The sequence below is a fragment of the Nyctibius grandis genome, chromosome 1 (genome assembly GCF_013368605.1).
Source record: "Nyctibius grandis isolate bNycGra1 chromosome 1, bNycGra1.pri, whole genome shotgun sequence".
Classification (NCBI taxonomy): Eukaryota; Metazoa; Chordata; class Aves; order Nyctibiiformes; family Nyctibiidae; genus Nyctibius; species Nyctibius grandis.
The window spans coordinates 32,784,094-33,072,451 of NC_090658.1; the positions used below are offsets into that span (position 1 = coordinate 32,784,094).

General features: G+C 40.8%; 1 protein-coding gene across 1 annotated transcript; it reads left to right on the forward strand.

The window, feature by feature from the left end:
- Nucleotides 1–43,346: 43,346 nt before the first annotated feature.
- Nucleotides 43,347–216,281, forward strand: LRFN2 (leucine rich repeat and fibronectin type III domain containing 2). The gene is made up of 3 exons (XM_068411181.1): nucleotides 43,347–43,432; nucleotides 166,402–167,794; nucleotides 214,440–216,281. Exons 2-3 carry the CDS (start codon nucleotides 166,422–166,424, stop codon nucleotides 215,356–215,358), a joined length of 2,292 nt encoding a protein of 763 aa, XP_068267282.1. The 5' UTR covers nucleotides 43,347–43,432; nucleotides 166,402–166,421; the 3' UTR covers nucleotides 215,359–216,281.
- Nucleotides 216,282–288,358: the final 72,077 nt, after the last annotated feature.

The following is a 288,358-nucleotide window of genomic DNA, read 5'->3' on the forward strand; positions in this document are numbered from 1 at the left end:
GTGCATCTGCTGCTTCACTTCTCTCTTACTTAGCTTGATGTGTAAGTTGCAGCTAAACACACACAGATGTAGAACTTGCCAAACAGATCAGCGATAACTATAACTGTTATCACCTCTTGAGAGTCAATAGCAGCTAAACAGTAATGCTTGATGCAGAAGGAGTAAGATTACTTTAAAAAGTAATTAAATGACATCCAAGCCGTTCTCCTCCTTGCGTAAACCCCGTCTGCAATGTGAGCAAATTTCTAGCATTACAATGTGTGGGAATTTTGATCAGTGTTGATGGGGTCAAATGTCACTCCAATGAAGACTGAAATGGTTTAGGGAACACCATTGAAGGGATTCTGAATAGCCTTTAAAACTTCAGAAGAGTAAGCAAAGGAGACGTTAACACAACTGGATGAACAGAATCATAACAGAGGAAAATGTTTTGGTTTGCTGCTTTGTTCCTTTCTTTATTCCCTGGGAACAGTTGAGTTATTTCAAATCTTGGAACACAGGTTATCACACCAAAGAATCACTCTGATTTTTATCGTACGGCCTATACTTGTATTGATGGTAGGCTATTGACTGATACAGTCAATTGCACCTATAAGATGTACTTTAAAAGTTAATTATTCACCTCATAAATCATGGAAGGAAATGCCCTTGTCAAGCAGGTTATTAAAACCTCCTAATTGTAAATATTGTAAAGATATTGAAGTTCTCAGCATCTAGTCTGTACTATATGTTACTAGAAAATCCTGATGGCTAAAATAATTTTGTGAGACGGTAAATGGTGAACTTTTTTGTTATTGCTTCTGTGTAGTTTCTGGTATAAATTGTTTGACTCTGGAAACGCAAACCTATAGGGGGTGAGAAAAATGTAACACTGAAAAAGGGAATGGACATAAAATGGCAATGAAAATGAGCTATTTTTTTAGTGTGTAAAGATACTACTAATCATTAAGATGTGTTAGTGAAGTCATAAAAGTAATTCTTCTCATATAAGAGACCACAAAACAGTAGAGCTTTTCTTGTTAGGGCTGAGTCTGGGTGGGTTTTTTTTTAGCCATGTGGCTCCATGGCTGCTGAGAAGCTATAGAGAGAACAATGTTTTGTTTTATTTTTTAAAGAACAAGTTTCTGTATAGGCTAATGCTACAGTAAAGAACTAATCATTATTGCAGGCTCTGTTATGTGCTTTGCAAACTAGAGCTTGGAAATGGTGCTTGTTTTGTTCTGCAGGCTGTTTATGTGGTTCAGTATAAAACTACAAATACTCCCTTGTGTCAAAAGGGATTTTACAACTTCTAAGAAATTATCTCTGTCAAAGCAATGCTTGGGAGTCTTGAGCTTGTAGGTTGAGAACATGAGGATTAGATCACTGACACAACTAAAATGGTCAATGAATACAGAGACATAGAGATGGGGAAGCTGGTCAGCACATGGAAAATGTACTTGGAAGCAAACCTTATGAGGGTTTTTTGACTGCATATAGAGACCTCCTATTTCCTGACTCTAATGCAACAAAACTATCCTTTCTACTGAATTAATGACACAGACAATTCAAGGAAAGGTACTTTCTTACTGTTATTAAGTAAGCTGGAAAGAACTGTGGCTGAATCATATAATGCAAACAAGTATACAATGCAACAAATAATAGAATATATGCTGGAAAAGCATTGATTTTCATAAAGCTGACAAGATTTCTGAGTTTTGATGTGAGTCTTTAGCACAAAGACATTTTCTTTCATTGAATTTCAGTCCTATGAAAGAAGTAAATCAAAGTCTTAGTTGATTTATTTCTTTTCATGAGCAGAAATTCAATGTGATATTTTAAAAGTGCACAGGGAAATAGAGTACTGAACCTCATTCACCTTCTATGGGAAACAGTTGCCTAATTATCATTTATACCTTTAAAGTAATCTTTGAGTGTGGAAAACATTTGGTGGTGCTCAGTGCCTGTGATGTAACTTCTCTGAAGCAAAGAATATGCTGTGAGAAATTGTGGATGCAGGGATAAGAGATCTTCATAAGTTCTTCTTGTAATTATTTGGTACTGTAAATTTACTTCTGTGGTATTGCTCTCTACCCAGGAAGAGTTTCAGTGATAAACAGTACAATCAAATTATTTTCTTTCCATATGTAAATGTACTGGACCTTGCATGAGCTTCAGTTAAAGACACTCTTCTTCAGCAGCTCTGGTTGCTAACAAGCACAGCCAATTCACATTACTGAATAAATTACTGTCTCCCACCTCATCAGGTGGTAATAGACACTAGTGTCCTCACTCACGCTGCTGTACACCATCCTTCACAAAACAGACATGGATAGGAATGGGGAATCATGGTGGCTGTCTTGTGATCTTCCTTTTGCTCATGCACCTCCTGGTGCTTCATGCAATCAGACCCCTGTTCTTTCCCTTGCTGTAACAGAACCCAAATTCATGCTCAATGTTGTTCTCACTCTCCAGCTGCTGCAGTTGGGTGGCTTTATTTTCCACAGAAAGAGACTTGTGAGACACAGAAGGTTAACTAGGGAAATGCTAAGCCTGTCTCATATAACAAAGATGTAACTTACTACCCTAATCAGTCTGCCACAGCTGATTAGAGCTGCAATAAGGTTGAGGTCTGATAAAAACAAGCTGACAGCTCCAACCCCCTGTTAAATTTCCAGTTTTCATTTTGGGTCTTTTCAGATTCTTTGAATCTCTCTTCTTGCCAGTATGAGCAAGTAAGTACTGTTGACTTTGAGCATCAGACAGAAACCTCCACTTTGTTATCTTTTTTAAAAAAGAAAGTCTAGGTAATAAATAGGATCAAAGACAGAGCTCAGAAAATCACAGGAAAGCACTTGGAGTTTATTAGAGTCAAGACCATAAATATGCCTGGTATTGGATAGACATGAACCTTATTAAAGACAAGGTTGTGATTCTCTTATTCAGGATAAAGAGTGCTTTATTCCATGAGTAATTTAATGGGAGTAAATGGTAGGTATGGTCAATGTAAGAATATAATGAAAAATAAGAAAATAAAAAAGCTATAGATCTATATGTTTAAGATTCTTTTCTGTTCTCGGCTTGCTTTTTCGAAATGCCCTATTCAAGAATGTGAACTATTAGTGGCCACATATAGTTTATCATTTAAATTTGTTCTATTATCTGAGGACAGGACATGTAACAAAATCATTTTTTAAGACATGCTGTGGAACTTATCTAAATTGATGGTTATTTGCCTTATGTACAAGTCATAACTGCTATTCTAGCAGCACATGTATGAATGAACACGACATTGGGAAAGAATTGCCACATATTTTGTATATGGAGGTCATGTCTCATAGTCATATATTTGAGTTCTCAGAAGGAGTCAAAGATGTGGGTGATCTGGTTAGGTATGACTTATGTGGGCTGAATAATGGTGAGAGAAGGTTTTACAGGTGAGAGAAGTTTCCAAAGCCTTCCACTAGGATCTGTGCTAGGACCAGTGCTGCTCAACAAATTCATAATCTGTCTCTACAAAGAAGTGAACAGTGATATGATAACATTTACTGATGATACAGAGTTTTTCAGAATTTTTTTTTATAAAAAAATTAAAGATGGATTAGAAGAGCTACAGAAGAACAGACTGATATTGAATACGTGGGTGAGAAATCATCAGGCTAAGTTCAGTGCTAATATTTGCAAATGAAAATGTGAATGAGGAGACTGAGGATGGAGGTAACTCCATCTATACAGCTATACAAGATTAGGAAAGAAATATAGGAGCTTTTGCAAAAGCTTGATACTAAATATCTTAATACTTTACACCAGTTGAAAAGGCAACTAGAAAGATGGGAATGATTGGGAAGGGAATAGAGAGCAAAACAGAATACATAATTATTCTATTATATATTATTCTATAGCTCTCTTCCCACGTTTTGAATACTGCATAGCATTATTCAGGTTGGAAAAGGATGCTTTAGGTCGCAAAAGAAATGACTGGGATATAGGTCTACAGAATCATAAATGACAGGGAAAATATAAGAAATAATGAGTAAAAGTTCCATACTCACAGTTGAAGAAGCAGGGAAAACCTGACGAAATGACCAGGAGAAGATTTAAAGCAAGAGTTTGCCGTGCTCTTCTGTGAGAACCAACCTGGACTGTCATTAAATTTTAAGAAACGGAAACATATATCACTCAGTAGAGCAGTTGCACTTAAGACTGTTATGCATTTCTTTTGTAGAGTTTGGGCACTAATTAAGGCAGACTCTTCCTTTGGACTAGGTACTTTATAATAACGCATTTTCATTTGAGCCTTTTGGAGGATACCATAGGACAAAGAAATTGTGGGAGATTACTACACGACTGACAGTGATATGCACTGGGAATTGATATGCAGACACTTGGCATGTCCCAGAACTAAGTCTCATGGCATTTATTTCACTGTCCACCCTTTAGGTTTTTTTCTTTTTAGTTATAACACACTTACAGAACAATACCTTGAGGAAAGTATCTCATAGCAATCCCCTGTGTGTTCTTCTTTGCCACTTCTGCTATTTTTCTTTCCAGTGTGGTAAATACTTCTATACTGTCAGGGAGCTGACCTCATCTGGAGATTCTTCAGTTTCTAAACAAAGAGACCAGTCTCTTTATCTGAGGTGCAATAGACACATTCCCCATCAGGCCTGAATTCATCCAAATCTTGTGCCTAATAGAGGCAGAGAAAAGCTGCAGCTCATTTCCGTATTTATGTATTTTCCTGTTTCAACACCTCTTTAAGAGCTGTTAGATGGAAAGGCAATTTGGTCTCTTTCTTCCTTGTCTCTGTGTCTGAGGCCAAAGGGAAATTCTATTCAGGCAGAACAGCCATCAGCAGAACAATGGCTGAGTTTTTAAGAGCACATTCCAAACCCTGAAAAGTTCAACATAATTTTGTATTTCATTAGTACGTTTCATCAAAATGAGCTTAAAACTTTCTTTCGTTTGAAAGGAGCAGTACAGATTTACACCTACTGAGATTCTGCTCCTGTGTGTCTTATCTCTACCCAAATATTTCCCCCTTTGTATGCTTAACTTGTCAGCAGGTGAGAATAGGCAGAATGGAAGAGATGCACACTGCACGTATTCATATGGTGGCTCTTACAGATAATTAAAAGTTCCTAATTCCTTAATTTGGTACCTTTCAGCTACACTGGATTTACCTGAAAAAAGGTTTCAACCAGCAGGACAAAACAGATGAATATGTGGTAGCTCACGTACAATCTTTTTTAACACCTGTGTCATAAGCACATTTGTAGACCCCACAACTAGTGAAGATCTGTGGTGTTATTTTTCCTTTGTTCCCTGTCCTATTTCTTGCTGCTTTGCTGCAAGGGCACAGAAAGCCCAAAGCAAAAAAAAAGCACCCTGACCAGTCTGAGCACAAAATACACTGTAAGGCCACAATATAAGCTTGTAGAAATAGAAGAATCTTTTGGATCATAAAGCATTACTAGAATATCACAGGTCAAAAGATGAGTCAGCTTCACTCTTCTGCCATGTGGACCTCAATGCTAATAAACTTTCACCTTTTATGTGGCTATTATTGTACCTCTGTAACATCCAGTCTGCAGCAATACTGGAGTGAATAGTGTCCACACTTTCCCAGGTGAGCATGAACAGGTTTTCTTTGAGGGTCCTTGTACTGTGAAGGCAATTGAATTCTCATTGTCAATGATGTCATGCAGCCTGGTAGCTGGATTTTGCCAGGAAGCTGTGAGAAGTGGGACCAGTGATGGACTTCAGTGCCTGAAAGCTGATCTCTGCAATGAGTAATGATATGTGTCCTGTAGGAGACCCAGGTGCTGTGGACGGAGAGGGGTTGAGTGAGATCTGGAAAGGCCGTTGCATGGAAGAAGGTCCTGGGTGGGGGCTAGTCAGATCTGCTGAGTAGAGAGGTCCTCTTGCTCTCCCTCGCTGCTCTGGAGGTGGTAAGGCACTTCTGTCCATTTGAATGTCCCCAGTGTGAAAAGCCTGGAAAAGTTATTTCAGAGCATTAAACTGTCCCTGTTCTTCTTAAAAACACAAACACCAGACGAGGGGCCAGTGTCTACCTTTCTTAGGTATTATCACTCACTGGTGAGACTTTTTACCTAGGAAGCAGGAGAGTCTGGCTCAAATTTTTGTTTGGCTTCAGATAGTTCTAACACCACTTCCTACCTCCTCTGTGTCTGCTAACAACTAACCTTATTTTTCAGAGACTCACTCCACTTTCATTGACTTTGACAGTACATGAAGTCTAATAACTATAGACCAGTGGGCAGTAGGGGAAGTTTGAGTTCTGGTCCAGTCCATGCTTCCAGAACTACTTAGTTATTTTATGCTGACTTTTTGTGAGATAAAATCTAGAGACCATTCTGCACACAGGGCTCAGAACAGAGACAGTAATTGCAGCTGAATGATTTTCATGGATACTACTTTAAGAAAAGGAAAATTATCTTCTACCAAAGTTGCCATCATTAACCTTTTCTGCTTTTGGGGATCAAGAGGGGAAGAAAGAACAGCTAAATCACAGTGAAGATCAGTTTCTAAAGTTGTACTTCCATAGCCAAGTAAAATTACTTTTAGATATTGTTATGGGTTGGATTAAACCCCTCTGAAACTTATTATGTGTTCCAGTAAATCAGTAGATCCCTTCATAAAACTGAAAATTAGAAGCAGTAGTGCTGTACATAGCAAACAAAGGCAGATTTACCTTGCGCTATATAATGTTAGGCAGCTATATTCAAAATACTGAACAACCACATTACCGAGTTTCACATTTGCAAGTGGTGACCTGATGGAAACAAGCAATCAGTTCCTACTTATCATCTGCTGTGTGTGATTTGTCTGGAAACTGAGTGCTCCTGCCCCATGGTAAATGAAGTTTCATTTGGAGGTGTTCGTTGACCTGTGTAAGTGTACTAGTGATCACATCAAGGGATTTTTCAGTTACATTTGCAGGAAGACTGCTAATCATTGATTGAGGTGAGGGGGTTATCTGCTCAAAGGTTGCTAAATTATGTTAATCTTTTCAGAACCTGATTTTCTCTCCACAAACAAATTCCTTCAGAAGTCTTATCCAAAGACTGAGCAGAAGAGGGATTTTGTTACATACCTGAAATTTTAAATATCCAAAAATAGACACATCAGAATAAAAATGAGTTCACACTTGTCGGGGCGGGGTGGGGGGGAAAGTAGTATCTAACCTGCATTTCTTCTGAGCATTGATTAAAATCTGTTACAAAACCATGGGCTTGCATGACTTTATGGCTATATGCCTACATGATGCTTATCTGTTTTTCTATCTGGTACATGGACTATAATTTTGTTCTGCTCAACCCTTGCAGGTAAGAGTTCAAAAGCAACAGTTTTACTCGTGATTTATATTGCAGGCCTTCAGTATTACTGCAATGTCTCTCTACCTTAATTCTTAATTTTTTGTTTGTATGTCCTAGTTTTTTTTCTTGGTGTAGCTGTTTAGATTGCACCCTCTTGAAACAGTGGTGCTGCCATTATATGATTTTCATTGCGTGGAATAGTGTGGTCAGATCCTTTCATCGAATGAAATCCATGAATATTTAATTCAAGGAATTAAATATTGTTGTACTCAGTTATATATAAAATATATTTTAAATATTGCTATTTATTTTGTTACTTAAAAATTAAAAGATATGTAGGACAGGAGCCATATTTTGCAAGTTCTGGTTCCAACCAAAATACAGCTAAGGGCTTAGCGATTGGATTCCCCTTCTGAACACATGCATTTATCCTCAGAAGTCAAGTAGCCTGAGTAAAGCTGAACATGCATTTGACCTTAACTGGAAGAGGTAAGCCTTCTCCATGTTGATATGTGTAAGAAACTGAACCTGTCATTACTTTGAAACAAAAATTTTCTATTTTTTGAACTGTTCTTTTACCAAAAACTCCAACCCATTGTTCCTCATTAATATGTATTGCACATGAAAAAGTCAAGTCATAGCCCTGCTGACAGTATTTGCTTTCTAAGCCATCTGACATGCCTTGCCAAATGTTATTTTTGGTAGAAATTTTTAACTACTTTGCTATCAATGGTCTGAATTAGAGATGTTTTCATCCAGAACTGTATATTGCTGTGCTTAACATGTCATTATATAAAAAGAAGTCAACAAACCACTTGGGTTTTACATTAAATAGATCAATGTCTCAGCTTTTTAGTTTTGTTTAACATGGTATTGACCTGTATAGCAATTTACTAGCTTAAGAAAGCATCTGCAGTGTTCCTTAAGTGCAGTGCTGTCAGCTGGGAACTAAACGCAAGAAGAGCTCTTCTGTCATCACTTCTGCTGTGCGCACTCTCCATCAGCCCTGCGGTCAGTACCTGGCAATTTAGGGGCTCAGCATGAGCAAAGCAGCAGCGCTTGGATGAGAGCCACTCTGGGCGAGTTCAGGTTTTGCTCTGGGCTCCATCCTTGAGCTCATCCTCTGGAGAAGGAACAAGTCCTACTCTTCCAGACTTCTCTTGACACTGGACTTGAAGGAGCTTTCTAAAGCACAGAGAAGCCCCTGTGGCAACCTGTATACCAGATCCTTTTGCTGCAGTCCCTGTTTTCCATGTCACATTATATTTTAATTCTGTGCCTGAAACTACTTGATATTTTGTTACGGCAGACTACAGTTTTTGTGGATTACTGGTTTTACAGGGAAGATTTTTTCATACACATGATCATTACAAAAATGAGCTATATGTTCAGTACTCTAAATCTTGTGTTTATTTTCATGCTGGATTGAAACGGTGCCTACAGTTTCTATATTTAGTTCTCACTATAAATATCAGTTATATCTTATAAACTGTAGTTAAGTGAATAAAATGCAGATTTTTGATATCTAGGGTTGAATGCAGAGGATGGGACACCAGGATGGAGCTTGGCATTTTGAGATTATAGGGTAAAATTATCTCTCTTGATGTTTGAGTGTTTCTGCAGATCAGGAGCAGTGGGGACAGTTAAATGTTTTCTATGCAACAAATAGCTCCTAAGGGACTGAGTTATTCTGAGTCACGTATTTGGCCAGCTTGATGGTACCAGGCTAACTGCAGTTAGTTCACCGTTTTAAAATTCTTGTCCTTAAACATATAAAAAAAAATGCTATTTCAATAGTAAATGTTTTTAAATAAAATCTTAAATTATCAAAGCATGATAACCAGGGAAAATATTATACTCAGTGAATACAGTGCTTCCAGGATGCATGCTCACATTTCCAAGTCTGTGGGGGTTTTTTCCACTTAAAGCCAGCGTAGCCATTATTACATAATCATTAGATATCATCATTTCCACTTACCAAAGAGATTTTAAATAACAGATTTAATTATTTAAGGCAGACAATTTGGCTTATCTTTTCAGAATGTTCATGAACTGCAGGTATCTTGGTAAAATCCAAACAAGGCTTTCAAAGAAAGAATTTACTGTATGAACATAAGTATGCAATTGATAAAGGAAATTGTGCTTACCCTATGGCTAAACATTACAAATTACATCATTGTACTAATGTGAGTAGTCTGAGATCTATGGTTATAGAAAAAGTTGTTACTGGAGAGACAGAGAAGGTAATAAACATAATAATATAACATTATTGCAGGGAAAGTCATCTTGTTTTTTTAAATGAAACATTTTGGAGCCTAAGGACCTAAATGTCTGTGGTTCCTTCATTTTTCTGTAATAACATAGACGTTTTAATCTCTGTTTTTTAATTGATGAGTGCTCTGAACACCAGGGTGTTTCTATGTCTCTTGTATAGCCATAATGGGCACATGCAAAGATCTACTGCAGAGGAGACTTGTAGTGGCAAGTAAGTGGTGCATTTCAGTTTAATTAGCATTTGGCTGTGCCTTTGAAACTGCAAATTTCTCTAGGCAAAGGCTTGTCAGTGGTCCATAATGTACTACATAAACATATGATAAAATGTTACTTGCAGTCTGTATTTGAAGTAAGGACCTCAGTCCAACGATTGTTGTGTGCTGGAGTACCTTGGTGAAGGTGCCCGTGCCTCTGCTCCTGTCCACGGGGAAGCAGAGCCACAGCAAAACTCCCATTGTGTCTCATTTTTAGGAAAAGCTGTTTCTGGGGAAATATTAAATGCACCTCTGCAGCACTTGTTATGCTGGCAATCAGTGAAGCATTTCTGTAAATAAATATTCAAATATGAGCATTTGCATAGGGAAGAATTTTTTAAAGGGCTTGACCTGGGTACAGTTCCCCTCCCATTGAAATCTGTTATAAAATTATACTTTCAATGAAAGCAAACTCAAATCATTACTAAGCATTTTTGAAAATGCCACCTCACATTCTTCCTGTAATTTCCATGTCCATTATTGTCTGTTGCCTGTCTCAGAAGGTGAAATCATGCAACAGAGATCTCATCCTAAGGAGCAAACAAGCTGATCCCTGCGTGCGCATGCAGGACATACCAAAGCTCCTTTCTCAGGCAAAGCTGTCACTGTGACCGTAGTAAGAATTTTCGCCTCGGGACTATGGATTTGTCTTTTTGACCATATGGTTGTGAGCTTTATTTCCATTTTCTGTCCAGTTTGCCACAAACTTTCTCAGTTTGAGAAGTAAGATGAGGAAATTAAAGCTGTCATTTGGGTTTTTAGGAAAAGAAACTGTAAATTCGGCTAATATATGTTTCTGAAATGACATGGCTTAAGGACAGGTCTTACTGTGAATTATAAAACAGTGAAGTAGATGACAGCATCATGGGTTGAATGTTTACTTCACTTTCTAATCTCCTTCACCCTGCTGAGTGCCGCTACTGTAATTTTGCTGACTTCAGGAAATCTTCCATGTTTATATCAATGTCATGATATGAGGAGAGAGAGATTCCTATGATATTGGATGTTACCCATGAACAATTTTGCTTGGCTGGAGTTTACCTGACTGCAGTCTTTCAGGTTGGTACTGTGGAGTCTTGACAGATGGATCCAGGCCTCAGATCTGCAGCAGATGTTCAAATAGGTGGACCGCTGTGCAGATCAGATGTCCTGACAAATGCCGAAATGCTGGAGATGTGGAATTGATTTTGGGGACCTGAACCATCTTGCTTTACATCTGGAGCAAAAATGAAAAGAAGGAAATAATATAAGAGCTGTCATGATGGCAACAGGTTTGATCCTGACCCCACGGGTACCAAGGGGACTGCTATTGCTGGCTTTCTTTTTGAAGAAGCAGGTGGGTACTGAGGATCTTAACCATCCTAATTGAGGATGTCTGTCCTCCACTGGGATGTTGCGGTACATTATTTTTTACCAGCAAATCGTGCAGCAGCAGGTCCTAGGAAAGTCTTGCTTCATCTTTTCTTTTTTTTTCTTTTTTTTTTTTTGATGTGAACATTGCCATGGATCCCAGCTTTGGTCTTGCAGTCTCTGTGTGTTGCATTAATATTAGATTCCTGTAGCAAACTTGAAAAGAAGAGATGTCCTTCAGATGTGTTGCAAAGACTATATTTGCCTAGGCATTTGAAAGGCTAAGGAACAGGGAGGAGGGTGAAAGGTCACAATAATAAATGTACTTGTATATTTTTCAGAATAATATTTTTTTCAAAGCAATTTTCATTACTTCAGAACACCCATCCTACTGTGCTCCACAACTTAAGTGCCTAAATACCTCTGAAAACAGCACTGACTCTAAATTCTAAATCTAAATTCTAAATCAGCATCTAAAATCAGCAGTGTGACCCAGAAAACTGCTGTTTAATGTCTAGCTGTCTGTAGGACTAAGAATTCTAAGATGCCAAGTGCTCTGTTCTTTCACATGCTCAGATCTGCATTCATTGTGACAGAGCTGAATGTCTCAGCATGTGTCTCCTGCTGAAGCCATTTGAGATCTTGAAACAAGATGTTCCTCTGACTGTGTCCCTGAAGAGCCTGGTCTGCCATACCTAAAGCACCTTCATCACACTGAACATTGTACAAATCACAGTAGTCACAATGGCTTTCACTCATTGAGCAAGAATATGAAGGTCTAAGCTCATGAAGAATATAGGATTTGTGGCAACAATGGGAACATGGACAGGGACTGTGGAGATAAAAGAAGATCTCCTGGGGGAGGAGAGTCTTGAACTGTGGTCCACATCCCCATATTGTACTGAACAATAGCTAAAAATGCAAAAATAATTCAGGGAACAAGGCTGTTACCCAGAGAGCTGTCTCCCAAATGAATACCGTCCTCACCGGGCGCAATGTTCATGCTCTCTGTGGCTTTCTTCTAATTGTATTCTTTGGTAAGCAATAGCACAGCTACAACAGGAGGGATGGAGAAAGTGTTGTCATAGGGTTCATTAGCAAGCAAACGCATTTCGTGAGCAGATTCTGACTCAAGCTGCTTGATCAATGATGGGCTGTATATTTATGATTTTTTTTGCTCAGGAACCTCTGTGCTGCTCTCTGGTCTGTTGCCTGTGACTGCTGTCCCACCTCAAAGGTTTATGAATGTTCAGACAGAGCAGAATTGTCTTTACCTCCAGCACCTTCAGAGTTTAGATCTCTACACAATAGGCACCTTCACAAAGTAATCACTGTGAATTCCCTGCTGGGGGAGCCATATTCTGCATGCTTGGTCTGCAGCATGTATGAATGTGGCATCTTAGGAAGACAGGTAGATCTCTGCCCTGCGCAGGTCCCAGTTTGCAGAATGAGGGTCTGAATATGCAAAAATGTAAGAGATGGAAAGACTGAAGGGACAGGGAAGGAGGCCTGTTAGACACAGGGCAATGGAAATGGGAGACTACGGTAGATAAGTATTTATGTTAAACTGATCTGGACGCTTCATTGCTTCTGGATGGCATTAAGGATTTTCTGGGGGGAGAATGATGAGCTCACAGGAGCTTTGATATCTAAATAATTAATGAGAATAAGTAAAAATAAATTCTGAGTGAAGATTTGGCAGAAGGCAAGGAAATGGAGTTTGCCTCATTTTCAGTTCATCGGTTCAGTCTTAGTCTGGATAGTGATGGCTTTGTAGTCACTTCCGTAAGTGAAATGGGCAGGTCTTTCTCACAGTTGGTTCCTAACTCTTCCTCCTCCCCGAGTCCGTCTGCATCTCTGCCCTCCCTCCCTGTGCAAGCTGCTGAATTCTAATTTCCTGGTTAAAACAAGTGCTCAAGGAGTGCTGGGACCTCGCCTCTTCCCAAACAGTGCTGTTGCCTGGACACCTTTCATAATCAATTGAATCGGAAAACTTCAAGAGGGCAGACACGAGATGAAAGTTAAATTAATTTTTGCTTTAGGCCCAAAGGGCCAAATCTGAAAGTCTTTTGGACATACCTCCTTGTTCTCTACACATGAGATAAGGTTAATTCCCTGCAGATAGAGTCAAACCTTAGGTACTCCCTCTTCAGACGAAGAGTAAAAGGTTCACTGTCACTTTAAAGGGGGTTGAATACATCCTCTCTTTGACAGCAGAAATAATGTAGCAAACTCATTTTCATCTGTCATTCAGAAAGCAGATGAGATGTGAATCAACTTGTTTGACAGATGAACACCCTAGAGATAATTTCAGTTTGTCATGGTATGTGTGGCTTTACAATTACCGCTGAGCTACGAGTGTGCAAAAGATTGGCCCATAAATGCCAGACATTCTGCTTTCTTTAATTCCCAGAATATAAAACGCTGTTTCCTGATTTTAAACATGGAAAACATAATTCACTGGGAAAACAGACCCTCTTTCTAATGTTGCTTTACAGTCAGACAGGAAAAACAGGAAAAAGAAATCACAAAATGGAAGGGAGATGGGGACTGTGGTTTTTGTTTGTTTCCTCTTCATCTTCTTTCCTCAGACTCTGAATGAGATGAGCTTGGAGGAGAGATTCCATGTGCCTGCTCTCTCCCTGTTTCAAAAAGGGATGGTTCAGTGCACTGAGCAACTCTGCACCAATGCGCTCCTTAAACAGGCAGGGGGATGACTTAGGGTGTCAGGGGCACCAGATGCATGAAACAGTGAAATGCAGGAGACATGGCTCCTCATGTGGCACGTGTGCCCCTGTCTTCCTGCTGCAGCTCTTGAAGTGCCTGACACCTCCCTTAGCTTAATACTGGATGCAGGTTTGGCAGTAAAAATGATGAGGGGAACCACTTGATTTCCTGGGCAATCAAAAAAATTTTACTGCAGCCATCACATTTCAACTCTTTCAGAAACCTACTGGGCTCCACCTTAAAGTGGGATAGATTCTTACTCTTATTTTTACTGGAATATTGTCCTAGATCATCACATCTCCATTGGTTACAAAACTTCTAAATTTCTTTTCAAATAAACCTATGGCTGGCTTATATTCATTTGTTCTTGAAGCAGCACGGTCTTTCAATTTCTAGTGTCCTTCCATGTGTTTTCCATCAGCCTTTTTTCTTCCTTCTCAGAGCTCTAATAGGCTTACAAAACTAAACTGCTTATTTTCTCTCATTTAGTCCTTAAAACTTCTTGCTACAACTTTACCTTCATTATAAAATACAAGAGGCAAAATAAATACTGGGCAGTTTTTACATGGAAATCAAGATAGGGAAAATGACGGGTCATGTCTTTACCCATCCACATCCTGAACATTTTATCATCCCTTTTCTTCTTTCCATACAATTTAAGATCCTCTTCACACATTCAGTAATTTTCATACCCAATATTACCCTTCAAACAAAGTAGAGCTGGACCAAATTTCTTTTGCCTTCAACTTCCTCCTCTTCTCCTGTCACTGAGGAACCCGATGAGTTTTACCTAGAAATCTGGCTTTTTCCAATCCCTCAGTCTCTCCCAGCGTGGTTTTGTTTTTCTGCTGTATGTCCACCACAGACCCGGCACCAGTCCCTTCAGTGCTGCTCTGTGTACTCTTTGTTGAAACTGATGTTGTTGCTTTATAAAAGCAGTGCCCTTATTTTTTTGCTTTCTGAGGGTGTCCCCACTGACCACTTTCCATGTTTTACATTGATCATTCTGGAGAAGCATACATGTGGGAGCTGTTGGTTGGTGCTGATGTCTGTATATAAACATCTCCCATTTTTTTGTCCTGCTCCTGTAGGAGTTAGTACCAGTCTTTCCCTGGCAAGGTAATTCTGGTTGCTGCAAGGCTGGGGAGCGAGCAGGGTGCCAAAGGGGAGCAAACCATGGCCTCAGCTCTTGATGTTGTTTAGCCCTGATATACCTGAAGCAACTACTAGACTACTCCAAATGGTGCCTTTGAGACAAAATCTTCAGTGAACTGCCCACCAGCGGAGAACTGTGATCTGCCCTGCCTCTTCCACCTTGCAAACATCTGCTGGACCCTCTGTTCACCTTATTCTGGCAGATAAAGTAGTGGTGGTTCACACCACTGTATTCACAGCTACAAGAGCACAGTTCCTACTTCATGTATAGTATTCCTGAGAATTCAGCCTTAAGTGCCAATGATTTTAAGTCAGATGTTTGCCTAAATATAATTTCATAGGTATCTAGTATTTGTAAAAGGATGCATATTTGCCATATTCCCCTAATGATCTTGTGTCAGCTTAGGTCTCTTTATCTTTGCCTGCCCTGAATAACTTGATAGATGTCACACACAGAAAAACCTGCTGTGGCTTTTCTTCTCCAACTGACCCTGTGTATGTTCAGTTCGCCAAGCTGGCTCCTGCACACCTGTAGGACCAGACATTACTTGAAGGAGAGTTGCCTTTCTTTCTGTACATAATGGTGTGAGATAGGAAAGATTATTTCAATACTGCCTCCAACTCTGATGTCTTCTTTTTTTTTCAAGACGTTTATTAGATAACAAACACATACAGTCTCTACCACAGAGACAGGATCCCAGGATGCCCCTGTGAACTGGGTTAACTCCTAGTTCCATTCTGCCACTCTTTATTTCAGTGCACCGAATTTTCTAATGCAAAATAGAATCATTTAATAGGAAGGGCTTAATGTCCCTACCAGATTAGCCCATAGCTGAGTGGCTAGGACATTGTCGTCTCCCTGTTGCTCTGGAGAAATTTCTAGTACACACAACATAGTCTAACAAGGGTATTCAATAGAGAGGAGTACTGCTCCCTTCTATTGAGAAGATGCTTTAAAATCATGTAGTGCTTTAAAAAAGTGTTGGGACCCATGCCGTGTTTCTGAAAGAGATGACTTGGGAACCTAGCTTACTAAGTAAGGCTTCAAAGTTGCAGTTTCTCATTGGATTTAGAAACCTTCCCATGCCTACCTATTAGGCAACCAACTCCCATGTTTTTCCAGGGCCTTTCTCACAACAAGGTTTCCATTGGTGTACTGACTCTTGTAAATCCCTTTGTGTGAAGCCTAATTTAGGATTTCAGGCTATAATTTGTCAGGTGAATGGAAAGAACAAAAGATGTGTAGGAATTAGTCATTGTAAGGACAATTAATTGTCCCTGTGGATGTATCCTCTGCTGTATATTTGGAAGAAGTTCAGACACAGTGAACACACAGTTATAGCTGTATCAGCCAGTCCTACTTTTAGAGGCTTAGTAGTCTTAAAGAAATAGATTCTTCTCCTCATATGTATAAGTTGTTCCTGCTTTATCACTTTCTTTTGCAATACACACAGTAAATTTGGGCTGTTACTGTGGACGTCGAGTGAAACCCAAAATGGTAGCAGGGCCAAGGTAACAGAGAGGGGGGGAAGAGAGAAAAAAAGACTGAGAAATATTTATACTTCCTCCTGCTAATTATTGTGTGCATGAAGTCTCACCAGCTGACCTTGTGACTCCTCTAAAGTTGCATTGCTTATTAATCTCTTTACCTTTCATCCTTTGTGAATCTTTCATTGTCATTTACCAGAATTCTGATGATTTACTTTGTGCTGCTCATTCCATCAGGAAGGAGGTGAGTGCTGTACTGGAGAGAAGCAGCCCCTGTTCTTGCCCTGTGTGGTCTCCCCAGTGACTCTACCAGCTATCCTTCCCGCTTTCCTGAACATCACTAACAAGCAGTCCTGGCACAGTGCAGCTAAAGACGTCTTCTGTTGCAGAAGATGTTACCATGGCCATATTTGATGGGAACAAATAGCACATAGAGAGGTCTGTGGAGCAGAACTGTTGGGAGGACTGCACTTCTCATCCCTGGAGAAATTCTAGCATCATCATTTGTTTTCCCCTTGACTGGGGGCAAAAAGTCAAATTTTCAAGTAATTTTTTTTTTAAATCTGTGAAGAACGATATGGAAAAGTGTAAACAGCCTTATTGAGTTCATCTATAAATATAATTGAGAGATTCAGTTTTCATTCTGTTCCTACATGGCACACGTAATCCAGTGGCTAAAAACGTATCTTGTCTGTAAGCTGCCAAAGACTTACGGTCTGAGGCAAAGTTATTCGTACCTTTCTCCATCCAGCCCGAAGGACCAGATCATGTTTCTCTGCTGTGTCAGAGATCATCAGCACAAGTCTGGAGACTGTCTAAACCTACTGTAGCAAGACCTGTAGCAAGATGGTATAACCACTCTATATCTCCAGTTCTCTGCAAATATTACTTATTCCTTAAATGGAATTGTTGGTGAAAAAATGGTTCAAAACTCCATCTCATTAGGAAATTATTTCAATATTTTTCAGTACTTTAGTGAAATGTTGATGGTTTAGAAAACACTGCAAATTTCATGAAATGCCATTGGACAGCTGATGTCGCACTGTCCAACCATCAAATGTCTTCCCAGTGAGCAGAGAGAAGCTTTTTTGCTCCCCTCCCTCAGATTTCTAAATGTCCTACAGTATTTGAGCATCTTCTCCTTCTCCCATCTGTTCCCTGTACTTCTCAGCACATCTATCCCCTTACTGGCTGGCTTTCCAGATCTCCATGGCATCTCATAGCACTCTTTGGAGAACTCTTTTCTTCCTTCTGCAACCATCCTTCCCCTCTGTTGAGAGACTTCCTGGATCCCTGGACACGTTCATTGTTCTCCATTGTGGGCCTCCAGCATGATCCTGGATGCAATAGGAAAGGATGTCAGATACTCTTGAACAAAACCAGGAAAGGAAGAAGAGAGTGGAGAATAGAAATTTCAGCAGAATATTAAACATGCTGGCATTCAAACATAACCCCATTCTCAGTTTATCTTGCAGCTTGTCCATCCCTATTCAGCCATTGTAGTCACTTTCAAATAAAGATATGGTTACACTATGAAGAAATAAATAAATAAATTTCAAACAGTCTCAGTGTTGGAGAGGTTTGCATTAAAACCTGTACTGATGTAATTTCTGACTTTTTAGTGCTCGTTTCTCAGTGTAGTCTCATATCACAACAACCCCATGCAGCTCTACAGGCTGGGGGAAGAGTGGTTAGAAAGCAGCCCAGTGGAAAGAGACCTGGGGGTGCTGATCGACAGCCGGCTAAACATGAGCCAGCAGTGTGCCCAGGTGGCCAAGAAGGCCAATGGCATCCTGGCCTCTATTAGGAATAGTGTAGCCACCCAGTCCAGGGAAGTGATCGTCCCTCTGTACTCGGCACTGGTGAGGCTGCACCTTGAATACTGTGTCCAGTTCTGGGCCCCACACTTCAAGAAAGATGTTGAGGTGTTGGAGTGAGTCCAGAGGAGGGCGACCAAGCTGGTGAAGGGTCTGGAGGGTCTGACCTCTGAGGAACGGCTGAGGGAGCTGGGGTTGTTTAGCCTGGAGAAGAGGAGGCTCAGAGGTGACCTTATTGCAGTCTACAACTACCTGAAGGGAGGTTGTAGTGAAGTGGGAGTCGGCCTCTTCTCCCGGGTAACTAGTAATAGGACAAGAGGACACAGCCTTAAGCTTCGCCAGGGGAGGTTCAGGTTGGACATTAGGAAGAATTTCTTTTCAGAAGGGGTTATTAGACATTGGAATGGGCTGCCCAGGGAGGTGGTGGAGTCACCATCTCTGGATGTGTTTAAGAAAAGACTGGACATGGCACTTAGTGCCATGGTCTAGTTGACATGGTGGTGTAAGGGCAATAGTTGGACTCGATGATCCCAGAGGTCTCTTCCAACCTGGTTGATTCTGTGATTCTGTGATCAGACAGACCAGAGAAATACAAATTTTACTGGTGCTCCAGATATTATTTTTAGAAAGCTTCTTTATAAAAAAAGACTGGTTAAACGGGTTAGATGCAGGTGTAGCAAAGAACCAGAAGAAGTAAACATTATTTTTTCAGTTACCTTATTTCTAGCTTGAGATGATAGAGGATGCTTAGTGCTTTCTCAACTAAATCCATGTGTATTCTTGTTGTACATTTTGTTTATTGAAGCATACCCGTGCAATGCTGAACACTTTTGCTCCTCAATGCAGAGGTGGCTGTCTGATAGTAGTGGGGAAATGTAAAAATTATTCTAGTGAAAGAGGAGAAACTTTATAAAGATCATTCCAGATGACAGTACCAGTTTTTATTTCTTTAGCCTTCTAAGTAATTCTGTTGTGAATTATATTCTAGAAAGAACTTTCAGAGAACTGAAACTCTCCAATATCAAAGGAATTGAAAACAATTATTCATTTTACTTTTACTTAGAAATGTTTTGGCTAGAAACCAAAAAAAGTTATTGAGGAAACTTTATAGCTATTCTTTGTTCAATTAATGTTTAAAAGCTATTGTCAAATGTGATTGTTAGAAGTGAGAACACGGACAAAGCTAGCCTATTACTTGTGACAATTCCATATTTATTTAATGGGTGCCTTGGCCAAGTAATGAATTATGCCACAGAATGTAAGTCAAGGCTGTACAGCTCTGTAACGAAGATTAATATGCAAAAATTACAGGCTGAAAGTATTTGAGTTTTGAACAGTAGCTGCATATTTAATGGTATGCCCTGAACGCAAAGACCTTATTTTCCTTTATAAATTCCACCATAGTCAATTCATTTTGAAATCCAAACTGTTCTGCCAGTGGATTGTTTTTATTTCCAGTTTCACCTCTTAACATATTGTTTTCCTTCTGAGTGGACTTTTATGTCCTATTTTCCCATTCCCAGCTTCCTGAGTCCCTTTTCATATAGTTCTTAGGTGTTGAAGTTTTTGCCACCTGACATAATTTTCAGCATTCTTTTTTCTCTGGGTTCACCTTACTTCATTTGAGCTTCCCCCAAAATAGCCCTGTAGTACATATCTATCTCACACACTCTGGTTAATTACACCAAAACTTTTCCGTACTCAGCAGCATTTCCTCAGTGAGGAAGATTGTTTCAAAGCTTTTAAAAAGTTCACCTTTCTCACTACAGGCCACCCTAAAGGTTTTGAATATCCATTACCAGATTTTGTGTTTGGAGAAGTTATTTAGAACAGCTGGAACTGAATGACAACAGATTTTTTTATTATTATTTTTAAATCAAATTGCATATTAATTATCTTGACCATTCTCTGTAAACAAATCCTTTCAAAGATTTCTCACTATTTAGTGAACCTATTGGACTGGCCATTGATCTGAAGAGTGGGGAAACCTTTCTTCCAGTGCTTTGTGGTTTCTGTATCATCAGTGAGAGAAAAACACCTGCCCTCCCCCTAAACAAATGGCTCAGAAAAACTGAAATAGCTACACATCTCCTTGAATGGATAATGCTCCCACGTGAAGATCCACATAGGAAAGGACTTCTAAAGATGGTAGAAATGCATTGAAATAAGGTCTTTGATCAGATGTTAATGACCTAACTTTCCATTATTATAAGACAACGAAACTCCAGTGAATTCAGGGGAAGTGTATTTATTCATGTTACCATCTGTTCTACTACCTTCCAGCTGGGCAGCTGCGAGACCCTTGCAGAGACCTCCTCATTTTCAGGCACCTCATTTTTTCTCTTCTTTAGAGTTTATGAAACAATTCTGTCTCACTTTTATTTTCATGTTTATGTTTTAAAGTCTTATTATTTTATGTTTTAATATTTTGCTTGATTTAATGTTCCTCTAAATTGACTGCTGCACAGGTGGCATAAAAGCCAACTTTGTTAAGAATAGAATAAGGGAAAGTCAGACACTAACATAAAGGGGGTAGAATGACATCAGATATTGACTGTAACTGCAAGAAATTAATGACTGCATGTCGACAGAAAGACATAAACTGCAACAAAAGCATTGCATAAAAGCTGAAGAGAAAACAATTTTTACACAGAAATCTTCTCTCAGTTGCAGGCTAAACAATCAAATTTGTTTAACAGAGTGCAGGATACTTGCCAAAAATATGACATTCATATATCAAGCTCTGCAGCACAAAATGAAGTGTACAAGGTAAAGTTCCTTTGCACATGGCAGCAAGAAGGGGCTGGAAATAGGGCCCTTACCACTCTCTGCAAATGGCTCGTCTACCCACAGATAGATCTCTGATACACGTATGTGTGAAGACAAGTGATCAAAATAAGGTGTTGCTCTTTTCCTGTCTGCATCAATCATTTTTCTTAATTATCTTGTTGCTCAAGTCTCATGACTTGTGTAATTTACTGCTTATGACAGTTTGCTGCTGAACTGAGCTAATGCTGTGCTGCTGAAGTGCCCCGTGGAAGTGGTAGTACCACACCCTCCACGGTCTTGCTCTGTGTCTGTGGTACTTGATTCCCATTAGACTGTCATTCCATGAAGCATCATCAGATGTCCTTGGCGCTGAAGAGCTTTGGTAAACCCTGGGCTTGTGGGGAGAAGAGCATTGCCACATCCAAGAACAGCAAATAGCCTACAATATTGTCCCAATTCACAAAGAAGATTTATGTCAACATATGTTAATTCATGTTTTGGGCTGTAACTATCATTTTCTTTGATGAAGGAAATAGCTTTATTTATTTGTCCTTGACAAACTTTGACGTGTAGAGTCCATTGCTAATGGGTTGTTTTCTTCTGCAGTACGTAGGCTGCAGACTGCTTTAAAGGGCTATTACTCATCTAAGTGCCCTGTGGAAGATGGGGACGGGGGACAGCAGAGCTCAGCATCCATGATGAACTTTTGAATATTAAAGTCCATTAATGTTGTGTTCAACTTCTAAGGCTATGATTCTTCTTAAAGACTTGCACATGAAGCCTATTCTTGATGCTGAAATCTAAACAGGCCAACAGTGCTTCATAAAGAACGGGAAAGTAAAAAGAGGGACACCCTGGGATTCAGTATCACACTGGTGTCTGTGGTATCTTCTGTGAAGTGGTACCAGTTCTGCTCCTCCAAGGAAAATCCCACTCCTCCTGCAGATGGGGTACAGACACCTTGCTGCTTCTGTCTCTCTCAGAGCACTGAAATATTTTTGAGGTGAAAGTGGCTGCTCAGATGACAGAAGAGAAGGAGAGTATCTAGGCAAACATTGTGACTTTTGAGAAGAAACAGAGAAATACTTATTTTCATAATATCAGTCCTCATGGCGTACATTGTTTTTCTCAGAACTCTCACCTAATACTCATTCTAGTTAAATGTTTAAAGAAAACATAGGTCTGTTGGTTAAAAATGCATTACAAAATAATGATTGTTTAATTTCTGTAGCACTTCTTTCCTAGGGTTATCAAATCATATTTTATACACTATTTACTTCAATCTCTCAGCAGTCCCATGGCTCATGTACAAGAAGTTTCAGCACACCTGATTTCCCATCACACAAACTGAAGCAGAGTTTTGGTGATTCAGGTCAAATATCTAATTCTGGCTATGGTCCTGCATCTTGAACAGATGGTTTTCATCTGCTTATCCATTCATCTTTGCAATACCCAGATTTATTTTTACTGCCGAGAAGCTTTTCATAATACACAGGCATATTCCAGAAAGCAGAAAAAAATATCTTGCTCCCTGAGTAGTGTGCACACCAGATCCTTGTGTACAGCAGTGCTATGTGTGGGGATCACTTAACTTGAGTGTCTGGAGAGGAGCAACTTCCCATTAATGTCCTTCCTGTGATGGGGCATTTATAAAGTTTGCACTTAGTGAGGTAGCACTGCAGAACCTGCTCTCATCAAGGACAAAAATAATAGCTTTTCCTCCCAGCTGCTGTTTGTTGTGGCATTTGTAGTTTCTTTGTACTTCTAAGGCCTCCATCTGCCTGCTGGATTTAATTGACCAATCAGCTGAGTTATCTGGGGGACAATAGGGAGAAGGAAAAGGTAGGGTGGAGAGATGAAAGAGTATTATCTGTAAAGCTCCCTTTCCCTAAGATATTTCTCTCCCCTTATCCCTAAGAAATTTTTCCTTATCCTTAAGATTTTTTTTTTCTTTTTGTAATTCAGATTGCATGTTTCTTTCCTCTTTTGCTTTTTTGCTCTACCAATATAGGACTTTTATAATTTGAGGAAAAAGCAGAGGCACATGAGGTCACTGTGTTGTATTGCCAGTTTTCTCTGTAAGGGATTGGGTTGTTTTTTATGTTCCTCTGCTTTTTGAAACATCAAGCTGCATACTGCAAAGCCCAGCCTTTTCAAGCTAGAAGGAATATAACACAGAGCAGAGCACCTCTGGTACTACTTGTCCCTTTATAGTGGAAAGTCAGTTTCTGGAGGCAGGGGTTTGGCTGCTCTTGGAAGAAAACTTGAACTTGATCTTAATTCAGCTCAGGAATTTTTCTGTGGTGGTCACAGTCCTAAACAGCTATTTAAAGCTACCGAGATGCCTTGAGCCACTCACACAATCTAATTTTACAAAGCTTTTGATCTCTCATCCTGGGCAGCCTTGTCACTGTTAAAATAAATTAAAACTGAAATTGTCAGGCACTTAGCCTGATACTTTAGGTGGACTATTGTGCGCTACGTTACTTCCAAGGTACCAGTGGATTTTGGACGATGCTGTCTCCCCTCTTCCCCTCTGATGGAAAGACAAGTCCTGAATCATTTCTCCCACAGAGTGGGGTTTAATCCACCAAGATTCTTCCCAGTTCCAGGTTAAGCGAGACTTTGGGGAAGGAAGGGGAAGGTGTGGATGTCATGTTTGTGTTCATCGCTGATCTTTCCTTGAGAGCAGCTTAGACAGGTCCACTCACGGAAGGATACTCTCAGGGGTGTGCTGGTGCCTCGTACCACGAGCATGGACACCCCTTGGCAGAGGGCTTCCAGCTCTGTCCTGGCTGGTGCTATGAGGTCCTGCGCTGCTAATGCCAGTACGCACAGTGTGACAAGGGTTGCTGAGCTCTGCTGACACCCCTCCCTTTGGGAACTCTGGAGAGACTTTTGGATATATCCTTTCCAATTACATTTGCAGTTGTAGAAGAAAGGGTTATTAGCAACTTTTCCATGTGGAGTGGGCAGTCCTGATCTCTCTGCAGCCCAGCCTGGGCTCTGTGACCCAGTGGTGTTTCTGGATGTGTGGCACCATGCAGTGCTGAACTGGCTGCAAGAGAGACCCCACTTTTCCATCCATGAAGGCAAAGCAAACAAAATGAGAAAAGCCTCAGCCAACACCCCAGAACACACCCTGGCATAAGTTATAAAGTGTGCCTGTGCCCTTTCTGTGGGATTCAGGCAACATTAAGTTAATTAAGGCTTCAGCTGTGGTTTATTATAGCACATCTGTTCTTCAAGGGAGGGAAAAGGTGGGCTAAAATCTTGCTGTGAATATTTTTTTTCTTGCTCTGACTGAAGTTAGACCGGTGGTAACAGCAACCTTTCTGTTTAGCACTTTTAGTTACTTCTACATATAGAACAGGCGCTTCATCTACTGCACAATGCTTGGCAATAGAGAAGGAGAGGACATATTTTTCTATCAATGTAATAGAGCTATATTGGGAATGACAACAAAAATTGAATATAAGGTCTAAAAAAATGTATTCCCTGGATCCTACTAAACTTTTCAGGCTCAGAAAATGTCATGAAAACAGACTTTAACTATGGCATTCTTTGCTGCTTAAACAATATGAGAAGAGGGGAAGGGAAATGTTTGGGGATTTTTTTCCTGAGGCAAAATACTTTTCAAATAAATTCTAGACCCTCCACATATAGAACATGTAAAAATAATTGTAATTCACTTTATAAAACTGACCAGAGCTGTTTAAGAGACAATTGTGTGTTGGTAAATTCCCTGTGAGATGTACCTTTCAAGCGTGATATGCATCCCTTTGCAAAGAGCTAGCAATGGGGTCACTGATTTTCTAAGCCATCAAGAATAGACGTAAGTAAGACAGAGTCAGTGTGCCGATTCTCTTCACAGAGGTGCAGCTCTCACAGGTATAGGTGGGCAAACCTGCGAACAAAATCCATATTTATTAGCCTCCTGATAAACATCTCCACAGGCAGAGGATATACATTTGACTTGGCTTCCCCTATCCCTCCCCACCCAAGTATGTGTGTAGTTTATTCCACAAAATGAACAGCAGCAAGGAGAAGTCACTCACCACACAGTGAACACCTGCAAAGTTATTTCACAGAACCTTCACTACCACGGTGGCTTTACTGGGGTCTGTATATCACTTCTTGATAAAGGCAAGAAACCATATGGTGGAGACCTTGAAACCTTTACTACCACTTTTTGCATCTTTTTTAGGGCTGTTTGAGACATTTATGTAGGTATTCTCAGATTGGTTCGTGCTCCCTAGACTAGTCTCTGCACAGGGCTTGAATAGAAGATTTGTATGAGTTCTGTTGTGTCTGGTGCTTTACCATAGTTTAAGGGTCCAAACTTTAGATGTTTTTAAGTTACTCTTTCTTACTTGACTATACCTAGAAGCTGGAGGTGGAGAAAGCCTGCCCACTCATCATATTAAATGCACAGTTTCTCTATGGGGTATTTATCAGGGCATCATCCAGGGGAGCTCCAAATGACTGCAGTGATAGAGCTGAAATTGTTTCTCTTGAGGACACTGCACAGAGGGCACGACACATAGGCTGCATGCATACTCTGCGTGTACTTACCCTGTCAGGTTTTACACATCTACTGCATCGAAGAGCAGCAGCTAGACAACTGATAAGCAACAGCAGCTTTCAAAGGAGGAACGTGAGCTGAACTATGTCACCTTTCCTGCATTTGATAAAGACCTTGTGTCAAGTTCTTGAGGAAATTTTGACTTGCAGCAGCCTCCTGAATCTGACAACTTGAATCTGCAATCTGGACATCCAACCTTCAGCTGACTATACCTTCCCTTTGAGACCATCTTCTCTGCTATAAACAGTAAATTCAGACTCAATCTTATATGCCTTCAAATTCCCTGCTTTTCTTTAAAACACCTTTGACAACAGTTTTATGAAATAGTGCCATTAGCGCAGAAGTTGTGTGACATGCATAGAGCTGGTCAAGAATAACGTGGGAAAGGACTCACTAAAGGTTTTTAAAGGTTGCATATGTATTATACCTTTTTTTTCTATAAAAATGAAACCTTCTCAAATCTACTTCTGTCACAGATCTTCACTGAAACCTCAATCAGCCTCTAGAGAGCATTAAGAAGGTGGCAAGATTTACATGCATTCATAGCCTTGCATTAGTGATGTTCCTCCTGATCAGGAACTCAGGCTGTAGCTGGAGTTAATAGCAGAAGGAATGAGCTTGAATCTTAATCATTATATGGTATTGGCCTTTTGAAGTTTTTTCACCACATTTGCTTGACAATGGCTAACAAAATGCTGTTTCTACAGGTCGTCTTTGACCTCAATTTCAGTTTAATTACTTCCCAAAATTTCAGTTTAAAAACTTCCCTCATTCAGGCTCTGAACCTGGTTAATAGACAACACACACTTCTGTTTTTCTTAAATAATTTGCATGATTAGGTTTCTTTGCTGCCATCAGGGATGGTAGTTTGTGTGTCTGCAAAGGGAAGTACTCAACAGGAAGTGTGGCACAGACGTCATGTATTTGAGATGAACTTCAATACTCTTGGGATCTTGACTTTGTTTTCAGTGCTACTTTGAGGCTTGATTTAGCCTTTTAGATATAGCACTGAACTAGAATTGGCAATTGCACAGTTCAATGAAATTTAATTTGGTCAATTTACTTTTCACAGTTTTGCTTTTACATACCTTGTGGCTTAATCCATCTTGAGAAAACAGTAGCATGGTTAGAAACATATACCATACTGATAACTTTCATATGAAAATCAGTAGAGTTAATATTTTTAAAGGAGGTCTATTTTTAATGCAACTCTCTCTAGGAGAAAAATAAAGTTATTTTGAATTTTCAGTGAAATTTCAGGTTCAGACAACTTAAGTATGCTTGAGAAGAGCCCAAGCCTCTGAAGTATTTTTACCCCTGATCAGTTTATCCTCTCTGGGTGGACACAAGGAAAGCTGTTCTCTCAGGGACTCTGCATGATATGTTCATTCCTACTTGCCTCAGTGCTTGGTCTTACTTGTGTAGTTTTAAAAACCTAAACTAATGAAACCACTGATTTCACATCAGGGTTAAAAAGAGGTGAATGAGTTAAGGTTTAGGCTTGAATTTTAGGTTAGGACTGTCCCTCTTTTGGGTTGAAAATCAAAAGGAAAAAGATACCAACTCGTTTTAAATAAATAATTGAGGAGAGGTAGAGAGCACAGTTTCTTTTTCTGGAAAGCTTCTTGTGTCTCTAGATGGGTTAGCTTTGTAGTTAACTGTCTCGGCCCTTGTAGCGCACCTGAGGAAAGCTATACTCTGCATGAGGGTAGATAAATGAGATTCACAGCAAATGGGTTGATTCCCAGCACTAAGACTGCTGTCCTGCTGCATAAAAGGAACGTACTTAGTAGTGCATGTGTCTATTTGGCTAAATTATTAAAATACACGTCTCAGAGGGAAGGAAATTTTTCAAGGAACAAAGTACATGGCCATCTTTATGTTTTCAGTAAGGTCTGATCCAAAATCCACTGAGGAAGGTGCAGTACATTCCTCTGTGATTTGAAGGGCTTTGGCCCATGAAATGTCAATGGCTTGACAACTCAGACAACTCAATTTTCCATGGACATCTGCATGCCTGATGATGCAGATGAGTGCTTAGTGGGCTCTGTTGCCTGGCCTTAGCAGGTTTGGCATCTAGCAGTTACTGGCAGCAGTGGCAGTTAGATACCTAATTCATCATCTTTGCATGGGTGTCCCCTTTATCCAGGAAGAAGAGTGTTCAGTTTTCTGTCAAATAATTTCACTCTTGGTCTGTCTCCGCAAGACTCCAAATGCGATGTGGATGCATAAGGGTAAACGCCTGCACCAACAACTGAGTTTCCAATTATGAGTAACTGGATAGTCCAAGAATTGAGTGGAAGTCTTAATCATGTAAAACTGAGAGTGAGTTTCATGTTCTGCGACCATATTTTGTGCCAAGTCACGGTGTCCCTCTGTTCTCTGGCCGATGGCTTTTTGGATGCCATCTGTGACTGAGCCACGGTCCTTGTGTAAATGAGTAGACTTTGTTCCTAGCCAGTGAGGTTACTTGAAAGTGACAGAGCTGCCTTTCGGTGTCTGCCTGTGCATCATAACTGTTGTGCAGCCATTGATGGGACCTGGTGGTGGAGCCACCACTGAGCCTCCACACAAATGCTGGAGTGGTGATGGGAGGGCTGCGCCAACACTGATCCCAACACTGAGTGCTGCCTCTCCGCTCTTTAAAGTCTGCCTCTATTTTTGCTTTTCTGTTCTCTCTCTAAGCAACGGTGTATTTGATGAAAAGGAATGCGCTACCAAAATTGAAACATATGTGTTTATATATATAAATGACCCTCTCTTCTGCCTGCATACATAAGAGAAAAGCACTTACACATACCACGTAAAAAGAGAAATAATTTGGTGTTTGATTGCACATCAGGCTTCCCAAAATGCATTCTCATCAGACATTCAGGAAACATTATGGTTTTATTACCAAAGGCAAGCTTTCACTTTTATTATTTTTGTAGGGGAAATTGTTCTGGATTCTATAAAATATGATCTTCTAACTAAAGAGACGTTTGTTTTGAAACCTTTGGCATGAAAGAAATTAAAATTTCAGTTTCACAGCTTTTACAGTTGCAGAGATTATCTCTAGTTAGCTGCTGTGAAGCAGGGAGCTCTTGTTACATTTATTTGTTTAGAAGTACCCACCTCAGATTCAAGGCACTCATGTTAATACACTAGCACAAGATGGTGGGAAAGCATTAAAAAATATTTGCACACTTCACTGATGTCCCACAAAATGGTTTGTCTTGCCTGGTGATGCTAAAGCCATCAACCCATATTTAAGTTACTGCCCAGAACAGAAAGGGGGAAGACAACAGTAAATGCCTTCTGCCCCTTTTGGCTCCCTCATCAATTCCCTTTTTGAGTTCCCACATCTTCTTTTCTTACCTTTATTTTCTTGTCTGTTCTAGACTCCTCTTTTTTCACTCAAATTCTCTGTTCTTATATGCATGTAAGTCTCAAAACCCTTCGTAATGTCCCTGTTCATGCTCCACTTTCCTGTTTCACCCATATACCTCTGGTCCCTGTTCTCTTTCCACATGTGGTTAGTTTGGCTCTACCACTCCCCTTTTTATTTTTTTTAATGTTCATTCTACCATGACAGTTTCCCCACCTTTTTCCAGGAACCCTAGGAGACCTCATGGTACCTCTATTTCCACCTTTGCTTCTACTGTAAACCAGGAATTAAACTCTTATTGTGGGTTGTAGAGCAGTTCTATAGCATGGAAGGAGTAAACACATTGGGGCATTTGTACCCTCGCCTTCCTGCAACATCATCTCCTCCTACACTGCTGTAGCATGGGAGCAGATGTGATCTAGAGACAGGGTTGTTTTGGGGTGCAAGTGCTTCTGTAGCCAGATCCTAGACAGGAAAAGCAACTTCCATTTAAGTTAAAGCAGTACAAAGTGTAGTGATAGAGATGTAGTCTAAAGATACGCTCTGTGTGAAGTGCTCTTAACTAGAGGCCTGATCCATCATCTGTTTTAATTTAATGGGTAGTCCAGGGATAGCTGGAGTAGGCCCCCCGTAAGGTCTTGGGTCATCAGCCAACCCACAGCTCTGCAGGTTCTGTGCTCCCAGGGAGACCCCTTGGGCCAAAACGATGATCAAAGGGCCCAATTCTCTTCATCAGCACACACTAATTCATCTGTCTGACATCCCATCTAGTTTATAAGCCCTGTAGATGTGGAAGGCTCTGTTTTGAATGTAGTCAGTCACCTGTGTACTATTGTAGCCTTTTAAGGACCCCAAAGTCTCCGAGGCAGCTCTCCAGGTATCACAAACATTGTGTGCATCTCTGTGTTTGCATATGCGTTTTGTATAATTTCACCTTTTCTTACACTTATCAAGGCTTTTTCACTTGACTAAATTTCATCCTATAATGCCCAGCTATACCTGCTCTCCCAGTATATTCTACCTTTAATATACCTGTGATACCTTTAATATTTTCAGCTGCATAATTCTCGTGAAAACAATTATTCTCTCCGCAGTTTTTCATCCAGTTGTACAGTAATTGTCAATATGTTCTAAATATCCCATTTTATGCCCAATTACAGAGACAACGATTTCCAGGTACAAGAGAAACGTGGAAATATTTCAGGCTTCTGCTCTGGTGGCCTCATGTTCAATCCTATGTACAGAAAAAGGGTCAGTTGTCAAAAAGAAAGCAAGAGTTGCTCATTCTAGTTTGTATGTTTATGTGCCTGTTTTTTTAGAGATTTCTGTAGCTCTTTCAGAAAAATTTCCTTTTACCTTCTTGAGGGTATTTATTTGCTCCATAGTGGACCAACTTCCAAGCCTTACTGTATGTCTTTCTTATGCCTGTAACCACAAAGGCATTTTCCATCTCTCCTATAATACAACTGTGGTAAAGACACAGCAGTTGATCAGTAATCAAGTCCTTCTGAAAACTGTATTTTTCCTTTATTCTGATCTGAAACTGAGCTTGCTTCGATAAAGGTGAAATCTCTGGAGGTAGATCACATAGTAGCAGGACAGCTATCATCTGAGGAGGACCCAATGAGCTGAAAAGAACAGCAGCACAAGAAACTAATTTAATTTGATATGGCTATGAACATTTAACGTTTTATAAGGAAATACAGAAATGCAATTAGTCTTACTCACTCTGATGCTCTAGGAAGTACAGACTGTCTTCCGTGTGTTGTCTCTGTGAACATGAGAGATTGAGGAGACTGGGGAAGAAAAGCAGCAGCTCATGCAAAGATTGTCCAACCTCTATAGAGCAAACTTACCGTAAAAATTGAATTCCCAAAGTTTTTATGTTGAGTGCTGCAATATTGAGCTGGATCACACATGCCTTGCAATAGATGCTCAAGTATGTAATACATGAGAAAAGTTTTCCTCCATGTATGCTTATTGCTTACATGCTTTGTCTTCTCCAGTGTCTTTGAGCAGAACAGCAGCAGAGCTAAGACATGCTGAGATGCCCTGGACACCCCAGGCCCCACTGAAGAACCACAGGTGCCACTTCCCTTTTGAAGTTGAGCGCACAGATGACGGCAAAAACCATCTCAAAATATTTTGTATTGGGGTTGTTCTTAAAACACTAACCTATCTTCATACCATGCTTAAGATGATAACCCAAAACTTCAGAAATTACTCTGTGTCCCCTGTTGCTCCTCACAGCCAAGTAGTTCTTGCTGTGCCTCTTTCTGATCACAGCTTAAATTTGGGTACTTTGACTTAGGTCTTGCATTCACTGATGTTTTTAAGACAGCTGCCATTTTCTCTTTGATTTCTTTTAATATTAAGAAGTAAGTAAGAACATATGGAGTAAGTAAGAAAGAAGTAAGAAGATATGGACTAATTTTCTCCTTCCTTTTCCTCTGATGGAATCAAATAGCAACAAAGGCTGAGAGAGGAATCCATGTAACTTGTTATCCTGACACTGCTATTCTGTGCAGCACCTAAAAATTTCCTCTTCCTCCTTTCTTTGGGTTTGCCCACCTGGGTTATGAATGGGAGCAGGAACGTCACTCTTGTACACCCTGCAGAGGCTTCCAAAGTCTCAGGTGAGAGCCAGGAAGGAACTGTTGAACCCTCCTTCCTGCATGCACCCACTTTATTGGCATGAGGCTCAGAAAGAGGGAGCAGGAAGGAGCCCGTCTTCACCCTGAGCTGGGGCCCAGCATAGCAGGCAGAGGTCATACACTGCCTTCTAGGGGGTGGCATTGTCTCTGAGGCTTTCATACCCCTTTCTGTTTCCCATTATTTTCTGTGTCAAACCTTTCCCTAACCCTCAGGTTCCAAGTCAGATCCCAAGTTCATGCTGCCTAGTTTGTGGGTTTTCTTCATGGATTATTGCTGCTTTTCTTCTTTTCCACCCAAAATAGTTTGTTGAAATCACGTAAAATTTGTTTTAATAAGGCAAAAACCACTTTTTGCATCATGCTTAAGCCTCACTAAGAAAAATATCGCCTTGTATTTTTTCTTTAGTGTTTCTTCATGCTGCAAACCCTGTGATACGATCTTAACTCCTTTCAGAGGTCTGGGATTCTTCCTATTAAGTGCCCACCCCCATCCTTGGCAAGCCTAATAGCTTGCAGATAATTGTGACCACAGAAGCTTTCTAAGTGCTTTGTGACTGGGAAGAATGGTCCTTCCTTCCCACAATTTACAATGCAGATTATTGAGATTATTGATGGATTCATTTGTTTGCCACCTTCACACTATAATGTGGCAACTGTTAGCAAATACTGACTTTATTTATAGTGATGGTTGTAGTTTTGATACAAAACCAAGGATCTGGCCAAAAGATTCCCATCCCCCCCGTGTCCCATCCCCCCCCCTCCTCCCGTCATGTTCTGTCCCCCCCCACCATGTACTTTTATTCATTGAGATACAAAATTTTAACCATTCCTTTCCACGGCTGAGACATACAAACTTGAAAGCATCAGGAACACTTGTAAATAGCTTAAGCAGCCGACTTGTCCATTGTATGCTAGAATACCTGTCTTCTCACATGATTAGACTGGTTTCACAACATTATCCCCAGCTGACAAATCCTGTCTAAGGGTTACCTGTCCCCAATCTCTCATGATTCCTCACTTTTTAGAGGTTACAAAACCTCAAACAACCTTCTCTTCCTCCAGTTTTTAAAGTGACAACTAGGAAAAAAACAAGATCTGTATCATGTAACAGTGCATCCAGACAAATGTTTCAGCTGGTGCAAATGTGGGATTGGTAGGGAAGAACCTGCAGCAATCCCCAGTCAGGGCAGTGGAGAGACTGACCTCCCTTACATTTCTCCACTTATCTGTGGAATTGCAGCAGAGAATCGCAGCCTAACAGCATCCTCTCCGAACAGGGACCAACTGCTGCACGGCAAGCCCACATATCCTCTTTCAATAATGAAAAATGTTAGTATCCCTTATTCTATGTGGCAAGGGTCAAAATACAAAATGAAGACTCTTATCTATACTCCTCTTGTGCCGTGTCTTTATAGCACTGACCACATGCGAAGCATCTGCTGCTGTTACCGGAAAATAGTAACTAAGAAAACTCTCTAACCCAAATGATAGTTTAGAAAGCCGACATTGGTTTATTGCAGCGCTGGGTGCATGGGGGATCTCTCCTCCTAACATGCACACCGAGGGACAAAAGCACACTCATTATATACATTATAGAAAAATGAATATTCATACAACTCCAAGTAAAGCCCAACTATTCCAAGAAACCTTTTGCATATGCTAATATATTATGTAATCATCTTTGCGCATGCTTACTAAATTGGGGAAGGGGTCTTGGGTGGTCTCTGGGGGTCTCTAGTGGTCGTAACCCCCCCATAGATATGCTATCCGCTGTATAACCCCGTTTCTGCGCAAGCGTGGTCGAGGCCTTTTTGTGACATATGCAGGTGGCTCCAAGGAGAAGATCCTGTTCTGGTTCCTACAGGATTTATCTCTACTCCTGGTGCCAGAGCTATGAATCAAGTCATTTAAGACACTACAAAGATGTTGTTCACAGTCTTGTTTATCTCTGGCCCTTCTTTGTAATTAGTGAGGAATTTAACAGAGACCTTGGATTCTCTAAGACTAAGGGCAAGCAAGAATCAGTGATGCCTATAACTCTAAGTGTTATCAGTCCCAGAAGCAGACCCTGTCTTCAAAACATGCCGTTAGCTTCAGAACATACCATTATTTTAGCTGAAAGGAAAATTGCTGAAAGAAAAGTTGATTCTGTCTGAAGGTTACACAGAGTAGGCCTTTTAGGGCCTACTTTGAGGCTTGCTTTTACTAAACCATCTGGTATCACTGCCCCCCTGGATTGTGGTAGTGGCTTGAAGTGTTCTGCACACAGAAAAAATCAAAGCCAGAGGTTACAAACCCATCAGGATGAGGTCCTGTTCCCTGATGGGCAGGCAGCAGAGTACTGCTGCGTCTGGGTGTACTGTGGAAGCTAATGCTGTATTTTCCAACAAATTACAAGAATTGGGAAAGCATTGCCAGGGCAGTCTCTTTATTCTGATGAATGTTGTACTGAAACAGATGGCCATTAAACAAGAAGTTTGTTTGTTTCTGTGTTTGTTTGTTGAGTAAATAGATTGCGTTGGTCTCACATAGCACTTTTTAGCCCCCAGTGGAACAAATCCACTTGTCTGTGAGAAACTTCTGCTATTCACAGAATCACAGAATCACAGAATCACAGAATGTTAGGGATTGGAAGGGACCTCGAAAGATCATCTAGTCCAATCCCCCTGCCGGAGCAGGATTGCCTGGACCATATCACACAGGAACGCGTCCAGGCGGGTTTTGAATGTCTTCAGAGAAGGAGACTCCACAACCTCTCTGGGAAGCCTGTTCTAGTGTTCGGTCACCCTCACCGTAAAGAAGCTTTTCCTCATATTTATATGGAACCTCCTGTGTTCCAGCTTGTACCCATTGCCCCTTGTCCTGTCAAGGGATGTTACTGAGAAGAGCCTGGCTCCATCCTCATGACACTTGCCCTTTACATATTTATAAACATTAATGAGGTCACCCCTCAGTCTCCTCTTCTCCAAGCTAAAGAGACCCAGCTCCCTCAGCCTCTCCTCATAAGGGAGATGTTCCACTCCCTTAATCATCTTCGTGGCTCTGCGCTGGACTCTCTCCAGCAGTTCTCTGTCCTTCTTGAACTGAGGGGCCCAGAACGGGACACAATATTCCAGATGCGGCCTCACCAGGGCAGAGTAGAGGGGGAGGAGAATCTCTCTTGACCTGCTGACCACACCCCTTCTAATACACCCCAGGATGTCATTGGCCTTCTTGGCCACAAGGGCACACTGCTGGCTCATGGTCATCCTGTTGTCCACTAGGACCCCCAGGTCCCTTTCCCCTGCGCTGGTCTCCAACAGCTCTGTCCCCAACTTGTACTGGTACATGGGGTTGTTCTTGCCCAGATGCAGGACTCTACACTTGCCCTTGTTATATTTCATTAAATTTCTCCACGCCCAACTCTCCAGCCTGTCCAGGTCTCTCTGAATGGCTGCGCAGCCTTCCATTGTGTCAGCCACTCCTCCCAGTTTTGTGTCATCAGCGAACTTGCTGACAGTGCACTCGATTCCCTCATCCAAGTCATTAATGAATATATTGAATAGTACTGGTCCCAGTACCGACCCTTGAGGGACTCCGCTAGACACAGGCCTCCAACTGGACTCTGTCCCATTGACCACCACTCTCTGGCTTCTTTCCTTCAGCCAGTTCACAATCCACCTCACTACCCGATCATCCAGACCACACTTCCTCAGTTTAGCTGCGAGGATGCTGTGGGAGACCGTGTCAAATGCTTTACTGAAATCGAGATAGACCACATCCACAGCTTTACCATCATCTATCCACCAGGTTATGTCCTCATAAAAGGCTATCAAGTTGGTTGAGCATGACTTCCCCTTGGTGAAGCCATGCTGAGTGCCCCTAATGATCCCCCTATCCTTGATGTGCCTAGAGACAGCACCAAGAACAAGTTGTTCCATCACCTTTCCAGGGATGGAGGTGAGGCTGACTGGTCTATAGTTACCCGGGTCCTCCTTCTTGCCCTTTTTGAAGACTGGAGTGACATTCGCTTTCCTCCAGTCCTCAGGCACCTCTCCCGTTGCCCACGACTTAGCAAAGATGATGGAGAGTGGCCTAGCAATGACTTCCGCCAGCTCCCTCAGCACCCGCGGGTGCATCCCATCAGGGCCCATGGATTTATAGACGTCCAGATTGCTTAATTGGTCCCTGATCCAGCCCTCATCTACCAAGACAGATTCCTCCTCTATCCTGACTTCTTCTGAGGCCTCAGGGGTCCGAGGCTCCTCAGGACAGCCTCCAGCAGTATAGACAGAGGCAAAGAAGGCATTCAGTAACTCCGCCTTCTTTTTATCCTCTGTCTCCAGGGCCCCCACCTCATTCATCAGTGGGCCTACATTGCCTCTAGTGTTGGCTTTACCTGCAATGTATTTGAAGAAGCCCTTTCTGTTGTCCTTGACCTCTCTTGCAAGGTTTAATTCCAAGGAGACCTTAGCTTTCCTAGTTGCCTCCCTACATCCTCTGACAACAGACTTATATTCCTCCCAAGTGGCCAGCCCCTCCTTCCATGATCTGTACACCCTCTTCTTCCACTTGAGTTTGCCCAGCAGTTCCCTGTTTAACCATGCAGGTCTCCTGGTACCCTTCCTTGACTTCCTACCTGCTGGGATGCTCTGATCTTGAGCTCGGAAGAAGCAGTCCTTGAATGCTAACCAACTATCTTGGGCCCCCTTACCTTCTAGTACCCTGTCCCATGGGATTTCCCCTAGCAATTGCTTGAAAAGGCCAAAGTTGGCCCTCCTGAAGTCCACGGTTGTGATTCTGCTAGCTATTCTGTTCCTGCCACATGAGATCCTGAACTCTACCATCTCATGGTCACTACAACCAAGGCTGCCCTCAACCTTCACCTCTTCAACCAGACCCTCCTTGTTAGTGAGGATCAGATCCAGCAGCGCTCCTCTCCTAGTTGGCTCATCCACCATTTGCATCAGAAAGTTATCATCAATGCACTGGAGGAACCTCCTGGACTGAGGATGGCTGGCTGAGTAGGCCTCCCAGCAAATATCAGGGTAGTTGAAATCCCCCACAACAACCAGGCCCTGTAATTGCGAGACTGCTCTCAGCTGCCTGTAGAAGGCCTCATCACCCTCCTCATCCTGATCCGGTGGCCTGTAATAGACACCCACAACAGTATCACCCCTGCCAGCCTGCCCCTTAATTCGCACCCACAAACTCTCAACTCGCTCCTGATCCGCCCCTGGACAGATCTCAATACATTCTAGCTGCTCACTCACATAAAGAGCAACTCCACCCCCTCTCCTTAGCGGCCTGTCTTTCCTGAACAAGACATAGCCATCCATGACCACATTCCAGTCATGCGAGGCGTCCCACCAAGTCTCTGTAATTGCCACTAAATCATAGCCCCCCGACCGAACACGGATTTCTAACTCCTCTTGTTTATTCCCCATGCTGCGTGCATTGGTGTACAGTCATTTCAGGGAGCGAGCTGAGCACACCGATTTCACCCCAGGGGGATGGGAGGCCTCCTGGTCTGCCTCAACACTAGAGCGTTGCCCCAGTGGGGCATTCCTCATTTTGAGTTTCCTGCTCAGGAGTCACACAGCTATAATTCATAATTATCACTTTGGGCTTTTGATTGATAACATATCAGAATCTTCTGACTAACAAAATGAGGTGTGGCCTTTTTTTCACAATGACAGCAATTAAATATTGGACAGACTTATAAAGAGAGTGGGGAATGAACGCTCCATCACTTGAAATCTTTAAATCAAGAGATTGTCTTCATAAAAGATTATTTCTGTATCAGCCAATAGTATAAAGATAGATGCAGGAACCACAGAGAAGAATTCTATAAGTGAGGTTGTGCAGAAGGTCAAATGAGATGGCCATAATGATCCCTTTTGGTCTTAACCTATTGTCCTGGTTTGGCCTAAACCAGGCCAATTTTCCTTTCAGTGATTTTTACTTTCAGCTAAGTCTCTTCTAAGTAACTGCACTTTCTGAAACTAACTGCATGTTTTGCAGACAGTGTCTGCTTCCAGGACTGATAACGCTCGAAGTTTGTAGTTATCACTGAGGCACCGGTAGGGATGTTATGCAGAAAGGCTCTTGTTGTACTTGTTCTTAGAGAAACCAAGGTCGCTGCTGAATTCTTCACTGCTTGCGAGTGAAGAGCTGAAGAGGGGGTCGCACCTGCAGGGAGGAGCAGACAGGGCAGGTGACCCAAAATTGACCACCGAAGGTATTCCATCCCATACACATCATTCTCAGTATAAAGCGGGGGGATCACGAGGGTCTTGCTCTCTTTCTGCTATGGCCGGTGTCCAAGGAGGACTCCGTCTGTTTTCCTGCTGCCCCCGATCCCGATCCATGCATTCCTGAATCCAGTTCTCGACCGTCGCTGGGCCCAGGCTGGGCCTTCCCGGAGCCTGCCCTGCAGTGCCGGTGGTGACGTAGCTGACATTGGGGGAGATCGATCTTGGTTTTGTATATATTTGTATATATTTGATCATTCCAATATTATTATTATACTCTTTTTTTTCATTATTATAGTTTATTAAAACTGTTTTAACTTTCCAACCCATAAGTCTCTCTCCCTTTTCCCTTTCCCTTCGGGTGGGGGGGAGGGTTAACAGAGAGCGTCTGCCACAGGTTTAATAGCCGGCCCAGCTTTAAACCGTGACACCTATCAATCAAAGGGCATTAAATTTCGCTCACTGAGCTGGACATGTGATTATGCAAAACAGAAGTACAAGGATTTCCCTGCTTGTAAAGGGAGAACCTGGAAAGAATAATAACCCTGGGACAAAAATATTATGCTGACCTTCTGTCAGAACATCTACAAAGTTATAGTGGATCCTCTTAAGGTTAGCATAAGTATCCTGGTTATTCCAGCTGAGATGAATGCTTAGAATGGAGTAGATTATGAATGTGTAATTGATTCTATGACCTGAAACAACTGTTTCCTGGTGTTTGGAAACCCTTCTTCATTCAGCTACAAGATGGACAATGAAAGATGGTTGTGGTGTTGTTGAAGTATTCTAAAGTTCAGCTTCATGTTTCTTATATGATATTGGTCTATGCTTTTTATAACAGTGCATTGCAAAACGGAGCTTCTGTGCTGTCTTTGCCTCACCAATAGCCTCAAGAATCCTTTTTCTTCCATCGCACTGTGAAACAATGCCTACTATCTGTTGAATCGCTGGGTCTAGAAATTTGAGAATAGGATTCCCCTATGATAAGATGCAGGAAACAGAAAGAAAGCATATTCAGTTTGTCTGTTGGCTGGAGCTGCTTTTAAAAGCAGAGGGGTGTGTGGGTGGAGGATGTGAGAAGGATATTTTGTACTGGCATATACATGTGTAAACAGCCATTCAATGATTTGTAAAGAGCTGAGCTGAACAACACCCAAGAAATATACAATTTTCCCCCAAATCTCTCATGTTTGAAAGCTGGTGGGTTCAGCTCCTGATAACTGTTTTCATCAGTAGGACCACAGACAAGATGTTTTTTAAACTGTTCTTCAATCAGTGTAATTGATTGGCAGCCATTGATTAAACAGTCACGTGGAGCAGTGCTGACTAGTTCAGTTTGGAAGGGGGTGGGCAGGAAATGGGAATTGACGGTGTCTACATGTACATGCTGAATTGTATCATCAATCAGATGGCCAAAGGCTTCAGTATGTTGTCTGCTAGACTTGGAATGGAGAATGATGTTTGTGGCAGGTAAAGTTGTCCTGGAGGTTGCAAAAGCATCTCAATTTCATTTTATCTTGCTCTGCTATCCTACTTCAAACTTTTCTTGGGTTTGGGTATTGTACTTGGCACTGTACGTCAAAGGAGCACATCCCCATTACAAAATTTCCTGTCAAACCAAGTCTTTTGAGTGGTTGCCACTGTATAAGGGAATGTTTATGAATGTGACTGTAAGACTATATGAGATCTCTTCATATAGAAATTATGCACTCTGTTGGGGCACTGGAATTGCTGCTTCATGGAAAGATTCAGCTGCTCAGCAATGCAGCAGTTTTAAAGGTTCAGTGAGCGTGGAGTTAGTCATCTGTAGTCAAGGTCTCTCATGTATTTTCCAGATCTAAGTCAGGAACAGGACATTGAACCTTGATAGTTCTTTCCAGAGGAAAGTGTTGTGTGCCCGTGAGATGATCACTACCTAGGCAGTGCAAGATTTTTCCTGTGGCTCTTTGGGTGGTGATGGGATTTCCCTGGAGGTGGAAATGAGAGCAGATGTAGCTAAAGCAAACATGTTGGCTGACTGTGAACTAAGGCAGGATTGGAGAGAGGGGAGGCCTGAGCAAAATTGAGGAATGGAAGTGGTAGCTCTCTTCCTGCTAGAATGACCAAGAAACAAAGAGGTTGATTCACTGAGAAGCTCCTTACTTGGGAGAAAAGCAATATATATTAGGGATGGTTAGTAGAGAGAAGAAGCTATGGGGTAAACCCCAGAGAACTCTGATTTAAGTCTAAAGGGCATCAAGGAAAGCTAGAAAGCACACTGGCCTAACACAGTGGGAACCCACCATAACACAGCCTCATGAAAATCCTTTTTGGGTGACTTTTTGCCAGGGTTGTATCATCTTTGATTTTTCCTTGGGAACTGGCTCTGTCACAACTGTAGCTTGTGAAAGCATTGATGGAGTTCATTGATTTCTGCCACTGCAAGCAATACTTTGCTTTCAAATCAGACTCTGAAACACAAGTCCCAGAGTCTATTATTAATTCCTGATGTCATTAAGAGATGTCTTCTCTGTCTGTGATGCACTGACATTCATGTTATAAGGCACTGACATGATTAGAGCTTTGATTTGATTTCCTAGCCAACACGCTTGGCCCAAGATTCCCAGGACCTGTGTTTCAAGTTAGCTTCCTAAATTCATGTTTTAGTCATCCAGTAAATGAAGTCATTTTTTAAGATTCTTAATGCCTCGTTCGGCATTTACCAGCTTCTCAACTCTTTATTTGACAAGGTCATCTATTTCAGTGCGCAGTAAGGTTTCCAACTGTTGTAACTCTTGGCTTTCCTCCCAAGAAGAGCCCTTCAGCACTGTGCAACACAAAGCTGAGAAAAGCTGGATATGCTGCAAAATAGGCAATTGCTCTGTCCACAGTCCTTCCTCCTCTGTTTTACCACAGTGTAACTAACTCCCTTATGTGTGACATCTGTAGTCTTTACCTTGGGGGTACAAAGAGTCACCCAGGAACACAGCAGGCATAGATCAAAGGAGTGAGACTGGTAACAGTAAGGGACCTGAAGTTTGCAGCAGAATCTTTTTCATGAACCCCTCCAAAAAAAGTATGTGTTGCTCTATGCAGTCATTCTCAAAAATATCTTCAAAGTTTTCAGTTCAGTCTGGTTTGACTTTCCAGAGGCCAAATTTAATACCTACATATTAGCTGAGTGACCTAGTTCTCCTATCTGCACTAGGTGGTTTCTTGAAATATAGCTGTTGTTTCCACCAGGAGTAAGGATTAAATGAGGAGTGTAACTAGGCTAGATTAGGATATACAAAAATATACTTCTCACTCTCCAAACAGAAATACTACAGCTCTTTCTGAACTCATGCCCTTTTTTCACACTGGGATGTTTACAAAGCATCAGGTGATTTTACTCATTAGATCTAGGGTGTCTAAAAAGAGGTGTACTTTATGCCAATTAAAAAGGACCTCAGAATCAGACCTTACATGTTTAATCTGGATGTGCAGAGGCAGACTGTTCCCCTGCTCATGCTTCAGTGCATTAACTATTCTTTAAAGAATTGGGATTAAGGAGAAGTTTTGCACATGAACAGGTTAGCCCTGGATGTCTAGCCCTGGCTGCACAAATTCATTCAGATTCCTCAGAGGTGTGTAGTACTGATCACTATCCAAAGGCAGGATACTGGACTAGATGGACCATCGGTGTGAGCCAGGGCCACAATTCCCAGGTAAATTCCCACTGCAAAATTATACTTCTTTCTTTGTTTTTGATTCTTTCTGTGTGTATTATAAATTGTTCTGTCTGTTGGTGTATTGATACTGGTGTGTGGTAATTTGAATGAGTTGCATTTTTGCCTACTCTTATTTAGTCAGTGTTCATCTTTTCCCTGGATATGTCTAGGAGCCTCTTCAACCAAGGGAGGCAGAAGAAAACATGTGTGTCTGTCTGGAGGGCTGGAGAGAGGAATCCACCAGTAAAAAGGAAAGGCTGATCAGTCCTCCTGAGTTCTTTTATCTTAATTCAGGTTTTATTCACACCTTCCAATACTGTTCAGTACAAAGGGAGAGCTACTTCTCACCACCAGCATTAGAAATAATAATATTTAACACAGAAAACCTTTGTACGTGCTCTTCTATTTGTCATTTAAGTTACTAAAATATAGCAAGGGGAAATTCTTCTAGTATTGAATAGCATGAATGGAGCTGACAGTGTTATTGTATTTATCTGTCTCTGCCCTTATAGATACAGATATATACGACTTCCACTATAACATTTCAGGCATCGGCACCACCTGAGAGCTCTTTGCAGCTGCAGCTCGTGCATTTTGCAGTAAAATTTCTCTCCCCTTCCCTTTTCCCTTAGATTCCCCCACCCCCAGAGAACTGACATGCTTTCCACTGACAAATGGTGAGTGTAGCTCCTGAGGATTTAGCATGTCGGGCTGTGTCTACACAGCTTAGGTTTCTATTATTATGCAATGGCTTAGAAGGCAGTGCTTTGCCACGTAATTACAGAGCCAATCTGTATTAGGACCAGGAGTTTGGATGCCTCTTTCTGTACCAACTGTTTGCCTCCCACCCACTCAAACCTCCTCCCTGACACTCTTACTTGTTTAATAGCTTCTTTTTGTACCCTTCTTTCCTCTGGTTTCTGATTGATCTTCTTCCCTTTCCTATGCTACATATTTATTTCAGAAGTGAGGGCTCTGAGTCGTGCCTGCACAGATTCCTATGCAGCACTAAGCACTTGCTCTGTGCTGCATCGTCAGAAACGGTAAGAAATTCCTGAAGCTGCCTGCTAGTTCTCTCGGGTTTTTCACTCTTTTTTTTTTTTTTTTTTTTTTTTTTTTTTTTTTTTTTTTTTTTTTGGTGTGCGCGCATTGCTTGTCTTACAAGCTGTGCAGGCTCTGCCATCTAGAGCACTTTGTGAGATCACTCCAGTTTGCTGGTTTTCCTTTTTCTGTCTCTGCGTGAGTGTGTGTGTGTATCTATCTCCCTGTCTCTCTTCCCTGCCAGGATACAACTCGACCCCCCTCCCCAACACACACGCACATACACAGGAGCTGGTCTTGCTAGCATGAACTTGAAGACTTGCAGCACCAAAATGTATGTGTTACCTTGGGATGCACTAGGATCTGAATGCTTGAAAAGCCTGCAGGTTGCTTAGTCCTCCAAGACTGGGTTTTTTAAAGCCAAACAGGAAAAGAACAAGTTATTCACTTTTTTCTTTTTTTTTTCTTTCCCTTTTTTGTGCTTTGGATATTACTGAAAAAGGAGTCTCAGGGATTCCCACACTTGGACTTTACTGAATCAGGCTGCATCTGACAAACAATCTAGTCTGCATTTTGGTTTGCTAGAGATCAACCAGGATTTTTCTGATTATATCTTCTTTTGGAAAAAAAGATGCATGGCATAGAGAGAAGGTCTAAGTGCCTATCTGAGACTATTTTACCAAACCTGGGATAAATGTTACTTCTCAAAGGTAAGTGCAAGGTTTTTTTCATATGTATATACAAACTATGTAGCTATAATATAAACTATCTATAGATATGAACACAAAACATTTATACACATCTACCTCTGATGGCAAAAAAATCCATTGTGCATTTTGAAAGCATTAGAGAAACGTATAACTTTATCTTCCTTTTCTTGCTAGCCTAGATAAGATTGTTCACGTAGAGAAATGAATCTCAGTTTGGTTTCTGTTTCTCTTGGCATGAAAAGGCAGTTCAAAGAGAATATTTATTTTTTTAAGTGTTAATAGGGATTTTTTTCATGGCAGTTTTGAAACAGTAATGGAAAGAGCTTTGAAAGAAAGGATAATAATTTGGTGTTTAATACAGGAAAATCTGAGCAATATAGTAAAGCTGTGAAAGTGATTTTAGCTTTCTGGAGGAATTAGTAAATCCTACAAAGCTAAGGAAGAACTTTGCAGGACAGATCAACTCTGCTGTATATAAAACCACACTGTAAAAGAGTGGGGACCTTGGCAAATGTCATGTGAAGAAACAGAAGGCATAGGAACAGCTAGAGAAGGGAAAGGAGTGAGGGGTGTGGAGGGGCAGTGAACACCCACTTCAGTGTCCGCTGTCACAGAGGTTGGTGTTCTTGGTAAGGTGATGGACATCTAGGATTGGCAAGGTGGGCATGGGGTGGATGGGGTACACAAGCAGGTATATGCTATGTCATGTCTGTCTGACGTCATCAGACATATATGCTCTCTGCAAGACTAAGTGTACTGAGAGCTTGGGTGGGGGGAAGCATCTAAATGGCAGCACGGGACGAGACGTAGGAAAATGGAAACTGGGTCCCTCCTGTACTTGCACAGACACATGCACTCTTTTGCCTCACAAAACAAATGTGTGACTGAACAAAACAAGAAAGAAACTAAAGGGCACAGCAGAATTCAGTGATTAAGTCAGCAAGTCCCAGTATGATGGATTAGTAAACTGGAAATGTAAGTGGTCGGTTGTGGTAATGTATGTAAGAAAGGGTTTTTAAACTGGGTAACTCCTTCCTACCCAAAGGAAACAAATAGCATTGATTTAAAGCAAGAATCATTTTTTTGCCAGGGTTGATCTAGACTTTTTGGGACAGTGCCATGGAGGTATCAAGAAGAGTGGAGTTTATTTTGCCTACCCCATCTTTGGAATTAATAGGACAGAATAACTCTTCTGACTAGAAGAAACAGGCTTTGAAAAGCAAACAGTAAACATCACTTAAGTTTATGAAGTCACAGTTAATTAAATTGACACCTCTTAACTTTATTACACAATGCTCACTGCGGATAAGTCCAGCAGACACCACACAACTGTCACTGGTATTTTCTGTGTCTCAGGAAAGAGGAAACATGGCCATGCAGGGTATCAATTTTTTATTGGACCTTGCTGCGTACAGAGGCTGTACTAAGGCAAATTTGAGCTTGTGGTAAGAAGGAAGAGAGACAGATAATTACTTTTACTCTTGCCATGTTTCAGGCTGGTTACAGTTTCATTGTTTACAGCTTGCCCTGTGTTGGTGGTTAGTTTGCATTGCCCACAGATCACCACTTGAGCACAACAGAGTGCTTTTTGTGTGTGTATTCTCATAGCTGCCTTGTCTCAGCAGTGCAGAGCAGAGCTTCAGACCTTCCCTGAAACTGCTACTAATTCTCAGGGAGAGAAGGGATGCAATAAAACATAAACAACAATGCTAGGAGACAGGAAGAAAAAAGTCATTATGCTCAACCAAGCCTTTTTAAACTATGAATCCCAGCAAAGATCTGTATCACCTCTCAGATCGGAGACAGCATCTGTCCTGTTCTCCCTGGTGCAGTTCTGTTTTCTTTAGGCGACTCTGGGCCCGCTGTTCCCTGGTAGGTGGCTGTGCTAGGTGCTGGAAGGCAGGCAAGCAGGCAGCCCCCGGTGCACCATGCTGGGTGAGGAATGTGATGCATCCTCAGAGCCTCTGTTTCTGCTGCCCTCTCTGCCCCATGCCACTCCTCCCAGCATTAGTGCTTCTTGTATAAATTTACATTTGGAACATAACTGGTAATTTTTCCCGAGGGGAAGTACAAATGGCACACACAGCCTTGCCCCGCAGCTTCTGCTCTGCCTGCTGCTCAGGTGGACCCGAGCTGACAGCTCCCTGGCAATCCCTGGCAAAGTGTTCCTGCTCCCTCTCTTTGCAGAGGACTCTGGCCACTGACTGAACTTTGCAATGTAATGTTGTTAGACCCAGCTGATCCCCTTTTTTAATTATTTTTTTTGTCCTTGTGGTCAAAAAAACAAAACGGGAAGCTGATTCGAAATTATCACGATTTAACTGGTTGTAGGAGGGAATAGACTTCAGGTTAGAGTAAGTCTAACTCCCTCGTAAGGGGTTGCAGAGTGATAACCCACGATGCTGAATTTGCTGTCCACCCCCACAGAGGGGAGGGAGGGGGTGATGACAGTGCTTGTTCACCCCCAAACCCCTTTTTGCATTGCTAATGCATTTCAGCCTTGACCTACAAAGATCACCTGTGGGAGAAAAAGGGTAGTTTGTTTCAAGTGTGTAACTCAGTCTTCTTTCTGGCCTGAGCTCTCAGCCTTACTTTCTTTGGGTTTGTCATAGTGTGTTGTCATGTGTTTGTTTTTGTGGAGAGATTAACTGTCCTCTAGGTGCTTATATGAAAGGCAGAAGGAAGATATCCGTGGCTTCTTCAAGCCAGTTCTGATGACTGTGGAATTCATTGCCCAACACCATTGCTGTGTCCCTTATGTTTCCTCTTTGCCTTAACCATGTAGGCTTCTGTTATTGTGACTAAGGATCTCACCAAGGTGCTGGGATTTACTCTATCAGTGTCCAGAGGCCACGTGTCCTCGCAGTGTGAACAGCTTCCAGTCATCAACTGAAACTTGTGACAAAAGACAAGCTTTCATCTGAGTATGCTGGAATAATAACAAAACCCGTAAATCACCCAGTGTGATGCAGCACTTCAGTGAAGGGCCAGCTGTCACTCTCTGCCCAGCGCACCTCCACCCAGGATGCACGGGGGGAGGGAAGCTCGTAAACGGTACTTCTTCTAGGAACAAAAATTGCTTTCTGCATGCGTGGCTGCCAAAGATTAGCATGAAATTAACAGATGTAAACTTGTCATTAAAAGGCCCACAGTGATGCCACATGGAAAACTGGGAAAAGGGCATGTAATTTATAAGTATTTCTGTTTCCATAGGAGCAGCAGTTGTCTCCATACTTCAGAATATTTGCATAACAGTGTTTGAATTTTTCTCTCTTCCTATCATTTGCCCTATCTGCCCATGATCCGGGTCTCTGATGACAGAGTCATCTTCATGGGAAAACATTTGTGACAAATCCAAGATGCCAACTTTGGCATATGAAATGAGCAGCAGCAGCAAAAGTCAGAAAACCTCTTGAGTAAAAAAAATGCTGATTTGAAAGCGTGGGAGAAAAGGAAGAGATGTGCTGTCTGGGTTCGGTCCTATGCAGAATCCCTATTGACCTACCTAGAAGACAGAACTGAGTGAGATTTTTTTCAGTGATAAATGTTCTTGTTTTTCTCAAGGAAATATAGATTTATCAGAATGAAACATGATTGGGAAATGATCAGTTTTATGAATTTCCTGCCTGAAAAACTGTGGGGAGAAAATTGCCAGAGCACCCCAACTTACTTTTTTCTGGAAGATAAATTTTATTTTTTCTTTCCAGTTCGTGTGTTTTGTATGAAAACTGAAAATAATTCATATGAAACTTGATCATAAAAGGGGCTGTGCCCAAATCCCATTTTGCTAAATGACAAGTAAATCTGTCAGTGGAACTGGAATCAAACACTTTTAGCTCATTAGAAGGCTTGCATACTTTCTCAGTTTGGGCCAAAGAAATTGTAAGCACTTTCATTTCAGTTCATGGGATCAGAAAACTTTTGTCTGCCAAGCCCTACCTGGAAGTCATTTACTTGGCCAAGTGGGATTATTCCAGGAGCATCTTGCCAACAAGTGCTGTGAGATATCTAGGCCTCTGTGTGTCTGCTCTTGAAATCATTCTTCCAGCTATGTAAAACATGTGCTGAGAGGATATGCCAGCTAAATAAGAGTAGATATGAGAGGATGGCTGCAGCCATAGTACAAGCAGTACAATGGAGCATATAGGAGGCTTCTGCTAATCGCTCCTCAGGAAGGAACTGGTCTCTAATCCTCCGTCAGATCTGCTATCACTGTGCTGTTATGGAAAGAGGTGAGATAAGGAGAGGGCCCTGGAATAGCAGTAAACCCAGGGCTCCAGACCCTGTCTGATCAGAAGGTGAGAGGTAGGGCTGGTGCATCCCAGTGCACACCAACGTATATTCTGAGCAGAACAGAAAGCTGGATTAAGGATAAAATCAACGTAAAGTACATGATGGCTGAAAGCACCTTGTCTATTTTAATAGAGCTAATGTTGCACTGAAAATCCCTGGGAAACATGTGCGTGGCACTGGTGCAGATAATTAGCAGTGTGACTCTTTCCCTGAAGCCAGGGGAGGTAAGTCAGGGCTGAGCATAAGTCTTTATGTACAGGACTGAAACAAATCGCTGCAACTGTCCAGTTAAGACTATAGAGTTTGAATTGACTTAGTTGTAAGAAGGATAGACTTTGGAAGACATCAGTGTGATCAAGCCACATGGATTGTGGGGATCAGACTTGTGATATTGGAGGAAATACACACACTGGTGAGGAAGTAAGGAACTTTTCCTCTCCTGCCTTTAGAGTTGCAATTTGCTTTGGCAGGCTGAGGAGCAAGGGAGCTCAAAATGGCACCAGGTGCAAAGAGTCTTTAGCCATTCTCTTGTCATGTCTAAGCTCCTCAGAAAAGCTTCAGTAGAAATGTCAGTCAGAATGAGTAATCCTTCTTTTGTTACAGCCTAAAGATAAAAATTAAGAATAGGAAAGGAAAAGAGGATGTCTTGAACATACCACATCCTCTGTTGCAGAGGCAGGATGGGTGGGTTGTCATGTCAGTGAAAGGGCAGTACCTGTATGTGTGCTAGAAAGGAAAAACAGACTGTACCAGAATTTATATCAGATCACTCTGTTAGCAGCCTTAAAAAAATGTATCTGCCCTTTCAGTACAGAATGAAAACATAGAGCAGTCAAATGGTAAAAGGAAAAATCGAGAGGGAAAAAATGCCTGTCATGGCTCACTCGGCAGTCCCTGTCTGGTTTGAAAGCAGCCAACAACAAATGTCTGTCTCCTCAGAGATAAAAATCAAAACCTTCCCAATCCTTTCGGTAGTCATTTGATCTCCTTCCCTTTGTGAATATTCCTGTAACTAGGTAAATACATGTGATACTCAGAAAGTTCTGCATGGTTTGTATGTGAAACAAGTGTACTAAACTAAGAAAGAAAAAGGCCAAATTGCATTGATAGAACATAACGTATATGGACTGAGACCATTTTGTTGGTTTCTTAAACTGATGGCTAGTTGGCATTTTGTATGAATTATCTCCAGTGTAAGTGAATGTTATCACTGCTGATGGCAGATATTTACAGTATATTGTTTTTTAAATTAAGGGTACAACATTGATTCCTTGCTCTCCAAATTATTGACTGCACTTTCTCCCTGTAGTCAGGTCAGATAACTTATCTCCTCTAGAAATGTTCAGTAGAAAAATATGTTGGGTCCCAGAAACGCTTATGGAGCAAGGGTTTTTTTGCAGGCTGCCTATAATTAAAATATCTTGTAGTTATTCCTGAAAAATCTCAGTTTGCTTGACAAATACCACTGTGAGTTATGTATTTTCTAATCCCATTTCACATGACCAAGTAGCACACCAAGTCATGAACCCTTCAGTTGACACCCACTTTGCAAGGACAGCGTGACCTTTCCTTGTCATCACAGCTACATCTTCTGTTCACAGCTCACCAGATGCATTTTGACAGTGATATCTTCCTGGGGCAGGGGGTGGGGGCAGGAGGTTATTGAGAGTCTTCACAATTACACGGTGTGGCCAAGAGTCTCACAGAGGGTAAGCTTTCCTGTGTCTATAGTCTCCCAGCACCCTACCCTGACTGGACCTGGTGGTCCTCCAACTGGTAGGAGGAGAAGTTTCAGGTGCCTCAATAAATGACATTGTCTTTCAGATTCAGGGATGGGTGGCAGCCATTTCATATGAACTGGAGAGAACTGGCTTTACTGGCAGAGGGTTGGAGCAGAGGAGTTGTAGAGCAGCCTGATGGATATTCATGAGAGCAAATGCAACTGAAGGCAGAGGGTCATATTTGGAGAAAGACTGGAGAAACTTTAGTAGGATGAGGGGGAAGAGAGAAGAATCAGAAGTGGTACAGCTAAGAAGATGTCTCTGTCTCTTCAGATATGTGTACGACCCTTCTTGTCACTGAGCCAGAGTGCCAGGCTAAGCTAAAGAAGGGCTTATGATACGTGTCTTTTGTCACACTGTACATTGCTGATCCCTCCTTGAGCCACTGTGGGGTGCTTTATTTGTCACATCTAACCTGTTTTAGCCTTTTAGTGAACATGGAAAAAATTATTCAAGCCCTTTGTGCATTTGTTTTGGTTTTCTTCATCTTTCTTTGACCTCCCTGAACTGGTGAGTAAAATGAGGATGGCATTTATTTATTTTTCCTTAGCACTGAACACAAAGAGGTTTTTATCATCAGTAAGCAAATGAGTCACTTGTTAATGAGTATAACAGACTCACAGAATGTTAGGGATTGGAAGGGACCTCAAAAGATCATCTAGTCCAATCCCCCTGCTGGAGCAGGATTACCTAGATCATATCACACAGGAACGCGTCCAGGTGGGTTTTGGATGTCTCCAGAGAAGGAGACTCCACAACCTCTCTGGGCAGCCTGTTCCATTGTTCAGTTACCCTCACTGTAAAAAGTTTTTCCTCATATTTATGTGGAACCTCCTGTGTTCCAGCTTGCACCCATTGCCCCTTGTCCTGTCAATGGATGTTACTGAGAAGAGCCTGGCTCCATGCTCATGACACTTGCCCTTTACATATTTATAAACATTAATGAGGTCACCCCTCAGTCTCTTCTTCTCCAAGCTAAAGAGACCCAGCTCCCTCAGCCTCTTCTCATAAGGGAGATGTTCCACTCCCTTAATCATCTTCGTGGCTCTGCGCTGGACTCTCTCTAGCAGTTCCCTGTCCTTCTTGAACTGAGGGGCCCAGAACTGGACACAATATTCCAGATGCGGCGTCACCAGGGCAGAGTAGAGGGGGAGGAGAACCTCTCTTGACCTACTAACCACACCCCTTCTAATACACCCCAGGATGCCATTGGCTTTCTTGGCCACAAGGGTACATTGCTGGCTCATGGTCATCCTGCTGTCCACTAGGACCCCCAGGTCCCTTTCCCCTACGCTGCTCTCCAACAGCTCTGTCCCCAACTTGTACTCATACATGGGGTTGTTCTTGCCCAGATGCAGGACTCTACACTTGCCCTTGTTATATTTCATTAAATTTCTCCCCGCCCAACTCTCCAGCCTGTCTAGGTCCCTCTGAATGGCTGCGCAGCCTTCCGATATGTCAGCCACTCCTCCCAGTTTTGTGTCATCAGCGAACTTGCTGACAGTGCACTCTATTCCCTCATCCAAGTCATTAACGAATATATTGAATAGTACTGGTCCCAGTACCGACCCTTGAGGGACTCCACTAGACACAGGCCTCCAACTGGACTCTGTCCCATTGACCACCACTCTCTGGCTTCTTTCCTTCAGCCAGTTCACAATCCACAAGAACCCCTCCCCTCAGTTCTTAATAGAACCTAGCAACAGGCTTTCAAAAATTTCATGCCCATCTTAGTGTTTCATTTTCCTCTTTGACAATTTTTTCACCTGCCTAATTCTATGAACAGCATAACAAATGTCAGGGATGACACTATGGGTTTGTGGCTCGGGAAACTTCCCTACATTTGAGATTGTGCCAAGAAATGAAGGAAATCCATCCTCCTGCAAGAAGGCTGAGAGAGGACATGATGAATTTCTGTACATTGATGACTTTTACCTTACATCAGTGTCCTACCACAGAACAGAACAAATCAAAGTTATGCTACATCCTATCTCAAAGATAGGATTTGCATTTAAAAATAAATAATACCCTCAGGCCAAGGAACAGCTGCTGCAGTTCTTTCCAGCATGTCTCATTGATCTTGTCCTCTCATTTGACACATCCTGCTACTCCCATGTTGCTGTAGTTAGCATTAAATCACAGACAGATCATGTAGTGACCTAACTGAAACTGAGACCTAGTTGGAGTAGACTTTACACACACATGCCATCAAATATACGGACCCTCACACCACCATCTCGCCAGACACTGGAGAAAGACCCAAGAATGAGATCTTCGTTAGGTTGTGGTATCTCTTTCTATTACTTCCAGAGTTTTTACATATTTTATGTTAGTCTAATCCTGTTTGTTTTAAGAAACTGCTTTCAACTTTTTTTTTGATAGCATGTGCTGTTTTATCATGGAGCTGGGGTGAGCTTAGTACATATATTAGAAGTGCTGTTCTCCACAAAAGTCCTTTTATTATGGGAATCAAACATCTTTTAGGAAAATCTAAATAAAAAGCCTCCCAAGTTTAGTGTGTAATGTAGTTGCACTCACTCTCAGAATCATTCTCTCTTTTTAATTTATATTGCCACGTACATAAAGAACAAAAATGGACTCTGCAGCCAGCTGTTCTTCCTAAATACGAGTTGTCTTGCTGGCTTAGGTAAAAGGCAAATTGCAGCTTGAGACTTCATTTGTGCAGCAAATCTTAGTCCCCAGTAAATCAGGTCTGTTTTCAGAAGCCTGTTTCTTCAGTCACAGTATTTTAAGACAAGAAGCCGGCCTGCGTTCATGCCCCAAGTTGATTATGTCATGTTTGCAGAGTCTTTAGTCACAGGTGGCAAAAACATTTAAGAACAAAAGAACACAGGTTTCGACCTTTGTTTCCCTTCCTTCCATCCCTGATTGAATTTTCAGAGCCTTTCTGACATTTAAACAAAGCATTATCTGAGAGCTGTTTGGAAAGAGCTAATATGGGATCTCAGATTGTCATTCTCAGAATAATTTCTGCTTTGTTTCAAAACAATCTCTCCTGTAGCTATAAATTTATATTATAACATAACTTAGGGTCCTTTAATTGTTGGGTTCTTTTTTTAGTTATTTTTGTTTATTTCTGTAGTCTTACCCGGAAAAAGAAAATACCATTTACTTTGCCAAGACACAGCTCTTTTTTGGTCATCTTGTAATAGAGTAACAGATATTGCTGGATGCTTATAGGGCATCAGGTAGTAAAATCATATTGATCTCAGATAAGAAAAAGACATATGAGCTTACCAGTAGGCATTGGGAAATTGATTCTCAGGAAGAAGATGGTTCCTTGTAATTCTGTTGATAGATGCTAAGCTTTGAGTGACATTGAGTGATATTGGTCTCTTGGATTCCCATTAATTTTTCTGAGATTTGTGTGATATTCAAATGTCCATGCTTTCAAGTGTTTTAGTCATTCAGAGAAGCAGCAGCACCCATATCATGCATGATTAGTATGACCAACAATCTGAACACAACATGAACAGCAATTAAGCAGATCATGAATATTAGTAGCTGGCAAATCACACACGGCTAGAATATGAGGCATTTGTTTGCAAATATATATGAAACAATTGGGATAAAAAAATAAAGTAGGATTAAATAATAACAAATATTTTTTGAAATCAATACTTCTAACCACCATTAAAAATTAATAGAAATAAAATGTAGACTGTATAGCAGTAAGTGCATTTTAATATTGATATCCAGTAAATCCTGGCATCTCACAAGGGAAAGGAATGGCAGTACCAGCCCCTGTGACATATATATGTATAAATATATTTTCATTTATAGTAGGACAAAACTAGAAAAAAACTCAGGGAGGAAGCATAACCTTGTAGCTAAGGCTTTGGTCTTAAAGTCAAAGTAGGCCTGCAAGAAACAGTATATGCAAGACTGACTTACTAAAATTTGCCAAAAGCACACACTTGATTGCAAAGAAAAAAGGAGGACAACTTTCATGATTACAATTTGCTTAATTTTGGAAATGTTTCCGCCTTTCATATATTGTATGTTAGGTCACTTCTGAAATAGAAATGGTAATTTGAAAGGAAATGCTCTGATAATTCACAATTATGTTTCCACTTCAGAATCGATAAATATTTTTTTGCTGCATATGTGTGTGCGTGTGATAAGAGCCATTCTTGGCCGTAGGCATAAACTTTGCTTTTCGCTTCTGCTTTTGTAATAGGAGATAATACTAACGTATGTCAGAGACTTGTCTTAAGCCTAAGTGTACTGATGTTTATGAAGTGTTTATAGACTAGTGAAGATGAAGGATGCACTCAGGGGAGTAAGTCTGTGTTGGCAAAAGGAGAGACACAACTTAATGAGAGCTGGTGAAGAATTTCCAATCAACTTTTTTCATTAGCGTATAGGTTTTGTCCAAATTAGTTTACTGGGCATGTTGGGGGAGGGGGAGGTTATTCAGCACCATCTTTCTTTGTTGTTTTTTTTTTTAATATTTTCAGCTGGAATGTTTGTGGGGTTTGTTTTAAAACAAAATTGAACTTTTTATCATATGAAATGCTTTAATGTGTCATTTTGTCTTATTTTTACAGAAAATAAGCTTTTACATTTTCTAGAAAACAGACACTCTCCAAATTATAATTAGTCTAATCTAAATAAGTTAAAACTTGTCTCTCAATTTCTGATAAAATCAGTCTTTCTTAACATTTTGAGGATTGCTGATAGACATACAGAGATGGTACCACTTCTCATTTTTTTGTTTTCTTGCCCTAGTAGCTTTGTTCTTTGTGGATGGTTATGCATAAAGGCAACAGATAGTTCCATGACTTCTCCAGACAAAATAGGCTGTCAAAATTCTGAATTTTCTTTAAGGTTCACAGGATGGGTAATATGAAGGTAAAATGGCAATGAACACATGGTATTGGAGTGGGAGGCTTGGGCTGTGGCAAAGCAGGCCGTCACAGTTCCTAATCTCTGGAGAGAATTAACCTCTGAATTTCTGTTGTACAGAAGCAATGGTGGGGTAAGAGGGGACACACACATGACTGATCATCAAGGAAATAAAAAGGACTTCACCACCAATGCTTTTATGAGAGCTGAAAAGTAAAAGAAGCAGCTGAGAAAAGTGAGAAAGTTTCCCGTGGTAGAGCAGCCACATGCAACAGTTCAGTGCTCTTCGTACTGGAAATGCTGTTGGTTGATACATGGTTCTTATTATCTTATGCATCTTTCTAGAATTCAGAGCTTTTGGGGACTGTGTATTAGTATGTTGTCACTGCAGTAACAACTCCATATGGTTTTAGTGCATCTTCCACTCAGGACTCTGAATGGATATGAATAAATTGATCCTTGGCGCTTTCCATGTAAATTGGGTTACTGTTACTATTCTATAAGTGAGAAAAATGAGGCATGGGTTTTGCTTAAACTAGTCTGTGATCACACACTGTGTCTACAGCAGAGCTGTTGATCAGGTCACTCATTAAACTGGGTGTCATTGTGGTGAGGCTTAGGCAATGGTGAGGCAGTGTTAAACTGGTGGAACGGAAATCAGAACAAATCCCAGAGTTGTGCTGCAGCAGCAACAGAGTCTGCTATGCCTACACAAGTAAGCCCACCGGAGAGCTTCGTTTAGGCTTTTCATTTCAGCAAGACTATTATGAAAACAGTAATTAAATAGCAAGCATTAGCTAAAGTAGAAGCCACCAAATCCTTCTGTACAATTGTTTACATGCTTTAACAGAGTTAAAGAAAATAGTCATCATATGCATTATCTTCCTGTTTATTTTTGCTGGGTTTATTTAATAGTCATTTGGGAGGAATATGGATATACTAGCATATGGAATTATCAAAAAAATGCAGAAATAGCTATACTTAGCTTCCTATCTTGCTTGAGATACCAGAAATCTTCCAAGTATATGTCCAGGCAAACCCAATCTTCTTCAGATATTATTATCTACTTATTATGAGTTGTCATACTGAATTACTGACAAAATTCATACTAGGAGAAATTCTACTGATACCATTATTTTACTGCAGTGACAGACTAAAAATTTTTATTCACATAACTTATAAAACATTTGAGTATCATGCTACACTTAATATTTATTTGGCTTCTTAATTTTGGGAATTCCTTCTAATATGTGACTACAGCAGAGATGAAAAGTGACAATAAATCTTCAGACAATCACTGTGATTATCACACGTAGTCCCTAAGAGAAGTAAGAACAGTAGTAGTCATTAAATATTGATGGTTTACTCACTGTGTCGTCAATAAGCTCGTTATTTGTGAATTCCTGAGCTTTTTCAGGTGATGATTCATTCATGATTTTATTTACTTTTCTCTGCAATGAAATAGAAAGAATGGCAGAAGGAAGAGATTTTGGCTGATGCCACAAACATCTCCTTATTTGCCAAGATGTCTTCCTGTACTCCCTCGCTCAGGAAATAAAAGTTTAGGGATCTAGTCCCTGTAAAACTAGTGGACATCCCTGGAAAGTGCTGTGTGGGCTTTTCTGGTTGGTACAAAGTGGTACTGCTTTGTAGGTACAGCAGATGATGATCCAGTGACAGTAAATTGGTCACTGCCTTTAGCGCTAAGCACGCACTAAAGGGGGTCACCCAGCACAATTTCCTGTTTGTCCACAACAGCCCATTTAGGTCCAGCTTGAGCTGCTGAGTGACTTCAGTACTCTTATCAATGATACTACACAGTTCTGGTCCTGGAGGAGGAACTGGAAAAAATGCAGAGAAGTGCAGCCTGGCTGTATGTACGAGGCAGTTTTTACACAAAGAATGATTGAATGGCCTTTTGACTCCTTGGCGTGGAAGGATTTTACTCTGGTTTTATATGATAAAGATATCTAAGACTATGAAAGATACATTTGTTCCTTGTCATTTCTAATACAAGTCTTAGAGGACAACAGATTAAACTGGCAAGTGACAGGTCCAGAACAAACAAAATAAAGCTGTGAAAAACTTTCCTGCAGAATGCAGGGATTGCTAAATGTTTGCATTGATTTATAGACCAGCTGGAGAACTAAACAAAAGGAGAACACAGGTTTTTTTATGTGCAAAGACAGTATTTTCAGCTAACAGTGTTAGCTGCACCACAAGCAGCTAAGAAGCTAAGAGAGAGAGTATTCTGGGTGTCACGGTTTAAAGCTGGGCCGGCTATTAAACCTGTGGCAGATGCTCTCTGTTATCCCCCCGCCTCCCCCCAAAGGGAAAGGGAAAGGGAAAAGGGAGAGAGACTTCTGGGTTGGAAAGTTAAAACAGTTTTAATAAACTATAATAATGAAAAAGAGTATAATAACAATAATAGAAATAATCAAATATATATACAAAACCAAGATTGAGCTCCCCTTAAGTCAGCTACGTCACCACCGGCACTGCAGGGCAGGCTCCGGGAAGGCCCAGGCTGGGCCTAGCGACGGTCGAGAGCTGGATTCAGGAACGCATGGATCGGGATCGGGGGCAGCAGGAAAACAGACGGAGTCCTCCTTGGACACCGGCCATAGCAGAAAGAGAGCAAGACCCTCGTGATCCCCCCGCTTTATACTGAGAATGATGTGTATGGGATGGAATACCTTCGGTGGTCAATTTTGGGTCACCTGCCCTGTCTGCTCCTCCCTGCAGGTGCGACCCCCTCTTCAGCTCTTCACTCGCAAGCAGTGAAGAATTCAGCAGCGACCTTGGTTTCTCTAAGAACAAGTACAGCAAGAGCCTTTCTGCATAACATCCCTACCGGTGCCTCAGTGATAACTACAAACTTCGAGCGTTATCAGTCCTGGAAGCAGACACTGTCTGCAAAACATGCAGTTAGTTTCAGAAAGTGCAGTTACTTAGAAGAGACTTAGCTGAAAGTAAAAATCACTGAAAGGAAAATTGGCCTGGTTTAGGCCAAACCAGGACACTGGGAAATTTCGCTGTAGGCTTGCATTGCTTTTAAGTTTTTTGATTGGTTTCCCTTATTGACTACTAGCAGAGAGAAGATACTGGGCTGGTTATACCACAGGCATGACACAGTTCAGATTTGCTCAGACTGATTTGACTCAGGGTATTCTAATTCCTGCGGTCCTCATGGCAGGCCTGATGCAGTGTTTGGCTGAGTCCACAGCTGTATTTCAGCAGGGTGCAAAGAGGTGCTAATTACTCAGTGCTTACAAGTGTGGGCAGAAAGAGTGATCTTCTACCAGGCTGTTGAGACAGGGCTTCATGCTGAATTTACTAAGTTACCAGCACCCCTGTTTTGGAACTGATGCTGATATGATCACAGTTTCTGGCTCAAGCAACTCAGATAGATAGCTTTTATAGTGTAACCTCTTTGGTTATGAGTTGTAAACAGACTTCTCAAGATTCAGCACTTAAGAACATCATGAGATTGGTGTATGTATATAAAAGAAACATACTAAATGTGGTAGAGAGAATATACTAAAATATGTCTTTATTTTCAGTAATTTAATGGAGTAATTTTCCTCAGTCTGAGTTTTTAGCACCATTTTTCAGGTGTTGTTGAGCTACTCTGAAAACCTGAGGAAATCCTGAGTTATTCCGTGAAATAACTGTGTCCCAGGAGAGGATTCTTTAGCCAAAGTTCTCCAGTCTCTTCTGTATGTTTTGAATATGGGTTAAATAAATGAATTTGAGTTGGTAGACTGTCTGCTTGCATAGACATTGACCACTGTGTTTTGTCCTGGAATATAAGAAAGACTGACTGCATTGCCCTTCTTCCTGGGACCACCACATTAATTCAGTTTTTTTTTTTTTTAAAAAATGACCAGAATCTTTAGATTTGTGGCCAGGTGGCCAAGAAGGCCAATGGCATCCTGGCCTCTATTAAGAACAGTGTAGACAGCCGGTCTAGGGAAGTGATCATCCCTCTGTACTCGGCACTGGTGAGGCCGCACCTTGAATACTGTGTCCAGTTCTGGGCCCCGCATTTCAAGAAAGATGTTGAGGTGTTGGAGTGAGTCCAGAGGAGGACGACCAAGATGGTGAAGGGTCTGGAGGGTCTGGCCTATGAGGAACGGCTGAGGGAGCTGGGGTTGTTTAGCCTGGAGAAGAGGAGGCTCAGAGGTGACCTTATTGCAGTCTACAACTACCTGAAGGGAGGTTGTAGTGAAGTGGGAGTCGGCCTCTTCTCCCGGGCAACTAGCAATAGGACAAGAGGACATAGCCTCAAGCTTCACCAGGGGAGGTTCAGGTTGGACATTAGGAAGAATTTCTTTACAGAAAGGGTTATTAGACATTAGAACATGCTGCCCAGGGAGGTGGTGGAGTCACCATCTCTGGATGTGTTTAAGAAAAGACTGGACATGGCACTTAATGCCATGGTCTAGTTGACATGGTGGTGTCAGGGCAATGGTTGGACTCGATGATCCCAGAGGTCTCTTCCAACCTGAATGATTCTGTGATTCTGTGTAATGTGATAGGGTAAAGCGAAACCTGTCCCCAAGAGAAAATTGCATTGATTCTTTTTCTAATGCAGCCATTTACAGAAGTGCTAATATGTCCTAGGAAAAATGAAGGCTCGGGGTTTTTTTTAGAAGTTGTTCTACAGAGTTATCAGATATGATTTTCTTCCTCTTGTTTTTTGCCTGCTCAGTTTTTCAAGAACTGGCTTTAGGCTGGACACAAAGAAAAGATTTCCTGACAGCAAGATTCATTAAGCTGTGGAATAGCCTCCTAAGGGAGCTGATAGAAACTTTGTCACTTGAGATTTTAAAAGTAGCTTTGGGAAAAAATAAAACAAAAACCCAAACCTTTAAAATGTACAACGGATAAAAAAATGTATTAGTAGAGAGGATGGACTAACTGGCTTGATAAGGCTATCTTTTTATGTCTAGTTTCTATAGATATTTGCACAGAAACACGAGCATTGCTAATTAACTGCTCATCTGCTTCATGTGCTTATGGCTTACCAGCTATAGTCAAATCCCATCTGTCACCTGAGGACAATTAAGTGGGCTGAGAAGCATCATTTTATAACTGCACCTGGCCACGAGGAGGTATTCCAGATGGACAGCATGGGAAACAGAAGACACCTAGAAGAGGAAGGGGGGAGGCTGTCTCTTCAATACGCAATTGCAAGTTGTTGTAAATGCATTCATATAAGAAGCAAAAAAATTGTTCTGGGGTGCTACCGGTAGTGCATATAAAATTCATATGTGTGGTTCCAGTGTCAATATGAGAGCTGTGCAATTTTCTTCAGACTGCTAAGGTTTTTGTCTCCAATTTTGTAAGAGTTTTGTCACTGTCACTGGAGACAGGCAAAGAGGTTTGGAATTGCAAGAGCTGACCAAAAGCAAACAAATGTCATGACGGATATTGGAGACGAAGAAGAGAGAATATGCATCCATATTATCAAATGAGGCCCAAAGCTAGGAATTAGGTAGTGGTGCTGCAGAGTAGGTATAAGATATTGTGTGTGTCTTGCATCTGTTTGAGACACAGTCCTGGGGGTCACCATCTGCATTGTAAAATAATCGGGCTCACTTTTCCATGGTGCTGTCATAGCTCTCACTTTGTGCATTCTCATCCAGGCAGTTCTTGCTGTCTACTGCCTGTGGCTTACAATGCAAAGGCCCTTTCATCTGAGTCAGAAAATATGTGATGAATAATTAAATCTGTCCCTAAACACAATGTTTTCTCAAAACTCTTCAAGTGGTGTCAGTGGCTCTTTAGAGGCCATTTTCAAAGCTTACAGCAGTATCCTCTGGTAATGAGGTAATGATATTGCCTCAATTATGTGCAGCAAGGGAAGATGAAGACTTAAACTGCCATTCAGCTTTAGAATTACTGCTGTAATTTTAAAAGTATCTGCCCTCCCTTTCTCTTTAAGCAAAATCATCCCACCCCATTTGTCAAGATAATGCCGTCTGTGGCCAAGAAGGACATTTCCTTGCAATGATAACTCCCTTCAGAGGGATGACATTAACAGCCTTGTTTTGTAACACCTGAATCCAGATAGTTTAATTTATCTCAGCTGTACTTTTTTTGGCTGTTAATCGCCATATCTGTCCATTATGCATGACCAGGAGACTGAAAGGAGCCATCAACCTTTTTGTTGATACTTCCAAGCAAAGATTTTTATATATATACACACACATATGCATTTGATATATAAATAGGTGTATGCGGAAGAGACACTTGCTTCTTAATAGGCCGAAAAAAAAAGACCACAACTTTTCCTGGAGGCAGAGATTACAAATCCTGTCTTGGTTACCAGTTGCTGTGGGCTCTGGGGTGCCTCCCTGCAGGGCTGCACTGTCTGCAGGCCCTGGCTGGTGCTTGGCGGCAGGGAGGGGGTGTGTGTGTGTGTGGTGGAACTTCAGTACTACTCTGTAGCATGTGTACCCTGCTTCTCTTTTATTTGGGGGAAGACAGACAGACGTTTGGCTTCTCTGCTCCTCCTGGACAGACGTTTGGCTTCTCAGCTCCTCCTGGCACAGTTTCACATGGGGAAAGGTTTCAAATAAATCCACCTCTGTTTTGTTGAGCAGGGGGGGCTGTAAGATGGTTGTGAAAAAACAGTCGGAAATACTAGGTCTTGCTAACCATAAGTATTCAGAAATCATCACTGTGAACATCAAATGAGATAAGCTTATGTAGCATAATATACCCTTCGCAGAGCTGTCTATTTTTAGGCTGCCTTCTGTAGTTTCTGAACTATTGTAGACCATCTTTTCAAAAAATAGAAAGAGTCTTCCCTAACCCCATGGCTCCAGGAGCTGGCAAAGTAAAACCAAAACCCCCTCTTTTCAATCTTGCAGAGAATGCAGAAGGTAGCAGCCCTGAGTCCTTACTGTTCTTGTTCCTGTGCAGCTGTATTAAGGGGCCATTCGACATTATTTTCTATTTGTGCATTTCAAACTATAACAGAATCACAGAATCACAGAATCACAGAATCAACCAGGTTGGAAGAGACCTCAGGGATCATTGAGTCCAACCGTTGCCCTGACACCACCCTGTCAACTAGACCATGGCACTAAGTGCCATGTCCAGTCTTTTCTTAAACACATCCAGAGATGGTGACTCCACCACCTCCCTGGGCAGCCCATTCCAATGTCTAATAACCCTTTCTGTAAAGAAATTCCTCCTAATGTCCAACCTGAACCTCCCCTGGTGAAGCTTGAGGCTGTGCCCTCTTGTCCTATCGCTAGTTGCCCGGGAGAAGAGGCCGACTCCCACTTCACTACAACCTCCCTTCAGGTAGTTGTAGACTGCAATAAGGTCACCTCTGAGCCTCCTCTTCTCCAGGCTAAACAACCCCAGCTCCCTCAGCCGTTCCTTATAGGTCAGACCCTCCAGACCCTTCACCAGCTTGGTCGCCCTCCTCTGGACTCGCTCCAACACCTCAACATCTTTCTTGAAGTGCGGGGCCCAGAACTGAACACAGTACTCAAGGTGCGGCCTCACCAGTGCCGAGTACAGAGGGATGATCACTTCCCTAGACCGGCTGGCTACACTATTCCTAATAGAGGCCAGGATGCCATTGGCCTTCTTGGCCACCTGGGCACACTGCTGGCTCATGTTTAGCCGGCTGTCGATAAGCACCCCCAGGTCTCTTTCCACTGGGCCGCTTTCTAACCACTCTTCCCCCAGCCTGTAGAGCTGCATGGGGTTGTTGTGGCCCAAGTGTAAGACCCGGCACTTGTTCTTGTTGAACCTCATGCCGTTGGTCTCAGCTCATCCATCTAACCTGTCCAGATCCCTCTGTAGGGCCTTCCTACCCTCCAGCAGATCGACACTGCCACCCAGCTTGGTGTCATCTGCAAATTTGCTGAGGGTGCACTCAATCCCTACGTCTAGACCATCTATAAAGATATTGAACAGCACCGGCCCCAGAACTGAGCCCTGGGGAACACCGCTAGTGACCAGCCACCAGTTGGACTTTGCCCCATTCACCACCACTCTCTGGGCTCGGCCATCCAGCCAGTTTTTAACCCATTTAAGAGTCCACCCACCCAAGCCTCGGGCAGCCAGAAAGACAGTTTCTTAAACAATGCTATGCAGGATTTTGTGGGTTCTCTTGTTTGTTTTTTTTAACCTTTTGTTAAAACTAGATTACACAATATAATAGCAGCAGGGGTTGTTTTTTCACTTGTTTGTTTGTTTGTTTGTTTTTTCTCCGTAGTGTTTGAAATATATTTTAGTACTGCTTAAGTATACTGGGGGCCAGAAACTTGAAGGTCAGTATACTTGTTGGTTCAGGAAACCAGGAAATGAGATAGACAAATGAGTTTCTTTCTCCCTACAAGAATCTAACCCTGATGACCAAGACAAGAAAGATGAAATAAAAGCCAGCAACATAACAGGTAGAAAAAGAATTTTAAATACTTTCATTCTTGCCTATGCAAAAACATTAGTGTAAGGAACATAGAAGAAAATTTTAGACACAGGTTTATTTAATTTGGGCTCTTCTCAATTTAAAAGACCTACCTGAACAGATTTTCTTAACAACAAAAGTCAGAGGTAAAACGTAGACATAGAAATTTAGTCATGCTCCGTCTAACCCATACATCGCTTCTCTTTGAGAATTAATATCAATACGAGCTCTTGGATTTTGTAAGACTTCAAAACCTATAAAAGATCCTGAAAGTTGTTATTAAAATGCTTAGGTTTTTTTAACTCTCATCACTTATCTTCTCATAAGTTGCTGATGCCTCATGAAGAATTTGGTTGCTGTAGAGAAGCCAGGTTTCCAAATTAAAACATTGATTTTTTTTCTTCTTCCCTCCTTCCCCCCAAACTTGAATTGAGCTCTAAGGTCTTTCATAGCCCTGAATGAGGGATGATGAGTCATATGTATTTTAACACTATTTTTTTAAAAATTCTGTTCTCCCTCTAATACAGAGATTCTATCAAGACAAAAATCACACTTTGATGCATGTATCTGGCACAAGCATAGCCAACAGCCTGAGATAAAGTAGTGAATAACAGGGAAGGCTATTCAGGCATATTTTGGCAAACTAGATACCCAGTTTCAAATGACTGTGGTTACACTTTTCTTGCCCCTTTCTTTTCTCACTAACATGACAGCAAGCACATTTCCTTCAAAAAACAAATTTCAGCCTGTCAGAGATAAAATAATTTAAGGTCAGATTTTTCAAATGTGCTCAGCATACTGAATGCAGATGGGGTGCTAAGCACTTCAGTTTTTGGTGGGTTGTTTTTTGGTTTTGTTTTTTTTTTGGTTTTTTAAATGATCCTACAATAGGACTTCTGGGTACAGAATAACTTTGAAAATTCTATGCAAATACCTCAGGTCTGTGATAACTGGTTCTTAATATTTTTATATTATAATATTTATTAAAATTAATTATTAAATTAATAATATTTATTATGATGATGTTTTGGAAAAAGCACCTTGGTTGTGGGATTTTCAGGCATTCCCCCAATTGGCCAAATTCTGCTGTCATTGAAATCAGTGAAAATAATTTTAGCTTTAATTGATGTTCTCTCATGTGAATGTTTTGTCCTTCTTGCCATCTTTACTGTTTGTCCATAAGTATATGTTTAGGCATAAACTTAATCCGAGCTCACAGAAGACTAAACCTGTGCCTCAGCACAGGTCCAAGCTCTTTGCTCCTGTGCTGTAGCTGGACTAGTCACATGTGATACCAAGTGACTTACATCTTAGCCTGCCAACAGGTGTACTAATTGTGGCTTTTCCTTAAACCTACAGCAGACATTTAGGGTTTAGGTGCCTGTATAGAGATGTTCTACATGTGATCCTTTAGGGTTGGTGAGGAGAAATACGCTTTCATGGTGCAGCTCTGCTCAGCTAGAGTACATGAAGCACTTACTAAGGTAGATATCTATAGTAAGCCTGATGAATCATGTCCTAGAACAGCCTAGGTCTTTTGATTCATCCACAGATATCTCCAGATGACTATCTAATATGTGAATGTCTATATTATGGCCCTCAAAGCTGAGATCAAATGGTTGGACATGGTTGTCATCATGGTTGGAAAACATAGTGGTCATTCAGTGTGAAAAAGCTCTTCATCTCTGTCTTATTTTTGTATCCTTACCTGATTTTTGCCCTGCTGATTTCACTTGGGAAAAGCAACTCAAAGTTAATTGTTTCTGAAATATTTACCTACAGCTCAGATGCTGTGTAGCTGTATGCTCCATTATTGCCATTTCCCTTTAAAATTGCTTGGTTTTTTCATTGTGACACAATTTGTCCCTGGGACTGTTTTAGTACCACAGACACAGAAATGGAGCAGTGACTAACTGATTCACTCTCCAAGATATCATGTATTTGATATTGTATCCATCTGTGGTATGATGATATCCTTCTTTATTTGATTATGTTCCTTGAACTCTCTAGAAGCTAATTTAGGAAATCCTTTCTTTGGCTTTTTTGTAAGTTTTTGTGTTGTTGGTATCACTATTATTTGTAGAGACAATGAGCAGAAGGAGATATTTTGTCTGTTTTCTTGGTGTGTTTTCTCTATTTATGAAAAGATTTTTACTTGTAACAGATGAACCTAGGATAACAGAGACCAGATCCTAGCACATCAGTGCTTTCTGGTTCTGTCACTATAAGTGGAATACATTTTTCCTTGACTTATCACAAGCCAATATAAATCTGTGGGGTTTTTTTCCCCACCTCTTCTACCTCCTGTTTTCTTAGAGCATATGTGAGGATGCCACCCATAGCAGAAGATCAGTGTAAAGCATCTGTTGCAAATTACCCAGTTGAGATTGACTGATTGATTTTTAATTTTGTGCATTAAACTCTCTTGGTTTGGATTTCAACTTAAACCTCAAATGAATTTCAATAACGATACATGCCAGGACTTACCTGCTATAGAGCTCCTGAAATTCAATAAATCCAGCCTTGGTAATTAATTGATATTTAGTCACTGGATGACCTTACACCTGCCTAATAAACCTCCAAGAAACCAATAAGTTAACACATAAAGAACCCTTCTGAAATATCTCCAGTGGATTAGGCTCCCAAGGTGGCTGGCACTGAGGCTGAAGCTTGCAGCCTTCCTGCACTCAAGATGGCTTGTTCTGGAACTCCTTGTGCTTCTGAGTTTTGCAGCAATCCTTCTAAGGTTGCTTAAATAGGATTTATAGCCAAGCAGTAAACCAAACTAGCAGTAAAAATTCTCAAATTATGGTGCTAGGCAATCTTCTAAACTGTGCTGCAAATGTAATTGCTTTCACTTATGAGTCCTGATTTGTTTCTGAAAGAAGCCCTGTACCCTGGTGGTATTTTAGTAAACTTATTTTGTTGTGGCAATAACGGCGATGTATCTAGTTTTCTTCCTCTATATGTCTCAGTATTTATTGCTATTAGAAGTGAATCTCATTTAGTTCAACAAAGTTAGCAAGATAAAAGAGAATAGGAAATCCTTCTGCAACCATAACGTTTGGAGGAAGGAATAAAGGTTCTTTCTAAGATAACCAAGTGAAATGGACAGAGTTTTCCTCAGCCTAATTAGAACATTGAGTACTTGACCCCCAAGATGTTTCAAGAGTTTAAAATCTGTTTCTATTCCTATTGGAAATGTGAAAAAATAATTTCTCACCACTTCCATGAAATGTTTGTAGATGGACCAGAAAGTGAGATGCTGATGTGGGTAGCAAGAGAAAATAAAAGGTATCAGAACTCTTGGGGTTGTTTTTTGTTTTGTTTCTATGCAGAATGAAAAGTTAGGAATGTGAAACTTTCTTTCTCAGCTTTTTGACTCTGTGTCTGTTTTTACCTTCCTAAAAGGGACAATGTGACACGAGTAGTGTTTTCAATGCTGTGTTATGATACTGCAGAGCCTGATGAATAGGCAACTGCAGTTTGTTTACAGAGTCTTGGCACAGAAAGTCACTAGGACTTGAAACTCAGCTGAGACCCATACATTGAATAACAGATCTGTGTAAGCATCTGTAGCATTATTGCAAACTATAGTCTAAGGGACCAGGAGTCACATTTTTCCTGAGATTATGGGTACTTTTTATATTTCTGGCTTTCTGTTAAACAAGAAAGCTGCAGTTAGAAGCTAGTTCACAGTGAAAAGAAAAGCATATTCCTTGGGACTGTTGAATCTGGGGAAAGTATGCAGATTCAATGTTGCAGGCAAATACACAATCTTGGTTACCTGCTGCAGAGCCAGGGCAGCTGAGGATCTCCCAAAGCACAAAGTCAGCAAAATAAGAGTTCTCACACTGCAGGAGGTCTGTGTCTCCACCACCACAGGAGCAAAGCGAAGCGAGGTAGGCACACAGCCAGGCTTGCTTCCTTACTTTGCTCCTCAACAGGAACATGAACACAGATGGCCACCATCACCACTAGACTCACAGGGAAGAAGAGGCCTGGGGAGATGTGGTCACTAATGCAATGTGGTGCTGCCTTTTGCCTCTGACCTGCCTTGCAATGGGTGCCTTGCTCTTTTTCTGGTCTTCAGATTGTTGGTAGCTGAGCCTTCCTTGCTGCTTTACTTTCCAGCAGGTGCTTTTTAAACACATGTCCTCTTTCACATTGTCTTATGCTGCCCTGCCTATACCAAGGTAAACGAAGAGTAAATCCATTATAGGTGTCTACGTGACAAGAGCAAGACAGACAGAAGAAACATTGCCTGTTCTATTCTTGTGACTGAGATGAGATTTGAGTTCTGTATGATGTACCACAAAAGATTTCATACAATGTTTGGAGTTTCATTATTTGTAGCCAAAAATGACTGTGACAAAGACAGTTAAATTCTGTGTCTGCTTTTGTCACCTGGATTCATGTTTTGTGACGAGAACCGGGAAAACAGTCAGTCTTGTTACAATAGTGCTATATGTCATCCTTTTACAATACTTGCCTATAAACAAAGACCTTCATTTGAACTGGGAAATGGTGGCAAAAAGACAAGGAAGAGATTTGCATTGAAGTGTATTTATGATTTTCTTTTTTTTTTTTTTTGAGAAATGGAGTACAGTGGAGACGTTTTAGGTCTAAAATCTTTAATCAGTAATTTTTTTTCTAAAACTACTTAATGTGAAGAGAGAGTCATAATTCACAGCCATGACCATTTAAAATAATAAACACTCTCTAGAATAGAATGGTCCTCCTTGGTGCATTGCACTTTCCCATTAGTAGAGGTATTGAAAAGATGTTGTTATAAGTACAGCAAGCCTTTGCTTAACGTGCACATAGCACTGTTCCAGGAGGTTTAACACTACAGATCTAGAATATAAATTGTTCCATCAGTTTCTGCTTTGAGGAAGGTAATTCATTCTCTCTTAATATTTTAATGATACATTATTGTTTCAGCTTGGCAAGTCATGCAACAGATTGGGTTTGTTTCACAAATGAACTGGAAAAGGAGTGCAGGCTCAGAGGACAGATAAAACATCCTAACTCCCTTCTTAAACCGCATTCGAGTAAACCTAAACCTTCAATTATGGCTCAACCACAGCTGAATAAGTATTTCCTTTCCTGGAGTCCCAGCAGGTGTCCTACTTGCTGACAGCAATTCCTGAATCTCACTAGAGCAGATAATTTGAGCTACAGCATACACTGTCCCCTCATCTTGCGTTCAGGAGGCGAGAAGGTGATAAGTGTTTTCTGAGGTGTTTCTGATATATGGGTTTCCCTGAGGTTGTGAACATTGATTACAGAAGTGAGTCAGAGTCCAGGGAAAAGGATATTTCTGCTGGATAAACCTCTGCAGTGTGATTTCACTGCAGGTCAAAGATTTCCTTCTGTCAGAATGAAGAAACTGTATTAACTTTCAAGAAGGCCCTTGGAGTTAAGGGACAGGGCAAAAGGCAGCAGTTTTAGTAGAGGGCTAGAAACTGTTTTATCCTGCAGAGCAAGCTTTGTGGTTTCAGACATCTTCCTGTTGCTTCCATGTGGAAAGGCAGGATAACCAGACATGGGTGTTCATTTAGGATGTGACAGCCTACGTTCAAGTCCCTGTTCCTCTCAGTGTAGCCTGGGCACATGGGTTTCTGTTTCCAAACTTCTGGCTAGATGCTGTAATCTCCTGGCTCCTCTGAAGTTTGCTCTTGGTTTCTTCTGCTGCACATGAACCATTTAAAAATGGGCAGATACTCAGGCAAGTGAGTGAGCATGACTGGCAATGGGGGCATCCAAGATGCAAGAGGTGCTTTTCTAGCATTTATGAGTCAGGAAGAATAGAGACCAGATCTCCTGCCTTAGGTAAATGACAATCTGAACCAGTGGGTGACAAAAGAGCTCTGGTTTTCTGCCCTCTCTGTGGTTTTGAGCAGAATAAGCATAGATATCTGCTGCTTTGTTTTATGACTAGCCTCTCCCAAAATAAACAGCCTTTCCAGCTGGTCTTTCATCAGGTCTGGCTATTGAGCAGAAATTTAGCTCATCTGGATGGTATAGGCAGCTAAAAGCTGCCTATGTCTTGTGAGATGTCAGAGAAAGCAGTTTCAGTACCTGCTGTTTGAAACGTCACCTGTCAATTTAAAAAAATGGCATGTTTACAAAGACATTTAAATGAACCCAGAAATTATGAAAAACATTCACATCAGGTTTAATGAAATATTCAGTGTTACCTCCTCCATCTTCTTTTTCTTTTTAGCTTTTTTTTTATTTGTTGGAATCTCTCCACCTCAAAAACTTTCAGCTTGAAAATCTCATTCCAAACCAGAAATACTTTGGGGAAAAAATAACAAGCAGAGCGGAAATTAAAATATCAAAACCAGGAACCTATTATATATTCAGCTGTAGTTATGCAGTCACACTGTAGAAGTTTGATTGTCATTTCCATACCCCTATAGCAAGAGTCAATCTTTTTTTCTTTCCATTACTTAAAATGAAACTAATGCTATCAGAAGTTCCAGATTTGACAAAACTGGAGTCTGAAGTTCTCTTGCAGAAGAGCACTGTAGATAAGATCTGAAATTATATGTCCTTATGTAAGAGAAATGTTTATCCTTGGAGTCATAACCATACCAATTTGGCTTCCTGCTGAGGTGCAGTACTACTTGGAACAAACAAGAATTTTTGTGGCATAAACTTTTGTTCACCATGAACAGTAAGGATTCATTTTGAAACATTCTTCTTGGGTCCTGTTTCTTTAATATCTAAAACATCTTCTGGGCTTCTCTGGGTTTGTTTAGCCCACTAATAAACATTATGGAATCCTTGGCTCACCTCTCCTGCCTGATGAGCAGAGGTTAGAATTTTTTTTTCCAAGTGCTACAAAGCACATGATTTATCCTAATTAGCTGGAAGATATTTAATCGCAGAAATGAAGGTGTCATATTGTGGGTAATTAATTTTGGCTGCCTGCCTAGACCCTCTCTGGGGGGAAAAAAAAGGAAAAGGGGAAAAAAAAAAACACTTAAAAAAAATAAATGTATCTTGCTTTACTCTTGTATTGGAAAAGCATTTTGCTATTAACTAAAGCAAATGCTGCACAAACTTCCAGCAACTAGGGTTTTTATTGTTATTTGACAGATGGATGTGCTTGTTTTTAATGGTCCTGTTTTGCCTTGATTATCTGTGTCATGTCATTTCTGGCTGAGCACAATGAAGCTAGTGAATACATTGGTACATTTCAATGTGGACTACCTGTAGGTAGGAATACGCTTACAAACAATAACGTTACAGCTGGAGTTAGCATATTTTTTTTTTTTAATGGCTCAGCTGAAGCATAGCATTCCTCTCTGGGCCCTGTGAACTTACTAGTTTCTGCAGTCAGCATCCTAGCAAGACAGGAGCTCCTTGCTCTTAGTGTCCTCCTAGAGACAAGCAGTGTGAGGCCTTGCAACGGTTGAGTGCCAGCCTCCTGTCATTAATGGGTCCCTCCTACTTGTCACTGGCACCTGCTTAGCTAGAAGCTAGTTTGTTTTGTTTTTTTCCAAAGATCTGAGAACAGCCCTGGGTTTCTGGACACAGTTCCTTTGCTTAGAAATATGGCACCTGTTTTTGCCCGTGCGCTGTATGCTGTGCTGTGGGTTTTGCTGTGTTAGCCAGCAAAATTCTCAGGGCTGGCTTTTGGCACAGGCAGAGAGGGTGCTTGCCAGCAAAGCAGGCAACTGGAGGGGCGCAAAGCAGATTGTGATTCTCTGCCACTTTGCCTGTATTTAGAAGCCTGGAAAGCTGAGCCTGAGAGAGGGATTATGGAAAATAAAGCAGTAGTTGCTACTGCAGAAGCATAGCCATCGTCCTCCTTGGCAAACAGCAAATTCAACCCTCTAGATCTCTATTTCTGTCCCTTATCTTTATCTTGTTTCTTTCCATAGCTGGAGTTATGTATCCCTGGTACAGGCTTAACTTATCATCCTCAGGGAAGTGAAATTCTCCTTGCATTCCTCAAAAGCCTTGAGGTGGTCTCATCTGTCGCTGTACACCTGGACTCCTCTATCCTACTTACATAGCTATGCAGTTTCTGAGAGTTATGAGTGCACTGTAGCAAATTGCTTTCCCATATTAACTCAAAGAAGACTGAGTGGTTTTGTTTTTTTTTCTTGTGCAGCACTGAGCCCCTGTGAAAGTATCCATATTTCTATTTTTCTGTGGCATCTGGGGACTAACAGTGCCTTTATCCTGCTCTACCTTACCTTTCTTCTCTCTGTGCCCTCTCTGAATGACAGCACAGAAGCTCCACAGCATATGTGGTAGACGCGGGTTTTGTCTATACTTCATGAACACTATCCATTTCGTGCACAGTGGGGCTCTTCCATCCAAAGAGAACAAGGGAGGACTTAACATTGTGTTAAATGTGGGTGCAGAAATAGGCACAGGCGACTCTGTGATACGAACCCCCCTCCGCAGGAGTTCAGTGTGCCTGAGCAGCGTGAAGGGAGTGATGACAGCAGGCAGGACCCAAAGCGCTACACAGATGGATTTTGGGGCAGTGCGGGAGCCCCTCCAGCCTGGAGCAGAGCAGCTGTTTCCCACTGTCCAAGCAGCACTGGACCGTTCAGAGGAAAGACCAGTCTCATGGAAACCTTGGAAAAAGTTTGGCCAGATTTTAGCGTTTAGTTCTGTGGTGCTCAGCAGAGAGCTGTAATTGACACACGTGATCATGTTGTTGGTTCTTTGCCTGCTGCCAAAGAAAGCAGCATGGATCCTCAGGAGCCCCTTTCATCACATTAGCGTGCCGGCAATGTGTGGCTGCAGCTGCTGAGCTAACAAACTCTCGGGCCAGCCTGGCTGTCTGCCACACATGTGCAGGCTGAGCCCTGGCTCCTGGGGCTGGATTTCAGTGGGCAGTTTTCCTTCTTATTTGGGGTATGTTAACGTTGCATCCTGCCATACCTCTGACTGGTAGCTCTGCCATGGTATTTTTGTGGGGAACCTCCTCAAAACATCTCCATGTGGATGTCTCTAGGCAAATAGTCTTTCACATGCTGTTATCATATGTGAAATGAGCTGTACAGTGCATGATCATTACTATTAGTTAAAGGAATGGGCTGTGCCAAGTCCCAAAGGAGCAGGTGTCTACATCATGTGGTCTTTTGTCACACCTGGTAGACTGGCATTTCTCCAGACAGCTCAGCATGACAGCCAGAGATCAAATGGCTCTTCTTAGGCAGTCTCTGAAGCTAACCCTGTGGTGCCCAACATTAACTGGATTTCTTTAGGGTAGTCCTTTCATGGGAATTCCAGTGCCCAACCTTAATTTATTTGTTTTATCATTTTTTTAAAAGTTCCTGTGGCTGGTGTTGGTGGAATATTATTTCTTTTTCCATTGTTGGCAAGAAAAACTGCATAATTACAGATAATCAAGTCCCAAGAACATGATAGCATGCTTTGCTTTCACAGTTACTGCTGTTGTGTGTGTACACACACAGAGCAGCTGCAAGTACCTCTATCTAATGTAGTGGTGACCACAAACATTACTGGAGTTACTTTTCCTGCAGGTATGTAAGTGGACTGGAATAATAAATTTATTAGCTGAGATTTCATTCCTGTGTTCAAGTCAGTAGCCCACAAACAATACTATAGTTTTAGAAATAAGGGTCCTATTTACAATTGTACAGGGTATTTTTGCATTAAACATGAAAACTCATGAATAATCCCACCCTGCTAAGTACTGTACTAGGCATCAGCTGGTAGAACCTATCTGACTTTGAGAATGCATGAAAGTAGAAAGGAACAGAGAACAAGATCCCATACCTCTGTTTAGTATGATCTCAACATCAGTCGTGCTTCTAATTGTTTATTAATTAAACAGCAAGCTGATGGTATCCTTCTGACTTCCTCTACAGGCTCTTTTCAGTGGTGCCCAGGGACAGGACAAGAGGCAATGGGCACAAACTGAAACATCTGAGGCTCCATCTGAACATTAGGAAACACTTTTTCACTGTGAGGGTAACCAAGCACTGGAACAGGTTTCCCACAGAGGTTGTGGTGTCTCCATTCCTGGAGACGTTCAAAAGCTGTCTGGACATGGTCCTGGGCAGCCTGCTGTAGGTGACCCTGCTTGAGCCAGGGGGTTTGGACCAGATGACCTCCAGAAGTCCCTTCCAACCTCAACCATTCTATGATTCTGTGATGTCTGCTCTTATCACTGTTCCCTTTTATGTATTGAACAATTTCTTCCAGGGCAGAGAAAATGATGTGAGGGAAAGAGAATAATGACAAAGAATGGTAAGGGAAGCATTTAAGAACCTAGGCATGGGATGAGGAAACACGAGGGAGCCCCTGAAATATTAGGGGACAAGTAGTTGTCAGAAAAGAAACCTGAAAATGCAGAGCAGAGGAATGCCAAGGACAGGCCACAGATGCAGCAAGTCCAGTCCAGAGAAGACAATAAGCATACAGTGCTCTGTGCGTGAATGTTATTTACTTGCATAGGGACCTGGGACTGGAAGGAACCTCTTGGATGTTGAATCATGTTCCTTTTTATAACATACAGCTGTTGTATGGAGCACTGCTGTAACACTTATCACCAAGTACCTAAGCCACTGGCAATGCTTGCCATTGAAGTGACTTTTTTTTTCGAGGTCCAGGAATAGGTCATTTGGCAGTGCGGTGCTTCGCTGCTCCAGGGAGCCTATGCTGTCACGATCCTGGTGGCTGCAGAGAGAGTATCAGCCTCCTACATTGTCAGTCCAGACATGTAATGAACGCAAACTGGAGAAAAGACATCTATTTCTTTATACCCTATAAAATATCAAAAGGAGCTGTAGGAGAATATTCTAGCTGTAGCTAGAATAGCTAGCAAAATTACAACCCTGGACTTCAGGAGGGCCAACTTTGGCCTTTTCAAGCAATTGCTAGGGGAAATCCCATGGGACAGGGTACTAGAAGGTAAGGGGGCTCAAGATAGTTGGTTAGCATTCAAGGACTGCTTCTTCTGAGCTCAAGATCAGAGCATCCCAACAGGTAGGAAGTCAAGGAAGGGTACCAGGAGACCTGCATGGTTAAACAGGGAACTGCTGGGCAAACTCAAGTGGAAGAAGAGGGTGTACAGATCATGGAAGGAGGGGCTGGCCACTTGGGAGGAATATAAGTCTGTTGTCAGAGGATGTAGGGAGGCAACTAGGAAAGCTAAGGTCTCCTTAGAATTAAACCTTGCAAGAGAGGTCAAGGACAACAGAAAGGGCTTCTTCAAATACATTGCAGGTAAAGCCAACACTAGAGGCAATGTAGGCCCACTGATGAATGAGGTGGGGGCCCTGGAGACAGAGGATAAAAAGAAGGCGGAGTTACTGAATGCCTTCTTTGCCTCTGTCTATACTGCTGGAGGCTGTCCTGAGGAGCCCCGGACCCCTGAGGCCCCAGAAGAAGTCAGGATAGAGGAGGAATCTGTCTTGGTAGATGAGGGCTGGATCAGGGACCAATTAAGCAATCTGGACATCCATAAATCCATGGGCCCTGATGGGATGCACCCGCGGGTGCTGAGGGAGCTGGCGGAGGTCATTGCTAGGCCACTCTCCATCATCTTTGCTAAGTCGTGGGCATCGGGAGAGGTGCCTGAGGACTGGAGGAAAGCGAATGTCACTCCAGTCTTCAAAAAGGGCAAGAAGGAGGAGCCGGGTAACTATAGACCAGTCAGCCTCACCTCCATCCCCGGAAAGGTGATGGAACAACTTGTTCTTGGTGCTGTCTCTAGGCACAGCAAGGATAGGGGGATCATTAGGGGCACTCAGCATGGCTTCACCAAGGGGAAGTCATGCTCAACCAACTTGATAGCCTTTTATGAGGATGTAACCCGGTGGATAGATGATGGTCTATCTCGATTTCAGTAAAGAATTTGACACGGTCTCCCACAGCATCCTCGCAGCTAAACTGAGGAAGTGTGGTCTGGATGATCGGGTAGTGAGGTGGATTGTGAACTGGCTGAAGGAAAGAAGCCAGAGAGTGGTGGTCAATGGGACAGAGTCCAGTTGGAGGCCTGTGTCTAGTGGAGTCCCTCAAGGGTCGGTACTGGGACCAGTACTATTCAATATATTCATTAATGACTTGGATGAGGGAATAGAGTGCACTGTCAGCAAGTTCGCTGATGACACAAAACTGGGAGGAGTGGCTGACATATCGGAAGGCTGCGCAGCCATTCAGAGGGACCTAGACAGGCTGGAGAGTTGGGCGTGGAGAAATTTAATGAAATATAACAAGGGCAAGTGTAGAGTCCTGCATCTGGGCAAGAACAACCCCATGTATGAGTACAAGTTGGGGACAGACTTGTTGGAGACCAGCGTAGGGGAAAGGGACCTGGGGGTCCTAGTGGACAGCAGGATGACCATGAGCCAGCAATGTACCCTTGTGGCCAAGAAAGCCAATGGCATCCTGGGGTGTATTAGAAGGGGTGTGGTTAGTAGGTCAAGAGAGGTTCTCCTCCCCCTCTACTCTGCCCTGGTGACGCCGCATCTGGAATATTGTGTCCAGTTCTGGGCCCCTCAGTTCAAGAAGGACAGGGAACTGCTAGAGAGAGTCCAGCGCAGAGCCACGAAGATGATTAAGGGAGTGGAACATCTCCCTTATGAGAAGAGGCTGAGGGAGCTGGGTCTCTTTAGCTTGGAGAAGAGGAGACTGAGGGGTGACCTCATTAATGTTTATAAATATGTAAAGGGCAAGTGTCATGAGGATGGAGCCAGGCTCTTCTCAGTGACATCCCTTGACAGGACAAGGGGCAATGGGTGCAAGCTGGAACACAGGAGGTTCCACATAAATATGAGAAAAAACTTCTTTACGGTGAGGGTGACCGAACACAGGAACAGGCTGCCCAGAGAGGTTGTGGAGTCTCCTTCTCTGAAGACATTCAAAACTCACCTGGACGTGTTCCTGTGTGATATGGTCTAGGTAATCCTGCTCTGGCAGGGGGATTGGACTAGATGATCTTTCGAGGTCCCTTCCAATCCCTAACATTCTGTGATTCTGTGATTCTGTTATTCCGTGAGAACAGGAAGCACTCTGTGTTCATCACCTTGACATAACCAGGAAGACTTTTTCCTTTGTTCTCCTACCCTCCAACCCCCATGCTAATGTCATTATGTCTTTGCATTTTTGGGACTTGGGGAGAATCACGGATACCCTAGTTATGGGAAAGGTCCCTCCATATCACAGAACAGATTGAGGCTGTACCTTTTCCATATATATTGTTTTGGGTTTTTTTTAAATCGAGGAGTTCTGTTTGTTCGGTCATCCTACCCAGTGATAAGTGACAGGTGCGACTCTGAAGAGAGAGTATATTGAAATGTGAGCACAAGTGTCTTTTTAGTAGGATTTTATATTTACAATAACTAGCTGCACTAAAGCTTAGTTCTCCATTTTTTTTAAATCTCCATTGAATAAAAATATAAAACAGTGATGTTGCTGTGGCCACTTGGAGTTTAATCAGAACACTTGTTGTATTATTTATCTGTCCTTACTAGCAGTAACTTTCTTAGTTTCCAGGTTATTGTTCCAGAGACAATTTTCTTTCAAAGAAGCAAAAGTGTCTGTTATTGTGAGCAGAATTAATTTTCTTTTTAGTGTAAGGATTTATTTTGGTTTAAACTTACTGCTAATTAATGGATTATTGGTGCAAATTAGCTTCATCAGAGCAGCTCTTACCACTCAGGTAAGAGAAGTTCTTTGAGAGCCTGCTGATGTGTGCCTGAGGCAGTTGGTGTTAGGGGCTGGCATAGCTTGGCCATCACTGTGGGAAGGGGCTGTTGAAGAGATGTTCCTGCATGTGTCTGTGGGCTCATCTTCATGACCAACATGTGGTTCTGAGGCACTGAGGCTCTTCGAAGGGTCCTGTGGAGTGGAGGCTGCAGTGCTCCTGTTGGTGGGTGGTGGTGATAGTTTGGGGACCAAAAGCTGAGGAAGCTTCAAGGGTTAAATTGTGTATGGAGGCTTTTGGGGAAACTATCATCAAATGATCTCTGTTGACTTGTCTTGTTATATCAGAGCAACCCCTCTGATAGGCACAGCAGTTTACTCATACCAATAGGAAAAGAGAAAAGCATCTTTCACCAAGCTCCTGGCAGCATTTCAGATCAGCTTCAAAAAGTCTCTCTGGAGCTGCCTACTGGGAGGGTGTGTTTCAGAGGTTCCCACATCATAAACTATGGCTGCTGTCAGTGGGGGAGGTTAACAAGCTTAACGTATAGATTGAGGAGGGTTTTCTTTGGTTTGGTTTCTCCTGTCAAGGATCTTTCCAGCATGTGAATGTCTGGTGGAAAAAGCACTAAGATGCCCAACATGAATGGGTGAGTGGATCGGGTGTGCAAAAATCTCTGACAGTAACCCCTGTCCTCTTTCACTGTCATCTTTCTAATGCCTGTTTTGGTCTGTTTATGATAGTTATGTCTGAATATAGGCCTAATGTACCCTAATTCTGAGCCACAATCCCACTTGCTGTCTTTGCCTCATCCTCCCAGCATTTGTAGTGCATATCTTGCCTCCACTGCAGAAACACTTTGAACTTCCCTGGTTTGGTAGCCACCTTTGTGCTGTACATCAGCTCACAAATCCTTGAAGTTAAATCTTCTTCCCTAACTGATTCTCCATGTATCCTTTTCGCTATGATTCTAATTTAAAACTTTGTCGGTATCCCTTAGTCTAAAGCTGAAGCATCCCATGAGATCTGCCTTCTGTTTCCTGGGAAAGTGTCCTCTGAAGTTTCTAAGGTAAAAGAAGCTTGTCAAGGCTCTGGAATATCCAGAGAAGCTTGATGAGTTTCCCAGAGATGCTCAAATGTTGCACACAATATTTCCCAAATGTTGTATTGCGTTTTCCCTGTAGCATTCACACAATCTTGTTTCAGTACTTGAAAGTTACAGAAATTGGAGTTTTATCATTTAATAACCCTCTTACTTGCTGTTTGCTCAGATGACTATGGCTTGGTTAAAAACATTAAGTAAATATCTTTATAAACAAAAAGTAATCATTCAGTGTAGGTATTACGACCTGGTTGCAACTAGTTCATAAATCCCTTGGAGTAAATTAAGGTGAAACGACACCAAATAAGTGGTATGAAATTAAGAACAATTTATTAATATAGGGAAAGTAACATGGTCATAAGTGTCTTGCGTTTCTAAAGGCATTGAGAAAAGGAAGGAAAAGAAAAGGAAAAAGAGAAAGAAGATAGAGAATATGAGAGAGGAAAAGAGAGATCACCACCCTTGGATGCAGCGATGTAAGTTGTTTTTAGAGTTGGTAAATTGCTTGCAGAGTTGCTCCTCCAGTAAATCACTTGTAGGATCGGTCCTCAGGTGGTGGGCGGAAGCGGGCGCCAACATCCCAAGCGAGAAGTTCTAAATACTTTAGGTCATTTTCATGAGAGATAGGAGAGGGTGGTAATATCCCTCTTGTCTGCCCCCTCCGCTCACTTCTCATGCTAATTAGGACGCCTGCGCATTTGTAGTCTTAGATTGTTCTCGAAATGAGCTGGTGGTCCTCCAGGGGGTGTCTGGTGGTCTTGATCCCCCCCAGTTGTGGTGTCTGCTGTATGACCCTGCTTCTGCGCAAGCAAGGTTGATGCCTTCATGTTACAAAGATGTAGGTTGGCCCCAAGGAAAAGACTCCATCCTGCTTCCACAGGACTTCTCTTCCTCCAGCCAGAGTTGCAAATCACACCAATTAAGGCACAGCAAAGGTATTGTTTGGTTCCCAAGGCCCTTATCTCTTGCCAGACTTGCAGGCCTTTATAGCACCCATCCCTCCTCCAGCCAGACGTTGTCAAACAAGTTGTTTCAGGCATACAAACTCTGTCCATCACAGTAGGGAAGAAGGTCAAAGCAGGAATATACTAAAAATAAGAGAGAAAGATAGTACGCCCAAGACTTGAATTGAGAAAATTCTGATCATTCCCAATTTAATGTGAAAACAGTGCATGTGCTGACTTCTTGACAACTGTGAAATTCTTGCTTTCTTGTAAAGTGTTGACTCAGGGTATTTTGGTGGACATCAAGTGAGAGAGGCTTAGTACCTTACTAATCTCCTATCAGGGCACTTTATTCTTACTCGTCAGGAAGATGGTCTCTTCTGTCTTTTATGTCTGTGATCTAAGATCTAGCCCTGCACTACAGATTATGGTTGTTTTTTTTGAAGTGGGAGCAGAAATGGAATAAAAGCAAATATCGGGCTTCTTCAGGGAGGAGGAGGGCAAAGGCGAGGACACCTGTTTGCATCTCAGTTTTAGCATTCAGCTCTGAGCCACTGTGTATTTCCTGAAGATATGAAGCTGTACATTACCAACAGAAGTCTCTTACATTTAATGTTAGGTTACTTGTTAAAGACCTGGTGGTTTGATCAATCTGTAAGAGAGATCAACTTTTTTTTTTAACTTTACTTTCATGAAGAGGAAACATAAGACATAATTTCACCTGCTTTGAAGTAATTAGAGCTCTTATCAGTGGAAATAGGAGGTGTTGGCTGGAGGAATTTGGTACCTGGAAAGAAAGTCTTGGAGGTTTCAGTCCAACATAACCTCTGAACTTTTTTGATAGAGGAACGTGATAGTAGATCAACTGACCCTGCATAAAGAAGCATATACTCTTGGCCTTTGTTGACAATGAATGACTCTAGTTGTTTAGGAGAGGAGACAAACACACTGCTCTAAAGTGCAATGTAGCAGGTGCACAAAGATCCTAACAAAACAGTCAGGGACGATTGTATTTCTCTCCCCTCCTCAAGTGATTAATTGAATGCCGGTCAGTGAGCCACAAAATCTGTATTTGCACAGGGCTGTTCTCTTGTAGTTGTTTTTCAAAAGATCCATAAATCCATGGACTTTTCCTTCTGACATTCAGATCTCGCTGACTGTCCTGCCTTTATAGATCTGACTAGCTTTACCCAGCTTCTGCTCAGAGAAGTCTCTAAATCAATGTGTAAGGCAGACTTTAAAAAAGGAGAATATGATTTCTGTTCCCAGCCATCTCCTCCCTCCGAGGGCACTTGGTACAAATTTTATTGGAAATCACTCCTGGCAGTATGTGCCACTTATTTTCCCTTAATCCTGTTTTCATCTCACCTCATAACGATTTCAGGAATGTTTTTGGTTTCCAAAGCCAAGGAAGCAGTTTCTTCTAGACGGCAATTGCATTTACTGTTAAATATAAAGAAATGCAATCTTCTGGCTAAGCTCTATAAAGACGATTGTACAATCTGTACTGTACGCTTAGAAACTGCTGCAACAAGACGTGTACCATATGGTGCATGTGGTGTCCCCTTACCACGAGTGTTTCCTTAGTCAGGGTGGTATGGTTGGTAATGAGCTCATTTTTGAAGACGGAGAAATATGGGTGATTTTTTGGGGGGGGGGCGGGTCTGTACATGCAAGAAGAATGGGGCAAAGACTGTTGTTTTTCCTCATCTCAGCTAGTTCTCTCATCAGCTTTAAGTATATAAAATCAGGAACTTCAGTAGGAGAAAGAGAGTCTGTTGAGCATAGGGTTAACATGATACCATGACAGGAAAATAGAATTTAAGAAAGAATGGTTTTGGTTCCTCTTTCCCTCTGGCAAAATCATAGCCCATAAATATATTGGAAATAGGCATAATAGGGAGGTGAAAAGCAATGATCAGCTGGCTTTTACTGCGTGAGAAGAGAATGGGAGACCTAGTATCCTTGAGAAACACTTTTGCATGTTATATTCTTCTCGGAAGCCATCTCAGAGTAAAACCCTAGGAGTGTGATACAGAGAGGTCAAAATTAAAATTTTCTGTACCTGTGTGCTCCTGAAAAACGGAGGCAGACAGGGAAATCCATTTAGACTTACTGCTCTTAGGCAAAGTGGTTTTAGCACGTCACTGTACTTGCGTGATCTGTCCTAAATAGAAATAGCCAGTTCACGGAAATTGCTGACCTGTATGGCCAAGCTGACACAACATGCTGTTCTAGACTCCCTACTACTAGATGTCCTGGTCATGGTGTGTATCCTGATGAAGGATGTGCTCTCTGAAATAAACAAGTAGTAAACCACCTGAGCCTACGAAAGCATGAGATGGCTTTTTTCCTCTGTCTCTCACTGAGAAGTTTTATTCTACATTTATTAAAGACAAAGTACATTAAAAATGACATTCTGCTGCCACTTAAGATTGTGGAAAAAAACAGCATGAATCTTGTGCACCGCATTCATAATAATGAATGATGTTGGCTATCCCTCTAAATTAAAAGGTAAACTGACATAATGCTTTGCTAACAGTTTGATATTGCTCTAGGTTTTCTTCTCATAATGAAAATAACATTATATTCTATGCCTGAAACAATATAGTAGCTCCATATGCAGCTGTATGTCCCTTTGAGCTGTACTATCCTTGCCCATTTTCCTGATGGGCAAGCATTTATTCCAGTCCTTTTGCAATCAGATTCTCAAAGACAAGCAAAAAGAAAACAAGGAACAAAGAGAGTCTTATGCCTAACCTTTGTCACCCTCTTCCCCCTATTTATCATCGCAGTTGTCAGGTATGTAGACTGAGGCATACCGGCCAAGAATAATGTTCTACTGCTCAAAATGACACTTGTTTGCTGTTGTCGAGTCCATTGTAAAAGTTAATCTAAGAAGCCTGAAGCTCCTTGAACTGTCTGTTTTGGCTTTGGTTCTGGAAACAGATAGGGGATTTATGTGCTGGTATCTGTTTTGCTAAAATATGCTGTTGGTAGAGACTCAGTTTGGAGAATCTCCAAAGGGTTGTAGATTTAATTTGGAGAAGCATCTGTTGACTTGGGTTTTCAAGGCTTGTGGTCGACAGCCACCTCAACCAGAGCACAGTCAACGATATTAGGAATGAATGTCCATGATGCATTGCGTCAGGCAGAAGTCTAGAACCTGGGTAGAAGGTTCTTAAACTTACATATTCATAGTAGTTTGTTCTGATGCCTAACATAGGATGAATCATGAGACTAAAAGGAGTATGTTGATCCTAAATAAAGGGAACATCCTTTGTCAAAAGCCAAAATATGATCTTTTCCTACAGACTGTAAGTGCTACAAATCCTTTGTAGAATTTTCCATCAAAGACCAAGACACTGACCTCAGAAGATGGTGGGTGGACTGTAGAAAGCAAAGGCATACCGGGGGCTGAAACTGCACTTGCGTACAGGGTGACCTGCATGAAAAGTAAGGGGAAACAGCAACACCCACTTGTTCATGCAGTAAATAAAACTAGCCTGGAGTCCTATTGTAGTTATACCATGAATTCTTGCTGCAAGGTCATTTAAAGCCCCAGGCTCCTTCCTCAAACGAAGGTGGTCCTATTACTTCCTGAACTTTAGGGGTATCCTTTATGTTAAATCTTGGATTCTCACTTTCATTACTTGGGGACAATGTATGCACAGAAAATGGAAAAAGACTGCATCCTTCTTGTCATCCCCTCCTGTTGTTTTAACAAAAGACGCTTCAATGAGGATTCATGCCAAAATAAATGTGTTCCATTAAAGGGTGAAGAACATAATTGCTAATCTTATGAGTTTAAAGATAGGCATCAAGAATAGAGTATTTGATTGTATTTGATTATTAGACAAACAAAAGTTCAATTTCTAAGCTTAAATTGACTTTTTTTTAATGAAAAATAGATTTATATTGCAATGGCAGTTAAAAAATAGACAGTCTATTATCTGTGAGGTATCACTAATCTTATTAAAATGCAGGCAAACATGAATTCTTTAAATTGTCATTATCTGAAGTCTCCAAAAGTTCATACGGGTTTCTCACTGAGTGGTTTTTGTGGTTGTCTGGGGAAGGAAAACATTCCTGCACCAGCAAAATATCTTTGCATATCATAATCACATTTAAAAAATAGTAATTGCATATACAGAGTCACAGAATCAGCCAGGTTGGAAGAGACCTCTGGGATCATATACGTATATATATGCATGCTCAGGCTAAAAGTCAATAAACACTTGCCCATTTCTCTGCACAGAATCAGGCTTTAAGTGGCCACTATTTTACTTCTCATCATTTATCATCCGCAAAGCAGAATGCAAAAATGCTATCATGTTGATTTGCAACAGCCTTTTTGTATTAATTTGCACTGGTGGTGTTAAGCAAAGGAGAATCAGAACCTGAAACTTCAGAGTGTGTCAGTTCAGAAAACTGTCGGACAGGAATATGTGTCCTTCTGCTCCCATGTGGGAGTGGACTTGAATTACAAATCCTAAAATGTATTTACACTGTGGATTGCTATCTTACTTCCTGGGATGTACAAACTCAGTTCAAGGTCAAGGATCATTTCACTCTCTGAGGTGTGAATGAAAGCAATTTTACCAATAGTAAAAGAGGTAGTCAGAGGCCACCAGAGAGAGATGATTCAAACCCATGTTTCATCAAGAGTACTCAATTGTGCTTTGTGGGACAGACAAAAGACAATAATAAACATTTGGGGGTTGTACTATGGCCTCCTTGTCCACGAATTTCAGAATATATTATTTTCATGGTATATAACATATATTGCAACTCCTGAGGAAAGGGCTTTCACACAGAATATCAAATGACGGAACTATGAGACCAATCCTAAATACTTTTCACAATATACTGGCTTCCAGTAGGAGCCTCAGCATAAATAAGACTCTCATTTGAAAGCCAAATACCCCATGAAACTAGATTGGTGCTTTTCCTTGTAAAATTCAAGCTGCGGACAGTATTCGGTTTCCACAGAGATATTTTCCTTTTGGGTTTGAAGCCACGGTAGCTTTGAGAGGTTTTTGTTATGAAAAATATGCAGCTCTGATGATGGATAAAGGTGTACAAGTTCTTTTTCAGCTTGAGGTGAAGAAAAGTATTTGCTTTTGTACCTTTTTCCAAAATCAATTTGACCACAAGGGTTACCAAGGTATATGCTTACCCGCAGTTCAATGCAGAAAGCCTTAAAGATGCTTTACCACCTTGTAATTGGTCTTACACATGTAAGCCTAAATCTTCCTTGGGATTCTGAGCTGTGGTGAGGGGAAATCTTCCCTGTTACGTAGGCATGGGTTTAGCTAAAAAATCATTGGATTTACTAGGAAATCTGTTTAAGATGCTGTGTTTCTCCAGACAGCCTCTTGACCTGAGCGTACCCACTACTTCTCATGTTGTGTTACGTCAGGAAAGAATGAGCTTGAGAACAGTGTCATAGCTGCTGCTTCCAAAACTGTAATTATCAGCTTATTATTGTCACCTTGTTGCTGTTTCATCCTTTTAACACACCCTGCTTTGTACGTATGTCTTGTATTCCTTATAAATGCTTACTCCAGGTGAAAGCCAGATCTAAAAGCAGGTGGGCTGAACGCCGCCATAATCTGCACCTTTTAATTTTTAGTGTTACATGGTCAACCTGTTTGTGGACATGCTTCCGTCCAAAGACTGAACTCTTTTTGGACTGTATTCCACAGTTACAAATATATATCAAACTATTTACTCATTTCCCAGCCCCAGAAGACAATAGACAATGCTAAAATCTTATTTGTTGTTAAAAAAAATACTTTTTAACATTTATAGTTGTGAGTGGAAGCTTAGGGATTTGATCCCTTTCCCCACAGCTCAAAAGACAGAAAGCAAAGCACAAAACATCTTGGCATGATATCAGTTTTGCATTTTCTGACTTTCTGTTGGCTCAATTTATTTATTTTTTTTTCTTTTGTGGTTTTGAGTTGGTATTCAGACCCCTGAATTATGAAGATCTTATTTTAGGCTTCCTGAAATAAAATTCCATAATAGTTTGCAGATGTTTTTGGTTAAGTAAAAATTCAAGGGTCCTTTCATTAAAATTGTAGCCCTAGTATTGTATCACCACTTTGAGCAGAGATTAACTTAATTTCTCCAAAACTAAATGTGATGACAGTTCTGTATCTGAGTGAGGACATCCAGGATCTGAGTGGAGCAGGGAATGTGGACCCACAGTATAATTCTCTTCTGGCCTCTAGGGATCCACATTAGTTTATCCTGCACCACTCAAATCCTGTTTAGAGCCAGGAAATGTTGATATATTGGTGATGATCAGGAGCAGAACAAGCACAAGGATCCAAGCTGTGATAATCTAAAATCAGATGAAAACTGAACGCTATTTTTGTCTTCTCCAGTGTTCCTGGGAGCTCCTATTTCTCCTTCTTGCTTGATCCCTCTTTCTCCAAAAACCTCCACCACGGGTGGCTTACCCAGTGCCTGGAGGTAGGAATGGAGGAAGCACATTCATTCCTACCATCACTAACCAGGGCCTCATCCCTGGCTGCAAGCCCCAGGTGCCAATTTCATACAAATAATAACAGTCACAAGACACATCTTTCTTGGGCAGAGTGGAGTCTTAACACCATATGGTTGTCAGTGTTTACAAATGAGGTGTTAATAAGTTGTCAGTTACTTACAGCAATGAAGGGGAATGGACTGGATGAGGAGGGAGGAGTGACCTTGAGTTAATGGAGACTATAGTGACACACTATACAATGAATAAACCCATAATTAATAACTAGCTTGTTCTTATCCATATCCATTTTCATGTACACCTTCTTTTATTACATCAATGATCAAGTAGGCAGCGCATATGGCTAGAGGCAAGGAATTAAAAGGTATAAATAACACACACTTTAATTGAAATCCAACTGTGAATGCCCGGCCTCTGTGATTAAACCTTTTATCGCATGGATTGTCCCACCACAGATGCATTCATACTACTGAGAAAACTACTTAGCTTTAAAAAAAAAAAAAGCATGTCTTTCTTTCAAATGTCCAAACTGAGTCATCAGACAATTTATTTGGCAGTAACAGGGCAAGTACTGTGGGTTTAACACTTTCTTGCATGTATGCAAAATCCTCCTCTAGTCTCTTCTACTCAGATGCTGGTGGCAAGCACTTTAAGTATACCAACACTACAAAGAGAGAGAGAGCATGAGAGATGGCATGAGGGGTCGTCTGCGTTAATTTTCCATCCCTATTACAGCTCATTGATGTCGTTCCTAGGATTTCTAAAAAAAAAAATTAAAATTCTATTGGATTGGGCTAGAGCTGACTTAGATCAGCTTGTGTCCTGCCTGCCTAGTGTTGCCTAAGTACACAGGCTTAGTGCTGGATTTCTCCAGGCTCTCTGCTTCCATCAAACTTCAGTGCACAGGCTTGGTGAGCAGGCTGCTGAACTAGCAGTGTGACTCCTAGGGGGATTTAGCTGTGAGAGTAGATCAACATTTGCCTGACAATAGGGGCACTGCTGGTGTTATCCTTTACACAATGTATAGGAGAGTGGGACCTCGGTTACTGTGATAGGAATGATAGTGGTGATATTTATTATAGATCACTTGATGGGTAGACTGCCTACAATGACAATTAATGTTTTCCAGGGAGGCAGGGGAAGACTGGCTGTTGGTAAGCCTCAAATTTCGGAGTTTGGTTTGTTTATAACTCCATCTGGAAAGGGTTTTCCAAGAATTACACAAGATTTACACCTCTGATGCAATAACCAGACTGAAAAAAACACTGTTCTTGACAACAGTACACAAGTATTTTTCCAATTCAGGTGGCTCACATCTGCCATGTGATGGACCTCTCTTAAAAAGTGTGTGCTGATATGAACTAGATGATTGGTATTCCCTAAAGAAAATTATGTGGAGGAAAATCTCTGTGTCCAAGCTACACAAAAAGCTGATTGCTGCAGAGAATGCAGGAAAATAACCCTAAACCAAGCTCACAGTCCTGCATTAGCAGTGAATAACCCTGATAATGTATTTTAAATTACCCTGTGAAAGATATTTGGCTTTTGTCAAGGAGATTTATCAGCTAAGACAAGCCTTTGTGGAATGTTTTTGAACCTAAACTACATAACAGAGGCCAGTAAATACAACCCACCAAAAGGAGAGAAGGGCTCTGGGAGCCATTAGAAACATAAATTATTTGGTTTTACTACAGCATTCAGCTGTAAGGCTCTTTCTTGATTTAAACAGATGTTTTGTTTTCCCCCTTACTGTCCACCGTGTTTGCACTTGTCCTGCCAAATATCCAAAAGCAGTTAAGCCAGGTAAATCAACCAATTGGTTTGTGCTGCTCTTAACCAACCTAGTTGTTTTTCTAGCGCTGCAGTAAATGTGCCAAATGAATATGGCACGGTGTAGAATTCTGGATTGGAAACCTAGCTGAGAAATCTTATTTGAGGGCAACAAATGCTGGTAAAAGGTGAAGCTTGAAACTGGTAGCACTAGTTCTTCGTCTACAGGAGCTAACAAGTACCACAAACGCTGTTTTATCCTTCACGCAGGACCTGAGGTTTTGAACCTAAACAGTTTGAACCTAAACTGTTAGGGCTTTCTTAAGTCTCACATTTTTTTTTACCATATTTAAGTTGCTATAAAGAGTATGTGTTCCATGAAGAATATCCTTGGCATTTGAAAGTAGAGAATTCAATAGGCTAAATTATAGAAATATATAGATTAGGTTTTTATACCACATCCTTCTTGCAGAAAGGATTCCTCAAAGCCTTTTTCAAATCAGCAGGTTCCACCCCAGGGAAGGACAGGATGAGGGCTCACCTCATTGCAGCTTACACCAGGATTTTCTCTAATGTATCTCTATCAGCTTCACTGAGGCTGATTTTGCTTTGAAGCAGGGTAGGAGAAAGCAGAATCAAGCAGGGACTGTGCAGGCAAAAGTAACTGCTCTGATGTACTCTACAGTGGTTCATATGCTGTTGGGGATGTATAAAAGCTGTTTGATTGGCAAGGGGTATGTTGGCCAAGGCACCATGGTTGTACAGTAGTGCCATGGGACCATGAGGTTCCACAAGAGCAGGCACTGTGCATTTTGAATTACTGTTTGCCTCTAACGCATAATGCTGCCAACGGTGCTGTACCTCCATGCAGTGGCTGTCATTCAGCACTTGGACTTTGGCAGCTATTTTGCAGTTTCACTGCAAATCAGTGTTTCTTCTGAATTTCATGACATCAGATCCTAATGTCTGTTCAATGTCATCCTGATACAAATGAGAGAAAAACTTTATCTTATATAAAGCTTGGTAAACATGAGAACATATACACTGTAGGGAATAATCCTGTGTTGCTGAGCCCTGGACTGCTCAGGAGACTACATATGTCTGTTCTGCTTTGGGCTCCTTTCAATAACTCTGAAATAATTCAGTTTGCCTGGAACTTTCTGTCTTTGTGCCCATCAGTACATACAGGGTTAAAGATAAAGCAAGGAAAAGCTATGGTACACTTTACACCAAAAAGGAAATGTTTCCATCTCATTAGACTTGTGGACAGCTTATCAAATTTATTGAAGAGGTAAAAAAACAAAACAAAAAAACAAAAAGAAAAAGAAAAACAAACAAACAAACAAACCCCCCCAAAAAAAAACCAAACCAAACCAAACCAAACCAAACCAAACCAAACAAACCCACACACACACACACACAAAAAAAACCAACAAAAAACAAACAAACAAAAAAAACCCAAAACCACAAACCCCCCAAAACTGACACTGGGTGGTTTTGTCAAACATGATATCCTACAGGCCAGAGGCTGTATAATGTCTTCAGTCCAACTCAGAGTGAAGACTTACTAGAAGGTTTGTGATCTGTTTACACCAGGGTAAGAATAAATCAGGATAATGTATAAAGATAGGTTATGACCCAAAGCAGTAATTGTACACTGCAGTCTTCTTGAGTCTCTCAAACCAACAGGATTTCAGTCTGTTCAGGCTCATCTGTTGTACAAGTCCAAGGTCTCTTGTGACATATCCTCCTGCCCTTGACGGAAGCATAGTATTCATGGGTCCTCAAAACGTTCTGGAAACCCTCATTCTCAAACGCAGTAACAAGCTGTGATGTATTAGATATCATAAAAAAAGATTCAAATGAGTCCCCTGGCACATGGGGAATTGTATCTTGGTAAAGGAGTGTTGTTAACAGAAACAATGTCTCTGCTTTGAAGGTGATCCAACTTGTTGTCTCTCCTTGTGTAGAGGTGACCAGCATCTTGTGGCACTGTACAACTCCATTGTTATGATACTACCTGCAAAATTAATTTTACATGTGTATAAATTGGCTCCATACTATCTCAATTTTAGAGTGACAGTCATGTTAAAAACCAAAAGAACAAATCGAATGGGATTTAGAGTACATTTCAACAGCAGGCGTTAATTATTATCATTTGCTTCCTTTAAAACTGCACCCAAATTCTAGGTGAATTTCGTAATGTTAGATTTAACTTCAGTATTGTCAGCAAAAATTTGGTGCAACCTTACTTGAACTTACTGTCTAGGGTTGAGGCCACTGGGAGAAATGGAGGAGAAAGAGTGAGTGTACTGTCCATATAAATTACCGGGATTTTTTTCAACAAAATAAATTACTACTTCTCCCCCCGCCTCCCCCCAGTTTCTGTTGAAAACATGGCTACCTTACATATGTGGATTAGGTCTTGTCAGCACTAGGAAGTTTTGCTTTTTAACTCTGCTGATATAATTAAACTGGCAAACAATCATAACGTGTATACAATTATTACCGATGTAAAAGTGCTTATGTCAGTATATCTCATTCCAGTTCAGCTGGAGAAATAAGTTACACCCCCCATAAATCAGCTTATGTTATTCAGACTATATCTGCACTAAGGCTTTTACTGCAGTACTTCACGGGCAGTCAGGCTCATGAACTCCCTTTCTACCCTGACAGTGAATCAGGATGTGCCAGTAGGCACAGCATTACACTTGCCTGTGTTTCAGTTTTCCCTGAGCAAGGAAAAAGTAATTATGAGATCTTGTCAAAAAAAAAGTTGAAGTTTTCTCTTCTTGGAATGTATAAAATCCTTTCAACCTCAAAAAATAAACACACAATTTCAGCTAAAAATCTTCGTCTGAAACCCAAACATTTAAATTCAGAATTCTTCCTCTGCATCTCTTCGGAGATGCTTAGGTTGTTCATGTCGCCAACCTCCTCTGTGCTCCTAACACCGTCCGTGAGACTTGACTTCCAGCTACCAGTCCTTCATCTTGCAGACACATTATAGCTCGTCACTGATGTCCTTGTCAAAGGGCAGAGGAACCAGGTGGTGAATGCAGCTTGTAAGGGAGGACTTATACTGCCTGAAAAGCCATGGAGGTACTTACCTATGAAAAATGGGAGAGAAATGATATTTGCCATTCATAACTTTTTTATAAAACCATTAGGTTCTTGTTCTCAATAAAAATATTCACAAGAAAAGGACACTTCAGGGAAAGAAAGAAAAAAAATATCCCCTAAACATACTCTTTCCTTCTTTGAAGACCCTATTTCCATTTCTTCTTCAAAAGAAACAGTTTATAGGAGAAAAAGCACTAATGAAACTGATTTCCTTCTTTTATCAAGAAGGGTGGAATTAAATCCTAAAAGGTGATTTTAATTTTTTAAGTAGTGTCATGAGCAGTGACTGAGACCATTCCCCTCTTACAGCTGAGTATCTATGCACTTTCTTTACAGCGCTTTTCACCGTGATAGCTAAGGTGAACATGTAGAGACCGAGCTTCAAGAAGTCACTACAAGAGGCTGCTGAAGCATTTGTTTTAAAAGCAAAGCATGGTAAACATAACTTGAAATTAACACACAGCTACAAAGTATAAATCCAGATCACTGTTTGACTCATCAGATTTCCACTTCCCTTGATTCTGTGGTTTTACATGGTTCCATGACAAAAACAACTGTGCTGAAAGGTGCTGACATAGAGATAGCAGAGAGAAAGCTGTATTTCTCTGGCTGCAAGTAGAAGTTCAGATTTCATGCCACACAGAGTGTTTTTAGACTTTTTTACAGTTGTTCTTAGTGTTTGGGAATCAGTGTACAGAGCCTCCTATCTTCTGCTTTGAAATATGTTTACAGTAGTATTTTAAATGTTAAAAGACAATGTTCAAAGCATCCAGAACACATAGTGCATTAGATTCATTTCAATTAGAGTTCCTTGAGTCAGATTACTGCCAAGAAATTCCTCTGAAATGCAGAGATGCATATAAGCTATGGATCCAGACTTAAGCACTCACTGACTTCCAGAGAATTTAAATCTGGACTCAGGCATTTTACTGATGTGTTTCTTTGATGTGATTTTTTTTTTTTTTTTAAGTGTCTGTCCCTTTAGTTTTGTGTCTTGATTTTGATGCAGTATTAGGAGAAAACAAAGTATCAGCCTAGGTAGAAGTAGGAAAGATTTAAAAACATTAAGAAGCCTTTTCTGGTTTTGTAGGATTCTTATTTGCATTTTGTATTCCCAAGATTTTGGGACAAAAATCTGAGGTTTGCATGCTTGCGTGAACAGAGCACCCACGCCTTTTGAAGTGGGAACATCCCTAGTCACAATCTCATCAAATTACAGATGGGCTGAATGTTGATTATCCAAACCTTGTTTTTTATTTGCGTGATGGAGTATCACCATGGTGTTACTAGGCTCAATAGTTTGTAAAGTCAGGATTTCATTGCCTTCTTTTTCATACGGCTCTGCCTTGGCAATCAAGTGTTCTGGGAGGCTGTGCCCCCAGTTAGTCCAGTAGCAGGGCTGGCCTCTGAGTCTGAGCAGTGGGGAGGGGAATCCCACACAATGCCTTTTGCTATACAGCCTGTGACATGAATCTTATTTACTACTTTCCAGCCCTCGTTCCCTCTCCTGAGTGCTTCACCCTTGCCTAATATTCATAGCACAGTCATATTTATGCCTGCCCTGTGCCAGTTCATGGTGTTCCCCCTGTCCTGCTCAACTTTACTCCTGGTCCTCACCTCCAAATCCCTGCACAACTTTGTGCTTCTGAGATCATGCACAGGCCTTGCTCCAGCCCTTCAAATTTCTTTCCCTCACTTTTACACAGATTCCTATGCTCCTTGCTTTTTGACTCTGTTTCCATCTTAATCTTCAAACTGTAATTTCCCTGTTTTCTCCTGCTTCCTGACTCAGGCCAAACCCTGACCACTAACCATGCTTTATGCCAAACATGGTGGTTTGCTATGGCTGCTGCCTTCTCTACATTCCTGGTTTGTACTTGGTTCAAATTTAATACATGGATCTGCTCTGCTTTTACCCTGAGTTGTCCTGGCTGAAGTTTATAATTTTCTACGTCCTCATGAAGAAAAAGTCTACTGTACCAAAGTCAAAGTGTTCACCTCCATTATCCTTGATCAGAAAAGCATTTGGGCCACACGGAGATAGCTAGCCATTTTTTCACCACTGATCCCCACGGTCAGACTAAAGGATTTGCTGTTCCCTCTTTGGTTCAGCTACTGGCTATTCTGTTGCCCATCCCTGTACTTCACTTTTATGTCCTTACATGACACATGGAATGATCCTGCAGGCAGGCAATTTATGATAAAGGATCTCGCAGTGCATTTCAAATTGTTACTGTTCCCAAGATACATTTTCCAGACAGCTGGTTCAGCATGCAGAGGCTCATAACTTAGTGTCTTCCATCAATGTCTTATGCACATTAAGATTGTCAAGGGGATTTCGTCAGGACCATTTGCAGAACGAGTGGGCTAATAGAGAAATGTTCAACTCAGTTTGCAAAGAATTTGCCAGGCAATGCCTATTAATAATAATGGTGATTATGATTGTTATTGTTTGTTTCACTGGGATGTATGTCATTCAGATGTAGATTTTGGTCTGTTGTGACAGTTTTATTTGTGATCTGATTTTCCCAGGGGTGTGAATGGATTGCTGTTTATACAATGCAGCTGTGTTTTGGGTAGACTGGTACATAAGCTCTGGACATGATTCTTCTCTGAGAGGCTCTGGGTTTATTTGCCTGTGACAACACTAATACGTGACTCTTACAATTGGTATGAATGGTGGATTTTCTGCAAATTAATCAGAAAATTGAGGAACACAGAATTTTTAAGCAATTATAACTAGTACCAATTATGAAGCTACTGTAATTATAAAGTTACACAAAAAGGAAATAAAAACTCAGTAAAAAATCAGGCACAAATAAAGATTTGTATCCAGATTAGTACTTCAGAATTGGGCCTTATCCTTTAAAACAGATCACTAAGTTAAATAATACAGGACAACTGGCTGCATATATGGCATTAAACTCTACACAGGAAATTCTTTGGAATACTACAATTAGGATAAAAACAGGAAAGAGAAATGAAGAAACTTAATAAGATGAGGTGAGTGTATTTTTAAAACCATGTATTATGTTAGATCAGGTCAAAAAGTACTCCCATCAAAGCTAGTATCATGCCTCTATGAGCAGCTAAGACCTTCAGCTGGAAACAAGAATGAAATCTACCCTGAATGTATTTAGGCAGTGATGGCTCTCCATTATCAGAGAACGGGGACTGAAAGGTAGTGTTCCTCCCTGTGTTCATTGAGGTAGGTTGATGGGATTGGACATAAGAGTTGATACTACCCCTGGAAAAGCAACAGCTCTAAACTTCCACAAATCTCTGCAATGATAGAAGGATACACCTAGGGGATGCTGATACATTTATCAGCTCCTCAAAGAGGAATTAGTTTAAAATCATTGTCTAATGCTAATATATCCCTTAAGGGAGGATGAGAGAGAAACATCTGGATGTGCAAGAAGGCAAACCAGTAAAGGATGTCATCAGAGATAACACCCTCTGAAAAAGCAGACACCAGTTCTTCCTGCTCTTTGCTTTAGAAGGGTCTGGGAATGAGAGACCAGACAGAACTAGCTTCACGGTGTTTACAGGGCATCTGTAGTTGGGGTTTTTTGGGGAAAAAAAAATCCTCAACAAACTCCTTTACTCTCCCATAAAAAAAACCCAAAACATCACACTATACGCCAGTTTCTGGGGCATGCCAAGTGTTGACTAAATTTAGACTGGCCTGTGGACCAAGAATCTTGGACATGATTAGGAGTCCAGATGCCTTTGTTTTAGGAGCTCTCACCTTCTTTTGAGAGACCAGGTTTTAATTTCTCGTCATGTATGTTTAGATACTAGTCACGAATATGCCCTAAGCTACCAGTCACTATTAAAATCCCCTGGCCTTCTGTTATGATACTCACTCCAACCTCTACGTATGCTGGAGTGCATGCATCAGTTTTCCACACGCTTGTGAGCAAATACGGCAACTGCTTCTGTTCTAGCTGTGTGCAACAGATGGGAACCAAAAATGAAAACATTCACGCAATGCCCACGGATAGTTGTTTATTTTGGTTGTTTCTTTGTACATCTGAGGGCATATCTGAGGAGCTGAAGAAAAAGGGGAGGAGGGGGAAGAATCAAAGAAACGGGAAAGTAAGTATGGGAAATAGTTTATGGCTGCAACCCTGATGTTATAGCATTGAGAGAAGAGGAATGCTGTCAGGAAGTAGAACGCTACATAGTTGCAGAACTCTAACTCTTATCAGAATAATGGAGTTTCACCTTAAGGTAGCTATTAGTGTGCCATCAAAACACAGATGTGTTGCCTTTTCATTTCTATTTCATTTTCTCTCTGGTTCTGTTATTTTTTTTAAGAGTCCTTCACATCCCAGTACTATACAGCATTACAGCAGGGCTCTATGTGTACTTTCACGTGCTTGTGTCTTCAGGCACACATACACAGACAGTGTGATATGTGAAGGATCCCTGAGCTGAAATACATAAATTCAGACCTATAGTCATGAAGTCAACGGAGACTCTTCCTCTAAGTAGAGAATATCTTTTTCTTATAGGAACTCAATTTATAAAGCAGATCAGACTAGATTGCCATAATCCTACAAATCTATGTGTTGACCTTGTGGATCAGGGCCTTCTCTAAGCTACAGATAGGATAGCAAGGATTTGCCAGCGTGGGCTTGGAATGATTGCATTACTCACAGGTAAATAAACTGAGCTATGGGAGTCTCTAAGATCAAAAAGAATGTCAAAAGGAACTTAGCAACAGATGTTATTCAGTCTCTAAGCAGCAATTCAGCCTAAAAATCCGTTGCATTCATGTTCAGAGTAGGGAAAGGATTCTGTCAGGCCAGCCAAAGTAGCAATGGCACCTTTCCGTATGTACCACTTATAAAGTTACACCACTTATAAAGTTTGGATGGGATCACCCACTAGATGTTTTTTCCTGAGTTTACAAGTTGTGATTTTTTAAATGCCTTATTGTTGCCGGTGTTATTGCTGTACCTGCACACAAGACATGCTTTCATCCAGCCAGTTCCCTCACCTCGGCAGCATCTGTACTGTCACCTACCCTGGCATTTGGCTGCAGGGGAGGCAGGTTTCTGCAGGAGGCACGGGGTTCTAGGCGCACCCTTTCTGTTACACATCCCTTTCCTTTCCCTGGTTTGAACTGTCCTGCCAGGCCTAATCTACAGTTGCAGACGTAAGAGTTTTATCCTCTGCTGTGCTATGCTCTGCAGTTCATTTTGGACTAATCCAGTGTCAGCATAAAACCAGCTTTCTCACTTTGCAGAGAGGCTTTCAGCAGCTTCTTACTGGATCCAAACAGCAGGTACTGTGTGGTACCAGAAGCAGCGGGGCTGTGCATGGACCGTTGGCTCTTGGGAAAGCAAGCACATCAATGATAAAGTCTTGCATGGCCTCTAGTGTCTTCCATCTGTGCACTGATTCTGGCATGTATATCAGCTCAACCACACCATGTTGTGAGGTAAGGAAGGAAGTCTTTACTGTTTATTGCTGAGGAGGCAAATGAGGCTGTGATCTCATAAAGGTATAAATATATATATATCTCTAAAAAATTGAAAGAATTTCAGTAACTTTATTTTCGGGTAGTCCAGGTGAGATAGAAAGGATATACATTTTTGAGTTACAAGTATCCTGGGCTCTCACTGATTTCAATGAGAGCTGAAAAACTTCAGCATCTTTCAGAACTTAAACACTCCATTATCAGTCAAGGTCAGCATCTAAATCTAGCCAAAAATCTGGGGAAAAAGTGATGCCTGTGATTTGTTGTAGGTCATATGGTCCTCAGTCCAGGGAAGGAAACCAGAAATCCTGACTCCATGACCTAAAAAGCCATTTCAACCAGTATCCACTCTTATATGTGGCAATGGAAAAGAGATACCTGTGGCCAAACCACAGAAGAGGAATTGTTCATATCATAGGAACATTGTGGTGCATCTGCGGGCTCTCTCCTTCTGGGTCAAAGGCTATTTTATGTGGTTAACAGCTTGGTGGAGGAGTAATTGATTAGGATGAGCAGCTTGTAAATCTCAGAGCATTTTGAGTTTTCAATTTAAATAAGTATCAGAAAGGTCAGATGCTTCTAAAGATCTCCTCCAGTCACTTAACTGGAGAAATTAAATTCACAGGTGTGTCACCTAGAGTTCTACAACTAGATTTCTGTGTAAACAAGGGACCTACTCTGCTTATTTGAAGCTGTTACACATTTTTCTGATTTGTTGGGTGCGTGGGTAGAGGTTTGAGGAAAAATACCTAACCCTTACACCTTAACTTACTTGGAAACTTAACATTCCTAGACTTTGCCAGAAATTTTGTAAATTCCTCAGATAGCTACAGAAACTGCAATAACTGTTATTTTCGTAGATACACACAACTGATACCCTAGATCTTCATGATTTGTGTCCAGTACCGCTAATATAATCTGGATGGAAAACCATGAAACTGAATGATTTTACTTTATCCAGTCGCGCTTTGTAATCTAGGGGTATCTTGTGCCAGTCAAGAGGCAGTGCAGCTCTTTATGCTGCATTTCCCAAGTTTTGCTCAGTCTATGCCCGCGTACCTCAAATGACAACTCTTACACCAAGAAGCTGCTTCATTGTCTGGTCCATCACCAGGAGACTTCTGTTCCCCCACATCCTTCTACCCAGCCATGACTGCATTTACATACTCTTTTGTTTTGTCTAATTAAGTAATTATTTTGGATCCTACTGTGTAATTAATAATTCAGAGTAATAACTTTTGAAGGAGGCACTAATTGTACCTTAGCAGCTGTACCATTGCAGCTGAACCTTGTTAAACTTTCCTATAAACCAATCCACTTTTGGGTCATGAAAGTTTCCAAACAATAAATGACTCAGAGGAAAGTCCTACCAGGTCCCAAAACTTTAGCAACAGGAATCTCCCTGACCAGGTAAATGACACTGTTAGGGGTATTGGCTTGTGAAAGGTTTTTATCTGTACCAAAAAGTATGATGCTGTAATGTGATGGTAGCATGTTCTCTGGTTGCCTCACGATCTGAAGTGTTTCTGGCTTGACCTTCCTAAAGGGTCCAAAAAAGCAGACCCTGAAATTAATCTATAACTTGGATGTTTCAGTAAAAGTGGAGATTATTCTTTTGGTTTGGGCTGTATGCAGGACTTTGAGCCAGCGTGTGGGGAAGGTGGATGAAGACCTGTGTTCTCTTTGTACAGATTTCGGTCTGCTGACTCTAACATTCACGTGGTTATCAGCAGCCTGCAAAAAAAAAAAAAAAACCACAAAGTGCAAAAAGGGGAAATGTACTTAAAAAGACTGTGAATCATACCACAGGAGCTGCTAATGATCGCCCTTCAGCTGCTAGCACAATGCCTGTAAATGACTATTTAGAAAAAGAGCAACATGAATTCTAATGCCAGTGATCAGCACTCTTATGGTTAGTAGCTACATGTGTGGTGTCATTTTGTGAGGTTAAATCATATCTCTTCTTTCACAACCAAGTGTTGAGAATGATTTTGCCTTTTTTCGGTGCTCATTAAAGAAATCAGAAGTGGGGAAAAGCCACTGTGGTGGATGTGTTGCCACCCTCTGATACTAGGAAAGATAGCTGATATGTTTTTCCCGGGAGGAATGTTCTCTCTTATACTGAAAACTACAGGACTGGGACCAGAAACACAGGGCAGGGTTTACTCCAGCCTCTGTTCTGCATGGGTACCTGGTCATAGTAATTTCTTATGGCCTTATCCGTCAGTCCAGTAATTGTCTTCTCCAGCTCTGTACATACAGTGAAATGTCAAATGAGTCAAGTCAAAACGGTTGCCATTATCCTTTTCTACCAGATACTGTTCTGCCTTCTCTTATTCATCAATGTTATGGTACTTTTCCTTCTGTTAATTATAGATTTAACTGCTGAATTCACACCAACCCTGTAACATCATGCCTTTTTCCAGAAATTACTCTTTCTGCTGTATTTTAAACTTGTAGGCATATTTTATACTCTCTGTGTTATTTTCCCCTATTTCTTTTGTACGGTGGAATTCTGCAGAGTCCAACCACAAGGTCTAGGCAGTCCATATATCCCACTTAATCTCTGAAACCAAATATAATGAGAATTGTTCTCTGGTTTTGCTCCTGTGACTGGGCGCTGACTAGAGAGGCTCTTCCAGTCTCTAGACAATGAATTTAAATGCAGTTTTTGTGGGGGACTGTCCTCAGAAATCAGTTAGACCTTGTGATGCTTTTTCATACAGCTATATATTTTTAATCAAATCCATTCATGATTTTTACAGATATCAAATAAAAAAAAAAACAAACAAAAAACAAAAAAAAACAAAACAAACAAAACCAGACCCCCCACACAGTCAAGACTTGTTAAATTTAGATTAACTTGTTTCCTATTCATTCAGAATAGGAAATGCCAGTCCTTGTTGTTTTTCGTAGAGTGAATAACATAATTTTTCTCTGGAGCTCAGACCTTTACATGCTGAATTTCAGCCTGGAGCACAGAATTCTCGAACCATGTATTGTATTTTTGAGTTGAGTTGATCTCTTTCACTTTGTCAGCAAGAATTAGACCTTTGGGCTCATGTTCAGTCTCATCATTACTGTTTGAAAGGCTTGGTGTTTCCTCTAACTGTCTGGGGTGGAAGATTTAGAATTGCCTGGGACACTTACATTTTTCTAATGACAAAACACTGAGGGAGAAAACCTCCATCCCTACACACAGACCCAGTAATGAGTCACTAAAAGGTGAAGGGAGATCTGAGTGGGGCAGTTTAGACTTTCTGTTGCATTGTTCTTGAATGCTCCCACAGCAAGGCTAAAGATGCCAGGTTTGAGATGTTTATCAATTCATTGTTTGTAATTTACATTTAAAAAAATAAAACACAAATGAGGAGTTGTTTTGGGGACAGCAGCAGAAAAAGTATTGCTGGAGGAAGATTACAGTCAGAAATAATTCAGGAAGGGTTATGCTTTATTTTACCTGAAACTAAAGCCATATGCAGTCACTGGCTCTTCCCCTTTACTAGCTCTACCCTTCAATGATCGCAATTAAATTTTCCAGACAGTCTGCTCCTAAAACCAGGCATACCCCAGCCTGTTTCCTTCTCCTTCTCTACTAACATTTCTCTGGGACACTCTAGTCTCACAGTGGGCATCCCAGTAAGGTGAATCACAGGTGTGTAGTCAGAGGGAGCACTTCCTAACCAAGTGTGTTGTTCAGAGAAAGCATATCTCCAGCAATACCATTACCTCACCTAGTATATGCAATTGGTAGATGTCAGATCATTATAACAGACTTTTCTGCCTCAGTTTACCCCCAGTCACATTACAACTTCATTCTGCAATAAGCCCATTAACCAGAAAAGGAATTGGAAGGTGGACATACTTGCAGGTCAAAGGCCATGCCCCCTAGTGCCAAAGATCAAAATCAATCCAAACTACTTCCTTCTGAGTTTGACTGGTTTTCATTTCAAATGAGGGGAAGATTTCTGGGTCTGCCAGTTGTCACTGTACTAGGCAGTCAAGCAGCAAGCTCTGCAGTGTGCCACAAAAACACCTGCCTTAGGAAGTGGAATAGCAGGCAGGCAGGCAATGGGGCAATGTTTCCTTGCCAATAATGTTCCTGCGGATTTCAGATACATTAAGCTGGTGTTTTTCAGGATAAAATCATTCTGTGGACACTTCCGTGCAGCTGCTATTCTGACAATGGTGATTGACAGAAACAGGCTGGGAAATGTGTTCAGAACCCAAAAGAAAGGCTGAGGAAAGCAAAGTGAGTGGCAAGATGGGGTGGGGGAGGAACTATGTAGAGCAGGAATCTGTGAGAAGGCCTTTCTGTATTCCTAATACTTTGCATCATGAAGAAAAGCCCCTTTCCAAAGCCCTGTTGACCCTCTTATTCCTCAGTAGAGAACACAACAAACACATATGCAACAACTGCTGGATGGGACTGTATTTACCAAGCTTTTCACTATGCCAAGCATCACCTATTTCTTATTAATGAATTAATTCAATTTTTTCTCCTGTCCTTGCCCACTTGTTCATATTGTGTTCTCTTGATTGAATAAACACTTTCTATTCTGAGCTCTAAAAGGCTTTGATACCTTGCTGTTGAACAGATAGGTATGCATTTTAAAAGTAAATCACGTATCATTTTTGCCTCAGTAGCGATGTTTTCACATGTAAAGACCTATCCCTGAACATGATTGTGGATAGATAAGTATTTACATTGTGTTTATACTTAAGGGGCTTCTTTGTAGTGCTAAGAAGTCAGTAAGGGTATCTTATCTGTGGTACAAGACTAACAGAGGGAAGCCAATGAGGATGTTATTTTTGCTCTGACCACTGCTTTGACATTAAAAGTTTCCTTATCAGAAAATGCAAATATCCCAGCAGTATTTTGGTAAATCAGATATTTTGATTAGTCTTCTCTGAAGCCAATGGAAGTTTTTCCATTGACAAGTAAAAGTTGTGAAGCAGGTTGTCTGTGTTTTATGGATGGAATCCAGGATGGGTTATATACACTTGTTCTCAAGGTTTTTTGTTATTTTCTCTCAAAGTAGAAAGATTTTTGTGTTCTGAAAAATTGCATTCCCCAGCTCTGAGGTGGTGTCTTTCATGTTCTTCAACCTTTGGCTTCACAAAACTTCTGAATGTCTGCTAAGACTTTGGCACTATTGCTATCTGCTCTTTGCAGAACACAGCATTTCACAGTAAGGTCTCCTTGTTTTTAATGCATTATTTCGACAGGCTTATTTGGGAAGTCAGGGTCTAGATTGGTCTCCAGTTGTGAGGGTTTGTGCCATTTGCTCACTGTGTGTCACTTTGCATTACAGTAGGCTGAGATAAGCACAAACTCCTTTTCCTAGGGTTTGCCTGCACCCTGGTCAGGAGCCCAGAGACCAAAGAGGAGCTTTATTGGCTTTTAATACAAATAGCTTATACAGAGCACAGCATCCTACTCTGCTGCATGGAATTGCAACACAGCAGTATAGCTCTGGAATTTTAATGCTAGAACACAGAACCGTGCAGAAGCTAGAGGTGCGAAGCTAGCTTATTAGAGGTCATTCATAATCTGTTATTAAGATTTGGAAGGTTTCCTCCAAATAATATTATCAACCATTTTATTCATATATACATTCTGAGCCATATTTGCTGTAAATTTAGGCTTTTTCCCAATTAATTTAGGTGACATTTAGCCCTATAACGTGGGTGACATAAGGACTGCAGAATTTTGTGTTTTAACATGGCAGAGATGATGCCTTTTGTTGTGTTCTTATTCACAGCCTAAACGTCATCATTGTCATGTTCATGATAAAATCCTGACAGTCTTTGAAGATGCTGGCTCCCCAGAAATGTTCCTTGAGAAAATATCAGGGAACAACTTTCAGCTTCTGTTTTATCTAAAGTCTCTACTGCTATTTGTAATGCTTTATTTGTGCAAATGGTCACCTGACTTCCTCTTTTGATCACTTGAAAGGGGGATAATGAGAGGTAAGCCTTAACAAATAAATAGCTTCTGTTAACATTGAGGAAATTTTCATTAGGGGTGAAAAAACTGTGTGAACAACGAACAAGTTGTTGCAAATAACAGAGCTGACTTGCAGTATTTATGAATTGAGGAACTGGGTTTTGTGTTTATTTATTTCTGGCTTATTCTATTCACAAAGGAAATTATGCTATATGGATGGTTAGACTATTGGCAAGATTATTACATAGCAATACAATGGTTAGACATTTTGGGTCCAGAAAAAAACATTTTCCTTGGCATATTCAACAGCATAAACATTTTGGAGATGCATTCTGTTTATCTGTATACATCTCTAAATGACAGGGAGCCAGAGGAAGATATAATATCAGACAATGTGTTGAATTTTAGAAAAAAAATCCTTGCAATCAGAAGAAAGAAAATCAACCCTCCAAAACATTCAGTGCTGCTTTTGTGGCTTTTGTGGCTTATGTGGCTGAGCCTGCACTGAGGAAACTCTTTCTGCTTTCCCCAGCCCAGCTTCACAGTTATCCGTGATAGGCAATCTTCCCTCATGAAGTGGTGTTCCCTTCCTCCACATTTACTCAGATTTCTTTCCAAAGGATCATGTGCACACCTAGGGACCAGGTGCCTTGTAAATACACTTGACACCTCTTTAGATAAAACTCAAATTTAACAGTAAACTGTTCCAAGACTATTTCTTCCTAGTAACTGTCTGCCATAAAAATTACTAGAGATTGTGTTTAACTGAATGATGGCAGGATGGTTCACTTAGCTCCAACCTTTTGGCTTTGTCGCTGAAGATCCGGGGCTGCATCTGTAGTACAATTTACAGCAGAATATGGGGTTTCATTCATTTATCCCCAGGAGGCTGAGACAGTTTACAAGCTTTATGCATTTGATAAGATCAAAGGGCTTGAGAATGAAAGAAGCTGTTCAGATTTATTAGCATTATTGTTAACTCAAATGACAGTTTATGGTCAGCAGTGTTTTCCTTGATAAATGGCAGGCTGTTTCAACTGCGTTCACAAATGTTTCTACAAATACCTGTGGTACAGGTGATTGACAGCTCTTTGAAGGTTTTAAAAGTAAATGAGAGTCTATTACAGAAGATGACCATGCATCTTGACTGAAGTTTGCTGCCTCTTTTTTTTTTTTTCCAATATCCCACTTATATCCTAAAATACTTTCTTACCTGATGGTCTATCTCATCTTTTTCATCTACAGTCAGAGCAATAATGGAAAGTTGTCTTAATTTTTAACTCAAACAATAACCCATCTTAGAACCTCAGTTAACATGCTGCAAATCTCAAATTGCTCCACTGTCTGCTGGGAGTTTGGTCTCTACTGCTATCTTAATATAAATTATTGCTAACCTGTTTCTGAAATTTGCAGAGAATTAAAGCCTACAAAACCAGCTAGCATTTCACATCAGTATGATTTAATTATGATGAAAATTTCAAGCATATTAACTAGCATTTTAACATCAAAGCTTTGGACTTTAAATTTAGGCAAGTACTGCTATAATTATTGGTATGTACCCTAACATTCCTGAAAAACTAACAAGGCTCTGAAAGTCTGGTATGCATATGGATAACTAAGGAGGCAATATGGTTGAGAAGTCTAAAAACTACTCAGAATTAGGTCATGTGTGTTCAAAATGCAGCAAAATTATCTTCTTTGTATGTATTATATACAATTTGCTTTTTAAAAAAAATCAAAATGTGGCATAACCTACGATAATGTACTCAGCTAAATTTGCAAAGAAAATAGGTACATACCTGTTGTGTTGCTTGAACCCAGTATAATAATCCTTAAGAAGTCAGACAGTTTTCTTAGAAAAAAAAAAGAAAACCAGTGCAGTTACAACAGAGAATTGCTGTGATATTTGTGAATTAGAAAAGCTTTGTGCTTCACATAGTGCAAAGAACTGGAATGAGAAGCATTCAGTCTAGAATGATTTCCTGTTTTCACAGTTTTTGCTTCTGCTATTGTTTCAACACAAACCGTATTTTCTCTATTCTGTTCTTTCTTGGATGTGAAACAATAACATTAGGTCATAAAAAATCCTTTTATTTATTGCTGCTTGACTTACCAAATCTATCCAGACACTTTTGTTAATGGATTTATTATTAACCTTTCTCAGATAAAATGTAACAACAAATAAGCCAAAAATCTTTCATCACTTGAACACAAAATTAAAATAACTTTGACTTATGGTACATTGTTTTCAGTTTTCTGTGTGTTACCTCCCAAAATGAACTTTCCCTGTACAGTCAATATACTAGTGCTCAGCAGCCTTCTACAGAACTGCCATGTGACTTTATGTCAAGATTTGTTGTAGTTGTTCTCATCTTTCTCCAGCCTCAGGGAAGCACTTTTTCCTTTCTATTCCTTCCTTTTCTCAGCAATTTGAGAGTCTCCCATCCATTTTTACCAGGCAGCAAGGGTGAAAGCATCTCTATAAGGAAAATGTGCTGAGGAGAGCAGAACGATTTGCAGTGTCACAACATTATGACACTGGCATCACAACACAACGTGTGAAAGATATGGTCCCAAGCAAGGAGCATGCCACACAGCTGCTCCTGGCAGGGTGTCAGAACTGCTCCCGACTTTTCTCATCCCTTGCTGCAAACGATATAAAAATTTTCAATCTTCATTATTCAGCACTATTAGAATACAGGGTGGCAAAAGGCAGCGGGGAATGGGTGAGATTGTCTTGAGGCTATTGAAGAAAATTAGCCGTGTCACTGAGGTTTTTCTACTTTTAGTTAAGAGCACCGAAGTAGTGCTCTTTTTGGGGCTTAACATTCATGATGCACAGTTTACTTTTTGGATAGTAGCTATTGAGGGTTTGTGATAGGGTCAAATCCACTTTCAGCATCTCACAATCCAATTTTGGCACAGTGAACTGGGCATGATAGCTGTGTAACAGATGGCTGCAGGGAGGACAACCCTATGAGCAGCTAAGCAGCAGGTACCGAGCCCCAGGGTTTATGATGACTTCCGTGTTGTGATTCATGGGTTAACCATGGAGTTTCATTCAGCCATGCATCGCTTGCTCTACTTCTACAAGCTAAAGGAGGTGCTAGCTTCAAAACTCATTAAGTGTTTTCAGGTAAAGAATGGATGTGAGCTCTTTCCTTGTCCCCAAGGCCCGCCTTTGCTTTTCATAACAACCATGGGTGATCATACAGCCTGTCATCTCACTAGGACAGCCTCATTCTCCTGCTAGCATCAGTAGAGTGTGTGAGGAAAGTTTACCAGCGTAGCACTGCAAATCAGGCTCATCTAAGGTCGGAGTGACAGCCATGGGCCACAGAGGAGATATCTGCGAATTATCTGATGATCATCAAAAAATCTTCACCCTAGTCAAAATCAGACACATGCTGAATGACTATGGAGCCAAAAGTGTTTGAAAATGGTCCTTCTTATCCGAAGGACTCGGGGTTTTGCAGTGTACACAAGAAAGGGATCCATCCCTCAAAGGGTTGGCATGGAAAGGCTGAATGCAGGTATGCAAGCTCAGTGGAGATCAGGTCTAAGCCTGACAAATTAGACCTTGCACTGAGGGTTGTGGAGACCAGGTGGAGTATTTTACTGGTGGATGGTTAGCGGTTTGTAGCAGTAGAAGCTATTTGGCATGGGAAAATTCTTTTTGGTATTGATGATTTTGCTTAAGAACTCAAAGCAGGAGTTGCATGCATTAGCTCCTTACCCTGTGGCTGCAGCACTATCCATGCTCTGTCAAAGGGTTGACTACCAGTGGCTGTCCAGCGCAGCCGCTCTCATGCTTCCACCCTCTATGTCCCCACACTTCAAAGTTGCTACCATGGAGGGCAGGCAAGGAGTGAAGACAGAGAAAATGGAGATGGTGAAATATGGCAGTGCTATAAATCAGCCCCATTACACTGAACTCTATGGGGCTGACTGGAGCAAATGATCTGTGTACAGCATGGAGGAGTCCCACAAACAGCAGTGTCAGGGAAGAAATACTTGGGAGTAACGATGTGAGGGGGAAGCCTTGGCATCCACGTTGATTTCTTGTCACTGAAAATTTTCTAGTGCTATATAAAATGTGGCTAGAATGGCACTGGTTATTTAGGTGCCTGTGAAGAAGAAAGAGACAACAAGGGACTTGCTTGTTTTGATCGGTGGAAAAAAAAAACAGAAAAAAATTTCTTCTAGTAGAAATATTTTGAATCTCTGCAGCCATCATGTAATAGACATCTATAGAAACTTGATTCTTGTTAATCTCAGTTTCTTCCTAGTTGTTGATTAGCAAACTAACCTAGTACTACTGAAACTTTTGCTATTAAATGACTCCATAGAAAACAAGGAGCATGCTACCTTGTCCAGCTAACAGAAGGACCAGCTTGAATACCTAGGGTCCATCATCATCTTCTTCTCCAAAGGTGGGTCCATCTACTTCTCCATCATTAGAGAGAGGATGGTGTTAATGGTTGAGCTTAGCTGGCCAGCTGTGAGTGTCAGATACAATGTGTTGTTCAGAGCCAGATCTCGACAGCATTTTCTCTGCAGTGTACATTATGTATACCTACAGACCTCGATAACCCCTTGATCTGTTCAGCTGCTTACCCTCTCCAAAACAGGTAAGGGCTTAAGTGATCAAGCCCTCTGTCAGAAATAGAGACTCCTCAGAAGGAGAAAGGAAAACATTCTTCTAAACTGTTTTCAGTACTGTGTGTTTGTGAAGGAAATGAAAGGGCCCTGTCTGCTGTTTTAAAAACTGAGGGGATAGTTCCTTTCAGAGTCATTAAACCTCAGTAAAGGTACGTTAAAAATAATAAATTATTCTAGTATGAGTGAAATAAAATGTCTTCTTGACTCTGTATTGTAAAAGCGCAATCGAGATTCACCTTCTTTTAGATATTTGGGCTGATTTGACTTTACAGGACATCTTAATGGCTTGCTATGAGAAGAGAAAGAAGTGGTATGTGGCTGAGTAACACAGTGTGCCAGGATGCTGAAGCTCAGCAGAGATAAAATAACCTCACAAATAAACAACAGATGGCCGATGGCCTAATGCTTTGCTTTGGGTGAACATGACAGGGGTTTGTTCTTTCAACCTGGAGAAGGAGCCTCAGAAAGGCTGAAACTGCAGAAATGCATGATGTGGGTGGACACAGTTTGTTATGGGGATTCAGTCTGAGCAGATGGTATTAGAATACAGATCTATTATTAGGCATCTGCTTCCCATCTCAGTTATACAATGCATAAGATTTAAATTAAATTCCTCAAGGAACACCTGGATCACTTACTAATTTGTACGTGCACTTATCTATGTGTCTTTCTTTGAATTCGGACAATGAGCTACATCCTGAGCTAGGTTAGAGATGTACATTTGTAAAGTGACAGCAATGTAACTGGAGGCAGCATCTGATCCATGTTCTCACTGCATAGAGAACTCCCTAGTGGTAAACTGTTGGTTAAGGATTAATACCCAAAACAGACAGAAATCTCTGTGTTGTCTGAATAAATGTACATGGATTCACCCACTGAGAAGGCAACAACGTGTAAATGCTCTGTAAGACCTGCAATTAGGTAGAAACAACATGGATCAAGATTTCTTCCTGCCTTATCTCCATTTTCCCTAGTGTTTAGCCATATCACAGGATCAGTGCTGTGGATGCCTTCATGTCAGCCTCTGCTGGACTTAAGGGAGGAGTAATCCCAGGCCCTCAGCAGGGTAGAAAGGTGATAGCCCTCAGCACCTCCCCAGGCCAGTAACCTGCCTTGTAGCAGAGAGCTGGAGCTGCCAACAGCTGCCTTGCTGAGAACAGCCCAGGTTAGGACAAGCATCTGACTGTGTTTTACCACCATCCCCTCACTCCTTTCCCTCACCTCTGTGCTCCCACAAAACTATGTGTGGGGGTGTGGAGGACTGTGAGGTGTGAATTTCCCTTAACTAACACTCCCACTCTGAAGCCTTGGAGCAGAGAAAGAAGCATCCGTGATGCTGCACATCTCTCCCTGGCAGCCGTGTCCAGGCACTCCTAAAGACAGGACAAAGGCAGTTTCATCTGCTTGATCTTTCTAAAGGACAGGTTGTGCTGAGACTGAGGGAAACTAGCCCACTGAATTAGAGAAAGCACTCCCAACCCAGCATCTCAGTCCCTTCTCTTCTAATATTTAGTAACAGGTATGTTTTAGTGCAGGAAAGATGCTGCCCTAGATGTATCTCAGGGGTAGCTGAGGCTGTTGTGGTGTCTACTGGGTTGCAGTGGAAGGATACTGAACTTCAGCACTAGTAAAGTGACTGATAAATATGTATAGCAAAATTCTGATGAGATCAAAGAAAATAATGTATCCCTTAAGTTGTACTTCTCTGAAGCAATTTCAGGCTAGCATAAGTTACTCTATGTCACGGTTTAAAGCTGGGCCAGCTATTAACCAGGTGGCAGATGCTCTCTGTTAACCCCCCCCCCCCCCCCCCCCCCCAAGGGAAAGGGAAAGGGAAAAGGGAGAGAGACTTATGGGTTGGAAAGTTAAAACAGTTTTAATAAACTATAATAATGAAAAAGAATATAATAACAATAATAATAGAAATAACCAAATATATACAAATATGTACAAAACCAAGATCAAGAGCTTGGAAATCCTCCTCAGGCAGAGTTGCTCCCCCCAGTACAGGCAGAGGGGAAAAGGTAGTACCTCCCCCCAGCACAGACAGAGGGGAAAATGCAGTAGCTCCACCCAGCACGGGCAGAGGGCAAAATGCAATAGCTCCCCCTGCCATCACACCTGCAGGCTTTTAACTGGAAAATTGGCAAAGCTGGTACCAATCAGTGGGAGACAGGAGGACCCCTCCCTCCTGGGCCCCACCTCCAGGAGGCAGTGGGTTAGTGATAAATAGGAAAGTGAGAATGACGTGTGTGGGATGGAATACCTCGTTGGTCAATCTTGGGTCACCTGCCCTGTCTGCTCCCCCCTGCAGCTGCGACCCCCCTTCGGCTCTTCACTCGTAAGCACTGAGGAATTTAGCAGTGACCTTGGTTTCTCTAAGACTAATTGGCCTGGTTTGGGCCAAACCAGAACACTCTATTAATAAATAAATATACAAATTTAATAAGCAGTTCTCTCTCCTTACACAGAGAATCTAAATGAAACATAACCACTGAGGTCATTCTTATGCCTTTGAATTCTCATCGTCTTCTGCAAAGCAAAAAAGGACATTAATTTGCTGTTCTTGTCAAATTCTTTGCCATATCATTTATGGTTCAAGCTGCTGTGTTTAGGAATGGGTGTATGTTACCAAAGCTAGTGGCGCTTAAGTGTGAACAAGATCTCACATCTGATCCCAGCTAGAGTGGGAGAGAAGGTGTCGAAATTCCTAAGTTTACCCAAAAGTTGTGTTCTTACCTCCATGGTGAGCTGAGCCTGCATCCTAGGGCTGCTAATGCAGGCGAGAGGCCCCCACTTTGTGGCTGAAGGCAATGTCCAACTCATTAGTAATTCAGTTCTTCAAAGTGTGTCAGGATGGGACTAGTGTACCATTGAACCATCCAAGTACAGGACTTCTCCTAGAGTTTAGGGGCTGCACATCTTTTATGCTGACTTTGCTGATCAGCCTGAGCATGGAGTCATTGTTGGTCCAGGATTTCCAGGTGTCCGTCAGCTTTGTCAGACCTACAGCTACACAGAAGCCCCTGTCTTTCTTTTTCCACTCAGACAAGTATCCCAGCTACTCCAGACAGTGCTCATGGGGTGGAAAGGAAAATTGGACACCTCTTTCCTGTTCTTTCTGTAACTATAAATCAGTCTGGCTCAATTAAACCCAGTTCATACGATTGCATGAGAACAGCCATATCTCTTCCAGTTGTAGTGTGGTTGGTTACAACCTTATTTAATTGCATTGTACTTCATTTTTGCTGACTACTGAGCCAATCTCTTGAAAGGGTAGAAGACAGATGAGGCATGATAGTAACCTAGTAAGTTCTCAGAGGAAAGTTTTCTCTCTAAGGACAGAGTGGAAAGGCATGGGTGGAGATCTGTGATCCCAGTAAGCATTTGCAGGTGGGAAGGGAAGTTAATAGCTAGGGGACTAGTCAAGTTATTTCAGTCCTGAAAAAATCAGTGTCAAAGGCCATTGTACTGCTCCAAAAAATGCTGTGGATTATTAAGTTCTGCATTTTCATTTTCAGTACTAAAAATCATTCTAAGTGGAGATAAAAAATAAATACAAAAAGGGGAATGGAGAATAAAATCCCTTTCATGAAAAGAGATGTAATGAGCAGAGAAAATTGCCTCTTCTCATTACAACCTTAAGCTTGACCTCATGCTCTGTCTCAAAAGCTGTATTTTTCATTATTATCCTCAGAAATATCTTATATTCCATGTGCTTTTTCTTCCTAGTGAAGAAATTCAGACAATGACGGTGATGAGGAACCCTGTTTTATGGGAGCTAACTTGTGGCTGTTGTTCATCCACTCAAGGCTTCTAAAGAACCTGAAAGTGTTTCTCTCCCAGCATTTGTAGTCAATTAACACTTTTCACCCTTAGCTGATGATATTTCAGATTGAGTAAAGTGTATTTATCATGGCTAAAGTGGAGCGGTCAGATACATGAACCCCAGATTTCTTTCATTTTAAAAAAAGGGGATAAGCTTTATGGATAGATAAAGCAAGCAGGAGTCTACCTTAGCATAGTCTGCAGATGGCATAAAAAGAAATTGTCAATATTTTATTAATCACCAGCAACAATTGTTTCTTGTTAAAGTTAAAACTTGGCAAGAGCATTAAATCTAATTCTCTCAGTATTTTACTGAGGAGGTAGAAGCTGATGGGAGAGTGGCAAAAGTATTTACACCTCCATTAGAAAGTAAAATAGAATCAATCCCAAGTATAGCATTAGGTTTCACTAGAAATGGGCATTTTGAAGAACGAAACTCATTGATGTAGCTAAAAATCTTAAATTAATGACATAATGCCATATCCAGCTAAGGAGATCTAGAATGCGTAAGTGTGCAGAAATATGCAATTAAATGAGCCTGAACAAGAGAAACACATTTGATTTTTTAAAATTTCTTTATTCCATCATTTTCCTTTAAAAACAGGATCAAACTGCACTACCCATTAGTCTTCACCACCATGAACCATTTTGGGAGCTTGAATCTGATTGCTTACCAGTCATAGCCTGGAAGTTTATTTACAGGCCACTGTTTTCCAGGATGTGGGTTTTTTTGTTTGGTTGGTTTTTTTCTCCCCTGTGTATGTCCTGCATTCCTGAGCATAATGCTGTGCATTTGTCTGTGTTATAAGACATTCTAGAAAAAAAAAAAAATATTTTATATGGCATTATTTTACTGGTTCATTTCATCATCAGTTATAGGCTTTCTTGAATCTTTTTTCTTCATTCTTTTCTTCTCGGTCACTCCTCACAAGAGAGAGTTTCCAGGTTCTTGACAACTCAGCCTGGTTTTATGTGAAATTTTACTTAGTCCTAGTTTTTTCTTTTATTTTGGAGGTATGTGTTCACAAGATTCCTTTATTCCAGATTAAAATAAAGTGGGTATAATCATTTAAATAAAAAACAAATTTGTAATTGAGTGGAAATTGTATTAAAAGTATTCACTGTATTTTAAAATGTTTCAATTTTCTTTCTTTTTTTGCCAGAAAAAGCAGATGCAAAATACGATCTTTTTTGGACAATGAAATGGTTGCTTTCCCATCCAATTTTTTGATGAAAAAACATTCATTATTGATAGCCAAAAATAAAGGAAGAAAAAAAAATTTTAGATTTAATTTTTCTTCCCAAAATCTGAATGTTGCAGTCATTTAATGTGTAATCAACGTAACTCCACAGTAACTCTGCTTGTTTGTACCATTTGCTAATCTGAAGCAATGTGTCAGAGGCTAAACATCTTTTTTTTTGTGCTGATCTGGTTCAGATGTGCATTGCTTGATTATGAACTCTCAAATATTTTTTAAGATGGACAGATCCCTTCTCTGAAATGGAATAATTTAAGAATTTATGCTGCTTCTAAGAAACATGGTTTAGAAGAGCTGACATGCTTTCAAACTTGGTTGACACCCTGCATCTTTAACAGAAGTTGACAAGACAAAGCTCCTGCTCTTCCAAGTCTTTTTATGTGGTCCTGAAAAAGCAAAATCACCTTCCTTACTCCTGTGTTTGTCAGGATCATTCACTATTAGACAAGAAACTATATCCATTATTTTAGGGGGAAAAATAAAAGGTGGTGATAAATCCCATAGGAGATTAACACATCCAAAGAGCCTAGCAAGGTTAATTCTCTGCCTGTGCACCACTGCCTACCAATGAAAGACTTGCAATTGAAGAGGAAAGACCTATTCTAGCAAGTATTTTCCTTATTGACATGATCTTCTATTGTTTATTCATGCTCACTATAGCAGGGAAGACCTATTTTCCTCCAAAGAGCCTATTTATACTGGTTTCTAATTTTCCATTTCAATGGTTTTATGACTTGTCCTTCAGCTTTGCAGCGTTTTCTCTGCTAGATGAGTTTTCCTTCTCTCAGAAGCTGAGAGGCACAACTTGAGAAAAAGTACAATGTAGATTATTTTTTTTTCCCAATTAAACCAGGTTAAAAAAACCCATGAGTTGCGAACATGCGTTCTGCATTTCCTGCAGATGTCCTGCTGGCCAGCCAAGTGATTTAAGCCTCAATTTAAAAAGCCTTAATGAAACAGGAAGGAGTAGGAATGCAAAGCCATTTCTAGAGCACAATGTATTCAATGCTTTTTGCAGCTGTTTTGCAGGTACAAGAGAGGTATGTCTGTGCCTGTTTCGACTTGGCAAGAGTGAAAGACCCCTGGGACTCAGGCTCAGTGACTCCATGGTTGAGTAACCCAGCTCCATATCAAATGCTGACATAGCTTGTTTAACTTTTTCAGCCAAGTTGTTCCTGTAATTTCCCGTGAAAACAAAGTGATACACAAAAGAATAGATTATTTCCTTCCCTTCAGGAACTACTGTGAGTTAGAAACACCCAAAGGAAACCTTGGGTGATTCTGGAGCATGCCATATCTAGACAGGTCTAAAAGGATTAAATTTCTGGCTGTTCAGGGAATTAACTACTGATATTTTTTTTAGTGTATTTTACTTTTTTTTTTTTTTTTTTAAGGATATACTGCAAGGTAGAACATTGTTCCATACTGGGAAGGTAAAGTTCTTTTTGTGAAAGCACTTTGTTGAGTTGATTAAGCTGTCTCAGAGAACACAGATATCTCCACTGCGAACTTTTTTTTGTGGAAAGTTAAGGGCAGATCCCTCTGATGCAAACTGTTCTGTCTGCAGCTTGAGGTACCGGGGACAAAAGTCACAGCCACTACCTTTGTCATCACACCAGCCACCTCTTGCTGCAAAGATTTCTCAAGCTAGTTTTCATTACTCTGTCTACTCAAAGTTTCAGGCTGCTTAAGGAGCTAGAGACTGCAAAACATAATGCTGAATTTCTACTCTCTGCTGTCTTTGTTGCACACATCACACAGAGGACTGAGAAGGGCTGGTTACTGTCTGCTCTGCTAGATCTCTTTTTACTCCACGTGAAGCTTCAATAAAGGACCATGTTTATTTACTCTCTGCATGCCTTGTTAGGGGAAGGGAACTGGTCCATAATCAATGTCTTTATTATACAATCATAGAATAATGTGGTTTGGAAGGGAACTCAGGAGGTCTCTAGACTGACCTGCTCAAAATGGGGTCAGCTGTGACGTCACACCAGCTTGATCAGAGCTTTATCCAGTCACATCTTGAAAAATTCCAAGGATGGAGACTGCTCCAATGCTTGACTGTCCTCATTGTGAAAAAGTTTCCTCTTGTATATCGCCTGAACCTCTCCTGATTCAGTTTATGACCATCTTTTTTTGTTGTCCCATCCTGCTGCTCAGTGAATCATAGAATGGTTTGGGTTGGAAGCAACCTTAAAGATCATCTAGTTCCAACCTCCCCGCCATTGGCAGGGACACCTTCCACTAGACCAGGTTGCTCAAAACCCCATCCAACCTGGCCTTAAACACTGCCAAGGAGGGGGCAAAGAGCCTGGCACTGTCTTCTCAATTCCTTTCTCATAGTTATTAGAAAGTTAGGTCCCCCCTAAGCTTTTACTTCGCCATCCTGAAGTTGTGTGTAGTCAATTTTCGTTCTTTAGTCACTGGTGCAACAGTCAACTAATACCGAGGTTTTGGTTATTGTTGTTGTGTCTGTTTATTTAATAATGAGATATGTATTATAAGTAAAATAAATTCCTCTCATCTGTCATATGATGATAAGCACTAGTAGAGTGACCCAGGCAAGTCTGGGTCTTGCCCAAGTCTACAGGCACTCATCAATCTAGCCCCATTCCCTTGTTTAGTCAGACGGAAATTCTCTGTTATCTTTTTAATATACAAACTTTGTCTATTGAAGCGTTGGAGACAACTCTCCCCTGCATCAGCAATGCACTGCAGGGCCTGTTGTTTCTTTGAAAAAGTGGTGGGAGCTGACACAGAATTACCCATTCACTCATGGGACACAACATCTGCGAAGGGCTGAAGGCGATTTTCCTAGCAGGACTATATGGTTGAATATTTTTTTATAATTGTTTCAGGAATAGGGTCATGGCTCACTGGCTAAGAAATCTATGCATGAATTAGCAGATGTGGTTTCAATTCCCTATTCCACTATGGAGTTCTGTTTTGATTGCATGGGTCTAAATAACTGGGCAATTATCTGATCTTTCTTTATAGCCAAAGGAGGAAAGCAGGTACTTCCAGGGAATGATCAATTCCCTTCTAAACCAGACGCTTAGGACAGTTCAGTCCTATAAGCATCTCTTTTTTTGTCTAATGACTCTTAAGGAAAAGCCTAGTTTCCTAGCTTAGGTGCAGACACCTACATTTCAGACTTCTAAATTTAGGTGAGATGAATCGTAGTCTGTTTTTCTGAGCCTCAGTTCTTGCTTTTGAAATCGTTGGCTGTGTCTCAGGAGGGATTAATTGGAAGGATAAGACCCTTAAGGATTTTGGGACATCCAGGTGCCATATAATAGAGGGAGCTAGGGACTGTGGTTTAGTAACATATGAATACAGTATAGATAATGCAGCTGTGTTGGGTGAAAGCAATACAAAGAATATGATGTAAGATCTGTAGCTGTGAGGTAGTCTCAGAAACAGGCATAACACACCTCCCAGCTTCTCCCTCCAGATCAGGGCATGGAGAAGGTGGTACTGCTTCTCCATACAGATGAATCCGTCTTTCAGCAGCAGCACTGTGCTAAAGAGGAGGAATTAAATTAATGAAACTCAGAAATTCACGTCGGCTTCCTCAGTTGCAAATCGTGCTTTAGATTTTTATGTGGAATGGTGTGATGGGTATAATGTACGATTCCATTTCAGGTAATTACATTCTGCCTGCTTAAAATTCTCCCTGTAGTTTCCACTGGGAAAATGATTCTTCATTTCTCCCTCCTGCATCCCACTGGGTAGGTACTATTGCTGTCAGAGTGTGGCTGCTGTGTGCCACCCCCACGCCCTCCACGTACTTACACACACAAATTGTGGCGATGTCAGATTGAGCCCCGCATATGCAGATTTTTGTCCTGTCTGCAACTGAAATTGGTTGGAATTACCTGGGCGTAGCTGAGAGCAATATTTGACCTGCAGTTTTCAAACCACAGGGGATGAAAGGCTGTGAAAAATCCAGTGTTACATTCAGTCTGTGTATCTAGAGAACAACTTTTTATAACGGATCCAGAATCATATAACTTCCTCATCCCCCAGTGAAGCAGATGAATATCATTTGATGGATTGTGAGACCAAGTAATCTGAGGCAGGGAGAGATGAATCAACTTGATGGCTACCAGGCAGTGTGAATGGAGTCAGATGAGTGCTTGCAATATAGTCCGAGTTGCTCAGGAAGGTAACAGCCTCCCACCTGGGTTACACGGTTCTACAAAAGGTGATTTAATTGGTCTGTTTTACTAGGCAAACAGCCTAGGAGGACTCTCATGGTCACTGCCTGTTGAAAGAAGTAGCAACTAGAAGCAGATGGGGGATATCTTGTCTTGAAGCTCCAACCAAGCTGCCAACACTTTTTAACTAGGCACTGAGTCCATGGGAAGACATGGCTAAAAGGCAAGTGGATACCAGCTTTTCCCTCTTCTGCCAAACCCGTGCACAGAGCAAGCCTTATTCTGTGGCCCTAAAGGCTAGTGCCACAGTTTGTCTGGGTTTAAAACTCCGTAGGCACACATGTGGTTTTTTGGTTTGTGATTGTTTTGTTTTGTTTTCTTCTGAGCTGCTGTGTTTATTTTCCCAGGCAGCTGCAGCACTGTGGTATGTGCTAATAGTCCTGGACTGTGCTTCCTGGTGGCGTGAAATGAGGCAACAAGACTCAGGTGTTCACTCTGCAGACTGTACTGCTTCATTCTTCTCCTGCATTCATACAATTGATCATTTTTTCCTTTTTTCCTTTTTTTTTTTTTCAATTCCCTTGCAAATGTTTCCTTCTCAAGGTGTATTTACATTTTATTCATAACTCTGTCAGGATTAATTTCAGTGCTTCACGCTGCCTGTGCCTCCTCATGTATAATGAATGAAGCAGCAGCTGCTGCAGCTGACAGCCTGGGCACTCCAAGGGCATATATACACCAGCATCATTGGCAACTTCTTACCAGAAAGGATTTTAATACCCCTGCTGTCTGAACTTCACTTCTGGCCAGGGCATGCTTTAGGAAAGAATTGTGGCAGCTCTAAGCAGAAGGTACTTTTCAAATTACTTTCTTGCTCTTTAACTACATACACTGATAATAGCAAAGACTTCGGGTTCATCAGTGTCTAAAGGCTGTAAGATGCTGAGTGTCTGGATTTGATGAAATCCTTGGTGAAATCTTGTGGAATTATTTAGGCATCTCATTACTGTAAGAAACTAATCCTGGATCTGGAGTAGCACACAGACCCAGCCTCTGCTTTTCCTTTTTCATCACACAGAATAACTTATTTATAACATAACTCTCCAGATAGTTTTGCACCCAATATGCTCTCAGGGACCCGGAGCGATCCTGGCTCTACCAACGAGTTCTTGGGCAGCCAATGACATGTTGCTTCCTCGTGGTGTCGCGTGCTCTTCACATTCAAAAGGAGGGCTAATAATATTTCTTTTTTTTTCTCCCAGATTTTGCTTATTTAGATTAGAAGCTTCTTTAGAGGAGTGTATTAAATGTTTGGATGAACCCTAACACTCTGGCATCTTGATCTCCATGGAGATTTTTAGGCCAAGCCATAAGAAGTATAATTACAGTAATAAAAAAATGGTTTGGGATCCCTAATTGAATTGCTACTCCAGCCATGAACTGCATCCATTTGCAGTCAAGTAGAAAAAGAACCAAAAGACAGTGTTTTGTCTTTTTTTTGAATGATGGAAAAATCAATTTTGAGGTAATTTGGAAAAAGGTATTTCAGATTAACCTTTAAAGATATCAAAATTTCAACATTTCTAGATGATCAAATTTGCTTAAATAGAAAAGGTCATCATTTTAAGTTTCAATATTTCTAATTATTATGGACTTCTTTAATTTTTACTCATAAATACTTTTAACATTTTGGCTCTTTGCAATTTTTGGGTTGTAAAGCAACTTCCAGCATACCATATTGTCATCTTGGACTCAAACTCTATTTTCAAACCATGTCAGTCAAAACCTCAGATGACAGATCTCTTTTCTACCTTCATGTCCTCTTGTGAATACAGCCCACAAGGTAGGGATATAGAATCCCTTCTAGCACCATTGTTAACTATCATATTTCTTCTGGCTCATAAAAGTCATGTTTCCTTAAAGAAAAAAAGGGGAAAAAAAAAAGAAAAAAAAGAAAAACCCCCCAAAGATAACCAGTGTCGAATCTTACAAGGTGGTGTTATTAAAACTTCTTCCAAAATACTGTGTAAATATTACAGTCTTAAAGAATAAATGTCCAATACCAGAGAAATTGGACAGATTAACTAGGTAAAAAAACATTCATCCAGGGAGTAACGTTTTGTGCTCTGACTCTTGCTGACTAATTTTAACACTGTCAATTTGACAAATGAGAGTTCATTCATTTTTCACAGGTGGGAAAAGTGAGGCCTGTGATGTGCAGATGGTTTATCATAGACGCAGTCACTGGAAAAATCAGGATCATCACTTGGAGGGATTCTTAGCCTGCAGCACTGCATATAGTCCAAAACGCTCCGTTGGCATCAGCAACCTGAAATAAATAGTGAGGTGCCACCCAGAAGAGAGCACATATCTTAATGATGGATTTTGCAGAAGAAATGTCTCTGGCCCTTCACTCTGCCCACTCCTGCATGGGAATGCAGGACCACTATTCCTTGCAGTGTTTGAACAAGGGATTTTTTCCAGCTCATTTGTTCAGTACTTTGTTAAAGCAGTTACACCCAATTACTGTGACTTACACTAATTCTCCCTTCCCACAGTTCTTCTGTTCTTGCATCTGCTTTTTTCTTCTTCCCTTAGCTGAAGACAATGCAAGGTAAATTGTCCCATTCACAAACCAGACATGTCTCCAGTCAAGAGGTTCAGAATCATTCAGCTAACCTGTCACTTAAGTAACTCTTCTTTACTCATCTGTTCTGTCTTTGCAAATCTTGTAACCACAACAGGCCTAAGAGAATTCATTAAACAGGAGAATGCAGGTGCAGGCAACTCAAAAGATGCCACTTTCCTCTTTGCAAGTGCTGATTTTTTTGATCCAGAATGGTTGTGATCAGGACACTAACCAGATCTGATCCCCCATGCACAAAGCCATTCATCCTTGCAATTATCAACTGCAAGGTAACTCCTGTTTTGTGAGACTTAACATTCTGGCCCTGGTTCAGGCTGTACTGTACATTCAACATACAGATTCTAAAATATACTCTGCATTTTCATCTGTGTACTGTATTCTTTATTGGCTGCCATAATGGTATGCATTGTTGCTATGCATGGTTAAACACTGAGGGACTGCTCTGCATTCATGTGGGTATCGCTGTTTTCTGTGCTGCATTTTCTGTTATAGAAACCTCTAGATTCATAATTCCCAAACTTAGTCACACATATCCTGACTCCCATAATCCTGAAAAAAGACCTCTTTGTGCATAATCCACTTCTTGGACCTTCACATCCCCCAGCTCAAGATGCCTTTGATTTTATTGTATCTGGTATCTGTCAATAACCTGCCTTTATACAAAGCCATGAGACCCTTAGCAGAGGTGGTAAAAATATTCTTAGAAGCTGAGAGGGCATGAGTGTAATGTAATTCTTCTAATTTTCATACTCTTATGTGGAAAGGTTGTTCTGGTGCTGAGTGCCTCTGAGAAGAGGATGTTCTTTGTATTGAATGTCTCCCTTATCCTCCTTTAATTTATTCAGTTGTATTTATATCATAATGCCACAGGCTGTTTGATCACAGCAGCAAGGAAATTAAATTGTTCATTTTTCTGTCATGTAAAAATAATCAAAAATCCTGTGACTGTCATTACAGTCATTAAAAAAAACAACTTGTCAAGATCACAGTGGATGTATGTCTCTGGACTCTCCTACCAGCACCTACCTGAGCTGGGGGAGATGCATGGGTCAACCTCTAGTGGCCTGCTTCAACCAGGACCATTTGAAAGACTTTCAGGAATAAGCCAAAAGCAGGAGAAGTGACAGAGTCCGAAAGCAGATGATACTGAGTGGATTTTAAAAGGGGTGACCATGTGTGTGGTAGGTACGTTGATCTCGACATCTTCTACCCCTGGGGTGGTCTATGCCATTAAGCATTTCTCTGAGCAAGGAGAAGGCAGGCAGGAATATCTTCTGGTCTCAGTTCTGACTCTGCTCCCATTTGCTCAGTGTTTAATGAAGGACAACTTATTCTTTTCTACCTTCAATACAGCAACTGCAGAAACTTGCTCATCAGTGGTAAGACAGTCATTGTCTCAAAACTGAACTAGAGAGGCTGAGCAAGCATCATTTGTTGCTGGGAGGCAACCAGCCAGACTAACCTCATATAGTTTCATAGGTTAAAAAGTTGTATATTGCACTCAAGTTAGCAGGGGGGACATGCTCAGTGTTTTTTTCAGTTTAAAACTTTGGTTAGAAACCACTTGAAGTGCCCCTGAGATATGGATTGATGGTATTTTCTCAGTCCAAATCACCGAAGAATTCACAGAAAAATCCCTCATTATTCAATTAAATGGCCTGGTTTCATGCAGAGAAGAGTCAGAACCAGGAATGGAGAAAAACAAAACTCTTCTGGTCCAATGCCTGGTTAGGAGAAGAACCAGTCAATAAGAATGCTTCCGTATAATTTATCTGAACTGTGCGAATTGCCCCGTACTGTGCCAAAAAGCCAAGGTGATATTTGCTTTTGGCATGAATGATATCTTCATTTCAAGGTTTATCTTGTAATTTGTAAATATGAAAAACACTGTAGCAAGGACTGTTAATCCCCCCCCAGATAGTTCCAAGTTAGAAATGAGTTTTCCGAGGCACTTTGGGAATTGTCTCCCCATCTGAATGAGTATGTTCTTCTCCCTCCTTCACATTAAGGAAAGAGGTAATGACTTGTTCACTGATGAAAGGAAGTGTATCTTGTAGTGGATGTCAGGAAAAATTTCTCCCCTGAAAGTTATCAAGCACTGGAACAGGCTGCCCAGGGAAGTGGTTGAGCCACCATCCCTGGAGGTATTTAAAAGACATGTAGATGTGGTGCTTAGGGACATGGTTTAGTGGTGGATTTGGTAGGTTAGGTTAATGGTTGAACTCTTAAATGATCTTAAAGGTCCTTTCCAACCAACACAATTCTATGAAGAACAGTTCCCTGGCAAGTAATCTAATTCCAGCTGGGAACTGGACGTGTGTGTGTACAGCTATATACCTATATAAATTTAAAAAGCGATTTTTAATTTCAGTTTGCTAGCAATTTCTAATCCAAAACATTATAGCTTAAACAAATTTGGTACAGCAATGCTGAGCTTACTATAGTTCAGGATTTTAAAAAGTGCCAGAAAATATTCCCGAGCATCTGAATCTAATTGCTCATACTGTTACACTGCTAGAATTATCGCCGGAGGGGATTTGTCCCATTCACTCTCCCAGACAATCACTCAGGAGTTAGCAGGAGCCACAAGCCTCCCTCAACAGACAGCCTGGGTGAAACTACCCTGTTGGAAGGATAAGGGAATTCAGCGGTACAGATGTATGCCAGTCTGTAGCTGTTCTCCTCGGTGATAAAGAGAGTACTGGCATAATTAATTTATGACCATGAGAGGCAAAATCAGAGCATCTCTATATCTACACACAGAGACTTTTTTTCTCTTTTTTTACTTCTTTTTTTTTTTCTCCAGGATAGATAAGGTTATTGCTGCATACAGGCTTTATTTGCTCTTACATACAAGAATCTAAATTCAGAATAACAAGACAGAAATCAGTGCAAGTAATCCTGATGGGCCAGGGGCAAAAGAGATATAGGAGAAATTTTGTTTCATTTTTCTAAAACTAGGGTCTAAAACCATAATTATGAAGGATCACCTTACATATAAAACACCTAAACATGGGACCAGTCCCCCCAAATTACCCAGCGTCTGCACAGTGCTTTTCTGTCCAGACCTTTAGATTCAGTAACAGTCCTTATTGAGTTAAAGGAGGCTGCAGGCAGTATTTCTGCAGGCAGTATTTAGAGTGCACTTGATTGCATTAATACTTGTATATGGTGTGTTACCTAAGCAGAAAATGATTAAGACACATTTGTTGAACTGTAACAACTGTTGTTCTTACCAACAATAACAGCAACCATTATGCATGCGAAATGCAATCAGATGCTGTGCTTCAGCAAGTGAGCTGATTGCTTCTGTTGCTGAAGGTATGCAAAGGAGGGACAGAAAACAATTTCTTGTCCTTATGTATTGTCATAATTTAAGGGTTGAAGGAAGGTGGACATGATGAACTGCTGGTTTTATAGAGAACAGCACATATTACTAAGATCCGGGTTGGATTTGCCTTGGTGCTTTGTGTGGGTGATTAGCACCTAATAAGGACTCCCTTTTCTCTTTGTTTTTTGCTATGCAGGGAAGGATCTTTCAGAAAACTGGGCTTGCCTCCAAAAAACGCAGCCAGACCTTGTGCATAGTATCCTTCAAAAGTCACTGGATGAGTAAGAAGGAGTAACTGTTTTGGGGGCAAAGGAATGGAAGAAATTGTAGTGAGATGAATGTCAATATGGCCTTCAGTAAGCAGTTTCTCTTTCCCGAATTGTCAGAAAAGTAATTGTGTCTCTGATTAACAGTTTCTTCCCAGAGCACCTACTGGGAATATCCTATCTCTCCTCCTATAAGGATAACCCTTATAATATCATGCAGGCCCACATGCCTCCTCTGATACCCACCTGCTTCTCCAGCACTTGTCCAAGCCCAGCCGCTCAGGCAGGTCAGTCAGCATTTTCATTTCTCTGTGGACCACAAAGATAGGCACAGGCCTACTCTTGCATCCACCAGCACCAAGCTAGCTTCTGCAGCCTAACTCCAGCTTTGCATCAGAAAAAAAGGGAGCAGATTCAGGCCAAGCAATTGTCTGTGAGTGATTAGAGGCAAATGGGATTTGGCAAATATAAGGTTGGCAGGAGGCATTAGAGAGAAGCTCTTCATCAGTGGGTTCCCCGTGGTGCTTTGAAGGGTCATTGTATGTACTGGCAGGATTGTCATGTTTTCTTGCTTCCTCCTTCCCAGAGGCATTTTGAGGAGGAAGTTCATTCTCTGCTACATAATCACTTATTTTCTCCCTCTCCCCATAGTACACCCTTCCTTCACATGCTTGTTTATCATGCTGAGCCGTGATATGGGGTTTTGCTCTTCTGTTTCTCCCCTGCTCCCATTTCTGTCCTTACATAAATTTTTTTTGCAGAAGCAGAGCCTCAAGAGATTTTTGATCAGTTAAATACTCAGGGCTTTGTGAATTGCTTCTAAGTCTAAATGAACCCTGCATTTAATAGGACACTAGCAAGGAACTGAGTGAATGCTAATGGAGTGCTGGAGGAGGAGGTCCTGCTTCAGGTTTATCCTCACAGGCATCTAAGGCACAGACAGGAAAAGTCTTTAACTCACTACTGTGACAGAGACATCTTACTTTACTGAAAGAAAGGGGTAGATGCTCAGGAAACTATGGAGTCTGGGGTGATTCAGCCTTTTCTGGCCATTTTCTTCATACTGTAACCGATCTAAGCAAATTTCTCTTGCTGTCTAGCCAAGGGCATTTATCATATTGGGGCTGTCTGGTGCATCCGGAGGCTATCAGACCAGACAGGTAGCCAGAGATTTGAACTCTCCCTAAATTGCTATATTCCATGTGTCTTAGGGGTTAGAAATGTCTGAAGGTATAAACTCAGTCAGAGAAAAATATTAGCATGGGGACTTGGGGGAGTTTTGGGTCATTTGTTTCTGGGCTTTGTTGAATTATTGATGGTTGTGTCTGTTTTGTAACATTAGCAAAGATAAGGTTTGCTGTGGAGAGTGAGATAAGGGTCAAAGAGAGGAATAATGTCTACCGAGTTGGGGGGGGATGGGGTGGGAATGAAAACAACTAACAACATTGAGGCTGCAGAATGGATATTCATCAGGCTAGAGTGGAGGGGAAGAACAGGACAGCATAAAATGAAGTTTGATTTCAAAAGGCTGAGATAGCTTCAAGAAGGCAACAAGTTTTTGCTGCAATGGGGGATATAGCTCTTCCAGACAGAAAGACAGGCCACCATAGAGCCATGGGTTGAGTATTTCAGTGTCTGCAGGTCCATCACACACGTATGGTATAGTCCCCATAGCAATCAACAGAAAGATTTCCATTGCTGTGATGGAGCTCTTCAGATTCTTTCTCAACCCTCTGAAGTCTGGCTTTGCTGGCTGAGGATGTCCTGGGTCAGGGTCTTGGAGATGGAGTTGTACATACCTGCTCTGTCTGGGTTGCTAAATGCAGTTGTATTGCAGTGCCTCAATGCTGGAAGTGGATAAGTTATCCATGGGTGTGGGTACGAATATGCATTTATCTCTGCTAACAAAATCCCAGGGTTTGCCAATCAATATTTGAGGAGTTTATCTTGTTCATACACTAAACTGTCTGGTGAATTCTCTGAGTCTGGTTTTCCATGCTTCAGCTTCAGACAGCAAACATTGAGCAAATTCCTAACAAACTGATTACTTAAACTGCCACATTTAAGATCCTTCAACCCTCATAAACATATTGAACTACTAAAGGGATTATGGCTGCCAGGTTTACTGTGTCATTCCTAAAAATTAACCTAGGGATTTAATCAAAGATATCATCAGAAACAAGAACAACTGAAGGAGGTGCTGAGATGATAAGAAGTATTTAACTCAAATAAAATTTTTTTTGTGTTGAGAGTTCATTTTCAAGAAGGTTCGCTGAAAGCCAGTGTAAAGGACACATGTGCAAGATTGCATACTGTTTGGCCATTTTTAGCAAACATTTTCGCATTCTCAGGTGTTTGGTTTTTTTTTTTTCAAATCTTCCAACACCTTCTTCCAAAGTCAGGAATGAGGGGAAAACTGCTTGGCTCTTTGAAATCAACAGTAAAATTTTCATGAGCTCTGAGTATTTCAACCATTAGTGATGACATTTACACCTAGAAAAAAATGTGTGATCCGTTGCCATCTATTGAAATCTTCAGAAAATGTCTCGTGCACAAAACTAAAACTTACCTACACCTATAGAAGCAACACCTTCCATGAGTGGCTAGGTTTTCAAAGGAATTGAGGACACACAGTTGTCCCTTTTTGATCATGGGATTTTTCCCTTCTTGAGTCAGGGCATTCCTGCTTTTAAGTGGTTCCAGGACTTGACAAGACTCAGCCCTGTACAGTAAATCAGCACAAACTCTGCTGGAAGCAAGGCCCAAAAGGATTAATCTGTGTTGTATATATACAACAGATAGCTGTGTAGGTGGGGCATGTTTCTACTTCACCGAGTGCTGAAGACCAGAAACTGACTCACGATGACCAAAGAACAGCCACTGGGAGATGCAGAAGATCAGAAAAGAAAAATAATCCAAGAAGGCCACTTAGAAGATGAATTGGTTGGCTGATTTATAAAAATAGCTGCACCTCATCAAGTTTACAGATCTTTTTGGTGTCTGGGGAGGGGAAAAAAGTCCTTTCATTTGGGAGGAAGACACAGTTATCACTGGAGACATATTAATCCAAACCATCTAAAAGAAGGTATGGTCATACGAAAATGCCCTCATTTGTCAGTTGTTAAGGAAGATACACTGCAGCAACTGCATACAATGCTCACTGTATAACAAGCCTTCAGCAGTGATCATGACTGCTAACACCTAATTCAGAGACAGCCATAGAAAGATTTTTTTACACCCTAGTGAACTTCAGTGAAGACTGTTGTTTCTGTGTTATGACCTCTTGACACCACGAGGCCACGTTGGGGAGATTGTTCTTCCTGACAAGTGACTTTCCCTCTGTGGTTGAGGAAAGCAAGATGTTTCTCTTGTCTTTATTTTTGGTTCATGGCTATTAAGGAGTGTCTTGTCACACTCTGGACATCAGGTCTGTAATCAGAGCTGAAAAGCTGTTCCAAGTATGTTTCCTGATCTCTCGAATGTCATGGCTATATCTTCACCAATTATTCATATAGCACAGTAAAGGTGGATTCATCCACACTTTTCTATCCCTTCTGGAGCTCTGCTGTCTTCCATCTTATGTGATGCATCACTAGATTTTTCCAAAGAGAGGGGTAGAAGATGAATAGTATAGAAAAGGACTGATCTGGACCCTCCAGATACCCCTAGGTGTCATGACTCTTTGCCCCAAATCCAATCCACATTGCCATCCTCCATTATTCTCCTTTTACCCTTTAAGACCTGAGTTATGGCACTGACAATTAAAATTGTTACAGGCATTTCTTAACTTTTGGGACGCTTTGCTTTCAGTTTGTCACTTCACTGTTTTATATCAATTTGTTGTCTTGGGGCACGGTTCCATTGTTTTCAGTTGTAGACAGAAGATGTCTGTACTTCTAGAAACTGATTCACCAAATGTCATGTTGAATTATCAGAAAATTTTAAAACTACTGGGAGCACTCATGCAAATCTTTCTTAAGAAACTTGCTGAACATCACCTAAGAACTCATTGGCACAGGCATATCTTGGACACAGGTGTCCAGAACGGTATTTAACTCTTCAAAATGAGGCAACAACCCACAGTCCTACTGAAGCTTATGCTCTTTCACAGAAGTTTACTGGGAAAGATAAGTAATTCATAATGCAGTTGTCCACTTAATTAGTAGCTCTTCTGTAAGGAGATTGCATCACGGCAAATCTCATTGATAAAGTTGTTTTCCCATTAGTAAAAGGTTTAACTTAGTGATATTCTTTTTACATACAGTAGCTTCTTTATTGCCGTTGCCATCACACCTCCCTTTCTAATGTCCCTGTCTCTATGTTATGTGTATATCTCTGTGAGCAAAGGGCAGGATGCTCTTTGGACATTAAAACTCTAGAAAGCATTCACGTAGTCCACAAGAGCTAGTGAACTGAATCTTAGCCTAGGCAACAAAGCTTCTCTCTGAAAGGTTTTGTCTGTGAAAGAGTTAATTTTATGGGTGAATTATATATTAATTTCTTTGTTTGTGTCAGTTAGCACTGATCTGAATGTTAATGAACATCAGAGAGTTAACAGATGCTTCATTGATATTTATTGTACCTGTTCCTTTCTATTGTTAATGTATAAATTGGAGAAAACAAATGGAAATAAATCAAAGTATAAATCTGGCTCTGCAAAAGAAGTTGTGTTGCTTGGCAACAAGGACCTTGTGCCTGCCAGACATTGATCGTGATCCCTCTGCTTTGTGCGGCATTTGAGTCAGAAGATAACTATTATCATGGGACTGCATGAAGTTTATCATGCAGTTGCATAAACTGGCTAAATGACTAGTTACAGATGTTACTGGCTCCTACATCCACCTCTCTCGATCCATTTCCTCTGGAAAGCTCCTTTCTGAAGAGTATGATAATTTCTTATTTCTACTGTGTTACACACACTATTAATCTTCCTTCTCTTCCTAGTTCTTGCTGTCACCTCCTTTCATAGCTGGAAGGGACATAGCACTACCAAACAAGAAACTTCCTGTCCTGTAATCTGGTGACAGCATGGCATATCTGTTCCTAGCAGGGCAGCTTCAGGGGCTGTGCTCCCTCATGAACATCAACTGAGGAAGAATATTAAGAGTAAGAAATTCCCTCCTAACTCATCAGATATAAAGGTGCAGAAGAAACAAAAAAAATTATACAGATAGAAGTAGCTACTGTCTGTAGTGGAAGTAGTTCCTTGTCTGTTCAGTTGCTGAGTACATTTTTAGCCTAGCCTTGTGGATTCAGAAGTTTATTAGAAGTACCCAAGGCATGTCAAGAATAGATCTAAAAGTTCTGAGAGCCTAGAGTAGGTGACAGAAGGTGGTAACTTTCACCCAACCTCCAACTATACTTTTACTTTCTCCTAACACTCCTAACAGAGAGAGAAGATTCATGAATATGTCATGAGTGAAAAGCAATGATCAGCTGGGAGACGAGAATAGTAATATTATGCTGTATGGCATAAAAGAATGGCTAAAAGTAGGTACTGGAGAGACCGAGGTAAAGTACTCTAAGGTTGGACAGGAAAGAGAGCTGTTGAAGGACACAGAAAATGAGACGCATCTTGTTCGCTACAACTCAGAAAAGCGTACAGGGTTCAACACAGTCACAGCAAGCTCCATCAAAAGGAAGCTGTCAATGTGATCTGGAGCAGAAAGTAGCATTTCAGTGTATTTAAACTGAAAGGGAATTTCTCTGCTCTTGGCATACATTATTTCACTGTCCAACGCCCTGTGTATGTGTGTGTTGATCCAGCTTCTGAAATGTGCATCAGCTTCCAGAGGTTTACGTGCATCAGTAGTTACTGATAGTAGCTGCTAGTGACTAATTTAGGCAGGCCTGAGTAGGTGCAAGGCACTCTAAGAGGTTCCCAGGGTTTCAGTAGAGAAGACACAGGAGCAAAATCAACATTTTGGTAGCTGTTATGTTGATGTATGTTTTCTTGAAGAAACAATACAATTTAAGCTTGCTGGCTGCTTGCTTATCGGCAACAAAATGCAACATCACAGCAACAATAATCCTGTGATTAATTTTAGATAACATATCTATAATTATTTTTTAAGTGTTTTTCATCTCTTCCTCTAGTTTTGTGGGTTTCTATGTATGCATAATCTCTCTCCCATCTGAGAGCATAGCTGATGACAGCTCAGTGATACCTTACCGGTGTACTAGGCAGCATCACTGTTGTCAGGGCAGAATGTATTTTTCCACGTGCTTGATCGAAGAACACTGTACTGTATACATTTCCTATGCTTAATACACCTACCTCTTGTTAAAAATCTGGCAAAAAGTAGAAATATGCTTGCTTTCTACAAAAGAGGATGTTTTGCTTAGATGAATGCTAATCAAATGATTACATTCAAGCCAAATTTCTCTTCAGTGCTTCAGTAGAGTGTTATGGCCCAGCTACAGGGGATTACTAATCAACAGGTTTTGGATGAAAAACAGGTAGTTCAAGACCTCTTTTGACTAATGATCATTAGGCATTATGTTGCTAATTATAACCAATGGGATTGTATACTTAGAAATCCTTTCCATCCTAAAGGATGCCACATAGCATCATTTTGGCACTTCAATGCAGACAGGCAAATTGAGGCCTTGAAAATCTCCATGTGCTCCAGGAAAACAAGTTTTACTTTTAATCTAGATGAGAGCTTAGTTAGGCAGTGGTACATAAATTGACACATCAAAAGCCTCAGGATGGTCTTGTTGCTCTGTACCAAGAAATGCCCTACCGAGATGGTCAGACTAACTCTGACCACAGTCTGGGAACAGTTCTGCTGGGCTAGCATAGTGTTTTATTTGGCCAAATACTCATAAACCCAGGTGCAGTAGCCTATGCAAACCACTATGTTACCTTTGTTCTTGAGCCTGGGCTTGGCTGTTTCTGGATGACATTGCAGTGTCACAGTTGTGATATAAATATAGCTGAAGAGCTCAAAAAGACCCTGTAGGGCCAACAGACACCCTTTTTTTAAAGCCACTTATTGAAATTAAATTGCCCACCTTCATCTTAAGAAAATTTAAAGATCTAAAAAAATCTGATGAAAATGGCAAATGGATCATGTATGCTTCTGCTGGGGCAGAGAGATCATGCATTTTTTTAAGAGTTCTCTACAGAAATGCTTGCGCTTTGGGGCTTGTCAACAGAACGCAGAACACTATATCTGTAGATCACCACTTCAAATTTTGTCTCATTGAAAGTCAGTGGTACCAGGTCAGTCATGTCTGATGAATTGATGGGATCACACGTTTCTAATGAATTCTGTCCACACTGACACTGACACCAGAAAGAAGCTATGCTGGCAGAGTCAGAGAAGACAAGAAGTCAAACAGGCAGAGATACTGAATTTTTCTTATCCTACTGTAGATATCAAATACTTATTTGATTTAAAAACACTGTCTATGTCACCCAATCCAAGTACTAACATTCCCAAGCAACGCATATGGGGACAAGGTCGGTGATATTTTACTGAATCTCTGAGAGACAGAGCCCCTCCTTTCACAGACTGTCTGTGGACCCCTCCCAACACTAGCAGCAGCCTGAATGGACCAAACTTACTTTTGGTGTCTATTCTTTGCATTTAACCTTGAGTGGCAGAAGCCTAGAGAATGTGGAGTTTCACAGAGAGTGTGAATGGGAAATCATTCATGTTTCTTCCCATGCAAGTATTACAAGGTATCAAGTGCCACTTGTTTGTGTTCAGAATAAACTAATGGAGGTCCTTTTTCATCTTTCAGGTAAGCTGTGGCACTCCTTGCCATTGGGCTATTAAATACAAACCACATCTTTTGTCTCAGGAAGTCCCTCAACTGCAAATTTTTGGGGCTTCTGAGAATATTTTAGAGAAATGTTGATAAATGCTTCCTCAACTCTTCCCTAAACATTTCATTTTGGCCACTGTCAGAGACAGAAAATGAGTGAGATGGCTCATTCATGTGGACCTTTCATCTGAGCCAGGATGCAAAGTCTAACTCTTATGTCCATTAGCTCTGAAGGTATTCGGTTTGCCATTTGACATAGCACTGTTCAGAGAAAATATTTGGCTGCCCGGAAGAGTTAGTTATTAATCATTATTGCTTTCTTATATAGGTGATGTAAACTATGCTGCTTGCGTTATGACAAAGCTTTTTATCCATGTTCTTATCTCTAGGGTAAAATAGTAGTTAGAGCATTAGACTAGGAGATTGGAAAGCTAGGTATTAGTTTCAGATATGTTACTGGTTTCTAATACAGCCTCAAGCAAAATACTTCTCTGTGCTTTTTCATCTGTTAAATGATGATGATGACAGACCTCTGTGAAACCATTTGGCTATATTAAAATGGAAAATGCTGTTTGATAGCTTAGTACTTATTATTATCACCATGCATAATGCAGGCCCTGCAAAATCAGAACATCATGAAATGCCTGCTGTCCTCACTTACATAACTTACTCCATGAACTCCAGAGCATTTCCATCTGAAGATGCACATCAGTTATGGAAAATGAACCTTCTGTATCTGTTTGGGGTTCTGGATCAAGCCACCAACTGGTACAGCAGCCCCAGGAAATTATAGCAAGGCTTGTTGATCTTGGTCCTGTGGGATACTAGCCAATGTCACCCAGTGATCTGTAAGCCAATTTACCTTACCAGCCAAAGGGGAAAGAAGATCTTCACCTCAGTAACTCCCTGGCAGCCTGACTTCCTCTGCCCATACAACACTGCAGCTGCAAGCCCCCAAAGCTTTCCTTCCTCTCACTCACTGCAGGGACTGAGTTCTCTCTATTGTATTTTCTGTAACTTCCAGGCATCTCCGCTCCGTTCTTTTCATAGCATCATTTCTATTTGTAGTGTGATGTTGCTATTGGGCCACTGAGGCTATTTAATGAGCAGATAATCTTGTTCCTTCATAAGGAAAAATTACTCAGCATTACAGTTTATCCACAGAGCAAACAGATTGTCAAATAAAATAGCATATTATGCCCTAAATAATTAAATAACCGCAGAGATATTTGTCATTCTGCTATTCAGCAGACTGGTGTTGCCTGAGAAAGCTGATATCTTATCCCAAATGTTGTTGGCTTCTCTTTTAAAGTGCAGTTACAGAAGGAAAGCAATTGTCAAAACAGCAGTGTGGGGTTACATATTTTTTCTCTCTGTGGTTTCCTGAGCAAATTTGTTCCATTTATAAGTCACACAATGATTTTTCTAACTGCCGACATTGCAGCCTCAAACTTAGAAAATTGCACCAGGATTCCTCAGTTTCTCTTGTGCCACTACGACAGGATATACCATAATCACCATTTAGCTGACAGGTTTGTAGATGGACAAAGCAAAACAGGGTTTTGCTCACTTCTCATGACAATAGCAGAGTAATTTTTTTTGTTTGTTTGTTTTGGTCATCTGTGTGTCAGCAGCGGTGGAAGATAGGAGTGGTAGAAGGAATGTAGTATTTTTTCCCAACGATGGACAGTATTGCTTTAATGAATAAAAAGCAAGTTTTAAAGTTTTTAGCTGATATGGCAGAGATATTTATTTAGATCATTGTGCTGGGCAAACTGGACAATAGTTCATGTTTTGAATTTAATGCAAGAAGATGATGTTCCAAATATACAGTAATCTATTTATATATTAATAATGTTTAGAAAGTATCTGTGGTCCTAACGTAGATTTCAAAAGATCCCAAACCTATATGCGTGTGTGTTTGTATTCTTCCCTACTCCTGGCAGATTTTCCTCCCCAATCTTTCAAATCTTTCATTTACGGTAATAGGCTTCAATTCAACCCCAGGCTGTTTAGATTTCTTGCCTTGCAAGTCATCAGAGCCAGAAACACCTGCTGTGTCCCATTGGAAGGAGGGACTCTGAGGCCGTGATATACCCAGCATGGGTTTTTTTCATTTGTGTCAAGTTGTGAGCTATATGACCTTAAAATCTGCACACCCCCACCCAATTTGTAGACACTCCAGCCTAAGTAATATTTAGAGGTATACAAAATGCATAAGTACTGACTTTCTATCACTTCCAGAACTGTGGACATAACTAAATCAACTGACTTCACAGGCATAAAAGATATAAAAAAATTGTAGTAATAAAGATTTTATTACTCTGAAGTATTTCTAAAATAACCTTTCCCCCTCTCTCTTAAATGGGAAGTAAATGGAATACATGATAGTGTGGCAAGAGTGTTTTATTGGCATGCTTGAGTAAGGCAACCATTTCAAACTCATGCCAATAAAAGGCCAGCTCCTGCTGCCATTACTCATTTGTACAGTCCTAATGACTTCGATACAATGATATGCTTGAGCAATTTAAGCAGGTTTCAGTACAAAATATTCATTTCAGGCCTGTTTGTTGGAAAGTAGAAATTTTTATCTATGCTATAAATAATATTCTGGACTATGAAAAATGGATTGACATTTTAACATCTAAGTCACATTGCTAAAATAATGACAACCTTTCAGGCTACTTGTTTACTTTTGCCCTTCTGTCTGCTGGGCCTGAAAGTGAACTGCTCTGCTTCACTTTGGATTTTCAATCAATCTCACTTTCCTCTTCTCAGTTCAGTGATGGGTGCATCAAAGCCAGAGCAGTTACTTTCATCAGCTTCTCTTCATGACTTTGCTCTTCATTTTGAAACTGAACCAATTCCCAATAAACCCCAGCTATGGAACATCTCTTTCAAACAAGCCTGTCACTTGGGGCGCTATCTCTTGGTATCCTTTCTAAAAAGCCGGCTGTTGGCCCATGATTCATCTCTCTGATGCCATCACCAGTAGTGTAGTCTGGGGGGGATCATGTTGTGCATCTCCATCTCTGAGGCTGATGAGAGCTGATTTGGTCCCCACAGGGGATAAACTGTCCTGGGATCCCAGAAACACCAACCCATGTGATCACCCCAGCCACATATGTTCTCTTCATCGGCTTGCCTCAGAGTGTCTCCTGCTTAGTGCCTAGTTGTGGAGGCTCAGAGCCAGCAGAGCTGACATGGGGGTTTCCAAAGAACATGTCTGCTGTGTATGGGGCTCCTTGAGAATAACTGCACAGCTGCATGACTGTGGTGAGAAGGTGATTTCAGGCAGCTGAGGAATGGGCTCATCGGGCTGCTTCTCTGTGCTTCATTCAACCAGTGAGAAGCTGGCTTGTGACTAGGGCTCAGAACAGCTACAGTGGTGCAAATGCTGATAGTAATAATGGTTGGTGCTCAGCAATTCCTGTATCCAAGCCCTTCCAACAACTGTCAGGCTGATGTTTCTCAGTCAGTATGCACACATGTTTAAATGAAAAGTCACTTCATTGGTTTTCCTATCTCATTCTTCTTAACCCATTGAACTCCTACTGTGCTGCCGTTTCCTGTTATCAGACACTTGTCAGTCATAAGCAATCAGTCAGCTACTTCACAATTAAGAGGGAGCAAAGATACAATTTCTTTGTGTTGGTCCCAGATGTTTAAAGCCAGGAGCAGGATAAGCCAGAAAAGTGTTCGACCCTCAGAGTGCTGCAAGTCAGTCTCCTGTAGCATGGCTTATTTTCTTGGTTATGACTTGTAATTTTTAGTAATAACACAAGAAGAGGATGTCCTTGATATATTTCCTTTGATGGAGTGAGGTTTAGCTACTACTGTCATTGGCTACCTTTGCATAAACCTTGGATTATTCTGTGTATTCCTTGCTTACAAGGATTTGGTACTGAGAAGCTTCAAAACAAGCTTGGAAGAAAAAGAAGAAAATAATATCAGAAGGATTTTCTTTCACAAGGAAAAAATCACTAGTGCAAGGAAGAAAATAGTTAATCCCAGAGCCACCTGCACTGGCAACTAACGCCCTCCAAAGCAATTGTTGATCAGAGTATTTGTTGTACTTTATAAGGCTGACACTGGGGATTTTCTTTTGAGTAATTTTGCATCTGCACAGGTGGGTAACTGAGATTAGAATAAGTGTCTGCTCTGTGTAATTAAATCTGTACTACTTATCACCAATACTGAGAGCTTCCAGTTGCAACTGAAGGTCTGTTGCCTGTGTTCTGGTTTGCATGCAGAAAGAGAGCCAATGCTGCAGAGTTTTCAGTCTAGTTATGGAAGACAAAATAGGGCTGGGAGGAGAAAGAATGGTCCAGAGCAACCAATGAACACCCTGAGCAGATGAATAGCAAAGAAGAGATGAGACCCAAATCTCATGAGAGTTATGATGACCTCATATTAGATCACACCATGTTTTGTGACTTGGTGGCATCCACTCATGTCATATTTTCCACAATGAAACTCCAAACTGTCAAGAACTTGGGAGTGTGGATGAATTTACCCAGATGAAGTACACTGGGAGAACTGCTGTGGAAGAGCAGAATATGAGCTCCTCCTCTTATGTCTTTCTAGGACAAAATGCAGCCTATTTTCACATGTCTGGAACTGCTGCATCTGAATTCGAGAAAACTGAAAGTTTTCTTTCGGGCTAACCCTGCTTGTTGTTTTGGATAGTCTCCATTGCCCTGATCATCCAGTCCTTTTTTTTTTTTAATTATGACAATGTGGAAAGAGTGAACAGCATCAAAATATTCAGAGTTTGTTGCAGAAACTGTACATACTGGACAGAAGTAAATAACATCTTGTGGTTTGTGTGATAAATTAAACATAATTGTTTTTCTCAGGGTTGAGATGAATTATTTCTGTCCCCTCAGATGTGAAAGACTTGATATTTAACTTTTTTTATTTTCCCTTAACCTCTTTTGTAAACTTTTTTTTAAAGTAATCTAGAATACTTTAAGACAAAAGAGAAGAAAACCTTGCCTTGTGTGTGTTGGCAGGTTGCTTGTTGCTCATTTAAATGCATGAAATCAATAGTGCAAAACTGTGTCTCAGAGCCTGGATGAGGGAGCATCATTGTTTGAGAGGAAGCCTGTAGTGAACACAATTCCCCTGCAAGGGAACGTGTCCTATAGTGTATCCCAAAGCATACACCAAACTCTAGACATATAAAGAAATGTTACAGTCAGATTAAATAAGGATGGGGAAACTCTTTGTGTTGTTTTCCCTTTGAGTAATATTGCAAAACTCATAGCATCTTCACATCCTGAACCTGGGTCTGATCTAAATTCCTTTGGAAGAATGATGCCAGGGATTGTTGCTAAGTGGTGTGAGTGATATGTTCTTTAGTCTCCTCTGGAACCAAATCTGAACTTTTAGAGGGGGCCAGTGGGCTCTAGGGAATTCTTCTCTGAGAAATTATGTTTAATGTGTCAGCTATCAACAGTTGGGTAAGGTGTGTGCACACCATCACACAGCTACCTCACGCTACTATTGGGAAAAAAAAAAAAGGGGCAGAGAACATGGTAGAGGGGTCCTTTGCAGCTCTGCCATCTACTTATAGAAACCATGCCCAGGGATGCTTGAAAGCAGGGAGATACTCACTTCTCGTTACTTCTCTGGAACAGCCATCATCCAGCACGCTGCTGTACTGCACGTCTGCTGGCAGCTAAGTAAAAACAACCTGAGCCCTGCTTGCTGAAGCACCCTGAGAGGTGCTGTCGATATTAAGATCCACTCTTGGTTTTGATTAGCAGCCTGGGGAGCCAAGCAGTGCTGTGGGAATGCCACATCCAAAGCACAAGACAGGAAGAAGAGGCTGGAGGAAGAGAAATCTTGGGGAATTTTAACAGCTTTAGAAAGGGCTCCCACCTGACGTCCCACTCTTTATGGAATGGGATCTTGCTAATCCAACTCATTGGAGCTGTAATGCTATTCATAGTAGTAAAAAATCATGCTGCCAAAGGCTGTAGAGTATTTCTCACTAATAGTAGACATTTTCATGTAAGACAATAAAGCATAACAATTGTACTCAACTTAAAAATTCTTACACTGGCAATGAAGGTGACAGGTTAGTGTCTGGCATAGAGTCATTCTGAATTAGAGGATTTCCACTTTTACATGTGTATTGTTTTGGTAAATGCTACTGGTTTGATTGTTCAGCAAGAGACCTGGCTATGAATATTTTGAAAAAGCATAGGTTTTCATCTTTACAGGGAGGAATATGCAATAAACAAGATACCACACAATGGGAGAAACTTGTGAGAATTATCATATATGGCTATCTTAAGCATCTGCTCGTGAACAGCAGTGCAGAGAGGATAGACTATATGGACATCGGGTGTGAAGCAGTGTAGCTGTTCTTATGTTCCCAGTGGCCATAGTAGAAAGAAGCAGCTCCCCCCTGGAGCACCTTTTAGTTGTAATTAATTTGAGTTGTAATACTCAAATTAATTTTGAAAAACTATTTTTGCCATTCAGCACAAAATATGGCTATTATCGCTCTATTTCTCCATTGTCTTCTGTTATCTCAGTGCCCTGCAACAGTGTGTATCTGAAACCCATGTACCAGACTATGCTCTTGGGCACTGCTGAGAGTAAGAGGCACTTTGAAATCCTGTGAAAATACTGTTCACAGGAGATGTTGAGTTTATTTTTAAAGAGCTTAGCTGTGAAAAATGCAATGCAAGTGATTCAAATAGTTAGTGGTAAATACTGACAGGAAAATATTTGTTTGTGTAAAGCCAGGAAATTTCCACTGAGGGAAGCTACTATGACTTCCTCATTTTTCTCCTATCTCTCTTGGCTCGCTATCAGGGGTTGGCATTTTTCTTCACAGGTTTCAATTCTCTTAGCAAACACCGATGAGCCAAAAATTATGTTGTCACTTAAAGGTGGGTACAACAGACAGTCATTGCTTTTTTATTTTTAGCGAAAACCAATGCAGGGGAAATTAAATTATTTCCCTAAGGTCAGAGGAAAAGGCAGGAGAGAATGAAAGAATCCCAACTAGAATTTAATTCTGAAACAGCTTCTAGTGTTTTGAAATGAATTTTCTGAATATCCAAGCCCAAACAGTACAGGAGGTCAGGAGGTTTATGGAGTGGGATCTTCTTCCTGAAGGCCGGTCTGGGTTTCTCCTTTTCTTTCCTCACAACTGATCAGTGATTCCTGGAACCTCAGAAATCTGCCTGACAACCTTTTTCCAGCATTTCCACCAGGGATTTCAGCTGTGATGAACCAGTTCTGTTGATGAGACAGTTTCTCAAAACACCTCCCAAATGCTTGGGCCAGTCTATTTGCTCTGTGCTGTAGTCATGAGGCTCAGTCCCCATGCTCAGAGCGAATGCAGGCGCTCTCTTGAAGAGTTTGAGAACGCATCTTCTCCACCTCTTATTAGAAACATGTTAACAAGGATTGGCAATATCCATATTAGAGCAAACTCAAGGTCAGTAACAGCAAGTGGGTGGTTTCTGTGGGCTGTCCTGAAGAACAGTAAAGCATCTTTTTCCCAAGTGGCATGCCAAGCAAACTGCCTCTCACAGCTTTATGGTTGATGATATTGGCATTTTGTGTCATAGTGAAGTTTATGGCTCTGGACAGGAAACAGGCAGCAGCGTGAATGGGCAGTCAAGTGATGCTGGTGTGCCTCGAGGGAGGAGTAACAGCGCTGAAGGTCAGATTTGCACCATTTATGATATAACATTAAAGAAAGACAATTGGGCTATGAAGCTAGAAATCGTCGGCTCTTTTGCTTCTTGAAGAGAATTTTAGTGCTGTTGAAAAGTGGCAGATTGGCAGCCCTTGAGTCTGGAGTCCTTTTGTTTATCAAAGAGCAGGTACTGTATGAGCAGAAACAATCATAGAATCATAGAATGGTTTCAGTTGCAAGGGACCTTAAAGATCATCTAGTTCCAACCCCCCTGACACAGGCAGGGACACCTTCCACTAGACCAGGTTTCTCAAAGCCCCATCTAATCTGGCCTTAAACACTGCCAGGGAGGGGGCATCCACAGCTTCTCTGGACAACCTGTTCCAGTGTCTCACCACCCTCACAGCAAAGAATTTCTTCCTAATATCTAATCTAAATCTACCCTCTTTCAGATTAAAACTATTCCCCCTCGTCCTATCACTACATGCCCTTGTAAAAAGCCCCTCTCCCACTTTCTTGTAGGCCCCCTTCAGGTACTGCAAGGCTGCTAGAAGGTCTCCCCAGAGCCTTCTCTTCTCCAGGCTGAACAGCCCCAACTCTCTCAGCCTGTCTTCATAGGAGAGGTGCTCCAGCCCTCTGATCATCTACAATATGATCTTGCTTTCCCTGAAGACTGCCAGGGCAATGAGACTACTTACTTACAGTCTTTTTCATTTTCTTTATTTGCTATTGAGACTGTCTTCAGGGTAGTCAATTTTATTGGTAATTTTTTTGTGTGCACTGGGTGCATAAATTGAATTCAGACCTGCTCCAAAACCCACTGGCAAGGATGGACAACTCTTTGTTGGTATAAAAGAGATTTGTCTGGAGCTCTATGAATGATGATGAGAATCCTTCAACTTATGGTCTGTAAGCTGCCAAACATCCATTTGACAGCATCATCACCTGAAGGACCCATAGCCTAAGCATCCTGATGGCCTGCTGTCAGGTTCACCAGAATGATTCCCTCTTTAAATTGCAAATGATCACATTGTATGTCTTCTGATCTCCCTCAAAAGATTGCAACTCATAACATGGCTGCACACCACTAAATACCATGAACAGACTCTACTAAAGCAGTAATGCTAACAAACAAAGAGCTCATTCCTGAAAGTTTTGACCTTTCTGGAATTGCAGGTAATAGCTGTCAGCTTCCAAGTGCCCTGAGCATGTTCTTTGCCTTCAGTTATTTCTTTGTATATATGTGAGACACCCAGGGGATAAAGGTATAGCCATCAAGCCCAGAAGTGTCCTCTTTTTCAAGTGAAATATCAAAGTAATAAAAGCCATATGTATGTAAGACTTTACTAGACACTGATTTTTTTAATTTTTTTTTTTCCCAAATGGTTTGCATAGAAAGGTGAGAGATGTGTTCAAAAAAACTTGTGTTCTGCCTTTCCAGACTAAATAATTATTTGCTATTTATTTTGATGTTTCTCTTAACCTAGATATTTGGCATTTGTTCCTCCATTGGCTGTTTTTGACTTAGAAATGATACTTAGGCAAATGAAGGCAGTGTCTCAGAAAACCCATTCAGTCCAGACAGCTTTGTTGTGCCTAGATATCAACATGTTAAACATCTGCTGTAAGCTGATTGTTGCAGTTTCCTCCATACTGCAAGACAGGCACCACAAAGTCTCATCCATTCTGTCTTTTACTCTAACATGAGCTGAATTGTCTGCTAGAAATGCCTGTTTGCTCTTTGCCTATAAAAATAGCTTAGACAATCAGCTCTAAACCAGAGGCTTTACTTTTAGGCAATTAAAATTAGGTGACATCATTCCTACCCCCAGTGTGCAACATAATCGTTAACATTTGTAATAATGATGTATAGAAGCAGTATTCACCCTCCTTGGCAAAGCTGACGTAGGTTGTACAAAATATTTTCTTTGTCTGAGCTATTCCTGCTCAAGTGACAGAAGAAGACTTCTGCTTCACAGGGGGTAAATCTCACATTTTAGTCGGGGAACAGAAAAAATTTATTTAGAAAACCTAAACTGAATGAGTTGATTGATAGGGATCACTTAGTTTATTGCAATACATTCCTATCTCAGCTGTTTCTTTTCACCTGCCATGAAAAAAGTCTTGTTCTTGTCTTGGGTTAGTTTAGTGGATTTTTTACTTTAAAAAAGCTTTTAAGTTTATAAGAAGTGCACATTTCAAAGTTTGCATTAAAATTTAAAGGGTTGTTTTGGTGCATCAGAATCGTGCAGCTAATGTTCCCATGTTTTAGATTGGTCCTTCGTGTTTGAGTTAGGGAGCTTAGATCTTCTACACCCTGCTGAGAGTGAATGTTTAGGTTTTCAGAGAAATCAAATTTCAAAGGACTCGCAAGGATGCCAAAAAAGGACATTTCCTACAATAAAAAGGTCCTGAAACCATTGGTTGGAATTATGAGCTAAAAAGCAAAGGAAGGTTGAGCATAAAATGAAAGAGCAAAAATAAAGAATCAAAGTTTATGCACTTCTGAAAAAACCTTTTAGTGTTAAAGGTCAAAACTAACCCGTTTCTCCCATCAGCTTAGTCTTAATAATAGAAATAACCTTAAAACATAAAAAAAATCACAGCAGAAATCTGACTAAACTGATTTATAGAGAGTTAAGAAAGGTTTTAATCCTTAATTCACTTAGCTGTGTATGAGTATGAGCATAACACATGCTTTGTGGGATTCTTTGTGTTCAAAATTGTCGTGGTTCAACCCCAGCTGGTAACTAAGCACCACACAGCTGCTCGCTCAGTCCTCCCCACCCTCCCTGGGTGGGATGGGGAGAAGAATCAGAAAAAAGTAAAACCCGTGTGTTGAGATAAGAACAGTTTAATAATTGAAATAAAATAAAATACTACTACTACTAATGATAATAATAGTAATTGTATGAAAAGGAAGATAGCAAAAAGAGAGAGAAATAAAACCGAAGGAAGACAAGTGATGCACAATGCAATTGCTCACCACCTGCTGACCGACGCCCAGCTAGTCCCTGAGCTGCAATTGACCCACCTGGTCAACTCCTCCCAGTTTATATACTGAGCATGATGTCCTATGGTATGGGATATCCCTTTGGCCAGTTTGGGTAAGTTGTCCTGACTGTGTCTCCTCCCAGCTTCTTGTAGAGAAGCAGCTGGAAGGACAGAGGCAGTATGAGAAACTGAAAAAGTCCTTGGCTTAATATAAGCATTGTGGCAACAACTGAAACATCAGTGTGTTATCAACATTATTCTCAGCACAAATCCAAAACTTAGCCTCGTACTAGCTACTATGAGGAAAATTAACTCTATTCCAGCCAAAACCAGCACAGAAATCTAATCCAGTATCTGGGTAGTGGAACTACAGAAGCAGAAGCTGAAAAATGTGTTATTAGTAGTCACCTTCTCCACCTCTTGTTAGGACAGGACCATTTCTGACTAGTCAGTGAAAACCTATTTTTCATTGTATGACAGACCTCTTTCCTCTTCCTGAGAAGATTTCCATAATTCATAATTTAATTTTGGAATTTTAATGAAATTTCTTATTCATCTTACTCTCTTCACTTCTTTCTTGGACCTCTTATTACAAGTTCTCTTACCCTTACTCTTCAAATCCAGGTAGAGAGCTGTCATATTCCTTTTCACATTGATAGATTTACAAAAGACATTCTTTTTTTTTGGTTTGTTTTTCTTAGTAGGATCACTTGTAAGGTGCCTATGGCCTAGCTCTAGAAAATACAAATTGAAACAGGTTACCCAGAGAGGTGGTAGATGCCCCATCCCTAGAAACAAGGCCAGGTTCTGAGCAACCTGATCTAGTTGAACATGTCTCTGCTTATTGCGGATGGGAGTAGACTAAATGACCTTTAACAGTCCCTTCCAGCCCAAACCATCCTATGTTTCTATGATCCTAAGTCTTATCTTGGCTTATAGACAATAACATGAAATATGGGTGTGTGGGGAGTGTAGCATGAGTCTTCTTCACTTCCTAATACCTATAGTACATTTCCTCAGCCTTCAAATCATATTACATTTTGATGCTGCACAATGAAGAGTATGTGGAGAGAATCTAGGGTAGGAGATCACATTCCAAATGCAACGCACAGAGCTCTGTTTAAATGCAGATGCCCCACATATGGGTGGATACAGTGGGTTACAGCAGTAACACAGCTTTGTCTGCGGTGGCAGGAGGGGAGGGTGAAGGAGAGAAGCCATCATTACAGTACCAGTAATGCTGCACATTAGATATGGTATGTTTGCAGAAAGGCGGAGGGTACTTCAGTCTCAAGTAAATACTGCAACTTTAAGCAGTGACATATTGGCTGAGACAACTAGAAAAAGCTGTAACACAATAGGCTTGTTTTAACTGGATTTTTGATTGGTTGTTTTGGTTTTCTACCATGCAACTGGCTCATCACATGCCAATGCACCAAATTAATTGGGGAAATTTTATTGTGTAAACATCGCAGCACTTGCTCTTTTCTCTCGTGCTTAGAAACAACAGTTGGACTTAGCTTAACTTCAGAGAAAAATAACATACCAATTTACAGTTCAATGACCAGCCTTCTTTTTCCACCTGATTGCCGCAGGTACAGCTCCACTATGATGGCAGGAAACAAAGCGAAGAAGAGTAGAAAAGTGAACATATATATTTTCCTCTTTGCTTTTTCTTTAAGTACTTTAAAACAGGATTTAATGCCAAGTTCTAATATAAACGTCTCATAGAAAGAGCACAGGCTGTCATACACTCTGAAATAAATCCACCTGTTCAACCATCACTTGTGTTGACAGCATTACAGCGAGTTTAAGTAGCAAACAATGGGTTTGTTCACCTAACTTACTTAATTTTTAGGACTGTCCCTAAAGTGGTCCTGCAGATCTTAAACTCACTGAGGAGCAACATGTTGAGCTCCTATCTACTGGGTCTTAATGCTCTAATTGAGCTCTGGTTGGCAATGCTTGTACAGGAGAAAATCTGTCGTTTGTTACCAGGCAGAGTGACAGATCTGAATGCAAAGTAAAGAATAGAGAAGTTGTCTGTTTTTTGAGGGCTTTTTGCTAATGTAAAGCACTGATTCTGGTTCCCTCTAAAATCCTGTGTGGGTTTTAAAATCTTTGGCTTCAGGTTACAGTGGAAATCAACCTTGCATGTGCCATTATTTCAGTGTGCTGCATATAACTGTGTTTCTACGATGCTGTTGGGAGAGGAGCACAGTCATCTTGTGAAATGTAGTGTCAGAAGGGAAAAAAAAAAAAGAAAATGAAATCTCTTTCACTCTTTGTTGAGTGTTGTCTTTACAGCTCTCCTGGCCTCTTTTGTCATGTGACTAACTATGAATGAATATAGTTAATTCTTTGTATGTCTAGATTTCAATCAAAGGAGTAGCAGAATTTACCTGCAATCTCTACTTCTGTATGCGCAACCTCAGAACTGTGCAGTGTGACTAGGGGTGAAGAATATTCAAAATGACCAGGAAATGTATTCAGTTGACAATTCACAAAGTTTTTATGAAGTATTTTTCCTATTGTTGAGCTTTCATTAGCAAAATATTCACTACAGAAAAATTGTTGTGCTTCTTACCGGTAATGTCCCTGGAACTAAATCCTTTCATAGGCATATTACTTCCTGCAGATCAGTGGAATAGGTAATTTGAGATCTCCAAAGCTACTTGAATGAATCTAGCCCAAAGATTAAAACCTTGCTGCTGGAGCAAATTCTATGCCTCATCCCATACTGACCTAAGTGATAATATACCAATGTTTATTTTAATGGATGAAGACCGTACTTCAGGGCAGCTGGCTGACATTTGCTCATCCTCTTGGGGAGAGTAGAGATATTTAAGAAGGATTTGGCCTTTTTCTGCTTGCTTTATCTCCCAGTAGGGGAAAGAAGATCCCTTTGCATCTGAAGTGGACAGTACTGTTGACTAACATAATAGAGGAGCCACAGTTCTTTTCCCTAGTAACTTCAGGAGACTTAAATGTAAAGGTCAGAGCTTTCCTTTTATGTTGAATTTCTGTTGCTTTTCAGTGGACTCTTGAAGGATTCACTGGCCAGTTCCTATCTGTTAATACTTAAGCCAAATATACACACCTCTTGCTTCTTTTCTCAAGGTCAGGCAGTTATATTCAGGGAGCTACACAAGGAAGTTCTACAAAGCCCATTTTTCTATTAGAAGACTGTCCTGCAGCTGCTGTTTCTGTTCACTAAGCTCACTGAAGCAGAAAGCCACTCCTAGTAAAGTTGTGGGCAACAGTGTAAACCCATCAAATTAAAATTAATTTCAACTTCTGCAATGAAAACTGGCATATTGACCTGCAGCTTTTTAAGATGGAAGGTAAGGCAGTTAGAAGTCCAATAGTAGTGTTGCTGCTGTAAGAATAAAATGAAAAAATTATATCCTGGGGAAATGCTTGTTTACCTTTTACTTCCCTTTACTAGGACAAAACAGTCAGGTCTGGATTCATCCTGTCTAAGTTCTGGCAGCTGAGAGCATAGTAGTCACTTGAGTCTGTTGTCAGAGGATGGAGATAAACACCTCCAGATCATAATTCAGTTTTGAGGTATGATGAAAAGCCCACCTCATTCCACTGACACTGAGAGTGATCTAGACTTACTGTACACTCAACCTGACTTACTCAGAAAGTCCCAAGAGTTAGATGGAATTATATAGATTAAAGCCAACTGAAGTTTCACCTGGTGATAAGTATAAAACAAATCGTTACTAAACATTTAAACAGATACTAAACATTTAAACAAAAAGACTCAGGAAGTTGGTTTTAGAATAAAATGTAATGGAAGACCATTGTGAACTTTCACTGAACTACTGAAAATTGATAAACAAACCATTATTTTTATTAAAAGTATCATGGTTCTTCCCCTCAGACAGCTATTTTCTATTCAGAACAGCAGGAACAGAGCTGACCAATCTTTAAAAAAGGTGATAACTCATAAAGTAAAGAATTAATAATAATAAGGGACTGGTGTTCAGTAATCTGAAACCACAACACAAATATTAATTTTTGAGAAGTCACAATACATCAGTCAGTCAGTATCAATACTGGAGGCATATGAGGACAAAGGGAAATGTAGCTGCAGGTCCATCACAGGAGGAATGAAGAGATGGTTTGCAAAAGTGGGAAACTGAGGCGGCGATGTGTTTTAAGCAGGTATCTGATGTGCTGGAGATTAGAGCTACAGAGAGATGGCAGCTATTGTGAGACACTGCTGTGGGACCTGTGTCTGCCTCTTCTGTCAGGCTCAGTGATAACGTGGAGCAGTATTGGTCCTAGTGTACTGATAAGCAGTGACAACGTCCAGTCTGTCTGGGCAGAGGACAGTGTGCTTTCCTGTCCCCTTGCCCCCACCATGACCATGGGAAATGTGGCATTGTCCACATCAGAGACTGCTGCCAGACCTTGAAATAAGCCCCCAAAGCTCTCGCAGTGACTGCAGGCTCAAGAGGACTGTTACAGCTCACACCTCTGTATTTACCATGTGCTCCTTTCTTTTAAAAGCTATGAAGTCACATCTGAGATGATGTACTGTCATGCTAGGTGGCTTATGGACATGAAACCCCATATCAAATAGATTTGATCAAAGTAACTGGAGAAACCAAACCTGAAAGCAGCTTGTCTCTTGAGTGCATTTTGTCATCAAGTGCTCACAAGAGAATTACAGACTTAGCTGGCCCCAACTAAGAGAGAGGCTTTGTGAGGTATTGTGCTGTGCAGCGATAGAGACGGTGGTAAATAGCGTTAATGGTGAGTGACAGTCATGCCCTATTTTCTTCACATCACCCAGCTGTGAGTCGGTTGCCTTCATTAGGTGAAAGTTTCCTTGGACTTTGCATAAGGCTGAATTTTGGACTGAATTATGAGGTGCACAGTCAGGGGGCATTTTGGAAATTGAAATTTTTGGAAATTGGAAATTTTGGGTTATGCACATGCACAGAAAAAAAACAGGAAGAAAAGGAATGAGCATCTGTGAAATCTGGCACACACAGGATTCGTACGACTAGACATAATCCATAGAACAACTGCAAGGGGAATGGTATACTTCAGTAAATAAGCTACTTTATTAAAAATGCAAATGACACTAGACCTATAGAATGAGTGCCAGCATTCCAGCTTACTCAGAAGAATGACAGGAAAGTATGACTGACAATTTTTTTCTGCACTTTAAATTTTCCTTTTTTCAATATCCAAAATATAAAGCCATGGGCCATAGAAAGTGTTTATTAAACCTAAAAATGAGCAATTCAAACATTTGCATGAGCCATAGTACAGTGATAAATGAGGAAGAACTGAAATAAAAGCAGTACCAGTGGTGGCAGTATTATTTTCAGAAAGGCTGAAAAAGGGCATTGCTTCTTTTATCCTAAATATAGGGATTGTTATGATAGATAAACACTTGAAAAGTCATAGTGTGAAAGTGTAGGTGGTAGAGCTGACAGGATGAAATCAGTATTTGATCCTAGACCTGTGAGATATACAATAGAAAGTCTAAGTAACTGATGTGATTCTCCTATGTGTGTACATAACTGTGGGTGCAATTCCCTGTGCAAATAGCTTATGAACACGTTGAGATATTCCATGATTACTGTCACTAAATAGTGCGAGCTGCGATCATTATTAATCATTATTTTATTACTGTTATAGTAAAGCTCTAGAAATAGACACATCAGATGTAAAACAGCACTACTCTGTTGACTTTTAGTTTGGTCCTGCCAATGTACATCACCAAGGAGCAGTTCAGTATTTGGACATAGATACAAGGGCAGCTTCCTACACATTGAGAAAATCTGTTTATCTTTTACCTGAGATATATTAGTATATCAACTTTTCCTTCACTATTTTTAAAATGTGTACAATGAAACAGATATTTACCTGTAAAACACCAACCATTAAGTTAAAATAAATTCAAAAACTAACACGTGGCAAAAATGAATGCGGGTAATCCTGGTGGTTTTTTATTAGATTTAATCATACCAGCTTTTCCTGCCTGATGAGCTGGCGCTCTGTATAGCTAAGAAAAAAGAAGCATGAGATTCATCTTTGTTATATGAAAAAGCAGTTTTGATTTTCCATGTGAATGATGTGGCTTGTGCTGTGCTTTTGAGATCATTGATTAGACCTTGTCAGAGAGTTGCTCCTCCTCATACATGAAGCTTTGCAGGGAGAGGGATGCTGTGCCAGGAGGAATGCTACCGGGATGGTAGGTGGGAGCCGTCATACACACCAGGGCTGAGCCAGAGCCCCCAAAAGGCTCCAGAGCACCTCTTGGAGCAGCGTGGCTGTTTGTTTGGTGAGCCCAAGACGTCTTCTACAAGAGCAGGGCTCACAGCTTCCATTTTCTAGTGAATTCCAGCTCATTTATTTACTTTCTGCTCTACTGAAATTCTCTGTGCAGTTTCCCTAATATAAGGTGCTCCCCCAGCTCTAAAGATACAGGGCATTTTGGGGGCTGGGTGTTGAGGACCCACAGGAACAGTCATATGTCAGTAAGGGGGCTCAAAGTTATTATTCCTGCATGCACAGTATCTGCATTGCCTGGGGATCCAGTTCTTCTGGATGAAAAGAGCTATAAATGTAAGGTATTATTAACACACAGCTTTGTAGTGAGCCACCCTCAGGCCACATTAAGGTTTTTGATGTTTCTCGGTTACGTCCTCTAAAGGGGTCTTAACATGATTTCAGAAAAGGAAAGAAGAAAAATAAAGAACCTTCAATCTCTTTTTAAATTTTAAATAAAAATGAAAATGCTTGTATTTTGATTTCTGTTTGGAGCGGATGTTATGTTAAGATGCAGACTGAACATCTTGATTATTCTCTTTTAAAAGTGACCTTGATCTTTTAAAAATGTAAATTAAAATAAAAGATCTGGTGACCTTTTTTTTGAGGTCTCCAAAGAGCTGAGAGGAGCCATCCCTGTCTCCTAGTGTTGCAGGAATACCTCCTGCTAGGGAACGCAGTATCAGACTGCATTAAAAATGCCCCGAGGGCCATATTAATGAGGGAAAATTCACTCTCCACGGCCTTTTTAACATTCAGTAACAGCGTAACTTGTTTGTTTCCTCCGTGTTGGAAATGTCAACAAATGTCATTCAAGTTCTTTGCTTTCCTTTCTTATATTTTGATGTATTATTTGATATGTGTGTGAGAGTGTAGAGTATATTAATAAAGGAGCTTTATTCTCCAGTGAATTAACAGAGGGAGTGTAAGGCTGTACTGAAGAAAGGTTTCTATTAGTTTTGCCATTAAGAAAAAAATAATGCGCTATGAAAGACTTACTGAAGAGAGAGAGATAAAAAGACCTGTTAGCTCATAGTGGTCTATCCTTCTTCTAGCATGGGGTCTCTGTTCGTTACTCTAGGATTTTCCTTGTGACAAATTTTGAGTGCTTTGTCCAGACCATTTCAATACGCTTTTTAGAAAGGTGACTCACATTGCTTTCCTGGGAAACTATTTCAAGTCAAGACTTCTTGAATTAAAATTTCGGAAGTCCTTAACTGTCTTTCATACCTAAATAACAATTTCATAAAGTACTTGGTTCCCCAAAAGTGAGATTCCCAAAGGTCTTCAATGATACTTAGAGACTGTACGTGCCTTAATTGCTTTTGGAAATATGTCTGCAGTTCCTAAACCACTAATATCCTTTGAAATTGTAGCCATTGCCTTTAATGAGGCTGCTAATATTCAGATTAAATTATCCTCTGAAAACAGTAATTTATTATACATTACGGCACTAGGTGCATAATATAATTAGAATAGGTAGAATATGACATTTAACATTTATAAGGCACTTTTTGTACTAGTACAATTATTTAATTAAGGCAGTGCTGATAGGCCCCCAAAACAGTTGGGATTATAATTTTTACATACTATGGGAATGCATAGAAAGAAACAATTTCAGCCCAAACTGCTTTCAAATGTGTTGACGGGACAGAAAAATAATGAGAGGTTAGTCTTTGCTTTCATTATAAGGACAGAGAACTCGCACAGGAGATTATTAAGAGACTTTCCAAAGGACAAATACCAGTTTTCTGTGACAAAGCAGTGAAATTATGTCCCTGTGCATGACAAGATTATCTTTCCATTTCATCTTCAGCCATTTTATACACACTAAATTCTGTTGATTTATATACCTCTGCAATGTGTTAAACAATTCTTTTTCATCTATAACAGTCAGATGTTTCAACTATTTGTAGACACTTAGTCATTGTTATATATGTTTCATTTTTGTTTTGTTTTTTATTCCAATCTATTCTCCTAAAAAAAATACATAGTTTTGTTAAAACATCCCTGGATCCATCTGTGAAATTATACCCTGTAAAACGTTTCAAGACTATGTACCAATGATGTGCTGTCTCCTTAGTGAAATGTGCTTTGAGTGCAGTTTTCAGCAGCCAGGATGGGACGTGATGGCAAGGTGAAGCTCCAGGCATGCAGCTGTGCCACTGGCAGCAGTTCCCAATCTCCTGCGTTTTTTCCATTTCCAGCCATGGAAATTTCCATGAAAATCTCACAAAAACACGGCTATGAAAGGCCAAATACATACCTCATCACTCCAGGATTCCTAATATCAGGTATCAGGAATCTCCTGAAATAAATCAATTCTTGAAGTAGTATAATTTTAAACAATTGCTGTTATGAGAGGGTGAAAAAAACTCACAGGAAAAATAACAAGTCTTGTATAATTCTTCTGTGTTCTATTAATTTGTGACCGCTTTAAACCACCCTCTTAAAACCCTGTAGTTAACTTTCACCTTTCTTTTGCACTACAGGAAGGAAAAAGTTTAAAACTTTATATATGATTGGGAGACTCAGATGAGGAATCTCATCTGACCTCAATTTCAATGACCAAAATTTGTTAAACTGGTGGATCCAGTACATATTTTTTTACTGATTATTTTAAATGTAGAATGATAAACAAAGGGTTAAATGCTGAAGACTTTAACTGATTCAAGTTACAGCACACCTGCAATTGAGGTATAACTACAGTCAAGGAGTCCCCAGTTCTTTGCATTTTTTTCTCCATGTTTGCTCTGTCAAACCTCTCATTCAGCTCATTTCTGCACAGAGAGAGGAGAGGGCAGCTTGGTAAAATCAGCCCTGTCATTAAAGAATATTCTACCCATGCTGGCAATCTCTTGCAGAAATGACAACTTCTTACAAGGAACCAATACAAACGTAGTGGTCTGGAAGTGCTGGAAAACAGTGAATTAGGCACCTGAAATGGGATGGGACTTTGCATTTTCTCCCAGCTCTTTGTGCTTTGGTTAATCGTTTGCTTGCATTTTGATAAGCAGCTGCACTGTGTGAGTGTATCCGAGCCTTGAGATGCTTGTGTTATTTCAGTATATTGCATCATATGGGAAGCAGTTTCCAGATGCTTTCTGACTCATATTGGTAAAGAAATAACTCACACTTTTACTGGATTTTAAGGATGGTAAATTCTTAGCAACTGAAGGCTCCTAAGCAATGGACACTCTATTAAGAGAAGTTAGATTTCTTTCATGCTTCAGAAAAACAGCTGTGGTTGTCAGGTCATGAACAGTTTGACAGAGGAATTATTTTGGCTGTAAGATGGCTTTGACACAGAGACGTAAGCTATATGTATTTGAGATGAAACATGCTGTAAATACTTTGGGCTTGTATGTCACTGCAGTGATGATGTACCCAGTTCCAGAGGTAGCAACAAAACTTGTTTTGTTCTCAGACCTCATGTACTGGAGAGCAGTAAAGCAAGTCACAGCTATTCCTACAAGCTCCGTTGTTGATTTAGGGTGTGCCTTTCTGTTTGCAGGTTTCTCCTGTGGCTCTCCTCTATCATTTTTCATTGCAATGTCTGACCATGTTCTCCAGCATGAGCTGTAGTCAAATGGAAGATATGGTACTTGAGGGAAATATTTCCATATATCTGGTTAGGTTCAGTCTGTTTTCCGAACATGTTTGTGTTATCCCTGTATTCTGTGGCTCTTTATATCGTGCCAGACATGCATCTGTATTTCTGGAGATGGAGCTTTTCTTTAGGTACTGGAATTCCCTACCTTTCATTCATCTTCATGCCATAACAAAGCCATTTTATCACTGTTCTCACTTTCCCTCCTTAGAACGATGAGCACAAGTCTCCTTTCCTACTTCCCCCCTACCCGTTGCACTCCCACTCCTACAATAGGCTTAGGAAAATGTGAGATGATGACTTCATTTGCTGCTACAATTTACCTAAACTGAAAAAAAAAAAAAGAAAGAGAAAAAAAATTAAAATTGTGTAATTTAAGTTGATTTCCAAAGTGGGCAATAATCTCAAAAGAGGGAGCCTAGGACCCTTGCTTCCCTGACCATCATTCAGTTGCAATCAATCTCAGTCATTTTAACAAAGGATTGATTTCTAGCAGTGGCTTTACCATAATTCATCAACCAGTGCAATCTGACCCCACTTTGTGTCTGGAATATTGATCCATGACAGCTGACTCTTCTCAGCTCTGCCTGGTATCTGAGCCAGGACTACGAAGTGTGATGGATGGCGAAAATTGTTAGCTTGTGTTCTGGAGAGAGGTATTTGCTGTAATAACAGACAGTTTGACAGACTCATCTTTACTAGGAATTAATTTCTGTATGAATAGAGTTCATTATTGCAGAATTCACTGGTCTAGTTACTCGTCTCCATTATCTTTGAATTGTGCGTGAGAGAGGTAATGTTGCAGTTAGCACAAAGGCAGAAGCTGTTCTGGCTCTGCACTGAGATCAGGAATGCCCTTTAGATAAGTAGCATAAAAATATGCAACCAGTTTATATCACAGAGTAGTTGAGTTTGGAGGGCACCTTTGGAGAAGGTTTAGTCCACCTGGCTGCTCAAAGCAGGGTCAAATAGAACAGGTTGGCCAGGACTGTGTCCAGTCAGGTTTTGAACGTGTCCTACGATGGAGACTCGACAACTTCTCTAGGAAACTCATTCTGGTGTTCAACTGCCCTCCCAGTAAAAAAGATTTTTCTTATGTTTAAGTGATATTTACTATATTCCAGTCTGTGCTTATTTCCTCTTGTCCTGTCACTGAATACCACTGAGAAGACTCTGGCTCAATCTTCTTTACTCCCCCTCATCAGGTATTTGTACACATTGATAAGATCCCCCCCTTGAGCCTTCTCTTCTCCGGGCTGAACAGTCCCAGCTCTCTCACCCTTTCCTCATAGGATAGATGCTCCAATCCCTTAATCATCTTCATGGCCCTTCTCTGAACTCACTCCAATATGTCCACGTGGCTTTTTCCCTGGGAAGCTCAAGATTATACCCAGCACACCAGAATTGTCTCACTGGTGCTGAGTAGAGGGGAAGGAACGCCTCCCTTGACCTGCTGGCAACCCTCTGCCTAATGCAGCCCAGAAAGCTGTTGGTGTTCTTTGCCACAAAGGCACATTTCAGACTCATGTTCAACTTCGTTTCCACCAGAACTCCCAGGTCCTTTTCTGCAAAGTTGCTTTCCAGATGATTGGGGGTTTAGACTGTTGTACTTGCAGAGTCTTGGGGAAGATCCCATTGATCTTTTTCTCACAATTTCTGATGCTGCGCAGTCTGCTGACCGTCTCCTGCAGCTCCATTACTTGGTGACGCAGACCCTTCACCAGCATACACGTGTGGGCAAAGAGTCCATTTAGCCCCAGTCCCACCATGAGGTCCCAGGCACCTTGGCAGTCCCAGATATGCGGAGCTGCATCCTCCCTTGGGAGCTTGACCTGAGGTGAGGTTTCTGATGTTCTGGGAATAGTTGCTCCAGTGGATTCTGTGGACTGGGCCCTGCTATGTGTCACCACCATTGCAGAGCCATCAGTGGAACTTCTGGTCTCTCTCTGTGCACTAACTGCTCTGTCTACTGCCTGCTTCCGTTCACTGTGCTTGTGGTGCACACCGGCAAAAACATGGCTTGCAGTCAAATTAACCAGATGAATGCTGAAATGTATTTAACACTTTCTATTGTGCTGTCTTTGTTCTAGGTCACAATATGTCATGACCGAAGTGTTATCAGTCCCTTACATTGAATACTATTTTTGAGTCTCAGTACTGTGTACTGGGCAACGTAACTTGCCTCTTTAATTGTAGGGGAAAATAAAGCATAGGGGGGATAGCAGCCAAACAGGAGTTACAAACTAAATTATCAGCAAAGGGGATCAAGCATCCTAACCCTTAGCTCAGTGTCTGCATTATGTTTCCCTTTTATTTGCTCCAGTTTAGAAACTGTTTGCTGTTACCAAGGAAATGAGAGACTCCTTGGTGTCTAGCATGCTCACAAGGCATCCTTGCTATTGATGAATAGGAAAGGGAGCATGAGTATACTCCAGTGCATGTCAGAGATCCAAGAAAAAACAAGCTATTGAAAAGAGAGAAAGTAAACAAGATTATCTGAATAACATCAAGAAATACCTTCAGAAGAGGTTTCACTGTTGTGATCGTTTAGAGGTCTCCAGCCAACTCAGAGATTTATGATGATTCTTAGTGCAAATAAGTGTCTAACACTCACTGATGTCCTGGCAATGACACCCTGCAGAGGGCCTGCCACAGATGCTCTATTCACTATCCCTATTATAATCATCAGCAGGCACTGCTGAGTCCCTCTGTACTAGAAGAAATGAGACATCCTTGTGACACAACTCCCAGTTGACATGATGGTGTACATTGGATAGGTTTTTTTTTGCATTTTTGGTGCCTTTTTCAAGGAGTCTGTGACTCAGAGGTCCATGTTTTAAAACCTTGCTCACATTTTACTTGGGCAAGCCTCCCACAGATTTTGAGAATGGAGACTCCAGAACTTAGTCCAGAAAAAGGAGGGGATGGATCAGTCTCCAGAATTCAGACAGACAGAACACCCTTCATGAGCCAACAGGCATGAGGCAGCATGAGTGGGAAAATATTGGGCCCGAACTGATCCCTGCAGGATGGACACTTCCCTCCCCCTTCCCATTTCGATTAGTTGTTACAAGGATGCATGTGTGCTTGCAGACCTTGCTGTGAATGAACTCAGAAGTGGGAGAATGAGTTGGGTGTGTGTTGGGCAGATAAATTTCATCAGGAAACCAGGTTGGGCTGGGGTGTTATGTTTCTGAGACTGAAAGGTGTTACACTGTGAGTTCCTTGGTTGAGGTAAGAGATGTGCTTCTTGGGCCATTTAGACATACATGGGAAAATCAGTGGGAACTGTGAGACAGTAGGACAGATAATCCAAGAGTTATTTTTTATTTCTTTCTGAATTATGATTATCTGATTGTTTTAATCTCTTCTTTTATATGAACATCCAGCTCCTGGGAAGAGTTTCTGTGATTTCTCACACCATGTGGTTATAAGTATACAGATAGCATGAGGGAGGTGAGGGTACTTTTCTCCTATATTTAAAATGAAAAACTCAAGCAAAAAATCTTCCATCAACATGAAAGGCAACACCTTGTGATGCTCATGGTGAGGAAGGAGGGACTGTCAAGATCTCTCTGGATTTCAGTATCTCTCACATTAAAGTCCAGGAGGCCAGCACCAGCCAGCGCTTTTTCTCTTATGGCAGCAGATATGCCATCCCAGTTTTAGCCTTCTTCTTTGGGGAATGGATGCTGTGGTCCTGAAGCAGCTCTAGTTTTATCCAGAGGATCAGTTTCCTTCACATTTTCAGTCAGTCAAGCATAACAATTGTGCTGATCTTATTCAGGCTGTTAGCTTTTGACAGCGGGCAAGGATAACATGTTGGTGTTGGTCTACTTAGATCTGACATCATCCTTGGGTAGAACTGGACAAAGTGGATTGAGGCATCTGTAGATCCTGTCAAGCAGAGGGCTGTATTTAATTAACTCAATCTAATTCAGAGAGACCTTTACTATGCTTCGTGCTCAATGAAAACACATAGCTCAGTGGCACAGTGCCGATACTGTGCAGTTGTCACTGAGCTCTGCATCCTTCTGGATCTCCACTAACTGCAGAGCCTATGGAAACAATGAATAGCAGGAATCATCACAGACGTTTTTTCCCCTTTTCTTGACTGGAATATTGCAGTTTCCCGTCACGGGGATAAAAAACTGTATTTCGGTTTTCCATAAATTTTTCTGCTGTGGACAGGAAGCTTGTACTGCTCTACTGAAGAATGTAGCTGTTTGCTTGCATAGGGGAGTTTGTCACATATATCAGATTGGTATTTTATAAACAGCAGTAGCTTCTACCCACTCTGGGTGCCATCAAGACAGCATGTTTTGCTTTGTGAACGTTCTATAGCACTGTTGTTCTTTCTTGAAACCAGACATTTGCCTTTCCACCTCAAACTTGAAACATCTTTCTGATTATTTCCTGAATGACAGAAGGAGAATTTAAGAAGAGAAAGTCTGATAGTGTTGGATGTTGTTTTCATAATAGCCCAACAGAAATTAAATATACAGACCTTTGGGATGTGTTGCAATTTACTGAAAAATGCAATCTATTCTTTGAGAATGCTTATGGATAGGAAAGGAAACGTGTCTGTTGTAGTATGAGAATACCTCTAATTGTTTCCCCTTGATTTTGTGTTAATGCACCTAGAACTAAGGGCAGGGAAGAGTGTATTGTATCCACTGCAAATAAATCAGTACAATTAACTGCTGATATATGCACACTGACCTTGAGAGCTAATACATTGCTGCTTCTAATATCAGGAATCTAGTTTAGAACAGGCAGTACAGGGATCTGGCCCTGGATCAATGAAGGAAATGTCTTGAATAAATTGGGACCACAGAGGTCAGTCTTCTGAAAAACATAATTAAATTGGGCCTGAACTGGAAGACTCACACATTAAAGAACTGCAGTGATCAAATGATTAGGGGATGAAGGAGAGGGGGCAGCAGAAAGGGAGAAAGGAACAGCAAAGAGTGTATGATACAGCAGCTTTAGAGATGGTGTTTGAGAATCTGAGTGTTTAGGGGCATAAAGAAGGAAATTTAGTCAAAGGCAGATTAAGTAAAAAAGCTGAAACGTTTAAAACAAATACCAGGATGTGTTGGCACACACTAGAAAGCAAAGAGCATGTAAGGAAATGAGGAACAATAAAGCATGCAGAAAGACAATATTAGGAATGCAACAAGAAAATCCTTGGGTAATGGAGCCTCTTGTTTGCAATATAAATTTAAATGCAGCGTATAGCAACTGGCTGCTCTTATCTGATAAGACTGTCATTCTGTGAGTGGTTGGTGAGCAGAAACTGTGAAGTGAAGCAGAATATATATTTGAAATATTTTGTCTTATATGTTTTATTTTATTGCATGTTTTCCCTTCATTATAATTTTAAGAGACTTGTTCTTTTTTGCTGTCTTAGTGCCAGTGAAAGGTGTTATATGGAGAGCCCTGGGGATTGAAGGCTTTTGTCTATTCATAAATAAACATAGCAAGTATAGCAGAAAAGCAACAATCCTCATCTTGTCTTCCACTCAGCTTCCTCTAGCCTCACCTGGAAGACTTGCCATCTTTCCCAGGATAAGGTCTCTGCATACCAGTCAGAGTTTGACAGGAAAATAGTAGTACCTTGTATGGTTTCACATTCAAAAACTTCACCCTCGTCAGCATGACAGAAATGTCATGATACGCTTGTACTATTGTTATTTATAAAGTAATAAGTTACAGGTGCTTTTTGTTTACCTTCTGTTTGCTTTCATGGTGGTGTTTCCCTGTGTACTCATTTGCCCTAGTCAAGTTTTCTCCACAGCCAGGAAAGTCAGAAACATACTCCACTATATATGAACTTACTACTGGTGAAAGCTGAGACTCTGAGCTATGGTTAAATCACTGAAGCAGAAGAATGTGAGATGTCAGGGAAGTGGGCAGAACTTCTTTCATGGGCTTCTGTGCTGCAGGTACTTGGGGCAGCAGACAAGGCACTGGGGACTAGAGTCACTTCAGCCTTGCACAGACATCCACCTGCTCGGACTACTGTTGACAGCCAGCCTTGGGATGATAATGAACCAGCTACTGAGCTAGGGAGAAGGCTGTAAAAGCTATCTCTTATCTGCAATCTCCCTTTCTGTGCCATGACAACAGACTTCTCCATAAACTGTCTTTACACACATGCACAGTCTCCAGGTACCTTGCAAACAACTAATTAGTAGAAATCAATAGGTATATTTATCTTTATCTTACAGAGGAGAGAGAAAAGTTAAGTGAAACTCATCCAAGGTTACGTATCAAGACAGTGGTAAAGTCATCCAGGTGTTTGTGTTAAGGCCAGATTTCTTCCTCAGAGATGCAGGCACCACGGTCTCTCCTTTAAATGTAATTATGCAAACACTATCCATGACACTAGATTTATATTAACAAATTGTACAGTGACATGCCTTATGTGTGGAAACAGCACTGTGCAAAGAGAAGGTATGACAGTTGAGAGAGCTGGGTTTTCCAGAAGGGACTTGGTGAATAAACGAGCAAGATATATGAGGCATATTGTGCCTCCTACTCACCTGTAAAAATGATGTAGTAGTAGTCTCTTCTGTAAAGTGCATTAAGAACCTGATGTGAAAGAACAGGTGTTACTACCAAAAGTCCATGCCTCCTTTCTCTTTCCCGTCCAATGACACAGCAGTTTGGAAATACGTAACTGTATAAGCAGATACGACATAGACTACAACTTTGAGAACCCACCGTTCACACGGTAGAAATAATGGAGTGTGAAAAGTCCTCCAGAGAAATAGTGAATTATTGTCCTGCATGGGAATCAGAGAGTGAGAGTGACTAGAAAGATTAATTTAACTGACAAATCTAGTTCTGTCCCAACTAAGTGAAAAGCAAGAAAATGCAGTAAAAAGCTTACCAGGCTGACAAAAGAGTCTGGAGGCTGTGGAGGCTATGTGTTGTGTCATGCAACAGCATAGCAGGGGTCTCACGTTTCCTTCTCAGACCTCTGCTAATTTCTTACCAAACCATGAGCCAACCACAATGACAAACCACTGGGGTTCTATTCTCTGTAACAAGGGACCTCTGCTACTGAATGCCTATGATAACATGCTTAGGAATCCTAATCTGGGACATTCAGCAAAAGTGATTTTTTTTTTAGTATGGACTTCAATTTGCCTTGTCCATGTTTCAAAGCATCTCCAAATCTTTGCATTTGACTTTCTGTGCCCAATTAAATTTATGAGAAGCATCAGAGAAAGATCTTTTTGTATGTATGCCTTGTTTTTCCTACCAGTGCCTCTCTGCATGTAGGTTGTACATGAAGGGAAAACTGCAGTCTGTATTGCAAATAAAGAATACTCCTAAGGAATATTGGACAGAGTTTGTCTCTAGGGCTAAATGAAGGGTCAATTAAATAAAAGGTAACAAGCCCAGATAAAGAAGAGTATCCCAATTTTAATCATCCCCCTTTTCCTTTGATGTGGAATGAAATAAGAATATGTAAAAGTTTTTATAAGAATTAAGGTAAGTTAGGGATAAAGAGCTACCTGAGGAGTTGCTGTTACGGCTCAGAGACGAGGGGAATTTGGATTCAGATTATGAGAACAGGCCTTCAATTGTATTTGCAGAAAGGAATAGGGTCTGCTGATGGACATTTATGTTTCACACCATAGGCAATGTCTCTGAGAGCTGCTCCTTAGTACCTTTGCAGCCTCCCTATGTGTTCAAAATGGGTAAGAGAAGGAATAACCGGTAACTTCTCTATTGTGCCGATAAAGCAAAATGCAGGATTGCTTAAAGAACCAGATAAATAAATGAACTGGATGGCTAAAAATAGCAAAGGGGCTTGTTTAGCTGATTCATGAGTTTGTAGGTGAAATCTGATGGAGACTGGCACACAACATTAAAATAGGGGGCAAGGATAAATTTTGGGGGGCATTAAATGAACAACAACAAAAAAATGGACGGACCTGCAAATGGTCTTGGGGAAAAAAACAAGGCAGCCCAAGCCATTTCTAAATAGTGCCGTTGAAAATGCTGTTCTGCATTTTCTGTGTCCCTCTCATTGGGAAATCACCATCCTCCACAGATGTGGCTGCACCGGAAAGCTCTATGAAACAGGTCAAATAGACCTGTTGTTGATGCAACACACCCCAATGACTGGGGGAATGGATTATTTCTTCCCCTGGCCAGGAGCCACCAGGTAACTGCTCAGTTGCTTTGGGTCTTCTCTTACTCCCCACCTGCAGCTTCTTATCAGCTTTCTCAGGCAATTCAGGGACAGTGTCTTGTGCCTGAAGAAAAGCAACACTGCATGCATCTGAAGTAAACACAGATGCACATGCACATATCAAGTGGTGGTACCTAAGTCTGTTTACTAAACGTTTACACTTGGATTTTCTAAATGGCCTCTTTCTCTTCAGTTTGCTTTTGTACGCCTACAAGTAACTGTCCGCATGTTTCAATTTTGTGCATATTCAAAAACCATGCAGGTAGCTAAGCAGTTTTTTGCCCCAACAAATCAGGCAGTTAAAGCTTGTGGTTTCCAGTCAGTGAAGGTAGAATAATGCAAGTGCAGCTATTTTCACAGGTAAAATCACACTAGTCAACAAAGTCTGGCTATGATTATTAAGGTTATAATGTGCCACTCACAAGGTCTGACTAGAGCTAGGGTTTTTTTTCTATTTGGCCCGTTTTACCCACTGATATGTATCAGTCCATGTTGACAAAACCTATTTGTGAGATTGTTCAGGATTCATGAGACCACTTTAGGAAAGGTGTTAAATGAAGCATTCAAAATATTTGTTTCTAGTGTTTCTGAGATGTAATATTTTCATTTTGAAATTATGTGTTTTGTGTAGGTATTTGTCTAAAGTAGTGTTATTTTTAATGAATAAATCAAACATACCTCTTGGATTCATGCTACAGGACTGAATTAATTTAGTTACTACAATCAGCATTCAGGAATTAAAAACTGAACCATAAGCTTCAGGACAGATACAAATGAAACTGACCTTGACATTGAAGGTCATTCTAGAGTAAAAATTTCAATCTTCTGCAGCACAAGAAATTTAGGCTAATTGCTAACTGGAATTTTAAGCCCATGTTTCTTTTGCTCTGTTCTCTGTGTGTGCATGAACGGTTTTCAGTCCAAGCTTCAAGAGGTATGATGCCAGATCAGACAAGGTCTAGAGATTAGTTATAATGAAGTAGTGGCACCTGTACCCTTTAGGTGGAAACTCTCTTATTTTGTTAACTAGATCATTAAATAATACTCATATTTGCATAATGTATTTGCAGAAACTGCAGTCCCCATTATAACAGCAGTGTAACTATTTTCACAGAACAGTGTTACTATCTAGTGCCAGTTATTTAAAAAACATCTCAGGAGCATGGACCTTCAAGGCCCATTGAAGTGAACTGGAATGGGGCATCCAGGTTCCCTGAATAGTTTTCCAGGTCTGCATCCTCATCAACATTTACATCTCTGAGCTGCAAGGAATGCACTTTCCTGTGGAAACTAGTAGAAAGTCTGGCTTTCAAAGGATGTGTGTCCCTGACTGACATACTCCTGAGTTATATTAGGACTGTAGAGTGAGCTTACTGCTTATTAGACACCAGAGAACCTGTAGAGCTCAGACCACCTTAAGAGCAGAATGGACTGCCTCTTGTCTACAAAGGCTCAAAGGCTGAACTCTGGTTAAAGCCTTTTCAGCAGCCAGAATATTAATAATATCTCTCTTCCATTTAGATTCTCTGATGCCTAACAAGAGGTGGACTCACGATGTTTTATTTCCTTTGCAGAAGTCTAATAAAGCTAATGAAGTCTCTCTCTTTGCTTTCATGAAACTTACTTTATATTCTTGAAATGTGTGAGTAGTAAATATTTGTGAGGCTTCTGCACTTCAGGTTTCATCTGAAGTGATGAAAATGTCCCAAATGTATTGTAGGGAAGTGCCAGACAGGCAGATGCTCAGAAGTACACAGAATGTGTTCACTAAGTTTTATTTTCTCAGAAAATGAATATCAAAACCTTGACTAATTTTGCATATTTCTTAAAACTGAATGGCTTATAAATAATGTCTTCATTTCAGCAAAGTGCTAGTAAAAGTGAGATGGGATCTAACAGACAAACACCTTGTTTCCTCTTGACTTATGATCTCTTGCTGCATTTCCCAGAAACTAGGATGTAAGCGCATCCTATGATGTAAGTGCTCTAGGGTCACTAAGGCTATTAGACACAGATACTGTCCAGCAGCCAGGGGTCCATAGCTTTGGCAGAGAAGCTACAAATATATTATGTTTCTCCTGGATTAAAACCTCTGTGAAAAATAAAAGTCTTCATGTACATACATATGTGAACACATACACTTTTCCATTAGTGCTCAAAATGCCCTTTCTGGGTAATGTCTATATACTGCAAGAAAGTGACTCTAGGAAGGGAATTTGTACCATGTATTTCAAGAGCCCACCTAAGCAGCACTTGCTAGTAGTTTAACTATGTCAAACAGAAACAAGCTGCTGATATTTTTGACTGACTGAAATTTGTCTGGTAAGGTTTGGGGTCAGTATTGTCTTTCAAGTATTACAGATGTTAGACCTTCACAGAAGTGTCCAAGGTTCTTTTTTTGACCGAAGTAACCTGAAATGTAAAGAGGTGACTAATTGTAGGGGTTAACTGTGCTGGAACATTAGCATATGGATTTGTTCTTTTAGGGTGTATGGAAAGTACTGATTTAATACAAGAAATGAGATGCCTTAGTAAACTAGGAGACATGAAAGGATGAAAACATTTATCTGCATTAAAGCTGTGAAGCTGCTGTGCCAGACACCATCAGTGTTACAGCCATGTACTTCATCAGAAAAGATGCTGTATGAGGTCAGATGATCCCCTACCAAAATCTCTCAGTGAATAGAGATTTGCGGTGTGTAAAATAATGTATGTTCCACCACACTCGTAGCCTGGTGATGCAAGGATGCTCAGGTTGTAAGAGAATTACATCTGACCTAGCTCTGCACTTGACTGGCTATATCGATAATTTTGGCTTTTGATAAATGCATTGCTTCAGTCTTGGGAATGGTAAAGGAATTGGGCAAAATCAATATTTAAAAAAAGAAATAACATGACTAGTGTCAGAGAAAGATCAGGAAAGAATTAAGAAAAATAAAGAAAAGCTTCCCAAAAATGCACACAAATAGATACAAGTTTTGCCGATGAAAGACTGAGACATCATTTTCTTCCTGTGTGAGTTAGCCCTGCCTAAGAAAATATTGGGTTATTTCCTTGGGGATCTGTTGGATGGATTAAATCAGCCTTCACAGAGTAAGCCCTCTTGAAAATTACCTTTTATGGATTATCCTTTCCTCTGTTCTGGATCCAGTTACAACCAGTTCTTTAAAGATTGCAACAATAACAGAAACATTCTTACATTCCAGACCATCCTATGAGTCAATTTCATTTGAAGGCATAGACCTCTTTAGCATTGCTCTTCCTAAATACTACCAAACTAGGACTGCTTCCAGGGCTGGGGAGCACAGAGCAGGTAGAATAGACCCCCCAACTACTTGGAAAGGTGAAAACAAGGGAACAGCACTCAAATGAAGCAAACTGCATAAATGAACCTCATGATGGTACTGGGATAATAAAATATTTTTGGTTGCAACCTTGCTATGGCTGCAGTGTTCAAGAAAAGAGCAATAAATTTGTTACAATTCACCCAGAGTTCCTTTTTTTCTGTTACTGTGGAAGCAATATCAGTCAAATTAATATGGGTGGAGCTTAATAAAGACAGCCACAAATACCTGAGGAAATGTCTGCTTGTAAATGTTCCCCCTCTGTGATTTATAAAATGTAAGGTGGCTGGAGAAAGAAAGCACTTGACACGTTAGAGCTATTATTTCTTTTCAATAAAAGTAGCTCCTAAGAAGGCCTAGCCAAAATCTAAGTGGCACTGTACGTACGCACACCTGATGATAAGTGGCTTTACCCCTGAGGAGTGCAGCAACCGAGGCAAACACAAAAGACAAAAGCTAAGCAAAAGTAGTGTGGTTATGCTGAGTTTAGACCCGTAAGCACATAGGTACATAACTGCCTTTAAACACCTGAATAGTCTCACAGATGCTCACAAAACTGCCAGTGGCTTAACACCCAAGCCATATTTCAATGCACGTAGTCCTGGGGACAGATTCAGATGCAGAGATATTAACTTTCCTTACTGCCATACTCATCCATTATTGAGTTAGGCATAAACTACCTGCACAGGTCAGGGAGTACACGAGACCTACCTTTCCCACACAGTTTTTGGCAATGCAAGGGATTAAGGAGTAATTTTTGTCCTGACAGTGTCCCACCTCCTTTTGCATACCGTGGATTAAACTGCTTCACAGAATATGCATGAAACTTCACGTGTCACTGGAGTCTTTCAAGCTTTGTAGCTGGGGGTTAGATTTCCTAGTTACAGAGGTTCACTGAAAAAAGAGATAAGAGAAGGTTAAGAAAAAGGAAAAGGGCAGCTCCCAGAAAAGAAAATCCAGTTCCTTCACAGCACCTACCAGGCTGAAGAAAAGTATATGAACTCACCTATAAAGTCCCCGGAAGGTGGGTCACACGGCACTTGGAGACAGTAAAATCAGAGCCGCTATCCACTCACCTCCCCCTCTTTTTTTCTGTCTGTCTTTTATTTCCCAGCCTGTATGCTGCAGCTATAGCTTATTTATCTGACAGTTACCTTGTACTTGGTGCTGTGGTACGCAAAGGTTATTGGAATTTATATGCAAAGCTCAATGAATATAGAATTAAAAAATGCCTCAGAGACATTCCTGAAATGAGATGCCAAATCTCAGAAGTTGTATCTTTATGAGGAAAATTTGAATACAAAACACCAAGGTTTATGACTCTTGCACATATTAATTCATACCAATCCGTGTTATAAGAGGACTAAAGGGGCTATTTTTCATCTCGGGCTGAGACAGGAACTCTGCCAGATTTACTGACTTGCTGTGAGAAATCTACTTCATCTGGCTGATAGATACCTTTAAAATGTAAATCGGAATTGTGAGCTTATCACAAGGCTACCATTAGCAGCCATAAAATGCTTGTTGTTGCAGGTCACAAGAGATTTTGGGAACAAGGTGAGCAAACTGGTCAGCAAAAACAGACTCTAAACTTGACACTTTATTTTCTGTCTTATATGAAAGTTACCAGAGCTGAAATCAAAACAATTTTTATTATACATCCATCCCCTTGGCAACTAGCAATTACCATGACTTTGTGGGAGAGTCTAGATTTTAGAAGGTACTATTATAATTGTGCAGACTCAAGAATCCTTACCTCATCTGTGGCCCAGGTGCTTTGTCTGGAGAGAAAAAGGAAAACCAGCTGCCCTATGGAAACCCCAGATGTTCTCCTTAAGGAGCCCAGTCCACCTCTGTCCTCTCCAGTGTCCTATAGATGGCCCTTTGGGTTTGTACCCTATTTGCTGTGTCGTGAATTGATTACTTCAGGATTACACTGTAGAGAAAGCCAAGGCTTAGAATTTTGAAATACCAATTATAGCAAAAGACCACAAAGGCTAGAAATTTCCTCTGCAGACAAACAATATTTTTATTAATACTTGCGAATGCATTCAATAACTGGAATGACAAAAGCCATATTTCCGTCCTAGTACGACTGTTACTGATTTGTCCTCCTGCTGGTAAAAGCACATATTGCGCTCTCTGTATCTTTTTCATGCACACATGCAAGCACACACAGGCAGATGATGCACTTTCAAACCATCCACAGATGGTTTCCCCATCAGGGTTTACTTTGCCATTTAGACCTCCTGCTTCACAGCCTCCTCTCGGTGTTGCAGTCCCTATTTTCTGTAATTAACTTCTGTTCCTCCCCCCATTTCTTTTTACAAACGCTTTTCACTCTGATGCTTAGAGTCAACCGTCTCCCCAGAGCACTGTGATATTTAACAGCATCCGGAAAAAATGTGGTTAGAGAATTGGGCCACTTAAAGGAGACACTGCTCTCGTAAGTGTGCATTCACATTTTTGAATAGACATTCAGAGGGTGGGAATGTAGATGAGGGAGAAGCTATGAAAGAGCTTATTACTAATTAACTGTATCTATTTTTCCCCCTTATAAACTGCTTTTTGTTTATCATTTCAGCTGGTAGGGTAATACGCTAAATTAAAGCTGCAGAACACAATTATAATTAAGATTCAAAAAGCCAATTTCCTGTTGATAAACTACTAATTGATAATAATGTAAGCGATATTTATAGCTCTTCGCTAAGTATGCCACAGATTTGCATCAATAACATACTTGCTAATCTCCAAACATTTTATTCGGTAGCCTTTTATTTACTATTGAAGGTAAGATTACTCTTCTCAAGCCATCCTTTCTAGAAGTATCTCTCTTTCATCTTGTTTGCAGAGTTCAGCAAACACAGATGCTTCGGTCCTTTCCTCTCCTATGAAATAGTAATAATGGTATATAATTACCAACATCACACTAAGCAGAAAACCTTACTATGAAGAACATACTATACATAGTTCAGCACTCATAACATCTTGCATTTCTACAGCTCCTTCTTTCTGAGTCATCTCACATATTCTATAGATGGGAAACCAAACCGCCTTACCCAGGAGAAGAATCGTCCACCTTTGGGCAGATCCCCGAGCGCAGGGCCCTAGTTTTCATTCCTTTCACAGGGAGGTGGAGCAAGACCTCTTTAAAGAGGTCTTTAAAAAAAAAATTACTGAAATGGTAGATTTTGTTTTGTGTTTGGTGTATGTTACTGGCAGATTAATAACTAACCTTTATGATTTCTTTTAATTATTATAAAACATCTGTGTAACAGTCATTTCAGCTGTGTGAAGTGTAAATAATTGCGATGTGACTTTTTTGAGATGTTTCTTGCATCATATGTTTGCTAAAGTTTGAGTGGCCTCATAGTACTTATTATTGGAGTCATTATGAGACACTGTGTATTATCCCATCATGCAGACAGCAGTAAGAGAACCAGCTTAGGCACAGGTGACTGTCTGCCATCCACTGCGTAAGCACTGGAGGGGCAATTGATGAAGCACGAGGGTGTCTCATCTCTGATTGTGCCATGATTGCTCTTGAAACATGGGTGCCAAAAACTGCTAAGCATATGAGCACCTGAATGATTGAAAAGGGATATGGTGTACACCAAGAACCAAGGACAGTGATGCAAAGTTACATGGTGGGGTGATGTAGGTTAAAATGAGGCAAAATTACCATGTTGGGAATTACAGCATGAATTGTGCCTGTAGCTACTGCCACAAGTGAGGGGCTTGGAGACTAGAGCATACCATCTTGGCAAAAAAGCCAGGGAGATACCTCACAAAAATATAGCTCTTTGTCAACCTGCCCCTTTCCTCAAAGGGAGAATGAGGGTTAGAAATGAATCATCTGCCCATTCCTCAGCCCTCCTTGATAACAGAGTCTGGGCAAGGGAGAAACAGAAAGAAAACAATTTTACATATATCCTGCACGTGTGAGAAGAAGGTCAGCAAACCTATGTAAGAAGATGCTCCCAAACCTGAAGCAGGGCTGCAACTTCTTCCAGCCACAACTGTCCCTATGCGTCAGCCTGTTAATACATTTTGTTTATTCTTCAAAGACTCATACCTTACAGTTCAAGATGGAAAAGCATGTGAGAGCTGGAAAAAAAAGGGAGATAATGTTGCAAAGAGAAATGCAAGGGAGGATGCAAGGGAGGACTGTGGACGCAGGTGAGGACCCTGCTGTCACTACAACCAAAAGGATTGCAGCATGAGAGCATGAGGGTGTCAGAAATCTCACCAGGAGCCTATGGTAGCACAGGTTTCCCCTGCATCTCTTCTCGTTGGAGCTAGACAATGTCATCCTTCCCATAGGTTGGCCGAGCACAGGGTGAATCCAGGTGATGATGATGCAAGCGATTTCTGCTTCCTGTGCTGCCTGTCATGAATTTTATTATGGGTGGGCAAGTGAACTGACTCGCCCCAGGACTGGCCAGATAATTACATGGCCATTACTAACCACATTACTGAAGGGTAAATATGCAGTTATTTTTATCCATAAAATCAGCTCTTTCAACCCTAAGACTAATTCCACATTATTATGCAGCGGTATGTAATTACTATAAGACAGCTTCTACCTCAAAGAAGCAGGCACTATTCCAAATGAAATCTTTCAGGGTTTTAAGCCATGGAATCTGACAGCGGGATTTGTCCTCTACCAGCTACCCAATAAAAATTATAAAACTGTAACTAGAAAATAGGTAGTCATAAGACCCTATTACCAGGCATAGGCACTAACAATTTCTATCTCATTCAGATTTGGAACCAAAATCCCTTTTTTTTTTTTAAATTTTTTAGAAAGAATGCATTATGTGGAGAGACATGTTGCTATAATACTTAACCTTCCCACCCCAGGTGATCCCCTCCTGAAAGGAGGCACTGAGAAGTCTCTCTGGAGGTAGATATTAGGTGAAATATAAGAGAAAAGGTAGCCATATCATAACTGCTGTTGTTCCTTTTAACTCTTTTTATTTCTTGCAGGTGCTGTTGCGTGATTTACCATGGAAAAATTGCTCTGCAGCATCCTGGTTTTTGGAATGGCTGTCATGGTCAACGCTTGTCCCAAATATTGTGTCTGTCAGAACCTGTCTGAGTCTCTGGGGACTTTGTGTCCCTCCAAGGGTCTCCTATTTGTACCACTAGACATAGATCGAAGGACTGTTGAACTCCGACTTGGGGGGAATTTTATTATTAATATCAGCCGACAGGATTTTGCCAATATGTCTGGACTTGTTGACCTTACTCTGTCCAGAAACACAATCAGTTACATACAGCCCTATTCTTTCACTGACTTGGAGAGCCTTCGGTCTTTACATCTGGACAGCAACAGGCTGCCTGACATTGGAGAGGATATTTTGAGAGGCTTAATTAACCTTCAGCATTTGATTTTAAACAACAACCAGTTAAGCAGCATCTCTGATGAAGCCTTTGAAGATTTTTTGCTGACATTGGAAGACTTAGACCTCTCTTACAATAACCTCCGAAGCATTCCCTGGGAATCTATAAGGAAGATGATAAACTTGCACCAGCTCAGTTTGGATCATAACCTGATAGATTATATTACAGAGGGGACGTTCGCAGATCTTCAGAAATTGGCCAGATTGGATCTAACATCCAACAGACTTCAGAAGCTCCCCCCTGACCCTATATTTGCCAGATCTCAAGTAATTCCATTAGCCGTTACCCCGTTTTCTCCACCTTTGTCTCTCAGCTTTGGGGGCAACCCTCTGCACTGCAACTGCGAGCTACTGTGGTTAAGGCGACTTGACAGAGATGATGATATGGAAACTTGTGCTTCTCCTGCAGGTCTAAAGGGAAGGTACTTCTGGTATGTACGGGAGGAAGAATTTGTTTGTGAGCCTCCTCTTATTACACAACATACTCACAAGTTGCTGGTTTTAGAAGGGCAAACTGCGACACTGAAATGCAAAGCCATTGGGGATCCCACCCCCATCATTCATTGGGTGGCCCCCGATGACCGTCTCATTGGAAATTCTTCAAGGACAGCTGTCTATGACAATGGCACCTTAGATATCCTTATCACCACCTCCAAGGATTACGGGACTTTCACATGCATAGCAGCCAACGCTGCTGGAGAGTCCACCGCAACAATTGAGCTCTCAATTGTTCAGCTTCCCCATCTTAGCAATGGCACAGGCCGAACAGCCCCACCGAAATCCAGGCTCTCGGACATCACCAGCTCCAGCAAGTCTAATCGTGGAGAAACAAAAGGCCCACCAGAAAGAGCTGTGCTGGTGTCAGATGTGACCACTACCTCAGCTTTGGTCAAGTGGACAGTGAGCAAGTCAGCTCCTCGGGTAAAAATGTATCAGCTGCAGTATAATTGCTCAGATGATGAAGTCCTGATCTACAGGTAAATGCAATTGCTGTTTTTCCCTCTGATGACGGCAGGGGTAGGAAAGCAGGATATGAAGTCTTTTGCTCTTAGGTCACTGATTTGACTTTGATCAGAGATAGCACTGTCACTGCCACCGGTAGCATTAGTGGTATCTGATAAATTTGCGTTGTGTCTGTCAGTTTATGTGTTGGTCTGTTCATTACTTTTCTGTCTAAAAGTCATACATTACAAATCTCTATAGTATTCATTCTCTAACAACAGTTGTTTTCAGTTAAATTTCCAGTTTAGGAAAAAATAATACCGCAGTTGGTAGCCTCCTTACTAGGCTTAACAAAGAAAGAAAAACTTGACAGGCTAGAAGTCAGAAGTTTCCCTTTCCACCTCATGTTGGTGGGATTTAAACATACTACTGAGAGAGGAAACGACGTGGGAGGAAGTTTGTGCTGTCTACCCATAACACAGGCTCTAATTATTCTGCGATTCAAAATTCGGGGTTGCTAGCAAGAGATTTTTCACCTATATGAAAAAGCTTGTTTCTTACTTCACTAACATCTCTTCTACACAAATGTAATGGCTGACAACTTTGGAGTATTTAATGTTTTATACCATATTAAATGCAAGAAGAGATAATTTCAAAAGTAAGACCTGAATGTTCATTATACTCCTCCAGTTCTACACCTCCTCCAACCTCTAATGATGTAAAGCAAGAGTCACTCTTGCAGTGAACCTAACTGTGAAAAAGAAAGAAGCAATAAATGTTAGGGATTAAAAATGGGCAGGAAACTGCTTAACAGTACAAGAAAACAGTGTTACTGCTTTCTGCTTCTGTCTTGGAAGAACGATTGATGTAGTATGTTCATGGTAACGCTGAATCCCTAGAAACCACACTTTCATGCCTTTTTATTGCAGAGGCAACAGTATCAGATGCATTGAGCTGAAGTCTGTCTTTGGATACGTGTGAGCTACCAGCAGAAGTCACAATCTCAGGGCAAAGTAGAACGAAACACATAAACTCCTATAACTTTACAAGCATCCTGAGGCCAATGGAGAAAAACTGGTTCTGGTAGAGGAATAATGGGATTTGGATTTTGACTCCGAGAACAAACTCTGGCCAAAATGTATTCAAAGCCATTGATTTCCTTGGTAGGCTTGGAGTAACTATCTGCTAGCCTGCAGACTACTTTGTCCTGCAGTGAGACCGGAGGCACCAGTCAAGTCATGGTACTCAGCCTCCAGATCACAGAACAGACCTTACTATTTTCTCCTTTACCAGAGTGTAATTTTCTTTAACCTGAGAAAGTAAAACCAAGAGGGAGTAAATGCTCATGTGACATTTTTCACTCACTCTTCTCCTACAGTGAAATCTAATTTTAAAGTTGTTTTCAGAATTGAATGTTTAGTTGACAAGGATAAAATTTTGTGTCAGAAATGCTTTTACCTCAATCAGTTGTAGAACAGAAATAATAAAGTGATTTATTTATCTACTCCAAAATCAGTCACTCTTTGCCAAAAGTAGGAATATTGACCAGCAAGTCCAAAGAAAATTTTTTTAAAGGACGTTTATTCAAATAATGAAAAAATCTGAGGAAATTCAGTTCTGCTCACTTCAATTCCTCAATTACAAAAATATGCTGAAATAATCAAATCAATTAGCAGGTGCAAATTATTTGCCTTGCTCTGGCTAATGTATTCTGGAACTGGTGTGTTAGCTTTGGGACTTGCAACTATGTGGAGTTAAATAGAATGAAACGATAAGATAAAACTAACTAATGATAAAGTAATAGGAATAGAACGAAACAAAATGTGCTACTGTCAGTTTTTCCTGAGGCAAAGCTTTTGGCTAAAACTCAACAGTATTTAAGATCTTGAGACCAGTGGAAGTCTGAAAAAAATAATCTGAAGGATGCGTATAGTCATATGACACTGTATAGTGAATTTGGCCCAGTGAACAGGAATATCCTTGTAACCAGTAAGAGACGTTAGTGGATGTTGTCGGGTGTTGGAAGTGATGAGATGTGTTGATTTGATGAGGAGGAGGATCACCAGGGTAAATAAAACAAACAATGCAGAAGCAAAGACATGCAATCTAGTAGCTGGAGGGGTGAGAATTGGGTGCCATGGGCAGAAATGAGAGAAAGGTGCCATCTTGCCAGCCTGATCTGGAGGAACAAGTGGCTGTCAAGGTGTCAGGCAACCCTAAATTCTTATCTCCAGTGCTGCCTCTCAGTGAGGTTTTAGCCCTTTCTTGCTTTACTTGGTTGTGGCTGTTTTCCAGATGCACAGTGAAGACAGTGCTATTTCCATAACTCTCCCATCGGGCCTTTTGAGTATTCATTGGTGATGCATAGCTCTTTTCATTCACAGCTCTCAAAAGCCCGTCACCAAAGAAAACAAATTTTATTTCTCTACATTTTGCACCAGGGAAAAATGAAGAATAGAAAGATAAAGTGAACTGTCCAGCGCCTGAGTGTTAATCAGTGGCACTCATAATATCGAGACCAGTTCTTATGACTTTCAGCCAGGGAACCACTCAGTCCCTTAGAGTTAATTAACTAAAGCTGTTTTGCTTTAATTGGTCAGATGCATGTCACTGCAATGAGCATGTAGAAAAACCTAAGGGAAAAGGATTTCTACAGCACTTTGCTCTATAAAATGCTGTATATGTGCTAAATGGGAAGTGATACTGCTTAGCTGCTGAAATGATGGGTACTTAATATAGGTTAAGATATGTCAGTGTGCCAGGACTGAGGCACACTGGCTGTGTTCAGCTTGAAGGAATCCTGCCTCACTAGCAAGAAATGTATGCACAAAAGACAAAAGTTTGCTGCATTCTCTGTCAAGAAATTTTCATTAATATTGTACGCACAGTGAAAGAGTGAAAGAAGAAATTCTTCCCTCCCCATTGATATCATCATCTCTCCTGATCATTACCCAGGACATCAGTCCCTTTCCCGCTTCCATCCCAGCTGTGGTCTTCCACTTACAGGAGCTGCAGATGGTGCAAAGTGGACCACAACAGGATTCAATGGCCCCATGAAAATTCAAAGTTGTGGGAGATAGTGGCAAGTGTTGTCTGTTGGGCTTTCTGTTTTCACTGAGCTGAAATGGTATCAGAATCTGAAGTCTGGCTCTGGATACACCAGTGCCATTATAATGAGGATTAGCAGGAGGATCACTGTCTGCTTCTCCCTCTGACCTCCCCTTGTACTTGCTGTCTCAGGGCCATTGCTCAAGCTAGCAGCAGGTTTTTATCTCTTTCAGTGGATTCAGGATGCATGTTTCCGATACTGATCTAATGAGCCCAGTCCTGGATCAGCACTCTGTTCCACATGGCTTCCCAGAGTGAGAAGGAGAAGCTGAAGGGAAGGGAGTGATAGCTTGTACAGATGTCTCAAAGAGGTATCTTGGTCAATGTCAACTTGCAAAGACAATGACTGCCCCTAACATTGGCACCAAATCAATAACCCGAGGCTGGTCAGAGGTGACAGGCTGTATTAACTTTTCCAAATCATTGGTAGAAGGGAATTTTCCCTCTTTAATGGAACATGCACTTAACTCCTGGTGGTATCTCAGAGCTTCCTTTTTGTGCCTTCACCTGTGCTCATATTGAAAAAGATCCTACAATAGGGGCCTGGGTTGGAGTTGTGTGTCACACACAGGCGAACACCATTGCTTTACTGATTTGTGTGTACTCCCAACGAGTTCTTTCTCTCTCTGACTTGTCCTTGCACTGTTTTTAGTAATCCTGCTGTCAAGATAATGATATTGTTTCACCTGGAACAGAGCCAGAATTCCTCTCTTTCTAGGCAGAGTGAGAGAAAAGCTTGTTTTGCTTTTTTTGGCTTGTTGAGGGTTTTTTTAAACTTGATTTTCTTGGTTTTTTTTTTTTCTTGTGTTGTATTTTTTCCCTTTTCTGATTTATATTGCTTATTCATTCTAACTTTTCTTTCCTCTTCACTCTCCTTAACTGTCCTATTCATCTTTGTGCTGTTCAAACCCATGCTACACTGGATGGAGAAAATGGAAATTGTTGGTAATGTTATGAAGCCACATCATGGCCAGCAGGTGCCACAGAGAGAAGATAATAGACTGCTATCTATGTCTTCTGTTCATATACACAGGTTATGAGAGCAGGCCCTTTTAAAGTGGAAATTAAAATTTCTCTGAGAACTGCAAGTAATTTTTTTAAACTACTGTCACATAATAAGGTCCCTTGGTTGGCACATGTAGCTATGGTTTATGCTGCTCCAGTCATCAAACTGGATATACATGGGTACTGATGGGATGCACCCATGAGTGCTGAGGGATCTGGCTTGATATCAGTGCAAGGCCATTAACTTTGAACAATCATGGCACTTGGTAAAGATACCTGAGGACTGGAGAAAAGCAAATATCACTCCTGTCTTCAAAACAGGCAAGAAGGAGGACTCAGGGAACTACAAGCCAGTCAGCCTCACCTCAGTCCCTGGGAAGGTGATGGAGCATCTAATCCTGGGAACCATTTCCAGGAACATGATGGACAAGAGGTGACTGGGAGTCATCAGCATGGATTCACAAAGTCATTCTTCACAAACCTGATAATGTTTTATGATGAAATAACTAGGTTGGTGACAAGGCGAGAGCAGTAGATGTCTACCTTGACTTCACTAAGGCTTTCGACACTGTGTCATGAGATCCTTGTAGAGAAGCTGATGAAGTATAGGCTGGATGAGCAGTGAGATGGATTTAAGACTAGTCAAATGGCTGAGCCAGGAGGGTTGTGATCGGTGGCATGAAGTCTAGTTGAAGACCAGTAACTAGCAGTATACCCCAAGAGTCACTACTGGTCCACAATCTATTTAACACCCGTTTAATATATTCATTAATGACATGTATGATGGCACAGAGTGTACCCTCAGCAATTTTGTTGATGACACAAAACTGTGAGGAGTGGCTGATATACCAGTGTCCTGCTGTCATGCAGAGGGACCTTGACAGGCTGGAGAAATGGGCTGAGAGGAACCCCATGATATTCAACAAAAGGAAATCCCAAGTCCTGCCTCTGAGAAGGAATAACCCCATGCACCAGATACACTGGGACCACCTGGCTAGAAAGCAGCTTTGCAGAAAAGGACCTGAGGGTCCTCATGGACACGAGATTGAACATGAGCCAGCAATGTGCCCTTGCCATAGAGAAGGCTAATGGCATCCTGGGCTTCATTAGGAGGAGTGTAGTCAGCAGGTTGGGAGACCTGATCGTTCCCCTCTACTCAGCACTGGTGAGGCCACACCTGAAGTAGTGTCCAATTCTGTCTCCTCAGTACAAGAGGGACGTGGGCATACTGGAGAGAGTTCAGCAAAGAGACACTGAGATGATTAAGGAACTGGAGCACCTCACATATGAGGAAAGACTGAGAGACCTGTGACTAGTCAACCTGTAGAAGAGAAAGCTCAGGAGGGAACTCATCAATGTATACAAATATCTGAAGGGAGGGTGTAAGAAGATGGAGTCAGACTTTTTTCAGTGGTGCTCAGTGCCAGGACAAGAGGCACTGTCTGAAGGTACACAGGAGGTTCCATCTGAACATCAGGAAATACTTTTTTACTGTGATGGTGACTGAGGACTGGCTCAGGTGGCCCAGAGAGGTGGTGGAGTCTCCATTCTTGGAGATTCAAAAGCCATCTGGACATGGACCTGGGCAACTGGGTCTAGGTGGCCCTGCTTGAGCAGGAGGATTGGACAAGATGACCTTCAGAGTTTCCTTCTAACCTCAACCATTCTGTGATTCTATAATACCGAGTGTCATTCAGGTGGGCACTTCCTTTGACACTGTGAGGTAATCACTGAAGAAAAGATATTTGTAACTGTCCCTCTAGAAAAGTACAGCACAATTTGCAAAAGCCAGAGCCAAGCGAATTTGGGTGTGCTTAGACAGATAATGTGGATTTTAATGCAGACGCTTTTCCATTCTTTCATCCTTTTCTGTAGTATAAGTCACCCTTAAACGCACAACAACGACAGTAACTGTGTATTGCACCCATCACTTTTAGCCAAGATCAGAAGTTTGTTACAAAATGCACAACTGAAAGCCACTTCTTATTTGAAGGAAAAACATGCAAGAAGAGTAACCCATATCCGACAGAGAAAGGGATGGAAGACCAGAGGTCTGCAAAGCAATGCCTGTCCTTAGGGTGAAAAGAGCGAACACTAGATGACCTGTTCTACCATAGAAATCCTACCTTCTCCTGGGAAAGTTAGGAGTACATTTTTCTTAGTCTAGACTCTCCTTTCAAAAGTGTTTTATACATTTAAGAGCATCAGACTTATGATCCGTGCAACTTAGGCACTGGCATACTTAATTCATTTTGAATAAGAGATTGAACTGAAATATAAAAATCTGCAAAATAGTATCTTTGGGCCTCAGTTTCCCATCTGTAACCCGGGGTGACAGCACCGCCTTGCCTCATAAGGATAAACACATTAGAAAATATTGTGGAACCAAGAGCCCACATAAACGAACAGGGAGACTGTTGCTTTGAAGTCATTGTGTGGTCTGCAGCAACAGGGATAGTCATGAATGATTAAGAAGGAGCATTACATAACTGCAACACAAGGCATCTGGCAACAGAGATTGTGTCTGGTTTATGTGTAGAGCACCCTACATGATGTGGGACCAAATCTCAGTTTTGGCCATTGGGCATTGGTGTAATATAAATCTGTAAGTGTTTTGCAGAACTTCCCAGGTCATACTGAGCCTGCTGGCTGTGTTTTGAATTAAAGCAATGATGCAGCCACTTAAAAATATACGTCTGAAGCACGACACTGCCATTAGATTTATGACAGATTTAGATCTGTTTTACTTTGTGTTTTTTTGTATGAAGAGTGATAAAAACAACTGTACAAATTAAGAGTTACTGTAGCACTATAGTCTCCCTAGCTTATAAATTCAGCATTGGAAAAAATATGTTTTATATATCTTCAAAAGCTTATTTTTTCCATATATATTTTATGTAGCAGGCAGTCTAAGCATTAAAATATGAATAGATGGCTCCACATCTCCAATCTATTTAAACAATTGTACCATGGATTTGATTACATAAACAATATAATAATGATTTACATTTACACTGCTCCTTTTACTGCTAGTGCTTTATAGACTGGCTGAACAGAGATCACTCCACCAGCCACTGCTATCCTGTCACCTCTCAGTTAAATATTAGCTGCAGTTTGGCAGTCAGGTGATAGCACAACTCCATTTTATGAGCAAAGAAAAAACTTCAGTATTTGCACTTATGGATACTTTAACCTAGGTAGGAAGTAATTAGCTAAGATGGAATTTCCCACCATATACCCATGCACTCTTCTAGTCAGTTGCATGTCGATAAGAAAATATGACTAAGGTGCTGCAAACTTCAGAAAGATCTAAGTTGTGTAAAGATGTTCTCTCAAACAGCAGTGCCACACTGAACACCAGGTCATGCATCAGAGGGGATGCCGCTGTCTAGATTGCTAATGCTTCTTGCAATGAAAACCTATTGTGTGGAGGTTTACCAGCTAAAGACTGAAAACAGAGGAAGCCCTACCCTGTTGCTGTTAGGGCAAATAATCTCACCATCCTGATGCTGTAGTAAAGTGTGATTACATTATTTTCTCTCTGAGGAAAGTTAGGAATACATAGTTCTGGTAATTTTAGAAAAAGCAAAGGAAGAATATATTCTGAAAGGCCTGAACGTCTATCCTTACTCGTGATTTGGACAGTAGGTTCATACAGCTGAAGACTTACAGGTAAATGCCTACCACTCTTCTACCTCTTTTCAGTTCTACCCTTGTCTCCAACCTGGCTAGGCACTGACCTTCCTCCATGGCTCACAGCTGGTGCAAAAACCGCTCCTCACTCTCAACATGTGAGTTGAGCTATTCCGGTTGCATTGTATCCAGGATGCAAACCTTAGTTTGGTCAAATCATTTATATATTTAAACACTGAATAAAACAAACATTGGGAGGAAGGACATCACATGAAGACATTAATCGTCATGTATTAACCATTTGTATTTGACAGGTTGAGACAGCAATTGTATAAAAATAAAAACATGAAGTCACAGTCCCAAAGGAAAGCAAAATTTATATAAGTAGAGCAGGGGAAAGTCTGACTTGAACGTTTGGTACTTCAGGCCCTCTGAGAGTGGTTTGCAGCAGTAGTGTGCATTAAATTCTAGAGGACCCTCAGCAAGCTCAGGCTTGCTGAAAGGCCTCAGACATAATGAAGAAGCACGTATTCTGGGACTGTGGGGTTTTATTTGCTTCTGCTGAAAAAATTTTCATCTAGCCTTTTCTTTTTCTTTTGTCTCTCTTAATGGAAAAACTACAGGGACAAAAGGTATTTTAGGGTGGTTGTTTGTTTGCTTGCTTGTGTTTTGTTCCCCCCCCCCCCCCTTTGCAATATGAGAAATCTTTGAAAAATAAGAAAGAAAATGCAGTGAAAATGACAAAAATTACATGTGTTGCCAGATAATGAAGTGGAAAATAGAAATATAAATTATGACAGAAATATAAATATAATAAAAATAAAAAATAAGCAAGAATTAAAGAAAAGTAGATGTACATCTTAATATTGTCACTAAAGTCCTAGATTGTTGTGACAAACTGTCAACCACCTGATGCTTGTACAGAAACTGATGAGAAATCCATCGGTCAGAGCCAATCTAGTTCGTCATGAGCAGAAGCAGACCACGCAAACACTTCCCAGACCAATATTTTCTTGCTTGATAACCACCATAGAAAGGCAAAATACTAAACGGCCACTTATCCCTACAGGAGATATGTCCCTTTATGTGAGTTACGTGAGAAGTATGTAAGGGCATGTGAGAGGGCACTTGCATTACTGCTGCACACGCCACAGTGCCCCAGCAGCGCAGAGAAGGGCAAGCAGAGAAGGGCAGGACAGCACCTTTCGCTGGCTTGGAGGTATTCCCATTTCCTTCAAATGTTTCCTGTCAAGTAACATTTAGTGAGGTATGTGGAGAGGTTGTGTGCTACAGCTCTGACAGGCAGACCTCAGGAGCTGAGTACAAAGACAAAGAGCCTAATTCTCATCTCAGCCCCTGTTGTGTTGCTAGGAAGTAACCCCACCACAGCCAAGGGTGTTGCATAGGGTGGAAAGGAAATCAGAATCGGTTTTCAGCATAAGACAGAAGTAGTCCCATTTTATCTCTGCTGCTAATTATTTATTTCGCTCATCAAAGGCTCAGCATTTTTACTTGAGGGGAATTCGGGATGAGCTAATGCTTGCCCATAACGTCTGCCACATCTCCTCTCTTAGCTGCTCTGAACACAAATGCCAAGAGCTGTCCCCACCCATCATTGCAGTAACGAGTTACACATCTGATGCCAAAATTAATTATGGAAGTAAGATTTTGATTAAGCTTCAGGTGAGTCAACAATTTGATGTCTAAATGAAAAGTTTTAACATACTCAGATTCATATCATTCCTGAATATTAAGAAGCCAGCATACAGCTGCACAGTTACCACTATCTTTCCTGTTTTAAATCTAGGGCAGACTTACAGCAGTTCATGTGCTGCTCTGTGCAAATGAACGGTTGCCATTTGCTGACTGCTTAACAGTAACAGCCTCCCATGTCGTTCGTAGTCATGAAAAGTAATAATAGTGAGCACTGACAGTTACAAATGTTAACTGATCAAATGCTTGACTGAAGGCTCATTATGAAGCCTCAAATGAAGGCTACATAAGTAGCCACCATTGACTCTGATGGGCTTTGGTTCAGCCCAAAAATCTTGGCATTTTAGGGATTACCATTATTTTCTAGAGAGGCAGGTGGAGGAAGGAGAAGGTTATTGTGGAAGAAACAATATTCCCACAGAATCACAGCTGGAAGTAGTCCTGATTTAGCTTTCAATGTGTTCTTAATAAAGTCCTTCCTCATATTTGAAATCTGATCATTTCCCCTCATGTTATGATTTGGAGAGAAAAGGTAGCATTCTTCGTGTTGTTACTGTTGTTAAATACAGGTTATAAATCTGTTTGACTTGGGAAAGGCATCTTCAATAGTATCAAACTCAGATCAGCGCTTCACTGTAAGCATGTACCTATACAACAGAGGCATGTCATCTCCTGAAAGGAATAGTGAAAACAATGAGGCTTGATTTCCTCCATAGTTTCTGTATGTAATGCATGTTTAAGCACCCAACATGATCCATTTGATGTCGGAGTTTTCACTACTTCAGGTGGTGCCTGCAGCAGGCCCAACCCTCCTTGTCTCTCTGGTGCTAATCCATTGAGTTCCAGGTGGTATCAGAGATCCACTCTAATCCCTTCCTCATTTTGGGTCACAGCTACTGACCTCTGGGTGCTTTTAGGAGACATGGAAAAAGTATCAGTGACCACAGAGTGTGACAACTGCTCCTAGCCTTTCTAAATCTGTATCTAAGAACTTCCTCCCTCCCCTCACTTCACCCTTCATTTTAACTGGGACACCAGCAATACAGGTAATATCCAGACTACTAAGAAATTTCCTTCAAGAGTGATGACCCTCTTGTAAAATCAGTGTTTGAAAACTACCTGTTTCAAGGAGAGGATGATTTTTTTTTTATCTACAGGTGTTTTGCAAGAGTTATAAATAAAAAAGAAAAGCTTAAAAGCATATTGTATTTCTAAAACATATTGAGTTCTTAAAATTTGCCTTGCCAATTTGAGATCATTCTGCTTAACTTAACTTCCACTTGCTCACACGCAGGCTCTGGGCTGTGGGTAGGTGAAACAGGGTGCCTTGACAGCTCCTGCCTTCCCAGCCATCTGACACCTTACCCAGTGCAGCCCCCCTCTGAAGTCACAGGAAGCCTTTTTTCCCATTTCAAAGTTGTCTTTGTTTTAGATTTTTGGTAGGAGGTACTTGGAGGACAGCACCTGCTCCTCCTGCAGCACGTTCCTGATACTCCTCGTTTCTCCAGCGCTGACCAGTTGAGTTCTGACTGGGGGCATTGTTTTGGGGTTTGTGCAAGAAATTATGTTTAATTTTTTATGCAGGACTATTTTATCTATCAAATACATGAGACAGGACAAGGAAGATGGCAGGGGGAGAATAACTCAAAGTTACAAACACAACCAAAACTTAGGGCTTTTATTTTCACTGCTGCAGCTGCAGACTCACCTAATTGCTTGTTCTTAATTTCCTGTTATACCCTCTCTCTTTCATACCAGGCTTTCTGCTTGTGTGCTCAGGTTGTTTTCAGAAAAACTGATTTTTTTTGTACAATGATTGTACTGGTTAACCCTAACATATGATAGCAATGATACAGCTTGTTTCCTCAGAGAAATTTGAAAAATATAGAACTGAAAAAGACACAGCACTGGAAAAAATAAAAAAGAAGCATACACTGGACTAAATAAATTTATTATAAATCTTCATTAGCTCTAGCTTTTACAAGCCTAATAACTGGCCTATAATAGGCAGATTTTCCAAGCAAAATATATGCACTGAGAGTGAGCAAAAATTATTCTTTTCAGGTGATCCAGTATAAGATGAATGCAACATTTGTTTCTCATTTAAACCTATTTTGTGGCTTAATTGAGATGCTGATGGTGAGTAGTCTTTGTGTTAATGCTGTGGTCAGGGAAGGATGAAAAAGGAGGATTTCAGACAAGCTGAGGAACATAAAACTTGAGGCAGAAATCAGATTCACATTCCATGTAATTTTTTGAGTGTTGTAGGTTTTCAATGAAGGCTTGTACTACAAGGAAGTCATTTATCCTTTCTTTGTTCTTAAAAGGGCACAGGAGAAACGTAGCTCACATTTTCAATGGTAAAGAAAGAAAATGTGAGGTAATGGATGTCTTTGAAAACATATGGGTTATTTCATTGTCATATTACCCTTTTCCCCCAAACAAGTCTTGTTTTACAGCCTAATATGAGGGGAGTACAGACATGTATCCTGTAATCCATAATTATCTGTAGTAGGGCCAAGCACAAAGGTAATCCAGTCCTAGCTGAGGATAACAGGCTAGTACTGCAATCTAAAGTAATCTTGAAACTATAATGCCATTGAGAAATTTCTGTGTTTAAAATGAAATGTTGCGATTTTCATAGTAGAGAAAAAGCAGCCCAGCCAGCAGGCTGATCTGCCCTATTGCCACAGCCCTGCTGATGTCTCAGAGTCACAGCGTGATCATATTAGATCCCAGAGCATTTGACAAGAACCCCACAAAGTGGCGCTGCCCAGAAAGGAAACGGGAATTGGCTTCAGCCTTTGGCGGAGGGCACTGTAGAGTAGAAGAAAAATCACCTGTGTGCCACGGCAACAGAGAGGGATGCCCTGGTGCTGGACAAGAGAGAGAGATACCTAGCCTGGCATCCTCCGATGGGAAAGAGCTCATCCACTAGAGGCTACAGCTGTGCTTTAGGGTGGTTGAAAAATCCCTATAGACAGCAAGGTAAGGCTATACCATAACACCCTTCTGTTCAGCTGCTCCTGGTTTACAGATTAGTTTATCTGCAGAGATAAACAGTTTGAGACAGCCAGCACTAGGTGTGAATTTGTAGTGAATTTGCCCATCTGTCCTCCCTCCCCTTCCCCTTGCAGCATTTTGAATTTGACTAGGTTTAAATTTTGTAATATATTTATTACCTCATAATTTACTTCATTTTGACAGGAAAACAAATAAAAGAGTTGTTTGCTCAACCCAAAACTTTTTTTTTAAATTTTCTATTTGTTTATTTAATTGGCTTGGATTATGGAATTGGTTCTTGTGTACATATCCCAAACTGTGCTCTGAATTTTTCTCAGAGTGGCGATTGCACAGGCAGTAGTTGCCCGATAGACATATGGGCAGATGACAGCATCAAGGCACTCCACCAGCAGCTCTGTCATCTGGCAGATTGCCTCAGAGAATCAGGCTTGATGAATCAGTCCTCCGAGTGCTGGGAGGGTGGGGGATGTCTGTGCCTCTTCTCCAGAAGGCTGCTGCGGAATGAGAAGGATACACAGCAGTGATCACTGAGCCTCCCCACATGTTGTACTGCAGAATTGGGATGGCAACATCCAAGTGAACTTGAATCTTGCTAGTTTGAGTATGTAGAGGCAGAATTTCAGCTTGGTTACTCTGGGGCAAGGATGGGTAACTAGCCTGGTACATGCTCTTTTCTCCACTGCTTGCAGAGGTTCACAGCCTGGGAGTGCCATGGGGAGGAATTTGGCAGCTCTGCCAAGGTTTGGCAATGAGAGAGGGAAGGAGGAATGAAGGTAACTGGCTTGAAACTGGCCCATCTCTCTGTGCCTTTTCCCTTTCGTCCCTGAAAGGGAGCCAAATGTTCATGTAAGCTGAACAGGGAAGGAAGCCAAGGGGACCTCTGCTTCTCCACCCCTTGATCCTTGCAGCCTTCTCTGCTTGCTGCTTCAGTCAATGATGTGACAGTGCCCTGCTCTCTGAGCAGGCAGAATGAGGAACAGCCACCATGGAAGGAGTCAGCTTCAGATCCTGGCTTCTCCTGTCCAGGGCCTTGTAGTGCCCAGGGTGGCTGCTGTCACAGGCTGCTGGCTGAGCAGAGGGCAGTGATAGCCCCGTCTTCTCTGGGTTGTGTCAGATAAACCTCCTGCACCCTCAGTGGCACTAGTGAAGCTGCAATCTCTCTGCTGGAAAAACAGTGCAGAAGTACTTCTGACGGACACTTAGCGTTTGTGTGATATGCTTAAGGAGATGAGTCACATCAAGGACACAAGGCAATATGTATGGCTAGTAGTTTAAATTCTATTTTCCTTCTCTGGGAACACTAATGCCTTTTATGAGGTGAATGACTGTTTGCAAGGGGAAGGATGAAATAAACATTGGGAGCAGGATTCACACCTGTGAAGAGTGTTAACAAAAGCCTGAGGGACTGCAACAGTCCCACTTCAAGGCTCAGTACTGCACCTTTGTACAACACCAGGTTAGAGTGGGATGAAGAGGTGTCAAGACCTTGTGCTATACAAACTCTGCCTAATGGAAGCATATGAGGTTTTAGCTGTTTGTTTTTTTTTCCCCACTAAAACATAATATTGTTGTTTGTTTCACCTTTTCTCTTTGTTTTCCCCATCCAGGCTCTCTCATGGTAGATAATTGTATTGGCTGTGGTTTAATTAGCTAATTAAGCCAGAGCTGGAGTATTTATCAGAGTAAATCCTTTTATTTATTTGTTCTTAAGCAGCTTCCATTTGGGTTTTCTCCTAGAATTTTCTTTGTATTTCATTGTGTGGTAGCACAGGTGTTTATAACTGGTTTCGTTGGGGTTTATAAATATTCTGGTTATCCAAGTGGAGTGAAAGGAATAGCACTTCGCAGGGCAGAGGTGCCATACTCCTGGGAATAGCACACTGACATGAAACTTCCTATAAAATTTAGTTGATATTTTGTCTTTAGAGTAGAAAATAGCTTTGATACAGCTTTGCTCCAGAAAAAAGTGATTTTAACCTTCATATTAACATCTTTAAAGGACACATTTTATCTAGCAAGTATAAGGCTTTTTGAATTTGGCCTTTGCTTCTCCAAACAAAAAAAAAAAAAATCCCTTTTCCTTAACAGGCTTAGTTTGTCAGTATATAAATCTTGCTCCTGTTGCTAGCTGTATTGTAGGCAATGATTTAGGTGCTCACTGAGGTGCTGGACTAGAGGTTACAGGTGAATGGAATCAAAGCTGTCTCGTCTTTCTTGAAAAACCCAAAGAATACAAGGAGTAGCACAGAGAAGCAGGCAAGAAGAGCTGCTCCTGGGCCTGATTAGCACACATAGTGGTAAAGTTTATGTTACTGCAATGCGGAATTGTAACGTGTGTTTTTTCCAGTGGTGCCTAACTCCAGCAAAGTCTGACAACTTCCTGTCCAAATCCATATAACCTTGTAGTAGCGATGGCTGATCACACTTCTCCATTCCTTGCTATTTCGTAACTGGCCATTTAGAGTCACTAGATGTTGTTCAAATATCAAAGGTGGTATTGAGCAGTCTTAGTAAGACGTTTTGCTGTCTCACTGCTTTCACTGTGTGTATGTGGGATTGTGCTGTAGACAATTTACTTCTTTCTTCTTTCTTGGCACCCCTCGGATGTGGCTAGTCACAGTAACAAGGCCAGGGCTTTGACAAAACATTTGGGAATTTATATTTACTATTAACTAGTCAAGATCATGCGCTAGCTCAAGGTGGCCAAGATATAACCTTACAGCTGCATGGAAGTTTCCAGCTTTGCTAGTCATGGGGACCCACCTCCTGACAGTTTGCTGATCCCCACACCTCCTCACTTAAGACTGTATTAACATGTTTGCCAAGCTTCATGCCCATCAGTTAGTGAAACTGTATATGTCTGCACAAGGTTAAAACCTGTTTTCTACCCCTCTTTACATGATTTCAGTCCAGAAAATTTCCATGTTTTTAGGGTAGCAAAGGGCATCCAGGAAAAGCCATAGAAGCAGAGTCCTTCTTTCTACTTGGAGAAAGTCCTTGAGAGCAAGATCTGCAAGTGTTTTCCTGGCTTCCACCATTTTCCTCTCTTCTGCTTAACCCTAGTTAATCTTCATAGAATCATAGGATCGTTTTTGTCGGAAAGGCCCTTTAAGATCATTGAGTCCAATCATTAACCTAACACTACCAAGTCTACCACTAAACCATATCCCTGAGCACCACATCTTGTTGATGACAGGGAGGCATACACTCAAAGGAGCTGCTGGCTGCTTTTCAAATCAGGTCACATTTACTAGTTCTGAAACAAGAGATGTTATTTTGTAGAAATTTTGAAGCTACTGTCTCGGTTTACCCAAAGCAAACCTTAACCTGCTGTGTAATGGGATAGAACCACAAAGTAATTGATTGCTCCTTGCATTAAACAAGGACCAGATTTAAAAACTAAATAATAATAAAAAAAAGATCTAAACTAGTTGGTCTCACAGTCATTGCAGCAGCGTGCAACATCTGTCTAGCACACCCTCCAACCACCTGCCTCTGCAATGGCTATGAAGAAGCAAACCATATTTCAATTCAGTTTTATTTTCTAGCCCTGTTCAAAATGGAACAGTCCCTGGAATATCTGTCCCATGGGAAGTTCCAATATTACAACGTCTGTTTCTGTCAAGAATCAGGCTGAAAATTCTCCATAACAGTTGCTTTGTTTGCTTATGGAAAGAAAACCTTGGAAGTATTTCATTTGGAAATGTGGAAATGATGCTATCAATCTCTTTGTGGATATTACAGCTTTGGGTGTGACAGCCCCATCCCCACCATACATCATGTCCCTTGGGGAGTTATTCTCCTCCTGGAGGCAAAGCTCCCTAAATTAATCGCATTCACTTTTCTCTCTCTCCCCTCACCACAGAGGACTTCCTTCCCTGCATACTGTCCCTGCTTTCAGCCCCTGCAGTGGCAAAGGGGTGGTCAAGGTGTACAAGGAGAAGGGGTGGCTGTCTGTGAGGGAGTGGGAAAGGAGCAGAGGACATGGTGGAGGAGCAGAGCAAGGGCTGGAAGCAGAGCACCCCTCACAGGTACCAGGGAGAGGAAAAGCATTGTGGCTCCCCACAGCTTTAGCTGTCATTGTAATTTTCCTGACAAGAGACAAGAAAAAAATGGATCTAGCAGAATCCCCTATTTTAACACTAAAAATGTGTTTCATTTGAGGTATACAACCAGCTTTGCTGTCAGAATACCAAGGTTTTGCTAGATGCATCTAGTGTTAGTGCTCATAAGAGCTTTGAACATGTGGTCTGAGAGACAGCCCACTAATGAAAAATACTTGTGCACCTTACACAAGCTCCCTCAGGGAGGGGATGATTTGGTGTGAGTAATGAATCCCTCTGCCAGACAGAAACCGAATGCCTCTGCCTTACGCAGCCATACTTGCAGGAGCCGAAAACCTGCGGCTGAAGTTCGTCTCCTGGGAGCCATCACATTTTTCAGTCATTGTCTGACACTAGCAATAGATACAATACTTGTCCCATCCCAGCTGCACCCTCCCTTCTAAGGTTTGCACTTAGGTGAAACAATAAGCCACTCTTACATTTTCAGATGTTTTGCTCAATTTTGAATGCGTGATGTTTTGTCTTTTTCCTTGCAGTGACAGCAACTTGCCAGGTGTCACACATTGCTGTTTATCTGAAGTGATGTCTCTTATATGTTGTTTTAATGACAGTTCAAAAAGGTAGAGAGCTGCACAACATTTAGGTAAAGGCAGAGGAATGAAGATGGAAGATACAATATTAAAAGGGTAACATATATGAACACATAAAAAGGTACATAAAGGCAGAGGGATCAATTTGAGGGAAAAAAATTCTTTATCTTTCCTCCCCCTTTCCATTCCCAAATATGAATTACATGTAACTTTGCTTAATACAATCCTTATTTATTTTCATTTTGTTCCCCTTTGGATTTTTCTACAAATCAAGAGCTGAGTAGAGCTAAGTCACAACAAATCACTTGTCAGGACTGGATCCTCTTCTTCCACTTGTGATTTAATCCATGACCAGATTGAGATTTCTTCAGCTTTACTTTCTGTTCAGAATTATCAAGTTGGAGGTTTTGGGAGATGTTTTGCTAGCTAGTATAATTATGAGAGCTATAACTTTTGACTTTTCTGTGCAGAGATTTTTTTGTTTAACTGTTTCTGCTAGATGAATCATGAGATACCTTTTATGCTAACCATTATTTTACTGAGCACAGGTAGATGAATATATACTTAGGACACAGTTTCATCAGTCAACATAAGATGTTCCTGATACATGTATCTATCATATATTTAACAGCAACTGCAATTGAGATAATCTCAGGTGGAAGAAACCTGCCATGAGGACTCAGAGATAAGAAATGCAGTATTGCTTCCAAGGATGGGTTAACACACGTAGTTCTCTCAAAATTCAGTATTTTCTCTACTCCAGCACAGGGATAACATGAGGTGCTTTCTCTTGCTGTAGAGCAGGCCAGGAATGGAAGCACAACAGCCTTTTCTGTGAGTTCCAGTCCTACTTTGTATCATTAGAAGCTATGGAAATTTCACTGCTGTTCAGTCAGATTTGGATAAGCACCAAAACTTTTCAGAGACTGACTAGTCAAAGAAATATTCAAGCTTTTCTTAATTAGGTCATCGCTATGTCTAAATAGCTACAGGTAGAACAACTCAGAAAACAGTAGATCTTTTTCCCCAAAAATGAAAAGTGAAATTATACAACATATAAGAAAAATATGTAGGAAATAATATTTTATTCCATTAAAATTTTAAAGGCTTTCACTGAAAAACAAGCAGTAAAAAAGAGCTTTCTAAGTTCTGTTTTTGAAAGTGGATTGCTGAAAAAGCTAAATTTTTTTTCTTGGACCTATGAACACTCTTATTAAAAATAAAAGATGCAAATAAAATTACTTCATTTTATTTTTTTTTTTTTAAATAAACCACAGCTTCTGAGAACTACTGCAGACTTTTCTGTTATGAGTCCAGAAAATCTCTGTTAAACTTCAAAGCAGAACTTTACTATGTGTAGCTGAGAGTTCCTACAGTTAGCATTTTGGCAATCTCACACGCCTTCTGTTTTGTTTACAAAAAAGTTGAGTGTAGTTGACAATCTACACAAACAGACTGCCTGGCTCCCCAGGAGAGGTTTCTGTACCACTGAGCTCCAGCGTCTAGTTTAGACAGTGATTGCAGAGGCAGCTCAAGGAGGGCTGCCCTTCCTTCTCTTGCCAGCGTGCAGTCAGAACAGAGTGACAGCCATGTTTCCCTTTCCCTGGGGCTCACATCTCAGATGGACCCGTGAGCTGGACTCACCACAGCCCCAGGCAGCAGGGCTGGCCCTCCACGTTGCCAGGATGGGGGTAAGACTCTGTCTCTCCATAGTGGTAGATTTTGATCTCTGGCCAGCCAGGAAGGTGGAGCTTTTAGTGGCTGAGCCATTTGTAGACAATGCACTAGCCTAAACATAGTCCTGCTCTCTCTGATACATGAATTTGTTCTACAGAACTATCAGAAATAAAACCTTTTGGTGGCTAAAATTGGCATATATATCTCCGAATGATGTGGCTGATACAGTACTCCCAGAGGCAGTCCTTTTGAAGGCTGGTTCATGATGTTATTATACAGCTGCTTTTGGGGTAAGTCGTGTGCTTCAGAATGCACTTCCCAGCACAACTGCAAATGAAATTACTGTTGCAGATGCAGATACTGTGGACAATAAGCGGTGTCTGCCTGTCTGACATTTTCTCCCTGTAAAGTGAACAACAGTGAACAGAGTATAGAAAGTGATAATAATCAGCCTTAAATTACTTCTCTAGTTTCCCCCCTCTTGTGTTACACACACATATTAATCTGAAACTATAGCCTGACTTGTGAAGAAACTCCTAGAGATCTGGCAATTTTTTGTTGGATTGGAAGGATTTATGGATTTATCTGTTTCAGGGATGTTCCATCATTCTCAAATGCTGAAGCACTGAGTGAGTTATGGCCCTGAGGAGAGAGAAGTGCAACTATTAATAATTGGCAGCAATGGGATATCCTCCATGGGCATCATGTGCCGTTGTCAGTAGATCACAGAACTGCTGTTGACCTTAAATGGAGAAAAGTAAAGGATAACGATCATCTTTATTTCATCTAAACAACAAAAGTTTTGAAAATGACTTGTCATGAAAGCATTAAAGGTCTGCTGCACAAAATCCTTGGCCTGAATGATACTGGCTTCTCCCACAGACTTTCTGATGATCAAAGTGATAGTAGAGATGCCTCAGAACCGAGTAGTACTGTAGAAGCATGTAGTAACTAACATGCTAAGCTGAAAAGACACTGGTTTTACATTCTTCTGTGTTCATGTGGTTCTGTGGCCTTCAGAAGAAGCTTCTAAATGTTTGGGGTTTTTTTTCTATGTCTCTTTTAATAGTGATAATAAAACACAGAAGTACCTCACAGTCACAGGCACTTTTCAAGTAGAAGTGGCTGGATACAAAGTAAATGACCTGTCTCTGGACACTCCAGAGCTGGCTTTAAATACCTGAGACTGCCTTTTTCCTTTTACTCATGGAATGTCATAGCCTTCTTTTTTCCATGGTATCTTTGCATCCCCTTCAATTTCAACCGGTTGCCCTAGGTCTTTTTCCATAAATAAACTCTGGATACTTGTCTTCATGTTTATCATGGCCTTGGGTAGATTGCCTGTGGCCATCTGGGCTTTCTCAAGCCTATCCCTCAACCATTTTATGAGGAGCCATTGACTATTTAGCCAGTCATCTAGGCCAATAACAGACCATCCATCACCCATGACATTATTCTTTATATTCCAAATCTCCGCAACCCTTCCACTCCTTCCCCAAGTATAGAAGATCATACCATCCTCTGACTCTTCCAAAAGAAAAATTCACAACTTTAATAATTCACAACAGCTTTAAATAGGCTGACTTTGTCTCCATCCTGCCTCAAATTCTGTTGTTTGCTTATTGGTTTGTCTTTATATGCAGACCACTCTTTATATTTCTCAGGCTTAAGTGAAGACCAATACATTCAAACTGGAAATGAGCTGTGGCATTTTAACCTTGGGGTATGATTCAGTAGGATGAGGTGGAGTCACTAACTCCTCACCCCATGAGAAATCCTTAAGACTGTATGTCCAGTAAAGCGCTGTGCTGGGGCTCAGTGGAAGAATCCCTGGATAAACTCCTGAGCCTATGCCAGACTCCTGCTGTCCAGAAGGTCAGACTAGATGATCATGACTACTCGTACTGCTCTTAACATTTGGGAACCAGGTCCCTACAACGGCAAGAATGTAAAAGCAGTCAAACTCTCAATCAAAGTCTTCTGGTAAAGCCAGCAGGTTCAATAAAACTGAACATCTCTGTGTACACTAATGTTATCATTGTATGCATTAAGATTTCAATTGCCTTAACTTTTGTGAGCGTGAATGCTCATCACTTTGACCAGCAGTCATATCACAGCAGTTGTATGCTGAATGGATCTTCTTAGGCTGTATCAAAAATAGGTATTACATGGCCTCATCTTCCTTGAGAACTAAGAAAAGCCTTTTTAACTGACATGGTAGAAGGCTGTCAAGCTTTCAGTCAGTGCTTGTCTCCAAGTACCAGCCCTCCCCTTACAGTCCTGAAAGTAAGGCTGATGGAAACAAACGGTACTGATCATTTCAGACTCCTGGTCTAGAACTGGTAGGAAAGATCCCACCAAGCCTTAGGCAATGTCCACAGGTGCAGAAAGCACATGGCAGAATCAAAGTCTTTCTATATCTTGTTTATTCCCTGGGTAAGCTATTGTCCTGGTTTGGCCTAAACCAGACCGATTTTCCTTTCAGTGATTTTTACTTTCAGCTAAGTCTCCTCTAACTAACTGCATGTTTTTGCAGACAGTGTCTGCTTCCAGGACTGATAACGCTCGAAGTTTGTAGTTATCACTGAGGCACCGGTAGGGATGTTGTGCAGAAAGGCTCTTGCTGTACTTATTCTTGAGAGAAACCAAGGTCACTGCTGAATTCCTCATTGCTTACGAGTGAAGAGCCGAAGGGGGGTCGCAGCTGCAGTGGGAAGCAGACAGGGCAGGTGACCCAAAATTGACCAACGAGGGTATTCCATCCCATACACGTCATTCTCGGTATAAAGTGGGGGGATCACGAGGGTCTCGCTCTCTTTCTGCTATGGCCGGTGTCCAGGGAGGACTCCGTCTGTTTTCCTGCTGCCCCCGATCCCGATCCGTGCGTTCCTGAATCCAGCTCTCGACCATCGCTAGGCCCAGGCTGGGCCTTCCCGGAGCCTGCCCTGCAGTGCCGGTGGTGACGTGGCTGACTTCAGGGGAGCTCAATCTTGGTTTTGTATATATATTTGTATATATTTGATTATTTCTATTATTATTATTATTCTTTTTTTTTCATTATTATAGTTTATTAAAACTGTTTTAATTTTCCAACCCAGAAGTCTCTCTCCCTTTTCCCTTTTCCTTTCCCTCTGGGGGGGGGGGGGGGGGGGGATAACAGAGGGCATCTTCCGCAGGTTTAATCGCCAGCCCAGCTTTAAACCGTGACAGCTATTAAGCATTAAGTCTCCTCTCCTGTTCCTCTGGAATCTTTTCAATGGATTTTATCTCAGCAAGATCCAGCTTGCAAGAAATGTTCGTACTTGTGAGTAAACTGAGAAGAGGGTATTAAGATATTTTACACTAGACTGCAACTGAGAGGGGAGAATATGAAAATGTTCTCTTGCTTGACTGTAGGGATGCTTTTTGCTACCCAATCCCTTAGACAGTTGCGTCCAAGGATATTTTTAATGCTGCAGACACATCTCTCCACTTTTCAGCCTGCCTTGTGTGCTGTTAGTCATTGTGGAAGAGGTTTGATCTAGATCTGTCTTTTTTGGATGTATTGTTGTCTGGGATGGTTAGTAGTCACCGAAGTCATTCATCAATGTCTTCCTCTTTGCTGCTTCTGCTGATGTTGATATGCTTGTGTCAAGGCCTCAAGTACCGTGATGCCAGCAGGGCTGCAGTTGAGAAATTGCAGTATTGGGTTTCTCTTAATAAATAATTACAGACTTATCCAGTGGCACAGGTTTGGCCAGGTTTAGTGAGCACAAGCACATCCTTAAAACACTTCTGGTGACATTCTCTGAAGGAAGAGTTAAGGTATAGTGTGCTGGTAGCTGGGTGAACAGTGTCAGTACCAAAAGGCTCCCTAGGACCACTGTGCTCATCACCATGACTCTGCTCTGATTTAAACCAAGATTAAACCAGCTGATGTATTTGCATATTTGCTGTATCATCTTTTATGTCCATACTGTCCCATATACTTCCAATTCACCTTTACCTGAGTCATTCTGCCTCCATGGTAAACTTTTCTTCCTGCCATCCTTAAAAGTATGCACTCCTGACACCAGCCATCATCAAACTTACAATTTCTGCTTAGGTAAGGGGTTTGTGTTTCAGTCAAGTTTCTTAGCTAGGTCCACTTTTGTCATGCCTTAGTAAACTTTTGTGTGGGAAACTGCAGTAGCCATTGGTCTACCAAGCCTTAAATCTATTTTAGCCCATGCACAGAAACATCAGAGGAGCCAACTCCACCTGTATAGGATTGTCTTATAGCTAAGAATAGAGCCAGGTGTTCCTTCACCTCAGAGTAGCTGTCTCTTGAATATTATAAAGGGTTTCCTTTAGAGACTATTCTAGTTAGATACTTTTGGGTATTGGTTAAAGTATTCTGAAGTTCTCGAAGTATTTGCCTAAAACTGTAGTGAATTCCTGTGAAAAAATAACCCTTTGCTTTCATCACATGGATCTCTCTGAAGATGTTTATAGGTTCTTGAGGGAGACAAACCTTGTAATCTGAGAAGAATGCTTTGGGATAAAATATCATGCTAACATCTTCTCTCTCAAACTTTGAGCAGCATAGAAACTTATAACTTTGAAAATCTGTCTTTTCACATGATCACAGGTTGCTCTCTTCGGAGACAAAAAATTGTGGCATAATTTCACCAAATACTCCAGAATCTGAATTTCATTCTTACGGGGAATGAATCTAGACAAATCTAGGATGATGAACACAGAAAGAGGGATAAATTTTGTATATTGGTTTTTGCAACTTATGCAACTAGTTCCTGGCAACAGAGCAGATCCAAGCTTGCTGAGCAATATGCAAAAGGTCAGTTGTAATGGGAGTGGGCTTTTCTCTCCTGAGGAATCATGAACTTGTTGGAAAACAGTAGACAGAAAAATGCTGAACATGAGCAGTTTGAGAAAGAAAAAGAGATGTTATCTCCTAAATCCTCCATTGGGGAATGTGTGATAAGTGATCCATGCAGACACACTCCTACAAGATAACCCTTTTTTAGGCTGTACCATATGTTCAGGAGCAGCAATCAGATTTGTCTTCTTGCTGGAGGGAGGGTGGAGTGATTCATTCCAGAGCAAGGTAAGAAAAAAAATCCACAGAGCAGTGGATTCAGAAATATGTCTATGAATGTTCTGGCACACTTCAGAGAATAAAGGGGCTAGTATCTGCAGACAAACCCAAAGAACACATGAGAGAACAAGACCTAGGTGAAACCTGTGGCAGGCCACTATGTATTTGCACTATGGAGTGAGAAATTGCACTGGTGGTTACAAAAACATTTCCGTCCATTCATCTTTTCTATGGCACTGCAAAAAGTTGCCAGCATGGTCATTAAAAAGCAACTAATTTTCTGAAACATAGTTATAAAGTTTAGTCATGGCAAAATAAATTATTTTCTACTGCTGAGGTGTTAAAACCAATTAAGCATTCTTCAATATTTCATTGAAATTTAATCACCGTGAGTCAGAGTTATACCTTCATTAGGTGCACAGCCACATGAATTCAGGACAAGGCTACCTTAGACTTGTGGCTTATAGTCAGGCTAATGTGGAAGAGAGAAACACATTTATTGTGGGGAATCATTTGGCTCTGTCTGTAGTTTCTGTTGGCTGAGATAAGTTAATTTTGATCTGCCCACAAGGCACATTACATCATCACTTTTCCAAGTTATGTAAAAGGCAGTAGCTCATAGAATTTTCCTGCAGTGCCACAGCTATCTCCACTTCATTCCTGAATGTAACACTTTTTAATCACCAAATGATGATTTGTGTCACTGTCACAGTAGGGCAAATATTTCCCAAGTCAGGTCTAGGAAAAAGATTCACACGGATAGTGCAAATACATACCTGCAAAGACAGTGTGCACATGGCCAGTAAAGGACTACGCCCTAAATATCTCTTCTGAAAGTAATCCTCAATCTTAAAGTGTATAAAAAGCTCTCGAAGTCCTTGGCCACAGGATTTTTCTTACCTTTACAATCTTTTTCTTACCTTTGCTGGGAAAGGCATAAGGAACGAAACAGGGGTATGTTCTGCTTGAGATATCTACAGAGACTGTGGAAACAAAAGCAGCTCCAAAGCAGACTTTAAGGACAAGAGACAGCTCTTGTTAGACCATTCATATTTTGCTTCTTTTGCTACACCTTTTGGGGGAAATGGGGGCATTCCTCTTACAGACACCTGGGTATAGGCCACTTCCTCCCCTCTGGTTTAGTCAGAGTTGCTGTTCAGTGGGTTTGCACCTTCATTTCTTCTGCTGGTGACTCTCCTTCTGTCATTTTGGTGAGGTAGAGAAATAAGGAAGGAAATTAAACTTTAAAAAAAAATATAGATCCCTTCTCCCCACAGCTGGCTGACCTCCCCAGAAATAAAGCAGGAAAGGTCATCTCATCAGTCAAGATCCTCAAGTCTAGCCCTCATTCTCTCCTCAAGCAAAAAGACAGACACTGTGCCTTGCTGAAGTCCTGCCACAGACTAATGGTAGTGCCTACCCAAATTCCACATGTCACAAGGACAGCTCTGTCTTGGTGTGACCTAGAAAGGGGACTCAATCATCATTTAGAGAAGGGAACTTGGAGCCCAGCAGTTGTGTATCAAGTGGTATAGAGGCAAGTTTAGGACTTGTCCCAACCCAGACCACTGCAGAGAAGCCAAAATCAGCAGTTCTGCCAGTTGCAGGACTTCATAAGGAAGTAAAGTTCTTGTCTTCTTTATTCCCTTTCTCATACACTCTGAGTTGCACTCCCGTACTTCTGGGGTGATCACTTATTGAGAAAAGAAGGGAAAATGCTTCACTGAGGGCAACAGATTTTGTTCTTTCTTGACTGCAGATGTAAGGAACTCTCCCAGCCCATGTAGTGGTTAAGGAGGGAATGCTTAAGTTTCCTCTGAAGAATTACATTGGTTATTAGAAATGTTGAGTGGAATGGCCTTATTAATAATATTCATGATAAAGGAAAAACAGACTCATAGAACTAACGTACCCTAGAATGCAGTGCTGGCTGCGCTCTCCAGGAAGCCTGGAATCTTATATTTCTATGTAATAATTTTTTTGGAGTATTCATTTTACCCTCCTTTCTAGGAATGATAGAGTCTGTTTTTTTATTCCTTAGTCTTTTTGGAGGAGTCACACCGAGTTTTTGATGCTGCTTGATGTTATGAATCAATGTTCAGCTCATCTTTTTTGCTCCTAAATATCAATGAACATTTGGCAAATTTCTACTACTGCTCATTTTGACAGGTTGAGGATAGCATTCCCTTGTCTGATAGTAGAAGTGACAAATGATTCTTTATTCTCCAAGCGGGTAAAAATTGTGGGTTTATTATCATTGTGTATTTGACTTGCATTTTATTCCGTGCTCTACTTTTTTAGTTCTCTGGGTCATTTTTGCATGTCCTACTTACTTATGCTATCTGGAGTTACAGCAGGAAAGCTCAGAGAAGATTTTACAGAGTGAAGAAGAGAGAGTTTTGCAGGCTTTACAGTTGAAATGGTAGAGCAGAGCAATCTGCCAGTCTCTTCCTTCATTACTCTCTGCTTTGAAAGTTTTTCAAGCAAAGATAAAGAAAAATCCATTCTTTCATTTATCTTTCAACAGTACAGGGCGCTCTTATGCTTATGATTCCACAGTATTTATAGAATTTTTCAATGAAATTCTTCACAAGCTCTTTTCCGTTATCTGTAATGACCTCATATGGATGCCTATAATGTGTAGAAGCTTTTGTTCTACTGGCGGACAATAAAATATCCATGACTGCAAAAACCTTCAGGTATGATGAGTAATAATTACTCATGGTAAAGAAGTAGTAAATCTAGCAGCTCTGGATGTAGCTATATCAACAGACTGATGGTATACCTAGCATTTGTTGTACTTGGTTTTCATGTGAAAGCTTATTAACTTGCTGATCAGCTGCTCATTGTCTGAGTCTATTTGTTCCTAAAACCACATTCAGCAAAACTACGTAACTTAAGCTGTAAGTGGGTAAATCTCAGGAGACAGGTAAAACTTTAATCAATTGGAGAAGTTGAAACATGAGAAGAAATTCTAGTTTCTCCTTAGTGTTACACCATCAAACCTAAACAGATCAGTTGTGGTTCTCTGAAATAAAAGGGACACACCAAATTTGAACAGTCTATATTCGTAAACTCATTTAATAGGTAATCTTGCTTAAAAGTAGGATTTAATTTCTCTCCAAGTACTTCCAGACTTTCTGTGTACCTTCTGTGAGTGAGAAACAACATGAGGAGGGCCAAATACGTATTTGCAAAGTATATGGATAGTACCTGGAGGAAGAAAATCCAATAAACACTGCTCATGCTTTCCTCTGTGCAATGGGTTCACTATTGGGATGTACAGCCTGGGCTTCTGGACTGCTTACATTCAGGTTTTAGGTCATGCCATTAGCCTAGCAGATGAATCATGTCACCTTCCTTCAGTTTTCTGGGTCTCATTTGTAACATGTGAGGAACTAGTAGACTACATTTAGTACACTTTATTCACGTACTAGAAATCTGTGACACTTGCCTAAGATCTTTTAGCAGAGAAACATATTTCTAGGTGATAATATCAGGCTACTATTGGAATCTATCATTGACTTCTCCTTTTCTTTCTCCTAGGGTCATTATAAATTAAAACTTGTTTTCTTACTGGATGGATTTTACTTTCCTTTTCAGTAATGTATTTGTCACTCTTCATATGGTATGGTTTCAGTTCAGGCTCAGCTTTGAAAGACACAGGGTGTCTCTGGTTACTGAGAAATGCTTTTATCTGATTTTGGTATCACAAAGTGAAAGGATGTAACTGTGTTCTGGCCTTTTGTAGAGCATTCTGAAATTCAAAGTCTCCATGTGTTCCTAGCCTGTCTAGTCCTTCTAGCCTTCGTTTTCCTTTGCTTTATATGCAATACCCAGAAAGCGGCAAAATGTCAAACCTCTGCCTTAGGAAATGCCTTCATTACATATCTATGCTGCTTTTTTCCCCTCCCTGCTCCCCCCCCCACCCCAGGAGAGAGTGCTTTTGACTATTAGTGATTTTTGCACCCGGTGTTCTCATTCTGCAATTGAAAAAAACCACTTTTTTCCTCAATGTTATTGCAAAAGTCACCCTGAGTCATTCTGGTTCTCTTTACCTTGTGCATTGTTGTGCGTGTTTCACAGAGATTTTTGTTGCAAAGGATTTTCTCCCTCTTCTAACTCAGAAACTAAAAGCTTGATGATAGATACTAAAAGTTTGGTATTCAAAATTCCTTTTATTGTTTTTCAATAAGTTTTCTTAATTTACAAGAAGCAAGCAATTCTGCTGTATCCTTTTTAAATGGTAAAAGGTACTTCCAGTGTTTGCTGAGAGGCTAGAGGGTTGTATCCTCAGTCTTACAGTTTTTCTTCTTGCTTTTCAACCTGCCAGTGATGGTAAAAATCTCTTTGAATAAATATGTTTTCATGTTTCTAAATCATGGTTATGTTCTTCTCTGAATATAGGTATGCTCTGGATGTATCTTTGGTGAGTTGATGTTTATCTCATTTTTTGAGAATTGGCAAATGCAGTTCTCCCTTCCACTCCACTGGGAATTAAACTAATTTTTTAAACTTCATAATAAGAGAGGTGCTCGAGATCCTGGTAGATAACCATTCCCAATCTCTTGAGACTATCCACAAGTTCAGTTACTGAGGTGGGGGAACACTTACATGATATGTGATTAAACTTTTTAATAATGCATAAATTGTGTCTTAAACTGATGTTGAAACACTTTTTTACACAGACTGATATATCAGTGTATACATAGTTTCTATGGGTAGTGAGACCTCTGATTCACTTGATAAGACTCTTTATTTTGGTTAGAACAGTTAGAATAGTCCTGTCAGCTGTTAGCCAGCACCACACTTCTCCCACCAGTGCACAAATATTTTGTGACAGAAGAGCCTGAAACAGCATGCTGGGGTTTGCTTTGACCAGCCAACTACAAAACACGGGCAAACATAACTTCAAGCAGTGCCTGGAGTTTTTGTCATTCCAGCATAACCTTCCAGAGATAAAATTAGTCCATGTGATAGGACACAGAGTTTCTGCAGGACATACGAATTACAGCCTAGCATAAGTGCTTTGCTTATTAAGTATGAATGAAATTGCTAGTAAGTCACTGAAGATCCTCCTCTTCACCTCAGCTCACATGAGCTCTTACAGTAAAAGGGGATAGGCAGCTGTCAACCACTACATGATCCCAGCCAGCTCCCTTTGATCCTGTTGTTATAATTTGCACAGATTTCACTGCCTAGAAATAAGTGAAAAGCCCCTCTTGTAACTCTCAAGAAAGGACAGCGTATAGCTGAATCTCACAGCTGTGTTCTGTCAGGAAAACAGCAGAATCCCTTTTGCAAATTAGTTTTCTCTGAGCTCCTAAATGTGCTCATTACTTCCAATGTTGCTTCTCTTCTGGGAAGCTCTGTTGGTACGGTAGGACGACTTTTCTGGTGTAACAGTCCAAATTTGCATAAAAGAGTTCAAAATTACTTGAGTCAGAGAGATAAGCATGACACTTCAGACAAGTGGATGGGAGATTTGTCTATAAAAACCCGGGAAAAGAGTGTTGCAGGTCTCACACTCTGCTTGATGACTTCAACACACCTTTCATGGAAAACTTTTATCTTTTCCCATCTTTAGAAATGGGGTAGTTGTAATGTGTTGTTGCGACTATCAGTAGAATAACTTACTGACTTGAGATTTTTTTGATTAATCTCATATTTACTGTCTGGCTTTTTGAAACATTGCTGTGAATTATGATAGCTTTCTAACTCGACATTAACAGGATACAGAGTGAATTTATTAGTATCGTTATGCATTGTTTTCATAAATACTTCAGCTTCACATTTACGAACAGAAATATTGTGTGGGCTTTCAATTACTCTACTAATGAGCTCAAATATGTTTTAGTTGGATTTGAATTAGTGTAAGGATTTTTTTTCTGAGGCAGTTAGTATCTCAGATATATTGAGGTGAAAGGTGTTCTGTGTGTAGCTGAATAGCTTGAGTGTGTCTAGGTTTATCTTTTATGCTGTCAAAAGTTCCCAGGGTATGTCTGCATTCCCTTTAAAGGTAAAATTTAATGATCAGGGCACTAAATGCTTGCTGCTGTCATGTACACATGAAAGAAGTGATAGCATAGATCCAGGAGCTTGAAAGTTTAATTTTATGTTGTCATACTAACATTAACCAAAATGAGGTTGTCCCAGTGCAGTGGCTTGCACCTGGGCAGCTGAACTGAGCACCTTCATTGATTCAGGGCATTATAGCATGGTTCTGGTGGTCTTCATTCATCCAGAAGTGCCTCACCAGTTCCCTATTGTTTGCAAGAATCTGGTTGGGAATAATAGAGAGAGGAGCATTTCCTCTTAGAGCAATGGCTAATGGAGGGGAGCAGAGTACCTTGTATCACTGTTCCCCTTTCTCAGCCTTGTGCAGTAATGTCCCCTAGAAGCCTAGGCTTTGTTCTGTCACATGCTGAATAACTTCAGTGCATCCCTAGGGGACACTGTTCAGCAGCCTATCAGTTATCACCAGAAATTTATATTCTCTGAGCTAGTAGTTTAATGTTTGTGGTTTTTTTTTCCTTTCCCCTGTAGCACAGGGGATATATTCATTATCAGTATCTCCCTGTCTGACCATGTTGTGACAGACATATCAATTGCTTTTGGCTCTGTCTTCTCCGTACCTCCCATCCCACTTTTCCAAATGAGCAGAAAAGAGAACAAGCAAATTAGGAAATAATAATGAAACGATATGTACTATGATGTGTTTCATTTGACAAGACAGATTCTGTATCAGGCAGCTGGATGCATGAGTGATGAAGAGACAAGATTCAGAAAAGCAGGAAGTGATTTGTGTTTAATAATAAATGTTCCATCTGAAGGCAAAATTACTATTATATGTCATAAAATCCCCAAAAACTAATAAAATAAAAAATGCAGGAAATTATTCATGCTGGGTTGAGTTAGCGTTTACTGAACAAGTCTGGCTACCTCCTGGTATTATCTGACATTTCCTTATGTTGACATGACTGACAGAGGAATTATGCCCTGTTGCTAATGCTAACAACTATCTTTTTTTTTCCCAGGACACCAGAAATACAACTGACACTTTTTCGAGATGCAGGTCACAGTAGGTCTCTGTCTTTCTCAGATTCTTAGATTAAAAAATCTTGAATCAGGAGCCAAAAGACTGTGAGATCTCACACAGTAATATACTTGGTACTTTGTATTTGTTTTTTGATTCCTGAGTCTTTAGGAAGATCTGAAGATATATATTCAAGGGCTTTTTTTTTTTTTAAATTTGAAGGTTCAGAAATTAATCTCCATTGTTAGCTTACTTCATTTTTAATAATATTTTAGATTCTGCTTTCATTTCATAACTGCATAAACTGTGGCTTTCTGGGGTAAAAACAAGCAAAAAATGACAACAGTATACACCCTAAAACTTTCAAGGAAATCACAAAAGTTGGCAGCAGAGAAGAATGTCAACTGTGCAGTCCAAATTTGTCAATTACTTGCTCTTGCTCCCAGGCAATCCATCGTGTGTGACATTTTCACTGCAATTTAGATCCTCCTAGTCTTCTTCTGATCTTTTTTTGACCTTTTCTCCAGCCTTAATCTCTGTCCATTATCTGAACTCTTTCTGCTGCCTTGATTCACTTCACTGTCTTTCAAATTGTCTTGTTTTTGCTGAAAGATCTTCACCTATGTTTGATTGCACTCAACCATATTTTGAGCTGGTTTTGTGATCTTGGTCCCCATTCTGTAGCCACCTGGACTTCTTCCATCATTTTGATGGTAGCCACGTACCTGATAGTGCCCTGCCAATGGCTTCTTTGAACCTGTTTGCCTTTCTATCATTTTCTGCTGCTCTGAAAGTGCCAGAGCCACCAATGTTCATTATCCTCTTTTCTTCTCGCATTCTCTCTCACTTCAACCTTCTTTTCCTTCTTCTTTCCTTACCTGTCCTCAATGAAATAACACCTCTTTACTATCTCTGTCTGGTAAAATGAAAGATCTGTGTGCCATTGAGCTACATCTACCAGGCTTTAAAGGATACTTTATGTGGTCCTTCTTCAGGCAATGAACTCCATCCTCTGTACCCACTCCTTTACATGTTTTTTAGCCAGTCTTTCTCCAGTATGTCACCATTGATACTTTCCCTCTCCCCTTTCTCCAACATCCTACTTTAATCCCATTGGGACTGAAGGTGGACACTTCTCCTGAAAAGTAGCACTCTATCAGACCCTTCTACAGTACTTTAAAAGAAGATCAGCTGGAATCATCATTTTTTCCGAATTACCTGTGAAACTGGAATGAAGGAAAAAAAACCAAAGGTTTTAAAATAGGGGACAAACTTATTGACGAAATAAATGAAAATTTTTGGCTTGAGATTTTCACTGAAAAATGAAAATTAGACAGATCCTAGTGTTAACCTTTTCTGGATCAGTTTCTAGTTCTGAGAGCAATCAGGGTAATATTTTGCACTTATGTGAATTCAACTTTGTGTAAGAGGAAGTTTAAGAATAGGAATGTACACCGAGATTGATATTTTCACATTAAGGCATTATTATACAGGAAAGTTAGTGTGCTAGCTAACTGGAATATGATTTTACAGACCACTAGCTATTTCACCCTGGCACCCATCTTCCTCTTCCTTTTCCCCTCTTCATTACAAACTATAGTGCATAGTGACAATACTTAGCACTAATGCTTAGCAGTTGCTTCATAAGTAGTGTATAGGCTACAGCTGCGCTGGTAAATTAGTGAGGGTCCAGAAACATTCCTATGCACCAGAACTCTATCATCTATACTGCTAGTATCTTGGTACAGTTCCTTGCATGCTTTTTCCAGCATGGTTCAGGAGTTAATATCCCAAGGGCTATTTTTGATATACAAAGCTATATATGTATAGTTTTCTGAAGTCACTCTGGAAGAAAAGAAAATTTACCATCAGAGACATGGACCATATCTTGTGAGGTGTCTGCCCTGGGACATCACATATAGACATAGAATCTTACAGGAAGAGTTTGGGTTGAGCAGCTTAGGCACAGAAAATTCACACCCAAGCAATTAAGCTTTTTTTTTTTTCCCCTCAGACATAAGCATTTGATAAATTAGCATGACTTTCCATTTTAAACTCCTAGCATTCACTTCAAAAGGAGAAATCGTATTGCAATATAGATAGTTAACGCCCATCTACAAGAAGGGTCAGAAGGACAATCCAGGGAACTATAGGCCTGTCAGCCTGACCTCGGTGCCAGGCAAGGTGATGGAACAGATCATCCTGAGTGCCATTATACGGCACATGCAGGACAATCGGGGCATTGGGGCCAGCCAACATGGATTCATGAAAGGCAGGTCCTGCTTGACCAACCTGGTCTCCTTCTATGACCAAGTGACCCTCTTAGTAGATGAGGGCAGGGCTGTGGATGTAGTCTATCTAGACTTCAGTAAGGCATTCGACACTGTCTCCCACAGCATCCTCCTAGACAAACTGGCTGCCCGGGGCTTGGATGGGTGGACTCTTAAATGGGTTAAAAACTGGCTGGATGGCCGAGCCCAGAGAGTGGTGGTGAACGGGGCAAAGTCCAACTGGCGGCCGGTCACTAGCGTTGTTCTCCAGGGCTCAGTTCTGGGGCCGGTGCTGTTCAATATCTTTATAGATGATCTAGACGTAGGGATTGAGTGCACCCTCAGCAAATTTGCAGATGACACCAAGCTGGGTGGCAGTGTCGATCTGCTGGAGGGTAGGAAGGCCCTACGGAGGGATCTGGACAGGTTAGATAGATGGGCCGAGACCAATGGCATGAGGTTCAACAAGAACAAGTGCCGGGTCTTACACTTGGGCCACAACAACCCCATGCAGCTCTACAGGCTGGGGAAAGAGCGGTTAGAACGTGGCCCGGTGGAAAGAGACCTGGGGGTGCTGATCGACAGCTGGCTAAACATGAGCCAGCAGTGTGCCCAGGTGGCCAAGAAGGCCAATGGCATCCTGGTCTCTATTAGGAATAGTGTAGCCAGCCGGTCTAGGGAAGTGATCATCCCTCTCTACTCGGCACTGGTGAGGCCGCATCTTGAGTACTGTGTTCAGTTCTGAGCCCCGCACTTCAAGAAAGATGTTGAGGTGTTGGAGCGAGTCCAGAGGAGGGCGACCAAGCTGGTGAAGGGTCTGGAGGGTCTGACCTATGGGGAACAGCTGAGGGAGCTGGGGTTGTTTAGCCTGGAGAAGAGGAGGCTCAGAGGTGACCTTATCGCAGTCTACACCTACCTGAAGGGAGGTTGTAGTGAAGTGGGAGTTGGCCTCTTCTCCCAGGCAACTAGCGATAGGACAAGAGGGCACAGCCTCAAGCTTCACCAGGGGAGGTTCAGGTTGGACATTAGGAAGAATTTCTTTTCAGAAAGGGTTATTAGACATTGGAAAGGGCTGCCCGGGGAGGTGGTGGAGTCACCATCTCTGAATGTGTTTAAGAAAAGTATAGACATGGCACTTAGTGCCATGGTCTAGTTGACAGGGTGGTGTCAGGGCAACGGTTGGACTCGATGATCCCTGAGGTCTCTTCCAACCTGGTTGATTCTGTGATTCTGTGTGATTCTGTATTTAGCCCTGTATAATACAAAAAAAGGGACCATGAGAAAAGCAACATAGTCTAGCAAGTCAGTATAAAACTGAGCCTTGGGACTTGCAAGTGCCTTCACAAAGGAATTCCCTTGACAGGTCCCTGCAAGTTCTGTGATTTAAGCAGTTTCAGGCTAAAACTAGATTGTATCATACCCCTCTTGCAATGGAGAAAATGAGCAGAATTGCCTAGCCAATTAGCCTAATCTGCTTTTTCTCTAATTTGTCTGTTTTGCATAACCAGAGTATTAACCAGCAGCTCACTCCTGCTAATCCCCAGTGCTACAAAGAAGAAAAGAACCAATTTATATATTACAGTATAATCATAATATCTACTAATTCCCTTCCATACACTACAGACCTCTTTTGAAAGGAGATTGCTGGCATTATCCCCATTTTATAAATGAGGAGACTTACAGTACAGCAAAATGATTTCTCAGGAACTGAGAGTGACTGATAAAGTAGAGCCTGATATTGGTGTAACTGATAAAGTAGAGAATAAAACTCAGGTCTCCTAAATTCTCAGCACAGTTCATTCCCTGCAAGCTTCAGTGCTCACTTGCATCTGGGATTACAAATGAAGTCTGCAGCAAAGCTTTTTCTCCTGCATTTATAAGTAATTTTCTGATTTTCTTAATATCACCACACTGAATTAAGTAATTACAAAATTGCTTGCTTTCAATGTCTACAAGGACATAACAAGGATTTTTTAGCGGTAGTGGTAGAAAATAAGGTTGACTTCAAAGAAGGATGTTAGCACTACCCTTCCTTTTTTTAAAAAAGGGTCTCATGGTCTCATTTTGGTGCTTTCACAAAATGAGACATAAATCTCCATGGATTGAAGGGAATATATTGTTTGCAAAAGCCCTGCAAACTTTCATCGCAGCTTCATAGCTCTGCATCACACATAAACTCTCATAGGACCATCTGTCTATTGCTGTTCTATTTCAGACGCTTCTGTCATGCCCCAATCCTGGCCATAAATCTCCTCCTCTTCCAATAAGTGATGCTATTGTGCCAAAGGGTGAGAGAAGAGGGCTTTTTTTGTGAATTGAGATGGTCAGTTGTAAGACCCATATGCTCATTTCATTCCTTAGAGGCAAGATTTTCAGAGAGGTCAGAACTGTGTTCTTAAAGAAATAGTTCTTGGGATATTTTGATCTTCAGACAGGATTCAGAAACTAGCTTAAGAATCAGGTAACAAAATCCTGGCACTAACGTGGAGGAGATTTGCCTGCTCCTCCTACCCCAAGGAAAATAAACCAGAGGAGAAAGAAATTACTGTGTCTTATGTGCCTGGACAGTGAAATTTCCGTAAAGAGATCTTCAAATTTCTTCTTGTCCTAGCTGGGACTACATTTATACTTACACTGTTAACATATTTGAGGATTCATTTGCTTTGCCAGTGCTCGCTGTTCCTGGGCTCCTTAAACTGTACACATTAGAACTTATCATAACCTATAGTTTAAAAATAAGCAAGTGTTTTGCTAGTTGATCTCCCCTTGCAATTAGTTAACTGTTACTCTTTTTTTTTTTTTGCCTAAAGAAAGGCTAGTATCAAATTTAGATCTCTATTCCTCTTCTGTGATAAGAAGCATCTCTGCAAGATCACACTGCCCTTAAGAGCAAGTGAACAATATCAGGTTCCTTGCCTCAAGATACTGCTGCAATTAAATATGTTTGCTATTTGAGGGCTAACAAGTGAGCACTAGGATCTTCTGAGTTCAAAAGCTAACAACTTTCAAAAGCTGTTTTTGATCTCCAGTGAACCGGACTACAGATTCTTGCTAAGTGGAATCAACTTTCTGTGTTTAGCTGATGAGTTGACTGAACAAAACCTTGCAGGATCTCTGCCTAGACACAGTTTTAATGACCCGTTTTAGTTTTGTGGCAGCTCCTAGCTATTAAGTACCAACAGCAGGGCACAATGGTCCATGATTAATTGTGCTAGATGTACAGAGCAGCCATGAAGAGACTCCCCCTGTTAAGCAGCAAAGCAAAGATTGAAGTGGCAACTTGCAGCTACCCGTGTTGGGGACAATCAAAGAGTCATCAATATCCCAGACTGAAAATATGTCTGCATTGATTCTAGGTATGGGGAACATTAAGAGATGTCATCCATCATAGCTGACTGGTAGTATGTTTGGGGAGGGAGGGCTAAAGCATGGACAAATGCCAAAATAGCCTTACAATTTGGCAACTTCATGAAAACAAGATCGTCTTCCCTGCAAGCTAGAAAACTGAGTCTGGGACTAATTACTTAACTCCTAGTAGTCTTGAACTTATTGGATATTCCTATGCTCATCTGTTCTTTTACAATAACATTAATTTGAATATTTTACAAGAAGATTTCAAGTTTATTTATGGAAACATCCAAAATTCTTCATTTTAGATGTATATGGAGAGTGGATTGCTTTTTTCATAATTGGGATTGCAACTGTGATCCTTTATAAAGCTATTATTAGTCCCAATATTATCACAGCTGTAGCTCCCAGGGCTGATCAAGTTTAGAAATTACTCAGTTTCTTTTAAATGCTAAGATAGGCTTTTATGGTAAGTTTTAATACAGCTAACCTGGCCAAGCTTAAGGACTGGTTGTGGCCTCACTGCTGTACATTTAAATATGGACTGGCTTTACATTTTGTGCCACTATCACCACCTGCCAGTCCTTGAAATATTCCAGGCAGTTACATATCCTTGGAAGCTTGTGTGTAATCGTATTTGAAGAAAACGAGTTGTGAATGATTGAAGTTCTTAGCATTCACTCTATATAAATTGGCATAGTGTGTTACGCTGTGTTAAAGAAAATTGGCAGAGTCCGGGTCTCTAGGTTTGCTGGTTTTATTAACAACTCAGAGTTGGACCACCACCGCAGTGAATGGTACCTGACTCAAATTCACTACCGGTTTATATAGAAACTAATAATCAATTACATCATAAACATTTCATAAGCTTCTGTTAATAATCCACTAACTATTTCAATTCCTCTTTCTTCCTTCATCAAGAGTCCACAAAAGTCCATTCTTTTCTATTGTTTAGCTGATCTTTATGTTCTGGTTCCGCTCCGACTCCGGCCGACACCCTGTCCTCGATGTTCTTGCTGTGATCGGCGTCCTTGATGTTCTTGTCGTGATCAGCGTCCCGTCCTGATCCAGGTTGATCAGAGTCCAGTTCCCACCGCCAGTGTCTCCTAAACATTCAACCTTAAAAACAACTGAATTTATGTTTAAAACCTTATCTATACTAATTTTTATTTCTAAGTGTCCTATATTTCTTTTAAGGTAAAGAAAAGGTTAACCATACATCCCCTTTACTAAAATCATCAGAAGGTAATACTTCTAGGCCTACTCCTGCTTAGCTACTCATTAAGCTTTGATTGATGATTTCTTCAGTCCTAGGTCAGGATTACACAAGGAGCTTTGAGAACAATATTCATGCATTGTGAAAGCCCACCTGTGTTTATTCAGATAGACTTATATTAATTATTGTATTCACTATTCTATTTCACCCCTATTGATTCTTGTCTCTCTAACTCATAAGAACTTTTACATTAATTATGTGAAAATTTCTATAACAATTCCCTCCTTTTGTTTTTTATTGCATCCCTGCAATTATTTGTATCTCCATGATGATTCTATTTTTGAAGCAAAGGAAGAAAAACATCTCACACAGCACTGTCCCAACACTAGTACAATCACAAGGACAATAATTATAAGCAAGACAATTACAATCAGCTTCTTTATCCATAAGGCCAAGTCTGGGAACCAAGATGTGAGCCAAGAGAGTGTTTCAGTAAATCCCCATGAGGTGTCGTCCCTTTCTACCTTTTGCATCACAGAACTCACTTCCCAAATTTTGTGCAAATTTTGAGTAGTTCTCCTGATCGGTCTGTGTACATAGAGCAACTATCATTTAAAACTGTACACACTCCTCCTTGTGAGGCTAATATCATATCTAGAGCCATTCTAGTTTGAATTGTGATTTTAGAGAGCTCTGTAATTTCCTTTTGCAATGTCAGAAATCCGTGCATTGAGGCATTGGCTAATTTTTCTATCATCTCCCCAGATATATTTATTATTGGGTTTTTTCCAAATTGATAAATAATTCCTCTGGGCTCAATCTTTGGATAGCTACATGTAAAACTGAGTTCCCCAGTCTTTGTCTCAATTGCTATAAAGAAGCCTGCAGATCACCAAGAATAATTCTTATAAAGCACACGAGAGGCATTGGTATTGAAATCTTGGTAACGAATAGCAATCTTACACAAGGTGAAACAGCAACATTTACAGATGGAAAAAAAAAAAAAAAGGAACAAACTAAATATTTCATCTTTCCTCGGGTTCCTTGCGGACATGAGAATGATGGATCCAGGTTTCTTTCCCTGCAACTTTGACAGCATAAAAAGAGAAGTTAAAAGTACAACATAGGGTCCTTCCCATTTTGGTTCAAATCTATTTTTCCTCTTAAAGTTTTTTATCAATACTTTGTTTCCTGGTTGAATATTATGTACTTGTATCTCAGGAGATCCACCTCGATACCAATAGGCATGCTTTCGCATTTCAAAGAAAGAATTTTGTAAGTATAGTATATATTGTGTCACTCGTTCATCTCCATCCAATAAACTTTTTTTTTTTTTTTTTTTTTTTTTTTCCTGGCAAATAAGTGCCTGGAACAGCCAAAACTCACCCAAACAATATTTCTGCTGGCAATAACCCAACAGGTTGTCTGGGTGTGTTCCGAATGTCCCACAGAACCAAATTCAAAGCCTCTGGCCATTTCAACCCTGTTGTTTTACACACTTTAACAATCTTTTCCTTTATGGTCCTGTTCATTCTTTCTACCTGTCCAGAGGACTCAGGGTGATAGGGTGTATGTAAGTTCCCTGTGACTCCTAAAGCATTATAAACTTGGAACAGAATCGCTGCTGAAAAATGAGCTCCTCTATCCGAATCAATTACTTCAGGAACTCCATATTGGGGTATTAACTCTTTCAACAGCGCTTTCACTACAGTTTTTGAATCATTCTTTCTTGCTGGGAAGGCTTCTACCCATCCTGATAATTGATCTACAATCACTAACAAGTATGAATACCCCATTGCCTTTGGCATTTCAGCATAATCACTTTGTAATCCTTGAAAAGGAAACACCACGGGCGGTCTTTTACCTTGAGGTGGCTGAATCCTAGTGGTAGCATATTGTCAGCAAAGTTTACAGCTTTCAGTAATCCTTTTCACTGCGGAGCAGACTCCGAGTGCAGCCCACAGCCGTTGAATTCTTTGTGCAAGTCCCTCAGGTCCCCCATGGCATTTTTCATGGAACCACCGAACAAGAGGTAGTAAATACCTTTTTGGGAGTAGAGGCTTGTTGGCCAATGTCCATTGTCCATCCTGTTGTTCCGCTCCAAGTTGTCTCCAAAATTTCATTTCTTCTTCTGGAAGAGCCTCATACATCTCTTCTGCACTTGGAAGCCTGTCAAGTTTCTCTGCTGCACACAAAACTGCCATAATAAGATGAATTTGTTTGGCTGCAGCTTTCGCAGCTTGATCAGCCAAGTGATTTCCTCGCGACAGTGCATCTTGGTGGTTTGTGTGAGCTTTTATATAAATTATTGCTATTTGTGCAGGTAACTGTATAGCTTCTAAAAGTTCACGTACCTCCTTTCCATGTGCAATGGTTTTTCCAGCTGAGGTCAAAAATCCTCTCTCTTTCCACAGGGTACCTGTAGCATGACAAACTCCAAAAGCGTATTTAGAGTCTGTATAAATGTTAGCTTTTAAGCCTCTTGCTAACTTTGCAGCCTCAGTAAGTGCTATGATTTCTGCACCTTGTGCACCCACAGCACTAGGAAGAGGATTAGCTTTTAACACAGTTTTTTCTGTTGTTACTGCAAAGCCGGTATACCTTTTTCCTTCTTCGTAAAAAGATGAGCCGTCTGTCAAAAGGTTGATGTCTGGGTCACTCAGGGGTTGGTCTTGAAGATCATTGCGTGGTTTACTGGATACTGCTAATACCTGGGTACAGTCAGGTTGATCTTTTTCCCCTTCAGTCGGCAAAGGTATTGAAGTGGCTGGATTCAAAGTATTGTACCTTTGAAGTGTGATGTTGTCAGCCAAAAGTAAAACCAGTTCATATCTATGTGCCCGTTGCGGTGAAAGTGATTTTTCTGCATATTGTTTCAATAATATTTCAACTTCATGGGGTACGCATACGGTTAGGGGATGTCCCAGCACTATTGATCTACATTTTTTCTACCATTTCTGCTGCTGCAGCTACTGATTTTATACAAAATGGTGTTCCTTGTGTAACTGGATCTAATTGAGCAGAAAAATATGCTACTGGTCTTTCATGTGGTCCTAAAGTTTGGACTAAAACTCCTCTAGCATTTCCCTTTTGCTCATCACAATATAATTTGAAAGGTTTACTATAATCTGGTAAACCTGAAGCCGGTGCTTGCATTAAGGCACCTTTCAGAGTTGTAAAAGCTTTTTGCCTCTCCAGACCCCATTTGATGGGTTGCAATTTTGATGGAGATGCTCGGTGACCTTTTACAACCAATTTATTACACAAATACCGAGTGTCTGTAACACAATCCTTCCTTGAACAATATACTAACAATAACTCATCTACATATTGTATCAATTCAGACTTACACAGAAAAAACAGATCAGCCAAATTCCTTTTCAAAATTTGGGAGAATATAGTTGGTGAACTTGTAAATCCCTGGGGTAACCGAGTCCAGGTTAATTGTTTCCCTTGCCAAGTGAAGGCAAATATGTGCTGGCTTTCCTCAGCCACAGGTATGCTAAAGAAAGCTCCAGTCAAATCCAATACAGTGTAAAATTTTCCCCAAATAGGTATTTGAGTAACAATCAAATTTGGATCAGGTACTACTGGATGGGGAACAATTACAAATACAAATCTATATTCTGGATCCCCATCTTTGTAACTTTGACATTCTTTTAAAATCCCCTTTTCCAAAAATGATTTTATTTGTTTTCCAATACTTGGGATAGCTTCTGCCACAATTGGGTATTGTCTAATAGACGGGGGAGTCCCTCCTTTTGTTTTAATCACTACAGGTTCTGCAGATTTTAATGGTCCAATATCATCTCCGGAGAGACTCCATAATTTTTAAGATACATTCTTTAACTCTTTTGGGATTTTAAGCTCACCTTCTTGAATTTCTATAGTTTGCATTCCCATTATGATCAATCAAATTCCTTTGGGAGTTAAATCTATGCGTGTTTCCAATTCCTGTAATAAATCTCTCCCAAATAGTGAAACAGGAGAAGTTGGCGAAATAACAAATCAACCTCATATCAAACGATCATCAAAAACAATAGGAAGGGGAAGAGAAAGCGGCAACTTCTCTTCACCCAAAATTCCAGTAACCTTTACAAATTCATCAGATAACTGTGACACATAAAAATTTAACAATGATAAAGTTGCACCAGTATCTATTAAGAATTTAACAGGAATGCCATTTACCTTAGCTGTGATAAGTCCCTCGTTATCTACCTTAATCCCAGAGTCCCGATCCATAAATTTCTCAGCGAGAATGTGGACGCCCCGGTCTTTCCGCTCCGTCTCTCCCACCATTGTTGGAAGGTGGTCTCAGAGGACAACACCGGACGATGTGCCCTAAATTACCACAGTAAAAAAAAACATTCCAGAGTATCAGTTCGAGAGGGAATGAATCTTTGTCTTCCTTGGTCTCCCCTTCCACAGCCTTGTGGAAAACCTCTTCTCCTGCCGCGCTGGTAATTCTGAGTAGTTGCGGTGCCGAAAGGTTGATCTCTCTCTCTCTCGCTCCTTTCTCTCTTTTCTTTGATCTTGTTTCTTTTGCTCTTCACTTCTCCCATCATATACAAAGGTTGCAATACCAAGAATCTTTGTGAGGCTTTCACCTTGCCACCATGGCATGTTTTTTGAAATATTTATTAATATCAGGTGCAGATTGATCCACAAATACACTGATTGCAAGGGGTTCCTGAAAATTGTCCCTTGTCATTCCTCCATATTTCAGGAGAGTAACTTTTAACCGACTCCAGTAATCACTGGGATGTTCATCAGGTTTTTGCCTACATTCCATTACCTTTGTCCAATTAGTAATTTTTTTTTTTTTTTTTTTTGCCAGCTTGCCGAACAGCCTCCACCAGTTGCTGTAAGGCTTCTCGTTGGAGTCTGGCGCCATCCTCAGTGGCCAAATTCCAGTTTGGGTTTTGATCGGGCCAGGGCTGTAGCCCTTGAGTTTGATCTCTTTGTGCAATTTCCCGATCCTTTTGTAAGGTTTTTTTCCTCTCTTCTGCTGTAAAGAGCTCTCTCATGAGGGTCTTTACATCATTCCAATTTGGAGAATAATCAGTAAAATTGCCAGATAGCATCTCAGCACATTTTTCAGCATCCTCTCTGATGCGTGGCATTTTGATTGCCAGTTTACTAAATCTCCTTGTTTCCAAGGTTCATGTCTCACAACAGGTTGGACTGGTGGAACCTCTGGCGGAGCTCCAGGTCCAGCTCTAGGGTTTGGGATGTATTCCAACCTCATGGGATACATGCCAAATCCCTTGTCAGTGAAAGGATTCGATTTCTCCAGCACGGGCGCTGAAGGAATGGAAGGTGTCACTTGTTTAGGCTCTTTTTTTGCCTTTCTTTGCATTTGCCCAATAGTACCAAATATACCAAAAATCAAGATCTTGACTCCCTTCATCCTCGAGGATTACCCTTAAGAATCTCAATTTATGCGCATCAAAGGTCCCTTTAAAGGGTCAGATGTCTCTAGGTCCTCCACCTCGGACCCTAGTTAAAAATGGCCATTCTTCTTGACACAGCAAAATAAATCTCTTTTTCCCACATGTCCCGGTCAACGGGATTCTATTCCAATTCTCCAACACCTCAGCAAGGGGCGTCCCCCTTTCAATGCTGGGTCCAATTCCCATTTTACCTTTTCCTTAATTTCCCGGGTTACCTTTGTTTCAAAAAAAATTCCTCAGCAATTTTAAACACACAGGCTCCTAGTGTCTGAGTATACCCGCTCCCAAGACCACCAGGTGAACTCACCCTTGTTGCCGGCAATTAGGCGTTGGAGACGGGAATGCTCAGAGAATCAGAGCAGTGTCCTAGAGTCCCATCTGGGGTGCCAAATTCTGTTAAAGAAAATTGGCAGAGTCCGGGTCTCTAGGTTTGCTGGTTTTATTAACAACTCAGAGTTGGACCACCACCGCAGTGAATGGTACCTGACTCAAATTCACTACCGGTTTATATAGAAACTAATAATCAATTACATCATAAACATTTCATAAGCTTCTGTTAATAATCCACTAACTATTTCAATTCCTCTTTCTTCCTTCATCAAGAGTCCACAAAAGTCCATTCTTTTCTATTGTTTAGCTGATCTTTATGTTCTGGTTCCGCTCCGACTCCGGCCGACACCCTGTCCTCGATGTTCTTGCTGTGATCGGCGTCCTTGATGTTCTTGTCGTGATCAGCGTCCCGTCCTGATCCAGGTTGATCAGAGTCCAGTTCCCACCGCCAGTGTCTCCTAAACATTCAACCTTAAAAACAACTGAATTTATGTTTAAAACCTTATCTATACTAATTTTTATTTCTAAGTGTCCTATATTTCTTTTAAGGTAAAGAAAAGGTTAACCATACATCCCCTTTACTAAAATCATCAGAAGGTAATACTTCTAGGCCTACTCCTGCTTAGCTACTCATTAAGCTTTGATTGATGATTTCTTCAGTCCTAGGTCAGGATTACACAAGGAGCTTTGAGAACAATATTCATGCATTGTGAAAGCCCACCTGTGTTTATTCAGATAGACTTATATTAATTATTGTATTCACTATTCTATTTCACCCCTATTGATTCTTGTCTCTCTAACTCATAAGAACTTTTACATTAATTATGTGAAAATTTCTATAACACGCTGAAAGATTGTATTTCTGTATGTGTAAGATATGTGCGAAGCTATATACTATGTAAACCCAGTTGTTTGCTGTTTGCTTGGAGAGAATATAGAGGTCTCTATTTCATCAGTGTAAAGCAAAAAGAACCACTCTAACAGATGGTGCTACAGCTCTGTTTTTCAAGAGTTATGACCCAAGTCCAAGACCCAGTTTATAAGGCTGACTATTTCTGCTAACAGTGCTACTTGTTTGTAATGAGGTTTCACAGTGAAATAATTTCTGAATGACTTACGCATTGCAGAATTTTTTAAGTACGTGGCTGGGCGTAATGGTGGAAAGTGGAGCATAGCACTAGGTGATATGGAAGGAGATATGAAGCAATTGGTGAAACTGTTCAAGAGTTTGAATATTTGAAGATCAATAGTATTCTGTTATTCCATATATCAGCCTTGGTGTGTGCATATCAAATTCTTTGAACAATTCAACAGAGTGCAGGCATTGCCCCAGCTGCTGTGGCCGGTGGTGTGTCATTCTCAGAGCCACAGGGAGAGGAGAACAATCAGAAGTAGCTTGAGACCAACCATTTTGACTATTAGAAACCATTTTAGCAGCTATATCTGGAGTTTTCCAGGAGGGCTGCTTTATGACCTCTCAGCTCATTCTGAGTAGCTCATCTATGTCTGTGCAGAGCACTTCTGTTAGGATGATAAATGTTCCAAGAATCTCAAATATAACATTGAGTAAACCTGCCAGGTGGTGTTTATATTCCAGGTGTCTCCCACCGATATTTCTTTTCCTTACAGATTTTTTTGTGTGTTTGTTTGCTTTTTAAAAAGGAGCCACATCCTCGCCTGTGGCCAGACTGAAGGGTTGTGTAAGTGGTGTGAATGCATAAATGCAAAGATGATCAGAAGCTCATCTTTGCAGTGCCTTGACATTGCTGCTTCTCTACGCAGGCCTGTTCCCTCCCACTGCACAGAAGGGCGTCTGCAGAGCTGCAGTTTACGCTAGCTGTGATGACAATTTGAGGCTAAGAAAGCCTGGCACTCCGACAAGGAGTATGCCTTTTTCCTCTGGCCAGGCCTTACCATCCCAATTACACTCACACCGGCTTGCTCTGTGGTGTAAGTGCCTGGAGGGCTCCCTTGTTGCTAGTGCTAAAGATCTGCAGCTCTAAGTCAGAATGGGCTGGGTTTAATTTCAGCTTTTTTCTCTCACTCAAGCCTGTTATGTGAAAGTAAAGAGAAACACGCATGGGGTATCTCTTTGGTTTTATTCTTGGCTACCCATCAGGCACCAAATCTGGGATTCTCTGCTGTATTCCACTAATGTGCTGCAATTTTCACCAGTTTGAAGTGGAGGTTGACCATGTTCATTCCCATCTGCTAATTTTGAATGCTAGTGATGCTCTAATATTGCATGAGTTCAAATGAATGCTTAAATTTTGTGACACCAAATAATAATATCCATAAATGACCAAACTTGGAGCACAGCTATTTGGTTTTTGAAAATGGTTTTATATTTGAGTAGAATTTTTTATTTTAAAGAAACCTTCTTGCTTCTATCTTGCATCTTCCTACCTCTCCTCACACTTCCACAGCCCATACTGCCAATGCCAGTATTTCTTTTTCACTCATACAGAGGAAGGTGCTTGCAGGGAGACATTTCTGGCAAAGAAGATGATAGCTGCATTTCTAGGAGATATTTTCCACAGTGGGGAGTAGGAGGATGGGGAAAGTAGGTGGGGGAGTGGAGAAAGAGAGAGAAGTGCCTGCTTGCCTTGCATTCTCAGGGAATAGGAAAACTAAATGTAGCCCCTTGTCTTCATAAGTTAATCAGCCTGCTGATGTTAGATGGGAAATGTTCAGGGACCCGTGAAGTGATGTGACAACAACAGGTTCAGACTCAGCAAGTTCAAGGGTCATCTGCACACTCAGAAAGAACTGCTCTTTGTGGACACATATTTTTATTCTGAGTTATTTGTTCAGGTTTGAATATATTTAAGATTAGGACAGACGCAAGTGAGGAGGAAAAACCCCCAGACTAGTTTGGTCTGCTTTTTCTTAGTCCCTTTATTGCACATTTGAGAGATGGTCCTTAAAACTTGTGCGTTACTGAATGCTGGGATGCTGGACCGAAAAGAGCTGGGAAGCTTGAATGCATGTTTGAATTTCATGGCCCTGACTCCTCTCTGCCAGTACCCAGCACAGTAAACACCACACTGTTCTTATGCCTGTTCTCCTCTCTTTTCCTTAGTGTCAAGAGTAACCCGGTTTTTTTTCTCTTTTTTTTTTTTCTTTTTTTTTAAAGGATGATTCCAGCTACAAACAAAGCCTTTGTTGTAAACAACCTTGTTTCTGGAACAGGCTATGACCTCTGTGTCCTGGCAATGTGGGATGACACAGCCACAACCCTTACTGCCACCAATATTGTGGGATGCGCCCAGTTCTTCACCAAAGAGGACTACCCTCAGTGCCAGTCGATGCACAGCCAGTTCCTGGGTGGAACCATGATTCTGATCATTGGAGGCATCATTGTGGCAACTCTGTTGGTATTCATTGTAATACTCATGGTCCGCTATAAGGTCTGCAACAATTCGCAGGGGAAGATGTCTAACGTCAGCAATGTCTACTCACAGACAAATGGAGCACAACCAGTTCAGAACGGAGTCTTGCCCCAAGTCAACCCAAAAGTGGTGGTGAGAAATGAACTTATGGAGTTTAACTGTCAGTCTGCGCGGAGCAGCATCTCCTCTTCCTCCAGCTCAGCAAATAGCCGCGACTGTGATGACTGTAGCCTCCAAAGTGAACAGGGCACATTGTCCAGTAAGTGGAGGCCTCCTTCCAGGTCAAAACACAATATTGACCGGCTAATGGGAGCTTTTGCCTCCCTGGAACTGAAATGTCAGAAAAAGGAGGAGGTGACAGACTCCAGAACTTCCACAGTGGCCCGCCACTCGGACAAAGAGCCACTGCTGGGCCAGCCAGAGTCCAAATTTCGCAGCCTCCTCATGTTGCCTCTGGAGGGCAAAACTAAACGTAGCCATTCTTTTGACATGGGGGACTTCACCACATCTCAGTGTTGCACCTACCCAAAAAAGATAACAAACATTTGGACAAAGAGGAGCCTCTCGGTGAACGGCATGCTTTTGCAGTATGATGACAATGACCTAACAGGGGCGAAAGGGACTTTCGGGAGCTCAGAGTGGGTAATGGAAAGCACAGTGTAAATATCCGTGTCTCCCCCGCTCCTCTTCTCCCCTCATGTGTTATAAAGCGTGGTTTGCTGCAGGGCCATGCATTTGGAAAGAGAGGGGAGGAAAAGTTTTCAATTGTACTGGCCAAAAAGATAGGTAAACAAATAAGTAACAGGAATACTAAAAGAGAAAGAAGGTCATGAAATGTGAATAGGTACGTATGGCATCAGTCTTGTCTGGCCCCAACTAAACCATGCGTGAATGTTTCAAGGAATTTACTAGTTGTGTTTAGCATTGCTTTCCAAAAATTACTCAGACCCTTGATGAACTGTCACACAAGATTAAACAAGGAGGATGAAGAGAGGTTTAACAGCACAATTTTTTTTTTTTTGAAGGGCACCTCTTTCTTTTCTTTTAACCACTGAAATACACTTCTGTGGATATAAGACAGGTGCTAAGACATATCTGGCTGTCATTGCAAGTGACTTTCTCAAAAGTTCAGGCAGGGCATCCACAGGGACAGATCAGCAAACTGTTCAGCATAATCTCATGGTGTTAACTGTGATATCTTGTTGTTGAGTGGGCTTTTGGTTGGGATTTAACGATTTCTGTTCTGTTTGGCCTTATTACTGCTTTTGAGTTGTTTTTTCCTCACAGCAGAAAATATGTTTCTACGCATTTTTTGTTTTTGTTTTCAGTCTCATCAAATCCCCCAGATGAAAAGAAGATATGTACAAAGGTCAAACTTCTGATGTACTCTATAACCCACCTCCAATACCACCCCTTTATGTCCCAGGAAAAATTAAATCTAGGGGCTAATAAATTTTAAAAAAATCATCATCTTTCTTCCATCTTCTTCATAGTCTCTGCTTGTCAGTGCTCAAGGCAGATTCCAACAGTTGTTGATATCTGTAGGGGTGTTGCTATCAAAAATGGGAAAAATAGTAATCAATATTTCCTGCTAAAGAAAGGGAAAACAAAAGTGGCTCCTGTGCACTCTCCACATTATGAATACCAATTTCTTCTGGCAAAGGTCACACTGTCACTCTGTTCAACTGACAAAGAAAACACAGACTTTCACCCTATTTTGGCAAAAGCTCTTTGTACAGTCACCATGACACGGCTTGACTGTATCAGTAGCATCACAGGAAATGTAAGTTTTTGTGTATTTCAGGGGATTGGGTATGTTCCCAATTAGCCACAGAAACTGAATTAAATTTGAGTGTCTCAGAGCAGGAGGTCTCCCGTGTGTCCCCTGCACTACAGATAGCCCTTCCCCAGTCTGTGATGTACTCCTGCCCCTCTGTCTCTCACCCTCACTAAAGTACTTGCTAGCTAAGGACAGGAGCTCTTTAGAGCTTGTAAACTGACTGCCAAATTTGTTTTTGGGGAGCATTGCTGTGGTTGTGGAAATGCACGTGGCCCACCCAGCTGACCTCATTGTCTTTGATGACTTTACTGTGATTTCCAGCATTCTGGTGGCTACTGGAACTGTCTTTTCATTTGGTTATTTATTTGTTGTCTCCCAATGATCAGCTGCTGAGAGTCATTCTGAAATTGCAATTGTTACTATGATTTTGTAAGATGTGGAGAAAAGATGCAAGGCATAGAGAAAATAACACATGAAAAAACTCTATGTATATTTTTTTTAAAGGTGCAGAGATATATTGTGACATGGCTGTGTATTTAATCTTGTATTTGTCACGTTTCCTACTTGGAGTTTTAGAAAATGACATCCCTGTGATCAGAATATTTTTTCCTTTATTTTCTTTTTTTTTGCTACAAAATGTACAGTAAAAAACATTCTTGAGGAAAAGTACCTGCTTTTCATTTATTTGCTGTTCTGTGGTGTGCTTTGAGACCTAAGTAAGGAGCAATAATTATTTTTTAAATTATCTTGAAAATTTAAATGTCTGCTTTCTCTTTCCCTCAAACTATCTGTGACTTCAGGATTTTAGGTATGATGTAGGAATCAAGACATACAGACCTTCTGGTAGTGCATGAGAAACAATCTTGTAAAAAAGGTATTTCACCTCTTTTTTAGTGGTTACATTTATACATATCTTATATTACAAATGTATTTTAAACCCTGATCCAAAATCCACAGAAATAAGAGGAAGCTTTTTTAGGCTTAGGACCTGACTTCATAGGTTTTTGCTTAGATTATTACTCACAGTCAACATTAATATATTCAAAGGCATCCCATCAAACTTTGTTTGCACTTTGTTTGCAGCATCTTTCAAAGTCTCTGGTTTTCTCATGGTTTCCATGAGGAATGACACCTTTAGTGCCAGAATCTACATCATTGTTTCTCATGGTTTCCAAGAGGAATGACACCTCTAGTGCCAGAATCTACATCATCCAACTGTCCAGATGGCTCCTTCGTATTAACCATTAATGACATTTACATTTATGTTGTACTGAAGACTCTTAAATATGTTCACGTAATTTTTTTTTCCTTGTTATGCTGTGGTGCAGTTGGACTTTTTTACTGTGTTGCTTTGAACATGACATCTGGGTGGTTTTTAATTTAGCCATTGAGTTCATCATCATCAATATTAGTAGCACATGCAGCTGTGAATTCTCAAAAGCAATATCCTATACTATTTTCTTTATTAGTAAGGAGAACATCTTTCACTTTCTCATACAAGATTAGAGGAAGTAAGCCAACAGATGCTGTTTTAAAATAACGGATAGTTGCCAAAGAACCCAGGTAATAAAGTCCACAATCTAACAGCTGCATTTATTACTGTTTACCATTTAACTTTAATGAATGAGGCTCAATCAACACCATCAAATTTGCAAATACTGTGCAAAATTAAACGAGCGCCCAACAATTACCTTTGGTGCCCACAGTATTTGGGAGGAAGAGGACTCAGGAACTCACAGGTGAGGCAGGGAGCCCTATGGCAAGTCAGCAAGTGGCCAGCCCTGAGAGAGGGATGGAGCCAGCCCAGCACGGTGGTGCCAGTGCCTGGGCACCTGCTGGCTTGTGATCATCCTTCAGGTGCCACCAGCCACTGCCCTGCTTACACAGCCGGCCAAGCAGACCTCTGAAATTATCCTGTGTCTTCCCCTTTACCACTTTGAGATCTGCTGAAGACAGCTCTATCTTTTGGGTTACATCCTGAATCCAAGCCCTAATTGCTCATGCACAAGTGTGACCCCAGGGTCCTCCACACACAGTCTGACCAGTCTCTACCTTGCCTTTGTTTTGCCTCCATTTTCATGTGTGCACCTGTCACGGTTTAAAGCTGGGCTGGCGATTAAACCTGCGGCAGATGCCCTCTGTTATCCCCCCCCCTCCCCCCAGAGGGAAAGGGAAAGGGAAAAGGGAGAGAGACTTCTGGGTTGGAAAATTAAAACAGTTTTAATAAACTATAATAATGAAAAAAAAAGTATAATAATAATAATAAAATAATCAAATATATACAAATATATATACAAAACCAAGATTGAGCTCCCCTGAAGTCAGCCACGTCACCACCGGCACTGCAGGGCAGGCTCCGGGAAGGCCCAGCCTGGGCCTAGCGATGGTCGAGAGCTGGATTCAGGAACGCACGGATCGGGATCGGGGGCAGCAGGAAAACAGACGGAGTCCTCCCTGGACACCGGCCATAGCAGAAAGAGAGCGAGACCCTCGTGATCCCCCCGCTTTATACTGAGAATGACGTGTATGGGATGGAATACCCTCGTTGGTCAATTTTGGGTCACCTGCCCTGTCCGCTCCCCTCTGCAGCTGCGACCCCCCTTCGGCTCTTCACTCGTAAGCAATGAGGAATTCAGCAGTGACCTTGGTTTCTCTCAAGAATAAGTACAGCAAGAGCCTTTCTGCACAACATCCCTACCGGTGCCTCAGTGATAACTACAAACTTCGAGCGTTATCAGTCCTGGAAGCAGACACTGTCTGCAAAAACATGCAGTTAGTTTCAGAAAGTGCAGTTACTTAGAAGAGACTTAGCTGAAAGTAAAAATCACTGAAAGGAAAATCGGCCTGGTTTAGGCCAAACCAGGACATTCCACCCCTTATTCCATACCATTCACGTCATACTCAGATCACCACTAACTTTTCATTTTAAAATATATACAGATAACATTAGTTTATGATTCATCTCTATACAAAAAAAAAGTTCATCAAGTTCATTTAGTTCAGGATTGTGGGTTTCCATCTGGCTAGGAGTCTCCCAGGGTAGGAGAGATGATATGAGCTTTGTCACAGTTCGTGCCCACGGGTTGCAGGTTAAAGATGTCAGTCTCGAGGAGGTTACTGGACGCCACTTGCAGCTAGCTCCGGTCTCATCACCACTGCTTCAACCTGAAAGACACTTATGAACACTGTTAGTATTATGCAGCAATTAACATCATGCAGTTCAGAATTAAGTATTCTCACCCAAGATCAGATCACCTTCAGGGACACATCGGACTCCACCATCCTGCAGCATCACCCACCAAGTACATCCAGGTCCTTGAGCAAAAGCAATCCCATGAATGGGTTTACCTTTGCCCGTAGCAGGAAGAACCCAGACAGTTTTTCCCAATAGATTCCTTTCATGCACCACAGGGACTTTATCCCCTTCTACTGTATGTAAAAGGTCTGACTGAGCAGGGCCAGCTCGGTTGATAGATCCTCTGGTGTTAACTAGCCAGGTAGCTTGTGCCAAATGCTTATCCCAGTTTTTAAAGGTTCCACCCCCCATTGCTTTTAGGGTAGTTTTTAACAGCCCATTATACCGTTCAACTTTCCCAGAGGCTGGTGCATGATAGGGGATGTGATATACCCATTCGATGCCATGCTCTTTGGCCCAGTTATCTATGAGACTGTTTTTGAAATGAGTACCGTTATCCGACTCAATTCTCTCTGGTGTGCCGTGTCGCCACAAGATTTGCTTTTCGAGGCCCAGGATAGTGTTCCGGGCAGTGGCATGGGGCACAGAGTATGTTTCCAGCCATCCGGTGGTCGCCTCCACCATGGTAAGTACATAACGTTTACCCTGGCGGGTCTGAGGGAGTGTGATGTAGTCAATTTGCCAGGCCTCCCCATATTTATATTTCAACCACCGCCCCCCATACCACAAAGGTTTTAACCGTTTGGCTTGCTTAATTGCGGCGCATGTTTCAAAATCATGGATAACCTGTGCAATAGAGTCCATAGTTAAGTCCACCCCTCGGTCACGAGCCCATCTGTATGTTGCATCTCTCCCTTGATGACCTGAAGTGTCATGAGCCCACCGAGCTAAAAATAGTTCACCTTTATGTTCCCAGTCCAAATCTATTTGGAACACTTTAGCAGCCTGATCTGCTTGTTGGTTGTTTCGATGTTCCTCAGTTGCCCGACTTTTAGGTACGTGAGCATCTACATGACGTACCTTCACGACTAGTTTCTCTAGCCGAGCAGCAATATCTTGCCACAGTTCAACAGCCCAAATAGGTTTACCTTTACGCTGCCAGTTGCTTCGCTTCCACTGCTTTAACCACCCCCACAAGGCATTTGCCACCATCCATGAGTCAGTATAAACATACAGCCTTGGCCACTTTTCTCGTTCAGCAATGTCTAAAGCCAGCTGGATGGCTTTTACCTCTGCAAATTGACTTGATTCACCTTGTCCTTCTGTGGCTTCTGTGACTCGTCGTATAGGACTCCATACAGCAGCTTTCCACTTCCGATGCTTTCCTACAAGACGGCAGGATCCATTGGTGAACAGGGCATACTGCTTCTCATCCTCTGGTAGTTCATTATATGGTGGGGCTTCTTCAGCACGTGTCACCTCCTTTTCTGGTGGCATTCCGAAGTCTTTGCCTTCTGGCCAGTCCATGATCACTTCTAAGATTCCTGGGCGATTAGGGTTTCCTATTCGAGCCCGCTGTGTAATTAATGCAATCCATTTACTCCATGTAGCATCAGTTGCATGATGAGTAGTAGGAACCTTACCCTTGAACATCCAGCCTAGTACTGGTAATCGGGGTGCCAGGAGAAGCTGTGCTTCAGTACCGATTACCTCTGAGGCAGCTCTAACTCCTTCATATGCTGCCAGTATCTCTTTTTCAGTTGGGGTGTAATTGGCCTCAGAGCCCTTGTATCCTCGACTCCAAAATCCTAGGGGTCGACCTCGAGTCTCCCCTGGCACTTTCTGCCAGAGGCTCCAGGTAGGACCATTGTCCCCAGCTGAGGTGTAGAGCACATTTTTAACATCTTGTCCCATACGGACTGGTCCAAGGGCTACTGCATGCACAATTTCTTGTTTAATCTGTTCAAAAGCCTGTTGTTGTTCAGGGCCCCACTGAAAATCATTTTTCTTTCTGGTCACCTGATAAAGAGGGCGTACAATCTGGCTGTAATCTGGAATATGCATTCTCCAGAAACCCACAACGCCTAAGAAGGCTTGTGTTTCCTTTTTATTAGTTGGTGGGGACATAGCTGTTATCTTGTTGATCACCTCTATCGGGATCTGGCGACGCCCATCTTGCCATTTAATCCCTAAAAACTGGATCTCCCGGGCAGGCCCCTTGACCTTGCCTCTTTTTATGGCAAAACCAGCCTGCAGAAGAATTTGAATTATTTTCTCCCCTTTGTCAAAAACTTCTGCTGCTGTATCACCCCATACAATGATGTCATCAATATATTGCAAATGTTCTGGAGCTCCACCCTCTTCTAGCGCAGTCTGGATCAGTCCGTGGCAAATAGTAGGACTGTGTTTCCACCCCTGGGGCAGTCGATTCCAGGTGTACTGGATACCTCTCCAGGTAAAAGCAAACTGTGGCCTGCACTTTGGTGCCAAGGGAATAGAGAAAAATGCATTAGCAATGTCTATGGTGGCGTACCACTTGGCTGCCTTTGATTCCAGTTCGTATTGAAGTTCTAGCATGTCTGGCACAGCAGCACTCAGAGGTGGTGTAACTTCATTTAGGCCACGACAGTCCACAGTTAATCTCCATTCTCCATTAGACTTTTGCACTGGCCATATAGGACTATTAAAGGGTGAGCGAGTCTTGCTAATCACTCCTTGATTTTCTAATTGTCTAATCAGTTTATGAATGGGGATCAGGGAGTCTCGATTGGTGCGATATTGTCGTCGGTGCACCGTGGCAGTAGCAATTGGCACCTGTTGTTCTTCAACTTTCAGCAACCCCACAACAGAAGGATCCTCTGAGAGGCCAGGCAAGGTAGACAGCTGTTTAATGTCCTCAGTCTCTACAGCTGCTACACCAAAGGCCCATCTATATCCTTTTGGGTCCTTAAAATACCCTTTCTTAAGGTAGTCTATGCCAAGGATGCACGGAGCATCTGGGCCAGTCACAATGGGGTGCTTTTTCCATTCATTTTCAGTTAGGCTCACTTCGGCCTCCAATACAGATAACTCTTGAGATCCCCCTGTTATTCCCGAGATACTGACAGATTCTGTCCCTTTATGATTCGATGGCATGAGGGTGCACTGTGCACCAGTGTCTACCAAGGCTCGATACTTTTGTGGTTCTAATGTGCCAGGCCATCGAATCCACACAGTCCAATAAATCCGGTTATCCCTCTCCTCCTCCTGGCTAGAGGCAGGGCCCCTCTAATTAAATACTGGATTCGTGCAGCTCACAGGGATTGGACCTTCATTTCCCCTATTCACTCTTGGAAAAAAGGGATTTGAGGCCCATCTACCCTGACTGGGGTCCTGCTCATTGGTAACTGGAGCAGCCATCCTCCTAGGAAAATTCTCTCTGGTATTTCTGTTAGCTTGCAACTCACGTACTCGTGCCTGTAGGGTACTGGTAGGTTGTCCATGCCATCTGTTCATGTCCTCCCCATAATCACGCAGGGTAAACCACAGGATACCTCGTGACGTGTTCCGTTTCCTTTGAGCCGGTCCAGTAGGAGGGCGTTGCCTCCTAAAGGCTGCAACGCGCGCCTGTGTAGGTAGAGAGTCAAGTTTATTCTCGATCCTGGACAGTTTGTCTGACAGTTGTTTAAATGAGTCTTTCTTTTCCTTAGTCAGTTTTTCCACAGCCGAGACACGGGCCTGCAGTGGGGAAGAAATACTATCTTCATACTGTCGCATATAGTTAGCCATTTCGCCCACACTAGGTCGTGCCATAGCATCTTCTCCCCAGACTAATATTGACAATGTATGGGCATGTGTTGGTGGAGCACTCTTCACAACCTTCCGGAACATGGATCGGTTGCATTCCACTTCATCAGGATTTACAGGATCTACAATGTCCTGAGGGTGTTTATAAATGATCTCTTGCACAGCTAGTTCTCTAAGGTAGTTAATACCTTTTTCTATAGTGGTGCATCTGCTTAGGTGGCTCATAACATCATCTTTATAGGGATACCTGCTCTTTACAGCTGACAAGAGTCGCCTCCAGAGACTGATACTGTTCGACCTTCTTGGAAGCATCTTATCAATACCACCATCTCTGGACAGGGATCCCAACTGTCTGGCTTCTCTACCATCCAATTCTATGCTATCTGCCCCATTATCCCAGCATCGGAGCAACCAGGTAATAATTGGCTCACCGTCATAACGACTAAAATCTTTTCTTATATTTCGCAGTTCTTTCAGGGATAAGGAGTGGTAGGTTATCTCTACTTCCGAGTCCGAGTCCTCCTGTGATTGTTCTGCTTTAGAAGGACCTTTCTTGTCCTTCTTGTGTAATGGGCCTTCTTTAAAAAGACGATCAAGGAAACCCCCCTCTGTGTCAGGCCCTGACTCTGACTGAGAAGGGCCCTCACCTGGGTCCCGTGCTGGCTCTGCCTTAGAAGCCTCTGAGTCATCATCCTTCACTTTACTAGCTGATTTCTTTCGGTGTTTTCTCCTGGTTACAGGGGCAGCATGATACCTCCCGCTGTTGCTGCACCGACATCTAATCACATAGCACACCAGTAACACATTCAGGACACCCAAAAATAACAACATGCCCTGTTCGAATTTTGCAGGAATCAACTTGGCAAAAAAGGAGCAGATACTATCAAAATCAGTTAAAAGACGCCCGGTGTGCGCAGCTACCGATTCGCGATTAAAGCTGCCCATCATTGTATCATAGAGATAAGAGATCGGAATAATGACTGCCCAGTTTATCACGACATAAATCAGTATCACAACCCATACCGAAACGACACATTTTGACCAGCACGCCCTGTTAAACCACACGTAAGCACTAACACACAGCGCATACGGCAAGTAAGGTATCATTACACATAACTGTAAAACAAGCTTTATAAAGAGAAGAGGTAACACAAGGCTCACAAATGACATTACCATCTTAGCTATCTGTTTTAATTTCCAACCCCTCGTAAATCTCAAAGGAAGAAATCTGATACTCTCTTGGCTGAGCTCTCCGGGTCTCCTCCCACTGGAGCTGGGATTCGACTTATCAGAGCAACCTGTCGGAGCTTCTCTCGAGCCCCACGTTGGGCGCCAATAAATCTGTCACGGTTTAAAGCTGGGCTGGCGATTAAACCTGCGGCAGATGCCCTCTGTTATCCCCCCCCCTCCCCCCAGAGGGAAAGGGAAAGGGAAAAGGGAGAGAGACTTCTGGGTTGGAAAATTAAAACAGTTTTAATAAACTATAATAATGAAAAAAAAAGTATAATAATAATAATAAAAATAATCAAATATATACAAATATATATACAAAACCAAGATTGAGCTCCCCTGAAGTCAGCCACGTCACCACCGGCACTGCAGGGCAGGCTCCGGGAAGGCCCAGCCTGGGCCTAGCGATGGTCGAGAGCTGGATTCAGGAACGCACGGATCGGGATCGGGGGCAGCAGGAAAACAGACGGAGTCCTCCCTGGACACCGGCCATAGCAGAAAGAGAGCGAGACCCTCGTGATCCCCCCACTTTATACCGAGAATGACGTGTATGGGATGGAATACCCTCGTTGGTCAATTTTGGGTCACCTGCCCTGTCCGCTCCCCTCTGCAGCTGCGACCCCCCTTCGGCTCTTCACTCGTAAGCAATGAGGAATTCAGCAGTGACCTTGGTTTCTCTCAAGAACAAGTACAGCAAGAGCCTTTCTGCACAACATCCCTACCGGTGCCTCAGTGATAACTACAAACTTCGAGCGTTATCAGTCCTGGAAGCAGACACTGTCTGCAAAAACATGCAGTTAGTTTCAGAAAATGCAGTTACTTAGAGGAGACTTAGCTGAAAGTAAAAATCACTGAAAGGAAAATCGGCCTGGTTTAGGCCAAACCAGGACAGCACCTCACTCAGCATCTCTGGATTCAATTATTTTTCTGTAGTGCTATTGCATGGTAGGGATTCTTCCTTGCTCCACTTCTGAGCGCAACTGCATGCCAGTGGCTGGTGAAATGATATACAGATATCCACTTAGCTGGGTGTAATAAATATTTTCACACATCATTGAGGAGCTGAGCTAGCTCCAATGGCCCAGTCCCCTGGTCTCACAACCCTACACCGAGAAATTTGTATAGGCCTCAGGTAACAGTGCTGTCTCATAAATGAACATGTGGTAGTGTGACAAGCAGCTGCACCACCTATGCTTTAGATGCAAGTGTCAGGCACAACAGGTAGTAAGGAGAACAACAGAGATCAACAAAAGCCTTCTGAGAAAGGAGCCTGTAAAATTAAAGGTGCTACAGAATTTAAAGTGAAGCCTGTGGGAATAATTAAAGACAACTGCATATGAGTATGTAACCCCTGTAAGTTAATTTTGACATCTTTTATAATATTGGAATAAGCTTTTCTAAAAATATGATATGCCATTTAGTTGAAAGAACAGGATATGATTCCACTGTGAAATTCTGCACACAGTTAGTCCTGCTAAAAAATCCCAAATCCCCAAAATATCATCCTGGAGACTATTAAACAAGATGACAAAATGGAAATTTATGAAATTAGTGATGGTATGGATTTCATTTGATGTCTGCTAGGAACCAAATGGTTGTATGAAATGGAAATGAAAGTGTGCACAAGTGTGTATGTCTGCGTATGTACATATGCGTAGCAAAGCAGACCATAATATTTGCTTACAATTTATATCCTCCTTACAGCTTTCATGAATTGGAATATATTTCTGGTTTCAAATGTCTTTTCTGAGTTTGCCAGCTCTAGAGAACAGCAATCAATTTGCTTTCCTCTTACCCTTAGAGGAAGATAACTTTTTATATGTCTCCAAACTACCCCCAGTACTTGGTTACAATTTGGATTAATTCACTCATAAAGCAATGCATAACAACAAAGCAATGAAAGGTACCTCTGCTCTGCATGCTGCAAGACTTAAAAGGTAATAGCTTTTCCTTTGCTAAGCCTGTTTATATCCCACACCATGGGATTGATTCACTCTGGAAACAGAAGAAACAGACTCTGCTTGTTTCATTCTCACTCTTCACCCAGCAAAGAGTTGCAAAGACGGGTGACCAAAAAGCCCTTGGAAGTGCCTGAGATGATAGACAGTGCAATAAATGCAGCAATAATTCAAGAACTTTCTAACCTGGAGGTCAATGAATAATTCCACCTGATAACCAAGAAAACATTTTAGTCTTTGAATATCTTGAATGCCACATCTGTTTGCAATGCTTTGTACCCATTAATCCGTGGGTAACACATAGCACAACATATGGTGTGTGCAACACCCCCTTTTATCCCTTGCAGCCTATTTCTCTGGAACCTTTTCTCAGTGACTCTCCACTCTGTGTTCAGTGTTTGTAATTCAATACTTGGACAATTCTGGATGTGTAATAATATTCTGGATGTGGAATTAACAAGTGACATTATTAACATCTTATATGTTTCACCTTTACATACCCCTAAACATGATGAGGGGTTCCCTCCTAAAAGATTAAATTAGGTTTGGTTTTACGCTGTAGGCCAGATGAAAACTAAGTCAAAGAGTACCTTGAAACTCTTGTTTTCAATATAGGAATTTTATTTTCTGCAGTATGTTTTCCTTGTCCTAATTAGTTACTCGTTAATCCCCAAAGGTACAGCATTCCCTAGCATCAGCTGTCAAAAGGCCCTACTATACGAAACAGTGCCAGATGCTTAGTCCTGGTATTACACTCCCAACAGATGGCAAATGCCAGAGATATAAATATATATTCAGATATAGATATATCAGCAAGTACATGCATTTGTATTAATGCATACATGTTCATGTGAACACATGTACATATTGTGCTCTTTAACTGTATGATTTGTGATGTACAGATTTCCTAGTTTGGTAATAAAGGAAGATTTACATTTTATTTTAAATACTAATGGGAGAAAGAGAGAAAGAACAGAAACCTCCTCTTTCTTGGAAGCAGATTAGTTGATAATCTGCATCTCATCCCAGGTGGGATAGTTCAGCGCTTCATAGGAGCATAAATGGAGGTGAAAGGATTCATTTGTTTCATATGACCACAGCGAAGGCTCAGCTCCTACATTAGGACATTTATTCAACCAGATTCTCCCATCACATGCTGCAGATAAGTCTCATGTCAATGAGGACTCATATTTTGCAGGGAGGCAAGCAGCCATAGGGAGCTACTGTTCTGCATTCACTGCCCCTGTTTGTGCTCTTAAATGTGCTGTCAGTGTTGTGCTTTAGTTTGTTAGTTGGTTTGTTTTTTGGGAGAGGGTGGCATCACATGTTATACTCAGCCATGTGAGGAACCTGGACACAAGGCTAGAGAAACTGGTGGGAAACAGAAACATTGAAAATCAATGGCCTGTACTAGGAGAAAGTAAATGTTGATTTTAAAATCCATAAATCTTAGTTTGGAAATAGGAGAGGAGAATGCTCCATTAGTTACCTGTACAGTTACAGAGGTGGGCATCAACTTATTGCTAAATTTGCTCAGCCATGTTTGCCCATAATATTTTTCATGCAATGAGAAATTGAATGGATGTCTTTTGTGACACTTTTAAAGTTTATTTTGTGGGACTAGTTTATTTTAAAAGTACTAATACTCCTGTCCTCTTCCCTGCAATGAACAATGCAGGAATATTTTAATACCGAGGAGTTAATTACCACCTGTACTATTTATGAGTCAAATCACAAGACGGATGTCTGCACAGGAAAAACAAGACCGTTATTTCAGGGAAGTTGGACTTCTTTGCCAATGTTATTGGTACATCAGTATGAAATGTAGGATCTGAGAACGCATAGGCAGGGCTGCATGCGGTGAAATGCCTACTTTTTACCCTGTGGTAATGAGGCTTAAACAGGAAACTAGAGAGGGGATGTGTTAATCTTCCTTCCTTTGAACATGACTCAGAGATGTGAAACTTCAGATAATTAGGCTCATAAATCTGATGCACCATAGACAGAAAAATGGCAGTCATTCATTGGAGTGATGTGACCTAGTGTTATTGCAGCAGAGATTTGCATGCTGATCACTAGTGGAACTGGTGTCATGCGTAAAGGCTGAGTCTGGTGAAGCAGGATCCCCAGGAGGGGATTGCTGCACAGGTCACAGCACAGAAGGGAGGCATGGGGATGTAGGAACATGTTAAACCTGGCTAGTCCAAGAAATTGTTCCTGTCCTAGTATCCTGTGATAGTGTTTAACACTAGTTACTTCAGAGAAAGTACCTTCAGGAAAACTTCAGAGCTCTGTCCCAAAGCTTGATGGGCTGGGAGTCCTTATCCTATTCTCCGTAAGGAAGCAAAGAATTTCTTCCAAAATTCACACCTTGACAATTAAAGCACAACTTAGAACTAAAACTGGGACAAGAACAAGCTCTGAATTACTTCTCCTGTTTTGGAGTTTCTACCTCTGAGCCTGTCAAGCCTGACTTAAAAAGACAGTCCTTGTCATCTGAGACTGGGTTGCTGGAGGAGCTTGGAAATTGGCAGGTGAGTATTTACAGAGATGAGAACATTCCTTATTTGCAAGAGGGCCAGAGTGCACCTCCTGTGCATCTCACTGTCGCTAAGCACAGACCAATGTGTACAGCAACAACATTAAAACCAGCAGCAACTTTATCAAATATGAAACTCTGTGCCATAAAGCAAAGAAAAAAAAACCTCCATCGCCTCAAAAAGTGCCTTTCTCACATGGTTTTGAGAAACAAAATACCAGATATTCTCATTTTCATTAAAATACCCCTCTGGATATTCATACAATACAAAATTTGTATAGAAGAAAGATCCTGTCTTCCAAGAGACCATTGCACAGTACCACGTTGTATAGTAATATATGGAGATGAGACAGGAAACACTCACTATAGCACAAATTTGATCTGAAGAAACCGATGTCCCTAGATTTAAGATCAATAGAAGATGTTATCTTATCTGTCTTCCTGTTTAATACAAGCCATAACATGATGGCTTTCTATTGAAGAAACATCAGTGGGACTGTGGACCTTTAAAGTCGGCTTGTGAGGCCAGTGCAAAGCTCAGTAGGTGCATGAAAATGCAGACAGTCCCGGGGTCATTAGTACAAAAGCTTTTAACTGCTGCCAGAGATCCTCAGCTTGCTATGCAGTTGGGCTGCTACACAAACATATCCAAAATGACTACAGAGACTCAAATGATTGAAATGTAACTGCCCATAACACACTGAGTGTTGGTTAATGATTCCATTGATTAGGAGTCATGAATATAGATCAGAGCAATACAGTTTGGGTTGCAACTTCTGGGCTACAGTTATCTGCACTCCCAAAATCACTGCACTGCTGCCAGCCTTAGCCACCCAGAGTCTGGGGGTCAGAGCCACCTGGGTTGGACTTTGTCCACGAAGACCACCAAACATGATTTTGAATGAGGTTGAGGAACTTGTCCCTCCTTGGGAAATGTAGGTTACAGATCCCTCCAGGACCTCAGTCCTGAAAGAGGGTCCCCGCTTTCTGCTGTCTAGATCAGCCTGTGACAGCTTGAGTTTATTATTTGAGAGGGAAGGACCATACATCTCTAGCCTGGCCTTCTGAGACCCACCACCTTCCACACCCCAACCCACCCCCCCCGCACCAATTTTCCTACCTCCTCTGTTTCCCTTCCACACACACGCCCCCAATTTTCCTACCTCCTATGTTCCCTTTCTTCACTGATTTATCATTTTATTTCAGGCAAGAGGCTATTTTTTTATCTACCGTACATCTCAGCCCAGCTAGTGCTATGAAGTAACCGCACACCAAAGGAGAACAGGCAGGCTGAGTATGGCTGGTGCACTTTTTGGCCATACTCCTTTCTCAGTTATCCTGCTGCAACTTTGCTGTTGACTACAGTGATTGATGATTACAATTACAGTTGTCTGAATTATTCAGGGTAACAAGAGGATCAGATGAACTGAGTTCCTTCATCACTCACAAACTGAGGACTCTAATTTCCCGAGAGGTATCCTTCAGTGTTCTCCCAAGAGGTGGCATGAACACAGTTCAGTACTACGGGGTCTTGCTAGCTTTTCACTCCTGATTAGTAGTTTGGGGATGACTGTTTCAGGATGATTTCTTCAGAGCAACCACAAAACAAACAAGTTGACCATAAATACACTGACTAAACAGACCCATTGGTTTGCCATTGTTCCAGCAGGAGACAAAGTATAGCTCTTAGGAATATCAAACTGGTGACCCAGTTTTCAAACAGCTAAAAGGTATTACTATGTCAGGTATGTTAGATTTACTGTTAATGCCACTATGTTTAAATTGTATCTGGCATTAATAAGGATTACACCTGGTGAAGAGCTTCAGAATTAATCTCTAGGACAGGTGACCTGGATCTCGTTTTAGTGAAGAGAGGATCTCATACCTTTCAGAGGCCTCATCCTCTCCTGGATATTTGAGAATCTGCTCTATCTATCTGTTTAATGAGTTAATTACTGTATATATTTATTTTATATATCTATGTAATTCATCTCTATAAATATAAAGAGTGTGATGTGGCATGTTCCCATTATCCATACCCATATAGATGGGCCATACTGCTGTTCAGAATGAAATCCTGTATATTAGACTGAAGATCCTCCAAAATCCACCAGTGTAAATCTCCAGTCTTTCAAGAATGGATTTATTTTGGATTTATACCCCGAGCACAAACTGGAGTGGGACAATTAGAGCTAAATATGAAGTAACTCCTGACAGAAATATTCACATATGCTTTCTGCACAAAACTTCAACCCCAAATGTGCTGAACAAAGGTGGATCTGCATTCTTCTGGTCTTAACCTGCTTCATAACCCCCAGTATAATCTAGCCAGTGCTAGAGACCTGTATAAGTTATAGCAGTTCTACAGATCTAAATTTTTTTCTCTTTTTCTGTCATCCTCAGCACACCCAGCAGGATTTGTTTAGCAGCCCTTCCCAAAACAGCTGGGGGATAGTCTTTTCCTGCACTGGTAAGAATCTCCCTCGGCTGTTTTGTTCCCTGTTATTTTTTATCTGATACAAAGCAGCTGATGAGGGAATCAGGCTCTCTTTACCGCCTATGTTGGTGAAAACCCAGCCAGACTCAAAATATGTTTGGTTCCAGTGTGGCTTGTGTATCCCATGTTATCTTCAACTCGCAAATATTTATGTATGGCAGTTACTTTTCATTCATATGACTGCATGGGGAATGGTTCTTCTACCACTGCCTGTATTAGCATACAGTACTCCCGCATGACTACAAGTATTCTCCGTTCATGATTTGCAGTTCATCATGTCTTCTTCATTACTTGGCCATAGAAAAAGTTATTCTTGTCCAGCAGTGGAGTAGATGTGATAACATTTGATCTACGACAAAAAGCTGTACAGGGAATGTAACAACAGCTGAAATTAGCAATATAATCACAAATCCTAGAATAAAATGTCTTTCTCCAGAATTATGTGCAAATAAGACTAAGATTTGCTAACATTAGGGTAGGTCAGAAGAAATTTATGAATGAAAACACAACAAGAACAAAACAAATGAAATTCATTGGATGATTTATTTGGAAGATGTAACTCTAAGAGCTTTAATAGTGAGTTAAAGTGGAAATGAGGATGTTTCCTGAACAACATCGTATCTGCTCCATATACATTCAGAACAAGAAAATCAGCTGTGAGGCTAACATACAGATATAGCATGCAGTTTGCAGTCCAACATACTATAATTTCTAAAAGGGTTGTGAGATTCCTGAAGGAGCAATGTAATTACTGAAACGGGGATTAACTAATAACAATTAATCAAATTTGAATCCTAATTGAAAGGTATTTCCTTAAAGTCGCTTATGGAAGAGGAAAGGAAGCTACTGCATTTAAATGAGTTTTGAAATAAATAAATAATTTTTTAAAAGGCTGAGGGTGGATTTGCAATCCAGGCCTAATGCTCAGTTTGCTCCTAGTCTCCAGATTATAGGAGATTATCACAGCTCAAACCCCTATAACAGAAAAGAACCTTTTAAATCCACCTCAGCATTGACCTTATTAGGAAGGAAGGAGAGAGGCTTCTTCCTCTGGGAGGAAAGCAGCCCTTAATTCATGGCTTGTCAGAAGAAAGGCGCTTGCTTCAGCACTGAACCAGGTTAGTTATGGCCCTAATTTACACAGCAGCATGTCATCCTCGTGGAAGGGACGACACCTTTAAGTAATAATGAACACGTGTGCATTGACAGAATAATAATCACGGATTGAAAAGGTTACAGCAGAGAAGGTGGTAAAGCTAAGTGCCTGCTTTAATTCCGCTGGGTGCCATAATATCAGGAGTCGGGAGCTGCACTTAAAACATAACATAACAGTGTGGCAATTAGGACTTAATGGTTTGTGGAGAGAGGTCTGCAAGACTTTATAAAACCATCCAAATTAGTCTGTGTTCAAGTTTTACTTCATTCTCACTTTTTTCTGGCTGTGTTGTCATCTCTCTCAGAGGCAGAGTCCTCTTAAAACATAGCGAAGAAATGCTAGAGGCATCAGGGCAGCTTCTCAGTTTATATATATGGGTATAATCTCAAGGACACTTCTGCAAATTTATCCTAACTGAAAAATCTGGCCTAGAGTACCTATGAATAAAGTTGTTGACCTAGAAAAACTCAATTGCTCCAGTGAGCAGATAAAAACAAGTCACTAGGTATATATTGACCTGGTCTCTTATTGACAACATTTTGACCTCTCTTATGTTGCATGAAACGTCTAGTCCCAGTGTTTAAAAATCACTACAGACAGCCTACAACACTTAGAAAAGTATGACTCAAATGGGAGCCTTTTGAGTGAATTCAAATCACACAAATTTCGTTAGGACCTTCCCCTGGCCCCAAAAGTAGATCACCCAAATTTCTGGGAGGTAATCCACATTTTTTACAGTTCTCCCTGTTTCTCGGGGGTCCCGGCTACCATGATAGCAGGGTGCCAATGGCCTGGCAGCACTGGGCTTGGCAGGAAAACCTGGAGTGAGATGACATGGAAATTTCTTGATGTGTGGGGGATGATAGGAGGCAGGCAAAAAGGGGTCTTGTTTTTTTGCAGTCAGCTGCATGTCACAAGATTTTTAACTTCTGTGAAAATAAGTTTCTTCAATAGTCTTCATATATGATATGCATTCAGCACATCAAACAGTGCCCTAGAGAGTGTATAAATCTCAGGCACCAAAGCAAAAGTAAAACATCACTGTCTCTGTTCCTGTCTGACTATTGTAGAGTGCTGATGTTGTCTGAAGACTGGATTTACACATAGTCCTCAGATCACTGGTAGCAATAGAAAGACTCCAGCTGATTTACTTGGGCATTTACTTAAGTTTACAGTAAGAACTGACAGAAATGAACAATGGCACTGCCTCTTCTTTGATCTCTCTTCCCTTTTCTTTCACACATTTACAAATTTTCTGTTTCAATTTATTATGCTTCTTACCTCTGGTAGATATATTTATAAAACTATATATTCTATATCTGAGACTGAAAGCTTAGAGACCAGACAGGCCTGTATTGATTCATGTACAGGCAGTGCAACTGTTCTATTAATTCCAAGGGAGATTTCAAACCACTCCTTTCCTTTTAGGATACACTTTTTGTAGGTTTGGTGTGAAACAAAAAACTATACATATGTGCAGGTTTTTGTTTGTTTTCTTTCACTACGCCTATGAAAATATACAGGTGATTTGGAAATGTCTGGAATAAAACCAACCCTGATTAATAAAACTATGCATGCAGTCATATGTACGTGTGTACGTACATACATACACACACACACACATACACACACATAATAATTCTGTCAGTCTCCACTGCCAGTCTGTTAAAGAATTTCCATGGCATTTTCATTTTTCTGCACCAAAGAAAAGTAAAATGGCCAAGGTCACAGAAGGGGACAGTGTCAGAGGCAAGAGACTGAAAGCAGATACACTGCACTAACAGCTCTCTCCAGTGCTGATTGTGCTGATCCTTCCTTACTAAATATCAGGGACTGTATTCACCACTGCTTCATTCCCACCAAATGCATTCCTCTTTTTAGAAGAGACAAGAACTTCAGACACTGCCCCTAACAGCACTTTAGATATCTTTTCTCTCATCATTTCAATGGTGTCTGGGTGGGTACCTAAAAAGCTTCAGGGATCAGGATCCTAGTTTTGCTGCAAGACTGACATGAGTCAGGTCAGTATGAGACAGGAAAACGAGAATTCAGCAAGGCGAGGCAGGAGAAGCGAGCTTATCGACTTGTGGGTGCAGCCGTGGCACTTTGCATAGGTCTCCTCACCTTCACATCTCATACGTCCCTGTTACCACATGTCATCACACACCTGCAGTCAGCAGCGCTTCTCGCAGGCTTGTCACTGCAGCTCCCTCCACCGCACATCCAAGATGCTGAAGGGAGGGTGTGGGGAATTCTGCTATGTTCAACTAAAACAGAGTAACTTGGGAATGAAGGGTCTCTTTTAGGACAGCTGCTCTGTAATAGCTCTCCTGCTATGCAGCCATGAAGCACCTACCAGGTTACATGCTTTTTAGCTTTAGGGAATGTTTTACAGAGGTATGAGTAAGGGTCTGCTTGTGTGTCAGTCTTGGTTTACATGAATTTCCCATGACTTTCATCCTTTCCACACTGTAAGGAAGAAGAGTGAAATTAAACTCGATAGCAATAAACACATTGCATCAGTGTTGGGTCTCTAAGTATCCCCACCTGGTGCATTGGCATTTGAATATTTAATTACTGAGTTTATCCCATTCTCAGATACACCTTTTAACAAGGTATTCTTCTCTTCTTTCCATCTGCTATATGGGAAATCTCTTAAATTGATATATACTTATACATATGTATGGCAAATTTATTCTTTTAAGTGGATGCTTCTGAAGCAGGAGGGATTTATGTATTAAATACCAAAGAACTATACTCCCAACTTTGATCTCTGAATCAAGGGAAACAAAGTAAGTTTGTCCAACACAATCACTTGCAAATTACCTCACAGGGAAACGGTGGGGGTTGACTCCTAGAGCAGAGAAAGGTGAATTTGCTGAGCCTCCAGGAATTTGAATGTGTTTTCTTGTTAACCCCTTAGACACAAACTCCCTTTGGCATTGCTGGTACAACAGTTGAACACAGTGATATTTGGGTAACACATAGGGAGCGGAAGCTGGTAGAGGGGACAGAAGATGCAGTTAGTTTCCCTGCTTCAGTCTGTGATAGCATAAGAGTGGTTAGCTGAAGAAAGACAACAAACACAGTTTGATGGCCCATGCCCAGCCCTGCAGCATGCCAGTGACAGAGGATATACATATACAGCTTGTATTTAATGCAGTAATAGCCATTCATGCAGAAATATAAAAATTTCTTTGTCCAGAGTATCACAAAACACCGATTACCTGGAGAACTGTCCACTGTCCTTTGGATTAATCACCACGTTATCATGTCACATTTGTGGTCCCATAGTATTGGATCCAATATATTTAGACCTATCTGAAAATCTGGACCTGGTGAATGAATCAAGAAGCACACTGTCCTCACAGGAGGGACTCTCTAACCAAACCTTATTCATGTTTTTTCAACTTTGCGTTATGATCACATTCTTGTTAGGGCAGAGGGGGCCTTTACAAAGCTATCTAGGCCACCTAATTGTGAAGACAAATAAAGAATAAGATTTACAAAAGCATTTAGATTATTGAGTCTGATTGCTTTTCAAATCTCTAAGTCCAGGAGGTGACCCATGAAGTATTTATTTAACACTTTAGATATCTCATTGTTTGTGTGTATTTGTCTCCTGGTCTTATTTTTCATGTCCTCAATGCTGTAGGAATAGGAGACTTAAAAAAAACTGTCTTGCCTCCCTAGTCTTTGGCCACTGTTAGCATTCCTGTTCTGTTGGAGCGAGGGATTTTTTTTTCCCCTCCAAGACAGAGATCATAAACGCACTTAAATTTGTGAAATAGCTGAGCTTACTCTGAATAGTTCATGACCAAAATCACAAAGTAGCCTGATTTCAGGTTTACATCTGATCTCTTTGATGCCATGATCTTCTAGCACTGACAGACTGCATGCAAAACCAAGTGCAGAATCCTGTGTAAAGAAAAAGAGCAATCAGTTCTTCATGGAAAACAGAGACTACTTTAATTACTGCCAACAGACAGTGACCTTGAAATTCTTAGTATATTTTAATTTTATGAGCTGTTCAGATACCAGATTGATGGGGACCGAATAAGTACCTGGGCTGAATCCACTAAATAATTAGAGCTGATTTCTAGCTGAAAATGCTTCAGTAAAAGGATTATACATTTCATTTAGGTAAACAGTGATAGGATCTGCGGCTACTATTGTTGGCATAAAAATTCTAAGGGCTGTCACTCTGCATGCTTCAGGGCAAAAAAAATGGATCCAATGTCACTGATTTTTATCATGATGCTGCTATATTTGGTGTCTTTCATAAAGGCCCAATACTTACATTATTCTGACAGATTGTCAGCTTCCATTAAAAAAAATAGTTTTTAGCCCTCCTGACTGAGGCAAAAAATGACTAAATTTGAAAACCAGAAGGTAATTCAAATGCCAAAGTTATCATTTTAGCACTACCATATCTTGTGACTGGGTTGGAGTAAGTCTTGCTCATGATTTTTGAAAACTTGAGGCCATCCATCCTGTGTACCAGACTGGGTCAGATGGAAACCACATACATTTTCCCTTCAGAATAAAGCCCAGTTTAAGTGCAGCCTGTTGACTTTGCCTTTTATAGCATCTAGCAGAGCTGAGACACAGCTATAGGACACTGAAACCAGAGATTTCAAGAGACCCACTAGGGCAGTCAGTCTTTCTCAGGGCCTGCTACAACCCACCGCTGGGTATTTTCCAAGGGTGCATTTAATCCAATTCTGAAAGAGGAAACCAGCAAGTTAACCCATTACTTCTCACTGTCGATTCGATGTCACCTCTCAGCTGCACCTGCAGCTCCTTGCCTAGCTGAGGGCTCCCGCCTCTGCACCCTAAGCCACTAACCAGATAGCATCCTTCTTCCATGATGAGGTCACGGGATTTTAAGGGACAGAAGAAGGTTTAAGGTTAACTAACCTCTTCCAGAAGATTATAAATAATAAGATGAGGCAGGCATGTGAAAAAACGCTCTGGACTCCTGCCAGCAGGGGACAGAGCAGGGGAGCCTCCTGCCCCTCCGGTTGCATGGGCAGCTGGGGACTGCCCTGCTGAGGGTGAGCAGGCAGTGGCATGGGAGGGACAGGCTTGAACTGCAGGTACCCCCATGCACGGCTCTCAGAGCCACCTGCTCTGAATTAGACTGGATTAAAGACACAGCATAGGTAAATCTCTTCTTGCTGTTTGTGTGACATAGGTTTATCTGATGTGAAATACGGCTTAGAGGCAAGGGGTGCCTTTCTCAAATGCTAGGGAAAGGCAGGTAACAAGAAGAGCTTCTAAAGTCAGGTAAAAGAAACACCCTCTGCCCGCCCCCCCACCCTCCCCAGATGAGAATTGACACTTTGGCAGGAGGTCTTTGTTTTGACTGTCCCAGCCCAAAACAAAAAATCAGGGCGAGAAACAAAAGCTCCATGCAGGATTCTCTGCAGGCAAGGAAAGACACAGACAGGCAAAGCAGTCAGTATGAATAGCATTGGATTCATAATCGCTTTGCAGAGAGGAAGGGTACATACATAAGAGGAATGGGCACATTTGAGGCAATATGTCCCTAAGCACCGTTCCCATCACGTGTCTAAAGAAGACAAATACCTGTTTCCTTCTTGGCTTTCCTAGGTGGTTGCCTTCGGATGGGAGCAGCAAAAAAAAAAAAAAAACAAAACTGTAGAGCAAGCCTGTTGTTAAGAAGATTTCAGGAGCCTGTACTTTTCATCCAGTTCATCACTATTTTGATTTATTTCTGCATACGTATTAGTCTCTGAGAGGCTGTCCTGAACCCAGTTGCTGTTACCCACTATGGCTGCCCAGCACTCAAGTTTGTGAGGCAGTAGGTGTGCTTACTTATGCCTTCTACACCCATATAATGCCCCTTTGGTGGGGCCAGTCTTTGCTTGTTCCTTTTCTAAACAGCTGCAGGCTCTGCCTTAAAGGTGCACACTTTTTCTTGTGAATGTAGCACACTGGAAAACATAAGGGAAGAATCAAGTAATGCATATCTAACAAATGTGTTGGCCCCCATGTTTAGTTTAGAGAAACTAAAACATACGGTTTCAAGTGAAGTCAAGTCCTGTACTTGCCTCCTCAAATAATATGTAGAGTAGAGCATGCTTTTCCATGTTACTTGCACCCATAATTCAATTCTTTTAAAATGAAAGCTCTCCTTGCCTTTCTAACGTTTGGGAGCAAAGGAAGGGGAGCAGTGAACCTGTTGCCATGCAAGAAAATGGAGTAAGGTTGGAACAAATGAAAATAAAAAGGGAGAACAGAGACACTAGAGACAAAGGCAGAGACTAAAGATTCAGACAATGTCATAAAAAGAAGGAAAAATGCCTTTTCTTTCTAGATTCTGGGGAAAATTAGACCTTTATCAGAGAAGATACATCAGTGTTACATCAGAAAGGTTAAATGATTTACACAGTTTCAACAAAATTTTGAGAGACGTGATACTGAGCTCTTTTACAATAGTGAAAATTACAAGTAATTAAAAACAATGGAATTATCCCAGCCTTATATACATTATATTGACTAGAACTGAAAGGATATTTTGACATTTCTTGTCAGAAATTACTGATTAATAAATAAGTAGGCCATTCCTCCTGAGTTTTTTTACACATTTTTTCAGGAAAATATTGCAGAACTGTCAAAACAGAGCATTTCAGCTCCTTTTCAGAAATAAAAGACATAGTTTTCCATTTAAAAAGTTTGTTTTCCATTAAGAAATGAAACAAAATACAATTCAACAATGAAAAATAAATTAAGGAATATTTTTTATTTGTATTCCAGTTGGAAAGGAATGGGTTTTTTTCAGTATTAAATTTTTACAAGAAAAGAAATCCACTTCCTGTGAATTATTAATAGAGACATCTATATGGCTAATCATCAGTCTTACTTGTTTCAATCCCATCATCTTTGACATAAAAAATGCCATACTTCCAAAAGCTCTAATTTTATATGTCCCTTAAGACTATATCAACCACATGACAGCTTTTGGCAGACAGTGTGCTGTGCTATGTGGTTTGTTTATGCTGCAAAGCTTAATAGAAACTATATATTTAGCATATGTTTTGGCTGGCCCACACATTGTTTGAACAGCTCTGTGTATAATATAATTAAACTAGTAAAAAGTTGTGCAGGCAAATCCTTTAAGTATGATATTCAGATTTTATGATCCTTGTGACAGGCATTGTCTTCTGTTTTGCTTCTGTATGGGCTCTAGTAGTGGTACTAAACAGGTTTTCCTGAACATTACTGCAATATAATTAAGTTAACTGTATTACTTTACAAAATTTGGAGAAAATGCTGTTGTCACATTCCAGCCAAATTCTTAGAATAATCCTGGAAATGATGATAAAAATATTCCTGGATTCTGTTCACACTTGGCATCTCTACTTGCAAATCAAACGACAAAGATTTTGAGAAAATTTCCCATATTTTATGGAAAGAATTGAACAATTTGCCTGTTGTGATACTTTAATTGCCTACAAGGCATGAAGATCATATGTAAGTGGTGCAAGTAAGGTCAAATGAGATGGCTTACAGAGTACAGCAACATCAGAGTGGATCAGAGCAATGTCAGTCTAGCCTTGCTATATCATCTCTGACAATTTTTACAGTGGTTTCACAGTAGCTCTGTCATTGTAAGCCAAATATAGCCCCCTTCTTTGATTTCAGAATAAACTCTATCCAACAGGTCTTACAGGCGTGGCTGAAGTCACCAGTAAACAGCTCACTGAGGTTTATTTACATTGGAAAAAAAAAGCCCACACATGCAAGTCTTTCTGGCTGATATATAGGAGGAAAATAAAGGGAAGATCAGTATGTCTCTTCCATTGAGCTCTGTTTACAGCCAATATTGGAAGTTTTTGTGGTCTGCTGCTAATTCTGTTAACTGGCACTTCACGATTATATGCTCAGTCATCTGATATTTAAGACAGATGACTGTCCTCAGCAGCCTTAATAAAATTAAGACATGCCTTTCTGGATGTCTTACTTAATTACTAATCTCATGACATCTCTGTAATGTTTTTTATTCACCTCCTCCTACGTGTGTCTCTGATCTGGCTGTTCCTGCCGATGCTGACTGCTATGTGGCAAAACGATACCATTGTCACTACCAATTACCCTGGCAGGGAGTTCAGTGGAAGGCTGTCGTGGACCTAATGAGGTGTACCCAATCAGGAGAAAAATGTGGCTCCATTTCAGTCCCCTGGGTGGCAACCACTTTGTAAGAGTGATCAATTCTTTATTAGGTTAAGAAGTGGAAATAAACAAACATGCATAATTACCCTGTGTGATCTCCTGCACAGCCGGGGTGGGGAGGGAATTGGGCAGCCAAGAGAAACACAGGTAGGTCCATGGGCTCAGTCCTTTAACATGCTCTGCAGCTGGGGGTAGCAGCATCTGTCTTTGCTATTTCATACTTGCATTTGTACCAAACAAGAAGGGGCATTAGGCTTAATTCTGCGGTTGTGAAAAGCAATCAAAAACTCCCACTGACTGCAGGGAGAGCAGAAGCAGGTACTTTGCCAGGTCGTAGTGCTGCTACATGGTCTTTAGATAAGGCCAGAAGAGGAGTACTCTTAGGAAAAGCAGATGATAAAGAGGAGCAGAACACTTAGGCTGGGATTCATTTTACCTGCTTTTAGCCATCTAAAACTTAATTGCCTAGTGTATATTAATCATTTAGGCTCCCTTTTCAGCCTTTGTGCAGAGGGAGGGATGCACTTCAAGAGGCTGATCAGTCCTTTCCACTCCACCAGCAGTATATAGCGGTGTCTTTCACAGAATTAGGATGATGTAGTCTCCCATACATAGGTCACATAAACTCTCTGAGTGGCCACCAGCAACAAAGATAGAGAAATCCTTTTGGGCATGACTCAAAATCTGACTCTTTCATTGCCTTTAACTGGTTATATATTAGTCCTTATTAGCCAAGAAATATATTCACACTGTCAGAGGACATGGACAGACTACTTTATGGAAAAGACATTTAAACCTGAAGGTAATGTGGAAATGTATGGGGATAAGCAAGCAGTGATGGGAGAAGAGTAAGAAACAGCTTGCTTTTTTGGCTCTCTGTTTCAGTTTTGTTCTTTCCTGGCAATCTACTTATTGGCACTTGATGCTGTGACGGTGCAGGTTTTCCCAATCGTGCTCTCAAGCTGAAATTCACTTTGTGTAGGAGAAAACAACAGGAATGCATGGTACAGAATCTACATAAGGAAACAGATAAATTCTTGGGTGCCTATTATAGCCTGCGAGAAGAAAACTTTTTTTGGTCAAGTCAGGAAGAGTTTGACAGACGTGTCTGTCTTACTCAAAGTGAGCGGGCCTTGCAATAAATTACATTTACCAACAGTCAGCCTTTACTAAATACTACAGTAGTTCGAAAAAGTGTTGCATCAAAGATATTGAGACAGGCTTAATGCACAAAGCTTTATTAGTGGGGTCTGGATGTGAAGGCGTATACACCAACTTCAAAATTACCAAAGGTATTAAAAAAAAACGGAAAAAGGAAGAGAGAGAGGAAAAAAAAAGGAAAGGAAAGCCTCTTCCTGTGACAAGCTTGGTGTCATTGCCAGATGAGCATCCCCCTCTACAGTCTCTCGAGCACAGGAGGTTATGATAGTGATGGTAGCCATCGCTATCCTTGTCCCCCAGCCCTTTGTAGCTTCCATCAGGATCTGCTCCAGATCCTACGGGCTGTTCCCATTCAAGATGTTCTTTCCTGTTGCCTGTAGCATGCTTAACTAGGCACAGGTGTTGCACACGGATTGGCACTCAGCTTTTGTGCATGTGTTTCATTGTATAAACCTGTTCAGGTATCTAGATGACCACTGTCTACTTTGCTATGCTCTAAGTTTTGAATTTCCCTAATATAAGCTGAAAGCCATAAGATGAGCTGTAAGAAAGGGGCAGGAAGGGCAATTCTTCATGCTGATGGCAATTGAATCCCATAAGAACCATCTATATGATTGTTATGTGGGCTTGAGGGTACAAGGCCATGAGAAAATCCATGTGAGACTAACAGAATGAAACAACAAGGGAAAAAAATCACAGAATCACAGAATCAGCCAGGTTGGAAGAGACCTCAGGGATCATCGAGTCCAACCGCTGCCCTGACACCACCCTGTCAACTAGACCATGGCACTAAGTGCCATGTCCAGTCTTTTCTTAAACACATTCAGAGATGGTGACTCCACCACCTCCCTGGGCAGCCCATTCCAATGTCTAATAACCCCTTCTGAAAAGAAATTCTTCCTGATATCCAACCTGAACCTCCCCTGGTGAAGCTTGAGGCTGTGCCCTCTTGTCCTATCACTAGTTGCCTGGGAGAAGAGGCCAACTCCCACTTCACTACAACCTCCCTTCAGGTAGGTGTAGACTGCAATAAGGTCACCTCTGAGCCTCCTCTTCTCCAGGCTAAACAACCCCAGCTCCCTCAGCCGTTCCTCGCAGGTCACACCCTCCAGACCCTTCACCAGCTTGGTCGCCCTCCTCTGGACTCGCTCCAACACCTCAACGTCTTTCTTGAAGTGCGGGGCCCAGAACTGAACACAGTACTCAAGATGCGGCCTCACCAGTGCCGAGTAGAGAGGGACGATCACTTCCCTAGACTGGCTGGCTACACTATTCCTAACAGAGGCCAGGATGCCATTGGCCTTCTTGGCCACCTGGGCACACTGCTGGCTCATGTTTAGCCAGCTGTTGATCAGCACCCCCAGGTCTCTTTCCACCGGGCCGCTTTCTAACCACTCTTCCCCCAGCCTGTAGAGCTGCATGGGGTTGTTGTGGTCGAAGTGTAAGACCCGGCACTTGTTCTTGTTGAACCTCATGCCGTTGGTCTCGGTCCATCTATCTAACCTGTCCAGATCCCTCCGTAGGGCCTTCCTACCCTCCAGCAGATCGACACTGCCACCCAGCTTGGTGTCATCTGCAAATTTGCTGAGGGGGCACTCAATCCCTACGTCTAGATCATCTATAAAGATATTGAACAGCACTGGCCCCAGAACTGAGCCCTGGAGAACACCGCTAGTGACCGGCCACCAGCTAGACTTTGCCCCATTCACCACCACTCTCTGGGCTCGGCCATCCAGCCAGTTTTTAACCCATTTAAGAGTCCACCCATCCAAGCCCCGGGCAGCCAGTTTGTCCAGGAGGATGCTGTGGGAGACAGTGTCGAATGCCTTACTGAAGTCTAGATAGACTACATCCACAGCCCTGCCCTCATCTACTAAGCGGGTCACTTGGTCATAGAAGGAGACCAGGCTGGTCGAGCAGGACCTGCCTTTCATGAATCCATGTTGGCTGGCCCCGATGCCCTGATTGGCCTGCATGTGCCGTGTAATGGCACTCAGGATGATCTGTTCCATCACCTTGCCTGGCACTGAGGTCAGGCTGACAGGCCTATAGTTCCCTGGATCGTCCTTCCGACCCTTCTTGTAGATGGACGTTACGTTTGCTAATTTCCAGTCAGCTGGAACTTCTCCAGTTAACCAGGACTGCCGGTAGATAATAGAGAGTGGTTTGGCACGTTCATTTGCCAGTTCCTTCATTACTCTGGGGTGAATCCCACTCGGGCCCATAGCCTTGTGGGTGTCCAACTGGCACAGCAGGTCACTAACCGTCTCCTCCTGGATTACGAGAGGTTCACACAGCCCCCCGTCTCTAACTTCAGACTCTGGGGGCCGAGTCTCCTGAGGACAACCGGTCTTGACATTAAAGACCGAGGCAAAGAAGGCATTGAGCACCTCTGCCTTTTCCTCATCCCCTGACACTACACTACCCTCCTCATTCAGCAAGTGGTGGAGGCTCTCCTTGACCCTCCTTTTGCTGTTGATGTATTTGTAAAAGCTTATTTTGTTATCTTTGACTGTAGCAGCCAAATCAAGCTCTAATTGAGCTTTGGCCCTTCTAATCTTCTCCCTACACGACCTGGCCACATCCCTATAGACCTCCCAAGTTAAATCCTGCCTTGGCAGCTCAGGAAAGCCCTGCCACAAGAGCCCAGGTCAACATGTGCAGTGAGTTTTGAGCGAAGGCAAAGAGCAGCAAATTGAAAGTGCTCAGCTTCACAGTGATTGAGACACCTAAGGCACTGTGCAAGAACAGAATGTCTTTTGGCTGAAGATTTCTATATTCCAGAATTACTTTGGCATCAAGTTGGAGCAAAAAAATATCCACCGCACCAAACACACTGTGTTTTACAATTCTGAAAAATGCTGCAATCTGACTTCCAAAGTTTCCAAACAACAAACGTTTATATTTTCAATTAAATTAAATTGACAAAAGTGTCATATTTTCTTTCCCTCAAAATTAAATTTTAAGTGTATTTTACAACACTTTCTATTTGTTTAAAGTAAAATGAAAATTGGAAAAAATATTTGTCATTTTCATTTCCACACTTAAAAATCAAATCATTGAGCTGAAATGAGCTTTAATGAAACAACTGTAGAGAGGGTTGTTATAGTGTGAAAATATTGAAACATCTCTCTGAAGCTTATTCTTTTGCCTTTCTCACTTGCACATTTTTCACTTCATGCTTGCCCTTAACCACCTGCATTAGACCTTCCGATATGAATTTACACCTTCACATATACACATCCTGCTTTTTACTATGTTATTCTTTTTCTTCTGATGATGTCCTCTTTCCTTTATTCCCTACCTTCTTGCCAAGTTCCCTTCCCCTTCTTTGTTGTGCTCTCACCTTCTTCTTCTCTTTTTCATCATGTCCAAGGCAAAACATTTGGAATACATAATTCAGAAAAGGCTACCTACATGTGTCATGGAGATAGGGATCTATCAATACTTTCTAATTTCCATGAGAAATCTGAGCAGACTGTCTATTCCCCTTGAGGTATATGCTGCTCGAAGCAATCCTTTGGCTCATAGGAATAAACTTCCATCTTACCCAGTACAGAGCTAAGGTCACCAGGCCTACTGTCTCCCTTCAGAAGGTAAGTGGTGAAGGCATGTTATTCTTACCCTGAACATTTCAGATTTTCTCCCTAGCATATCCCTAGACAGAGGAGAGAGAGGTGGCCATTGGTTAGTATCACGAATCACAGAATCAACCAGGTTGGAAGAGACCTCAGGGATCATCAAGTCCAACCGCTGCCCTGACACCACCCTGTCAACTAGACCATGGCACTAAGTGCCATGTCCAGTCTTTTCTTAAACACATTCAGAGATGGTGACTCCACCACCTCCCTGGGCAGCCCATTCCAATGTCTAATAACCCTTTCTGTAAAGAAATTCTTCCTGATATCCAACCTGAACCTCCCCTGGCGAAGCTTGAGGCTGTGCCCTCTTGTCCTATCGCTAGTTGCCCGGGAGAGGAGGCCAACTCCCACTTCACTACAACCTCCCTTCAGGTAGGTGTAGACTGCAATAAGGTCACCTCTGAGCCTCCTCTTCTCCAGGCTAAACAACCCCAGCTCCCTCAGCCGTTCCTCATAGGTCAGACCCTCCAGACCCTTCACCAGCTTGGTCGCCCTCCTCTGGACTCGCTCCAACACCTCAACATCTTTCTTGAAGTGCGGGGCCCAGAACTGAACACAGTACTCAAGATGCGGCCTCACCAGTGCCGAGTAGAGAGGGATGATCACTTCCCTAGACCGGCTGGCTACACTATTCCTAATAGAGGCCAGGATGCCATTGGCCTTCTTGGCCACCTGGGCACACTGCTGGCTCATGTTTAGCCGGCTGTCGATCAGCACCCCCAGGTCTCTTTCTGCCAGGCTGCTTTCTAACCACTCTTCCCCCAGCCTGTAGAGCTGCATGGGGTTGTTGTGGTCGAAGTGTAAGACCCGGCACTTGTTCTTTTTGAACCTCATGCCATTGGTCTCGGTCCATCTATCTAACCTGTCCAGATCCCTCTGTAGGGCCTTCCTACCCTCCAGCAGATCGACACTGCCACCCAGCTTGGTGTCATCTGCAAATTTACTGAGGGTGCACTCAATCCCTACGTCTAGACCATCTATAAAGATATTGAACAGCACCGGCCCCAGAACTGAGCCCTGGGGAACAGGGAAAGGAAATCATAACTGAATCAAATTATTCTGACCTTGAATGAATAATTAAGTTCTTGGACACTTCATAGAATGAGAAATTCCACTTTGTCCAGTGGTGGAACCCAAATTCAATGGCACAGGTGAATCCCCTGAAGTTTGAGTAGATTGCATGACATGTACTGTTCTTTACTGTGGGGGTGGTGAGACACTGGAACAGGTTGCCCAGAGAAGTTGTGGCTGCCCCCTGCCTGGCAGTGTTTAAGGCCAGGCTGGATGAGGCTTTGAGCAACCTGGTCTAGAGGAAAGGTGTCCCTGCCTGTGGCAGGGGAGTTGTAACTAGATGACCTTTAAGGTCCCTTCCAACCCAAACCATTCTATGATTCTATGATTCTATGATACTCTTTGCCAGTTAAACCCTGTTCACAGAGAGTTGAAAACCAACCCATGACTGAGACCCAACATCACAGGTTTCTAGAACAGCTTTTCTTCCATGTTACTTCACAAATATTCTGGCTCTTCAACCATGTTTTCCCAAATTCTTTTGCTGGGCTCTGAGTGTGAGGAGAAGACCTTAACTGTGTTTCTACTCCCACAAAAAACACTCAGTCATTTTCAGTCATGACTCAGCTCAACCGGCTGTAATCCATTGTGAAGGCACAATGCAAATAAAACCTGCCTCTCAGTTTATACAAGAAAGAATGCTTGCCTTTTCAGTAATAATTTTTTTTTTAAAAAAAGACACCTGGAGATTTCCAATTAACAGACGCTGTATCCCTCTGTGTTCAATGTTTAAAATAAGTTTGTTGGGATTATAAACTATGCACACAGTAATAACTTCGCTGATGCTGACCTTGCAAAGCACAGCTACGTGCTTTATGAATAAATCACCACTGCCTGGAGCAAAAGAGAAAATAAACCTGCAGATAAACCGTTGAGAGAGCAGGTGCATGAAAAGTGCCTGCAAGTATATGAGGACAGTGGTACCAAATTAAGCAGAATTTGTCTCTAAACCTACAGTATGGCAATAGATAAGCTTAATTCACCTGTAAGGTTACTGTCTCCTGCTGATAGCACATCAAAAAAGCAGTGCAAAGTGGTGCCTCTTAGTGGACGCCTTGCATGTTGCAGGGTCAGGTACACGATTTGGGTCATGCCTGTACTGAGGGCTCAGTATTGGTTTGTATGCTGAGTCTCTGCCCCGTGGTGGCAGCTTGCTCAGTCACTTCTCCTCACTCACAGAAATGATAGATGAACAGATTCTACACCCCAGGATTATCACCAGGTATGTTGCCTCACCAACTCCTGTAAGGCAAAACAATGAAGGTCAGCAAAGGCCAGCCACAGAAATAACCTCTTTGACTAGAAGAGGTTAGAAATTAGTACGCAGTAACTCATCAGACAGCCGCAAAACTTGAATGAAAGAAGGAAAGGTTTTAATGTGTGGGAAGGATGTCTCCAGGTGATCTGGTCCAGCCAAAAGGGTATGTGTGATCTTGCCCTCAATTTTACCTCTGATCAGCAAGAGGTTCCCATGAGCCCCTTGCTCAGGCACTGTCACAGTGCTACACATGCATGTAACCTTTCTGCTGGAGTTGCCTGCTTTATCATTCCAAATGGCTAGTGTAGGAAACGCTTCTGCATTTTTATGCTTGCAAATTTTCCTATTCTACTGAGTGTTCAGACAGTGTGTTCACAAAAGCAGCCTTAAGTGAATTAGCAGGCAAATTGCTCTGCACACTGGAAGATCAGAAAGAAAATGCAAAAGAGAAGATAGACATTAATGCTGTGTTTGCCACAAAGAAAGAATTGTCTTTTTCTTTTCATATCCTGAATGACTCTTATGGGGTAAAGCAAAAAGAAAAAAAAAAAAAAAAAGACGAGACAAGCAAACAAATCTCTTATGAAAAGGCACAGCACATGCCTTTCCTCTGTAACACGCTACATCTAAAATGAACATAAAATGTCATCTGCTCCAATAGATAGGAAGCTCCTAGAAATGCAAAGGTGCAAATCACAGAAAAGTAGTCACATGTATGACATCACAATACCTGGAACTTATTTACATCACAACAGTTGAGGAACTACTAGTATTCATAAAACACGCACAGACCTGCCCCTCTGTGTTCAGGAAGTTTAGAGACAACCAAAACTAGAAAAGACACACAGGAACAGGACATCTAAAATTGAAGAATTCTTTCACCATAAATAATGATTATAATAATACAAAGCTTTGAAATTTGAAGTGTTCTAATTGAGAAATTTCAGAAAGATTTTGAAAGATTAATAAAGGCTTAATTTTCCCAATATACTTGTGAGTTAGTTAAATACTGGTTAGCCTTATTTTTCAGGTAGAGGAAACAAGTATAATTGATTCACTGAGTACTGATAAGAATGAAAACTTCTCAGTTCATAATTTATTTATAAGGTAATCTTTTGGTTCTTTTGTTTTGTCAGCCTCCTGAACAGTCAACCTTTTTTATGGAGGGTTTAAACTATGAACATAAGCAGACAATACTAGAAAACAATAGAACACATACTTACTCCTTCAGTCTTTGTAAAAAAAAAAAAAAAAAAAACAAAACATAAATTCAATGTTTTCATTTAAAAAATCAATTATTTTAATGGTCCAGTGTTCATTTCTGCAGAAAAGCAATAGACAAAACATCCTCGGTATCTGCCTAAAGGGAATATTTAGATTATCTAAACTGTTAGATTAGCAAGGGTTCTATCAGGCAGCCAAACAAGTGTTTTATATTCATTGTGCTTCATACATATTACCTTGCATGGTGATAGTAAGGCTCTAAATATTTATGTCGTCATTGTTCCACAAGCATAAATGTTACTGTACAGTCACAACATTTGACAGCACTGCGCTTTTCACCTGCATCAAACGCCTCAGAAGCTGTGCAAGTATTAGGAAAACAGAGCCCAGAAACACACAGCAACACAGACACAAAGAGGACACAACCTAGATAACTTCCCATAGTGACACTAGCCTAGACTTGCCTCAGTTAATTTTCAGTTTTAACTAAGCTAAATGAAAACTCTCAATGGGGGTGAGAAGGAGAGGGGGAAAAGAGAGAGACATACATCTGGAACACAACTGAGGCCAGCTCGTCTAAGATCAGATTTGTCTCACTGATGATATGCATAAATGGGATGCTCTGTATACCAGCCAATTTCTTGCTTTTGACCACACGCTTATCTAGACCAGTGACTAATATTTTTAGCACATTGAGAACACATGTGATCACATCAGTGCATTTTAATATAGTCACATTGGATAGCTCTCCCCCAAATGATAGCTAAAATCTATCTATCATCTCTTTCATTTTAACTAACCCTGGTCACAGGTCCAGGGCTGAGGACTCAAATAATCTTTCCCTCACTAGTCCTCTTCAATGCACATCTCAATACTTCTTAAAACCAGGCCAGGGTCTGCAGTGGGCAATGCGCTGTTTCAAGTGCATTGATATAACTTCTGTGAGGTTTACAAGCCACCCAACACTTCACTTTGTTTTGTTCAAATATTAATATCTGGTTTATTTTAACATCCATTTACTGATTTTTACATTCTGAGAAAGCCTTGAAGTGTCGATCACAGGTCCCTACAAACCGTGGAGTAAAGATATGCAACATCCAAGAGATATCTAAACTGGAACATACAATCACATACTCTCTTACTCTGACAGGGATACCCAGAATCACAGAATCACAGAATGGTTAGGGTTGGAAGGGACCTCTGGAGATCATCTAGTCCAACGCCCTGCCAAAGCAGGTTACCCTAGAGCACATTGCACAGGTTCGTGTCCAGGCGAGTTTTGAATATCTCCAGAGAAGGAGAGATCCAGAGAGGCATCCTGTTCTAGTGCTCCATCACCCTCAAAGTTGTGACGGACAGAGTCTGTATGCCTTAAACAACTTGTTTGACAACTCTGGCTGGAGGAGGGTATGTGTACTACAGAGGCCTGCAAGTCTGGCAAGAGATAAGGGCCTTGGGAACAGAACAATACCCCTGCTGTGCCTTAATTGTTGTGATTTACAACTCTGGCTGAAGGAAGAGATAAATCCTGTGGAGGCAGCATGTTATCTTTTCCTTGGGGCCAGCCTACATGTGCAACAACTTTGCAAGGCCTCAGCCACGCTTGTGCAGAAGCGGGGTCATGCAGCGGACACCACAACTAGGGGATCACCACCACCAGGTACCCCTTGGGGGACCACCGACGCATTTCGAGAACAATCTAAGACTACAAAGCGCAGGCGTCCCAATTAGCATGGGAAGCGAGCAGAGGGGAGGAGACAAGAGGGATGTTACCACCCTCTCCTATCTCGCATGCAAATGACCTAAAGTATTTAGACCTTCTCACTTGGGATGCTGGCGCGTGCTCCCGCCCACCACCTGAGGACCGATCCTGCAAGCGATTTACCGGAGGAGCAACTCTGCAAGCAACTTACCAACTCTACAGACAACTTACATCACTGGATCCAAGGGTGGTGGTCTCTCTTTTCCTCTCTCTCATAGTCTCTATCCTTTTTCTCTTTCCTTTTCCCTTTTCTCTCTTTTCTCAATGCCTTTAGAAACCCAAGACACTTACAACCATGCAATTTTCCCTGTATTAATAAATTGTTCTTAATTTCATACCAGTTATTTGGTGTCGTTTCACCTTAATTTACTCCAAGGGATTTATGAACTAGTTGCGACCAGGTGGTAACAAAAGTAAAGACGTTTTTCCTCATTTTCAGATGGAAAAACTCCTTTCTCTCACATGCTAAGAAAGGAATGTGTCAACAAATACAAATAAAAGTGCGTCTTAACCCATTACATCATCATTATATAGCAATCATTGCTATATAACTCTCTTTTTCTCTTTATACACACAATATATAAGCATAATATTTATAGGCACACACTGTATATATAAAACCACAAATATACACTATAGGTACATATTGTATATGTATATTCACTGTATAACTCAATAATATTTCAACAAACATGAAACTTGGAATCAAATAGTTCAAAACCTAGAAGTCAGATGTTGTAGAGCTAACGCTGAAGCTGTCTATGTGGTAGATAGAGAGGATCAGGTGTCTCAGAGATTAAGAATCTCTCTGTAGCCAACAACTGACAAGCTCTGAGAAAAGATTTACGTTCCAGTCTTCTCCTGACCTTCAGCACCTCACAGAAGGTGTTTGGAAAGTAACTCTCCACTTTTAGGCAATTAGTTATTCTGAAATGGCAAGTATCATGCACATCACCTCCCCTTCCCTGCTCTGCCCCTGTTAAAGATTTGTCATTTATTCACTCTTCATGGGGCCAGAAAGAAAATAGGTAATTCATGGAGCACTGTTAGAGTTGGTATCTTAGAAATGTTTTTTTCTTTCCTTCCTTGTGCAGCAATAGCATTTCTGAAAGTTGGGGTTCAGACAACAGAAATGTCTAACTCTTTTGAATGCCCAGCTGCATATGGGTCTGGCAGACTGGATGTGAGACCTATGGGATGCCATGTGTTTCTGGATTGGCAACTGGAAGGCAAAAATAAGCCAATTTTACCTACCATGCTCTTCAGTTGTGCAGTTGTTTTTGGATACAGCTGGGTAAAACAGTAACAGACATCTCTATTTAGGTAGCTAAATCCCACTCATGGTGATGGGGATTAGGTACTGGTCTTAAATGCCCATCTCAGCTCACAGGCCATTGAATGGACTCATTTATCTTTGTAGCAGGGCTTAGCACCCGCAGATTTGCTGGGTCAGTTTACTTTGATCATTCTTAGTTTAAAAGACACTTTATTTTCCTGGATCATCAGTACATTAGTTGCACCAAACAAGGCTCATGTATTTATTAGCCTGTGGCTCAGTACAAACGGGAGTGTAAAGGATAATTGCTGAGTAAGACAGACAGGCTTAACAGAAGACATCTCTGAATCCAGGATGGAGTTATGCTCAGAAATGTGCATATCCCTCATTTGCCACAGGGTGGAAACAATCTCAGGAACTCATCTCAATAACATAGCTGCAACAGTTCGAATGTAATAGTTAAATACAATATGCTGTACATATGAATGCAGATGCAGCTGATATAGCTTGGAACAGCTCTGAACTGAGCACATGATATGGTTTTAAGTAGCTGCCTGAATGCCTCTTTACACCCAAGAGAACAGCATGGCTCCTCAGGTGCTGTTCCAATCTAGTATTTAAACAACATACCAGTTTTATAAAATTCCCTGTAAGGTCTGTTTTTCTTAATAAACTAGATAACTATAAAGAGTCAGTGTACTAAAAAAAGGGAGAAGAGCTAAGATCCACAAATGTGTTTAGGTACTTAATGCCTCTAGGCATTTGTCTGCCAATAGATTTCGAAAGGGCGAATTAGGACATAAACTGCACTTCTGAGTTCAGGCCAGAGGTTTTCTCTCCTAAATCACTAGTTTGGGAAGATGATCAAAGACAGCTACGTCTCTAAAGACAGTCTTTTAACAGTAGAAAGAGGAGACAGCATAACAGAATCACAGAATCACATTATCAATCAGGTTGGAAGAGACCTCAGGGATCATCGAGTCCAACCATTGCCCTTACACCACCCTGTCAACTAGACCATGGCACTAAGTGCCATGTCCAGTCTTTTCTTAAACACATTCAGAGATGGTGACTCCACCACCTCCCTGGGCAGCCCATTCCAATGTCTAATAACCCCTTCTGTAAAGAAATTCTTCCTGATGTCCAACCTGAACCTCCCCTGGCGAAGCTTGAGGCTGTGCCCTCTTGTCCTATCGCTAGTTGCCCGGGAGAAGAGGCCAACTCCCACTTCACTACAACCTCCCTTCAGGTAGTTGTAGACTGCAATAAGGTCACCTCTGAGCCTCCTCTTCTCCAGGCTAAACAACCCCAGCTCCCTCAGCCGTTCCTCATAGGTCAGACCCTCCAGACCCTTCACCAGCTTGGTCGCCCTCCTCTGGACTCGCTCCAACACCTCAACATTTTTCTTGAAGTGCGGGGCCCAGAACTGAACACAGTACTCAAGATGCGGCCTCACCAGTGCCGAGTAGAGAGGGACGATCACTTCCCTAGACCGGCTGGCTACACTATTCCTAATAGAGGCCAGGATGCCATTGGCCTTCTTGGCCACCTGGGCACACTGCTGGCTCATGTTTAGCCGGCTGTCGATCAGCACCCCCAGGTCTCTTTCTGCCAGGCTGCTTTCTAACCACTCTTCCCCCAGCCTGTAGAGCTGCATGGGGTTGTTGTGGTCGAAGTGTAAGACCCGGCACTTGTTCTTGTTGAACCTCATGCTGTTGGTCTCGGTCCATCTATCTAACCTGTCCAGATCCCTTCGTAGGGCTTTCCTACCCTCCAGCAGATCGACACTGCCACCCAGCTTGGTGTCATCTGCAAATTTACTGAGGGTGCACTCAATCCCTACGTCTAGATCATCTATAAAGATATTGAACAGCACCGGCCCCAGAACTGAGCCCTGGGGAACATGTTCTATTCTGCCTCTACTGACTTGAGTAACTGATTTGAAGAGAAGAACCTACCGAATGCTCCTGTTCCTCCCAAATTAGGGACTAGCTAAACTTATTTGACTCGAGGCAGTGGTGCGTGCTGCAGTGCTGAAGTCTGCTGCTGGTGAGCCAAGCAAGCAACCTCTACCATCTCCTTTTTCACACTTGCTGGAAAAATAGAAGGTTTCTGTTCCCTGGAGATGCCAATCCAGCAATTTCACAATCTCTTAATATTCAGATTGGAATTTCTTGACACAAATTGATCAAAAGCCATGAAATCTTGTCTGTTAAACCTGATGCACTCCCACCCCAACTCAACCTATTTTTCTTTTTATCCGCAGCTGCCTGTAGGTACTTCCTTCTCTTCCTTTTACATTACATATGAGTAAAGGTCTTTTAATCTGAGAATCCAGTTCAGTTTGTGTTTTAAGGTGGCTGACATTTCCAGTACAACAAGCAATGGGGTTTAATCTGGATAGGAACTTTCTCTGAGAAAACTTGCAGCTTAGTAGCAAATGAGCTAATTTGGAGCCTTTACAAGAAAACCTTCAGAAATCTCTGTTTTTAGGCCTTCTCTGCTTCAGGACCACCTTGCAGTATTTTGCCCCCAGAGCTAACACCAGTGCAAGTCTTGCAGTGTTTGCAGTACCGGGAGCCCTTTGAGCCACTGTGCTGCCACTGGCGTTTTGAGTGCTGCACAGAAGAGGCCTGATAAATAATTGACAAGAGAGACATGTGTTGCCAAACTCTTTTCTTCCACTTCGCCATTCCCCGCCAAATATGCCGCATTTCTAACTCAGTGAATTTCCACAAGCATCCATGGAGTGTAAACGAACTCTGTGTGGTTTCATTTTAAGGTGCTGCCGTTAATCAATTTCATTTCGGCTCCTGGAAGCCAGGGAAGGCTGCCGGGCCCTTCTGCACAGACCCGAGTATCTGTTTGCTTTTCCCCATCCCATAAAGCAAGGGAGAAAAATGGTGACAAGTCATTAACAAAATCTTCTGTGTTTCTTTTTATGAGTGCCAGCTGTTCCCAAGCAATCGTTCACATAAATCAGCACTAAAACCTAACTGTTATGGGATGTGAGTGAGGACCACGCAAGCAGTAAGCAGCTTTTTAACTAAGGGTGGAATGGACAGTGCCATGGTGTTGTGTGGGCCAGCAGATCCCCAGGACCAGGTGCCAGGAGCTGCAGGGGATCCCCGGGCTGGCAAGGAAGGAACAGGGCAGCTGGAGGGGCACCGGGGCAGCCCCAGCCCTGGACATTGGGCAGGCCAAGGCCAGGCTGGGACACAGGCCTGTGGGTGGGCCTGGCTTGGGGTGGCCCATGCCCAGGCAGAGCAGGGCTGTGGGGAGCTGGAGCCTGGCACTTCTGTGGCTTCACTGGGGCAGGGGCTGACTGCCCCAGCGGGCTGACATGGGTCCTGGGCCATAGGCAGCGTCAGTGGAGCCCTGGAGGACTGGGCAAGGGCAGGCAGGGCTGGCGGTGTCCCCAAGGGCCTGGCAGATAAAGGGGATTACTCTGGAAACTGTGGAGGACTTTTACAGTGAGGGAGGCTCTGACTTTAAAAACAATTTTTCTAGCCACAGCACAGATAGGTAAACATCTCAGTGCTGCTGCAAAGCTGCTGCAAGGCTATGACACCTGGTAGTGGCTGGGCCAGAGCCCGTGTTTCCTTGCTAATAAAAATTAATGAAATTTTCATGAGTTCAGCCAAGAGGGGCCAGTCGAATAACAGTTACAATGTTAATAATCATAGAGTTAAAGTTGGCTCCATTCATTTATTTAGGGACCCTCCCCTGAAATCCAATGCTGATATCAAACCAAACCCCTGCAACCCCTTTCTGCCAGTGCTTAGAAGAATGCCAGACCTGGACGACTGAGCATCAAACAACACTTAACACATTGCTTGAGGAGTTGCCTAAAATAACCAGTAAGACATATCATGGGCAGGGAAGGAATTTACATGATAATTTTCTGAGTTCACATCTCCACATTGGAAGGAGCTTTAGTGTTTGGTATGAATCTAGCCAGTTTCAAGCCAGAAACCTGGCTTGGGAGTCTTCATAGACATTCCCATTACATGCACAAAGATCATTTCATGCTTCATTTTGTCAGTAATTTAATTTGGATGAAAGGAAAGCCAAATGAAAAGGAAGAACAAAAGTCCCCATGGTGGAGAGCAGAGGATCTTCTGCAACATGAGCTATCTGAAATGAACACAAAATGGCAGCAGCCTCCAGCAAACACCTGGGAGTTTAAAGATGCAACACACAGACAATGAAGCCATAAGTGTTCCCAACAGCAGCAACATAAGCCATAGCTAACAATCACCTGGACCATCTGCTCCCCCAAGCAGCATTTCTTAACACAGGCATGAGATTGAAAGATCCTCTCACTTCAGGCGTATACTCAATTCACATTTGAAAATGGCAATGAAAATCAAGTGTTTTCCTCTGCACTTCAACATGCAGGAGATTCAACAGCAAGATTATCCACAGAAAATACAAAGATAGAAATTGTACCTGTCATGAAAATCTCTGCAGCACAAGGCCAGTCCTGTTTCACACAAATGCTGACAAAACTGATAAGCGCATTTTCTCCTCACAGTCAGAATTTATAACCTGAAGTGGCTGTTATAATGGAAAAGTAAATGATCCCCTAATATTCAAATCAATCTTGTGAGAAATAACCTGAAAAATGAGTTACAATTGCAAGAGATGAAATTAAGACAAGAACAGTTAAATAAGGATCTAAAGGAACAGATAACACTTAGTATGGTGTTGGGAGCCTAAATTAGACTTTAAAATGTATGCAGAGACAGAGGAAGAAGGGGAGAAAATAAGGAACTGGAGCAGAGGCCTCAGATAAAGATGAGGCTTTTGACGAGAAATAATAAGAAGAAATATCAGATTGGTGTTATTTGAGGAAAAATCCCCACTTCAAATAGAATTTTTGATGCAACTAGCTCTTAGAGCTTGGAACTATAGGAGGATTTCCATTTACTGTATAGAATACTCCAAAATGCTTACAGCTCAAATCAATTTATTGCGGATGTGATTAGAAAATGTCTCTAAGAACACGCTGAGGCACAAAATGTGGATCTAAGCTAATAACATCTCTTTCACCATGTGCTGTTTGGTGCCTCACACTGATGGATGGTATTCACCCTCACAACAGTACAATGAGAGGAAAGTATTATCCCCATTTTAAAGGAAGATAATGGAATAGATGAGTTTTGTATGGTCACCTAGAACACTAATGACTAACTGAAAGCATTTATTGTGGAGGAGGTGGGATATAGGATACTGCGACAGATTCTTGACTACAAAATCAAATCTGAAACACAATTAATTCCAAGAACATGACATCTTAGTGTTTACCGTTGTTTGGTTACCATGGTCCTTGTTTTCCATCCAGGTTTAGTAAAACTTTGAGCCTATAGTCCTACTAAAAGTTGGAACATGTGAGGATGGGATTTATCTCATCTGACTGCATATGTCTACAGTGTGACCATTTCACTTCTACTGATTACTCGAGCTTTATACCCAATGGGAAAAAATAGGATGTGATTCAGCTTGCACTAAAGCAGATGTCTAACTCAGGTCAGAGGACTGATGTTATTGAAGTTCCTTTTCTCTCATTGTCCACAAAAGGAACCTAGTGGGATTAGTTCAGGTGTTACCTCAGACACTTATGCTGCAGATGTCCACGAGATGAGAGGAGTGCCTCGGGCACTGGACAGTGCAAATTAAACCCTAGGCAAGATGCTCTGGTCAGTGTTTGGATTATGACACCCTACCCCCCTCCCAAGTTCTCCATGTGTCTGTTCAGACCATTTTTAATTACATCCAATAATAATACAACTGAATCCAGTGTTGGGGAAATACAAGAGGAAAAAACCCATGATCATTCAGTCTTTGTCCAGAGGATAGGGAGGAAGTGAGAGGGGGAAGTGTTGTAACTGCTGATGGTAACACATAGTGCTTGATGGCGATTGTCACCCAGGCCCTCCTGCTTGGCACTTAAATTAAGAATGGCAGAAAGATTAGCAAGAATCCTAAAAAAAACTATTCTACATTGGCAGTGAAATGAAGGATGACATAATAGATCTTTACTACTGTTTGCTTATTTACCTATTCATCCACTGTCTATCTACTTATTTATCTGGTTGCCTAATGTTTTATATACTTTATATATTTTATATATATATATATTATATATATAAAGTATATAAAACATATATATATGTTTTATATACTTCTCTATGCAGAGGATTTTTAATATATATTTTTATATATATATATATATATGTTTTATATACTTCTCTATGCAGAGGATTTTTAAGGAATCTCTCAGGTTATCGGTCACCTTGGTGTCTGAGTACCTGTGCTAACTCCCATAATTCTGTCCTGCAGACCATATGATAGGTGAACCATGAGGAGACAAGGCCATGATTGAGAGATTAAACAGTGGGAATGAGCTAAGGGGAAGTTTCAAAAGATTGTTTCTGTCATGAGGATAGTTACACCTGCTTTAAAGTTTCTAATAGCTCTTTGCAACCATAAAAGTTGAAGACATTTTTCTTTACAATGTGATGGAAAATATCAAAGACAAACCGTGAGAGAGGCCCACTACTGTCCATTTTGGAGCTGCACAGCTTCCCTTCAGGAAACACTGACTTAGAAGACTCATAATATTGCCTGAAGTATTTAGTGCTGGGTTTTGCTTTGACAGTAGCTGCATTAGATCAGGTCCTTCTAGCACAGCCTTGATTATCATGCAGAACCTGAAAGATGTTGAAGTAATCAAGGTTTCGAGTAATCAAGGTTTCATGTAATCAAGGGCATATTTAAAGTATTAAATGCATACCTAGAGACACGATTGTGTAACAGCTAACATGCAGTTCCAGATCATTGGCTTTGGAAAATCAAAGAGAGAAAAAAGTCTTTTATTTAATATTATTATTATTTCAGTGACATTCTGTAATCCAACCAAAACCCTATTAAGAAATAATTAAAGTAGTTTTTATCTTTATTGTATTGTGCTCTTTAATTATTTTCATGGCATCTGGAGAGACTCTCCTAGCTGAGAATGATTATTCAAAATAAAAGACATTGTAAATAATAAAACAATCCTTAATAGCCATCTTTTCATAAATGGTGAATCTCTAAGTACACTTGGAGGAAAACCTGGTATGTTGCAAAAAGAAAACTGAAGCATGAGAAAATTTTGTGACTTTTCCCCAACAAGTTAGTGGCAGTAGCATCACTATAGCCTAGACTGTCTGCTTCACAGTCTTATTTTCTTCTGATTAAGATACAGTCCTGAAGTGAGTCCACCCCCATCATCAATGACAGTGTTAATTCACTTAAGCCTGAAATCTTAAGAGACTAACTAAATATAAAGAACTAACCTGATTCCTGCTTGCTTTTAAATCAGTAGCCAAGAGTCTGTGTAGCACTGGATGAAAAGACACAAATCATTGAATACCAGTGAGGTTCAAGACATGGCTTAGATTTCATATAAAAAATAAGTCATGCTAGGTACCATATGCTCATAACCAAAATCATATTAAGGATGGTTTCCAATCAGCTAACGTTCTCAGTGTCTGATGACTGTGGTGCTTGAGTTATAAATGCACCAATAGATGAAAGTGCCTCTTTGGTGTGGAATGCAAAATAGCATTTCATGAGAGGTGAAAGATTTTGGGAATCAAAAAAAGAAATCTGTGTAATGTAAATGATACGATATATAAAGTTTGTGAGCATGAAAGGGACAGAAAAGTACCTGCTTTGCAAAATAAATGCTCTGCATTAGAAGAGAGAAAACATCAATGCATATGAATCAATGTCAATATATATGGCTTGGGGATTATGGCATTAAGCTTCTGTATTTTTTCGCAAATGTCTGGTTTTGTTATAATTTTTTCCTTTGGTACAATTTTTAGCACTGGGGAGAATATCAGGAAATAGTATCATGCTTGCAGGATAGGATTGAGCTCTGTAAGCTCAGAGCCCTGTTTCTGATCCCACTAAATATTTTTTCTGTGACCTTGTGTACTTTTCTATCTCTTCTTTTCTTAAATTCCTAACTAGGTATCCTGGTGGTAGGTAAAAAATACATATTGGATAAAACAGGCAGTCTCTCCTCTGAGGACTTGATATCTCAGTACAGCAGTGTAGACAAAGGCAAAACAAGTGAAGATGTCAGGCCAAAGTCACCCAGGAGGTAAAAGCGGGGGATTTTGAATCCAAATCAGTCATATCAAGCCAAGACCCTGACAGTGCTCTCCCGAATGAACGTGTAGGCTGCTTGTGCTCTCTGGAGATAGGAGGCTAATGCTGAGGAGGTCTCAGAGGTTACGATGAGCTTCATAGAAATGACTCAAAGCTCTAGCAACCCTTATAGTTGAGACTTATATATTCAATTCACACAAGCATAACCATGGGAAGTCCACAAAACATTAACTGCAAAGGTAAATTCCCACTTTAAATCTATTGGATGTGTGTTGTTATTGAAAGAGGTAACAACCGGGTACACTGATATTATCTGCTTTTGTGAGTCTTCAGGAAAACCTCACCAACATCATTGGCCTCTTTATCTTGGAAGCTTTAGCAAAACTGAAAAAAGTGTAACTGTTGAAGAGGATTGAACACCTCATAGATCATCAGAAGAGGTACCTTCATCCTGGGAAGAAGACAGGTTAAATTCAAAGAACTTTTGTGACCTACTACTGTCTATACAGTAGCTGCTCTGGAGTGGAGTAGATTAGATTTTAACTTTCAAGGCTTACATTTTAGCATTTTTTGCTAACACTAAATGTTTGAAGAAAGCAAAGGTGAAAAACTTGCAAGTTGGAAGTTCTCACAGATGCTGACATTTTCTGCTCAAAGAGCAGAATTTTTTTTCAAAACACAACTGTCTCTAAGTGCAGTGATAACTTGAATTTCTTTTTGTGTAAGCATTATAGTTACCATTGATTTTCTCTCTTCATTTTACTCTCACTTTTTTTAACTTCTGGTAATCCCTCCTCCAGACTTCAGTCCCAATGACTGTAATTCATAAAGTCATTTGGATTTCATAGGCTGTGAAAGGTTTTAATCAAATGATGAATGCAATTTTCATTTCACTCCAGTCTCGTTTATTTCCTGCAAGAAAAGGTTAGGAGCAATTTTGCAGCACATTGCGTCATAAATCCTAATTTGTGTATTTTATTTCTACTGCAAGGCTATGGACTGTAGTGAACTAGACAGAACTCACTAGGCTTTCTCCAGAGAAAGTCATAAGACCAGAAATGGTGTAGGGTTCTACTAAGTCGCTACTTACACAACGTCCTAGTATAAAAATTAGTTTTGACAACTGTATCTTCAACCTTTCCATCCTTTATTCGGGGTAACTAGGCTGAATAAGTGAAGAAGATGCATTTTTTATTCCTCAGGCATGCAATAAAAATCCTATGGGACTATTTTCAAAACAGTTTGGGGAAGGAGATGGTAGAAATCACTTTACAAAAAATTACCATTTTCTTCTTGTGAAGAAATATTTGAAGGGATGAATCAAAATCATACAATTTCTGTTAAACTTGAAACCCTGACAAGATTTACATACCCACACTCCAACCCAAGCTTAATCTGGATACAAACAGCTCTTGTTCAGTGTGCTTCTGATTAAAAGGGTATGTAAATCTTGAGTCTGACCTCTTCCAGTGCTCTAGTGATTACAAGACAACCAGTTTAGACTGTTCATAGCAAAGGACAACAGTAAGTGTGCCTGATGTTTTGAAAGAAACACCCTGAAATAATCTGAAAAGTACTAGAAGTAGCTTGAAAAGCAGATTCAAGCTTGAGGGGAGGGGCGAGGCAGAAAAAAAACCAATTCTGTGGGATTTAAGAACAGGAAAAAAAAAGTGATTCTAGACAGATCTTAGGTAGAAAGTAGGATGGATACTGTCCTTCCACTCCTGCCCATGGATGTAGAAAGGCCACCAAGCATGCTCGGACAGTACATGACATTCCAGAGGTTACTGAATTTGAGAATAGGTAAAATGGTTCCTTGGGTTTTTTAGGCTGAAAGATATATCTGGGATTATACCCCAATATATAACTAAGCACTAGCAAAACAATCAAAATTCATGTTGAAACTAAGAAAAGAGAAGGAACAACAGAGATTTCTGAGAATTCACAGGGGAAAAATGTAGATGACTTGAATGGGATAATTATAATTTACCACTATTGACGAAGAATGAACCAGAGGGGAAAAAAAGCACAGGAAAAGGTCAAGTGGAAGAAAAAAATATGCCCCAAGTATGGCCCTGATGAACAATTGTGTCCCAGTACAGCAATTAGAGCAATGGTTTTCTATTCAGTTTATTCACCCTGTCTTATCACTCAAGAAAAAGGAAATAAATCAGATTGTTGCCTGACCTTTAAAAAATACTGGTTCCCAGTGAATCATCCTGCCACTGACATCACCTGATTGTCTCCTCAAGTCTCTTTCTACACATCCAGCAGTTGGCAACAACAGAGCTGTGAGCCTTGCGTTTTCATGAAGCAGCCTTTTTCCCTTGCTTCTTAAGATAAATATAGCAATTGGAAGTAACTGTAAGAGAAATTCATCATCATGTCCACTGTGTCTGTAGAGAGAAAATCAGAAACAAGAATGAGATCTGCATGAACCTCTATCTGAAAACTCAACATAGCATCAAAACATTACTTTTTCAAGTATTGAAACCTTTTGTTTCTTTCTCTTCAGTTATTTTTAATGTGGTGTTCTGGCTTCCACAAAGATAAAGTGTCCAACCACCAGAAGAAAATCTTTGTGTATTTATAGCTTGAGCTGACTCACAAAGGTCTGGAAATCTCAGAGAAAGACAACTTTAGGAATATTTCTAGGGAGGTCCAAGAAATGAATGAGAACACCCTGCTCCTGTGTGTTTATCTAATCTCAACATTAAACCCTCTAATGCTTTAGAATTGATATATGAAAAGCTTTTACCATGCAAATATGACAATGATGTAAAAGAGAGATCCATGGTTATTTGTGAACATTACAAGATTCATAGTTAGACTGTGGATATTATGCTGATATCAAAAACTGAGAATCTGCTAATTTTGTTGCACCATTTTCTGTCATAAACCATTGGAAGAGCAGACAGTGGCAAAACATAAGTTGGATTTTGTGCTTACCTCCTTTCCACCTCTGCTTTAACAATTTTTTTACGCCAAAGTAGATGATGAAGAGAAAGAAATAAAAGTGACCTGAAATTTATTGCCTTCTCTGGAGTCAGAAAAGTAAGGAAATTTGCTTTGGACCTTCAATGTAGTGTCTAGTAGATATGATGGAGGTATGAAGTTTGTGTCAGACCTACACACCTGACCTCTGTAGAAAACCATTATCTCTCCTCCAACTTAGTCTGGAGACACTTCAGATTCTTTACTGACTGTATATGGAATAGAAATGAAAATAGGAACTTAAGGCAAGAGAAAATCAAGAAAATGCAACGTATAGAAGGATGTCAAATTAATGCCTCTTTCTTCTCTTTGACGTTTGTGGCTGAACTTATTGAAATATGATTCATCTGAGTTGTCTATTTAGGTCACTTAGATCACTGACTCCAAGCTATCAGAAGTAGTAACCTCTTATAACTAGCAAACAGCAGTAGTTTTTGTCTCCACTAGTAACTGCACTAAATTTCTCTGATAATTTCACTCATTTAGCTGTTCTTATCATTGCTACTTCAATCTTTAGGAATCTTTTTCTCATTCGTAGATTAAATTTATTCACAGACAGTTCATATCTATTTATTCTCATATCCATGTTTTCTTCTAGCTTAAAATGGTTCATCTTCTTCCCTGATCTTTATTCATTTCGCGTATTTATAGAGAATAACGTTATTCCCTCTCTGTCTTTATTTTGCTAGGCTGGGTAAGACAAGTTTTCTTCTAGTGTCTCTTGAGCAATAAATTCATAATTCCACTATTCATCAAGTAGCTCCTTTTTGTGCTTGTTTCAGGTTGATTTAGTCTTTCTTGACTATGGCTTTCCAGAATCGTCAATGTTGTAGAACAGTTACTGGCATGATTGGAAAGTTTCCCACATCCAGCATGTATTTAATTGTGGGAAATGAATATCTATTTTATCCTTTTGTCAACAGTGTCCTGTAGTTTAAATAGCTCTCTTCCTTCACTGGTGTTTATCCTTCTGTTTTATTCCTAGGTAGCAATCATCTGACTCCTCAGCTTGTGTTTTGCTATGCTGAGCAGCCTATGCTCTTTCACTCTTTTTTCACAACTAGATATCCATTTTCTTAACCATTTTACCAGTCTTTTCCTTTGTTCTCATCTGAATTAATCTTTCTCACAGGTGGTGAGACTCACTCACGGTATTCCAAACAACACCTCCCCACAACTTTTCTATTAACACTCCCATATGTCTGATATATCCAAAGAGAACATTTGACTTTTTAATGATGGCATCATACCAATGGCTCATAGTCATTTTGGGACTGACAGATATATTCAGATAGTTTTCCTTCTCTTTCTACTATGTCCAGTGAGACCCCAGGGCACCACAGAAATTCTTGTCATTTGTCCCTGGGTGAATGATGTTAAACTTAAACAGTAGCTCATTTTGCCCCTTTCCTATTATCCTGAATCTTCTGACATCTAATTCTTCATGTGTAATATTCCAAAGCTGATTTCTATAGCTTGTGTTTGTGTCATCAGTTCCTCTTTTTTCTGTTCCAGGATCAGGATCATTCACAAAAACAACATATCAGATTACTCCTAAGACTAATTTTTGAGAAAATCCACCAGTGATTGTTTTACGGCCCAAAAATTCTTTTTCTGACTTTAGCCATCTTCGTAATAATTTCATGCTTTTTGTTAGTTTACATGTCCCTGCATAGAACTAGTAATTCCTCACACAGTTTCATAACTGAAATCACTTACTTCTGGCTAGATAAGATCAGATGTGTTTCCTTTCTACAGGACAAAAAAAAAAATAACAGAAAGAAATCAGATTATCCTGGCAGTATCTACATTTAATAAGCCCTTGTAAAATCTTATTCCTCAGTCTCTTCAATGATTCTTTCTGAATTATTAACATACTTCCAAGGTCTGACCTGTGGATTTCTTGGTTCCCAGTGTACTTCTCTTTTCTTTCTACATAAAGGCATTGAATTTTCTTCTTCCCAGTTTTGTGCCATTGCCAACTTGAAGTGCAGTTTTAAAATTTTTCTTTCCTGAATGAATACTTCATTTGCCAGTTCTTCCAGGGTTCTGGGTTGGAGATGATCTGTTCCCTTTCACTTGAGAACATTAAAGTCTTTGAGTTTAGTTTCCTCTCAAGTTTAGTTTATAATTCTAAACTCTAATTCCCATTACCTATCTTCGCTTTGTCTTCATGCATATCATTTGTCATATTTAAAATTGTTTATCCAATGCCCTCTTCCCTGTGGCACTTCTTATACAAATTGTGAGACTCCTAAGCTTTCAGCCACCCTTTTTTCCTTTTGACCAATTTTCTCTATTTACATCCTGATAGAAATTTTTGAGAATGTACTTTTCTTTAGAGTGCACAGATTACTGAACTCAACAATAGTTTTAAATGGCAACAAATCCTACTTAAAATATCTTTCGGGAAAGTTGCCTTTTGAAATGTTCCTCTGTCTGGATTTCTCTGGGTTCTATCTTTACAAGAACAGAGTATGTCTCTTGCCACTCAAGCTCAGTCCTGGGAGTGGTAATTCAAAAGGCATATGCCCTAGCAAAATAATCCTAGGAAATCAATGTCAATGGCAGTTTTCCCAGCTTCAGAAAAAGACTTCTTATGATATGCAAATAATGGAAGTTTGAGTCACTGCCATGTCAAGAAAATTAATAAAAGTAACCAGTTCTGGTTTGTGAAAACATTTCCTTGTTGTTGTTGATCTCTTTTACTCCAGTAGTGCTTAAATGCCAACGGAGAAGTGGGTCATTTTGTGTTTCAGACTGTAAAGCGTACAACGGATAACAATGTCTGTCCTGAAAAGGCTAATCCTATGCCATGGTAAGGTACCTCCAGTGACTTCATCAGGATTTGAAAATTCCTTCATGCCTTCTGGGGTCCTAATAACAAACATAGCCAAGAACCTGTGGGCTGGGCAAGTACTTTTCCATGCAGGGATTTTCTGAAGGAGGAAGGCTGTAGAACAGAGGAAAGTCAGGTATATGCATGTGTGTGAGAGAAAAATATAAATTTTCTGAAGCTTTAATCTAGTGTAATAGTGAGTTTCATTTCTCTACAGACTTTTTAAAATCTCATTTTAGTTTCCTGTATCTGCTCATGGTAACCTGATCAAACCAGTGGGATCTCTGCAGTTTTGAGCATCGCATGGGGCACAAAAGTCTCCAGTTTCTTCAACACATTCTTTTTCCACTGACAGCGCTGGAATGGTTTAGAAAATAGCTTTAGTTGTCAAGAATTAAAACCCTATCTTATAAAACCCTTTATTTCCTTGAATCTCCGAGTAGGCCAGACATTTAATTACAAAGAAGAAAATAATCACGACAACATATCAGCCTTTGCAATTTCCTTATCTGTGTTGATGACTTCCAGGGGATGGAATAATTTATTAGCTTCTCCAGCATTGGCAGCATGTTATTCCATTTTCATCAGTGTTGCATATATACAGATAGTTATTTGATAATGATTCCTGGAGATAGGGATAAAAAAATTACTTGTGCAGTGGCCACTGAACACATGTAAATGAAATTAATTATAAAGTGTATTGCTCCTCATGGAACGAATAACATCCTGTGTTGCTCTACTGGCCCTCTTTGCTCATTTGTTGAAAATCTATTAATGAGAGCATATTTTAATTTGTGAATCATTATCTCCACAGCTTATCTAACACAGAAAGAAGGGAGGTAGCCAAACCAGCTCTATGTAATCCAAGATATTGTAACTCTGAGTAAATCTGCTTGCTAGCTTTGGCCTTATTTTAGAAGAAGAAAATGTATCTGCAAGGCATTCTGACACTCCACTGTCCATTTCTCTTTTACTACAAATGGCAAGCAGAGGCTCCTCTCATGTCACAGCGCAATGCATGGATGCCAGTGTTTCACAAATACTTCCCTACTCAAGCAATTCTTTACTGCTTTGCTCTCTTAGTCCTTCCAAAAACCTTAATTGACAGCTTGTGAGGCAAACTTTACCTGCTTTATCACAAAAGTGTCTGGTGCATTAGAGCTTCAGGAAGGGGGAAGAAGCCTGATACAAGACAGCAACTGAAGAGTTTGTCAGCTCGTGGCTATGTTTTAAACCATTGGCCCCTATCAGGTAGGACTGCCACTTCTACCACTAACACAGTAAATCTGTCTAGCACATGAAACCGTGCAACAAAAGACAGGTTGTCAAAGGGCTTGCAAACATATTTATATAAGTCTAGCTGTGGCAGGCCACAGTAGAGAGACTGTGATGTGGATCTCAGTGTCTATGTCTGTGATATCTGTCATCAGCTTTCATTTTAATTTTGAGCCTGTGACTTGATCTCCTGAGACAACTCATCATTTCTCTAATTACAGACCTGGAGTGCCCAGAGTTTTTAAAAATGTCTGGGGACTTGTGTTTGTTTCCTTCACAAGAGCCAGGTGAGGCACTTTCAGAAGGCTGGTTTTCAAAAGACAGGCTCAGAACCCTTATAGAAAATGAGTTCCCTTTATTACTTTTCAAGTTGGACATCCCAAACTTCAGGCATCAAAACCTAATGTCCATTTTTAAAATATTCAGTCATGTAGTTGATGATTATCTCAAATCAACATCCATCTTGCTTGCTTTTTAAAAGAGCATCGATGCTCAGCCATGGCAAGAAGTATGTGACAGAATTTTTCTTCTAATCAGTCACTGAATTGGGATTTGAGTTTGGATGAGGGCCATGAAAGCAATTCGAATTAATACAGTCAAAACCACAGGATAGTACAGTCAGTAATCTTTACAGTCTTCCCCAACTTCTTTAAACATCTGGGCTCCCATTTAGCAGGGCAATTAAACAGCTTAAAATATGCATCTATGTGTTTTACCATAGTTCAGCAAAGGACCTCCCAGAAGCATAACCAGAGGAGAAAAAACATTAGTAGACAATTATGGTCCCTACACCTTGTAGCTTCAGATAATTTATCGACTTCTTAGAAAGGTATATACATAGTCTATGCATATATGAGTGTGCACTTGTCTATGTGTGTATCCCTGTCCAAAATTACTATAAAGCAAGTGGCACAAGAGAGGGTATCTGATCCTGTCCAAGTGAGAAACAGCATAGGTATGTACCACGTGGCATAGGAAGTATTATCAGCCAAGATTTCCTTTGTTAGCTAGTGAATGGTACTGCATCTCAGGAACGAAAACCTGCTTTGGGGCTGGGGAACAAATTAACTCAGTCTCCTCCAAACTACCTCTCTCTCTCCCTGTGTTCTTTCTCCTTGCCCACCTACAAATTTCAATAATCGTAATACTACTAGAGCTTTTTACCATTAACATGATCCTTTGTGCTTTCTTCTTTAATGACTACCTTGCCATACCTTATTTTTCCAAGGTCTAAAGGGAAGATGTCATTTGTGCAAATCCACTGAACAAGCACCTGCATGAAATGGCAGTTTATAACAATTAATTAAATGTTAGGATTAGTCTCACTGCTAGATGATGCTACTGCCTAATGATACGCCTCTCAGTGACAAATGATGAGTTGTCAGCAATACAGCTATTTGGAGTGGAGAACTTACAGGTCAAGTAGTTATGATTTTATTTATCCACACTACTTCTTATCCCAAAGCAGTGAAATTCATAAAAACACAGCTACCCACTGAGTTGCTGATATGATTCAAGCTGATATAGACTGACACTGTAAAGTATTCAGCATAAGGAGAAAGGAAGAACCTCTTCAAGGGTTTATCTTACTCTCATTGTGTAGGTCTATTCCATCCCCTACTCTCTCCAGTAGAAGAAGGATTGGCCCTATGTTAAGTACTTCAAAGTCACCTGGCAGTTTGAGATCAGCTCTCCTTTTCCTAGCTTGGCCTATGGTCTGCTGCAATTCTTCTCAAGAAGACAAGGTGTTAATGAAGTCATTTATAGATCTTCCCCAGCTTTTTCAAGGGGATATGTCTCAGTGCATGGGCTGTGAAGTGAACAGCTTTTGTGAAGGATGAGTGCAAACAAAGGGAACAGATTAAATATTGGCAGATGAAAAGAGCCCAATGGTACAATACTGAAAAGGGAAGTATTGAATGAAGTGTTCCTGCCATCCACATGCTAGCTGAGGAGAAGCACCACAAAACAAAAAAAAAGAAAAAAAAAAGAAAAAAATGTGTAAATATGTGTAACAAATTGCTCTGACATCCTGACACATTGGCTGAAAGCCAAGATGACTTATAGGCAATAAATATTATTTTCAAGGAACTGAATGTCTTACACTTGTGCTAGCTATGTGCTGGCTATCATCATAGTAAAGCATGGGTTAAATCCAGAATTCAAAAATTTTAGTTTGTTTGCAACTTCTAGCCAATCATAAATGCTGCCTTTTAGCTCAGCTTCCCAGCATTTCCCTTTCGTGGTGACTGCTACTTTGTTGCACATCCAAGAGAGTGCTACCTGGGAAAACTCTGGAGGCAATGGAAGGTGGAAGAGTGGTCCAAAGCCGTCAGAGGTCCACAGAGCATTGATATATCAGTGGGTAGAAATTCGTGCTTCTCATTCTCAAACCTACATTCCATAGTGCTTACCTGGAGTGTGCATAGAACACTAAATTTGTGAAAAAGCAGTTATGGTAGTGGTTTTCACTCCTATTGAACCTCCGTTTTATTTCATCCAACACATTGTTTCAGAGATGACTGTCCTATCCTTCACATGGTTGTTGCCTGCAGCCAGGACCATTTAGTTCTAACAAATATCCTATTTCATGCAAGACACACCTAAAGCTTATTACCTATCGCTGGCTGTATGAAATTACAGGCTGTCAGTATGTGTTAGAGGAATCCATCTGGAGAAGACAAAAGAACCACAAATGAAACTGGGTTTAACATTCCAGGTAAACTGTCTTTTAAGGTTAAAAGAAAGAAAAAAAGACCAAAGATTCATAACTCTCTTTCTCTTCATGCAGACTAGGGAAGACGTCAAAGAGCTATTAGATAATGCAGTCAGCTTTCTAGCTGTTTCAGAATTATATTTCTCAGAGGCTTTTTTAGTTGAGGTAGGTCTTCCTTGTCTAGAGGGTGGTTCCTCTTCTATTATTTATTGCAGTATACTGACCCTTGTCTTTTAGCAGGACAAAGAAGTGGAAGAACTGGAAAATAACAACAAACTTGATCTGGCTGGAAGCAAAGAGTATTAATGCTCCTGGGGAGAAAATCCTTTTCACAAACTTTACAGAAAAGTAGGAAAAAAGTAAGAAAAACACATTTCCTTGGAAAGGAACCTCAGACCTACTATCACTCATGTCAGTAGGTCTGAATGTAATGATTAATGAATACTAATACCTGTTAATACCTCTTTGGGAGCATATATAGACAATAAAATTGTCTTAAATTATGTTTACGCTCATTTCAAGAGCCTTTTACTGAGGAAAGAAATGTAAAGCTGCTGTATAGTGACTAATAGTCTAGCTCTGTGTGAATTTTCTTATTTACTACTGGGAAGAAGAATGGGACACTTGGATTAGGACTTTTGAGAATTTGAGTTAAACCATCAAGTATATGGTGTTCACTAAGCAGTTCGTCATAATCATAAGACTATCTAGGTGCCGATGCATTAAGAAAGCACTCGGCTTTGTTTCATGCTGCTTGTTTTTATATTTCCTTCAAGTGGAGATGGAGGAATCACTTTTTGATTCATAGAGTCTTGGAGATGAAGAAATTCTTAGGTGTAAAAATGTAGCTCTAATTCTTGGAAGCAGAGATCATTTTTCCATTCTGTAGTTCTTTTATTCCCACCCACCCACTCATGCCTTGCCTGCCTCATCTCTTTTCTACTCCATTACCTTAATTTCTTATGCCACAGGTAAGGATACAAAGCCATTTTAGGATCCTAGAAAATCCTATCTGTAATATCTATGCAAAATATATAGATCAGACTAAAAAAAGGTGGTTAAAAAAAAAAACCAAACATGAAAAGCACAAAATTCCTCTGTACTGGATATGTGAAACTGATACATGTGCAAATCATGCCCAAGTCTTTTTAAGACAGGAGCCTTGGGTCAGTTCTAATGTGGATAACAAACAGCAGATTAAGCATGAGCCTAAGAGGCAAAAGGCATTTGCAGTCCCTCTGGCAGGAGAGTAAAATAATTACTACTGAGAAAGCTTTTTAAAAGTATGAACACTTTAGCTGCACTGCATACAATAAAGGAGCCGTGGAGACCAGAGAAACCTTCCCTTCAAAGGAAAATAAAACTGCGTTTGTTGAGTAACTACTGTTGCAGGGGCTTGTGTCACCTCCACTTGGATCACTAGATCCCCACTTACTCCACAACTGGAGAGGAGTGAGTTACCCCTCATGGAGAGCCATACAGCACTCCTTATTTCCTGGAGAAATGCCTTCAATTTCATATTAGAATTTGTCATGATTCCACAGAATTAGAGCCATATTTTTTTGCCATAATACTTCATACTACCAGGGCTGAAAAAAAGGCACAGATGGCAGACGTGACTGTATCATACTGAACATCACAGTTAACCCAAGATAACACACCTAAGCCCAAGCAACCTGCCATCAAAACCAGTCACATGTTAGAGCGGAGAAATACCTCTTGTGCATTTCTAATGAAGACACGGTGCCTAATCCGACAAGGCATGATTTAATTTTTGTCTCACCACGTGCTTTAGGAATAAGCCCCTTTCAGCAGCCTGAAACATGAACAAAATGCATTCTATTAATACCATGTTGATTCATTTACAAGAGGAAACCTGGGATGGGAGCAACCTGTGAGAAACGCAATGCAGCAAAGAACAGAGCTGGCCAAGAGCAGTCTGTTGCTGGTAAGCAGTAGGACACAATAGGCCATGCCACATAATCTGTGTTCAGTACACCATTTATTCACTAGGTCCGCACATGTATTATTAACAATGCTCCCAGGAAGTCTCTCTCTTTTCCTCCCACAGTTGAAGAGGCAATGAGCTTCATAGTGTAACCTGGGCAAGTGGGACCTACATCAGAGTGAACCATACTACGGACACTTAAGAAATCTATTCTACTGAGTACAACAGGAATACTGTTTAACTAAAGCACTAGACATTTAAATGGCTGACTCTTATGCTCCCTTCTTGCTTTTAATAGCTAGCAAGGGCCCATAAACACTGGGGAAGGGGAACAGAATTGCAAACAAATTGAAACTCATAGACATGTGGGTATAAATTTAAAAAAGAAGTCAAAGTACAGCAGCCCTCCATTACAATCTACAGATACTGTTTATGCCTCATTAAAAGGTCTATGGACAAATTATAATGGCAAGAGGGCCTAAAACAGAGCTATTTTTCTTCTTTTCAAGGTTATGACCCTGGACTGTTCAAAAACCACTGTCAAGGTGATAAGGAGGAAGAAAAGTCAAGATGCACCAGCAGAGAACTAGAGATGAAGATCTCAAATGCAGCAGAGAATGGAAAGAACTTGGATGATTTCCTGTATAAATAATTTTCTTTAATCCTTTTTTTGCTTCATAAAAAAGACAAGTTGCTGCTGCTAATCCAACACCAGCCCACGGAGTGACTAAATTATACATAGGCTCTCCCTTTAACGCTGACTGACACAAGCATCTCTCACTGCTGGGTGCTGTGGGACAGCAGGTGTGATGTTCCTAAAATTAATAGAGGTTCATTTCACACCACTGAAAAACTTCCATGATGTTACTAGTGTCATGCTAGTCTAAATCTGACTTTGATTATATCATAACCAAAGTCCTATTCATTACTTCAGTGAAAATCTCTCTTCTGATTTATTTGGATTTTCGTTCAGGCAACAAGTTTATAATCCAGAAAACTCTTTGAAGACGCATGAATTTGATAATGCCTTAGACTTAGAAAATAATTATTTACTATTGTAGTAATCTCGAAAACTATGATCTTTGACATATTATTAGTAACAGCTCCCTTGTGTTCCAATCATTAAGAAATACACACATTAATGTCAATTTTAAAAGTTCGTAACAGAAGTTGTTAAACGTAAATGGATTATGGTTATAGGACACCCTTTAAAAGAGATGTAGCCATATTGGAGAGAGACAGAGAAAGCAACAGGAAGAGGTCTAGAAATAATTACCTGTAAGGTAAAACTGAGAGGAAAGATTGTCTAGGTAAGGGAATAATGAGAGGAAATATGGAAACAGCCTGCAAATACTCAAGAGAATGCTCCAAAACCAAAGGGTAGTATATCTCTTCCTTGTCCACGAGATTAAGACAAGAAGTAAAGGGGTTTAAAATGCAATAAGGGAGATTCGGGTAAGACATTAAAAAATGCCTTCTAGTGGTAGAGCTTATGACTCACCAAAGCGGGTATGGAATCTTCATCGTGAAATGTTTTTAAGAACAAGGAGGACAAACTTGCCTCATATAATTATAGTTAATGTCACCATAGCAAGAACACAGGTGATATGTCCTCTAAAGATTCCTTCTAACTCTTTCTACTGTGATTTGAAATTCAGCCTTTTCTAATTTAACAATAGGTTATTTTTCCCTTTGTTTTTCCTTTATTTATTTTCTTTATCAAAGAAGAAAATAAAAAGCAGTTTGCCTATTGAAAGATGGATTATTTGTATCATAATTAAGCTATAGCTCCTTTGCGTCAAATTTAGAAACAAATTCCTGCTTTGGAAAAATTACCGAGTACTACCTCAGCATTCCAACTCAGTTTTATTATGGGAATCAATCTTTTTAAAGATACCATTAAAAACAGCCATATAGTGGACAAAGCAATTGGCTAGAATGATTGTTCAAATAAGGTGCCATACCCAAAACACAATGCCAGAAAGTTCTCAAAATAAGATTTATGATTCTGAAAGGATTTGTTTTCAAGCAAAAGCTTGTATCAATATCTCTTTTTATAGGTTAAATTCATACTTAAACTATATGTACAGACTTTTCCATTACTTAGATCTCAGTGCATGAGAAACAGGTTTGGGCTTATCATCTGTGTAAAAGGGAATTTCATCAGACATACGTAGACAGGAGGATCTTTACATATCTACTTTCAATACTCTATTTCTCCTATACTGTAAACAACTATCTGCTCGATGGACGAAACTTGGGTGTGGGGAAAAGTTTTGAAAACATTCCCATAAACTGTTGCCTAAGGGTTTGTTGGAGGTTTTTTTTTTTTGCTTTGTTTTTTTCTCCCCCTTACGTCACACTTGCATATACTGGTCATGACCAAGAGAAATAGCGGTATTCCGATCCCACATGATCTTGACATTTTTGTCATGAATGCAAGACACAAGTTGCAAAAGACTTGAGTTAATATTTCTTATTGGGAGACTAGCCAGCTTTGATTTAGGAAATTTTGATTTAAACCCAAAGGAACAGCCAATAATGGAGTATAAACAATACTACAACAATACGCTATGTGGTCAATCACATAATATGTGATTCAAAAAATGGTCATACTAATGCACTGTAAACCACCTACCAATGGTTCATTCACGTTAAATAATGAAAAGCTGCAAATTACAAACATGATAGAAAAAAATGCACATTAGTTCATGAATGATGTATTAATCCAGACACTGGCAAAAATCATAAAACATAGTTGGGCAAGTACTACTCTTCATTTTCACAGATTGTATGGTGTCAAACAGATTGTGAACCTAGGTTTAAAATTCAGCCACAGAGCATTGCAGGAATCAAATGGCATTATTATGTTTCCACTAATGGAGGAGAAAAGGGAGGGAAAGGAATGCAGAAAAACTCTTTAAAAAACTAACTGCAAATAACAGGATATGTTAACTGCAATTCAATAAAAGTAATTTTGCAGCTAAGACAAAGTAATGACCACATTTCTGAGATTTGTAATCCATAGCAGGAGCTCGGCCCAAGGGCAGTGCACACTTATTACTGGTAGAGTGTATGCTCTTTCAATACACATAAAATATTATAAAGCTTGATCTGACACAGTCAGCAGACAGTCTGCACATTATGTTGTTAAAATGAGTCTAATTTCAGGAACAGCTTAGAGCCAGAAGTAAATAAATAAACTAAGCAAATAAATAAAATAAGGAAATAAGTAGAACAACTAACCTTTTGCAGAAAAAGGAGGGGAAAAGCCAATGTAGTTGTCAACAAGACCAGTTGTATTTCTGCAATGTCGTCTTCCTCTCTGAAGATCATCCCGTCCAGCAGAACTCAAGTGTGGAAAAACATCGACATCGGGAAATAAGCAAGAGAGGGAGAGATTGAAATGTCTGTGACCATCAGCAGCCATGGAAACTGTAACTGAAATGCAATGCTTTTCTGTAAAGAGCATCAGAATATGGGCTAGCAACTCCTGCTGATAATTTGGGAGGGTGGGCTCCTGAGCATTTTACATGATAGGGGACAGTGTGCTGTTAATAACACTATGATACAATGCAGAGCCTCCTAAACTAAGTTGCTATGGCCATCCCCTGTTACCCAGGTTCTAAGAACAAGCTATTTCTCATAAACGTTAAAAGATAGCTGTGGGGTTCCCACGGGACAATGGTGGGAACGAGGTACTGAACGAGCTATGTCCAGGCATGTCCAGGGGGTGGTAATTGGGTGGTGATGAACTAGCCAATCATAATACAGAACAAGGGCCTTAGCTGTGAGACCAACAAGATATGGGGGAAGTTGAGGACCTTGGCTATGAGAAAAATAAGATATGGGGAGGCTGAAAAATAAGAAAGAATGCTGCACCTGCAAGATATAACTTTTTAGCATAAGCCAATCAGAACTAATATAGAGGCGTGTGAACAAAGCATACTAACCAATCATAATAGAAATGACATGTACACAGAGTGTGTACAAAAATAGAATAGTATAAATGTACCCTCAGATACGTAAATAAACGAGATCTGCTTAATGATCATATTGGTCTGCGTGCAGTGTCTCCGTGCCCTCTCGTGAACACTGACAGATAGCCACTCTGATCTGGACACTGTGCTTCCGTGAGACGAACTCATAATGCACTTTGGTTCTTTGTGAGCCCTTTTCAGATGTGAGACAATGTTGCAGGCTCGTGAGCTTGTTTTTCAAAGGAACTGAAAGCAGTTCATACTTCCATACATTGCTAATCTTGTGAGTGTCAGCGAGTCAAACCGCCATTGCTTTTCTGGCTCCTGCCACATTAAGAAGGGTTCATCACCCTGTCACCTTGAAAAACTGATGGTTCATCAACCTTCCCCTAGGATTACTGGGCAAAGGAATGGTGTGGCTGATCACTTATTAAAAGGATTCTAATTATCTCAGGAAAAAAAAATCCATCTTTCCTAAATTATGCCAGAATCATAATTTCAAGATCTTCTAAAAATTTTGGTAATTGAGGATTTGCTTGGAGATTATTCTGCAGGTTGTCATGGCCCAACCTGTCAGCCAATTTGAAGTTTACAAAATGGTCAAGATTGGGCTAGAAGTATACTTCATAGCTCATATCAGCATCCAAACCCTGAATTATGAGGTTTTCTATCTTTGCCCATTACCTTGGAATCTCAGCACACCTGAAACTTTTCGATTTCTAGCTTGGCAAAATTGTGACATAGTTGATATTAGAATTCAAGTTACAAAGAAGAGAGGAATACAATGTAATTAATACCAACACTATTTTATTGAAAACCTCTGGTTCACAAAGTTGAATAATAAGGATAAAAATTATTAGGAACTATCTTTAGATGTCTATAAAGCATCAGATTTGATATCACGTAGCATTTTGATTAAGAAACTAAACTGATAGTGCAAACATCAATGAATGTCTTAAGAACATTGGCAGATCCCTAAATATAACTTAGGTGAGGAATTATCATCACATGAGTTAATTTCACTGAGATTCTGCACACATGCTTTTTTTTTGTGGCTTACACTGTTTAACAGTTTCACTTGTGACCTGGATTAATCAATAAATGAGTAATTTTTCAGATGAAACAAATATTAAATACTGCAAAATAACAAAGAAGACACAGTGCTGTACAGAGTAAACCCCTGATAAATGACAGAGGAAAGCATATATCTACGAGCAGTTTTCTTCCCTGAAAGGATAGATGTGTTATTCCATGAAGAAATGACTGAAAAGAACTTGGACGTCACAGCACACAGTTCATTAAGAGTAAGTTTTAATATCATGTCATAGAAAAAAGCCCCTTAGATTTAAGTATAGTAGAAAGTACAGTAAGATGAAGAGGTAATAATATCTTTGTATTTGATGCAGGTAAAACTGATTTCAGACCATTGTGTTCAAATTTCAGGAACACTATTAGGAAAAAAAGAATAGGATTTCAAAGAATCACAGGTATGACTTAAGACCAGGAAACCATGGCTGGTAGTGGGAGACTCCAGAAATCTATTTATTGAGCTTGTTAAAGAAAATGTATAGAATGATTTGATCACAGCCATTTTGCAACTACCTACCAAGTAGAAATTTTGTATATGATCTTCGGTTTAGTCAGAAAAATTATAACTTGATACAATGGATGGATATGGAAGTTAAACACATCCCAATTTAAAAATTAATACACCGATTTTGCCATAAGGACATTTAACTTATGGAATAGTTTAATAAAAATTTTCATGGATCCTTTGTCAAGAGAAACATTAAAACAAATATTTTGGGGAAATAGCTTGTTTTGGCATGGTTTTGTTGGAGCTGTCTGCTGTAGCTCAAAGAATAATTATTTTAATGAACTTTTATGTCTTTTGCAGAGGAAGTCAAAGTAGCTGATCAAGGTGATTCTTTCTTACTAATCTTATCTAATTTAGATGAAACTGCCAAATCTGTCCAGCTGTGTCCTCACAGAAAAGTTACTCTCTGAAGTCTTTCACACTGCACTCCTCTCAGCATTTTAAACTGCATCTCAAATGTCCAAAATAAGAAAAAGTAAACCCAGCACTTCACTGTTTAAGTATGCCTTTGGTTTTGGAGAACATTTCTGAACTTGGGACATCAGACAACCTGAGCAACTGCAATAGGGCATCCAAAAGGCAAGAAGAAATATCCAGAGTCTCTTTTCCTATCCAGACATAATGTAGCCATCAAAGAAAATCCTGATGTGTTGGTGTCAGCTTTTCTGGAGGAACTGAAATATATAGAACTGAAGTGACTCAGAAGTCTTTGAAGTTAAATTACGCTTATTAGGCATCCATAGGTATCTTCTCCAAAACTTAAGGCTGAATTGTCTTCCCCAGGACTAAACAGCCTTGTGAGTGTGTTGCACCTTCTGCCACATTTCACATATTTAGAGGTTCTACAGGAGGTGAGGGCATTTTTGTTGTCTCTGGGCAGGAAGAGAGTTTTAAGTTCTTATTTCAGTTATTCACTTGAAAAATTGAACCCTTCTAAACCAAAATACAGAATTTACCAAAACCAAGCTTGGTTTGGAATTACCATTTAATTATAATGGACTGCAAGCTAAATTTAAATCAGAGAGAAAAAGTTGAGAAAAAACATATGAGCAGAAGTGAATGAAAAACCATCTTCCAAAACCACCTGGGTTGCTACTAAGTGAAGTGACAGAAAGTGAACGATTGATCCAGTGGAGAATTTGCTATTAACCTCAGTGACAACAAACCTTGATTTCTCTGCTGTTCAACTTAACCACTTTTTAGGGAAGCACTCTACTGGGAAAAAATATTCAGAGGTTAAAAAGAGGCATTGATTTCTCTCAACTCGCTCAATCTGACTTGGGAAGACAAATGGCAAAGGTGTTGAACGGACAAATGTAAAAGGAGCATGTAGACTAATGCATAGGGCTACAATTGCTCCCCGCACCAGGACACTCTTTTCACATTTATTACTGGTGAAGATGAAGGACGTAAGTTGAAATTCAGAAATTACCCACCTATCAATCATGCAGTTTTAGGACTTGGAAAAGAAAGTCACAGCAGGCAGGAGAAGATTACCGTAGGCCTTTTCAAAGTCTAAGACAGTTTTAATGCAAGTTTCAAAGTGCTCTGAAAATCCCCCCTGACCCAGCAAACGTGAATAGGTAGGATGTTTATAGACAGTGACTGCTGACTGGGGATAAGACAAGCAATTGTTCCTCACCTTGTATCTTGCCCTCCAAAACCTGTCATCTCACAGTATTAGAAAGCTGTGAGCTCCATTAAGCTTAAATTGCTCTATATTACTACATCCTACTGCTGTTTGAGGTGGTTTGTTATACTTACACTCCTGCCAGGCAGGTATAAGGAAATAAATGATACATTTTGTTACAAGGCTATTTTGCTGAACTGGATGGATTAAAGAACTGGTAATAAATTTCTTTTTTCTCTTCTAGGCCACTGGTGCAAATCCAGTCCAGTTCAATAGCGACCAGAAGTTATTGCCACCTGACAACAGAACTGAATACATGTGAAATTGATTGGCAGTTCTTAGCCCAGCTCCTTACAACTTGGTCATGAAATTACCACCACTTCTCACACAAATTGGCCCCAATAAAGCTGTATTAGCACCAGCGCCCAAGGACAAGTGGGGTGGAACACTCCCTCTGCTTTTTGTGTGCCAGTGAGAGTCAGGTCACATTTTTCACTTAAAAGGCTTTCTTCATAAAAAAAAAAGTAGTTTTGTTAAGACTGAAATGTTTTTAAGGGAAATATAAAATTCAACACAAAAATTGATCTTTTTATGGGAAGTGTCAAGCTGAAATATTTTTCGTTTTATCTTAAAATGTTGTTCTGCTTTGGAATTTTAGTTTAAAAAAAAACGAAAAGAAATTATATGTTATGATGAGTGTTTAAGATGACAGCTAGGGTGGGATTAATTTACCTAACTAACTTTAGACATCCAAAGTGTAGGCGTCAACCTCAGAGCTAGTCACCCCAGGTTCCTTTGTAGTCAATGGAGAGAAATAGGTACATTTAAGGTGTGATTCATCTGACCTATTTTAAATATCTACTTTAAGATGAATAATGATCTTAAAGTTACTCTCTCTCTCCACTGACTATGGTATGAGACTACAGACACTATCTCAAATGGAGGTCTAGCAGAGACACCTACTACTGGTCATATGAGTCCTCTCCCAGTTCTCTAATTCTTTATTACATACCATTGATTTTCAGCTTTTTAACACTGAAAACCTTAACTAATAACATATTTTCAGTTGAAATAAAAGGAAAGTTGTATGTTGTTTCAGAATTTTCATCTGAAGAACAAACTTCTTTTCCAAGCCCATTCAACATTTTAAGCGGAAAACTATTACCTATGTATGAAACTGAAGATATATTAAGGGACATTATAGTAGGTAAGAAGGATGAAAAATCATAGGTTCTCTGAATCCTGTGTCTAGCATCTCGTCAAATTGCTTCCATTCACAACTACTGAAGTCAACAGAAAATTTACAAGGCAGTTCTGTGGGATGGAGAATATAGTCATTTTGCTTTCCACTGAAAGCTGCCATGAAGGAAAGGGGAGGGAACAAGGCATCTAGGATAGCAGAGGGGAGAGATAGGAACAAGTGAGACTGGTCATGGGAAGCAGGCAGTGGGTGGAGAGACCATGAAAAAAAAAAAAAGAAAAGGAGCTGTAGAGACATTAACATTTTGCATAAAGTTAAAAAAATCCAAAATGAGGATCAGTATTTTCTCACAGTTCTGATCATCATTTCCTATGTTGCCAGGCACACATCAAACAAAGTAAAGCAGCACTGCGGATCCTGCTCTTGCCACTATATTTAGTGTATCCCCATTCAGCTCCAGAGCTGTTCATAGCCCTCCACCCTCCCTCTCATCTTATACTTCCACAGATCCAAACCTTTTTGTTGCAGACCTTTGTTTGCTTTGGACTCTGACCAGGTTCAGCCATACAGCTGGGAATATAGCTCATTTATTTCAGCAGAGCCAAGTATATTGAAAAAAACAAACTTACATTGATTGCCTCTGAGTCTAACACACAGACTTTCTCCACCCTTCTGCCTAACAAAGCTGTGAAGGAGACTTTTGACTTGCCAATAATCTCACAAATTAGCTTGATTTTAACTCCATTACTCAGGCTAATCTCTCTTGGATTTCCTAGCATTTACACAGGAAATTGTTCATTCATTGTAGATGGTGTGTACACTTAGCTTTTGTAATTCAAGGAATGTGTTAGGTGGTTTGTGGTGACATTTTTCTTAATAATGTGGGCAGCACTGGAATGTCTTTAACTACCATTCTCTTGGTGGATGCGTATTATTTAGATTGAGAGCAAGAAACTCTTTCGGGTGGTTTCCAGGTACAAGAGGAAATATCTGCTGGAAAGGTTAGGAATAAAATTGACCTGTGCCTTTGCCTAGAAAGGAATCCCAGATTGATAATGGGGTTTCATGTAATTACATTTTAGCAATCTTCAGTTGCCTTCCTTCCCTTACACCTTTTCTTTCAGCTAGTAGGAAAAATGAAAATATAGGAAGCTGTGCAGTGGTTCAAGTCAGACCAGGAACAGGCAGGAGTTTTAGCCGTATCTTTAACACTGATTCACCCTGCAGATTCATGCTAATACATATCCTCTCTGCTTCAGTGGAACAGGTCTCCTAGGCAATGTCAAATTAACCACATTTCTGATCCTGCACTCAAAACCAGACACTGCTACCATCACACTATTACTATGCAAATCTACTCTAACAGGTGGCCTCAGTCCAGAGTCCTAATATCTCATTGCTTTAAAAGTGGGCTAAACTTCCCTTTCTTATACAGTCAAACAGTTCAATGACTGGCTAAACAAATGGGCTCTAGACATCCCAGGCAGCCTCCTACCTCCATGTTTTCCTTTACTGAGCTCCAAAGAATCTATGTGGATATGCAATATTTTGGTCATGAGCCATTGTGTCATTTTGAGTTCTTCCACTCCATCCCTTATCCTGCAAATGCACTTGTTTCCCAAATCCACAGGAGACTGATATTAATAATTAAGTGTAACAGCCAGCATTTTTTATGTTGTAGCTTATATGGCTTGTCAATGACTTCCTTTCCTGAAAGCAGAGGATACCAGCAAGATCTCTGGCACTGACCTCCTTTTTGTTCACTTCTGTCATTCCCACACCAGAGTTTTTCATCTCTTCACTGTCCATTTGGGAACTGATCTTCACACTGCACAGAAGGCATAAGGACAGTGTGAAAGTTCACCTGGGAAAGATGCATTCTTTACCCTAACAACGATACAAAAACGGATCAGAGCCTTGAATTGAAAGTTGTGATGGATGTGACAACAGGAAGGGCCTGGAACATGAATGACCTTTCCCGTTATTCTATAAACTATTTGTAAAGTATAATTTGTTCTCTTTGGCTGGAAAAAAGATTTTAAAAAAATAGCTTGAGGAGAATGGTAGTAGCACAGAGGACTAAGCAAAGATAGCATGATAATATGAGAAAGTTTTGCTAATCACTCCCTTCTGTTGTAAAGTACCAAGAGACGATATCTTCCAGGTCTACATGTTTCCCCAAATAAGCCATTAATAAGGTTTTATCATTTGAGTACAGTATTATATAACTTTAACAAAAAATTTAGATGTCTGTGCTATGAAAGATGGCTCATACTTATGTGATTTGCCACGCAGATCTGCTGAGCAGGAAAGAAATATATTGCAAAGGCTCTTTGTTCAATTTAAAAGTCAAGAGTAAAAGAAAACAGAAGCCGCAAGAAGACAGTGATTGGAGAACCTTACACATAAGCAATTTTACTCTCTCAGCAACTCAAAAGTTATGATGCTTTGGGCACCCAAATTCTCATGCTACACCATGAGAACTGCATGCCTACTAGATGGTACTAGTATACACTGTGCTTAACACAGCTATAGATGGTGTCCTACTACCACCATGAGGCCTTAATTTGTTGCTAGATACCAGTTCATTTCAACAGCCCAGCTAGAGTGCTCTGCCCACCTTAGCCACTTTCATCTCTGTCTGACAGCGTTCCTTTGCCTGTGAAATCTGGGCTCTTCATGTCTAACCTTTAACTGCAATTGGCTGCAGGGAACCCCAATAAGCACCAAGCACAACTCTGCAGTAACAAAATGTGTCTGAGGTAGTGCTCACAAGCATATGGCCACCACTAAAGATTTACAATTTTCCTTCAACAAGTTCAAAGGGCAGCTAGCATTCTGTTCTAGCTGGTATAGCTGGCAGTGACTCATTTTGCATGAAATTGCAAAGAACAATATAAACAGGAAATCTTGTGATTCCTGTCTCCACAACTAGGCTTTAAAGCCATTAGAGTGATCCTGTCTCTCTATTAGCCACCATGGGTCCTGGCCACTTCCCAAAATGATGAGCATCACGCTCATCCCTGGGAAACTATCACTGTTCTAAACCTGCAATCTCAGCTGGTAGGGGGGAACTAAACAAAACAAAAATATCCTACAGAAATAACTAGGAGTCTGGAACACAATCTGCACCTGAGAATCAAATGAAGGATCTACTCCTACACCACTGGGAAAAAAACACTAATCAGTCTGAACAGAAACCATTTCCCTCTCCTGGAATCAGAACCGCCCAACTGTATGCCACATTACCTATAGTTACCACCAATCACTTCTCCTCCAGCCATGGTAATAAAAGTATATGTGTGTGATACTAAATGGCCCTGGTGAGTTATCTGATGGGTCTAGAAATTGGAACAGGATCTTATGTATGTTGCTCTTTATACAGTTAAATGTGTTTCTTTCCTATAAACTCTTCTTTTACCCATTTTCTGCACACTTTCTTTTTTCCTTGAAGACAGGCAGAATTGCTTGAACGCAATAGTTCTCTGCAAAAAATTCTATCATGAGCAACATTTTCAAACAAAACAAAATAGAAATGTTCATTTTGGACAAATTGCAATTTTACTTCCAAAGGTCATTCATTCATTTACAATCCATTCTAACCACCCAGATAATTTTACTTTCTTTCACACTCATACGAAATCAAACTATTACCCAGAGCTAAATACAATTACTTCATTGTGATTTTTTTTTATTTAGATGAGAAAACCCCTCACCTCTTTCAGCTCCTATTATTTCTAGCATGTCTCTCCTGCTCCGCCTTACCATAAATAGGAGCTGTGTGCCTTCCAAGCCAACCTGTCAGTTACCTTTTCTTTGTGCGCATCACACCACTTCTTTGCCCTGCCTTTTGGTACTCTCTACCACCAAGTCATCATATGCAGTTATGAGAAATTATACCTTACATCAGCCAAGATTCTGTAACAGGGAGACTGCTAATGTGCCAGCAAGAGAGGTAGCACACCTCAGTGGGGAGAGCACTAGAGTTTGGAAGCCCTGAGTTCTGCCACTAGCTCTTTATGCAGTTTTATGTACAGCACATACCAGTTTCCACATCAGTGAATTGGATTTTCTGGTATTTTATTTCCTTCTTAAAATATTTTGTGATCTTACAATTTAAAGTACTAAACATAGCAAAAAAAATGTAATCCTTCTAACAGCGATAATATTTTTGTACTATCATGAGTTGTAGTTTTTCTTTAACTGGTTAAAACCTACATATGGATAGAACTGGCTCAGGACACTTCAGACAATGAGGATGATCATCCATAAAAGTAATACTGGTATAGACTTAAAGATAATATCAATAGGCCAAGAAGGACAGATAATGTTGGAAATTAGGTAGCATGTTAAATACTAAGAACTCGTAAAATGAATATTTCTGAGCTTGAAAGATGGTCAATACAGAAGTGTCCTAAAGGCCAATATTGAGACTAGTGTTTTTTAATGCGTTAGTAAGCCAGAAAAAAAGAAGTAGACAGGGAGTTATTGAAAAATGATAGAAGGTTAAGTTATTTCAGCTAATAATAGCCTACAGAGGATTGTGAAATTCCCAGCTATGCTTAAAGTCATTGGAGATCTGGGTAGCATGATGGCAGATTAAGTTAATCTTGGTTAAGAAGGAAATGTTGTACATAGACACAATACAAAAATCAAAGTCACTGATGGTCCCTAACCCAGCAGACAGCTACTTTAGTGGAGAAAGAAATGGAAGAGCCAGAACAAGCAGTTCAGAAGCTAGATGATGAGCACAGTTAAAATTACTTGGGTTAGACATGCATGAGGCAGATGTCTCCTGTAAGCTTGAGTGCAAACAGGATGTTTCGTATCTAAAACCAGGGAGAGAGAATAACCAAGAACATTTTATTTTATATGTTTTATACAGTATAATACACAGCTCACAAGCATTTCAATGAAACTGGTTGTTCACCTTTAAGAAATGTAAACAGGAATGATACTTAAAGGGAGGGATTAGGGGCCTGGCTGGATTCATAGGTAATGAAGAATATTTATGCTGGAAGGGAGCTGCTTGAAATATTTGTAGGGAGACTTAAAGGGAACATTTAAAATTTTGAAGGATTCAATTAAAAATAAATTACCTTCTCCTTAACATGAATAGTTAAGAGGACAAAAGAAAGCAATGGAGAAAAATATGAACATAAGCAAGCACAAAGCCTGCAGTGCAGGGAAGAACTGTGGAAATGCTGCTGAAGCCAAGGAAATTAATGTGATTCGTTTCAAACAGGGACCAGACAAGTTGTTAACCAACAAATACAGTTGTAGTTAGGTAGTAAAGGTAATCAAATCCTATATTGCACAATGCCAACTAAACCAACTAATTTACCGTTCAATGAGAACCAGTATTCAGTGGGCAAAAAGCAATTGGGGTATTTTCTGTGCATTCTGATTTTATTCCCTCCCTCAGGCATTGTAAACTCTATTCTCAACAAGTTTGACCAAATGGCTTTAAAAAACCCTAGTAAGAAACCTCCTTGCTTGCCCTGTCTGTGCCTGTGGAAGTCTGACAGGTCTCTCAGCTACAAATGGTCTCTGATATCCAGCCTACATGTTGCTTTCCACAGTAGCTGCCTGTCATCCTCCATTCAACTCTTTAGTTACCTCCTTCTAGAGGGCTGGTTCTCCTTCTCCAACTCAGAGTGTTATTTTATTCCACAGGTTGCTCACTGTAATCAATGGTACTCATCACAGAAAGTTATTCTTTAGCATAAATAGGAGAAGCAAGAGTGAATATGAAAAAATTATCATGGCTTTTTGCCCTAAGAGGACAAAAAAAATGCCCTGGTACAAAAATACTCTAAAATCTGTCCACATCAGAAATACATAGGAGAATTTGCCTCACTGTTCCTTTGTCCTTAGGATAGCTACAATTAAGTCATTCGTGTACTTGTGTGAGAGATCAGTAAAATAAAATCAGTATTAGTCTCCAGGATTCCTGCTCAGGAGAACATATACACCTAACAGAGAAACCAGTAGCATAGCAGAGTTTAATCTTCAGTATTTTTTCTGAATGGAGGTAGCCTGCTGAATCACAGCCTTATATTAAGCATTAACCTATTGACTGCCACTCTGTTATAAAACAAATTCAGATACATGCTGGTAGAACAAGCTCCTTGAATCATCTAAGGAAAAGCTGCAATGATATTCTCTATTATGCTTCACAATAGGAGTTTCTCGTATCTCGTTTTGCTTTATTTAATTCCTCAAATCAGAAAAGGAAGGAAAGAGAAGATAAATTACTTTTTTTTTTTTCCTCAGGTTGACTGAGCTGCAGAGAATGTTAAGTCTGGTTTCTCTTGCTTTCCTTAGGACTGCCCAGATGGCTCCTTTGAAATGGATGTGTCTAATTTTAGAGCAAGAAAAGGAAATAACACATAGAGAGTCTAAAGCAAGGTGACTTTTTCCTGCAAGATTTGATGTGTTAAAATTCTATGGCAACGTTTTTCTCTTTCCCTTTGCTTGACTCCCTCTCTCACTCTTTTACCCCCCCAGAGATGCATGTGTGTTAACTTAAAATTAATGAAGCACAGAGATGTATCTTATGAAAAGAGACTGCTCTGTGGTTGGTTCAGCTCTTAGCATGCAAAGAACACATTTGCTGCATTGGCTTTCTGTGGCCAACCTGAGAAAAAGATATGCTAAAACCACTCTAATATCATATTAAACTGGAGTCACGGGTCAACATGGGGCATGAATTTCAAGTTACCAAAGGGGCTGCCCATGGAAGTGAAAGAATAAAATACATGGGGTTTTTTCCCTGTTATTAGAGCTAGGTGTATTTTGTTTGTTCGGATGGTTTTTAGATTAGTGGTGTTCTTGTTATATATATGCTAATTTATAAATACTGAGGCTTATGACGTGTCCAAATGATCTACCAATTCACACTGACTTCAGAAACAGATAACTTTCCCAAATTACTTCATAATTTTCCAAATAAATGGTATATTCCATTTTGGAATGAATTAAAAATTTTGTCCAAGCCAAAACTGACATAGATGGACGAGGAGATACATTGACAGGTAGATAACCAGCGCTTTACAAGTATAATGAAAATTATTAATTTATTCTCATTGAACATGTAAGTACCTCAATACTAAGACTAAACACTGTAGTTTTGCTGTGTAATGCAGATTTCTTCTGTTTAAAACAATACAAAGTGGCATACACAAAGAAAATAATCAAGTATTTTAAATGTAAAAAGCTGCATAATTAGAGCTAGAGAGTTAAAACTACTGTTGACAAAGGATACAGATTCCCAGTGAGCTTGAGATAAATCTTTAACATCTTTGACCTCCTTCTTAGTTTGCTGCAGAATAGCTGGCAATGGTGTTTTGCAATTGCATGCACAGTGCTTTAGAAAATTTGTTGTTCACTTTGTACAGTCCTTTGTAATAAAAAATTCAACCTTCAAAAGCAGAGTCTATTGTGTTGGATAGATAAAAGTCTAAGAGAAAAATGGGAGATTACATATATGACAGAAAAGTGTCACGGTTTAAAGCTGGGCCAGCTATTAAACCTGCGGCAGACACTCTCTGTTAGCCCTCCCCCCCCCACCTGAAGGGAAAGGGAAAAGGGAGAGAGACTTATGGGCTGGAAAGTTAAAACAGTTTTAATAAACTATAGTA

Bases quoted from the DNA above. Each gene is read 5' to 3' on its own strand.
- LRFN2 (XM_068411181.1), top strand. From the start codon at position 166,422: ATGGAAAAATTGCTCTGCAGCATCCTGGTTTTTGGAATGGCTGTCATG. The intron at 167,795-214,439 runs GTAAATGCAATT...TTTTTTTTAAAG, and splicing joins GATGAAGTCCTGATCTACAG to GATGATTCCAGCTACAAACA.